Source organism: Ranitomeya variabilis, chromosome 3, assembly GCF_051348905.1.
Source record: "Ranitomeya variabilis isolate aRanVar5 chromosome 3, aRanVar5.hap1, whole genome shotgun sequence".
Taxonomy (NCBI): domain Eukaryota; kingdom Metazoa; phylum Chordata; class Amphibia; order Anura; family Dendrobatidae; genus Ranitomeya; species Ranitomeya variabilis.
Window position 1 is genome coordinate 664,246,625 of NC_135234.1, and position 288,358 is coordinate 664,534,982.

Here is a 288,358-nt window from a genome sequence, read left to right on the forward strand (position 1 = left end):
TCGGAGGGTGAGTATATCCCTATTTTTTATTTTAATTCTTTCTTTTACACATTGATATGGATCCCAGGGCCTGAAGGAGAGTTTCCTCTCCTTCAGACCCTGGGAACCATACAGGATACCGTCCGATACTTGGTGTCCCATTGACTTGTATTGGTATCGGGTATCGGTATCGGATTAGATCCGATACTTTGCCGGTATCGGCCGATACTTTCCGATACCGATACTTTCAAGTATCGGATGGTATCGCTCAACACTACTGGAGAGCACCCATCTGTCTCTTCCCCACCTGCCAAATTGCCCAGGCAGACAGAGAGCCCAGGACAGGAGCCGTCTCTACTTCTGTTCTTTGAATCTCTTGGCTTGGAAACAGGGGGCCAGCCAAGCAGCATTGGAGAAATGGAAGAAGAGGCAGTGTGCAGTGATGCCCAACAGCTTTTTCTCTCTGAGTCTGAAGAGGCGGGTGAGCCAGTGCCTCCGGTCACCACATCGCAGGACGCATCCGCTGATGACACTCAGGTGCCACTTTCTGGTGCGTGCTCTGCTGCTGAGACTACCCAGGAGGAGCAGTTGGTGGCAGAGGGTAGTGTAGATGATGAGGTCCTTGACCCATCTTGGCGTGAGGGACAGGAAGGTGGTGGGAGCAGCTCTGAGGAAGAGATTCCCCGAACGGGCCAAAGAGGGAGAGGGAGGGGGAAGACTGCGGATCCTGTAGCCTCCACTTTGGCACCCGTTAGGAGCGTGTCTCTTCCAAAAGCCAAAAAGGGCGCTCCCAAGACTTGCAGTGCCTGGTCCTTTTTTGACACAGTTGCAGATGACATTTGCTATGTCAAATGCAAGGTGTGTCATCACAAAGTCAAAAGAGGGAGAAATGTCAGCAACCTCAATACCTCCAACATGTGGAAACATGTGCGGAACAGGCACGCGGCGGAGTTACAAAAACACACTGAAGAGCTAGGCCAACCAACAGCGGCAGCTACCACCTCTTCAGCTCATGTTGTAGCCTCTTCCTCCAGCTCACACGCAGCTGGTTCGGCTTCCTCCCAGGATCGCCGTGGAAGAACCTCTGGCACTGTTGTCCAGAGACCCACTGTAATTCCACCCGCAGCACCACGTTCCCAGTTATCCTCACACTCCCAGGCCAGTCTACAGCCATCGGTAGTACAGGCATGGGAGAAAAGGCGGCCTTTCTCGGCAAACCACCCACGAGCACAGGCTCTGACAGCAGGCATTACCAAACTTCTGTCACTGGAAATGCTGTCATTCAGGCTGGTGGAGACTGACAGCTTCCGTGACTTGATGTCATTGGCAGTCCCACAGTACAATGTGCCCAGCCGCTTTTATTTCAGCAGGCAAGCCGTCCCTGCCCTGCACAAGCATGTGGAGGGACACATAAAACACGCGCTACTGAACGCCGTCAGTAGCAAGGTCCACCTCACCACCAATGCGTGGACGTCAACATGGACAGGGGCGATACCTTTCCCTCACTGCCCATTGGGTTAATGTTGTTGAGCCGGGTACAGATCGTGCGAGTGGCGCAGGACGTGTCCTGCCCACTCCCAGGATTGCAGGAATCCAGTCTGTACGCATTGACTCCTCCTCTTACACAAGTTCCTCAGAATTGTCGCTGCAGGAGCCGTCACAGTCCACCTCCACATGGATCCGTGAACGTTTACCTGTTACGACCGACATGAGCACAGCCGTGGCCAAACGTCAACAGGCCGTCTTGAAATTAATTTCTTTGGGGAATCGAAGCCACACAGCGCAGGAGCTCTGGAATGCCATCAAGCAGGAGAGCGATGTGTGGTTTGTGGCAGCGAATCTCCAGCCAGTCATGGTAGTGTGTGATAATGGCCGAAATCTGGTGGCAGCTCTGGGCCTCGGCAACCTCACTCACATCCCATGTCTGGCACATGTGCTCAATTTGGTCGTGCAGAGTTTTTTGAGGGACTATCCGGATCTTGATGCACTGCTGCACAAGGCCCGCCTAGAGTGTGCTCACTTGCGGCATTCCAGCACGGCAAAATCGCGCATTGCGTCTCTGCAGCGCCGATTCCGCCTTCCGGAACATCGCATCATATGTGACCTACCTACCAGGTGGCATTCCACGTTACATATGTTGGAGCGGTTGTGTGAGCAGCAGCAAGCAGTAATGGAGTAGCAGCTGCATCAGACGCAAAGAAGTCACACTCTGCGCCGTTCAGACTTCACAACCACAGAGTGGGCCACTATGAAGGACATCTGCCAGGTTTTGCGTCCCTTTGATTATTCCACGCGGATGGCGAGTGCAGATGATGCACTAGTCAGCATGACTGTCCCCCTTATCTGCCTGCTTGAAAAATCACTGCAAGCGCTAAGGGATGATGTTGTGGAAGAGGTGGAGGATGAGGATTCACCATTTCCATCATCTTCTGGACAGTCAGCGCCACGTGGTTCCTCACAAACGCGTAGGCAGGGGACACTTTGTGAGGAGGATGAGGAGGAGTCAATGGAGGAGGAAGACATCCGTCCAGAGGAGGGAGTTACACAATTGTCCAGTAGTCAGTGTGTACAGCGAGGGTGGGGTGATAACGAGTGGGCAGAGATCACGCCTCAAGCAGGGGACAGCGTTTCTTGGCCAGTTGGCAGTCTGCAGCACATGGTGGATTACATGCTGCAGTGCCTGAGAAACGACCGAAGCATCGCCCACATTCTCAACATGTCTGATTATTGGGTGTTCACCCTCCTCGATCCTCGCTACCGGGACAACGTAGAAAGCCTCATCACACCGTTGAACCAGGAGAGAAAAATGCGGGAGTACCAAGACACACTGGTGAATTCCATCATCTTCTCCAGTCCAACTGAGAGAAGTGCTGCTAGTGCATTACAAAGCAGCTCAGTGCGTCCAGGCAGTGGAGGAGGCTCTGCACAAAGAGGGAGCAGAAGCAGTGCCTCTGCCCAAGGCAAGACCAGTATGGCCCAACTGTGGCACAGTTTTGTGTGCCCGCCACAAAAGTCTACACCATCACAGACGGCTCCAGTCAGCAGGAGGCAACGGTTCCGTCAGATGGTGACAGACTACATGTCTTGCCCTCTTACTGTACTCCCAGACGGCTCTTCCCCTTTCAAGTTTTGGGTCTCAAAGCTGGATACATGGCCAGAGCTAAGCCAGTATGCATTGGAGGTACCGGCTTGCCCTGCGGCTAGTGTATTATCGGAACGCGTCTTTAGTGCTGCAGGTGGTGTACTAACTGACTGTCGCATGCGACTATCCTCCGATAACGTTGACCGGCTTACTTTCCTGAAAATGAACCAGGCCTGGATCTCGCAGGAATTTGCCACTCCTCTTCCTGATTAAATAATTAGGTGACTGTCTACAGTATCCAGGTCTCCTGTTGTGTTCATCTTTCTACCACCTGAACTTTAATTCCTGGGCTCCAACACCGCCAGTTGAGGCTCAGAAGTGCCGTCTGCACAGTCAAAACATACGACCTAGTGTTATTGGGTGTCAGTAACGTTAGCTGATCCCCAGCTGTGTAGCCGGCAATGTGTCCTGCGACCACCACGCTGACACAACAACTGAAATGTAAGGGAACCTGTCACCCCCCCCCAGGTGTTTGTTACTGAAAGAGCCACCTTGTGCAGCAGTAATGCTGCACAAGGAAAAGGTAGCTATTTTTGTTTAGCTCCTTGCACACGCAGAACTTAACACTTATAAAATGTGTCCACTGATACCGTAAAACCGTCCCGGAGGTGGGACTTTCCTTCGTAATGTGACGCAGCACAGCCGTCATTCTTACCCCCTTGGCGCCGTGCGCCGGCTCCTCAGCGTTGTTTGATTCTGTCCCGAAGCCTGCGCTGTTATGTTATCCCTTGGCCAGGCACACTTAGCGCTGCCCCTCTTCTGACATCATTTGGTGTCATATGTCACTTTTTTGGAAAATCTACTATATATTAGACTCCAGAACAGGTGGTATATTTGAATAAAATATAATTTATTGAACACAAAAAGTTAAAACCAGATATACATCTGAATAAATCAACAGATAAATAAACAAGTGCAGATTCCATTAAAAGAGGGACTGCATAGCCGTAAGGAAGCCACCATAAACCTACAGTGTTATGATACCTGATGTATTTCAATAATAAGCCTCTCTATGAAATATAAAACTAAATAACAAGGTAATTCACTGCCATGAATGAAGTCCTAAAGAGCGCCTATGTTAGCCTATGTTGTTAGTGTTGTAACCAATGTCTACCAATTAGACTATTTAAGCACAACTACAACCAAAGCATGTGGAATGATATGCGCCGGAATAGAATACATGGACTAGTGATTACAAAGTTCTAATAACTAGAGGCTAGTGGAGACAGAATAAATATGGTACTTTACCAAAGTGCTGTAGTGTGGCAATACCTCGGCGTCCCTCTGCCTCTGAGGCAGAGGGACGCCGAGGTATTGCCACACTACAGCACTTTGGTAAAGTACCATATTTATTCTGTCTCCACTAGCCTCTAGTTATTAGAACTTTGTAATCACTAGTCCATGTATTCTATTCCGGCGCATATCATTCCACATGCTTTGGTTGTAGTTGTGCTTAAATAGTCTAATTGGTAGACATTGGTTACAACACTAACAACATAGGCTAACATAGGCGCTCTTTAGGACTTCATTCATGGCAGTGAATTACCTTGTTATTTAGTTTTATATTTCATAGAGAGGCTTATTATTGAAATACATCAGGTATCATAACACTGTAGGTTTATGGTGGCTTCCTTACGGCTATGCAGTCCCTCTTTTAATGGAATCTGCACTTGTTTATTTATCTGTTGATTTATTCAGATGTATATCTGGTTTTAACTTTTTGTGTTCAATAAATTATATTTTATTCAAATTTACCACCTGTTCTGGAGTCTAATATATAGTAGATTTTCCAAAAAAGTGACATATGTATTATGTATTCGGTGGTATTTGTTCCCCTGGTCACGGGGCATTACACTGAGGGCAAATTTTTGTGAGTTATATCATTTGGTGTCAACCTGACTGCGCCTGTGTGTCCGCGCTGGCCGAGATCCCGCCTCGCAGTGTCTTCTGATTTAATCACACTGCGGGCCTGGGATCCATGGGCATGCGCAGTGCATATCTTCACCTCCGCCTCTCACTCATCTCCCTTCGCCTTCTTCAGACTGTGCGCCGTCAGCTGATCCCTAATAGCATGCCACGGCCGTGACACCGCACAGTCTGAAGAAGCCGGAGGGAGGGGAGTGAGAGGCGAGGATATGCACTGCGCATGGCCACGGATCCCAGGCCCGCGGTGGGATTACATTAGATGACACTGCGAGGCGGGATCTCGGCCAGCGCGGACGCACAGGCGCAGCCAGACTGACACCAAATGATGTCAGAAGATGGGCAGCGCTAAGTGTGCCTGGCCAAGGGATAACATAACAGCGCAGGCTCCGGGACGGAATCAAACAACGCTGAGGAGCCGGGGCACGGCGCCAAGGGGGTAGGAATGACGGCTGTGCTGCGTCATATTACGAAGGAAAGTCCCACCTCCGGGACGGTCTCACGGTATCAGGGGACACATTTTATAAGTGTTTAGTTCTGTGTTTGCAAGGAGCATAATGAAAAGAGCCACGTTTTCCTTTTGCATCCTTTGTGCTGCACAAGCTGGCTCTTTCAGCTACAAACGCCTTGGGGGGGTTAAAGGTTCCCTTTCGACTTTCTCCAATCAGGCTTCGGCCTACACTGTGTTCCTCTGCTCCTCCTGCTGTCCCTGGGCTCCAACACCGCTAGTTGGTGCCTGGAAGTGCTGTCCGCACAGTCAACACTTGCTGCCGTGTTATTGGGGTTCAGTAACGTCAGCTGCTCCCTTGCTGTGTGTGCTGCAATACCTCCTATCTGCTCCTCCTGCTGTCCCTGGGCTCCAACACCGCTAGTTGTTGCCTGGAAGTGCTGTCCGCACAGTCAACAGTCGCTCCTCTGTTATTGGGGTTCATAACGTCAGCTGTTCCCCAGCTGTGTGTGTGGCAATCCCTCCTCTCTCCTCCACCTCCTCCTCCTTCTGTCCCTGGGCTCCAACACCGCTAGTTGTTGCCTGGAAGTGCTGTCCGCACAGTCAACAGTCGCTCCTCTGTTATTGGGGTTCAGTAACGTCAGCTGTTCCCCAGCTGTGTGTGTGGCAATCCCTCCTCTCTCCTCCACCTCCTCCTCTTTCTGTCCCTGGGCTCCAACACCGCTAGTTGTTGCCTGGAAGTGGTGTCCGCACAGTCAACAGTCGCTCCTCTGTTATTGGGGTTCAGTAACGTCAGCTGTTCCCCAGCTGTGTGTGTGGCAATCCCTCCTCTCTCCTCCACCTCCTCCTCCTTCTGTCCCTGGGCTCCAACACCGCTAGTTGTTGCCTGGAAGTGCTGTCCGCACAGTCATCAGTCGCTCCTCTGTTATTGGGGTTCAGTAACGTCAGCTGTTCCCCAGCTGTGTGTGTGGCAATCCCTCCTCTCTCCTCCACCTCCTCCTCCTTCTGTCCCTGGGCTCCAACACCGCTAGTTGTTGCCTGGAAGTGCTGTCCGCACAGTCAACAGTCGCTCCTCTGTTATTGGGGTTCAGTAACGTCAGCTGTTCCCCAGCTGTGTGTGTGGCAATCCCTCCTCTCTCCTCCACCTCCTCCTCCTTCTGTCCCTGGGCTCCAACACCACTAGTTGTTGCCTGGAAGTGCTGTCCGCACAGTCAACAGTCGCTCCTCTGTTATTGGGGTTCAGTAACGTCAGCTGTTCCCCAGCTGTGTGTGTGGCAATCCCTCATCTCTCCTCCACCTCCTCCTCCTTCTGTCCCTGGGCTCCAACACCGCTAGTTGTTGCCTGGAAGTGCTGTCCGCACAGTCAACAGTCGCTCCTCTGTTATTGGGGTTCAGTAACGTCAGCTGTTCCCCAGCTGTGTGTGTGGCAATCCCTCCTCTCTCCTCCACCTCCTCCTCCTTCTGTCCCTGGGCTTCAACACCGCTAGTTGTTGCCTGGAAGTGCTGTCCGCACAGTCATCAGTCGCTCCTCTGTTATTGGGGTTCAGTAATGTCAGCTGTTCCCCAGCTGTGTGTGTGGCAATCCCTCCTCTCTCCTCCACCTCCTCCTCCTTCTGTCCCTGGGCTCCAACACCGCTAGTTGTTGCCTGGAAGTGCTGTCCGCACAGTCAAGTCGCTCCTCTGTTATTGGGGTTCAGTAACATCAGCTGTTCCCCAGCTGTGTGTGTGGCAATCCCTCCTCTCTCCTCCACCTCCTCCTCCTTCTGTCCCTGGGCTCCAACACCGCTAGTTGTTGCCTGGAAGTGCTGTCCGCACAGTCAACAGTCGCTCCTCTGTTATTGGGGTTCAATAACGTCAGCTGTTCCCCAGCTGTGTGTGTGGCAATCCCTCCTCTCTCCTCCACCTCCTCCTCCTTCTGTCCCTGGGCTCCAACACCGCTAGTTGTTGCCTGGAAGTGCTGTCCGCACAGTCAACAGTCGCTCCTCTGTTATTGGGGTTCAGTAACGTCAGCTGTTCCCCAGCTGTGTGTGTGGCAATCCCTCCTCTCTCCTCCACCTCCTCCTCCTTCTGTCCCTGGGCTCCAACACCGCTAGTTGTTGTCCGGAAGTGCTGTCCGCACAGAGCCAAACACCTCGCCAATGTGTTAGTGGGGTTCAGTAATGCCTGCTGCTCCCCTGCTGTGTATACGGCAACGTGTCATGCGACCGCCACGCAGGCACAACAACTTAAATGTAAGGGAACCTGTCCCCCCCCAGGCGTTTGTTACTGAAAGAGCCACCTTGTGCAGCAGTAATGATGCAAAAGGAAAAAGTGCCTCTTTTCGTGGTGCTCCTTGCACATGCTGAACCTAACACTTATGAAATGTGTCCCCTCACACCGTTAAACCGTCCGGTAGGTGGAACTTTCATTTGTCATGTGACGCAGCACAGCCGTCATTCTTACCCCCTTGGCGCCGTGCGCCGCCTCCTCAGCGTTGTTTGAATCTGTCCCGGAGCCTGCGCTGTTATGTTAGCCCTTGGCCATGCACACTTAGCGCTGCCCGTCTTCTGACATTATTTGGTGTCAGGCTGGCTGCGCCTGTGCAGCCGCGCTGGTCGAGATCCCGCCTCGTAGTGTCTTCTGATTTAATCCCACTGCGTGCCTGTGATCCATGGACATGCGCAGTGCATATCTTAACCTCCGCCTCTCACTCATCTCCCTACGCCTTATTCAGACCATGCGCCGTCAGCTGATCCCTAATAGCATGCCACGGCCGTGACGCCGCACAGTCTGAAGAAGCCGTAGGGAGGGGAGTGAGAGGCGAGGATATGCACTGCTCATGCCCATGGATCACAGGTCCGCATAGTGATTACATTAGATGACACAGCAAGGCGGGATCTTGGCCAGCGCGGCCGCACAGGCGCAGCCAGCCTGACACCAAATGATGTCAGAAGACGGGCAGCGCAAAATGTGTGCATGGCCAAGGGCTAACATAACAGCACAGGCTCCGGGACAGATTCAAACAACGCTGAGGAGGCGGCGCACGGCACCAAGGGGGTAAGAATGATGGCTGTGCTGCGTCACATGACAAATGAAAGTTCCACCTACTGGACGGTTTAACGGTGTGAGGGGACACATTTCATAAGTGTCAAGTTCAGCGTTTGCAAGGACCATAATCAAAAGAGCTAAGTTTAGCTTTTTCAGCATTAGTGCTGTACAAGATGGCTCCTTCAGCTACAAACGCCTTGGGGGGGGGGGTTAAAGGTTCCCTTTCAACTTGCTCCAGTGCAGGCTTCGGCCTACATTCTGCTCTTCCTGCTGACCCTGGGCTCTAACACCGCCAGTTTGCGCCCGAAAGTGCTAGCTGCACAGAGAAAAACACCCGCCAATGTGTCAGTGGGGTTCAGCACCGCCAGCTGTTCCCCTGCTGTGTAGCTGGCAACGTGTCCTGCAAACGCCACGCAGACACAAAGCTGCCTCCAGTGCAGGCTTCGGCCTACACTCTGCTCCCTCTCCTCCTGCTGTCCCTGGGCTCTAACACTGCCAGTTGGTGCCCGGACGTGCTGGCTGCAGAGAGCCAAACACCTCGCCAATGTGTCAGTGGGGTTCAGTCACGCCAGCTGTTCCCCCGCTGTGTAGCCGGCAACGTGTCCTGCAAAAGCCACGCAGACACAAAGCTGCCGCCAGTGCAGGCTTCGGCCTACACTCTGCTTCCTCTACTTCTCCTGCTGACCCTGGGCTCTAACAACGCCAGTTGGGGCCCGGAAGTGCTGGCTGCACAGAGCCAAATACCTCGCCAATGTGTCAGTGGGGTTCAGCAACGCCAGCTGTTCCCCTGCTGTGTAGCTGGCAACGTGTCCTGCAAAATCCACACAGACACAAGAACTGAAATTGAAGGGAACCTGTCCCCCCCAGGCGTTTGTATGTATTACAGCCACCTTGTACAGCAGTCATGCTGCATTTGTGCAAGGTGGCTCATAAACTTATTCTCCTTGCACACGTGGAGCTGAACACGTCTAAAATGTGTCCCCTGAGACCATTAAAACATCCCTCAGGTGTGACTTTCCTTTGTAATGACACGCTGCACCCCCCTTGGTAGCGCTGCCCGTCTTCTCACATCATTGTTTGGCTGGCTGCGCCTCTGCGGCCGCCCTGTCCGGCACAACGCCCCTCGGTGTCTTATTTATTTTGACTGCGAGGGTGTGATTGACGGGCATGAGCAGTGCATATGTTCGCCTGTCACTCATCTCCTTCCGCCTTCTTCAGACTGTGCGGCTTCATGGCCGTGGCATGCAATAAGGGATCAGCTGATGCCGCACAGTCTGAAGCAGGTGTAAGGACCCGAGTGAGAGGCGAACATATGTACTGCGCAAGGCCATGAATCCCAGCCCCGCAGTGTTTTAACAATGTAAAGACACTGCTGGGCTGGGATTCATGGGCATCGCGAACCGCACCAGCCGACATGAAATGATGTCAGAAGACGGGCAGCGCATGGCCAAGGGATAACGCAACAGCGCAGACTCCTGTACAGCAAAATGCGATGCTCAGGAGGCCGCGCCAAGCACCAAGGTGGTATTTTTGCCAGCTGTGCTGCGTCTCATTAAGAAGGGAACTCCCTCCTCCAAGACAGTTATGACTGTATAAGAGCCTAAATGTGGTACGTGTTTCACTCAGCGTGTTCAAGGAACAAAATTAAAAGAGCAACCTTTGACTTGGGGAGCATTACTGCTGCCCAAGGTGTGGCTCTTCTAGTTTGTAACACCTGAGGGGGGGTTAAAGGTTACCTTTAAAATTGGTTCAATTAGGCTTCGGCCTACACTATGCTCCTCCCGCAGAGCCTGGGCTCTAACACTGCCAGTTGGTGCCCGGAAGTGCTAGCTGCACAGAGCAAAACACCCGCCAATGTGTCAGTGGGGTTCAGCACCGCCAGCTGTTCCCCTGCTGTGTAGCTGGCAACGTGTCCTGCAAAAGCTACGCAGACACAAAGCTGCCGCCAGTGCAGGCTTCGGCCTACACTCTGCTCCCTCTCCTCCTGCTGACCCTGGGCTCTAACACCGCCAGTTGGCGCCCGGAAGTGCTGGTTGCACAGAGAAAAACACCAGCCAATGTGTCAGTGAGGTTCAGCACCGCCAGCTGTTCCCCTGCTGTGTAGCCGGCAACGTGTCCTGCAAAAGCCACGCAGACACAAGAACTGAAATTGAAGGGAACCTGTCCCCCCCCCAGGCGTTTGTATGTATAACAGCCACCTTGTACAGCAGTAATGCTGCATTTGTACAAGGTAGCTCACTAAGTTATTCTCCTTGCACACGCCGAACGAAACACGTCTAAAATGTGTCCTCTGAGACCATTAAACCGTCCCTGAGGTGTGACTTTCCTTTGAAATGACACGCTGCAACCCCCTTGGTAGCGCTGCCCGTCTTCTCACATCATTGTTTGGCTGGCTGCGCCTCTGCGGCCGCCCTGCCCGACACAACGCCCCTCGGTGTCTTATTTATTTTGACTGCGATGGTGTGATTGACGGGCATGAGCAGTGCATATCTTCGCCAGGCTGTCACTCATCTCCTTCCGCCTTCTTCAGACTGTGCGGCTTCATGGCCGTGGCATGCGATAAGGGATCAGCTGACGCCGCACAGTCTGAAGCAGGTGTAAGGACCCGAGTGTGAGAGGCGAACATATGTACTGCGCAAGGCCATGAATCCCAGCCCCGCAGTGTGAATTAAGGAAAAGACACTGCGGGGCTGGGATTCATGGGCATCGCGAACCGCACCGGCCGACATTAAATGATGTCAGAAGACGGGCAGCACAAACAGCGCATGACCAAGGGATAACACAACAGCGCAGACTCCTGTACAGCTAATAACAACGCTCAGGAGACTGCGCCCAGCACCAAGGTGGGATTTTTGACAGCTGGGCTGCGTCTCATTAAGAAGGAAACTCCCGCCTCCAAGACAGTTTGACTGTATAAGGGGCTAAATGTTATACGTGTTTCTTTCAGCGTGTGCAAGGAACAAAATTTAAAAGAGCAAACTTTGACTTGTGCAGCATTACAGCTGCACAAGGTGTGGCTCTTCTAGTTTGAAACACCTGAGGGGGGGTTAAAGGTTACCTTTAAAATTGGTTCAATTAGGCTTCGGCCTACACTCTGCTCCCTCTCCTCCTGCTGTCCCTGGGCTCTAACACCGCCAGTTGGCGCCCGGAAGTGATGGCTGCACAGAGCCAAACACCTCGCCAATGTGTCAGTGGGGTTCAACAACGCAAGCTGTTCCCCTGCTGTGTAGCCGGCAACGTGTCCTGCAAAAGCCACGCAGACAAAAAGCTGCCGCCAGTGCAGGCTTCGGCCTACACTCTGCTCCCTCTCTTCCTGCTGACCCTGGGCTCTAACACCGCCAGTTGGCGCCCGGAAGTGCTAGCTGCACAGAGCAAAACACCCGCCAATGTGTCAGTGGGGTTCAGCACCGCCAGCTGTTCCCCTGCTGTGTAGCTGGCAACGTGTCCTGCAAAAGCCACGCAGACACAAAGCTGCTGCCAGTGCAGGCTTCGGCCTACACTCTGCTCCCTCTCCTCCTGCTGACCCTGGGCTCTAACACCACCAGTTGGCGCCCGGAAGTGCTGGTTGCACAGAGAAAAACACCAGCCAATGTGTCAGTGGGGTTCAGCACCGCCAGCTGTTCCCCTGCTGTGTAGCCGGCAACGTGTCCTGCAAAAGCCACGCAGACACAAGAACTGAAATTGCAGTCATGCTGCATTTGTGCAAGGTGGCTCATAAACTTATTCTCCTTGCACACGTGGAACTGAACACGTCTAAAATGTGTCCCCTGAGACCATTAAAACGTCCCTCAGGTGTGACTTTCCTTTGTAATGACACGCTGCACCCCCCTTGGTAGCGCTGCCCGTCTTCTCACATCATTGTTTGGCTGGCTGCGCCTCTGCGGCCGCCCTGCCCGACACAACGCCCCTCGGTGTCTTATTTATTTTGACTGCGAGGGTGTGATTGACGGGCATGAGCAGTGCATATGTTCGCCTGTCACTCATCTCCTTCCGCCTTCTTCAGACTGTGCGGCTTCATGGCCGTGGCATGCGATAAGGGATCAGCTGACGCCGCACAGTCTGAAGCAGGTGTAAGGACCCGAGTGAGAGGCGAACATATGTACTGCGCAAGGCCATGAATCCCAGCCCCGCAGTGTGAAACAATGTAAAGACACTGCTGGGCTGGGATTCATGGGCATCGCGAACCGCACCAGCCGACATGAAATGATGTCAGAAGACGGGCAGCGCATGGCCAAGGGATAACGCAACAGCGCAGACTCCTGTACAGCAAAATGCGATGCTCAGGAGGCCGCGCCAAGCACCAAAGTGGTATTTTTGCCAGCTGTGCTGCGTCTCATTAAGAAGGGAACTCCCTCCTCCAAGACAGTTTTGACTGTATAAGGGCCTAAATGTGGTACGTGTTTCATTCAGCGTGTGCAAGGAACAAAATTAAAAGAGCAACCTTTGACTTGTGCAGCACTAGGGCTGCCCAAGGTGTGGCTCTTCTAGTTTGTAACACCTGAGGGGGGGTTAAAGGTTACCTTTAAAATTGGTTCAATTAGGCTTCGGCCTACACTATGCTCCCTCTCCTCCTGCTGTCCCTGGGCTCTAACACTGCCAGTTGGTGCCCGGAAGTGCTGGCTGCACAGAGCAAAACACCCGCCACTCTGTCAGTGGGGTTCAGCACCGCCAGCTGTTCCCCTGTTGTGTAGCTGGCAATGTGTCCTGCAAATGCCACGCAGACACAACAGACCTCCAAATGCCTCCAGTGCAGGCTTCGGCCTACACTCTGCTCCCCCTGCTGACCCTTTGCTCCAAACCCACTAGTTGGGGCTGTAAGAAGACAAGCTTGAATAGGTCCCCATCCTGGTTCCAGTACCGTCAGCTGGTTCCGGGCAGAGCCTTTGGCTTAGGTGCCTCCTTCTGGGTATGCGAGTTCCACCAACGTCAGGTGGTCCTTGGTAGTGCTTTCAGGCACGGGTACCTCCTGCTTAGTAACCGGGTTCCAGTAACGTCAGCTGGTCCTCGGTAGTTCCATTGGCTCTTGGACCTTCGGGTAGCCATCCGAGTTCCAGTTCCATCAGCTGTTTCTTGGCATTATCTCAGCCTTCTTGTACCTTCTGCTACATTTCCAAGTTCAAGACCCTAAAGACGACGACCCAGAAGACCATCCCTAAGATGACGACGACACCAGAGACGACAACCACTGAGATGACGACGACCCTGGAGACGATGACCCTGAAGACCACCCCGATGACGACGACCCTGGAGACGACGACCCTGGAGACGACGACGACATGGGAGACCGAGAAGCAGAAGAACAAGAGGCTGCAGAACAAAGAGCAGAAGAACATTAAGCCTAACACTAAATATCAGAGCAAAAGATATTATCTAAATTATATGCAGAAGAAGACTAAGCAGTGTATGGGGGTGAGTCCGTTCCTCCTCGTGGTGCCCCTGGATAAAGCCTGATGCTGCAGGCCAAACTGAACGCGGACAAATGTAACTCTTTTGTGACAGGCAGAACGGAAGGTGTAATCTTCAAACTTTTATAGATAACAACTACGGGAATGCCTGTCACAAATAAGAATATGATGAAGAACTTGAATATGAAGAAGAATAAGAGTTAAATAAAAAGAATATGAACAATGTAACAAAAAAAAATTATAGGAAGAAGATGAATAAGGTGAAGAAGAACTTGATGTCATAGATGCTGATGATGATGAAGAAGAAAGTGTGGGAGAAGTAAAAAAGAGGGTGAAGGGCGTGGAAGTAGTGAAACATCAATATCTGACAAAATAAAAGAAATCTTAACATAGTCAATATCTTTGTAACTCCGAACGTCTTAAAAAAAAATTAAAATTCCTGCTATTCTATTTGATTGGGCTAAACCTCTATGCCTTTAATGTCTCCGCCACCTCCCCCAATACATCCTACATTATTCTTAGTTGTTTTCCTTCATGTAGAATGAACCAAAAAGGAAAGAAAGGGTTTATTTTAATTCCGATATTTTCGTCCCATTGACTTGCATTGGTATCGGGTATCGGAATCGGAGAGATCCGATACTTTGACGGTATCGGCCGATACTTTCCGATACCGATACTTTCCGATATCAGAAGGTATCGCTCATCACTAGTAAGGAAGAGTGGAGAAAACCTTCACATACATAAGCAACTAAGCAAGGCAGCGCCAGGGACCAAAACTTCATGGAAGATCCGGACTGTTCATTTAGTCGTGTTCTTGCATGATGTGGCTTTGTTCAGCAATTATAAACTAACACAAAGAAACAATAAAATATTGATCAGGAAATGAAGATCATTATTTTTATCATTCTGTCATCCACTGATCTAAACCGGAACCTAATAGAAATAAAGTAAAACATAATGCACAATAATTTATCTTGGTGTCCTACATGCTGTGTTTCTTCTTATAAAATTGCAGAAAATATGAACACAGCCTTCTGAAGGTTACTTTCACTTTGATACCAAATATCTTTTTAGCACTCCTCCCCATCAAAAATAATTAGGTAAGTTACAAATAGTCATTATTAAATCATTACAACCTTTTTGCGTCTACAACATGAAACAGACCTTTGCATCTCCATGGTAACAGACAACAATCGCTATGGAGTCCGACTGTCATGAATCTGGGTTCGTACCCTTGAGCCTCGCCTTGTGGTAGGCTTCTCTGTCCGCCGAGCCACAGCAGATAGACTTTTTCTCCGGGTCTTTAGTTTTTGTTATCCTTGCTACAGTCTTTTCAGAGTAACAGGTATTTTCATTTACTAATTTGTCTGCCCTATAATCTTTCTTTTGTGACTTTATATACAGTGCCTTGCGAAAGTATTCGGCCCCCTGGAACTTTTCAACCTTTTCCCACATATCATGCTTCAAACATAAAGATACCAAATGTACATTTTTGGTGAAGAATCAACAACAAGTGGAACAGAATTGTGAAGTTGAACGAAATTTATCGGTTACTTTTTAATTTTTGTGGAAATTCAAAAACTGAAAAGTGGGGCGTGCAATATTATTCGGCCCCTTTAACTTAATACTTTGTTGCGCCACCTTTTGCTGCGATTACAGTTGCAAGTCGCTTGGGGTATGTCTCGATCAGTTTTGTACATCGAGAGACTGAAATTCTTGCCCATTCTTCCTTGGCAAACAGCTCAAGCTCAGTGAGGTTTGATGGAGATCGTTTGTGAACAGCAGTTTTCAGCTCTTTCCATAGATTCTCGATTGGATTGAGGTCTGGACTTTGACTTGGCCATTCTAACACCTGGATACGTTTATTTGTGAACCATTCCATTGTAGATTTTGCTTTATGTTTGGGATCATTGTCTTGTTGGAAGACAAATCTCCATCCCAGTCTCATGTCTTTTGCAGACTCCAACAGGTTTTCTTCAAGAATGGTCCTGTATTTGGCTCCATCCATCTTCCCATCAATTTTAACATCTTCCCTGTCCCTGTTGAAGAAAAGCAGGACCAAACCATGATGCTGCCACCACCATGTTTGACAGTGGGGATGTTGTGTTCAGGGTGATGAGCTGTGTTGCCTTTACGCCAAACATATCGTTTGGCATTGTTGCCAAAAAGTTCGATTTTGGTTTCATCTGACCAGAGCACCTACTTCCACATGTTTGGTGTGTCTCCCAGGTGGCTTGTTGCAAACTTTAAACAACACTTTTTATGGATATCTTTGAGAAATGGCTTTCTTCTTGCCACTCTTCCATAAAGGCCAGATTTGTGCAGTGTACCACTGATTGTTGTCCTATGGACAGACTGTCCCACCTCAGCTGTAGATCTCTGCAGTTCATCCAGAGTGATCATGGGCCTCTTGGCTGCATCTCTGATCAGTCTTCTCCTTGTTTGAGATGAAAGTTTAGAGGGACGGATGGGTCTTGGTAGATTTGCAGTGGTATGATGCTCCTTCCTTTTCAATATCGCTTGCACAGTGCTCCTTGGGATGTTTAAAGTTTTGGAAATCAAATCCAGCTTTAAACTTCTCCACAACAGTATCACGGACCTGCCTGTTGTGTTCCTTGGTCTTCATGATGCTCTCTGTGCTTCAAACAGAACCCTGAGACTATCACAGAGCAGATGCATTTATATGGAGACTTGATTACACACAGGTGGATTATATTTATCATCATTAGGCATTTAGGATAACATTGGATCATTTAGAGATCCACAATGAACTTCTGGAGTGAGTTTGCTGCACTGAAAATAAAGGGGACAAATAATATTGCACGCCCCACTTTTCAGTTTTTGAATTTCCACAAAAATGTAAAATAACCAATAAATTTCATTCAACTTCACAATTGTGTTCCACTTGTTGTTGATTCTTCACCAAAAATGTACATTTGGTATCTTTGTGTTTGAAGCATGATATGTGGGAAAAGGCTGAAAAGTTCCAGGGGGCCGAATACTTTCACAATGCACTGTATATCAGCAGAAAAAAAAGGGATCGCTAGAGGGAAGTATGACGGCAGGATCAAACAACACAGGGTTAGTTTGTTGTCCGTCATCATGAAGATGCATAGGTCTGAACTGATGCTGTGGTCACAAAATAGTAAAAAAAAATTTACTGACTGCAATCTGAAAAATTACGTTAGTTGACATTTTGCACAGATTGGAGCAGAAAAAATTGTTGTGAAGGAGGACATAGCACAAAATCAATTCTGTACATTTACGATGCAGTCACAGCTTTTGAGAAGTGACTAACAGACTTGCTTCTACTGTTAGGCCTTGAAACAAAAAAACTCTAATTTTGGCTGTTTATCCCTGCTGCAAAATACAGTAATAGCGACAGCTGCATCTAAGAATTTTGACAGAGAGATGGGCCCCCACTATTAGCACCTTGCTCTCATGCAACACGATTGTGGGCATCAATGTGTCCATAAGTCTCCCATAAACATCTGTCAAATAAGCTTTATGAAGTACTAAAACATTTTAAATACTGCAAAAAAAATCTAAATTAAGGTTTTGTAACTGAAAAAACTTCTCTGTAAAACAAAATGATGGTGCCATTTTTTAATGGCACACTGTAATGAAGCAGAGGCAATAGAGCTGTGTCACTTGCACACAGTAACGGAGCAGAGGCTCTGCAATAGAGCAGTGTCACTCACACACAGTAATGAAGCAGATGATCTGCTATAGAGCTGTCTCATTCGCACACAGTAACTAGAAAGATATGACAGCCAGCAACAGCACTCAACCAACTCCTCTTCGTAGATGCCGGAATTCTTATGGCTAGACGCCAGCCCTGAATCCACACAAACTCCTCTCAGGAGATGTCGGAATTCTAACGGCTTACCGCCGACCCTAAGCACATGCTGATATAGACCACATTGTTGCAATGTCTCATTCTCACATGAAAAGAGGTTGATGCTAGTGCACCTTTTATTTGTAAAGGTCAAGTCCAGTCGGACAGGACCTTGCCCGTGGACCAATCCGGAGTTTCCACGTGACCAGAGCAGCTGACGACCAAACACCAATGAGGCGTCGCCACATCATGAGCATGCTCAGTAGGGTGATTTCTGGACTTATTCTCCAGAGCGTTCGCTCATCGCTGCCTACCGCTGGTTACCACAGGCTTAGCTGAAGAGCCAGCAGTAACCAGACGAATAGCATGAGCCTGAGCAAGACGCTGAGACTGATGTCTGTGCTGAGCAGCATCCGCAGCAGCCAAAGCATGATGGGAGACCGCAGATGCAGGCAAGGCTTGGGATCTACCCCGTGCAGCGGGCTAAACCCGGTGCCTAATATCCACTTTCTCCCTTTAATTTATAATTAATTTTTTTAGTTTTACAACTCGAGTGGTGTCACTAATCTAAACTCCCTGAACCTAGTCTCATGCTTACCATCTGCCATCTTCAACTTTTATAGGCCATACTATGATCGGTCTTTGCTGGCCGATACAGAAGTCACTACTCAATAAAAGTCTATGAGTTCCAGAATGAGGTCAAAACGAGGATCTCACAGACTTACATTGAGAGTTGCGGTCACAAGATGGCTGAAGCAGTGCTGGAAAGAGCTGAAGACGGCGGCTGGTAAGTATAATACTAGGGAACTTATATTACTGACACTTCTTCAGAGCTGAAAATTAAAAAAAGTGGTGCTTTAAATGTTAAATAAAACAAAGTCCAGCTCACCATAATCGGCATCCTTGGGAACTCTGAGCACGGAACCGCTGTGTCAGGGCGTGGAGGAATCGAAGAAATGATTAAGGGTGCTTGTTCACCAGGAACGCGTTGATATCGCATTTTATTCTTTGTTGTTGCTGATGTTTTATCCTCCACTGAACATGATTTGAAGTGAATAAAGAAAGGCTTTTTTTTCACTACCTCGTTGAGCTGGATTCCTCATCATTTCTTCGCTTTAAATGTTTCCATTCCCATGCACGAATTAGGCTACTTTCACACTAGCGTCGTGCACTGCACGTCGCTATGCGTCGTTTTGGAGAAAAAACGCATCCTGCAAAAGTGCTTGCAGGATGCGTTTTTTCTCCATAGACTTTTATTAGCGTCGCAGTGCGACGCATTGCCACACGTCGCAACCGTCGTGCGACGGTTGCGTCGTGTTGCGTCAGACCGTCGCCACCAAAAAACGTTGCATGTAACTTTTTTGGTGCGTCATCTGCAGCATTTCTGACCGCGCATGCGTGGCCGGAACTCCGCCCCCGCCTCCCCGCACCTCACAATGGGGCAGCGGATGCGTTGAAAAACAGCATCCGCTGCCCCCGTTTTTCGGCGCTTCCACATATGCGTCGGTGCGCCGCAACGTCGCATTGCAACATCCAGTGCACGACGCTAATGTGAAAGTAGCCTTATCTGACACTCATCTCCCATCCCCTGGATGCTATGGATTACCTTGGCAGCTGGGAAGCAACTGAAGGCCCTGGTCACCATATTTATACTTCATGAAGTCCAGCCTGTGGGTCAACGTCTTATGAGACCAGTAGTTTCCATATATACTGCAGATTCAAGTCACTTAGGAGGACAAAGGGGTAATGTTTGGAATTCCATGCCTCAACACGTCCGACTATCCACCACCCTCGGATCCTTCAGACGGAACCTGAAAACCCATCTCTTCAAGAAAGCCTACAGCCTGCAATAACCATTCTGCCGCCTCGCCATCGCCAGAGCAGCCGCCTCACCACCGCCAGAGCTGCTGCACCTCTGACCTTCTGTCTCTTCCCCCCTATCCCATAGAATTTAAGTCCGCAAGGACAGGGTCCTCTCTCCCCTCTGTACCAGTCTGTCACTGTAAACGTGTTTACTGTAAATGATATCTGTAACTCTGTTTCTAACCCCTTTCTCATGTACAGCACCATGGAATTAATGGTGCTATATAAATAAATAATAATAATAATAATAATAATGTTTCTCCTTGCGGAGAGTGACATGTCAAGCCTGACATGCCGAGGTGAGGAGACTGTTAAGTCGCAATACTCCTCTGGGAAATATGCAAATTGTAACTACATAATAAAAAACAAATACAATAATCAGACTGTTAAGTTGCAATACTCCTCTGGGAAATATGCAAATTGTAACTACATAATAAGAAACAAATACAATAATCTTAATAAAAGTCACGACTGGTACAGGAAGAGAGAGGACCCTGTCGGCGAGGGCTCATAATCTACAAGGGATGCAGGGGCTGACTGGCCCAGGTGGCAAAGAGGCAAATGCCCCCCGGGCCGCTCCTCCAGCTGCTGTTCAGGGCCGGCTGCCTGGTGGTGGCTACAGCCACACAGCAAATTGTGCACAGCCATGTCTGCTGTACTGTGCAGACACAGCCGCATCACAGTCAGCGCACACGTCTGCGCTGGGGCCAGGAGCTATGCTTGGCTGTCACCTTGACGGCTGCACAGCTACTGCTCCCTTCATGTTCTCTATACTTCCAGGTTAGGTGTTGGGCATGCGCGATGGCATCCTCACGCACACGCCGACATGACCCGAATGCTTGAAGCAGAGAGGCACTGCAGGGGAGCGACTGGTGAGGTAAGTATGAAGAACTTTTTTGTTTTCTTTATAAAATAAATTTAATGGTGGGTAACTGCAAGTGATGAAGTGGGAGGTGTAAGGAGACTGCACATGATGGAATTTGTGGAATTTGGGGGTTAAAGGAGACTGCACATGATGGAGTGAGGGGGTAAGTGGGGCTGCACATGATGAAGGTTGAGTGGGGCTGTACATGATGGAGTGGGGCTGCACATGATGAAGGGGGAGTGGGGCTGCACATGATAGTTTAGTGGATAAAGGAGACTGCACATGATGAAGTGGGGAGAGTGGGGTTGTACATGATAGAATGGGGCTGCACATGATGTGGGGGTAAGGGGGATTGCGCATGATGAAGGGGGAGTGGGGCTGCACATGAAGTGGGGGGTAAGGGGGACTGCACATGATGAAGTGGGGGTTAAAGGGGACTGCACATGATGAAGTGGGGGGTAAGGTGATCTGCACATGAAGTGGGGGGTAATGGGGACTGCACATGATAAAGTGTAGTGTAAGATGGACTGCACATGAAGTGGGGGGTAAGGGTGACTGCACATGATGAAGTGGGGGGTAAGGGGACTGCACATGATGAAGTGGGAGAACGGGACTGCAGGACTGCACATGATGAAGTGTGTCTGATGTGGGACTGCTCATGATGAAATGGAAGGGGGATAGGGGGCTGCAAATGGTGAAGGGGCACTGCAGATGAAGTGAGGGGGTGATAGGGGACTGCAATGAATGAAGGGGACTTCAAATTAAAGTGGGGGGACTGCAAAATGATAAATTCAGTGTGAGGTACAGGGGACAGCAATTTAATTGAAGGTGGGGGTGGGGAGAGCAAATGATCAATTGAAGAGGGGGTGGGGAGAGCAAATGATGATCTAGGGGAAGAACAAATAATTAATTTTAAGGGTGGGGGAGTAAATGATGTATTGAATGTGGGGTAGAGCAGTTGATAATGAATAGAGGGTGAGAGAGAAAGACATGACAATGAATTGGGGCGGGAGGGGCATGTAACTATAATGAATCGGAGTTAGGGTTAGAATGGTAGGTACATAGTGGGGGGCGTTGAGGATGAAGTGACTGGTAATGAATTGGGGGAAAGAGTACAGGTGCTAATTAATTTATATCTTAAATGGGGAAAGTGGCTATTTATAGTTAGTGGGTGCACAGTGGTGGATTATAATTTATATTTGGAATGGTCGGTTAATAATAATAATTATAATAATTTTATTTCTATAGTGCCAACACTTTACATTTTAGAGGGGACTTGTACAGACAATGGACATTAAGCATAACAATAAACACATAGATCAACAGATACCAAAAGGAATGAGGGCCCTGCTCGCAAGCTTACAATCTATGAGGTTGCATAATAACCAATTATATATTGTTTGTGGGTGCACCTCTGTATTCAGATGTCTAGTGTACACCATGTTCCAAATTATTATGCAAATTGGATTTAAGTGTCATAAAGATTTAATTGTTTTGTTTTTGAAATAAACTTGTGGATGGTATTGTGTCTCAGGGCTCAATGGATCACTAAAATCAATCTTAAACACATGTGATCATTAGTTTTCCAGGTGATTCTAATTAAAGGAAAACTACTTAAAAATGATGTTCCACATTATTAAGCAGGCCACAGGTTTCAAGCAATATGGGAAATAAAAAGGATCTCTCTGCTGCTGAAAAGCATTAAATAGTGCAATGCCTTGGTCAAGGTATGAAAACATTAGATATTTCATGAAAACTTAAGAGTGATCATCATACTGTGAAGAGATTTGTGACTGAAACAGAGCACAGACAGAGTTCATGCAGATAAAGGCATAATGAGGAAGGTTTCTGCCAGACAAATTCATTGGATAAAGAGAGCAGCTGCCAAAATACCATTACAAAGCAGCAAACAGTTATTTGAAGCTGCTGGTGCCTCTGGAGTCCCTCGAACCTCAAGGTGTAGGATCCTTCAAAGGCTTGCTGTGGTGCATAAGCCTACTATTCGGCCACCCCTAAACAGTAGGGTTGAGCGAAACGGGTCGCCGACTTTTGGCTAAGTCGGCGTCTCATGAAACCCGATCCGACCCCTGTGCTTGTCGGCCATGCGGTACGCGACTTTCGCGCCAAAGTCGCGTTTCAATGACGCGAAAAGCGCCATTTCTCAGCCAATGAAGGTGAACGCAGAGTGTGGGCAGCGTGATGACATAGATCCTGGTCCCCACCATCTTAGAGAAGGGCATTGCAGTGATTGGCTTGCTGTCTGCGGCGTCACAGGGGCTATAAAGGGGCGTTCCCGCCGACCGCCATCTTACTGCTGCTGATCTGAGCTTAGGGAGAGGTTGCTGCCGCTTCGTCAGAAGCAGGGAGAGCGTTAGGCAGGGTCCACTAACCACCAAACCGCTTGTGCTGTAGCGATTTCCACTGTCCAACACCACCTTCGGTGTGCAGGAACAGTGGAAGCTATTTTTTTTTTTTTTCCTCAGCGCTGTAGCTCATTGGGCTGCCCTAGAAGGCTCCGTGATAGCTGTATTGCTGTGTGTACGCCACTGTGCAAACCAACTGCTTTTTTCAAAGCACATATCCTCTTGTTCCTTTCTGCACAGCTATCTTTTTTGTTTGTCCACACTTTTTATTTAATTTGTGCATCAGTCCACTCCTATTGCTGCCTGCCATACCTGGCTTAGATTACTGCAGGGAGATAGTAATTGTAGGACAGTCCCTGTGTTTTTTTTTTTTTGTGGGAGATTAAGATTGGCATTTCTACTACAGTGCCATCCCTGTGTGTGCCATCTCTCACTGAGTGGGCCATAGAAAGCCTATTTATTTTTTCCGTGATTTGTGTTCTAAATTCTACCTCAACACAAAAACACTACATCAATCAGTGGTAGAAAAATATTGGCCTCAGTCAGGGCTTGTGTGCCACTGCTGTGTGTGCTATCTCTCATTCAGTGGGCTATAGAAAGCCTATTTATTTATTTATTTTTTTTCTTATTATTTGGTTTCTAAAGTCTCCCTGAAAAAAAAAAAAAAAAACTTAAAAAAACAGTGGGAGAGTAATATTGCCCTTTCAGCTTGTGTGCCAGTCTTGACTCCTGGGTGTGCCACCTCTCTCATTCAGTGGGCCATAGAAAGCCTATTTATTTTTTTGTTTTTTTTAATATTATTTGGTTTCTAAAGTCTCCCTGAAAATAAAAAAAAAAACTTAAAAAAACAGTGGGAGAGTAATATTGCCCTTTCAGCTTGTGTGCCAGTCTTGACTCCTGGGTGTGCCACCTCTCTCATTCAGTGGGCCATAGAAAGCCTATTTATTTTTTTTAAAAAATATTATTGGGTTTCTAAAGTCTCCCGTAAAAAACAAAAAATAAATAAAAAAACAGTGGGAGAGTAATATTGCCCTTTCAGCTTGTGTGCCAGTCTTGACTCCTGGGTGTGCCACCTCTCTCATTCAGTGGGCCATAGAAAGCATTTTTTTTTTTTTCCTTGATTTGTGTTCTAAAATCTACCTCAACACAAAAACACTACATCAATCAGTGGTAGAAAAATATTGGCCTCAGTCAGGGCTTGTGTGCCACTGCTGTGTGTGCTATCTCTCATTCAGTGGGCTATAGAAAGCCTATTTATTTATTTATTTTTTTTCTTATTATTTGGTTTCTAAAGTCTCCCTGAAAAAACAAAAAACAAAAAAAACAGTGGGAGAGTAATATTGCCCTTTCAGCTTGTGTGCCAGTCTTGACTCCTGGGTGTGCCACCTCTCTCTCATTCAGTGGGCCATAGAAAGCCTATTTATTTTTTTGGTTTTTTTAATATTATTTGGTTTCTAAAGTCTCCCTGAAAATAATAAAAAAAAAACTTAAAAAAACAGTGGGAGAGTAATATTGCCCTTTCAGCTTGTGTGCCAGTCTTGACTCCTGGGTGTGCCACCTCTCTCATTCAGTGGGCCATAGAAAGCCTATTTATTTTTTTTTTTAAATATTATTGGGTTTCTAAAGTCTCCCTTAAAAAACAAAAAATACATAAAAAAACAGTGGGAGAGTAATATTGCCCTTTCAACTTGTGTGCCAGTCTTGACTCCTGGGTGTGCCACCTCTCTCATTCAGTGGGCCATAGAAAGCCTATTTATTTTTTTTTTTAAATATTATTGGGATTCTAAAGTCTCCCTTAAAAAACAAAAAATACATAAAAAAACAGTGGGAGAGTAATATTGCCCTTTCAGCTTGTGTGCCAGTCTTGACTCCTGGGTGTGCCACCTCTCTCATTCAGTGGGCCATAGAAAGCATTTTTTTTTTTCCTTGATTTGTGTTCTAAAATCTACCTCAACACAAAAACACTACATCAATCAGTGGTAGAAAAATATTGGCCTCAGTCAGGGCTTGTGTGCCACTGCTGTGTGTGCTATCTCTCATTCAGTGGGCTATAGAAAGCCTATTTATTTATTTATTTTTTTTCTTATTATTTGGTTTCTAAAGTCTCCCTGAAAAAAAAAAAAAAAAAAAAACAGTGGGAGAGTAATATTGCCCTTTCAGCTTGTGTGCCAGTCTTGACTCCTGGGTGTGCCACCTCTCTCTCATTCAGTGGGCCATAGAAAGCCTATTTATTTTTTTGGTTTTTTTAATATTATTTGGTTTCTAAAGTCTCCCTGAAAATAATAAAAAAAAAACTTAAAAAAACAGTGGGAGAGTAATATTGCCCTTTCAGCTTGTGTGCCAGTCTTGACTCCTGGGTGTGCCACCTCTCTCATTCAGTGGGCCATAGAAAGCCTATTTATTTTTTTTTTTTAAATATTATTGGGTTTCTAAAGTCTCCCTTAAAAAACAAAAAATACATAAAAAAACAGTGGGAGAGTAATATTGCCCTTTCAGCTTGTGTGCCAGTCTTGACTCCTGGGTGTGCCACCTCTCTCATTCAGTGGGCCATAGAAAGCCTATTTATTTTTTTTTAAAATATTATTGGGATTCTAAAGTCTCCCTTAAAAAACAAAAAATACATAAAAAAACAGTGGGAGAGTAATATTGCCCTTTCAGCTTGTGTGCCAGTCTTGACTCCTGGGTGTGCCACCTCTCTCATTCAGTGGGCCATAGAAAGCATTTTTTTTTTCCTTGATTTGTGTTCTAAAATCTACCTCAACACAAAAACACTACATCAATCAGTGGTAGAAAAATATTGGCCTCAGTCAGGGCTTGTGTGCCACTGCTGTGTGTGCTATCTCTCATTCAGTGGGCTATAGAAAGCCTATTTATTTATTTATTTTTTTTCTTATTATTTGGTTTCTAAAGTCTCCCTGAAAAAAAAAAAAAAAAAAAAACAGTGGGAGAGTAATATTGCCCTTTCAGCTTGTGTGCCAGTCTTGACTCCTGGGTGTGCCACCTCTCTCTCATTCAGTGGGCCATAGAAAGCCTATTTATTTTTTTGGTTTTTTTAATATTATTTGGTTTCTAAAGTCTCCCTGAAAATAAAAAAAAAAAACTTAAAAAAACAGTGGGAGAGTAATATTGCCCTTTCAGCTTGTGTGCCAGTCTTGACTCCTGGGTGTGCCACCTCTCTCATTCAGTGGGCCATAGAAAGCCTATTTATTTTTTTGGTTTTTTTAATATTATTTGGTTTCTAAAGTCTCCCTGAAAATAATAAAAAAAAAACTTAAAAAAACAGTGGGAGAGTAATATTGCCCTTTCAGCTTGTGTGCCAGTCTTGACTCCTGGGTGTGCCACCTCTCTCATTCAGTGGGCCATAGAAAGCCTATTTATTTATTTTTTTAAATATTATTGGGTTTCTAAAGTCTCCCTTAAAAAACAAAAAATACATAAAAAAACAGTGGGAGAGTAATATTGCCCTTTCAGCTTGTGTGCCAGTCTTGACTCCTGGGTGTGCCACCTCTCTCATTCAGTGGGCCATAGAAAGCCTATTTATTTTTTTTTTTAAATATTATTGGGATTCTAAAGTCTCCCTTAAAAACAAAAAATACATAAAAAAACAGTGGGAGAGTAATATTGCCCTTTCAGCTTGTGTGCCAGTCTTGACTCCTGGGTGTGCCACCTCTCTCATTCAGTGGGCCATAGAAAGCCTATTTATTTATTTTTTTAAATATTATTGGGTTTCTAAAGTCTCCCTTAAAAAACAAAAAATACATAAAAAAACAGTGGGAGAGTAATATTGCCCTTTCAGCTTGTGTGCCAGTCTTGACTCCTGGGTGTGCCACCTCTCTCATTCAGTGGGCCATAGAAAGCCTATTTATTTTTTTGGTTTTTTTAATATTATTTGGTTTCTAAAGTCTCCCTGAAAATAAAAAAAAAAATACTTAAAAAAACAGTGGGAGAGTAATATTGCCCTTTCAGCTTGTGTGCCAGTCTTGACTCCTGGGTGTGCCACCTCTCTCTCTCATTCAGTGGGCCATAGAAAGGCTATTTATTTTTTTGGTTTTTTTAATATTATTTGGTTTCTAAAGTCTCCCTGAAAAAAAAAAATAAATAAATTAGGTGGGAGATTAATATTGACATTAGTGCTTGAGTGACAGTCCTGCGTGTGTGTCATCTCTGTGATTTTGTGCCACAGAAAACAGAGTGTGTAACATTGTGCCTGATTTTCCTTGTGGTCTCACCAACCTGTTAAGGGATATTGAAATCATACTGAAGTTATAGCTCACCGTGTAAGTTGTTTGACAGCAACAAATAAAGTTACTTTGGTTAAGATTTTAAAACAATGAGGAAGTCTGGTGCAAGAGGTCGTCGTGGGCGTTCATTGTCAGCTGGTAATGATGGTAGTGGTAGTGGAGCATCAGGTGGTCGTGGGGATAAAAATATTCCACCTAAGTCTGGAGCTGTGGAGCCAGTTTCGTCGTCAGGCTACACAAGGCCTCGAACGCTCTCTTTTCTGGGAGTAGGAAAACCGCTTTTAAAGGCGGAGCAGCAACAGCAAGTTTTGGCTTACATTGCAGACTCAGCCTCTAGCTCTTTTGCCTCCTCTTCCGAAACTGGTAAATGTAAAAGCAGCGCGTCGCTTGTGGATGTTCACGGTCAGGGACAAGTCGCTTCCTTGTCCTCCTCAGCAAAAACTACAACAAGAGAGAAGGATGCAGCAGGCGACACAACGGGTCACTCCATGGAGCTCTTTACACATACCGTCCCTGGCTTAGAAAGTGAAACATTTAACAGGCCATGCCCATTACAAGTATATTCTGACATGGAGTGCACTGATGCACAGCCACAGCCAGAGTACTATGCTGCTCCTTTGACTCAGACCACCACATTGCCCTCTCAGGGTACAGATCCACAATCAGACCCTGATGAGACTATGTTGCCCCGCCACGAACGCTATACCACCGACCGACACAGTGACACAGACGAAGTTGCACACGAGCTCGAAGAGGAGGTAATAGATGACCCAGTTATTGACCCCGATTGGCAGCCATTGGGGGAACAGGGTGCAGGCGGCAGTAGTTCAGAAGCGGAGGTGGAGGAGGGGCCGCAGCAGGCATCAACATCGCAACAGGTTCCATCTGCCGGGCCCGTATCTGGCCCAAAACGCGTGTCAAAGCCAAAACCTGTTGGAGGACAGCGTGGCCATCCGGTTAAAGCTCAGTCTGCAATCCCTGAAAAGGGATCCGAGTCTAGGAAGAGTGCAGTCTGGCATTTTTTTAAACAACATCCAACTGATCAGCGCAAAGTCATCTGTCAAAAATGTTCAACTAGCTTAAGCAGAGGTCAGAATCTGAAAAGTCTAAATACTAGTTGCATGCATAGACACTTAACCACCATGCATTTTCAAGCCTGGACTAACTACCAAACGTCCCTTAAGGTTGTAGCACCCTCGGCCAATGAAGCTAGTCAGCAACGCAACATCCCTTCCGTCACTGTAAGGCCACCATTTTCCGCACCACCGGCAGTATCTGTGCAGGTTTCTTTGCCAGCCAAAAGCAGTCAGGGTCAGGGAACCACCAGTTTTGTAGGAGGAAATATTGCATCTAGGGCACCGGCGGAAACAATACCGTCTCCAACCGTCTCTCAGTCTGCCATGTACACCGGCACACCCGAAAGTTCCACGATCTCCAGCTCTCCAGTCCAGCTCACCCTACATGAGACTCTGGTTAGAAAAAGGAAGTACTTATCCTCGCATCCGCGTACACAGGGTTTTAATGCCCACATAGCTAGAATAATCTCGTTAGAGATGATGCCCTACCGGTTAGTTGAAAGCGAAGCTTTTAAAGCCCTGATGGAGTACGCTGAACCACGATACGAGCTACCCAGTCGACACTTTTTTTCCAGAAAAGCCATCCCAGCCCTGCACCAGCATGTTAAACAGCGCATCGTCCATGCACTCAGGCAATCTGTGAGTACAAAGGTGCACCTGACTACAGATGCATGGACCAGTAGGCATGGCCAGGGACGTTATGTGTCCATCACGGCACACTGGGTGAATGTGGTGGATGCAGGGTCCACAGGCGACATCAATTTAGGGACAGTTGTGCCTAGCCCACGGTCTAGGAAACAGTTGGCTGTAGGCGTTCGCACCCCCTCCTCCTCCTCGTCCTCCTGCAGAAGCTACAGCTCTTCCACAGAACGCAGTCTGCCAACCACTCCATCGGCAGATGACACTGTTGCACACCAGTTGTCCCATTATGGGCCAGCTACTGCCAAGCGTCAGCAGGCTGTATTGGCTATGAAGTGTTTGGGCGACAACAGACACACCGCGGAAGTTCTATCCGAGTTCTTGCAACAAGAAACGCAGTCGTGGCTGGGCACAGTAGATCTTGAGGCAGGCAAGGTAGTGAGTGATAACGGAAGGAATTTCATGGCTGCCATCTCCCTTTCCCAACTGAAACACATTCCTTGCCTGGCTCACACCTTAAACCTGGTGGTGCAGTGCTTATTGAAAACTTATCCTGGGTTCTCCGACCTGCTCCTCAAAGTGCGTGCACTTTGCTCACATATCCGACGTTCGCCTGTACACGCCAGCCGTATGCAGACCTATCAGCGGTCTTTGAACCTTCCCCAGCATCGCCTAATCATAGACGTTGCAACAAGGTGGAACTCAACACTGCACATGCTTCAGAGACTGTGCGAACAGAGGCGTGCTGTTATTTATTTGTGGGAGGATACACGGGCAGGCAGTAGGATGGCAGACATGGAGTTGTCAGGTGTGCAGTGGTCTAAGATACAAGACATGTGTCAAGTCCTTCAGTGTTTTGAGGAATGCACACGGCTGGTTAGTGCAGACAACGCCGTAATAAGCATGAGCATCCCCCTAATGCGTCTGCTGATGCAAAGTTTGACGCACATAAAGGAGCAGGCGTCTGCACCAGAGGAAGAGGAAAGCCTTGATGACAGTCAGCCATTGTCTGGTCAGGGCAGTGTACAGGACGAGGTAGCGGGCGAAGACGAGGTGGAGGACGAGGAGGATGATGGGGATGAGTATATTTTTAATGCCGAACCTTTCCCGGGGGCACAGGAAATTGGTTGCGTGTCACGGCCGGGTTCTGGTTTTTTGAGGGACACAAGTGACGTAGATTTGCCTGCAACTGCCCCTCAACCAATCACAACCGGAGATTTGACAACTGGAACTTTGGCCCACATGGCGGATTATGCCTTACGTATCCTAAAAAGGGACACACGCATTACGAAAATGATGAACGATGACGATTACTGGTTGGCCTGCCTCCTTGATCCACGCTATAAAGGCAAATTGCAAAATATTATGCCACATGAGAACTTGGAACTAATATTAGCAACCAAACAATCAACTCTTGTTGACCGTTTGCTTCAGGCATTCCCAGCACACAGCGCACGTGATCGTTCTCACACGAGCTCCAGGGGGCAGCAGACTAGGAGTGTTAGGGGTGCACACATCAGAAGTGGCGTTGGACAGAGGGGTTTTTTGACCAGGTTGTGGAGTGATTTTGCTATGACCGCAGACAGGACAGGTACTGCTGCATCAATTGAAAGTGACAGGAGACAACATTTGTCCAGTATGGTTACTAACTATTTTTCATCCCTTATCGATGTTCTCCCTCAACCGTCATTCCCATTTGATTACTGGGCCTCCAAATTAGACACCTGGCCAGAATTGGCAGAATATGCATTGCAGGAGCTTGCTTGCCCGGCAGCAAGTGTCCTATCAGAAAGAGTATTCAGTGCTGCAGGTTCAATATTAACCGAAAAAAGGACTCGTCTGGCTACCCAAAATGTTGACGATCTAACATTCATTAAAATGAACCACAACTGGATTTCGAAATCTTTTGCCCCACCTTGCCCGGCCGACACCTAGCTTTCCTATGAAAAGCTCTTGCCTGTGAATTACTTTTCTAATGTCTAATTTGCTGCAGCTGATTGTACAGCATACGACATGTTTACACCTCCCTAAATGGCAAAACTCCCCACACGGGGCCGTGGTATCGCGACTTGGCGCAAGCACCCGTGAGACTGCTGTTTGTCTGAAGAGGTGGGTGTGCTCGCTTTTGGTTGACGGCATTGCTACTGGGTCCCTCATAGTACAATGTAGTGTCTCTGGCGGTGGTGGTGCGCACCCAACGTCAGACACACCGTTGTAACATGAGGGGCCCTGGGGCGGTCCCGCCGGCCTCAAGAGAGTTCCCCCCTACCCCAGCTCAAAATGTGCTCTACCACGTGCAAAATTATGTCGCACAGCTCCACCAATCTTTAGTCTATTCGCTGACATCATTCAATGTCTGGCACTGACAATACAAATTTGTAGACATCTATGATGCAACTTAAAGTAGTCTGTGTCTGTGTCCTATATTGGCACCATTAAATAGTTACTGCCAAATTACTATGTCAGAAACTCAGTAGATGAGCCCACCCCTGTACCTAAGTATGCCACCTTTTTTTTTGTTTTGGTTGTTTTGCGAGACATTAACATCTATTTATATTTTGGGAGTACTGGGACAGACACTCCTTGCACTACTCCTCCACTCACCACCAAGCTGCCTGTGTATCCATGTAACCGCTGTAAAGCTGCCATGAGCCTATTGTTTGTTATTTTAGGCCTTTGATAGCCTGTCTGCGGTCCCTACTTTAAATACTCCTCCACTGACCACCAAGCTGCCTGTGTATCCATGTAACCGATGTAAAACTGCCATGAGCCTATTGTTTGTTATTTTAGGCCTTTGATAGCCTGTCTGCGGTCCCTACTTTAAATACTCCTCCACTCACCACCAAGCTGCCTGTGTATCCATGTAACCGCTGTAAAGCTGCCATGAGCCTATTGTTTGTTATTTTAGGCCTTTGATAGCCTGTCTGCGGTCCCTACTTTAAATACTCCTCCACTCATCACCAGCTGCCTGCCCGTGTATCCATGTAACCGCTGTAAAACTGCCATGAGCCTATTGTTTGTTATTTTAGGCCTTTGATAGCCTGTCTGCGGTCCCTACTTTAAATACTCCTCCACTCACCACCAAGCTGCCTGTGTATCCATGTAACCGCTGTAAAGCTGCCATGAGCCTATTGTTTGTTATTTTAGGCCTTTGATAGCCTGTCTGCGGTCCCTACTTTAAATACTCCTCCACTGACCACCAAGCTGCCTGCCCGTGTATCCATGTAACCGCTGTAAAACTGCCATGAGCCTATTGTTTGTTATTTTAGGCCTTTGATAGCCTGTCTGCGGTCCCTACTTTAAATACTCCTCCACTGACCACCAAGCTGCCTGTGTATCCATGTAACCGCTGTAAAGCTGCCATGAGCCTATTGTTTGTTATTTTAGGCCTTTGATAGCCTGTCTGCGGTCCCTACTTTAAATACTCCTCCACTGACCACCAAGCTGCCTGTGTATCCATGTAACCGATGTAAAACTGCCATGAGCCTATTGTTTGTTATTTTAGGCCTTTGATAGCCTGTCTGCGGTCCCTACTTTAAATACTCCTCCACTCATCACCAGCTGCCTGCCCGTGTATCCATGTAACCGCTGTAAAACTGCCATGAGCCTATTGTTTGTTATTTTAGGCCTTTGATAGCCTGTCTGCGGTCCCTACTTTAAATACTCCTCCACTGACCACCAAGCTGCCTGCCCGTGTATCCATGTAACCGCTGTAAAACTGCCATGAGCCTATTGTTTGTTATTTTAGGCCTTTGATAGCCTGTCTGCGGTCCCTACTTTAAATACTCCTCCACTCACCACCAAGCTGCCTGTGTATCCATGTAACCGCTGTAAAGCTGCCATGAGCCTATTGTTTGTTATTTTAGGCCTTTGATAGCCTGTCTGCGGTCCCTACTTTAAATACTCCTCCACTCATCACCAGCTGCCTGCCCGTGTATCCATGTAACCGCTGTAAAGCTGCCATGAGCCTATTGTTTGTTATTTTAGGCCTTTGATAGCCTGTCTGCGGTCCCTACTTTAAATACTCCTCCACTGACCACCAAGCTGCCTGTGTATCCATGTAACCGCTGTAAAGCTGCCATGAGCCTATTGTTTGTTATTTTAGGCCTTTGATAGCCTGTCTGCGGTCCCTACTTTAAATACTCCTCCACTCATCACCAGCTGCCTGCCCGTGTATCCATGTAACCGCTGTAAAGCTGCCATGAGCCTATTGTTTGTTATTTTAGGCCTTTGATAGCCTGTCTGCGGTCCCTACTTTAAATACTCCTCCACTGACCACCAAGCTGCCTGTGTATCCATGTAACCGCTGTAAAGCTGCCATGAGCCTATTGTTTGTTATTTTAGGCCTTTGATAGCCTGTCTGCGGTCCCTACTTTAAATACTCCTCCACTCACCACCAAGCTGCCCGTGTATCCATGTAACCGCTGTAAAACTGCCATGAGCCTATTGTTTGTTATTTTAGGCCTTCGAAGCCTGTCTGCGGTTCCTCCTTCCACTAGGCCTCCACTGACCAGACCACTGCTGCCCGTGTACCCCTGGAACCAATTTTAAAGTGCCTACAGCCAGCCCATTTTATTGTGTTAGGCCTTCGAAGCCTGTCTGCGGTCCCTCCTTCCACTAGGCCTCCACTGACCAGACCACTGCTGCCCGTGTACCCCTGGAACCAATTTTAAAGTGCCTACAGCCAGCCCATTTTATTGTGTTAGGCCTTCGAAGCCTGTCTGCGGTCCCTCCTTCCACTAGGCCTCCACTCACCTGACCACTGCTGCCCGTGTACCCCTGGAACCAATAATAAAGTGCCTACAGCCAGCCCATTTTATTATGTTAGGCCTTTGAAGCCTGTCTGCGGTCCCTTCTTCCACTAGGCCTCCACTGACCAGACCACTGCTGCCCGTGTACCCCTGGAACCAATAATAAAGTGCCTACCGCCAGCCCATTTTATTATGTTAGGCCTTCGAAGCCTGTCTAAGGTCCCTCCTTCCACTAGGCCTCCACTCACCTGACCACTGCTGCCCGTGTACCCCTGGAACCAATAATAAAGTGCCTAGAGCCTATTTTTTTATTTAATTTAATATTAATAAAGCCAGGATGAACTACGATATACCACGCTATGAGCTACCCAGTTGACAATTCTTTTGCGAGAAAAGCCATCCCACCCCTCCACCTGCATGTTAAAGACCGCATTGTCCTTGCATTCTGTCAATTTGTCAGTCCAAAGGTATACCTGACAACAGACACATGGACCTGTAGGCCTGGCCACGGAAGGTTACGTGTCCTTTGTGGCTAAATGGGTTAATGTATTGGATGCATGGTCCACACAGGGGACAGCCTGCAAAGTCTGTCTGCAGTCCCTAGTTCAAGTTGTCCTCAACTGAATAAAGCTGAGCTTCTACCTTCTGGCTCTGATTAACTGCTGTTTTTAAAAAAATTGGCTGTTCCGTCCTTCTAAAGGTGTCTGCCCCTGCCTGGTGTTGTCCTCAACTGAATAAAGCTGAGCTTCTACCTTCTGCCTCTTACCAACTGCTGTTTTTTTAAAAAATTGGCTGTTCCGGCCTACTAAAGGTGTCTGTCTGCCCCTGCCTGGTGTTGTCCTCAACTGAATAAAGCTGAGCTTCAACCTTCTGTTCCAAATTACCATTTTTAAAAATGCAATTGGCTGTTCCGGCCTACTAAAGGTGAATGTCTGCCCCTGCCTGGTGTTGTCCTCAACTGAATAAAGCTGAGCTTCTACGTTCTGCCTCTTACTAACTGCTGTTTTTTTTAAAAATTGGCTGTTCCGGCCTACTAAAGGTGTCTGTCTGCCCCTGCCTGGTGTTGTCCTCAACTGAATAAAGCTGAGCTTCAACCTTCTGTTCCAAATTACCATTTTTAAAAATGCAATTGGCTGTTCCGGCCTACTAAAGGTGTCTGTCTGCCCCTGCCTGGTGTTGTCCTCAACTGAATAAAGCTGAGCTTCTACCTTCTGCCTCTTACTAACTGCTGTTTTTTTAAAAAATTGGCTGTTCCGGCCTACTAAAGGTATCTGTCTGCCCCTGCCTGGTGTTGTCCTCAACTGAATAAAGCTGAGCTTCAACCTTCTGTTCCAAATTACCATTTTTAAAAATGCAATTGGCTGTTCCGGCCTACTAAAGGTGAATGTCTGCCCCTGCCTGGTGTTGTCCTCAACTGAATAAAGCTGAGCTTCTACCTTCTGCCTCTTACTAACTGCTGTTTTTTTTAAAAATTGGCTGTTCCGGCCTACTAAAGGTGTCTGTCTGCCCCTGCCTGGTGTTGTCCTCAACTGAATAAAGCTGAGCTTCAACCTTCTGTTCCAAATTACCATTTTTAAAAATGCAATTGGCTGTTCCGGCCTACTAAAGGTGTCTGTCTGCCCCTGCCTGGTGTTGTCCTCAACTGAATAAAGCTGAGCTTCTACCTTCTGCCTCTTACTAACTGCTGTTTTTTTAAAAAATTGGCTGTTCCGGCCTACTAAAGGTGTCTGTCTGCCCCTGCCTGGTGTTGTCCTCAACTGAATAAAGCTGAGCTTCAACCTTCTGTTCCAAATTACCATTTTTAAAAATGCAATTGGCTGTTCCGGCCTACTAAAGGTGAATGTCTGCCCCTGCCTGGTGTTGTCCTCAACTGAATAAAGCTGAGCTTCTACCTTCTGCCTCTTACTAACTGCTGTTTTTTTAAAAAATTGGCTGTTCCGGCCTACTAAAGGTGTCTGTCTGCCCCTGCCTGGTGTTGTCCTCAACTGAATAAAGCTGAGCTTCAACCTTCTGTTCCAAATTACCATTTTTAAAAATGCAATTGGCTGTTCCGGCCTACTAAAGGTGTCTGTCTGCCCCTGCCTGGTGTTGTCCTCAACTGAATAAAGCTGAGCTTCTACCTTCTGCCTCTTACTAACTGCTGTTTTTTTAAAAAATTGGCTGTTCCGGCCTACTAAAGGTGTCTGTCTGCCCCTGCCTGGTGTTGTCCTCAACTGAATAAAGCTGAGCTTCAACCTTCTGTTCCAAATTACCATTTTTAAAAATGCAATTGGCTGTTCCGGCCTACTAAAGGTGAATGTCTGCCCCTGCCTGGTGTTGTCCTCAACTGAATAAAGCTGAGCTTCTACCTTCTGCCTCTTACTAACTGCTGTTTTTTTAAAAAATTGGCTGTTCCGGCCTACTAAAGGTGTCTGTCTGCCCCTGCCTGGTGTTGTCCTCAACTGAATAAAGCTGAGCTTCAACCTTCTGTTCCAAATTACCATTTTTAAAAATGCAATTGGCTGTTCCGGCCTACTAAAGGTGTCTGTCTGCCCCTGCCTGGTGTTGTCCTCAACTGAATAAAGCTGAGCTTCTACCTTCTGCCTCTTACTAACTGCTGTTTTTTTTAAAAATTGGCTGTTCCGGCCTACTAAAGGTGTCTGTCTGCCCCTGCCTGGTGTTGTCCTCAACTGAATAAAGCTGAGCTTCAACCTTCTGTTCCAAATTACCATTTTTAAAAATGCAATTGGCTGTTCCGGCCTACTAAAGGTGAATGTCTGCCCCTGCCTGGTGTTGTCCTCAACTGAATAAAGCTGAGCTTCTACCTTCTGCCTCTTACTAACTGCTGTTTTTTTAAAAAATTGGCTGTTCCGGCCTACTAAAGGTGTCTGTCTGCCCCTGCCTGGTGTTGTCCTCAACTGAATAAAGCTGAGCTTCAACCTTCTGTTCCAAATTACCATTTTTAAAAATGCAATTGGCTGTTCCGGCCTACTAAAGGTGTCTGTCTGCCCCTGCCTGGTGTTGTCCTCAACTGAATAAAGCTGAGCTTCTACCTTCTGCCTCTTACTAACTGCTGTTTTTTTAAAAAATTGGCTGTTCCGGCCTACTAAAGGTGTCTGTCTGCCCCTGCCTGGTGTTGTCCTCAACTGAATAAAGCTGAGCTTCAACCTTCTGTTCCAAATTACCATTTTTAAAAATGCAATTGGCTGTTCCGGCCTACTAAAGGTGAATGTCTGCCCCTGCCGGGTGTTGTCCTCAACTGAATAAGGCTGAGCTTCTACCTTCTGCCTCTTACTAACTGCTGTTTTTTTTAAAAATTGGCTGTTCCGGCCTACTAAAGGTGTCTGTCTGCCCCTGCCTGGTGTTGTCCTCAACTGAATAAAGCTGAGCTTCAACCTTCTGTTCCAAATTACCATTTTTAAAAATGCAATTGGCTGTTCCGGCCTACTAAAGGTGTCTGTCTGCCCCTGCCTGGTGTTGTCCTCAACTGAATAAAGCTGAGCTTCTACCTTCTGCCTCTTACTAACTGCTGTTTTTTTAAAAAATTGGCTGTTCCGGCCTACTAAAGGTGAATGTCTGCCCCTGCCTGGTGTTGTCCTCAACTGAATAAAGCTGAGCTTCAACCTTCTGTTCCAAATTACCATTTTTAAAAATGCAATTGGCTGTTCCGGCCTACTAAAGGTGAATGTCTGCCCCTGCCTGGTGTTGTCCTCAACTGAATAAAGCTGAGCTTCTACCTTCTGCCTCTTACTAACTGCTGTTTTTTTTAAAAATTGGCTGTTCCGGCCTACTAAAGGTGTCTGTCTGCCCCTGCCTGGTGTTGTCCTCAACTGAATAAAGCTGAGCTTCAACCTTCTGTTCCAAATTACCATTTTTAAAAATGCAATTGGCTGTTCCGGCCTACTAAAGGTGTCTGTCTGCCCCTGCCTGGTGTTGTCCTCAACTGAATAAAGCTGAGCTTCTACCTTCTGCCTCTTACTAACTGCTGTTTTTTTAAAAAATTGGCTGTTCCGGCCTACTAAAGGTGTCTGTCTGCCCCTGCCTGGTGTTGTCCTCAACTGAATAAAGCTGAGCTTCAACCTTCTGTTCCAAATTACCATTTTTAAAAATGCAATTGGCTGTTCCGGCCTACTAAAGGTGAATGTCTGCCCCTGCCTGGTGTTGTCCTCAACTGAATAAAGCTGAGCTTCTACCTTCTGCCTCTTACTAACTGCTGTTTTTTTTAAAAATTGGCTGTTCCGGCCTACTAAAGGTGTCTGTCTGCCCCTGCCTGGTGTTGTCCTCAACTGAATAAAGCTGAGCTTCAACCTTCTGTTCCAAATTACCATTTTTAAAAATGCAATTGGCTGTTCCGGCCTACTAAAGGTGTCTGTCTGCCCCTGCCTGGTGTTGTCCTCAACTGAATAAAGCTGAGCTTCTACCTTCTGCCTCTTACTAACTGCTGTTTTTTTTAAAAATTGGCTGTTCCGGCCTACTAAAGGTGAATGTCTGCCCCTGCCTGGTGTTGTCCTCAACTGAATAAAGCTGAGCTTCAACCTTCTGTTCCAAATTACCATTTTTAAAAATGCAATTGGCTGTTCCGGCCTACTAAAGGTGTCTGTCTGCCCCTGCCTGGTGTTGTCCTCAACTGAATAAAGCTGAGCTTCTACCTTCTGCCTCTTACTAACTGCTGTTTTTTTTTAAAATTGGCTGTTCCGGCCTACTAAAGGTGTCTGTCTGCCCCTGCCTGGTGTTGTCCTCAACTGAATAAAGCTGAGCTTCAACCTTCTGTTCCAAATTACCATTTTTAAAAATGCAATTGGCTGTTCCGGCCTACTAAAGGTGTCTGTCTGCCCCTGCCTGGTGTTGTCCTCAACTGAATAAAGCTGAGCCTCAACCTTCTGTTCCAAATTACCATTTTTAAAAATGCAATTGGCTGTTCCGGCCTACTAAAGGTGTCTGTCTGCCCCTGCCTGGTGTTGTCCTCAACTGAACAAAGCTGAGCTTCCACATTCTGGCTTTCGCCCTATACTATCAGATATTAAACTGCATTTGGCCTACTAGTGTGGTTATGCCCTTGAAACAGTGTCTGCTGCTCTTGGGTTTGCTACTCCACTGAACAAAGCAATGCCGCCTGTTTAGTCCTGTTACCAATTTTGAACTGCATTTAGCCTACTTTATTCTTTGGCCCTATATCTGTTTCCTCCTCATCCTGCCCATTGCCCAGCCACTGCTAGATGAGTCTGCTGGTACATTGACCTAGACCACTACATTCCCCTTATACTCTACACAGCCAGAATCTGACCCTGCTGAAAGTAAGGTTCCCCTTCCCGCATGTTATACCACCTTACACAGGGACAGAGAGGAAGGTGCAGATGAAAGTGCAGGTTCCTTCATCAGGTGGGGGGGCATACTCGTTGGCGACGTCACTGGCACAGGGCCCCTCAGAGTACGCAAAAGTGTCGCTGCTGGTGGGAGGCGCCCCCGCCATGCAAACACACATCGCTGTACTTTGAGGGGCCCTGTGCCAGTGCCAATGCGAACGAGTGGGCCCCCCCTGCTTGCTCAGGATCACAGCACTTGCAACGTTGAAATACTTACCTTTCCCTGCAACACCGCCGTGACGTAGTCCGCATTTCCTGGGCCCACGAAAAACTTGAGCCGGCCCTACTCCCCCCACAACTTTTGCCAAATGACCCCCAATTCCCTATGCCCAACTATTATTATAAAGTTAATTAAGATTGACAAGCTTCAGAAACAAGAATGGATGTTTTTGGCATTAAAATGGGCACTGTAGGTGTTTTCCTGGCCTCCACTCACTGCCGACTATGCTTCCCCATTGACTTGCATTGGGTTTCGTGTTTCGGTCGATCCCCGACTTTTAGCGATAATCGGCCGACTGCACTCGACTCGACTCTGGACAAAATCGGGTTTCTCAAAACCCGACTCGATCTTAAAAAAATGAAAGTCGCTCAACTCTACTAAACAGTGTTCACAAGCAGAAACGGTTGCAGTGGGCCCAGACACACATGAAGACTGATTTCCAAACAGTCTTGTTTACTGATGAGTGTTGAGCAACCCTGGGTGGTCCAGATGGATGGAGTAGTGGATGGTTGGTGGATGGCCACCATGTCCCAACAAGGCTGCAACGTCAGCAAGGAGATGGAGGAGTCATGTTTGGGCCAGAATCATGGGGAAACAGCTTGTAGGGCCCTTTAAGGTTCCCGAAGGTGTGAAAATGACCTCGGCAAAGTATATAGAGTTTCTGACTCACAACTTTCTTCCATGGTATAAAAATCAGAATTGTGCCTTCAGGAGCAAAATCATCTTCATGCATGTCAATGCACCATCTCATGCTGCAAAGAATATCTCTGAGTCATTGGCTGCTATGGGCATAAAAGGGAGATAAACTCATGGTATTGCCACCATCTTCCCCTGACCTCAACCCTATACAGAACCTTTGGAGTATCATCAAGCAAAAGATCTATGAGGGTGGGAGGCAGTTCACATCAAAACAGCAGCTCTGTGAGGCTATTCTGACTTCATGCAAAGAAATACAAGCAGAAACTCTCCAAATACTCACAAGTTCAATGGAGGCGAGAACTGTGAAGGTGATAACAAAGAAGGGTTCCTATGGTAACATGTGACTTGGCCTGTTAGGATGTTTTGGCGTTAAATAGCTTTTTTGTTCAGTGAATGTGACCTCCTAATGCTGCAAATTCCACAAATGAGCATTTTCAGTTCTTTAAAACAGATCAAATGTTTAGAAATTCTACTGTGCCTAATAATTTGGAACAGTGCATTTTGAGTTTTTATTCATTTTGGAGATTATACTGTTATCATTGGGAGGTTTCTTCAATAAAATTTGATGTATAATCTAACGGGTGATGACTTTTATTAGACTGACTGTCATTTGCACCGACCATTTAGGAAAATCCGAGAAAAATATAATTTGCATAATAAGTTGGAACATGGTGTAGAAGAAAGGGAAAAAGTGGGGAATGTGGTCTGGAGGCCTAGGTAACTGTGTTATTTTATGCAGAGATGAGTCCTGGCTGGGAGAAGTGACGGCAGTCTGTGCTGGATGAAAATGAAAAGCAAAGATGAAGGACTTCAGCTAGAGACGTCACTAGTGAGTCAGTGTATTACCTGTACACTGACACTATACACTGTATACTATATACAAAGCTCCTGTGTATAATGTCACTGGCAGTGGTGATCACTGTATTACCTGTACACTGACACCTTATACAGATCTCCTGTGTATAATGTCACCAGTGATCACTGTAGTATCTTTACACTGACCGTAAATACAGAGTTCCTGTATACAATGGCACTTAGTATTGTGCTTTTTTAAAATTAATGATCAGTATTGTAGTATACAAGTAGTGAAAGGTGTACACTCCCTGACAGAAGTAACGTCGCTTATCCATGTTATGTAAATAAAAGCTTATAACCTGATGTTAAATTCATCCATTGGTTGTATAAATTATTCTTTTGAAAGCTGAAACCTTCCAAAATGTGGTTTAGGTTAAGAAAATAAATTGACATCAGTGCAGAAATATTGATTAGTTAATGGACACAGAATGGTCAGATTTTAGCAAGACAAAAGTGTTGTCGCCTGGTCATATAATGCACCCAATCCTAGTTTACATCCTCACCTATGCTCAGTAAATGATCGGTTATTTAGTGTATGTGTATAAAAAGAAACCCCGCTCCCCAGACCTTCACTTGAACTGCAACTTAAGCTCTGACAACATGCCAAAAATCCACCCTGCGACCAAAGCCTGGATTATCAAGAGGCTGAAGACCAGATCCACTGCAGAGGTGGCGGGCACCTTTAATGTGTCTCAGCGTCAAGTACAAAGAATTAAAAAAAAAGATTTGAAGAGACTGGAGTGGAGATGTGTTTGACTAGCCCAGGTCCGGCAGACCCCGCAAGACAACTGCTCAGGAGGAACGTTTGTTGGTTAGAAAATCCAAAGCAAGCCCCTCTTCCACAGCAGCACAGCTCCAACAGGTCTGGTCACCTCAAGTCCCTGTGTCAACTAGAACAGTTTCTAGGATTCTGTCTCAAAATGGCCTCCATGGTCGAATCAGTGCCCAGAAGCCAGCACTAAACAAAAGGCAAATAAAAAACCATGTGGCATCTACAAACTCCCACAGCCTGCTAAATAGATGGACACTGGAAAAGTGGCAGAAGGTGGATTTCTATTCAGTAGAATTACACCACAGCTGCCACAAACACTGCAGGAGACCTACTGGAGCCCGTATGGATCCAAAATACACCCAGAAGACAGTTAAATTTGGTGGTGGAAAGATCATGGTCTGGGGTTACATTCCGTATAGGGGTGTGCGAAACATTTGCAAGGTGGAAGGCAATATCAATAGCCTAAAATATCAAGAAGTATTAGCTACCTCTTATATTCCAAATCATAAAAGAGGTCATTCTGCAGCAGGATGGTGCTCCATCTCATACATCCATCTCTACAACAAAGTTCCTCCAGGCAAAAAAGATCAAGGTGTTCAAGGACTGGCCAGCCCAGTCACCAGACATGAACATCATTAGGCATGTTTGGGGTAGGATGAAAGAGGAAGCTTGGAAGACAAAACCAAAGAATCTAGAGGAGCACCACAACTTCATTCACCAATGTTATGCAACATATATTTGTATGTTAAGTTAATTATTTGTCTGTGGGCAACAAAAATTTTGTCTTGCCAAAATCTGACCATTCTGTGTCCATTAACTGATCAATATTTCTGCTTTAATAACAATTTATTTTCTTAACCTAAACCACATTTTGGAGGGTTTCAGCTTTCAAAAGAATAACTTATACAACCAACGGATGAATTTAACGTCAGGTTATAAGCTTTTATTTACATAACATGAATAAGCTACATAACTTGTGTCAGGTAGTGCATGGTGTATGGCATCATTGGTCTTTGTATAGAGTGTAGTTTCATGTAGAGGTAATGGTGATATTATAATATTATGTATTCTCTGTGTAGTGGTGATAGTACTAGGCACTGTGTAGCTGTATTGTGTGTATGTTTGTAAGTAAGCTCCGTTATGGCACCATATCTAAGCAGTAAGCTTGGTTCTGGTACTCTATCAATGTAGTAATCTAGATTATGGTACTGTATGTATGTCGTAATCTCAGTTCTGCTCCAGTTTCTATGTAGCAGACTTGGTTCCATGTAGTAGACATATTAAGCTCGGTTCTGCTCCCTTATCTCTGTAGTAAGCTTGGTTCTGCTCCCATATCTCTGCAGTAAGCTCGGTTCTGCTCCCATATCTCTGTAGTAAGCTCGGTTCTGATCCCTTATCTCTCTAGTAAGCTCGGTTCTGCTCACTTATCTCTGTAGTATGCTAGGTTCTGCTCCCATATCTCTGTAGTAAGTTTGGTTCTGCTCCCATATCTCTGTAGTAAGCTCGATTCTGTTCCCATTTCTCTGCACTAAGCTCGGTTCTGCTCCCATATCTCTGTAGTAAGCTTGGTTCTGCTCCCATATCTTTGCAGTAAGCTAGGTTCTGCTCCCATATCTCTGTAGTAAGCTCGGTCCTGTTCCCCTGTCTCTGTAGTAAGCTTGGTTCTGCTCCCTTATCTCTGTAGTAAGCTCATTTCTGCTGCCATATCTCTGTAGTAAGCATTGTTCTGCTCCCATATCTCTGCAGTAAGCTCGGTTCTGCTCCCATATCCTTGCAGTAAGCTCGGTTCTGCTCCCATATCTCTGTAGTAAGCTCGGTTCGGCTCCCATATCTCTGAATCTAGTAAGTTCGGTCCTGCTCCCATATCTCTATAGTAAGCTCTGTTCTGCTCCCATATCTCTGTAGTAAGCTCTGTTCTGCTCACATATCTCTGTACTAACCTCTGTTCTGTTCCCATATCTCTGGAGTAAGCTCGATTCTGCTCCTATATCTATGCAGCAAGCTCTGTTCAGTTTCCATATCTGTGTACCAGCTTGTTTTTAAAGCCTGTTATCTCTGCTACTTTAAGACCATGTGCACACGTTCAGTATTTTTCACGTTTTTTCTCGTTTTTTCGCTATAAAAACGTGATAAAAACGCGAAAAAAACGCTAACATATGCCTCCTATTATTTACAGTGTATTCCGCATTTTTTGTGCAAATGTTGCATTTTTTTCCGCGAAAAAATCGCATTGCGGAAAAAAAAAGCAACATGTTCATTAAAAATGCGGAATTGCGGGGATTCCGCACACCTAGGAGTGCATTGATCTGCTTACTTCCCGCACGGGGCTGTGCACACCATGCGGGAAGTAAGCAGATTACGTGCGGTTGGTACCCAGGGTGGAGGAGAGGAGGCTCTCCTCCTCGGACTGGGCACCATATAATTGGTCAAAAAAAAAGAATTAAAATAAAAAATAGTCATATACTCACCTTCGATGGCCCCCGGAGTGTTCCCGCCTCTCACCGCTGCATGCTGCCGCTTTGGGTCCTATAGATGGTGTGGTTCAGGACCTGCGATGACGTCGCTGTCTTGTGATTGGTCGCGAGACCGGTCATGTGACCGCTCACGTGACCGCGACGTAATCGAAGGTCCTGAACCACACCATCTAGGAACGGACACCGCTGAGGATATCGGCTGTCTGCAGAGGGTGAGTATAACCATTTTTTTATTTTTTTTATTATTTTTAAACATTCTATCTTTTACTATAGATGCTGCATAGGCTGCATCTATAGTAAAAAGTTGGTCACACTTGTCAAACACTATGTTTGACAAGTGTGACCAACCTGTCAGTCAGTTTTCCAAGCGATGCTACAGATCGCTTGGAAAACTTTGGCATTCTGCAAGCTAATTACGCTTGCAAAATGCTAAAAAAGACGCGAAAAAAACGGGAAAACAATGCAAAAAAAAATGCGGATTTCTTGCAGAAAATTTCCAGTTTTCTTCAGGAAATTTCTGCAAGAAATCCTGACGTGTGCACATACCCTAATGCAGTGGCCAGATATAAGCAGGGAAAAGGAGGGCCACCGCAACTCGAGGGCCACTGCCTTGTGACTGCCCCCCAGGCTGAAAATTGCCAGCCAGCCCCTGATTATACGGTAAAGTGAATGGTATAAATCCGAACTACACCTGGTCCATAAATACAGCCCTCACAACTACGGCCACAAAAAGTTATAGCTCTTGGCAGAAGGGGAAGAAAGTGCAAAAACCCTAAAAACCGGTCCCAGCAGGAAGGGTTAATAGAGCCCCCGGTGACTGCGAGTGTTTATGAGTAGTAGTCGCTGTAATAACACCCAGTGCTTGTCACGTAGTGAAGGGTTAACCCGTGCAGCCCCCGCCCCGCCGGTGACAGTGCAGCCTGTGACTGGGGCACGTACCGTGCTGTCAGCCGCGGCCTCCGCCCACTGCCGGGACATTCCCCTCTCTCCTCCCGGCCGGGGAAACTTGTCACGTCCTTTCGTGTTTTCCCCCAGTTCCTGTGACTGGAAGCTGCGTGTACCGAGAGCGCTGGAGCCGTGGGGTCCGGACACAAGGTAATGCCCTAACTACGGCAGTGAGTAGCGGGGACTGCCTCTGCTCCGGGCACAGACACGTTACTGTCACTGACATTCACTTCTCCCTGTGACCACAGCTTGTAGTAACTGGAAGCGGCTGGTGCGAGGCAGCATGTATGGCAGGGAGGTGTGTGTGCTGGGATTAGTAGTGCTCAGCCTGCCAGGTCCTCCATGATACAAGGTGCTGCGGTCACTTCTGCCGCCGCTCTGTCACCTACTCCTCAGCCCCGAGACGTCCGCAGTGGTCTCCATTGTGTGACATCTCTTCTGGAGAAATCTCATAGAGAACTTGTGTCAGGACCCGAGAGCTGCTGCAGGGTACAGGGGCGCCATCCTCACAGGGTGCCATCCCCACAGGGCGCCATTCCCACCTGCACAGGGGCGCCATCCCCATCCCCACAGGGCGCCATTCCCACCTGCACAGGGGCGCCATCCCCATCCCCACAGGGCGCCATTCCCACCTGCACAGGGGCGCCATCCCCATCCCCACAGGGCGCCATCCCCATCCCCACAGGGCGCCATCCCCACCTGCACAGGGGCGCCATCCCCATCCCCACAGGGCGCCATCCCCACCTGCACAGGGGCGCCATCCCCACAGGGCGCCATCCCCATCCTCACAGGGCGCCATCCCCACAGGGCTCCATCCCCACCTGCACAGGGGCGCCATCCCCACAGGGCGCTAACCCCACAGGGGCGCCATCCCCACCTGCACAGGGGCGCCATCCCCACAGGGCGCTAACCCCACAGGGGCGCCATCCCCACCTGCACAGGGGCGCCATCCCCACAGGGGCGCCATCCCCATCCCCACAGAGCACCATCCCCACAGGGCGCCATCTCCACAGGGGCACCATCCCCACCTGCACAGGAGCGCCATCCCCATCCCCACAGGGATGCCATCCCCACCTGTACAGGGGCACCATCCCCACAGGGGGCTATCCTCTTCCCCACAGGGTGCCATCCCCATCCCCACAGGGTACCATCCATATCCCCACCGGGCGCCATCCCCACCTGCACTGTTCTTCCCAGAAACATCTCATCTGTCTGACGTGTTTCCATGTATTAGGTTTTTTTGTCCGTTTACTTTTGCCTTTTTTTTGTTCTGCTCTGACTTTCTGGAGAATGTAATTCAATGAACATTAGAAGAGGAGATGTCAGACAAAAATAGGCAAGTCACCATTCTCACAAATCCTGGGCACCGCCACTGGCAACGTCCGGCATTGGGATGTGGCTATACAGTGCCACTAGAAAGTGAGGGGAGCGCAGGAGTAAGGAACGGTATCTGCACTTCTGGCCTGGGGTCTGGATTTTAGGCATAGACTGGTCTGTGGTCTGGGTTTAGCAGTCTGGTCGGAGAAGTGTGTTTAGGAATAGTCTTAGCTTGGGGTCTGTATTTAGGGGTAGTGTGAACTGGGGGTCTGTATTTAGGGGTAGTGTGATCTGGGGGTCTGTATTTAGGGGTAGTGTGATCTGGGGGGTCTGTATTTAGGGGTAGCCTGATCTGGGGGGCTGTATTTAGAGGTAGTGTGATCTGGGGGGCTTTATTTAGTGGTAGTGTGATCTGGGGGGCTGTATTTAGGGGTAGTCTGATCTGGGGGGCTGTATTTAGAGGTAATGTGATCTGGGGGGCTGTATTTAGGGGTAGTGTGATCTGGGGGGCTGTATTTAGGGGTAGTGTGATCTGGGGGTCTGTATTTAGGGGTAGTCTGATCTGGGGGGCTGTATTTAGAGGTAATGTGATCTGGGGGGCTTTATTTAGGGGTAGTGTGATCTGGGGGGCTTTATTTAGGGGTAGTGTGATCTGGGGGGCTTTATTTAGGGGTAGTCTGATCTGGGGGTCTGTATTTAGAGGTAGTCTGATCTGGGGGTTGGTATTTAGGGGTGGTCTGATCTACGGGTCTGTACTTAGGGGTAGTGTGGTCTGGGGGTCTGTATTTGGGGTAGTGTGATCTGGGGGGCTGTATTTAGGGGTAGTGTGATCTGGGGGTCTGTATTTAGGGGTAGTCTGATCTGGGGGTCTGTATTTAGAGGTAGACTGATCTAAGGGTCTGTATTTATGGGTAGTCTGATCTGGGGGTCTGTATTTAGGGGTGGTCTGATGTGGGGGTCTGTATTTAGAGGTAGTCTGATCTGGGGGTCTGTATTTAGGGGTAGTCTGATCTAAGGGTCTGTATTTACGGGTAGTCTGATCTGGGGCGCTGTATTTAGGGGTAGTGTGATCTGGGGGTCTGTATTTAGGGGTAGTCTGATCTGGGGGTCTGTATTTAGGGGTAGTGTGATCTGGGGGTCTGTATTTAGGGGTAGTGTGATCTGGGGGTCTGTATTTAGGGGTAGTCTGATCTGGAGGTCTGTATTTAGTGGTAGTCTGATCTAAGGGTCTGTATTTAGGGGTAGTCTGATCTGGGGGTCTGTATTTAGGGGTAGTCTTATCTGGGGGTCTGTATTTAGAGGTAATCTGATCTGGGGGTCTGTATTTAGGGGTAGTCTGATCTGGGGGTCTGTATTTAGAGGTAATCTGATTTGGGGGTCTGTATTTAGCGGTAGTCTGATGTGGGGATCTGTATTTAGAGGTAATCTGATCTGGGGGGGCTGAATTAGAGGTAGTCTGATCTAAGAGTCTGTATTTAGGGGTAGTGTGATCTGGGGGTCTGTATTTAGGGGTAGTGTGATCTGGGGGTCTGTATTTAGAGGTAGTCGGATCCGGGGGTCTGTATTTAGAAGTAATCTCATCAGGAGTGTATTTTGAGGTAGACTGTTCTGGGATCTGCATTCAGGGGTAATCCCAGCTGAGGTCTGGATTTCGGGGTAGACTGCTCTGGAGTCTGTATTTTAGGAATAGTCCGGTATGGGAGCCTGTATTAATTAGTATGTTCTGGGTGGAGGGGTGGTCTGCTTAAGAATTGTCTGTTCTGGGGTCTGTATTTAAGGGTATTCTGCTCTGGAGTATATTGTTAGGGATAGCCTAGCCATGGGGTCTAGATTATTATAGTCTGATTGGGGTCTTTATTTAGTATTTTGGTTGAGGGATACATGTAGTAGTGCCTGCCTGTTGATCGGTTCTGGGGTGGTCTGTTGCTCTAATTTGTAGATAATCTAGTCAGGGTACGGGCAGGGGGGTTGGGTTGTGTTTATTTAGGAATAGTCTGTTCTAGTGTCTATTTACTGGGGTTATCCAGTGATTCAGTGAAGATACATTATCACCTACCCACAGGGTAGACAATGACTTATTTTCTATGGATCTGCTGGAATAAGGGAATAAATTAAGTTGCGGCCGGGCATACACATTGCTGCTCCATACTAACGGGCATGAAAGTGCCCCATTTTACCAATCGGATCCCAGCGGTTTGACCCCCAACAGTCTATAAGTTATCTTCTCCAAAGGGTCTGTGTTCGGCTACTTCGGTGGCTGGGATCTATATTTGTATAAGGGGGCTGGTTATGTTCTGGTTTATTGTATTTCTTTTCTGGCATTATGTCTGGAGTTCACCGCTCCAGCGTTTTTTGTTTTGTTTACATGCTGGTGTGATATCACTAATGTAAGTTCCCTGCCCCTGGCCATATACTTACCAGGCGCTGTCTGCAGCTCTTCCCGGTGCCACTCAAGTCACGTGTCACCATCTTATGACCACAACTTCTGACTGACCGGAAGTCGTATATAACGGTCACAAGTCTCAGGTTCGTTCCTACTCACGATTAAATTGAACGAATGCAATCTGATTGAAAAATCGGATTGCATTCGTACCATTGTAATCCTATGCTTCTGTTCTCATTGGCATTTTTTTCTTGCTACGATCGGTTCACGAATGGATAGAAAAAAAAAGCGCAGCATGATGCAGATGCATGCGAAATCCGGATCGCACACACCCATATAAGTTTATGGGTACGTGTGAAACATCACACTGCACTCAGATATCACCCAAGTGCAGTTCAATTCCCACTGACACCGGCAGCAGAGGAGATGGAGAAATTACTTTTTCTGTCTCCTCCGCACCTTTGCTGCGATTCTAGCTTGCGAGAAGATCGGAGCACAGAGCACTGACACTTGGCTCACGCTCACAGCAGATCAGGAGCCGAGGGTCATTAGCATATCGCATCAGATGCCTACCCTAATGTGACTCCGGCTTAGACGGCGGCTGGTAAGTATAATACTAGAGGCAAGGAATTTAGATTAGTGACACCACTCCAGCGCTGCAATAAATGCAATAAAAACACAAAACGCTGGAGTGGTGCTTTCAATGTTTTCTAAGGCTGCTGTCACACTAGCAGTATTTGGTCAGTATTTTACATCAGTATTTGTAAGCCAGAACCAGGAGTGGAACAATTAGAGGAAAAGTATAATAGAAACATATGCACCACTTCTGTATTTATCACCCACTCCTGGTTTTGGCTTACAAATACTAATGTAAAATACTGACCAAGTACTGCTAGTGTGACGGCAGCCTAAATGAGTGAAACATGAGGCTAATGATTTTAGGCGAGGTGTGCCACATATAGCACTTTATTCCTCGTCCGTAGAATCTTTTCTGGCCATTATGTCAATAGTTGGAGGACCATTGGTTTAGGCTGCTGATAAATTTTTGACAATTGCTTGTTTTTTTCTTTGACAGCACTAACTCTGTGTATTTCCAGTTCATTACCCCAGATTTTTCCTGAGGATTTGCTGTTTAACCACTGCAGGTCCGCATGCAGTTTAGCCTTTACCCTCTGCAGCGGTTTTGAATTGGGTGACCATGCGGACCTGTCATGGAAAGGGTGGGGTGTGAGAAGTTTTCATGTGGATTTGTGGTGTTTAATCCACAACAAAAACCTTGTGTACATGCTTCTAAGCTGGCCGTACACCTGAGGTCTTATGGTTTTTTTTCACTTTTGTGTGATTTTCATCAACGTTCTGGATCAGATGCCCATCAGCGTTCGGTCAGTGTGCCCACTTTTACCATCAGTGATTTCTTGTATGTAAAACCTAAAAACACCCCTGTAAACCTACTACCCATTACAGAGTTAAAAACGGACAGCAGACAGATTGCAGACCGATGCCAGCCGTGTGCTGTCTGTGATTTTCATGGACCCATAGACTTGAATTTTGATTCGTGACAGAAATCAGACATGTCTCTGTATTTTTTTTTAATTTTTGCTAACACATAATCCACAGAAAACATGGACATATGAATGGCCCCATATATTATAACAGGAACATGTTCTATTGGTGAAAACCGCAGACCACAGAAGTCTGGATAAAGCATTAGGCTGTGTTCACACAGGCCGCTTAGTTTATCGGAAAAGTCATATCTGTAAGGCTAGTTTCACACTAGCGTTTACTGCATTACGTCGCAAATCCGTTTTTTTGCCGAAAAAACGGATGCGTCAAAAAATTGAAAAACGGTGACAAACGTATGCCACGCATCCAGCATTTCGACGGATCCGTCGCAAATCCGCTAAACGTTTCCGTCGAAAATACTGGATGCGTTGCATACGTTGTATCCGTTTTACCATCCGTTGTATCCGTTTTTCCGACGGATCCGTTTTTAAAAGGGGAGGCTCCCAAAATTTGATTGGCTACTGGAAAATTTGAAAAACTATATAGTACTGTATTTACAGCCCATCTTTGTGGGTTTTAGTTTTGTGGCAGCGATGGAAGGTGTTCTTGGGAGGATTGCTAGTTTGGTTACCGACGTTATCTTTGAGACAAATCGCCTGGATATCATAGTGCGGGAGAAGGAGGCGGCAGCGGAAAGGCGTAGGATGCTTCTGCAGCAACGGAGACGAAGACGAATGTGGATTCATCCGATTAATCAACTACGGATGACCCGGGGTGTCCAGTCCACTCTGTACCTGGAGTTGCGGCACAATCCACACAAATTCCACAACTACGTGCGGATGAGGATTGAACATTTTGATTTTTTGCTTGCAAAACTGGAGGATGTCATCCGAAGACAGGATACAAGGATGAGGCTTGCCATCACACCGGCGGAGCGGCTGATGGTGACCCTGCGGTAAGCCTCTTTTTTTTATTTCATTGCTGATATTGAATGTTATATTACATGCTGCAGAAAATACTGCGCTGGCATATTGCGCACTATTTTCTGCAGCATGTAGTTTTGGTTTTCTTGGCGGACATTCAACTGCTTTATTTAAATGTCATTGCTGATATTGAATGTTAACAGACTGCAGAAAATACTGTGCTGAAATATTGCGTTGCATTTTCTGCAGTTTTTTTTTTTTTTGGTTTTTTTGGGTTTGATGACATGCAACTGCTTTTTTCCTGTCATTGGTCATTTTGAATGTTATATTACATGCTGCAGACAATACTGCGCTGACATATTGCGCACTATTTTCTGCAGCATGTAGTTTGTGTTTTCTTGGCGGACATTCAACTGCTTTATTTAAATGTCATTGCTCATATTGAATGTTAGATAACAGACTGCAGAAAATACTGCGCTGAAATATTGCGTTGCATTTTCTGCAGTTTTTTTTTTTTGGGGTTTTTTGGGTTTGATGACATGCAACTGCTTTTTTCCTGTCATTGGTCATTTTGAATGTTATATTACATGCTGCAGACAATACTGCGCTGACATATTGCGCACTATTTTCTGCAGCATGTAATTTGGGTTTTCTTGGCGGACATTCCACTGTTTTTTTACACCGGATTCATGCTGGTTTTATTGGGTCTCCTGTCATTTTAAAAAAAATTAACAGTGCCATATTATAAAAAATTGCACAGACAAACAATTTTTAACATTTTTTTTTTTTTTTTTTTTTTATAAAGTTTCCTAGCTACGGGTGAATCTATGACTTCGCTCCATTATCAGTTCAGGCTGGGCATTTCAACTATCTCTGGAATAGTGAAGGACACATGTCGGGCTGTTTGGACCACTTTGCAACCAGAGTATATCCCCCAACCATCCACGGAAATCTGGTTGCGAAGTGCTGAAGAGTTTCAGCAAATTTGCAATTTCCCTAATTGTGTGGGTGCAGTTGACGGGAAACACATAAGGATTGCGAAACCGGCAGGAACAGGATCGGAGTATTATAATTATAAGAAGTATTTCTCCATCGTCCTTATGGCTATTGCAGACGCCAACTGCAGGTTCCTTGCCGTGGACATTGGAGCGTATGGACGGTCCAACGATTCGCAAGTGTTTAAAAACTCTCCGATGGGTCGTTGCCTTTATGGAGAGAGCTACGATTTCCCGCCAGCCAGACCACTGCCAGGAACAAATGACCCAGCCCTGGAATATGTCTTTGTAGGTGATGAAGCCTTTCAACTGTCGCTGCACCTACTGAAACCGTACAGTAGCCGGAACTTAAACCATACCAAGCGGGTCTTTAATTACCGGCTTACTAGAGCACGAAGAGTAGTGGAGTGTTCCTTTGGCATATTGACGGCGAAGTGGCGAGTTCTGCTGACGGCTATCAAGCTGAAAACAACAACTATAGACGAGGTAGTTAAAGCCTGTGTGGTGCTCCACAACTTTGTCCTGTCAAAGGAGCCCGTTTCTTTGGATGATGAAGAGTTGGAGACCACCTTGTGGGACTACCGCAGCAGCTCGGTTCGCTCTACAAGTTCAGTTACAAGGATGAGGGACCAGTTTGCCGATTATTTTGTCTCACCTGTCGGGCGGATCCCGTGGCAAGACATGATTGTGTAACCTGTTTCCCATGTGTAACCTGTTTCCCATGTGTTTTGGTTATGTAAAAAAAGTGTTTCTGCCCCCCCCCCCAAAAAAAAGGCCCAAAAGCGTGGTTTTCTTGCTAGTAAAACCATTATGTTATACCCTTTACATGTCTGGTGTTTGTTTTTATTAAACCTTTTTTTATTATATTACCTTAATAAATCCACACACACACAAAGAGTAGAATTGTAATCCGAATTTTATTTTAACTTTTTTTTTTTTTTTTTTTTTGGTTTGCAAAAAAAATATATATATATTTTCCAACATTTTTATAGAAAAATTAGAACATTTTTTAGAATCTTATTTACACACTTTACAAATTTTCAAAGTGTTGGGTGGAGATATGAGAGGAGGATGTGCCGGAAGGTTGGACCACGTCGATAGGTGGGGAAACCCTACTTGTTTGGGGTGCAGTGGAAGTGGGGGTTAAACCAAGAGGCTGACCAGAGGGGGGTGGTGTTGGGGTAGGTGGAAGAGAAAAGTTCAGTAAGGAAAACATTGGGGAAGTAATTTGGTCTAGGGGCCGGGATTGTTGTGGGGACTGGGTCGGGTATTGTGACTGGGTAGGGTAGTGGGAGTGGCGTGGGGTTTGGTAATGGTGCTGGTGTGGGGATTGGAGCTGGGTTTGGTAATGCTGCTGGTGTGGGTATTGGGGCTGGGTTTGGTAATGGGGGGTATGGTGTGGAAATGGGGCCTGGTGTGGAATTGGAGTGGAGGTGCGGTGAGGTGTGTGGGTCGATTCATTAATGGCCTGCAGTGCAGCATTATGGCAGGTATTCATTACCCGCATCTGTTGCTCAAAAGAAAGCTTCTCCATGCTCATGAGCATGGATTGGAAAAAAAGGTTGGCCGGATCGGGACTTACAGCTGAATGCAGCCTATCCAAGCGACTGCTGGTTTCCTGGCTTGTTTCACTGATGCGTGATTGCACCATGTTGAAACCAGCAGTCACTTGCTCTCCCAAAATTTTGAAAGAGCCTTGGAAGGATGCATTCAGGTGTAAGAACTCAGGAGCATAGCTCCTTTCCTGACCCCTCTGGCGCTGCCGCCACGAACCTAATGGTGGTGTCGAGGTGGCAGGATCAGAGGGGTGGGGTAAAGGGAACGCTAACTGTTCAGCATCAGATGCGAGCAATGAAGCCTGCAATAATGCTCCACTGCTTGGGGCGGATGAAGTGGAGGGGACAGAGGGGTCAGAGGAGAGGACAGAGGGGTCAGAGGAGGGGACAGAGGTGTGGGGCCTACCGACGTGGCCCTCAGTGGCGGACTCAGGAGGGATCGCTCCAGAGGGCGCAGAGGAAGATGCAGGCGCCCGGTGGCTGGAGAAGGTGCTGTGAAAGAAAAAACAAATGAAATTAATACATTGGAATGAAAAAGCCCTGACTGAAAGCAAACTAAGTAGACAGGTTAACATGGTTATTAGTGGGCTGTAGAATACTTACACTCTGCTTAGCATTGTTCGCCTCAGGAAGGAGAGGGCCTGGCCATATTTATATTTGCTCCTCTTCCTTCCTGCAGAGCCACTCGGGGCCTTCATCTCATCATTGAATTCCCTCTTAAAGCGATCCCTCAGTGACCGCCACCGCTTCCTAATCTTTCCAACTGTGAAGACAAGAATCAAAAGAAAAAACCAAAAATGGTAAATGCAATACATTACAGTCAGCTCAAAACATCACTGGAAAGTGAATACTTACCTAGTTTGCTCTGCTGCTGAGGATGAAGGCTCTCCCGCCTTGGAAACAGGTTGCGACACACTTCGTCCCAGAGCCGACGGGTGACACCGGTATCAGCATGCCTGCGGTCAGCCATGTTCCACAGCGGCTCCCGCTCGCGAACCTCCTCGATGAGACAATCGATGTCAATGTCATCATCATCATCCTCCTCTTCTGCGGGAGCACGCTGTGAAGCCTGTGTCAAAAAAAAAAAAAAAAAGGAAAACAAACAAATTAGTACACTGAAATACTAAAGTACCAATAGAATCCCCCTCCCCCCCAAAAAAAAAACTCACTGATGGCCGACCGTGGCGACGAGTCCGCCGACTCTGGGACTGTCTGGGAGAGCCTTCAGCGGCAGCAGCAGGAGCAGCAGCAGCAGCCTGAAATGAAGGAAACAAATTCTCAGTTAAGGTAGGCAGGTGTTTAGTAATCTGTTTTGTGTATGGTGCAGTGTGATGTGCGAAGCAACTGTTTCACCACTACTTACACTTGGTTCCTCCTCCACTTGCATCTCTCCACCCGTCTCGCCCCCTTCTGACAGCTCCTCATCTGATTCAGCTTCCTGTTGAAACATAATGTATGCATGTAGTTATCCATAAAAATTTAATTTAAAGAAATTTAAAAAAAAAATAAAATTTTGTGTTAACTTACCGATACACGCTGTTGCTGTGGAGGAGGGCTGTCAGAAGAGGACATCGTTTTGTGGTCCTGGTGGGCAGTGGCTGTGTCCTGGTGGGCAGCGGCTGTGTCCTGTTGGGCAGTGGCTGTGTCCTGGTGGGCAGCGGCTGTGTCCTGGTGGGCAGCGGCTGTGTCCTGGTGGGCAGCGGCTGTGTCCTGGTGGTTCTGTAAGTTAAAGACACACTTGCAATCTGCTCGACACATTGAAGTAGCAGATTGGGGTCTTCAAAACTTACTTCTAGCTCTTTAGCTGTGGTCCTGGTGGGCAGCGGCTGTGTCCTGGTGGGCAGTGGCTGTGTCCTGGTGGGCAGCGGCTGTGTCCTGGTGGGCAGCGGCTGTGTCCTGGTGGTTCTGTAAGTTAAAGACACACTTGCAATCTGCTCGACACATTGAAGTAGCAGATTGGGGTCTTCAAAACTTACTTCTAGCTCTTTAGCTGTGGTCCTGGTGGGCAGCGGCTGTGTCCTGGTGGGCAGTGGCTGTGTCCTGGTGGGCAGCGGCTGTGTCCTGGTGGGCAGCGGCTGTGTCCTGGTGGTTCTGTAAGTTAAAGACACACTTGCAATCTGCTCGACACATTGAAGTAGCAGATTGGGGTCTTCAAAACTTACTTCTAGCTCTTTAGCTGTGGTCCTGGTGGGCAGCGGCTGTGTCCTGGTGGGCAGTGGCTGTGTCCTGGTGGGCAGCGGCTGTGTCCTGGTGGGCAGCGGCTGTGTCCTGGTGGTTCTGTAAGTTAAAGACACACTTGCAATCTGCTCGACACATTGAAGTAGCAGATTGGGGTCTTCAAAACTTACTTCTAGCTCTTTAGCTGTGGTCCTGGTGGGCAGCGGCTGTGTCCTGGTGGGCAGTGGCTGTGTCCTGGTGGGCAGCGGCTGTGTCCTGGTGGGCAGCGGCTGTGTCCTGGTGGTTCTGTAAGTTAAAGACACACTTGCAATCTGCTCGACACATTGAAGTAGCAGATTGGGGTCTTCAAAACTTACTTCTAGCTCTTTAGCTGTGGTCCTGGTGGGCAGCGGCTGTGTCCTGGTGGGCAGCGGCTGCGGTCCTGGTTTATCTGTTATATGTATAATGGATCTATAGTTAGACCACCCCCTGAACTAGGTAATGTTCAATGATAAACACCCTACTAAAATGATGTCAGAAATGTTCATACAGGTGAACACCAAAACCCCCCCAAAAAGTTGCACGTTATACCATTCATTTCCATGTCCCAAAAAACAAAATTTTTTAATGTTAACACCATGAAAAAATATATTTGACACATTTTATTTAAAATAAATAACCTCTCCCCCCCCCCCAAAAAAAAAAAAATACTTTACAGGTTAACCTTTATTAAAAAAAATGAGCCCTCAACCAACCCTGTATTGCATGTGTAACCATTGGTACATACACCAGTTTTAAATTTACCTTTATGAAATAATACTACGGACATTTTTTTAATAAACATTTTATTATAATTTTTTTTTTGCACTTTTTTTTTTAAAAATCACAAGGAGCTGACATGCTCTTTATTTTAAATACAAGTACTTCAACTGCAAATGGTTATAACTGTAATAAAAAAAAATTCAACACTTTTATTAAATAGAAAAACCCCACACTCACACATTCAAACCACAAGCTGCACACCGCTAGACTTTTTTAAAAAACACATCAGATTTAAAAAAAAAAAAAAAAAAAAAAAAAAAAAAATTTAAACCACATGCTGCACAGACCACTATACAGTCAATACATCAGAAAAAGGCAAATAACCAATTATACAGCATGGACAAATGCACATGCCATCAACAAGACGTACCCAAAAAACATGCATGGTATGTGTCCACATTCAGGATCGCATCAGAATTTGGGCAGGATTTCCCATCAGTATTTGTAAGCCAAAACCAGGAGTGTAAAAATTAGGTAAAGTATAATACGAAAACAGGCACACTTTTGCTTTTATCACCCACTCCTGGTTTTGGCGTACAAATACTGATGGAAAATCCTGACCACATCCTGATGCAATCCTGCACATGGACACATACCCTCCCACATGAACAGGCATAAAATTGGCAAAGGCATAATATGGTGCAGGCACATGGTACAAAAGCACACAGCCGTCCAAAAATGCACACATACACATGCACGCACATAGCTTTATGCAAATACACATATGTACAACAAAGGCAGAAAGGTGAAACCAATCAGAAGACGCATACACACACACACATACAAAAGGCTGACAATCCTTTGGCTGAAGCAGCAGGTCTTCACAGTGGCTGGCATCATGGTGGATCTGGACTCTAGCATGGCACTGGCTGGTGCAGGACGATGGCAGGCCTCAGGTTCTCTTCAGGTTTTAAGCTCTTGCTGTAGTCAGTAGTACCTCATACACACAGAAATGCACAGGCACACAGATGCACACTAAAATTGCAATACTCACACTGGCTATGGTGGCTGGAGTCTTGTAGCAGGATGTCTGGAGTCTTGTGGCAGGATGGCTGGAGTCTTGTGGCAGGATGGCTGGAGTCTTGTGGCAGGCTGGCTGCAGTCTTGTGACAGGCTGGCTGGGGTCTTGTGCTTGGCTGGGGTCTTGTGGCAGGCTGGCTCTTGCTGGCAGGCTTCTTTGCTTCTCTGTGTCTTGCTGGCATATGTGGGGTTCAAGGCCCAGGCCAGGTTTATATAGATTTGGGGGTGTCTGACCAATTGGCAACAAAATACTTCTTCTGAGCATGCTCAGTGTAAAAAAAACGTATTGCAGCGCTGCATTGCGTCGTACGACGTGTCCCGACGCATCCGTCGCTCATAGGCTTCCATTGCAGCCAACGACGTATGCCGCAGGATGCGTCGCGACACGTTTTTTAGGCGGAGACAAAAAACGTTACAATCTACGTTTTTTTGAGACGACGTGTCGCCAAATTTCGACGCATCCGTCGTAAAACGTACACGACGTATGCCAATCCGTCGCCATACGTCGCCAATACAAGTCTATGGGAAAAAAACGCATCCAGCAAAAAGTTTTGCTGGATGCGTTTTTTCTGAAAAAAGACGTTTTGAAACGTAATGCAGTTAACGCTAGTGTGAAAGTAGCCTAAATGAGAGACGATGCTGGCTGCGTGTGACCGGTGTAGGAGTTCGCTGATATAAACATGTATTAGTTTGGTCCGCCATGTGGACCAGACTGGCACATGTTGCAGTTTTTCACTACTTAGAACTAAGGACCGTGTGGAGCATAGCCCATGTGCACCGGTATACAAGCGGACATTGGGTGTGTGTGCAATTCATTATATACACGGACTAAAAATATGTTTGTATAAAAGTAGCGTTGTATAGCTGTCTGCCGAATGCTTGTTCTGCTGAGAGCTACTGGCCTGACTCCACCAAATGCATACGATTTCAGTGGGAGAGGGGATTAAGCCGCGGTTCGAAATCTCTGGTAGCAGCTTATTCCCTATGGAAACAAATCATTGGCCATCTTGAAAATCAACTTGCCTCATCTTTTTCCCGCCAGTCCGGCTGTATTTACATGATAAGCTTTTGGTGAATTTTTGATGTTGCAGATTTTCTATACTATTTCCATACTCATTAAGTAAAATACGTTACTTGCATTTTTTCGAAAACACTCAGTGTAAAAAGCTCACCAAAAACTCATTGTACAACATAGGCTCCGAGAACCTCGAACACAAAAGTCATCCAGTCCCCTCAAAATCAGTGAGTTTGACTAGCCTGTATCTAATATGAATGGGCACCTATAGGCATACTGGGGATTTTCTCTAAACAGCCTGGACCCCAGAGAGGTACCGTACTTATGTTTTTATTCACTGATAGCAAGCTGAGGTCTTGTAATTTATTCGAAATTTGCTTTTAAAATATATTACAGTTGCGGAATGCTTTGTTGTTATATAATAAGAATGATCTCTGCAGTCTTGTAAACCACTCTAGGTCTCCTGTTGTAACATTTCAGTGCTAATGATGACAGGAAGGCTATATATGAGTTAGAGAAGTTACCTAGCACCTCTTCTCAAGGCGTTGTACCTGTATTGTACTGGTGCTCTGTTAGGATAGGGCTCACTGCGTCCATGCAGTTCGTGCACGTCAGGAGCTTTACTATATAGAGGGCCACTGCAAAAAAACACATACCATGCGATGTACATTTCTTTACAAGGGGTCCCTATGGTAGACGGATGCCTTGGCATCTATCCTGACTGTACACACTGTTGGATGCATACCGCCTGAGCGTATGTGCCTGACAACAGTGATTTGACAATCGCAGACGGTAGGGACACATCAAGTTGTCAGCTTAAAGGGATTTTCCCACCAACAAAGTTAATTTGAAGCAACATTTTAAGCAATAGATCGTTGAATAATAATAATAATAATTTCCACAATTGGATATGTTTACAAAAAAATGTTCCTGTGCTGAGATAATCTTATAAATGTGTCTCTGCAGTGAAATGTTTTGCCTGGAAAAAGCAGTACAGTTTCCTCTGGCCCCAGGCTCCGGGTGCTGAATCAAATTCTCGTCATTGTCGTATGGTCATTCTGTGATCAGCTCGACCTGGTGACGCTGATGAGACTTGCACCGCCTGAGTATCGCACCTATTTAATAAATAAACGGTGTAGGGTACCCCTTGATTTTCCTAACAAGCTGAGGGACTGGTGTTAATATTCTGGGAAGGGTTCAATAGTCAGAAAGTTTCCCAGCCTATTAATATCAGCTCACAACTGTTTCCGTAAACTTTACTAGTTAGTAAAGGGGACCCCCAAAAAAAGGAAGTGGGGTCCCTCATATATTTACTAACCAGCAAAGGCTAAACAGACTGCTGTGGGCTGATATTAATAGGCTGGGAAGGGGCCATGGATACTGGCCCCCTCCCAGACTAAGAGCATCAGCCCTCAGCCGCCCCAGAAATGGCGGGTGCTGTCTAGAAGTCTCATCAGAGTCTTCTGGTTGCGCTGATCGCATGAATACCAGGCGACAATGAGGAGAGATCGATTCAGCACCCGGCGCCTGGGAACAGCACTAACTGTACTGCTTTTACCAGACGCCGGTACGTGTCACAGTGTACATGTGTGCAGGACATATTGCAGATGGTGCTGCTAGTAAAAACCAGATATGCAGAAAACAATCATCGTATATCAGATATTGGGGTACAAACTTACTCCAACCTTTTTAATTCTTTAATTGAAAACATCTAACCCTATTATTATTCCTTTATCTTTCTCCTACTTTACAGTGGAGGTTGGCACCCTAAACCTGCACAGGTGGCTCCACCACTCGTTGGTGGCTGACCCTTCTCACCCCATTGCACCCTGTAATATGAGGAAAAAAGTGGTATAATCAAGATTAGATCTTACACTTCCTATATAAATGTTAGTATCTAGGACCCTAAAAAGGGAGAAGTTAGTTTAACAACATCAGGAGGTTGATCCATATAGTATTGTGATCTCCTGATACAAAAAGTCATCACTAGGATGGGGGTATCATTCCTAGAGAGATCCCTCTTGAGTTACTAGACAATTTTGCAAATAATGTGTGAATGCAGTTTGTTTAACCAATTTAACTCAAATATGTACAACAAAAGGGACACAATCTATCCCTATCTCATTTCTTAAATTTTTCACCTGCCTGGCAGCGGAGGTTGGCACCCTAGACCTGTGCACATGGCGCCACCACTTGACGGCTGCTGACCCTTCTCACCCTATTATTCACTATTTATGTACGGGAAAATGAGATACACACTCCACCTAGCACAGATGTGTTATTAACAAGAAACGGGAGGGAGGGGAGAACGTGATATGTTATCCTCACGTGCCGGCAGTCCAACAGCCTATTAAAGGTGTCATATATATAGAGGAAATCCCTTATGGTCAGTCACTAATATACAGCTCAGAAGCCTTCCCAATCCTAGTAGGTGAAGTCAGATAAATCTTGTATAATGGGGTGCCCCCTCTATTTTCTTTAGGCGGAATCAAGGATCTTAACTTCCATTACCAAAACACAAACTCTACGCATTTCCCCTTTTAGCATAAGGTTCATCGGCTGTAATAATCTTAGGTAATGTATCCCAAACATAATAGCGATTACTTATATCTTAACAATCCCGCTCGGTGATAGGTGCCATCTGATAAGGACCATTCGATTTTTAGAGAGGAAGTGCCCCCATAGTAATCTCAGTAAACTTCATGCCCACTGTGCTTTTTTTACGCTGCATAAGCTGACCTGTAGTGCGCGTTTCAAATCCGCAACATGTCAATTTTGTTTGCGAATACGATGAGTTAGGCTACATTCCGGCGACGGGCTTTTGGTACGTTTTTCACACAGTGTGTTTTTGCTGCATCAAAAACGCAGCGTCTTATATTTCTAGCAAACTGGATGGGATTGTGCTTCTTCATAACGCTGAGTAAACTGACCTGTGGTGCGAGTTTCAAATCCGCAGCATGCCAATTTTTCTTGCGGGTACGCTCAGTTTTCTGTGCGGATTTACTCCTTAGACTTAACATTAGATGCGGAAAATCCCCAGCAAAAAAAACGCACATTAATTTTTAATGCGTTTCCGCCACGGAAACCCATAAAAACGCTTATAACCCGCACCTAACTATAGCATTAGACTTTCATCAAAGCAAAAACACAATAAGTATCAAAAACCAATCAGCTTTATTTAAAGAAATACGCAACAAGCAGACAAAATAACACAGTGTTAAAAATTAGATAAAAACGCATGTTAAAAAAACACAGAGAAAAACGCAATGAAAAAATGCAAGTAACCTAATTTAACCCCTTCATGACCGTGGGATTTTTCATTTTTCCGTGTTCGTTTTTCACTCCCCTCCTTCCCAGAGCCATAACTTTTTTATTTTTCCGTCAATTTGGCCATGTGAGGGCTTGTTTTTTGCGGGACGAGTTGTACTTTTGAACGACATCATTGGTTTTACCATGTCGTGTACTAGAAAACGGGAAAAAAATTCAAAATTGCAGTGAAATTGCAAAAAAAGTGCAATCCCACACTTGTTTTTTGCTTGGCTTTTTTGCTAGGTTCACTAAATGCTAAAACTGACCTGCCATTATGATTCTCCAGGTCATTACGAGTTCATAGACACTTAACATGACTAGGTTATTTTTTACCTAAGTGGTGAAAAAAAATTCCAAACTTTGCTAAAAAAAAATAAAAATTGCGCCATTTTCCGATACTCGTAGCGTCTCCATTTTTCATGATCTGGGGTCGGTTGAGGGCTTATTTTTTGTGTGCCGAGCTGGCGTCTTTAATGATTCCAATTTGGTGCAGATACGTTCTTTTGATTGCCCGTTATTGCATTTAAATGCAATGTCGCGGCGACCAAAAAAAAGTAATTCTGGCGTTTCGATTTTTTTTCTCGTTACGCCGTTTAGCGATCAGGTTAATGCTTTTTTTTATTGATAGATCGGGCGATTCTGAACGTGGCGATACCATATATGTGTAGATTTGATTTTTTTTTATTGATTTATTTTGATTGGGGCGAAAGGGGGGTGATTTAAACTTCTATATATTTTTTATTTTTTTTCACATTTTTTTTTAACTTTTTTTTAAACTTTTGCCATGCTTCAATAGCCTCCATGGGAGGCTAGAAGCAGGCACAGCACGATTGCCTCTGCTACATAGCAGCGATCTGCTGTTCGCTGCTATGTAGTAGAAAATCAGGTGTGCTGTGAGCACCGACCACAGGGTGGCGCTCACAGCTACCAGCGATCAGTAACCATAGAGGTCTCAAGGACCTCTATGGTTACAATGGAGAAGCATCGCCGACCTCCGATCATGTGACGGGGGTCGGCGATGACGTCATTTCCGGGCGCCTGGCCGGATGCTGTAGTTAAATGCCGCTGTCTGCGTTTGACAGCGGCATTTAACTAGTTAATAGCGGCGGGTGAATCGCGATTTCACCCGCCGCTATTGTGGGCACATGTCAGCTGTTCAAAACAGCTGACATGTCCCGGCTTTCATGCGTGCTCACCGCGGAGCCCTGCAGCAAAGCAGGGGAGCCGCCATCGGACGTACTATCCCGTCCGATGTCAGTAAGGGGTTAAACAATAGGTGCAGAAATTCTGCAGCCTCAAAAACTCACCAAAAGCTCATCATGGGATCATGGCCTTATACGCAGATTTTCTCCATAGATTCCGCATTGGATGCAGAATATCCAAATGTAAAAAAAAAATTATTTCTGCTTTGGAATTACACTAAAAATACATGAAATATTGTCAAAGCCAAATACCTGGAAGTATCAAAGTATCAAAAACAAAGCAGCTTTATTACAAACATGACACACTAAAAAGAGACCAAAAACTACAGCGTCAAATGCATGATAAAAACGCATGTAAAAAAAAAAAATCACTCCAAAGAATTTACTTAATGGGTGCAGAAATGGTGCAGAATATCTGCAATATCAAAAACTCACCAAAAGCTCATCGTGGGAATATAGCGTTAGGAGAATCTGACAAATCCCACCCTGTAGCTCTGGATTATAGCACTAGAAAAGAAAGCAATAAAAAAGCAATATAGGGTTGCAGAGTTTATAGGTGATTATATACTTTAAAACACGTAGGACAATTAATTTACTCCATATTATGCGTTGTCTATGCTTTTTTCTGTATATATTTGTGTCATTTCAGATATCGTATATACTCGTGTGCAAGTCGACCCGAGTATATGCCGAGGCACCTAATTTTGCCTCGAAAAAGTGGGAAAACTTATTGACTCGAGTATAAGCCGGATATGCATTGTCCCCTAATTCCTATTCTGGAATGCATGGTTCCTCATCCCCATCCTTGTCTGCATGGCTCCTTATTCCCATCCTTGTCTGCATGACTCCTCATCCCCATCCTTGTCTGCATGGCTCCTCATCCCCATCCTTGTCTGCATGGTTCCTCATCCCCATCCTTGTCTGCATGGCTCCTTATTCCCATCCTTGTCTGCATGGCTCCTTATTCCTATCCTTGTCTGCATGGCTCCTTATTCCCATCCTTGTCTGCATTATTATTATTATTATTATTATTTATTATTATAGTGCTATTTATTCCATGGTGCTTTACATGTGAGGAGGGGTATATATAATAAATGACAAGTACAATAATCTTAATCAATACAAGTCAGGACTCGTACATAAGGAGGGAAGACCCTGCCCGCGAGGGCTCACAGTCTGCATGGCTCCTTATTCCCATCCTTGTCTGCATGGCTCCTTATTCCCATCCTTGTATGCATGGGCTCCTTATTCCCATCCTTGTATGGATGGCTCCTTATTCCCATCCTTGTATGCATGGCTCCTTATTGCCATCCTTGTCTACATGGTTCCTCATCCCCATCCTTGTATGTATGGCCCCATGAGAAGAAAAAACCCCTAAAACATCCTACTTACCTTCCCTGCACGCCCTCGAAAGCATCTCGATCCGGTGCCAGCAGCTCCTGCGGCCGGGCCATCATGTGTCCCCGCTCATTAAGGTAATGAATATTCACCTCTCTCCACGCTAGTGGGAGTGGAGAGAGGTGAATATTCATTACCTTAATGAGCGGGCACCCATGATAGCCCGGCAGCTGCTGGAAGCCGGCGGCTGTAACTGTACGCCTGCTATAAGAGAAATGAATATTCATTGCCAGTGCAGTGAATATTCATTTATCTTTAGCAGCGGGCACAGGCTTTAGCAGCAGCCGCCGGCTCCTGTCACCCGCTGCTCCGCCACTCCCCCTCTCCCCGCCGTGAACTGGGACAATGACTCGTGTATAAGCCAAGGGGGGCATTTTCAGCCCCAAAAATGTGCTGAAAAACTCGGCTTATACACGAGTATATACAGTACTTTGCGATACCATGCCTGATGAAGAGACCTAAGAAGTCTCAAAAGCTAGATTTGTTACACCATTTATTTTATTTTTGTTAGGTATAATAACTGCAAGATTATTATTGTTTTTCCTACTGAGAGCAATCTTTTTTAAACTGGCTAACACAGCACCAAACATTTTTTTCTTTTAATTAATTTACCGTTGCTCTTAGAAGTACAAATACTTCCCAGTAGAAACAAACTTTAAAAGTACGGTACATCATCTTTAAAATAGTAAATGCATCATACGATATTTGTGCACTTTCAGAATACCGTATAATGTAACTAAAATCAACTTACTGTCGCTTGCGGTTAATGATGATAATAACTTTGAAATGAGAGCTATGCTTTGGAGACTCACTCACTCTATTTCTATACATTGACTTTTAAATCAAGACATAAGTGAAACGTTCCTATTATCTGCTTTCAGCTTTTGTAAGAGAAATAAGGAAAGTTTAGAAAACTTCTGTTTGAAAAAAAAAGTCTATATAATGTACAGTCAAAATTTGTAATCTCTTATGATTTCTTCAACTTCCTACTCTGAATGTACAACATGTGCACAATTATTAGGCAATATTTATTTTTGTTGATTAATTTTTTTATTGAACAACTACAGCGTTGTCGGTCAATCCAAAAGATTAACCCCTTAATCCCATTGGACGTACTATCCAAGGTGACCTATGACTTAAAGGGAACCTGTCACCACGTTTTTGGAAGATGGGATAAAAATAGCGTTAAATAGGGGCAGAGGTGGGCATTACATTAGTGTGTGTGTTATGCGTTTATTACCCACCTAAGTTGCCGAAATAACTTTGCAAAGTCTCCGTTTTCGCCTGTCAATCAGGCTGGTCAGGTCACATGGGCGTGGTGTCTTCACCCAGATTTGGCGTAGTTTTCCGTTGGTGGCGTAGTGGTGTGCGCATGCCCAAAGTCCGGAATCCTCTTCCAGGGGATTTAAAATAGCGCGGTGTTCGTTATTGCATTGGTGATCGGTGGGCGCGGCCATCTTCCTTTGGCCGCGCGTGCGCAGAAGCGGCGCTCTGCTGGCCGCGGCTTCAGGAAAATGGCCGCGGGATGCCGCGCGTGCGCAGATGGATATCGCGGCGGCCATTTTCCTGAAGCCGCGGCCAGCAGAGCGCCGCTTCTGCGCACGCGCGGCCAAAGGAAGATGGCCGCGCCCACCGATCACCAATGCAATAACGAACACCGCGCTATTTTAAATCCCCTGGAAGAGGATTCCGGACTTTGGGCATGCGCACACCACTACGCCACCAACGGAAAACTACGCCAAATCTGGGGGAAGACAACGCCCATGCGACCTGACCAGCCTGATTGACAGGCGAAAACGGAGACTTTGCAAAGTTATTTCGGCAACTTAGGTGAGTAATAAACGCATAACACACACACTAATGTAACGCCCACCTCTGCCCCTATTTAACGCTATTTTTATCCCATCTTCCAAAAACGTGGTGACAGGTTCCCTTTAATTCCCAGTGACGGGATAGTACGTCCAGCGCGATCAGCTGCGCTCACGGGGGGAGCGCAGCCGATCGCGGCCGGGTGTCAGCTGACTATCGCAGCTGACATCCGGCACTATGTGCCAGGAGCGGTCACGGACCGCCCCCGGCACATTAACCCCCGGCAAACATGATCGCAGTGTTCCGGCAGTATAGGGAAGCATCGCGTAGAGAGGGGGCTCCCTGCGTGCTTCCCTGAGACCCGTGATCCCCTACCTCCAAAATGGCCACGGGGCTGCATCCGGGTCCTGCAGGGAGGTGGCTTACCAAGCTCCTGCTCAGAGCAGGCGCTGGTAAGCCAGGAGCCCTGCTTGTCAGATCGCTGATCTGACCCTATAACATGATGCCCCCCCGGGGCAATGTTACAAAGTAAAAAAAAAAAATATTTAGTTGTGTAAAAAAAAATAAATTCCTAAATAAAGAAGAAAAAAAAAAGTATTATTCCCATAAATACATTTCTATATCTAAGTAAAAAAACAAAAACAATAAAAGTACACATATTTAGTATCGCCGCGTCCATAACGACCCGACCTATAAAACTGTCCCACTAGTTAACCCCTTCAGTGAACTCCGTAAAAAAAAAAAAAAAAAAAAAACGAGGCAAAAAACAACGCTTTATTATCATACCGCCGAACAAAAAGTGGAATAGCACGCGATCAAAAAGACTTATATAAATTACGTCATCTTGTCCTGCAAAAAACGAGCCGCCATACAGCGTCATCAGCGAAAAAATAAAAGTTATAGTCCTCAGAATAAAGCGATGCAAAAATTATTTTTTCTATAAAATAGTTTTTATCATATAAAAGCGCCAAAACATAAAAAATGATATAAATGAGGTATCGCTGTAATCGTATTGACCCGAAGAATAAAACTGCTTTATCCATTTTACCAAACACGGAACGGTATAAACGACCTCCCCCAAAAGAAATTCATGAATAGCTGGTTTTTGGTCATACTGCCTCACAAAAATCAGAATAAAAAGTGATCAAAAAATGTCACGTGACCTCACATGACTCTGTGGACCAAAATATGGAAAAATTATAGCTCTCAAAATGTGGTAACGCAAAAAATAAGGACCTTTGGACATGCATTATTCAGGACCGCATAACAGAACAGAGGTCTACCTTATTGCAGACCCCTCTAACTGCACAAAACCTGCAGAGGAAAACCCCCTTTACACACTCCCCCAATCCTTCTTAAACATTACAAAGAGCCCAACTTTACACACTCAGCATATTCCACCACAGGCAGCCCCCAGCATTGCAGTTCCCCCATATACTACTATAGGCATCCCTCAACATTGTACACCCCCCAAATTCAAAGACACATATATCCCCCCCAGCATCACCTCCTTCAGGTTCCACTCCAAGCATCCCCCAAGCATTGCACCCCCCAAGTCTCACCACTGGGGTGCCCCCAGAATAGCACAGCCTCCAAAATCTTACCATTGCACGCACCGCAAATCCCACCACTGGGAACCCTAAGAATTACACATCCCCCAAATCCATCCCTAAGCGGTACACACACCCTCAAATCCCACCACAGGCATCCCCAACATTGTGCACACACCCAAATCCCGCTCAGGCATCCCCCAACATTGTACACCCCCCCAAAGCCCCTCCACAGACATCCCCGAGCATTGGACAGCCCCCCAAATCCCTCCACAGGCATTGCTAAGCATTGTGCACTCCCCAAAATCCACCACAGGCATCTCTGAGCATTACAGACCCCTCCCCACATAAATCCCACAGGCATCCCCCCAGCATTGTACACCCCCTCCCAAATTATCCCATAGGCATTACTAAGCATTGTAAACTCCCTATATTCTGCCACATGCATTCCCCCTCATTACAGACGCCTTCCTCCTCACTATCCTATCACAGGCATCCCCCCGCCAAATCCACAGTCATTATTAAGCAATGTACTCCCCTCTAAATCCACCAACTGGTATCTCCCAGCATTACAGACCCCTTCACCCCCCCTACCAAATCCCAGCACAAGCAGGCATTCCATAGCATTACAGTCCCTTTCTCCCCAAAATCCCATCACAGGCATCCCCCCAACATTGTACACCCCCTCAAATCACCCGACAGGCATCCCCCAGCATTGTACACTTCACAACCCCCCACAGGCATCCCCCAACATTAGACCCCTTTCCCCCACACAGGCAGTACTAAGCATTGTACCCCCCCACACACACACCCCACAGGCATTACTAAGTATTGTACATCCCCCAAATCCCACCACAGGCATCCCCCAACATTACAGACCCCTTTCTCCAAAAAAAAAATCCCATCCCAGGCATCCCACAGCATTATAGACCCCCAAAATCCCACCACAGGCATTGCTCCCCGCATTACAGAGCCCCCAAATGCCACCATTGTTTTCCCCTTTTCACCTGCAGCTTCTCCTTGATGCAGTGAACGGCGAGGGCTAATGATGGAGCGTGCACCTCAGTCACATCTCTCCCGAGTCCCTCAGACACATGAAGCGCTGCACTCTCCACCGGAAGTGACGCCTACAGCATATGACGGGAATGACGGCACACCTCCCAGGAGCCCAGACATTCTAGCATCTAACGGGCGGTGCTTTTTTCTGTTGGATTACGGACGACTGAGAAAACAAGATGGCTTTTATGGACGGTTGGCAATGAAGAGTAGTGGTTCGGTTTTGGCCTCCCTTACCTCGGCCATGTCTCTGAGCACTGAACACCTTGTACTTCTGGGCCTCCAGGGAGGTTGCAGTCTGGAATATGGCAGCAGTGGAGGATAATAGTTTCCTGGCCGCTTCATGTTTGATTCTTCTCAGATCTTTTTCGGTTACTGTGTGTCTTTTTTTTTTTCTTTACATGTTTTTGGTGATCCAGTTGAATTTTTGCAACAAAACTTTTGATGGTTCTGTGATCATGCCCCAATATCTTAGCAATTTCACGAGTGCTGCATTCCTCTGTAATATTAATAATAATAATCTTTATTTATATAGCGCCAACATATTCCGCAACGCTTTATAGTTTAACAGTTTCAAACACAACAGTCATAAGTAACAACGTGTCATGTCGGACGCTGTTCATACTAGGGCGTTCGACAGACAGCGGTAATTCCTCTTTTGTCCACTATGCGCTCAGTGGCGTCGGCTAGATTTTATCTAGCTGGTCCGGGGTTAATTTAGCTGGTGCTCGGATTGGAAGCTGGGTCACGCCCACTGCCTTTAAATTGTTCCTCTGAACATTGGGCGTCGCCGATTATAGCTTCTGTCTTGTGCTTGGTTATCTCGGTCTGGAGTGGTGGTCTAGGAGAAGGAGTATCGTATCTGGTGGTGTATATTTCCCTTTGTCATATTTTCCTCCTTCCTATATTTGTATTTGTTTTGCCCTGTGCACTTATTGTGTATTCCTGTGTGACTGCGGCATGGTGTATATTTTCCGTTATCCTTGTCTGTACTTACTGTGGGTATTGGTTAGTGGTCTCTTCACTGGGTGGTGGTTGGTGGTTTCAGCCAGTGGTTGTAACAGGAGACAGGGTGAGGATGGAGGCCCAGACATGCACACCATCAGTGTAAGCTCTGGGAGAGGGTCAGTCAGGGTTTCCCAGAGTTGAGGGAAATCGCATGGGCCCGGGTTATTAGCTCTTGCCTACCTAAGTTTCCCGTGACACCTAGACTTCCCGTGACATTATAATCGGCCTACATTATTTGAATTCCATGGATCCCATGACTTCCATAACCCGCCAGTTGGAGGCGCTGTCCCTACAGGTCACTGAGTTGAGGGGGGCAGTGCAGCAACAGGGACTAGCTATATCTAATGTGCAAGCTGGAGCAGCAGGTAGAGTTGCTGAGCCTAAGTTTCCTTTGCCTGAAAGGTTTGCTGGGGAACGCAGTAAATTTGTTACTTTTCGTGAAGCTTGCAAACTTTATTTTCATATGCGCCCGATCTCCTCAGGTAATGAGGCTCAGCGTGTGGGCCTAGTGTTGTCTTTACTAAACGGGGATCCTCAAGCATGGGCATTTTCTTTGCCTTCTGATTCTGCTGCATTTAACTCAGTGGAGAGTTTTTTTTCTGCTCTTGGACACATTTACGATGATCCTGACACAATGGCTCTAGCAGAATCTAAGATACGCGCTATTCGACAGGGGGAGCGTGTTGCAGAGGATTACTGTTCTGAATTTCGCCGCTGGGCGGTCGACACACAGTGGAATGATCCCGCACTGCGGAGTCAGTTTATTCATGGGGTTTCTGGAAGGGTTAAAAAAGCCCTCCTGATGTACGAGACTTACTTCTGCTTCCCTAGATTCCGCTATGAGTCTTGTCCGCATTGATCGCCGTTTGCGTCAGGGGAGCATGAGACGCCGCCTATGGGAGAAGGTGTAGGCTCACGTGAGGTTGCTGCAGGTGAGCCCACGGAGCCTATGCAAATCGCAGGGGTGACACATGTTAAGCGTCGAGCCCCTGTGCTCAAGAAGCAGGGAGGCTGTTTTTACTGTGGTAAAACTGGTCATTTTGTTAACATTTGTCCTCTGCTGTCTAAGAAAAACGCAACGGCGGAAAACTTCTAAGCTCAGAGGGTGTGGAGGAGGCCAATCTGAGCTTATGCATATCCTCTATGGTGGTTTCTCAATGCATGCTCCCTGCCAAAGTTATCATCGCTGGCAGAGAGCTGCCAATCACTGTTTTTGTGGATAGCGGTTCTGCCACAAATCTCATTGATGAGGAGTTTGCGCGCACAGCAGGTTTTAGGATCGAAAAACTGCCTCATCCTGTTCGCGTGGTCACCATCAATGCAGCTCCTCTCTCACAGGGGGAGATTACTGAGTTTGTGGCTGAGGTGAAACTCCACATTGGGGTTCTACATTTCGAGCAGGTTACATGTAAGGTACTCAAGAATCTTCCTGCACAGGTGGTTTTGGGTTTCCCATGGTTGTCTATGCATAACCCGGTTATTGATTGGAAAACTCAGGATATAATTCAGTGGAGCGAATTCTGCCAGGAGAATTGCCTGGCCACATGTGTGTCTGCTGTGACTTCAAGCGTTCCGAAGTCACTTCTGGATTTTGCGGATGTGTTCTCTGAGAAGGGTTGTTCAGAGTTGCCACCACATCGCTCGTATGACTGTACTATCAGGTTTAAACCAGGGGCCAAATTGCCTAAAGCAAGGATGTTTAACATCTCCGGTCCAGAGAGACAAGCGTTAAAGGATTACATTGCTGACAGTCTGAGCAAAGGGCACATCAGGCCTTCATCTTCGCCTGTGGCAGCGGGGTTCTTCTTCGTTAAGAAGAAAGATGGCGGACTACGCCCGTGTCTGGATTTCAGGGAGTTGAACCAGATTACGGTTCGTGATCCATACCTTATGCCACTGATACCAGATTTGTTCAACCAGGTGGCAGGTGCTAAGTGGTTTACCAAGCTTGACCTCAGGGGGGCGTATAACCTCCTAAGAGTCCGTCAAGGTGATGAGTGGAAGACGGCTTTTAATACCCCTGAGGGTCATTTTGAAAATTTGGTGATGCCATTTGGGTTGACAAACGCACCAGCAGTGTTCCAACATTTCATAAATGATGTGTTCTTACATGTTTGGGGGAAATTCATTATTGTATACCTGGATGACATTCTCATATATTCTAGCGACCGTGATACTCATTTAGATCATGTCAGGCAGGTGTTACAGCTTCTCAGAGAGAATAAGCTCTATGCAAAACTTGAGAAATGTGTATTTTCAGTTCAGGAGTTGCCTTTCTTGGGTTATATTGTGTCTGCTTCTGGGTTTAAAATGGACGCCGCTAAGGTGCAAGCGGTGTTGCATTGGGAACGGCCTGATAACCTAAAAGCACTTCAGCGGTTCCTTGGGTTTTCTAATTACTATAGGAAGTTTATCAAGGATTTTTCTATCATTGCTAAACCGCTAACAGACATGACTAAAAGGGTACCAATTTCTCCGTTTGGCCTGAGGCCGCTATGCGCGCATTTGAGTTTCTTAAGAACAGTTTTGTTTCGGCCCCCATTCTTGTGCAGCCAGACATATCGAAACCTTTTGTTGTGGAAGTCGATGCGTCTGAGGTTGGTGTGGGGGCGGTGTTGTCACAAGGCTCATCCTTGAGCGATTTGCGTCCTTGCGCCTATTTCTCCAAGAAACTTACGTCTGCCGAACGTAACTACGATATCGGCAACAGGGAGTTGTTGGCAATCAAGTTGGCCTTTGAGGAATGGCGCCACTTCTTGGAGGGGTCGGTTCATCAGGTTACTGTAATTACCGACCATAAGAATTTGCTTTATTTGGATCTGCCAAGCATCTAACTCCCAGGCAGGCTCGCTGGGCATTGTTTTTCACGCGGTTCAACTTTGTTGTTACTTACAGACCTGGGTCTAAAAACACTAAGGCGGATGCTCTGTCCAGGTGTTTTCCGGGGGGGGGGAACCTCGGGAAGATCCGGTACCCATCCTCCAAAAGGGTGTTGTGGTTTCGGCTCTCACAACCGAGGTTGTGGCTGAGATTGCCGAGGCTCAGGAGGAGGTACCATCTGAGCTTCCCATCAACAAATCGTTTGTACCGCTTCATCTCCGCTTAAAGGTTTTGGCGGAGCATCATGATGCTGTCCTGGCTGGCCACCCAGGGGTACTTTGGATTTGGTGTCACGTCGGTTTTGGTGGCCCAAAATCCGACAGGACGTGGTCTCATACGTGTCAGCTTGCACCACGTGCGCTAGGGCTAAGACGCCCCGGTCCCGTCCTGTTGGCACACTACTTCCTCTCGAGGTACCTAGTAAGCCATGGACGGAGATCTCCATGGATTTTATCACTGACTTGCCCTCCTCAGCTGGGAACACGGTCATTTTGGTGATTGTTGATCGGTTCTCAAAAATGTCGCACTTTGTGTCTTTGCCTTCGTTGCCTGACGCTAAGACTCTGGCTCAGGTATTTGTGCAGGAGGTGGTCAGACTTCATGGGGTTCCATCTGACATCGTTTCTGATAGAGGTACTCAGTTTGTGGCAAAATTTTGGAAAGCGTTTTGCTCACGGCTGGGGATCAAGTTGTCTCATTCTTCAGCGTTTCATCCTCAGTCGAATGGTCAGACTGAGCGTATGAACCAAAATTTGGAGCAGTACTTACGCTGCTTTGTTTCTGATAACCAGGAGGAGTGGTCGACGTTTCTTCCTTTGGCTGAGTTTGCCATCAATAATCACCGCCAGGAGTCTTCTGGGGAGTCTCAGTTTTTTTGTGTTTACAGGCTACATCCTCAATTTTGTACTTTGAGTCAGGGGGGCTCTTCCGGCGTCCCGGAGGAAGACAAGTTGGGAGCACAACTGTCATCAGTCTGGAGGAGAGTTAAACAGCGCTTGTTGAGCGTGGGTGCTAGGTACAAACGTGTGGCTGACAGAAGGCGTGTGCCAGGTCCGGACCTGAGTGTGGATGACTGGGTGTGGTTATCCACAAAAAACATAAGACTCAAAATACCATCCCTTAAATTGGGTCCTAGGTTTATTGGTCCATTTAAGGTCATCGCTGTCATTAACCCAGTAGCTTACCGATTGGAGCTTCCTACGGTGTATAAGATACACAACGTGCTCCACAGATCGTTGCTAAAAAAGATGGTGGGTCTTGTGGACGCGACACCGATGCCTTCCCCAGGCTTGGTGGATGGTAATTTGGAATTTGAAGTCTCCAAGGTGGTTGACTCTCGTGTAGTGCGCCGCACCTTACAGTATTTGGTACACTGGCGTGGTTATGGGCGTGAGGAGAGGTCTTGGGTACCAGCCTCGGACATTCATGCGGATCGGCTGGTCAGTATGTTTCACCGCCGCCGTCTGGACAAGCCGGGTCCTATAAGTCGTGAGGGCCCTAGGGTCCCTCATAGAAGGCGGGGTACTGTCATGTCGGACGCTGTTCATACTAGGGCATTCGACAGACAGCGGTAATTCCGTTTTTGTCCACTATGCGCTCAGTGGCGTCGGCTAGATTTTATCTAGCTGGTCCGGGGTTAATTTAGCTGGTGCTCGGATTGGAAGCTGGGTCACGCCCACTGCCTTTAAATTGTTCCTCTGAACATTGGGCGTCGCCGATTATAGCTTCTGTCTTGTGCTTGGTTATCTCGGTCTGGAGTGGTGGTCTAGGAGAAGGAGTATCGTATCTGGTGGTGTATTTTTCCCTTTGTCATATTTTCCTCCTTCCTATATTTGTATTTGTTTTGCCCTGTGCACTTATTGTGTATTCCTGTGTGACTGCGGCGTGGTGTATATTTTCCGTTATCCTTGTCTGTGCTAACTGTGGGTATTGGTTAGTGGTCTCTTCACTGGGTGGTGGTTGGTGGTATCAGCCAGTGGTTGTAACAGGAGACAGGGTGAGGATGGAGGCCCAGACATGCACACCATCAGTGTAAACTCTGGGAGAGGGTCAGTCAGGGTTTCCCAGAGTTGAGGGAAATCGCAGGGGCCCGGGTTATTAGCTCTTGCCTACCTAAGTTTCCCGTGACACCTAGACTTCCTGTGACACAACGTTAACAATACAATAATAAAGCAAAATAAGACGACCCTGCTCGTGAGAGCTTACAATCTACAATGAGGTGGGGGAGATACAAAGTACAGGTGTGTATTTACAATGATATACAGCTGTAAGACTTTTCACATTCTTTGACCTTTCAGAATCAGTTAGATCTCTTTTTTTGGCCTGAGGAAAAGAAGCTGCTTAATACTTCTGCACACCTTGATAAAGGGAGTTGTATCCTTAGGCCTCACCCTTCTCATCACACAAATACACATCACCTGATCTGCTTCATCCAATCAGCATTCACATTTATACGGCTCGGAGTTGGAAAATCTGCATAAAGAGAGAGAGAGAATGAATATTTTTTTTCCGGATTTGACATTCTTCCGGTCATGCTCAGAGGGGAAAAACGTGATCTGTCGCTGGATTCGTGTGTGTGACGGTCAGCGACGGATCCTGCGTCCATAGGCTTCCATTGTAGCCGTCGAAGGGCAGGGCAGGATGCGTCGCTGACCGATTTTCCGACGTGCAGAAAAAACATTCCTCTGAACGTTTTCTCTGCACGACCGACTGCTACTTTCCGACGGATCCAGTGCACGACGGATGAAACGGATGGCCATCTGTCACAATCCGTCGCTAATACAAGTCTATGGGAAAATTCAGTATCCTGCATTCTCAAAGATCGACGGATTGTGACGGAAGCTGAAAAATGCAAGTGTGAAAGTAGCCTAATCTGCACCAAGCTTGACGACAAAGTGAAACATTTCTTACATTACTGAGGAGACTTTTTCTTGAAAATCACATTGTTTTTTTCCACCTTAAAACAAAACATACTGTGAACATACCATACCTCTCTGACTTTGGTCAATAAAACCGCACCAGAAACTGCAGTCGCGTTTTCCGAAAAAAATTGAGTGTGGAATCACCTTTCGTGTTGTGAATAATTTTCGTCAGCTGTTTATGTGAAGCAAATTTATTGCAGAATCGTTTGTGACTGAATGAAGGTTGTAAAATCCGTTACATGCGGTACAATACTAACCCCATCTAAACATATAAAATGTGTAATTGGTGACAAACGTGTCTGCAGTAAATCTGCCATAAGAGAATATACCTGAACTTTACACACAGTAGAGGACCGTAAGTATCTGCTTTGAAAAATACCTTGTCTCACAAGTTGGGTTGCGATGTGTTGCCTTCTAATCACAAGTGTCAAATAACTGAGGTCATGTGCTGGTGCTTGTGCAGTCTGTCTTCCGTGATATATAGGCTGTACAGTGCTTCTTTAGATTTGGACGTTATTTATAGCATGTTGATGTATACTTTGTAGGCTTGTCTGTCCTGTTTTGGAATTTAGAAGCAGTGGAGCCTGTGTGAGATATAATTCACATTGGGAGTGACCATTCTGTACCTACCATCTCAGCTCAAAATATGTGATACCTTGTCGTGCAATTTATTTTTTGGAGTTGAGTAAGAACGTTCAAATTACCCTGGTCCGGAGCTCAATTTGATCTTTTGTGTCAGCAGGACCAGGGCAATGTTCACTTCTGCATCGGCCATGCTGTTCCTGGGATCCTGTCCACTTCTGCTGCCTACTAGGTCTCCACAATTTCATTAGCCCTAAAGTGTTGACATGACGTTCTTCACACCACAGCAGCATTATTGACATGGGAACCTAGTAAGCGGCAGAGACGCCTAGGATTCCAAGTAGAGGATTGTCGGTACAGAAGTCAACACTGCCTTGGTCCCGCAGTCAAGAAGGACTGAAATAGTTGCCAGAATAGGGTAGTTTGAATATTTTTGCTCATCTACAACATATTCAGAGACACAAATCTTAAAGGGGATTTGGATTTCAGGCTGAAAAAGCCAGTTACTCTGAGTGACTGCAGACTGCCAAATTGGGACATTGTACATACTGTCACAAATCCCCTGTACTGCAGTGATTTGCATGTTTTCGGTCACATTCTGGTTGGATTTTTATCTACTTCTCTATGTAGAACCTTGAAAGAAGCAGCTGGGACTGTATTCGGCAAGCGCTGCAGCATATGATGGCGCTATATAAGCAAATCATAATTAATAAATAAGTATGCTAATCGCTGTGGTACAGGGGAATCGTGACAGTGTGTGCATTGTACACAGTTACGATTCAGCAGTCACTGGAAACTGCTAACTTTTCAGCTTGAAAAACACCTTTCCGAGCAGACGATTTCCGTTTTTGCGTTTAATTTTCTCCTTGTTTTCGTCCAAGAGCCACAACTTTTTTTATGTTTATGCTGAAAAAGTCATATCTCACAGTACCATAGAATCAATGGTGTTATATAAATAAATAAATAAATAATAATAATAATAATAATAATAATAGTGGTTGTTTATTGGGGGCCAAGTTGTTGTTTTGAATGATACCATTCATTTTACCATACAATGTATTGGAGAACAGGAAAAAATTCCAAGTGTTGTTACATTTTGTAAACAATGCAATGTTGCCATTGTTTTTCTTTTTTCTTTGCAGCATTCATTATACATTAAAGGGAACCTATCACCCCGTTTTTTTCGGTATGAGATAAAAATACTGTTAAATAGGGCCTGAGCTGTGCATTACAATAGTGTAGTTTGTGGACCCCGATTCCCCACCTATGCTGCCGAAATACGTTACCAAAGTAGTCATTTTCGCCTGTCAATCAGGCTGGTCAGGTCGGATGGGCGTGGCTTCTTCCCCCAGATATTGCGTAGTTTTCCGTTGGTGGCGTAGTGGTGTGCGCATGTCCAAGGTCCCCAATCCTGCACGGGGGGGTGAAAATAGCAGCGATGTCCGTTATTCCATTGGTGGTCGGTGGGCGCGGCCATCTTCCTTTGGCCGCGCGTGCGCAGAAGCGGCGCTCTGCTGGCCGCGGCTTCAGGAAAATGGCCGCCGCGATCTCCATCTGCGCACGCGCGGCATCCCGCGGCCATTTTCCTGAAGCCGCGGCCAGCAGAGCGCCGCTTCTGCGCACGCGCGGCCAAAGGAAGATGGCCGCGCCCACCGACCACCAATGGAATAACGGACATCGCTGCTATTTTCACCCCCCCGTGCAGGATTGGGGACGTTGGACATGCGCACACCACTACGCCACCAACGGAAAACTACGCAATATCTGGGGGAAGAAGCCACGCCCATCCGACCTGACCAGCCTGATTGACAGGCGAAAATGACTACTTTGGTAATGTATTTCGGCAGCATAGGTGGGGAATCGGGGTCCACAAACTACACTATTGTAATGCACAGCTCAGGCCCTATTTAATAGTATTTTTATCTCATACCGAAAAAAACGGGGTGATAGGTTCCCTTTAAATATGACCTGGTAATTTGATTCTACACGTCAGTGCAATTACAGTGATACTAAGCTTCAAAAGTTTTTTTTATTAACATTGAAAAAAAATTCTGAAATTTGTAAAAAAAAAATTAAAAAATCTGGTTTGTGATATTTTCTGAGACCCATAAAGTTCACAGTTTTTTTTGTCAATAGAGCTGTGTAAGGGCTTGTTTTTTTGAATGTTGAGCTTCCATTTTTATTGATACCAATTTGTGATAGATACTATGTTTTGATCATTTCTTATTACATATTTTGGCAGAGTCGCAGTGACCGAAAAACAGCAATTTCTAGATTTCATTTTTTTCACTGTATGATTTTTAGCAATTACTATTATATTTTGTTAGAACTGACTTTTACAAAATTGAGTGATGCCAAATTTGTTTATTTTTTCATTTCTTTAAGGGGAAGAGAGGAGTACGGTAATTTGTTATTTTATATCTTTTTTTATATTTTACTTTTTTTTTCTTTTAATCACAAGCAGTCCTGGGAACGGAGCTGTACAACACCTGTCCAAGGACAGTTTGGGTCAGCAGAAATTTTTTAATGGTGAGTTTATGGGTAGACAAATTTACTGAAGTGAGGCACAGCTAAGTCCACATTCTGAAACTGGACAACGAGTGCCATGTTGTGGAGTCTTGCTGAACGAAGTCAGAACAGCATTTTATTTTTCTACATACATAGCATTTTTTGTTGTCCAGCTTTTTTTTAATTGGTTACTGAACCTGTTTCTCCACGTTTGGGGAGAAATTAGGCCTTTTATGTCCTGATGGATCCATTTGGAAACACATAAAGATGATGATCTATCTGGTCGCCAAACCTAATGCTTATACCCTGAGGGTAGGGTTACTGGCATATAGCATCTTAAGAAAACATTATAGGGCTATGGGCACGCAGAGTGTTTTTGCTGAGTTTTTTAGGCATTTTGAGTTTTGGAGAGTTTTTCGGTTTCTGCCCTAAAAACTCCTTAAAAAAAACTGTGTATACATAGCCTAGGGATGTGTCTATACTTAGTCTTTTTGTTGAGTTTTTGAAGCAGAAACTCCCAAGTTTTTGGAGGAGGATTATGTAGAGTTTCCGCTTTAAAAGCTAAGCAAAATGACCCAGTGTGGACACACACTAGAAGTAACAAAAGTTATGTGCAAACTGAAGTTAGCATTCCAACATTTTGGAAAAAAAAGGAAAATCAGGAAAATTCAAAGAAAGGTTCCGTAAAACATACGATCTCTTTGTTTTTAGCTAGCAAAAAATATCTGAAACAATAATACTAAAATCAGATATAAAAATTGAAAGAGTCATCTGTGATCCCATGCTGCTATGTCTGCATACTCTTTTGCTCCCTCCCTGCTCAGGAGATGTGGTATGATCAGACAGCATGGGATCCCAAATGATTCTTTAAGATAAAACATTGCTTAAAAACAGGCAGTGAAATGTTTTACCTCACAAAAAGAATCAGGTGCGATCCCGTTCTGTAATGTCTGTATCCTCTCTTTTGTGTCCTCCCCCGCACAGGAGATGTGTGATGGTAAGATACAGCCATTACACAGTACACAGCAGGGCCACATTTATAAGATTATTTCAGCACATATTTTTTAACACATCCAATTGTGGAACTTATTATTATTCAAAGACCTATTGATTAAAATGTTGATTTAAATTAGCTTTATTGAAAAATTCCTTTAAGGATTGTCAAACTGAAAAAAAAGGGTTGTGAAAGGGCTTAGCATTAAACAAAACATAAGACCTGAAGCTCCTTCTCAAGATCCCTCTCAGTGCCTGTTATAACACTTACCAAGTTCCCGGTCTCCACTTTCTCAAACTGTTCCAACAGGTTGAACATGGCATGAAATGTCCTCTCAACCAATTGCTGGCCGAAGAGCTGACATTTCCTGAGTATTGACCAGAAAGCAGAGACCAGTGGGGACCAGATCGTGGGAATGAGAGCAGCAGGGAATCGGTGTATTGGGAGCATTACTTTTATCTTTTGTACCAATCAGAGTCTTCTTAAAAAGACTTTATATGTATTGGACAAACCCTTAGCTTGTATCATCAACTACATCTGATGCCTTCATGAGAACTAGTCTACAAAAAATAAAGAAAATAACCATTAATTACATACGGTAATTGTTCATGAAACACTTGTTTGTATGGAAGAACTAATTTTAGAGTTTTGTAGAGAAATGCAGATCAGAGCGGAGGCGGCCAAGAAACAAGACTAGACACTGTGCTTGTACGGCGGACCATTACGACACTGTGTTCTCAAGGGTTGTTTTGCTTTTGGAAATTGGGAACATAGTGTGGGTGAACTGAAAACATGGTCATTAACAAACTCTTGTCTGGTCACTCTCAGTTACAGTACATTTGAGGTGGGGGGGCATCGGCTTAGGACTTAAATCCTACAATTGCCTTAATAGGGCTTTAACCCCTTATTGACCGTATAGGTCACAATCCAGCAGCTGACGGCTGTACACTATAGCTGACAAATTGCTGTATAAGCCACGATCAGTGTTTGCACCGTCCAAATCTGTTTAACCCCTTACATGCTGCTGTCAATAGTGACTACATCATATAAATGGTTAACAGAGTGTGGGGGCTTCCTCTTTATCCCAAATGTTGCCCTCAAATCATGATTTTGTGGTCCTGGTGTTTGCCATGGCAATTCATGACCAAATAGCGGCCTTAGAGTCTGCCGGCTATAGTGGTCTGTTCAGAAGTTAGAGACATTTAGGTGGTAAAAATGCACATTTTCATTTCTGTCATGCCACTTTGCATTAATTCCTGAAAAGCACCTGAAGGGTTAATAAAATACCTGACTGCAGTTTTCAATATCTCAGGGGGTGCTGTTTCTAAAATGGTATCACTTTTGGGGGTTTCCCAATATATGGGACCACTAAATTCACTTCAAACATGGATAAGTCCGTAACAAATAAATTTTGTAAATTTGCTTGAAAAAAAGGAAAAATTACTTTCAGATTTTTAAACCTCCTAAAATGCTAACAAAATAAATGAACATTTTATAAATGGTGCTGATGTAAAGCTGACATGTGGGAAATGTTATTTATTAATGTTTTGCTTTGATGTGACTATATGGATTAAAGGGATAATCATTCAAAGTTTGAAAATTGCAAATTTTTTAACATTTTTCTCAAATTTCTGATATTTTTTGTAAATAAACACAAAACATATCAACCTAAATTTACCATTATCATAAAGTATGATGTGTCATGAAAAAACAGTCTCAAAATCACTGGGATTTGTTAAAGCGTTCCAGAGTTATTACCACATATAGTGACACTGGTCAGATTTCAAAAATTTGGCTCCGTCACTAAGGGGTTAAAATACGAGTATTTTCACCAGAACCAAACTTAGATAACACAATGGACCTGTAACGGGGTTTACCGTGCTGGAGTACCTCTTTCAGTAGCACCCCGTGTTTCAGGAGGTCCACTCTGCTTTGGCTGGAGTCTGAATGAAGGACACTGGCTGGAATTGCTTGGTTACATGGGCGCATATAAAAGATCACTGCTTCTCCACGTATTTCCAGTGTGACAACGCTTTACTACACCTCTCGTGTGTCCCCTTTTCCTCAGTTTGTAAGCTTGCGAGCAGGGCCCTCATTCCTGCTGGTATCTGTTTTGAACTGTGATTTCTGTTATGCTGTAATGTCTATTGTCTGTACAAGTCCCCTCTATAATTTGTAAAGTGCTGCGGAATATGTTCGCGCTACATAAATAAAAATTATTATTATTATTATTATTTACTCACAGGACACAGAATATATCAGGCCAATTGAAAAGCGGCAGGCCAGACATACATTACAATAGCCGCAGGTGGCCGGAGCCTGCCGATATTTACTGTGGGAATTCCAAAGGTGGGGGAGGTCAGAAGGGGGATATCTTGTCCCCTCTGCTCAGGGGCGCAGCCTGTGGGCTGATGCATTAGGGACATGCATCTCACATGGAACCTATTATACATACATATAACTGCACAACATATTCTGGGTACTGGGGTGTTCCGTAACAGGATCTATGACAGTTGGGTCAGTAACATGACCGCCTATTAATGTGTTGTAGCTGCGGTACAGATGCTCCCTAAAAAGAGCATTTTCTGAAGCGGTTTCTGCTGGAAAAACTTGTATTGTCCACTTCCAATATACTCCATCTGGAAAAATGTCCAAGTATTATAAAAATGTCTGCTCTCTTTTGTCCTCCTAATGTTTTCTAACGTGCAACACTTCAACCTTGTCACTAGAGTTGAGCGAATATACTCAGGTCCCTGCTTATTCGGCAAGCTATAGCGCTTACTGAATAAGCTGCAGAGGGAACCCGGATACATGGAGAGCTCCGGCTGATCAGCTGCTCGGCTCCACAGCTGCATGTGTCCCGGCTGTGTGACAAGCTCGACACATCCATGGAGTGCCTGCTTATTGGGCTCTCCATTCATGTGCTGTGCCTGTCACACAGCCGCTACACAATAGTCTCAATAGTCACCTTCTGTCTCGTTGCATGGCTTATGTTGATATCTCACCTTTATTCACTTTATTCAATCCCATTCTGTCTTCGGTTTCTTTCTCTGAGCACATTCAGCATTCTGCCCGTGTGCGCATGCGTGGTATGTTCTGCCTTCAGTCCTCGATGACATGGACATGGGAGCTGAATGCGCAGGCACCGAGAGATGGCGCTGCTCACTTGCATTCCGGGGCCGCCAAATGGAGAACACAGATATGGCGGCGGTCTACTGCGCATGCGCCAAATTCAGGGCTTTTTGCCAAAACAGCTTTCTCATTGGAGCAACATCTCCAGAACTAGTTACATTTGTTTCAATCACATGATCGGTATCGTCTGACTTACACGCCTCCCTTAAGGGTTGAGCTGATAGGCTCCTTTATACTATTAAACTCTAACCATTTCCTCCCCCAACACACGTCTCCTGAAGAAGTAACCAGGAAACGTGCGTTGGGGCGACGGTGTTTAACTGGCTTTTTGAGTAAGTTTTCTTCATCATTCATTATAATGCCTTCAATTTAGATGTGTTTACATAGTGCTGTTGCCGACTGGCCACAATTAATTCACTTGATATTTACACATAAAGTGTTAAGTGATCAAGCCATAAATAAGAGGCACTAATGGCAGCTGTTTTCTAATCTTGCAAATGTTAAGGCATGTGATATTGAATATTTGATACCCCATTTGTGGGAGTTTGAACATCTTTGATTTATATTATTGGTGATTTTTTGAAGGATTCCACAGCAATTTGCTGTTTTTGAACAATGATTGTTTACATGTATTTGCACTGCACTTTTACATATTTTTTTATTACTAAGCCAGTATGCTCCTTATAGTGTAGCCAACCAGCCTCTGGATTTCATTATTTATTTATTTGTATATGATTGTTGCTAATAAAATTGATTATTTTGGATTATACTCTAGTCTCTTTTTGGTTTGAATATGAGTTTTGCTGAGTTTTCGGTCCAAACTATAGTTTAATATCATAGGGCAATATTGTGTATAATATCTTGATAAATTGGCATAAAAGCTTGTGAAAAGCATCAAGCCCTGCATTATCCTCTTTATATCAGTCCGTAAAACATTAAAGGGAACCTGTCACCCTCAAAATGGAAGGTGAGCTAAGCCCACCGGCATCAGGGGCTTATCTACAGCATTCTGGAATGCTGTAGATAAGCCCCTGATGTATCCTGAGGCCATGTGCACACGTTAAGTATTTTTCGCGTTTCTTCGCGTTTTTTCGCTATAAAAACGTGATAAAAACGCGAAAAAAACGCTAACATATGCCTCCCATTATTTTCAGTGTATTCCGTATTTTTTGTGCAAATGTAGCTTTTTTTTCCGCGAAAAAATCGCATCGCGGAAAAAAAGCAACATGTTCATTAAAATGCGGAATTGCGGGGATTCCGCACACCTAGGAGTGCATTGATCTGTATACTTTCCGCACGGGGCTGTGCACACCATGCGGGAAGTAAGCAGATTATGTGCGGTTGGTACCCAGGGTGGAGGAGAGGAGACTCTCCTCCACGGACTGGGCACCATATAATTGGTCAAAAAAAAAGAATTAAAATAAAAAATAGTCACATACTCACCTTCGATGTCTTCCCGCCTCTCCGCTGCATGCTGCCGCTTCGGTTTCTATAGCTGGTGTGCGGTGAAGGACCTGCGATGACATCGCGGTCTTGTGATTGGTCGAGACCGGTCATGTGACCGCTCACGTGACCGCGACGTCATGGAAGGTCCTGAACCACACCGGCATCTATAGGAACGGACGCCTGCAGGTGAGTATAACCATTTTTTTTATTATTTTTAAACATTCTATCTTTTACTATAGATGCTGCATAGGCTGCATCTATAGTAAAAAGATGGTCACACTTGTCAAACACTATGTTTGACAAGTGTGACCAACCTGTCAGTCAGTTTTCCAAGCGATGCTACAGATCGCTTGGAAAACTTTAGCATTCTTCAAGCTAATTACGCTTGCAGAATGCTAAAAAAACGCAAAAAAAACCGGAAAAAAACGCAAAAAGAAAAATGCGGATTTCTTGCAGAAAATTTCCGGTTTTCTTTAGGAAATTTCTGCAAGAAATCCGGACGTGTGCACATACCCTAAAAGATGAGAAAAAGAGGTTAGATTATACTCACCCAGGGGCAGTCCCGGTCTGGTCCGATGGGTGTCGCGGTCCGGTCCGGCGCCTCCCATCTTGTTACGATGACGTCCTCTTCTTGTCTTCACACTTCGGCTCCGGCGCAGGCATACTTTGTCTGCCCTGTTGAGGGCAGAGCAAAGTACTGCAGTGCGCAGGGAAAGGTCATAGAGGCCCGGCACCTGTGCACTGCTCTGCTCTCAACAGGGCAGACAGAGTACGCCTGCGCCGGAGCCGCAGCGTGAAGACAAGAAGAGGACGTCATCTGATGAAGATGGGAGGCCCCGGACCAAGACCGCGACTCCCCATCGGACCGCCCGCCCAGGTGAGTATAAGCTAACCGCTTTTTCTCATCTTTCAGGATACATCAGGGGCTTATTTACAGCATTTCAGAATGCTGTAGAAAAGCCCCTGATGCCGGTCGGCTTAGCTCACTGTTGATTTTTGGGGTGACAGGTTCCCGTTAAAAGAAGCCTTGATCAGTGCTTAACCCCTTTCCAACATGCGCCGTACTAGTACTGCGCATGTCGGGTCCCCTGCTTTGATGTGGGCTCCGGCGCTTAGCCAACATCAACGTTGCAACATGTCAGCTGTTTTGTACATGTTAGCTGTTTTTTAACCTGTTAAGTGCCGCTGTCAAACGCCGTCACATGATCGGGGGTCAGCGATGCATCAAGATGGTAACCATAGAGGTCCTTGAGACCTCTATGGTTACTGATGCCGGCCTGCTGTGAGCACCCCCCTGTGGTCGGCGCTCATAGCAAGCTTGCATTTCAGCTACATAGCAGCGATCTGATGATCGCTGCCATGTAGCAGAGCTGATCAGGCTATGCCAGCTTCTAGCCTCCCATGGAGACTATTGAAGCATGGCAAAAGTAAAAAAAATGTTTTTAAAAATATGAAAAAAATATAAAAGTTTAAATCACCCCCAATTCGCCCCATCCAAAATAAAACAATTAAAAAAAAAATCACATCACACATATTTGGTAACGCCGTGCTCAGAATCGCCCGATCTATCAATAAAAAAAAAGCATTAACCTGATCGCTAAAAGGCGTAGCGAGAAAAAAATTAGAAACTCCAGAATTACGTTTTTTTGGTCGCAGCGACATTGCATTAAAATGCAATAACAGGCGATCAAAAGAACGTATCTGCACAAAAGTGGTATCATTAAAAACATCAGCTTGGCACGCAAAAAATAAGCCCTCACCCAACCCCAGATCACGAAAAATGGAGACGCTACGGGTATCGGAAAAAGGCGCTTTTTTTTTTTTTTTTTTTTAAAGCAAAGATTAGATTTTTTTTTTTCACTACCTAGATAAAAAATAACCTAGACATGTTTGGTGTCTATGAACTCGTAATGACCTGGAGAATCATAGTGGCAGGTCAGTTTTAGCATTTATTGAAGCTAGCAAAAAAGCCAATCAAAAAACAAGTGTGGGATTGCACTTTTTTTTGCAATTTCACCGCACTTGGAATTTTTTTCCTGTTTTCTAGTACAAGACATGGTAAAACCAATGGTTTCGTTCAAAAGTAGAACTCGTCCTGCAAAAAATAAGCCCTCACATGACCATATTGACGGAAAAATAAAAAAGTTATGGCTTTGTGAAGGAGAGGAGCAAAAACCGAAAACAAAAACGAAAAGGGCTGCGGCGGGAAGGGGCTAATGTCAGATCAGGGTTTGCCTGGAGGTACAATTTATTGTAAATTCTATACATTATTATTTTAGGGGAATACTTCTGCTTTTAAATATCCTTTCAATTTCTCAATAGTTTCACGTACCGTAAATGTTCTCAGTGGTATCTAATGACTTGTTTGAACTTGTTTTAATTGTATACAGGTAATAGCCTGTGAATTTATGCTAAGGACAAATGATATTTTCTCTACAAAAACCATTGCCTTAAGTAGCGTTTTATGTTGTTTTGTTCATTGTAGTGTATAGCATTAAATGCGCCAAAAAACGCAGGGTTTTTGCTGCATTTTTTTTGCTGCGTTTTTCAGGATTGCAAAGTTCAGCTTTGCTTCCACCACAGAAGCACGAACACACCAATGCAAGACAGACGGTATGTTCTTGAAAAACTAAACCTACAAATGTAACTTCTGGGGGAGATGAATTTTCTGAAATTGTTTACCTAAGGCCGGTTTCACACGTCAGTGGCTCCGGTACGTGAGGTGACAGTTTCCTCACGTACCGGAGACACTGACACACGTAGACCCATAAAAATCAATGCATCTGTTCAGATGTCATTGATTTTTTGCGGACCGTGTCTCCGTGTGCCAAACACGGAGACATGTCAGTGTTCGTGGGAGCGCACGTATTACACGGACCCATTAAAGTCAATGGGTCCGTGTAAAACACGGACCTCACACGGACCTTCTCCGTCTGGGGTCCGTGTGCGTGCAGGAGACAGCGCTACAGTAAGCTGAAGCCGCGATTCATATGTTCCCTGCAGCAGCGTTTGCTGCAGAGAAAATATGAATAATAGTGTTTAAAATAAAGATCTATATGTCCGCCGCTCCCCCACCCCCTGTGCGCCCCCCCGCTGTTCTGAAAATACTCACCCTCTCCCTCGTTGGCTGTCACTCCTTCCTCTCTGCCCCGCGCCTCCTACTGTATGCGGTCACGTGGGGCCGATCATTTACAATCATGAATAGTCGGCTCCACCCCTATGGGAGGTGGAGCCACATATTCATGACTGTAAATGATCGGCCCCACTTGACCGCATACACTAGAAGCCGCGGCCAGACCAGGAAGCAGCGAGGGACGCGGGTAAGTATTTTCTGAACAGCGGGGGGCCGCACAGGGGGTGGGGGGGCGGCGGACACATAGATCTTTCTTTTAAACACTATTATTCATATTTTCTCTGCAGCAAACGCTGCTGCAGGGAACATATGAATCGCGGCTTCAGCGATGCAGGGTACCACACGCGTGGGTACCACACGCTCCGTGTGGTACCCACTCGCCATACGGGCCGCACACGTGTGCCGCACGTATGGCCTCCGTGAGTTCCCAGGCACACGGACACGGATAACTCCGGTACCGATTTATTCCAGTACCGGAATTATCTGGACGTGTGAGACTGGCCTAAGGGTACTGTCACACCGTGCAATTTTCGTCGCTACGACGGCACGATCCGTGACGTCGCAGCGTCGTATGAGTATCGCTCCAGCGTCGTAGACTGCGGTCACATTTTGCAATCACGGCGCTGGAGCGATGCCGAGGTTCGCTGGTAACCAGGGTAAACATCGGGTTACTAAGCGCAGGGCCGCGCTTAGTAACCCGATGTTTACCGTGGTTACCAGCGTAAAAGTAAAAAAAAAAAAAACGTACATACTCACCATCTGATGTCCGTCAGGTCCCTTGCAGTCTGCTTCCCGCTCTGACTGAGTGCAGCCGTACAGTGAGAGCAGAGCGCAGCGGTGACGTCACCGCTGTGATCTGCTCTCACTTTCCGGCCGGCGCTCACAGTCAGAGCGGGAAGCAGACTGCAAGGGACCTGACGGACATCAGATGGTGAGTATGTACTTTTTTTTTTTTTTACTTTTACGCTGGTAACCACGGTAAACATCGGGTTACTAAGCGCGGCCCTGCGCTTAGTAACCCGATGTTTACCCTGGTTACCAGCGAACGCATCGCTGGATCGCTGTCACACACAACGATCCAGCGATGACAGCGGGAGATCCAGCGACGAAAGAAAGTTTCAAACGATCTGCTACGACGTACGATTCTCAGCAGGGTCCCTGATCGCTGCTGCGTGTCAGACACTGCGATATCGTAACGATATCGCTAGAACGTCACGAATCGTACCGTCGTAGCGATCGTAATTGCACTGTGTGACAGTACCCTAAGACATTGGCAGTGCATTGAGTTTGTAGGACACTGTTTACTTTCACTCTTTGGTCTGCCATTGAGTTTCTCAGGCATTGTTCAATTTCACACCTTGGTTGGCCACAGGCACTGTTCAATCTCACACCTTGGTCAGCCAATGTGTACACAACACTAATTTGATTAAACTGTTCTAACCCTAACTGCCATGTCAAGTGACCACGACAATATGGCAAACCTGTGGTAAATCACAAAAATAAATGGATTTCACATACTGATGTACTTGCTTTTTTCACTAATAACGCAGCAAAACCTCATACCTGCATTTTTTTCAACGTTTTTTTCACCACCCATGGTTTCAATGGGTGAAAAAGTGACATGCTCTATTGTGCAAAAAAACAAGCAAAGGCACAAAATACTGAGGACAAAAAAAAACAAGCTGTGTGCATGAGATTTCTGAACGCACTTTGCTGGTACAGTAAAACGCAGCTGAAATTCTTCATAAAAACATAAAAAATATGCTGAAAACACGCCTGACGTGAACATAACCTAAGGCTGGAGTCACACTTGTGTTAAAAAAAAAGTCGGTCCGATGTTGATACAGAAAAGTAAGACAAGTATCATGTGCCAAAATTATAGCTTTCAAAAAATATCGATTCAAAAATAATTTTTTCTATAAAATAGTTTTTATTGTGTAAAAGCACCACAACCTTAAAAAAAAGATATAAATGTGGTATTGCCGTAATCGTACTTAGCTGAACAATAAAGCTGTCTTATCAATTTTACTACACGTGGAACGGCATAAAAAACTATGAAAAAACAATTCTTGAATTGCTGATTTTTGTTCATTCTGCCTTACAAAAATCGGAATAGAAAGCAATCAAAAAATGTTACGTGACCGAAAATAGTACCAATAAAAACTTCAACTCGACCTGCAAAAAACAAGTCCTCGCATCACTGTCATGGGAAATATGGAAAATTATAGCTCTCAAAATATGGGTATGCTAAAAGTTGTTTTGCAATAAAAAGCGTCTTGTGTTGTCACACACAGCCAATCAGAAAAAATACCCAATATAAATAATGGAGTGAATAAATAATGCAATGAAAAACCACAAGTAACCTAATTTAAATAATAGGTGCAGAAATCTGCAACATCAAAAACCCACCAAAAGTTCATTGTGGGAACATAGTCTTAACCCTTTTACCCCTAGCCTGTTTTCACCTTCCTGACCAGGCCAAATTTTACAAGTCTGGCCAGTGTCACTTTATGTGGTAATAACTCTGGAACGCTTCAACGAATCCTAGTGATTCTAAGATTGTTTTTTTCGTGACACATTGTACTTCATGTTAGTGATACATTTAGGTACCTTTTTTTTGTGTTTTATTTGTGAAAAACTCAGAATTTTGGTGAAAATTTTGCAATTTTCAAACTTTGATTTTGTTATATCCTTAACTCCTTAGTGACCGATCTAATTTTAACCTTAACCCCTTACTGACATCGGACGGAATAGTACGTCCGATGTCAGCTCCCCTGCTTTGATGCAGGCCTTTGCGCTGAGCCCGCATCAAAGCTGGGACATGTCAGCTGTTTTGAACAGCTGACATGTGCCTGCAATAGCGGCGGGTGAAATCGCGATTCACCCGCCGCTATTAACTAGTTAAATGCCGCTGTCAAACGCAGACAGCAGGATTTAACTACCGCATCCGGCCGGGCGACCGGAAATGACGTCATCGCCGACCCCCGTCACATGATCGGAGGTCGGCGATGCTTCAGAATGGTAACCATAGAGGTCCTTGAGACCTCTATGGTTACTGATCGCCGGTAGCTGTGAGCGCCACCCTGTGGTCGGCGGTCACAGCACACCTGCATTTCTGCTGCATAGCAGTGAACAGCAGATCGCTGCTATGTAGCAGAGGCGATCGTGCTGTGCCTGCTTCTAGCCTCCCATGGAAGCTATTGAAGCATGGCAAGAGTAAAAAAAAAAGTAAAAAAAAATGTGAAAAAAATTAAAAAAAATATAAAAGTTTAAATCACCCCCCTTTCGCCCCAATCAAAATAAATTTAAAAAAATTAAATCTACACATATTTGGTATCGCCACATTCAGAATCGCCCGATCTATCAATAAAAAAAAGCATTAACCTGATCGCTAAACGGCGTAACGAGAAAAAAAATCGAAACGCCAGAATTACGTTTTTTTGGTCGCCGCGACATTGCATTAAAATGCAATAACGGGCGATCAAAAGAACGTATCTGCACCGAATTGGAATAATTAAAAACGCCAGCTCGGCACGCAAAAAATAAGCCCTCAACCGACCCCAGATCATGAAAAATGGAGACGCTACAAGTATCGGAAAATGGCGCATTTTTTTTTTTTTTTTTAGCAAAGTTTGGAATTTTTTTTCACCACTTAGGTAAAAAATAACCTAGTTATGTTAGGTGTCTATGAACTCGTACTGACCTGGAGAATCATAATAGCAGGTCAGTTTTAGCATTTAGTGAACCTAGCAAAATAGCCAAGCAAAAAACAAGTGTGGGATTGCACTTTTTTTGCAATTTCACCGCACTTGGAATTTTTTCCCGTTTTCTAGTACACGACATGGTAAAACCAATGATGTCGTTCAAAAGTACAACTCGTCCCGCAAAAAATAAGCCCTCACATGGCCATATTGACCAAAAAATAAAAAAGTTATAGCTCTGGGAAGGAGGGGAGCGAAAAACGAAAACGAAAAAACGGAAAAAGCTCCGGGGGTGAAGGGGTTAATGACCAAGCCAATTTTTACAATTCTGACCACTGTCAATTTATGAGGTTATAGCTCTGGAACACTTCAACGAATTCCACTGATTCTGAGATTGTTTTCTTGTGACATATTGTACTTTATGTTAGTGGTAAAATTTATTAGATATGAGTCGTGTTTATTTATGAAAAAATAGAAATTTGGCAAAAATGTAGCATTTTTCAAACTTTTAATTTTTGTGCCCTTAAATCAGTCGTGTCACACAAAATAGTTAAAGGGAACCTGTCACGCCAAAATTCGATCATGAGCTGCGGCCACTGGCATCAGGGGCTTATCTACAGCATTCGGTAATGTTGTAGATAAGCCCCTGATGTAACCTGAAAGATAAGAGAAACAGGTTATATTATACTCACCCAGGGGCTGTCCCGATTCGGTTCAGATGGGTGTCGCGGTCCGGGTCCGGTGCTTCCTATCTTCATGCGATGACATCCTCTTCTTTTCTTCCTGCCGCGGCTGCTGCACAGGCGTACTTTGTCTGCCCTGTTGAGGGCAGAGCAAAGTACTGCAGTGCGCAGGCGTCGGGAAAGATCAGAGAGGCCTGGCGCCTGCACACTGCAGTACTTTGCTCTGCCCTCAACAGGGCAGACAAAGTACGCCTGTGCAGCAGCCGCGGCAGGAAGAAAAGAAGAGGACGTCATCGCATGAAGATGGGAGGCGCCGGACCCGGACCGTGACACCCATCGGGCCCGAACCGAACTGGGACCGCCCCTGGGTGAGTATAATCTAACTTGTTTTTCTTATCTTTCAGGGTACATCAGGGGCTTATCTACAGCATTACAAAATGCTGTAGATAAGCCCCTGATGCCGGTGGCCGCAGCTCATTCTCGAATTTTGGGGTGACAGGTTCCCTTTAATAAATAACATTTCCCACATGTCTACTTTACATCAGCACAATTTTGGAAACATTTTTTTTTTTGGGGTTAGGAAGTTATAAGGTTTAAAATGTGACCAGCGATTTCTCATTTTTCCAACAAAATTTACAAAACCACCTCACATTTTAGGGACCACCTCACATTTGAAGTGAGTTTGGGGGGGTCAATATGACAGAAAATACCCAAAAGTGACACCATGCTAACTCCACCCTTCGAGGTGCTCAAAACCACATTCAAGGAGCTTATTTACCCTTCAGGTGCTTCACGAGAACTAAAGCAATGTTGAAGGAAAAAATGAACATTTTACTTTTTTCACAAAAAATGTACTTTAGACACAAACTTTTTTATTCTCACAATGGTATCAGGAGAAAATGGACCTCAAAATTTGTTGTGCAATTTCTCCTGAGTACGACGATACCTCGTATGTGGGGGAAAGCCACTGTTTGGGCGCATGGCAGGGCTCAGAAGGGAGGGAGCGCCGTTTGACTTTTTGAACGCAAAATTGGCTGGAATCAATGGTGGCACCATATCGCGTTCGGAGACCCCCTGATGTACCTAAACAGAGGAAATCCCCCAATTCTTACTCCAATCCTAATAGCCCTACCTAATCCCAACCGTAACCACAACCCCAACACCCCAACTGTCATCCCAACTGTAACCCCAACACAACCCTAGCCGCAAACCCTAAACCTAGCCCCCATCCCTAACCCTAGCTCTAACCCTAACCCCAACCCTAACTATAACTGCAAAGAATGGAAAAAATATATATTTTTATGTTATTACTTTTACCGAACTAATGGGGTGACAAAGGGGGGTTTGATTTGTATTTTTTTTTATTTTGATCACTATGATAGGGTCTATCACACTGATCAAAATGAACCAATAGGAAAAATCTCCTATTGTTGCCGGGTACCGCCCGGCAGATCTCGGTGGGCACACTGAGCATGCACCTGACATTTTCTTCCAGGAAGAAGATGCAGAGGGCCGGGGGACAGAGTCCAGGGATGGCGGAAGTACCGGGGGGGGCTCGGGGGACCCCATTTCTCTCTTCTCTAGTATGCTACATCATAACAGGGTAGAGAGAAATGAATGGGAAAACTGACATTTTTTTGTTTGTATAACAGAAAATATCCAAAAGTGAAACCATTTTTAAAAAATGCACCCATCAGACTGCTCAAAACCACATTCAAGAAGTATAATTGTAGGGGCTTCGTAGGATCTAAAGCAATGTGGAAGGAAAAAAATAACATTTTCATTTTTTCAACAAAAATATAAATTTAGCCCCAAAATTAGCATTTTTCAAAGGGTAACAGGAAAAAATGAACCGTACGAAACAAACGTTTTTCCTGAGTACATAAAAAACACAATACGTGGAGGAAAACTACTGTTTGGGCGCTCAGAAGGGAAGGAGTGCTATTTGAGTTTTCGAGTGCAAATTTGGCTGGAATAGATAGCAGACACCATGTTGCGTTTGCAGACACCCTGATATGCCCAAATACTGGAAACCCCCCACAAGTTACCCCATTTTGGAAACTACACTACTCAAGGAACTTAGTTAGATGTGTGCTGATCACCTTGAACCCACAGGTGTTTCACCGAATTTTATAATGTTGAGCTGTGAAAATGAAAATTTTTTTTTTTCCCCACAAAAATGTTCCTTTTGCTCCAAATTTTTCATTTTCACAAGGGTAACAGGAGGAAAAAACAGTTTTTTAGGTCAGGTCGTTCTGGACGCGGCGATACCAAATATGTGTACTTTATTTCTTTATTTTTGTTTTTACATGAATATATGTTTTTATTGGATTAATATATTTTTTCTTAATTTTTTTTATTTCTTTTTTATATTTTTGCAATTTTTAAAAACTATTTTTTTTACCTTGTCCTAGGATGAGGCATCAACTTTCCCTGCCCTGGTCGCTGATCTAATACTCTGCAATGCTTTTGCATTGCAGGGCATTAGATCAACATCTCACACACAGGGAGTAGGCCTGTCTGCTTTTGCATTGCAGGGCATTAGATCAGCGTCTCACCAACATGGAGGAGGCCTGTCTGCTCCAGCAGGAGCTTACAGGCTATTGTACCTGGGTGACTCCACGGCTGTGACGACTGTGTTGTCACGAGACCCAGGACCTGGGACTAATTTTCTGTCCGTAACACTGGGGGGCGGCTTAGCTCGCCCTGTTTCCCAGGTTACTTCTGAAGGTTAAGATGCCGGGGCCACATACCTTGCCTTATCTCCTGAATTCGCGTTCCGTCTGTTCCATTCCCCACCCAGGGAAGAGGGGAGCAGTTGTGTACCGTAGTACACCAACCAGGCGAACAAGGTAACATGAACAGGGGAAAATACCAGGTATACAAATATTCACTCACATATAACAGAGGAATGCACTGGGGAGTAGAGGATGAGGTAAAACAAAGTAGGAGAAGGAAAGGGAATTATCACACTTATTAACCGAAGCAACATTCACAGATAAATCCACCAAACTCCTTCTCATATAACTACCAACAACTATCCTCCGAGCCATACAGCATAAGCTAGCTCTGACGATGTGTGGCAGTCAGGACCCAGATTATGTAGGGGATGGGAGTGGCTAACCGAGCTTAGCTGAGTGCTCAGACTCCCAGAGCTCCCAACATGGCCGATTAACCCCTGTGCTGCCAAAAGAAATTTCCATTGGTTAAAAATTAGGTGAAATGCTTTTTTTTAGCACAGGTGAAAGAGCAATCACACACTGCGGTCTTCTGGCTTCTCTCTGTCATGATAACCCTGTGACAATGGCCATGTTTTGCCCTGGGGTCACCATTGAGAATATCGGCGCAACGCATTGTGCCAATGGGAACAGAGAGGGAGCTCCTTACCTCTGCTATGTCGATCAATGACGCTATTACTATTGACGGTGGCATCAGAGTGGTTAAACGCCCGTGTCCGGCGCTGGCATCAGTCGAGGGCGTTGCTGCAGGGTGTCAGCTCTCAGACATCACTGACACCTGCTTTTGATCGCGTCGGCGCTCGGAAGTTTACGGGAACTTTTCTCCCGCAGTGTCGTACTTGTACAACGTCGTGAAGGAGTTTAAGGCCATGCACTGCTCCTCTGGGAAATTAAATTTGTATATTATCTCTTCAGAGAAGTACAGGAGAGGATCTATAGTGCCATCAATTGAAAGCAATAATCCGAAAAGTTAATTTTGACACTTTATGAATTGAAATAATATCCAAAACTACATGTAATAAACTTGCCCTGTTTAACCCCACGACAAAAATGTACCGGTATTTCCTTCCTTCAGTACTGTAAATTTAAAATTAAATAGGGCCATTAAAAAGTTCCACTTCCTGCGTTGGAATATTCTTCCAGGCATGCTCAGAAGTAAAAACTGCATCCGTCACTGGATTCCTGCGTTTCACAGTGTGCACAGTATCCAGTGTCCATAGGCTCCCATTCTGTGCAACGACGTATGCCGCAGGAGGCGTCGGGGAACGTTTTTCCACTGCAGACAAAAAACGTTTCATGGAACGTTTTTTGGAAAAGACGGGCCGTCAAATTCCACAGGTTACAGTGCACGACGGACGAAACGTGTGACCATGCGTCGCTAATACAAGTCTATGAGAAAATGCAGGATCCTGCTAATTTTTTTGCAGGATCCTGTTTTCTCAAAAAACTACGTATCTCGATGGGACTACAAAGACGGAATTGTGAAAGAGGCCTTAATCAGATTGAGGTGCTTTCTAAAAAATACTGTGATTAAAATCACTCATCAGTATGGAGCTAAGCTTTGTTCAAAGGAGCCTTTCTTGCAATGTATACTTTTGAAGCAAAACCCGCTCTCTTGGCTGTAAAAACACTACATTCAGTATGCATTCAACCTGTTTGTTGCGTTTTTTTGCATTTTCTTATTTCTTTCTGTGGGTGAAAATATGCTGCAAAAACGGTGAAAGAATTTACATACTGCAGATTTCAAAAATTTTGCAATTCTCAGGAAATAAAAGCTAGTGTGTACATGAAATTTGAGATTGTGAAATGTATTTATTTATTTTCTGCAGAAGAAATGCTGCAAAAATTCCACGTGTGAATATGGCCTCAGTGTTTGTCTGTGCCACTGCAGTCAGGAGTTATAAGTGTGGTTCCACAGTGGTGACATATCTCTCTGACATATCAGTAGATAGAGTAAAATGGACTTTCCCTTTGAACCCTTTTACAGACTTCCTTATACTAACATGAACCATAATATGCTTCAGACATGTTTGTTGGACAAAGGCCAAGGTAATGTTATTTGTCACTGAAGTAATGATATTTATGATCCTGGTAAATAGTTAAGCTATATATCCAATTCTAAAGGTGGCCATACACCCTGGGTAGCTGTCAACAGATATTCCCACCACCCCCAGACATAAGCAGACTTGGCTGGATTGAGTGTTTTCTCATTTAGCAGAAGGGATCTCTTAGAACAAAAGATCAGACATATAGAAACTTAACATGTCCCATTCATCTTTCCTCCAACAATTTCCCAAAGGGCTCATACTCATTTGCGAGAAAAACGGACTAGTGCAATCTGATAAAAAATCTGACTCAGCTGAAATAGGACTGAGAAAAAAAACGCAGCATGCGTATCTTGGATCTTGGACGAGACTCGCCAATGTAAGTCAATGGATGCGAGAAAAATATCGCTCAGCACTCCGACCATGCAAGTGCTGTCTGTTTTTTACGCACCAGTGTCCTTTGAAAAGCCGGCAATTCATGTGCTGCATACAGTAAAATCACACTGACAGGTTAGAATAGAATAGAATAGAGAGAATAGATATATACACCTAGAATACATAGATAGATAGATAGATAGATCAGTGACACACACACACACACACACACACACACACACACACATATATATATATATATATATATATATATATATATATATATATATATATATATGTATTTATATTACATTGATAGATAGAAGAAAAGCCGGAAATTCAGCAGCCGCGGTAGTGTAAAATCACAGCAGGAGCTGACAGGATAGAAGAGATGGATTGCATACATTAAATACAAATAAAATAGGTAGACATATAGATGTCAGTGCCAAATACAATTAGTTCAGTGTGTGTGCAAATTACTGGACATGTTTTTAATTAATAAGAGTATATTTTGGGGGAAAAAAGGGCATGGGCTCCCGCACAATTTTCGTAACCTGCAGAGGGAAACTCAATGACATGTGAGCAGATGTTTATAGCCTGGGAAGGGGGTAATACCCATGGAGCTTCCCAGGCTATTAATATCAGCTCATAGCTGTATACTTAGCCTTTACTGGCTATTAAAATAGAGGAGCCCCCCTCAAAAATGACATGGGGTCCCCCTATAAATAATAACTAGCAAAGGCTATGCAGACAGCTGTGGGCTGATATTAATAGCCTAGGAAGGGGCCATGTATATTGGCCCTACCCTAGCTAAAAACATAAACTCTCAGTCACCCCAGAAAAGGCACATCTCTAAAATGCCCTGTAGCGGTGGCAAGTGGGGTTCATATTTGTGGTGTTGATGACACCTTTGTTTTGTCTGGTGACATCAAGCCCACTGCTTGATAATGGAGAGGCGTCTATAAGACACCTATCCATTACTAATCCTATAGGTGTTACATGGTAAATAAAGACACACCCAGAATAAAGTCCTTTAATTGAAATAAAGACACAGACTCTTTTATTATTCTTAATTATACCATACTCACCACACCTAATTCCTGTGAAGCCCTGGATCTCCTGTAATAAAAGTAAAATAACAAACCAGCAATATACCATACCTGTCCATCGTTGTGTCCCACGCCGTAATCCATATCTGGAGGATATACAGTTTTCTACCTGGACGGTGCCAAGATGCGACTGTCCCGGCTGAAAAACCACTGGTGAATGAGATGCTGAGAGCACAGCTTCAGTCACAGCCTGAACTGTGGTGGCCTCTGGACCGTGGGAAAATGCCAGTGATGAGGTCACCACAGCTCAAGCTCAGTGTATTCACAGCAGATCGCCGTGAAAAATTCTCACGGTGTTCTGCTGTGAAGATGGGGTCACGTGATGGGAATGAGCCGATAGCAATAGCGCCGCTCACAGGGACATTTGGAAATGCAATGTATTTGAAGAAATCCTTATCTCGAAGGTTTATATTGATCTGCCTACTACACATTGTAGTGGACAATCTCTTTAATAAATATCATGGTTGGCCCGTGACTTTGTCTAAGCTTATAATTTTGTCCCTCTGTGTATTTGAGTTTGACATCCCTGCCGTAATTGCTCTGATGTGGTGAATCATACCAGATCATTTTATCACATAATAAACGCCGCAAAAACAAAATACTAAAAACAATCTCACAGTTTTTTCCACAAATTTATTGGATTGTTTGGATTCTTTCCCTATTTTTCAGTAATTTGTATGGTAAAATGATTGTGATTATTCAAAATTACAACTAGTGCTGAAAAAAAACAAAATCTCATATGACTATGTTGGCAGAAAAAAAAAATAGTTTATGGCTTTTGTAAGAAGGGAAGGAAGAGTGCAAAAATGAAAAATCACCCGGTCCTTAAAATGACTATTTCTCCCTATGGGGCTAAGTATTTATCGGCAGCTAGTTGCTAACTCTACTGATGTTTCCTGACTTGGAGCGGTCCTGACCACTCTTGCCAGCGATTCTTCTTCCTGTGACATCATGTCAATTGGCTGTCAATCTACATGATGTCAGAAGTGATTCCTTGTTGATGGAGCAGAGTAGAAATTAAAGCAACTGTTTATGTTATCTACAGAAAAGTGCTTCACACCATGGGAAAAACCAGTCCCCGGTAACCCCTTTAAGGGGTTAAGCAGGGCTTCATATCAGCAGAGGCAGGATTAGAATGACAACACCTCTATACACATCTGATAACTGTACACGCTCATTAGATGCTTCAATACAAAAGATAGGTTGGAGTCTGTTCATTGCTGCTAATGTACATGTAAATCTTTTGAAACAATTGACGTTAGAGTCTAAAATAGTCACATTGAACAGTATGAAAATTGTAAGGGTTTGTGCACATGTTGAAGATTTGTCTGCAGAATTTTCTGCATAGAATCTGCATCTCTTGGCAGAAAACGCAGGTAAAAATCCACATCTTTGTGATGCGTTTCTGATGCATTTTTGCTGTGGTTTTGATGCGTTTTTTGTGCGGATTTTCATGCGGATTTGTCTGCGTTTTTGTAACCTAAATAAAGATCTATTTAACAAAGAAAAAAGAATTGTGATGTCATTTCTTTGTCCAACCTCTTATTTTACACTAGATTGTGGCCCGATTCTAACGCATCGGGTATTCTAAAATATGCATGTCCCCGTAGTATATGGACAATGATGATTCCAGAATTCGCGGCAGACTGTGCCCGTCGCTGATTGGTCGAGGCAACCTTTATGACATCATCATCGCCATGGCAACCATTATGACATCTACGTCGATACTGTGCCCGTCGCTAATTGGTCGAGGCGAATTCGCGGCAGACTGTGCCCGTCGCTGATTGGTCGAGGCAACCTTTATGACATCGTCGCCATGGCAACCATTATGACATCTACGTCGATACTGTGCCCGTCGCTGATTGGTCGAGGCCTGGCGGCCTCGACCGATCAGAGACGCGGGATTTCCATTATGACATCATCGTCGATGCTGTGCCCGTCGCTGATTGGTCGAGGCCTAGCGGCCTCGACCAATCAGAGATGCGGGATTTCCAGGACAGACAGACAGACGGAAAAAAACCTTAGACAATTATATATATAGATACTCCATTGAAGAATAATGTTTACACGCACACACAGACAGGCAGATATAGACAGACAGACAGATAGATGGATAGATAGGTAGATAGATAATAGATATATAGATAGATAGATAGAAGATAGATAGATAATAGATAGATAATAGATGATGGATAGATAGGTAATAGATAAATAGATAGATGATAGATACATAATAAATAGAATAATAGATAGATAATAGATATTGGATAGATAGATAGATAATACCAAGACCAATGTTTAGTAATGAACCTAATAAAATGGTACATAAATAGTTAAATAAAGACACACATACACAAAATCTACACGCAATATCTTTCACTAAAAGAAAAGGGGGAACAAAAAGGTGTGGGCTTCCACGCAATTTTCTGCACCAGAGAGGCCAACGGCTGGGGGCCGATGTTTCTAGCCAGGGAAGGGGTTAATACTCATGGAGCTTCCAGGCTATGAATCTCAGCCCGCAGCTGTATATTTAGCCATTACTGACTATTAAAATAGGGGACCCCCCAAAAAATGACGTGGGGTCCCCCTATAATTAATAGCCAGAAAGGCTATGCAGACAGATGCGAGCTGATATTCATAGCCTAGAGAGGGGCCATTGATATTGCCCCCCCCCGGCTACAAATACCAGCCCCCATATGGGGTAATAAGGGGTTAATGTCACCTTTGATTGTAAGGTGACATTGAGCCCGGCTTGTAATGGAGAGGCGTCAATAAGATACCTATCCATTACTAATCCTATAGTAGTGAAAGAGCTAAATAAAGACACAGCCAGAAAAAAGTATTTAAATATTCTTAATTTCACCATACTTACAACCATGCCTAATTCCCCGAAGCCATCGATCACCTGCAAAAAATACAAAATAATAATATACTCCCTGTTCTGACGCAGTCCAATTAATAACGAGTGTCCCACTACGATCTCCCCTATAGAACAGTGACATCGGGTGATGTCACTGCTCTATAGGTCTCCTGTGACACACTGACAGGAGATAATGGCTCCTGCACTGCATCACTGAGAGGTTACCTTGCTTTACGGCAATGCTGCGTGGGATTTTTCTCACACAGCGCTACTGGTGAGAGAATGAACTCGGGTGACCTCTCTCCCGGCAGCGGCGGAGGGATACATTGCGGAGGATTACCTCCACCTGTCAGTTTATCGCGGAGGCCCTGTAGAGCACAGACATGGCCCAATGTCAGTGTTGTAAACGGGAGATCGTCATGGGACACTCGTTATTAACCGGACTACGGCGGAAAGATAAGTATGGGTTGGTTTATTATGTTATTTTTATTTCAGGTGATCGATGGCTTCGTGGAGTAGGTGATTGGTGAGTATGTACTGTATGTTATATGTTGTATGTACTGTCTGTAATTTATGTCCTGTATGTCTGCTGTATGGTCTGTATTTTTTTTCTTTTTACTACTGAACACATGCATTGTCTGATGGGACTACTTTCCCATCATCGGCAACGCTGTCACTGTGAGCATTCATAGCCGGATGGGAGCAGTAGTCCCATCAGACAATGGCTGCTTACACGGACCCGCACAGACAGGGACACACGCACACACACACAGGGACACACACACGCAGACCCCCGCACACAGTCTCCGCCCACACACTCTTCCTCCTCCCGATCTGCAGCGTTTCTCGTACCCACATCCCCAGCAAATCCGCAGATCTTTTTTAAACCAGCGATTTTGCTGCAGATTGGCCTGACTCAGTGGAAGTCAATGGGTGCAGAAATGCTGCAGATCCACAAAAAGAATTGACATCCTGCGGAAAATAAAACGCTGCAAATCTGCGTGACTTTTTCACATGTGCACAACAATTCTTCATTTCCCATAGACTTACATTGCTTGTGCACTACACTGCGGATTTGATGCAATTCCGCACGTCCAAAAACGCTGCGGACCCGCAACGTGTGCACATAGCCTTAGAGTTCTATTTTTTTATTTTTTATTTAATACATATTGTAATATAGAAAGAAAAACCCTTTGGCAAAAAACAAACAAAACATTTAGCGCATAAGGTAATTTCCTGATGATACAGTAGCTTCCCTTTAAAATCTCTGCTCGGTCTGGGCGTAGAAGTCCAGTGGGAGCTGGCCCTCACTGTTTGGCCTTTAGTGATAGTGTATAAACATGTATATAGAGGTAAATATCAATCCCTGATTAGACCCGCCCACTGGACTCCTTAGCCCAGACCCAGACTGAGCAGAGATTCTGATGAAAAAATGCAAGTTATGTAACTTCTTTCCACAGACCCTTATATCAATCTGTTCATCCTCTTCTGCTCTATATCATGCTGTCCATCAGAAAGTTTTGTCAGCCTGCCATGTGGGAGCGTACATATGTTGACTAGTGTATTTTATCTTTGTTATGCTGGGAAACAATGATGCCATTACCAGTTTTTTTGTTTGCAGGGACAGGGCAGCGCAGACCACTGAAATCCCGTGGTGAGAAGCCGCTTCCAGTTTGACAACTGCAGATCCCCGACTGTTGATGATTGCTGTCTGACTACAAACAGTGAGTAGATTTTTTTTGATATTTACAGTTATATGAAAAAGTTTGGGCACCCCTGTTAATCTGAAGCTTAATGTTTTATAAAAATTGTTTTTTTTGCAACAGCTATTTCAGTTTCATATATCTAATAACTGTTGGACACAGTAATGTTTCTGCCTTGAAATGAGGTTTATTGTACTAACAGAAAATGTGCAATCTGCATTCAAACAAAATTTGACAGGTGCATAAGTATGGGCACCTCACCAGAAAAGTGACATCAATATTTAGTAGATCCTCCTTTTGCAAAAATAACAGCCTCTAGTCGCTTCCTGTAGCTTTTAATGAGTTCCTAGATCCTGGATGAAGGTATTTTTGACCATTCCTCTTTACAAAACAATTCCAGTTCAGTTAAGTTTGATGGTCGCCGAGCATGGACAGCCCTCTTCAAATGATCCCACAGATGTTCAGTGATATTCAGGTCTGGGGACTGGGATGGCCATTCCAGAACAGTGTAATTGTTCCTCTGCATGAATGCCTGAGTAGATTTGGAGCGGTGTTTTGGATCATTGTCTTGCTGAAAGATCCATCCCCTGCGTAACCTCAACTTTGTCACTGATTCATGAACATTATTGTCAAGAATCTGCTGATACTGAGAGGAATCCATGCGTCCCTCAACTTTAACAAGATTCCCGGTGCGGCATTGGCCACACAGCCCCAAAGCATGATGGAACCTCCACCAAATTTTACTGTGGGTAGCAAGTGTTTTTCTTGGAATGCTGTGTTTTTTGCCGCCATGCATAACGCCTTTTTGTATGACCAAACAACTCAATCTTGGTTTCATCAGTCCACAGTACCTTCTTCCAAAAAGAAATTGGCTTCTCCAAATGTGCTTTTGCATACCTCAGCCGACTCTGTTTGTGGCGTGCTTGCAGAAACGGCTTCTTTCGCATCACTCTCCCATACAGCTTCTCCTTGTGCAAAGTGCATTGTATAGTTGACCGATGCACAGTGACACCATCTGCAGCAAGTTGATGCTGCAGCTCTCTGGAGGTGGTCTGAGGATTGTCCTTGACTGATCTCACCATTCTTCTTCTCTGCCTTTCTGATGTTTTTCTTGGCCTGCCACTTCTGGCCTTAACAAGAACTGTACCTGTGTTCTTCCATTTCCTTACTATGTTCCTCACAGTGGAAATTGACAGGTTAAATCTCTGAGACAGCTTTTTGTATCCTTCCCCTGAACAACTATGTTGAATAATCTTTGTTTTCAGATCATTCGACAGTTGTTTTGAGGAGCCCATGATGCCACTCTTCAGAGGAGATTCAAACAGGAGAACAACTTGCAAGTGGCCACTTTAAGTAGCTTTTCTCATGATTGCTTACACCTGGCTATGAAGTTCAAAGCTCAATGAGGTTACAAAACCAAAAAAAGTGCTTTAGTAAGTCAGTAAAAAGTAGGTAGGAGTATTTAAAACAAGAAAATGATAAGGGTGCCCATACTTATGCACCTGTCAAATTTTGTTTGAATGCAGATTGCACATTTTCTGTTAGTACAATAAACCTCATTTCAAGGCAGAAACATTACTGTGTCCAACAGTTATTAGATATATGAAACTGAAATAGCTGTTGCAAAAAAAACAATTTTTATAAAACATTAAGCTTAAGATTAATAGGGGTGCCCACACTTTTTCATATAACAGTAAGTGTAAGCATGATTTAACTCTTTTTGGGCTGATTTAACAAATTAGGTGGTAAACATGAAATTAACCCCTAAGCACCCGAGTGATTTTTTTTTTTTCATTTTTGTGCCTTCGGTTTCTTCCATCCAAGAGCCATAGCTTATTTATTCTTCTATCGACATTCTTTTTTTTTTACGGGATGAGTTGTACTTTTGCATGACGCCATTCATTTTACCATACAAAATACTTCAAAATGGAATAAAATAATTCCAAGTAGTGTGAAATGGTGAAAAAAAAAGCAATTCTGCCATAGTTTTTTAGGTTTTGTTTTTCATTTTCGTTGCATGGGAAAAATTTTCGAGGTCAGTACAATTACAATACCCCTCTTGCACTGATTTTTTATTGATTTAAAGGAAACTTGTCACATCGGATAACATTATTAACCTGCAGATATAGGGTTAATCTGCGGGTAAATATCATTAGAAAGTTGCCCAGGAGTGGCTTAGTTAAAAAAGTTAACTTTATTTATCCTAGGAGCTGCCAATCATACAGGTGTGGACAGGACAGCTACAGTCACCGCTCACTGTTCTGTGAATGACGGCTGTAAACACAGCCAGACACTTTAGCTAACAGCCGGCCGGCATCAGTGCAGAGCTGGCTGTCAGTTAAAGTGCCGGGGCATGCTTAATGCCGCCACACAAAGTGCTGGAGTGGTGACTGTAGCCGTGCCAGCAGGTATTTGCAACTGAAAACCGTCTGCTCCTGGGTTCAGTTAATTTTCTCTCGGCATCCTCGCTGTCAGTTCAGCACCCGGGCGCCTTCATAACATTATTAATTCGAAGAATAACCCCGTATCTGTAAGTTAATAGCGTTATACAATACGACAGGTTCCCTTTAAGTGCTGATAAAAATTGAAGTTTGTAAATAAAAACAAATGTGGCATTTGTCATCATTTTCCTAGACCCATACGGTTTTTATTTTTCCATCGATAAAGCTGATGGAAGGCTTATTTTATGGGTGGCATGCAGACAGTTCTATTGACAACTTTTTGGGGTAGATACAATATTTTGATGCCATTTAGTGCCTGAAAAAAATGCAATTTTTTTTCTTTCTATGGTGTTTACCTTAAAGGTTTAATATTTTGAATGGCAGGACTTTTACTGATGTGGTGATATCAGATATGAAGTTTTATATTTTTACATTATTTTATATTTCTCAAAACTTTTTTTTTTTATTATTATTTCTTACTCTTATTTTTTGCACACTTACAAGATTTGAACCTGTAGTAGTCTGATTACTTATACTATGTACCCAGATGACAGCAATGAGGGCCTTCAGCATGCCCCCAACTGCCATGGTAACCCTTTGGTTCCCCGCGATCGTGACGCGGGGAGCGGATGTAAGCCAGAGTACGCGAGTGCCGGCAACTGCTCCATTTAAAAGCTGCCGCTGTTAGGTGCATATTTTGGCAATTTAACTTAGCTCCTGAGCCCTCCGAACACACACGGTGACCCAGCTCCATGAAGGACATATTAAGTGTTATGGGTCTTGAACGAACTATAGTGTTGATTTCGGCGGGTATTCTGACCACATGTGTGTCCTGGATCCACCATGTCCTGGCTGATGAGACCCGGTGGGAAATATCTGAGAAGGCCTGATCTAAGCCATTCACTCGTGAGCTGTAACTTGGGGCCATCCAGCTGTTGTGGAGCTACACCTTCTACTATTTCTTTAGAGACGCCTCACGCTGACCCACAAACCGATATAATCTGGTAGCTGCTTCCTCTATTTTTTGCTTTTAGCAGTGAGATATTAATATCTCTAGGTGGCATTAGTCATCGCATGTTTTTCTGTAATGATGACGCCGTTTTGGGTTAAGTGAATGTCTCTGTACCATAATTGCAAAACACGTATCGACGTCATTCACCTTCCTGTCGGCCTTCTGTAGGCAGCGGTGTGACTTCTCATTCCTCCGCACAGCTATCTGGTCCCGTTTATCAGCAGCACCCTATCTCGTCCTCTGCCCTAGTTTTTCCTTATCACCAGTAGAATTATTAGTAGATTATATAATTTTTTACTCTATTAATCGCTCACTGCCTGCGGCAGATAAGCCATATCTCGCCTGTTAGCATCGATGATAGCTGAAGGCCTCTGATGTCAAAACTTGGAGAAGTGAAGAAAGTTGTGACTAACACATGCCAGGATTATTAATCCAGACATGCAAATAAGCCTCGACCCTCCCCACTTGGACATTCTTTCTGCGCTCCAGAAACGTACAGCTATACGCGGATAACGTTACATACATGGGCTCCCAGTAAAGATCCCGCTTACTAATGTTTGCATAGAATCGTATGGAAACGCATGGTCAGCTTGGCCGGACTGTCTGGAGAGTGTCAGGGACAAATCCTATTGACAGAGGAACAGATGGGAGCTAATTCATACGTCGCCATTGAGAATAGCAGAGAATGGGACAAGGCAGTGTTTGCAGTGAGCCGTTCTGTAGACAATAATGAGTGCTCTTTTGGTGTAAGAGCCTGGATTTTCCAGATGAGACTTTTGTTAAATCAGATCTCCAAAAAAAACAAAAAACCCAGTCCCTCGTTAGGCAGCTGTACATATTAGAAGCTTATTAGAGAGGGTGGACTTCTCTGGTAGTGATGTAAGATCTGTGCTTTGTGCTCGAACCTCAGCCCCATCCCTTGTTCTCCTGTCTCCCCTCTCACTACAAAAGAAGCCTTTTCATTAAAACTCTGCATTAAAGAGTTTGGCTGCTACTTTTTTTTATTGAGGGCGTATGCTTCAGTCCATCAAAATCTAATTAGTGGAGGTGCGACACCTGACATCTCCGCTGATCAGCCATTACTGGCACCAACAGTGGTGAAAAGTTCTGGTATGCTGCTGCGCCATCAAAGCTATAGTGGTCACAGCCAGGTACTGCAGGCCCACCCCCTTTTTAATTGATCTGCAGTATCCAGCCACTGCCACTCTAGAAATAACAGAGCTGCTGTGTTCCAGTAACATCCGAGAACTTAAAGAGAGCCTGTAGGCAGGATTGAACCCTATAAACTAAAGGCATGGCCATAATGGCACCGTGATGCTGATTAATATGATACCTGATGTGAAGGGATCCACTCATTGGCTGCTGAATACTCACCTTATCAAGTTTTCATAAAATTGCTACTTCTGTGGTTCTGTGTGCTTCAGGGCAGGATGTGGGGGCATGGTCTTCTTCTTGTTCTCTGCCCCCCACTAGCCTCCTCTGCTTCTGACCTGCCTCCTTTTTAATATCCATCATTGCGTGGGTGACACATGTGCTGTGGGAGCCAGTAATCCTGTGTGCAGGAATTCTATAAAATGGCGCTGAATGCGGCGCATGCACAGATCGTTATTTCGGCTCTGAAATGCGCATGCGCCACCTACACAATGATGGCTACGGCAGCGCAGAATTTTATAAAGGAGGCAGAACGTGAGGAAGACCGTGCCCCCACGTCCTGCCCCAAAGCACACAGACGCACAGGAGATGTCATTTTCTGAAAACGTCATAGGGTGAGTATTCATCAGCCACTGCGCGCATGCCCTCATATGAGGTATCAGATTATCAGTATCGCAGCGCCATAATGGTAATGCCTTTAGTTTATAGGGCTCAATCCTGCTGACAGGTTCTCTTTAAGACTACCGCCACCAGAAACAGCTGTTTAGTGGGGGGTGCTGAGTGTCGCATCCCTACCGATGAGATATTGATGGCCTCTCCAAAGGATAGCCATTCAGTTATATAGTGGCCAATCTTTTTAGCAATAGAGCAACCTTGTATTACCCTTCTTTTACATGTATTGATTTCAAATGATATTTTTTTCTTCTATATTCTCACAACAATCCTTCTGGCCACCTCTCACAATTTTCTGCCCCCTATACAGAACAATCTGGTCTTTCCACCAGTAAGGTGAGATTTGGAAAGTCGTCACACTTTTTCTTTTTCAGCTGTAGCTGTATTTGTAGAACTGACGTGACAAAACAGTGTCTCTATTTTTGACTACTTAACCTTGCGGGGCCAGTATGTTGTTGGTCTCTGATGACAAACCTGTTCCCTTCACATCAAGCATGCAGGCATGTGAACTATGGCAGCGCTTCAGTGCAAGGACCATGTAAATAACAGCACGGAAGTCGATTTCTTGTGCGTATGACATAGTGTGGCTGCAGGGCGATGGTGTGCCGCTTAGCCAGGAACCACAAGACTTGCCACTGCCCGGTGCATTTGTAATGGCACCTTAAAGGCAAGTGCACACAGTGTCTTTTTCAGGTGGGTTCTGAAAACATTTATGCATTTCTATGTAAACATGACTTCAGTCTCCTGAATATCTTTTAACCACTTCAGGTCTCTAAAAATGCAAAGCAGTTAAAAGAAGTGATATGTCTGCTCAGAATAAGTACAAGTCAATAAGAAAGCTGAAAAGTTGCTCGGACGTCTTTTGGGGTTTTGCGCCATTGATTTTGCTTAACAAAATGCTAGTGGCGTCTTTATTATTCAAGGCAGTAAAAAGAAATGTCTGGAAATAATAGTTTTTGTGATGTCTTTTTTACTATGTCAAAACCCTCAAAATAACTGCCAGGGGCTAAAACTGTCGGAAAAACACGCAGGAAATGACTGAAAAATGTGACTTGAGATGTGTCAGGTAAGGTGCTTCAAATCTGGATTCAACAATAAGCAACTTGTCCATGAGACTTCATGAACCTCATTCACTCTGCTGGTACCAGCAAATTCTTCCATTTTTGTGACAAAACAAAAACCCAGCATTAATGGGAATTTGTCCAGCAATATCTTTACATAGCCAGTCCGTTCCTCAGCATTTGAATTATTATGCAAGTGAGGCGGAAGAGCTATTTGTAAATCTAAAGCCTCCATCACTCCAGCTCTATTCCCCGCTTAGTGCTGCTGCCTCCTCCTCCTTTGCCTAAAGTCACACAGCATAAAGGATGTCAGTCAAGCAGGATAAGGCAATAGAATAGAGGGAATAGAGCTGGAGTGACCGAGGCTTCAAAATAAACAAAGAGCTCTTCAGCCTCATTTGCACATCAATTTAAATGCTAATTATTCAGTAATGGAGGAACAGATTGGCTAGGTAAAGGTATTTCTGGACTTGTCTTTGCTATATGTACTTATAAATATTTTGGGATGGAAATCCTGCTGACCAGCTTCAGTGTAGAATGGCTGCGATAAGTGTTAAAATTAAATTGCTTTCATGCAACCTAAATAAAATTGCCTAAATACTATAATTGTATAGTATAAAGACTTTAATCAATGGGAAATAAAAAGTGCCATGTGCCATATATTAGAGCAAATTCATTTTACAGCATTGATTCTAAGCTGCTGTCTTACACAGCCAATTAATATGAAGTGATTAGTGTCTCGAGAGCTGTCTTAGGGACTCACTGCTGTTTGTAAACCTCCATACTGGTCCATAGACACATGGTAACGGTATAATATACTTGATAGAATCAGCCAGTATCTGATAAATATTTTGGTCTAATATTTATGCCACTCTCTTATAGTCTTAAAGGGCTGCTCTGACATCTCTCACTTCAGCATCAGGAGGTGGACGGCACTCATGGTGTCCCATTGACAGGTACCTGCCAGGACGTTTGCACAGTCATCAGGTATCACGCATGTGTACCATAGCAATGAATAGGACGAGTGCACAATACATGGCGACCATGGACACGTCATGGCAGACACCTGTTGATGGGACATCAGTGCCTCTCACCTCCAGATGCCAAAGTGAGCAGTGCCGGTTAATGCTTTAAACGGGCTCGACAGTGGATCTGAGTTTGTGTGGTGTCTTATTTCCTTAGAATCCCCTGAAATAGACCACATGGTCCATGTAGTTAGTACTTTTTGTTTTTAGTATATAACATACATACATACAAACAGGCTTGGGCTGGTCCACAGGAGAACAAGAGAATCCTCTGGTGGGCCCCTGTGCAAGATACCTTTGATCATTGTGGCAAAAGCGTTTTATTTTAACTTCATTGGTCCACAAGACTTGTTTCCAAAATTCATCAGACTTGTTTAGATGTTCTTTTGCATAGTTCTGACTCTGAATTTTATGATGAGAACCCACGAGAGGTTTTCTTCTGATGACTCTTCCATGAAGGCCATATTTATGCAGGTGTCTCTGAACAGTGGAACAAAGTACCACAACTCCAGAGACTGTTAAATCTTTCTGAAGGTCTTTGCAGTTAATCGGGGATTCTGATTTGCCTCTTTAGCAAATGTACAAGCAGCTCTCTCTGAAATTTTGCTTGCTCTTCTAGACCTTATCTTGACCTCCACTGTTCCTATTTACTGCCATTTCCTAATTAAATTTTGAACTAAGGAAAGGGCAACTTGAAAATACTTTGCTATCTACTTATAGCCTTCTCTTGCTTTGTGGACCTCCACCATTATCATTTCCAGAGAACTTGGCAGCTGCTTATAATTAGAGATGAGCGAATTTGCTCGAGTTCCCTCTTATTCGGCAAGCTATAGCCCAACAAAGAGGCTCTCCATACTTGTGTTATGGCTGGCACACAGCCGCAATACATGTAGCTGCGGCGCCGATCAGCTGATGGGCCGGCACGATCCAAGAAGCCTGGTTCCCTCTGCAGCTTATTTGGCAAGCACTATAGCTTGCCCAATAAGAAGGAACCCCAGCAAATTCACTCATCTCTACTTATAAGAACCTATGGCTGCAGTTTTTTGATACAAGGTTAAAGGAGGCTAGGTTTATGTAAAGCTGAGAATCGCCTGGCCTCCTGTAACCTTAACTTTGTCGTTGCAGTGTCAATGTCTCTTTTGAAGTATATGCTTCAGCCCCAGTGTCTCCTGTGATGTATATGCTGTAGCCCCACCGTCTCCTGTGATGTATATGCTGTAGCCCCACCGTCTCCTGTGATGTACATGCTCCAGCCCCATAGTGTCCTGTGTGATGTATACGCTCCTGCACTAGCATCTCCTATGTGATGTATATTCAGCAGTCCCAGCATCTCCTGTGTGATGTATACCGCAGTGCAGATGCCTCTTATGTGATTTATACTGCATATTTGCTACGGCTTGAGTTCTATAAATGTAACATGAACATGAGTGATGAATTTCCCAATGTGAGGAGACCTGTAGTGTAATATACTGTACATCTGTGTTCTTAAAAACTTACTACTGCAAGTTAGTTACAAAAGATATCACAAAGTTGACTGCGCTCCAGATCGACACAAATCTGGAAAAGCTGTTGTGAGAATCAACAAGATCACATAACATCACACACCACATCAAAGAAAAGCAAATCCAGCCATCACATTAGGGGTGAGTTAATTGTTTGACCAAATATACCAGGGTAATTTTAAAGCTGATAATTTGTTGCGGGCCCCGAAAGATAAATATCCAAATGACCATTGACAGAAAAAAGGTTCCACACCCCTGCCTAGAGAGCAAAGGTGGCTAATACATTAGATCAAAGCAGTTTTATGGATAATCAACCAGTGAACGAACTGTGATCTGGTGATTGATCGTTATGCTAACACAACCATACACATTTCAATACGTGTTGACAATTGCTCTTGCTTAACCTGCCACATACTCAATAATACCGTGGAAATAAGCAACCTTTCCAAGAAAATTCTTTTGAAGAAAAGTTGTTCTTAGATGAAGGAAATTTTATTTAATAAATTCTTAACAATAAAATATTTCCCGAATATTTCCTCTTAAAGGAGTAAATATTTGCAAATGTCCATCCATTCTTTGCTCCTTTATGGCAACTGAAATTGTGATATCCCAAGAGATCAGCCATTTCACTTTTCTTCACTTCTTTTTGACCGTGCGACGACTGACTGCAGCCAGAGCCTCCCCTTGTTGTCTCGCCTTTAAGTTAAACCCGTCCATAATGCAGTTTTCAGATTTTCTTGCAAGCTAGAAGCAGTTAATCGCTTTTCCTCATACTGCTCTATCTACTTACACTTCAGTCATTAATCAGCAGCTAAAGGAGTGGTTCGATTTTGCAATATGTGAAATTATGATTCACTTTGATGGTGTCTGTCTCTGAAGTTCTTCTTTTGATAGCTCTGCGTGGCTTTGCAGCACTGGGTAAGTTTAAGAGTAATCGCTAACAAACCATAGGAAAAGTAGATATTTTCCAGTGCTTTTTGCACTAAGTGCTTCAGAGACATTTCTTTTAGGTAAGATCGAGTCTGTGTCTGTTCTTAGTAATAAGTCTGTGCAGTTTACATCTGGTTAATAGAGTTGTACTTTGACAATTGCACATTATCGTTGAAACAAGCCCAGTATTGAGGAGCCGGCATCTCCGAGTTATTTATACTTCAAGGACACTGCTCTAAAAATGCAGCATTAAAAGCATCAATATAATGTTATTAATCTGACGGATCCAGCGATATGAGCGGTATATTTGGTGATGCAAAATAGCACTGTACATTTATTCTTCTACAGGTGTTTTATTATGGTAAACCTTATTCCTTTCACCCATATGCTTAACGCTAAATGAATACCAGGATCTCATCTCCACATTCTTTTAGGACAGTTCGAACAGTTCCACTGACTTTTTATATGTGGTTATATAGTCTTACTTTGGTATATATTGCATTAGATAAAAATGAATTCTTATAGGGGTTTTGTGGGATAATATTCAGATTTTTTTTAAAAAAGGATCCTTGTCTGTGTAATGGTGTGACAAAGTCCCCCACCCAGCTTAGGCTATGTTTACACCTGCATTTTTAAATTCCTGGATTTATGTTGGATACTGATCAATTATATAGCGAATGCAAACATAAGCACAATGTTCCCATTGACTATAACGAGACTCATCTGGTTTATTTTATATGTCCATTTTTATTCATGGGGAAAAAAAGTGCATGGAACAGAGAAATGAAACTCGAATATTCAAGTGTTGACAGATCCTTACTCCGCATGTTGATGCTCCTCCAACTCTCACAAACACAAAATACATCAGTTTCCGGTGCCTTCAACTTCCTTTCAACTTATTTCCTTGCACTCGCTTGTGTGCTAGCACAAAGACCGCCCAACACAACTCACTCAAACTTTATTATGGGGTTCAACCCCCTACAACTTGATGTAATTTCATTTTTGATGTTGTGATCCCCACAGTGGGCACGTGCAGTGGGCAAGGTTTTCTCTTGGGTACCATTTTTCACCTTGGAAAGAGGACACCTATTATGTTTCATCCTTGAACATGGACGCATTAGCAAATGCTCACTTAAAGAAGCACTCCCATGAAGTTTGATTACTTTTTTTTTACTAATATGTGCGTGTAGTGTATGTTAAAATGCTCACCACCGTCTTCTCTGGTGTCCAGCGCTGTACTGCTCCTCTTCTCAGGGACATCAGCACTCTTCAGACTCTTGGGGTCACATATCTGTGTGACCCGAATGTGGCTTTTACAATGTAACCTATCGATCACCAGAATGAGGTTCCAGAGACTTCCAGCTCACGCGTAGAGCATAGAGTGAGACAGAGAGTCTGAAAAGTGGTGACGTCTCTGAGAAGAGGAATGGAACTGCTGTAGACACCAGAGAAGGCAGCGGTGGATGAGTACAGATTTAGTTAAAAAAAAAACTTCAGTGGAAGGGATTCTTTAATTTTGTCTAGATACCTCACCATAACCACCACGTGATGCTTGACTCTCTGATCTCAGCACTGGCTGGAAAAGACGAAAACTCATCCAGTGAGCAGTGATGATCCATGCTCTCTAACAAGCGTGCACAGCATTTTCATACACCTGATGACCATGTATTCAGTTTACACAGTTTGCGCTCTGTTCACAATTGCGTTACTTCAGCCGAAAAAATGTTGCTTAATGTGTTATTCTATCCAGTATGGAAAAAAGATGCTTGAGGAACTTCTTGTACCCCAGTGGAAGGAGCGAATCTTTAAGTATAATGTAAAAATGGAAATCATGAAACTAGTAGTATAAACATAGTCAAAAAGGGTCACAATATATACCATGATGCATTATATTAAAAACTTGGCACCCATTTACAAGTTAGTTAAAGGGGTTGTCTAGAGCCTTGGGTGGGACTGTTTGCTATTTAAAACCCAGGGTCTCTGACTTCCACTGGCAGTCATTAAGGTTCGCTTACCTGGCCTGTAGTAGCTCTAGTTTTTGCTCTTGTGTTTTCTTCTTGATTTCTTCCATTTTCTGACTTCAGCTTGTTTTATGACCTTTCATTTGCTTTTTGATTTTGTCCCTGACGTGACCTTTTGGCATTGACCTTGCGTAGCAACCCTTCTTGCCTTTAGCTTGCTCCTCCAGCCAGCAGCTGACTCTGTGGCCCCAGTCCAAAGACCCCTTTGAAGTTTAGATCCCCATGCAACAGCTAAAGGGTGAAAGCCAGGGCAGACCCTGTGTAGTGGCTTGCTCTAAGCTTGTCTATGGCAGATCTATTAACAGCTGCTAGGCTTTCACAAACAGTGCAATCGAGACAAGTTTCACATGGGCCATGAAAATACCAGATCATCCTCCTGTGTGCCCAGATTGTGCTGTATTGACCAAATGCTGGTAAACAACCAACCCAACTATTATTAACATTGAGAGTTCACTACCAGTAAAACATAGGATGAGACAGTATTTTTGCATTATAAGAATCACAGATAGAAGACAGACATTATTCAGGGGCTTCTGAATGAGGTCTTAGAGTATATGTACATGTGCTTTTTCTGCGGGGTTTTTGCTCCAAACCATAGCAGATAAAAACTTGGTGCAGAGACCCTCATGCAATTCTGCACAGTTAAGGAACCACTTTTGGGCACTGGAGGCGGCTGCTGCGCACTGGATTAAAACTGTACTCTCGTTCATACTGCTAAAACTCTAATAAAGGTACATCTAAACACCAGTCTCCACCTGTCCGGCCAGAACTGTCAGTAGGTTTGCAAGATCAATAGTGCTGACAGACTGCCGTAAAAATGTTTGACAACTCTTACATAATAAGTAGTCTGCAGGGCACGCATGTCGTGTGTGATTCTCCGCACACTATACAGCACTGCAATACTTTATCACCTATACAAGGAGTTCAGACGTCCTGTTCTCTGTCCACGTTCTGTGAGAACAAGCATTGCTCTATACACTGTGTGCACAATTATTAGGCAATTTGTATTTGTGATGATTCATTTTGTTATTGAATAACTCCAGTGCTGTCGGCCAATTCAAAAGGTTACTAAATCTGAAACCTGAATTTTTAAGAAAGTTAAAGGGAATCTGTCACCTACTTTTTTGCATATAAGCTGTGGCCACCGCCATTAGGGGCTTATCTAAAGCATTCTATAATGCTGTAGATAAGTGCCCGATGTAACCTGAAAGATCAGAAAAACAAATGAGATTATACTCACCCAGGGACGGGCCGGTACGGTTCGGGTCCGATGGGCGTCGCAGGTCCGGGTCCGGCACCTCCCATGATATCATCCTCCTTGCTTCTTTCGCGGCTCCTGCGCAGGCGTACTGATTTGCCCTGCTGAGGGCAGTGTAAAGTACTACAGTGCACAGGCACCGGGCATCTTTGAGCTTTCCCGACGCCTGCGCACTGCAGTACTTTACTCTGCCCTCAACAGGGCAAATCAGTACGCCTGCGCAGGAGCCGCGAAAGAAGCAAGGAGGATGACATCATCGTAAGAAGATGGGAGGCGCCGGACCTGGACCTGCGACGCCCAACGGACTGCATCGGACCGCCCCTGGGTGAGTATAATCTAACTTGTTTTTCTTATCTTTCATGCTGTAGATAAGCACCTAATGGCGGTGGCCCCAGCTTATATGCGAAAAATGAGGTGACTATAAGGTGAGGTTTTTGGCTTTCTTAGGAGAATATCTTTATGCATAATTATTGAGATTATTAGGCAACTAAATGAAAAATATAGATATTCCCATCTCAGTTTATTTTCAGCTATTAAAGTGAGAACAATAACTAAACTACTCAAAATGTACAAAAATACTTTTTTTAACATAAAAAAAAAAGATATCAGTGACCAATATAGCTGCCCTTCTTTTCAATAACAGTCATGAGTCTTCCATCCATGGAAATTGTCGGTTTCTTATTATGTTGATGATAAACTTTTTGGGCAGCACCAACCACAGCCCCCCAGATACTGTTAGCAGAGGTGTGCTCTTTTACTACACAGTATATCTCCTATTTAAGGAGATGTCCACAAGTTCTCAATAGGATTTAAGTCCGTGAGGAAGGGGCCATGTCATTATTATTTCATCTTTAACCACTTAACGACCAGGGATATTCCCGTTTTTGCTTTTGTTTTTTGCTCCCCTTCTTCCCAGAGCAATGACATTTTTATTTTTCTGTCAATATTGCCATGTGAGGTTTTTTTTTTCGGGATGAGTTTTACTTTTGAACGACACCATTGCTTATACCATATTGTGTACAGGAAACCAGGAAAAGAATTGTAAGTGTGGCAAAATTGCAAAAAAAGTGCAATTCCACATTTTTTTTAATTTTTTTATTTTTAGAATGTTCACTAAATGTTAAAACTGATCTGCCTTTATGATTCCCCAGGTCATTACGCGTTCGTAGATACCAAACTTGCATAGGTTCTTTTTTTACTTATTCTTTTTTTCAAATTTTAAGTGGTGAATAAAAATCCAAAGTTTGTAGAAACACAAAATGGCACCATTTTCCGAGATCCATAGCAACTCCATTTCTCGGAATCTGGGTGAGGGCTTATTTTTTTGTGCGCTGAGCTGATGTTTTTATTGATCCCATTTTGTGATTGATACGATGTTGTAATCGTCCGTTATTGCATTTTATTGCAATGTTGCATCTACCAAAAAAAGTAATTGTAGCGTATGATACTGTTGGTTTATCTTTAGGATAGGTCCTCAATGCCAGATCGGATCTCCACCAATGTGTAACACTTTTAGGGGACTCTATTACATTGTTTTTGCAATATTCGCCGAACGTCATTGGAGTCAATGGGAGTATAAATTACCGAATATGTTCTTAATCGATCATCAAACATAAATTTGGCACGAATAGGGTAGCAATATGGCACGCAAATGGCAAATTCATATTCGTAGACCGAATCCGAACATATTCGCTCAACTCTAGTATTGGGAACAAGCTAACCCAGAACTTGGTAGGTGATGAAATCAAATTGTGTGCTTGGTGTATGTGGACTGTGCCCGATTGCACGAACAGGCGACCCATGATAGTATGCGTGCAGTCCAGGAACTTGAGCTTGTTTTTTATTGGGAGTTCACCTTTGTTTTATTAATGTTTACATCAATATACACTATTATTACGATGGGCGGTGTACTTCTGCATTGCCAAATCAGCAGTTTTATTGATGCTACTGTGTGATTTTAGTTATGGTATTTCTAGATTGCATACAATATGTCAGATTAGTTTGGTATAAACCAGATCTTTAACGTTTTCTTATTTAAGAGTTTCCTCTGTAAATTGTTGAAATGTTGGCACAGATAACACTGCACAGAAAAGAAAAGGGCTGCTACCAAAGCCCCACGGTGTCCAACAATTTGTAAAATACAGGTCTCCGAACTCTATGCTACACCTGCAAAAGGCACATGGCTGGTTTTAACAGAGGCCCAGACAAATTACACTTTGAAAGATAAGACAAATATGAAAATACAGTAAACGTTAAGCCTGTGTCCAGTCAGTGCTACTTTTCTTACAATTGGAGCTATTGTCACCGAGTATAATATTGTTTGTGCCATTTGTCACAGTAGGCTCTCACACCAGTCCTAGGCTTGTAAAGTTTGCCCTAACTATAGTATGTTAAGACAGAATCTTATTAAAAACAATAATACTTAAATATTTTTTTAAAGTCCTTTTGTAAATTAAAAAAAACAGGGTCTCTTGAAAATTATTTCCCAGTTTTGCACCCTGCAGAAAGCTCTGATCATAGATTCATCAAAGTCGTTTAGGATGAATCAGAAAGATGAATATTCTGACTTTATTAGCCAATGAAATTCCCCATGCTCATGAAGGCTCTTGTGGCTAAAAGGAGACTAATCTCCATAGTTATATTCATAAAGAGAGTCTGCCAAAAAGGAGCAATGGAAGAAACAAACCCAATGGTTTTTTTCTTCCATAACTGATTTGAAATCTATTGTGCCAAACTATTGGTGAAGTAATGTATGCACGGTTATTTGTATAACTATGTTTTTACCATTAGAATATTTACATTCAGGTGAGGGTTAGAGCTCTGCCATATTGCCATAAAATGTTCTTTTGTATCAGAGATTTTTTTTTTTTTTAAATCTTTTGAAAAATATTGGAAGCAGAAATTCTAAATCAGTATCGTCCCTTTACCGAGTCTTGCCGCATGACTTAGGATAAAAGCCAAACCAGAATCTCGATTTATAGACAGGTGTTTCGGGATGTTGCCCCTCCTCAGTACAAAGTATGATATGTGAATTGGCAGTATAAGACTTCTTAGTGGGATCTAAAGGGTAATGTTTCTCCTTGTGGAGAGTGACATGGTTGGCATGCTAGTGTAGGGAGGCTTATAAACCATGTAATTCTCCTTATGAAAATTAAATATGCAAATTGCTTCTTCAGAGAGGAAGAGGACTTGTACTCTAGCACCACATATTGAAAGTAACAATCCTAAAAGTCAATATCAACACTTTAATGAGCCTTACCATATGACTTAGGATAAATTCCAAACCAGAATCTCAGGTTGCAGACATGGTGTTTCAGGATATTGCCCCTCGTCAATTCAAATTATATCTGATTTGGTTGTATGAGAGACTGGCAAAAAACACAAATGCATAAAAAAATGCATGCAAATATCCACATTTTTTCAGGCAGCCTTTTTCTTGGCAAGAGGTTTAAGGGGTAATGTCTCTCCATGTGTAGAGTGACAAACCCGACATGCCAGTGTAAAAGAGACTTATAAACTATGTAATGTTCCCCTGAGAATTTAAGTATGCAAATTGTCTCTTCAGAGAGGAAGAGGCCTATAAGTCTCTTTACACTAGCGTGTCAGGCATGTCACTCTCCATAAGGAGATACTTTACCCCTCACACTCCAGTCAGAGGCCTCTCACACAGCCAACTCAAATGTCATGCTTTGCACTGTGAAGGAGCAACATGCCAAAACACGAGTCGGCAAATTGACATTCTGGGTTGGCTTTTAATCTAAGTTATGCGACAAGACTCGTTAAAGAGTCAATATTGACTTTTAGGATTGCTGCTTCCAATAGGTGGCGCTATAGTTCAAGTCCTACCAAGAGACATGTTTTTGATGCAGAAATGTCTGCAACAAATACTTAACGTGTGTACATATCCTTACAGCATACACAATTTGTAAGACGTGTTGTGTTGAACTGATCTATCAGCATACTATACTGCCCTCATCCCTCTCAGCGGGGACAGATCTCCTGCTATTCATCTTTTCACCAATCATTTGTGACAAGGACAGGGGAATGTGCTGCTCTTACACAAAAAAATGATAACTATATGCCTGGTGTGGTTTTGGAGATGTGTTAGGCTAGGTTCACATTTGCGGTTGAGTCCGCAGCATCTCATCCGTAACCGCAAACGCATTGCAAAACGCATGCAAGCGAATGCTAACGCTGTTTTTTTTATCCACATCACATTACACATGAAGGTTAAAAAACCGCAACGTTTGCACGCATTTCTATGCGTTTTTGCATGCGTTCGCGTTTTTTATGCGCATGCATTTGATATTTCCAGAAGGGCGTGTCTCAATGGGCGTGTCTCAATCAGTTCCTGGACATGCGCAGTCTGAAGTACTCAAGTGCATATAACGCATGCGTTTTTTTTAACGCACTCATCCGCATGCCTGCGCATATTTGACGGAAATTTGCCACCTCAAAAATGCTAACATGGTGCATCAGCCCCGCCCCGCCGCAAACAGTGAAAAAACACATGAGTAAGCAAATGCGGGCGAACGCATGCACCTGCGTCTACAATGTTAAAGATAGGAAATTAAGACGCATGCGGATGTATGCGTCAGAAACGCTGTGGACACAACCGCAAATGTGAAACCAGCCTTAGCCGAACATGATATTATTTTGAGCTGTTAGTACAGAAAATCTGTCCCTATAGTATGCCACCCTTAAAAAGATCATCATATAACGACCAATCTTCTTTCAACAGGTTTTCTCTTTTCACAAATAGTGGTCTCTTTAATTGGGCAGCGCTGCAGCTTTTTACTGAGTTCAGCAGCTTGTGACATTTAGGACGTGTGCACACGTTCAGGATTTTTTGCGGGTTTTTTTGCTGCTTTTCGCTATAAAAATGTGATAAAACAGCAAAAAAAAAAATGCATACATTAAGCATCCTATTAGAATGCAATCCGCAATTTTTGCACATGTTGCTTTTTTTCAGTGACGGAATCGCATTCCAGAAAAAAACGCAGCATGTTCATTCTTTGTGCGGAATCGCACGGATTCCGCACACATAGGAATGCATTGATCCGCTTAATTTCCGCATGTGGCTATGCCCACCATGTGGGAAATAAGCAGATCATGTGCAGTTGGTACCCAGGGTGGAGGAGAGGAGACTCTCCTCCAGGCCCTGGAAACCATATAATTGTTTAAAAAAAAAAATCATGATATCCTCACCTTCCGGCGTCCCTCCGGCGCAATAATGCATTGCGAAAATTACCTGTGACGCGAGACCGCTACGTCATCTGAAGTCATTGCTGCTAGGCATAATTGGGAACGGGAGCATCGCGAGGAGTGGGAGCGCTGCAAGGGACGCCGGAAGGTGAGAATATTACGTATTATTATTTTTTTAATTATTTTTCACGTTCTATCTTTTTACTATTGATGCTGCATAGGCAGCATCAATAGTAAAAAGTTGGTCACACTTGTCAAACACTATGTTTGACAAGTGTGACCAACATGTCCATCAGTTTTCCAAGCGATGCTACAGATCGCTTGGAAAACGCTAGCATTCTGCAAGCTAATTATGCTTGTAAAACACTAGTGTTTAGCGGGAATACGCATGCCAATTCCGCATGCGATATACCCGCGGCAGGAGTTGCGGAATTGCCACGGAAATTTCTGCGGCAATTCTGCAACGTGTGCACTTAGCTTTACAATAGAGCCATTGAGTTCAGTGATTGGCTGCCGTGCTGATGTGAAATCATAACATCACTGCTGTAGTCGAAACACAGAGACATGGACCAGGGGAGGGTGAGTACTATCTGTGTTTATGTGTTTTTCTTTACAAATACCCAATCGTTTGGGGACCACTTTTTTCAAAATAGAAAACCCCTTTAACTTTCTCAGTGTCCACCAGAAAACTCTACCTGCCTCACTGGCAGAGATAATTGTCACAAAGATTGAAAGAAATGTTTCTATTAGCAGCATTTATCATGACAACCAATAACCATGATTATTATGGCTGCCAACGCCATCAACTATTATGATTGCTTGAAAACAAGCATATTGGGTGAATATTTACCAAAGTGAGCAGGAATGAATAAAAGTCCTCTTCTTTCTGTATATCACTTGCGTACGCTTCCCAGTTTCTTTCATCTGCTCATATGTCTGGAAAATACATTCCAGGGGAATAACACAGCTCGTCTCTGGGTTTTACTGTACACTTAGAATGATCTTTGTAATATATTTATATTACCTGGAATAAAACCGGCCAACAGTGGTAAACAACATCAGTGAAGATAGAAGTCGCAGGGCTGAAACATTCCCGGGTAAGGAGTCTGCTGGAGGGAGGACACGGCTGCAACATGTTGTAGGGGCACAAAATGCTAAGCACTAAAAATGTAACCGGATCAAGCAATGAAAAGCAAAAGTGGGTTTGTAATAAATGCAGTAAGGCCGCTATGAATAGAGCATACATACTGTTTGTGTACGTACTATATTGCACAGTGATGTAGTATATAACACAACCAATGTAGTATATAACATAGCTACGTAGTATATAACAGAGCTACGCAGTAAGTAACACAGCCACATAGTATATAACATAGCCACGTAGTGTATTTCACAGCTACGTAGTGTATAGCACAGGCCACGTAGTATATAGCACAGTCACATAGTATATTGCACAGCTATGTAGTATATTGGTCAGCAACGTAGTATATAGCAGAGCCACGTAGTATATAACATAGCCACGTAGTATATTGTAGAGGCACATAGTATATTGCTTAGCTACGTAGTGTATTGCACAGCCACATAGTATATAACAGAGTCACGTAGTATATTGCACAGTCGACGTAGTATATAACAGAACCGACACAGCCACATAGTATATTGCGCAGCTACGTAGTATATAACACAGAGCACGTAGTATATTGGACAGTCACGTTGTATATTGCCCAGCTACACAGTATATAGCACAGAGATGTAGTATATAACAGAGCCCACTCAGTATGTAACACAGCCCACGTAGTATATAGCAATATGGGCACTATATGCATGGTTAAAAAAGACTTAAAATAAACATATACTCACCTTCCGAAGGCCCCTTGAAGTCCTGGCGCCTGTGCGTGGTGCACGCGGCAGCTTCAAGCATACGCATCATCAATAGTAAAAAGTTGGTCACACAGGGTTAATAGCTGCGTTAACTGTGTGTGAGCGCACAGCACTGACTGCAGGGCAGTAAAGCAGCGGCCATTTCACTGCCAGACTATGGCCGTTGCTGATTGGTCGTGGGCGTTTTGCCACGACCAATCAGCGACTTTGATTTCCATGACAGACAGAGGCCGCGACCAGTGAATATCCGGGACAGACAGACTGAAGTACCCCTTAGACAATTATATAGTAGATATATATATATATTTTCATCTCTTACATTTTAAAAATTACAAAAAAGGAAAATCGTCCGATGTAAAAGTTTGGGAACCCTCCATGGTTAGTATCTAGTAGCACCCCCATTTGAAAGCATCACGGCTAAACACTTTTTGTAGCCAGCCAACAGTGTTTTAATTCTTGGTTGAGGGATTTTCATCCATTCTTCTTTGGAAAATTATTCCAGTTCTGTTAGATTCCTGGGTCATCTTGCATGCACTTCTATTTTGAGGTTTAGCTAGAGATTTTCAATGATGATCAGATCAGGGGACTGTGAGGGCCATTGTAAAACCTTCAGCTTGTGCCATTTAAGGTAATCTATTGTGGATTTTGACTTGTGTTTATGATCATTATCCATTTTTAAGCCATCCTCCTTTCAAATTCAGTTTTGCACAGATGGTGTTATGTTTGCCTCAAGAATTTTCTTAAAATTTCAATGAATCCATATTTCCCTCTACCCCTGAAATGTTCCTGTGCCATTGGCTGCAACACAACCCCAAAGCATGATTGATCCACCCCGATGCTTAATGGTTGGTGAGATGTTATTTTCCTGAAATTCTTATTTTCTCCAAATTGTGGTCAGAGTTCAATTTTAACCTCATTGGTTTGCAGGACATGTTTCCAAAATGCATCAGGCTTGCTTAGATGTTCTGCATAGTTCTGATGTTTGCATAGTTTTGATGCTGAATTGTATGGTGAGGCTGCAGGAAAGATTTTCTTTTGATGACTTTTCAATGAAGTGCATGTGTGTCTACACAGTGTACCACAACTCCAGAGTCTGTTAAATCTTTTTGAAGGTCTTTTGCAGTCAAACAGGGGTTCTGATTTGCCTCTCTAGCAATCCTTCGTCTTCGTGCAGCTGTCACTGAAATTTAGCTTGGTCTTCCAGACTCTGTTGTCTGCAATTCCTTATTTATTTTTCAAACTGAGGAAAGGGCAACTTGAAAGCACTTTGCTATCTTCTTATAGTCTTTTCCACTTTTGTGAGCCTGCACCATTGTCAGAGCGCTAGGCAGCTGCTTAGAATAACCCATGGCTACTGTTTTTTGGCACAAGGTTAGAGGAGGCTGGGTTATTATAAAGCTGGGAAATTTGCATCACCTGACCTTTCCGAATGCTGATAGTGAATAAGCCACAACCCAAACAGGCTAATTAAGGTCTGAAACCTTGGTCAAAGTTATCTGAGCACTCAAGTCTCCAAGGGTGCCCAAACTTTTGCATCATCCGATTTCCCTTTTTGTAATTTTTATAATGAAAAAAAACAATATTTTTTTTGCCCAAAATACAAAGAAAATATGTCATCTTTAACTTTAGCCCTTTTAAAGATTATTTCATCTTCAACTTGCTTAACTGTTCTCAATAACAGTAATTTTAAGCAGGGGTGCCCAAACTTTTACATCCCACTAAACATATACAGTACAGACCAAAAGTTTGGACATACCTTCTCATTTACAGATTTTTCTGTATTTTCATGACTATGAAAATTGTAAATTCATACTGAAGGCATCAAAACTATGAATTAACACATGTGGAATTATATACTCAGCAAAAAAGTGTGAAACAACTGAAAATATGTCTTATATTTTAGGTTCTTCAAAGTAGCCATCTTTTGCTTTGATGACTGCTTTGCACACTCTTGGCATTCTCTTGATGAGCTTCAAGAGGTAGTCACCGGGAATGGTTTTCACTTCACAGGTGTGCCCTGTCAGGTTTAATAAGTGGGATTTCTTGCCTTATAAATGGGGTTGGGACCATCAGTTGTGCTGTGCAGAAGTCTGCTGGATACACAGCTGATAGTCCTACTGAATAGACCATAAGAATTTGTGTTTTTGCAAGAAAAAAGCAGCTAAGTAAAGAAAAACGAGTGGCCATCATTACTTTAAGAAATGAAGGTCAGTCAGTCCGAAAAATTGGGAAAACTTTTTAAAAGTGTCCCCAAGTGCAGTGGCAAAAACCATCAAGCGCTGGCTCACATGAGGACCGCCCCAGGAAAGGAAGACCAAGAGTCACCTCTGCTTCTGAGGATAAGTTTATCCGAGTCACCAGCCTCAGAAATCGCAGGTTAACAGCAGCTCAGATTAGAGACCAGGTCAATGCCACACAGAGTTCTAGCAGCAGACGCATCTCTACAACTGTTAAGAGGAGACTTTGTGCAGCAGGCCTTCATGGTAAAATAGCTGCTACGAAACCACTGCTAAGGACAGGCAACAAGCGGAAGAGACTTGTTTGGGATAAAGAACACAAGGAATGGACATTAGACCTGTGGAAATCTGTGCTTTGGTCTGATGAGTCCAAATTTGAGATCTTTGGTTCCAACCACCGTGTCTTTGTGCAACGCAGAAAAGGTGAACGGATGGACTCTACATGCCTGGTTCCCACCGTTAAGCATGGAGGAGGTGTGATGGTGTGGAGGTGCTTTGCTGGTGACACTGTTAGGGATTTATTCAAAATTGAAGGCATACTGAACCAGCATGGCTACCACAGCATCTTGCAGCGGCATGCTATTCCATCCAGTTTGCGTTTAGTTGGACCATCATTTATTTTTCAACAGGACAATGACCCCAAACACACCTACAGGCTGTGTAAGGGCTATTTTACCAAGAAGGAGAGTGATGGGGTGCTGCGCCAGATGACATGGCCTCCACAGTCACCAGACCTGAACCCAATCGAGATGGTTTGGGGTGAGCTGGACCGCAGAGTGAAGGCAAAAGGGCCAACGAGTGGTAAGCATCCTTGGGAACTCCTTCAAGATTGTTGGAAGACCATTCCCGGTGACTACCTCTTGAAGCTTATCAAGAGAATGCCAAGAGTGTGCAAAGCAGTCATCAAAGCAAAAGGTGGCTACTTTGAAGAACCTAAAATATAAGACATAATTTCAGTTGATTCACACTTTTTTGTTAAGTATATAATTCCACATGTGTTAATTCATAGTTTTGATGCCTTCAGTGTGAATGTACAATTTTCATAGTCATGAAAATACAGAAAAATCTTTAAATGAGAAGGTGTGTCCAAACTTTTGGTCTGTAGTGTATATATTACATACACCCCCTATCTTTCTTATTTAAGAATTTTTAAAGATAAGCTAAACTACATTTAAAACAGACACTGACAGGTGCCAGAAATATCACACAGGAAAAAGTAAAAAGAAAAAATAAGAAATGGCCATTTCTTTGAAAAATTACAGAAACCATTTTTTCAAGATGGCTGCATGTTACCGCATGTTACTCCTTACATTGTGTACAGTCTGTGTGCTATTATGGTCTGCAGCGTCAGCGAACTTGCCTTCCATTGAGCCCATTTTGTACGATATTGGTCAGCAGCTGTATAAGAGCCGCCAGCAGCGAATCTTGATGATTTGCCCAAATTCATTCAGCATGGTGGAACATGGATCTTTCTGTGCGTGACGCTCATACTGTATGCTGAATAAATTGAGATGTCTTATTCATTTTGTTTCCATTTTTTATCATTTGCATATCATCAACATGTCTATGCATCTTGTGATTTCCATAATTACAAGACTTTTCCATTTATGCTGATGCAATTTCAATGTTGAGGAATGGGTATGCTTTAATAGGCTGGTAGTTCAGTTAAATCATGGCCAATAAAATTCTTGGACAATAAAATATAATAAAATAACATGGACAATAAAATATAACCCAAGAAAACACATAGGCACTGATTCATCAAAACTGCCATTCTGCAGACCAGTCATGATGAACTGGAGTAAGATAAAACAACTGCAAAAAGAGATATGCGCCTTTTAATGTAGTTGGCACATCTTTCTGCTGCCATGCGCCATCGCAAGAAATGTACCGTATTCCAGTCAGGATGTAGAGAAAATTTCTGTTATACAGGGTGATTCATTCAAAGGCGTGCAGCAAGCCTATCCTGCGTGGCAACAGTTCGGCAAGACCACTTGGCGCAAGGATGTTTCTCGTCTCTGAGGTTCATTGCACTCTTACTTCTCACGAACCAAAGTATGTACAGTCCAAATTTCAGTACAATTGACTGACTCTTTCAGAAATTTCAGCGAGTGAATCACCCTATATTTTTTGCCACTTTAATAGGGTAAATTCTGATGATTTGTTGGCCACAATTTGTTGGCCACCATAAAGTTTTCTGAGACTTGTATAAAAACAGCAAAAACACTGCAGAAACTGATTGGTTTGGAGGTGCCGAGTATCAGACGCTCATCAATCTCATAGTGATGACCTGTCATATCGATGGGTCATAAATTTAAGGTTTTGGTGAGGTTGCTCCACAGTTCCGACTTGAATCCCATTTGAGATGCAGTAGTAAGACCTTCATCAGGCATTAATTCTCAAAAACTATCCAGTATAAGAGAAGTACAATATTCTGTAAAGAATACGTATTTCTTTTTTGAGGGGACAATTACTTTTTCACATGGTCTTATAAGTTTTAAATAAATATTTATGTTAAACAAATGGAATGATCTTATAAATGCTGCACTTTGTGATTACTCATGTTTAGAGATTGTGCCAACAAAAGAAAGATGGCTGATAGACTCCACCTGCTAGTGACGTCACTTTCAGGATGGAGCGCCGAGGTGCTCAAAAGAGAGGAGATGGAGCTAACCAACGCATTTCGAAGAACCATCTTTCTTTTTGCCCCGCGCGATCTCCAGGGACACTACCGGCCGGAGCATCCTTGGTTGCACATTGCGCTTTACCATCTAAGGCACATGGTGCCGCAGTCCCTGACGCCTGCTCTAAACTAGTGAGTCTGCACCTTACAGACACGGAAGCGCACCGCACGCTGTAGCACCCAACATTCACAGGTAAGCTCGCAGCTATATATGGTCCCACCGCTGGGACTAGTGGACAGACATATCATACAGACACATTAGCTTTCTAGCCACTAGAGGGATTTTGTTGGTATTCACAAAGCCACCTACCGGTGGGTAAGGTGAAGCTTTGGTGTACTGTTTAGTCTAACCTAGGTAAAGCATCTCTTTTCTATTCTACGCTTAAGCGCGGGATTGGTATTGTATTACAGGTTATATGATTATTGACATAGTTGGCACTACTTTGTCTGTATCCCAGCAGCTAAGGATAAGTGCTGTTTTTTAGGGTGAGCGCCAGTGTGACCCTTGTAATACAATGAACATAAGCAGTTCTATGTAAAATTGACTTAGGCCGGTTTCACACATCAGTGGCTCCGGTACGTGAGGTGACAGTTTCCTCACGTACCGGAGACACTGACACACGTAGACCCATAAAAATCAATGCATCTGTGCAGATGTCATTGATTTTTTGCGGACCGTGTCTCCGTGTGCCAAACACGGAGACATGTCAGTGTTCGTGGGAGCGCACGTATTACACGGACCCATTAAAGTCAATGGGTCCGTGTAAAACACGGACCACACACAGACCTTCTCCGTTTGCAGTCCGTGTGGCGTGCAGGAGACAGCGCTACAGTAAGCGCTGTCCCCCCCACTGGTGCTGAATCCGCGATTCATATGTTCCCTGCAGCAGCGTTTGCTGCAGAGAAAATATGAATAATAGTGTTTAAAATAAAGATCTATGTGTCCAAGCCCTCCCACCCCCTGTGCGCCCCCCCCCCCGCTGTTCTGAAAATACTCACCCGCCTCCCTCGCAGTGTTCTGTGCTGGCCGCCCTTTCTACTGTATGCGGTCACGTGGGGCCGACGATTAGAGTCATGAATATGTGGCTCCACCTCCCATAGGGGTGGAGCCGCCTATTCATGACTGTAAATGAGCGGCCGCACGTATGGCCTGCGTGAGCTCACGGGCACACGGACACGGATAACTCCGGTACCGATTTTTTCCGGTACCGGAATTATCTGGACGTGTGGGACAGCCCTTAAGGTACCTTCACACTAAACGACTTTGCAGCGAGAACGACAACGATCCGTGATGTTGCTGCGTCCTGGATAGCGATATCGTTGTGTTTGACACGCAGCAGCGATCTGGATCCCGCTGTGATATCGCTGGTCATTGCTGAAAGTTCAGAACTTTATTTGGTCGTCAGATCGGCGTGTATCGTTGTGTTTGACAGCAAAAGGAATGATGCCAGCAATGTTTTACAATGGTAACCAGGGTAAATATCGTGTTACTAAGCGCAGGGCCGCGCTTAGTAACCCGATATTTACCCTGGTTACCATTGTAAAAGTAAAAAAAAAAAAACAGTACATACTCACCCTCTGATGTCTGTCACGTCCCCCGGCGTCCGCGCTGCTGCTCAGAGCTTCCTGCACTGACTGTCAGTGCCGGCCGTAAAGCAAAGCACAGCGGTGACGTCACCGCTCTGCTGTAGCTCTTACACAGTGCAGGGAAGCGGACGCCGGAGGACGCAGCAGACACCGGAATGTAAGTATGTAGTGTTTGTTTTTTTACATTTACACTGGTAACCAGGGTAAACATCGGGTTACTAAGCGCGGCCCTGCGCTTAGTAACCCGATGTTTACCCTGGTTACCCGGGGACTTCGGCATCGTTGGTCGCTGGAGAGCTGTCTGTGTGACAGCTCTCCAGCGACCACACAGCGACGCTGCAGCGATCGGCATCGTTGTCGATATCACTGCAGCGTCGCTTAGTGTGACGGTACCTTTACTGTTCGTATGTTCAGGCTTTTAACATGTTTTCACCAATTCGGGTGTCTAAAAATGCAAAACAGTTTAAAGAGATAAGCTATTTTTCAGGTGAAAGACAGTCTGTATTCTACAATGCAAGACAATGGGAAAGTCCGAAAACACCCTAAAGACAGAAGGACTTCTAATAGAGTGTTTTCTATTAATTTTACTTAAAAAACTGTTAGTGTTTTTTTTTTTTTTTCTTAACGGTGAGAAAAAAAAATGATAGTAAGAAGACCGTAAAAAAAAAAAATGGCAACATGAAAATCATGGAGAAAACCTCCCAAAAAAATGTCAGTAGCCAAAATCTTCAGAAAAAAAAGTGCTCAGGAAACAACTGTAAAAAGGCACAAAAGACAAGTCAGTAAAAAAACACTAGAATTTTTGGAAGCGTCTTCTATTTGAAAAACTTGTCAGGTTCACCCAAATTTAACAGATGTCTTCTGCACATATCCCAAGGAAATGAGCGTTTTCTCATGGTTTTTCAAGAGTCTTTTTTTACTGCCATTTTCCAGTCATTTTTTTTCACTCTATAGAATAATGATGAAATAGCTGGCAGTTTTTAAAGCAAACATACTTGAAAAACACTCAATAAACCACCATGGCATCTGCCAGACATCTTTTGAGCTTTCCCATTGACTTTCATTGTAAAGTACAGAGCGTCTACTGAGAGGAAAACACCTAGAATGGATATTTCACTTCTTTTAACCCAATTGACGGCTTTGGAACCTGGAAACTGTTAAAGACTTTCTCTATAGATGTAGATATCGTCTGTCTTTTGAGCCTATTCTTATAAGTTTTTCAGGAGTTTTCCAAGGCAGAAGGTAAAAGTCATTGTCTGCACATATGTCATGAGGAGATCCACTTGGAAATCCACAATTTCAGTATTTGAAGCTACGTTTGATGTGGATTTTGATGCAGATATGCTTCCGAATTCAAAGCAAATAACTCGTGTGAATATGCCCTTAAGTACATAAATTAATACAAAATAGAAGAATATTTCTTCCAATCTATTATAAACCACAGTTGTGATTATTGCACTTGTACTGCACCCATGAGTCATATTTCATGTTTTGTTTTATACCTTAACCTTGAACAGACATTTAGGCATTTCAGGAACGGTAACATTGTTTCTTTGTTTGTGTGCACTTATTTGTTTAGCCACTTTAAAAAAAAGTGTGTCTGGTGACTGGTGTTACTTAACAATTAGCGTATATTGTCTTTTATGCTGCCTGGGTTTAGAGGCTTAAAATATCCCCTTGTCTGGATCGGTACCGCATTGCACAAGTGAGGCTGAGGAAGGGCGCACCTCACTGCCCTGCGTCTGCACATACAGGCTGCACTAACCTTGATCCTTTTACTAACTAGTGCCAGTGCGTTAGATTTTGACACTAGATTTGGAGCTAATCCTTGTATTTTTGTGTTTGTTGTTATATCTAGAAAATGCAATGAATGCAAGGTTGACACTATCTAACCTTGTCAGGATATGTTCACACTGAGGTTTTTTTTCTTTTGAGTTTTTGGGAGCAGATGTTTTCTAAAGTTCTCCTTAAAAACTTCATCAAAAACTCTTGGAAAACAGTTCCTATTTATTGGTAAGGGAAATCTATGTTGCTGTTCATACGAGGAATTTTCCAAGAAGTGATAGGTCTTCCCCTTTTGCGATTGTGTTCCTCTTTCCATTTCAACTATTTTTATGTATAATGTATATAATTTATTTATATATTTAGTTTGGGGGGGGGTTCGGGTGGGGTTAGAAATGTGGTTTGGACTGCTTTGTTTAATTTTGTCTTATTTATTTTTTTCACGGTTTTTCTTTGTTTTTATGTATTCTTTTTAATTTATTTCACACACTCTGCTTCCTATGAGATCAGACACTGTGACCTCCATGAAGACTCTTGGGGCTCTTCTCAACATTAACCTGTTCACGACCTTGGGATTTTTCACTTTCGCATTTTTGTGTCTTGCTCCCCTTCTTCCCAGAGCCATAACTTTTATATGGCCAATAGAGGGCTTGTTTTCTGCAGGATGAGTTGTTTTTTTGAATGACACCATTGATTTTGCCATTTAGTCTACTGGAAAACGGAAAAAAAATGCCAAGTGTGATCAAGTTGTAAAAAAAATTAATTTCCACAATGTTTTTTTTTTTTTTTTACCATGTTCACTAAATGCTAAAACAGACCTGCCATTATGGTTGTCCAGGTCATTACGAGTTCGTAGCTACCAAACATGTCTTGGTTCTTTTTTTATTTAAGTGATGAAAAAAATGTCCCAAGACCCTTAGCGTCTTCATTTTTTGGGATCTGGGGCTGGGTGAGGGCTTATTTTTTTGTGCGCTGGGCTGACGTTTTCTTTGATACAATGTTTTGATCATCTGTTTTTGCATTGCGACCAAAAAAAGTAATTCTGGCATTTTGTTTTTTTTTTCTCGCTACGCCATTTACCGATCGGTTTAATAGATTTTAGATTTTGATAGATCGGGCGATTCTGAATTCAGCGATACTAAAAATGTGTATTTTTAATTTTTCCATTGTTTTATTTTGAACGGAGCGAAAGGGGGGTTGATTTGAACTTTTATATATGTTGTTTTTTAAATATTTTTAAAACATTTTTTTCCACTTTTTACTTATTTCAATAGTTTCCTTAGGAGACTTGAACTTGCAATGTTCTGATTACTTGTTCTGCACATAGCAGGGCTGAATCATGTGACATGGGGCATCGATGGGCGGGGTTTGTGACACACTTTCGGCACATTCGTGTCAGAGATTGACAGCGGCATTTAACATGTTAAGAGCAGTGGATGAATCGAGATTCTACTCGCAGCTGTTAGGGGCACATGATGGCTGATCAAATCGGCTGTCATGTGCCGGAAAAGACATGGGCTCAGCCCCGGAGCCTTCATCAAAAGGAAGGAGGTGACCCATGACTTATAGGTACGTCTTGGATTGTAAAGGAATTAAGGCTGCCGTCACACTATCAGTATTTGGTCAGTATTTTACATCAGTATTTGTAAGCCAAAACCAGGAGAGGAACAATCAGAGGAAAAGTATAATAGAAACATATGCACCACTTCTGTATTTATCACCCACTCCTGGTTTTGGCTTACAACTACTGATATAAAATACTGACCAAATACTGCTAGTGTGAAGGAAGCCTAAAGGTTAAAATACATTGCTAATTTCCGGAGTTTTCAGGACAAATTCAGCCTCTTGTCTCCACTGCACAAGTGATCCGGTGTTGCTAATGACAAGCAATTCCTCCACCCTCCCGACACCTGTCGATCCTATGATTGGTAGGACCTGAGCTGGAAGTTTCATTACTCCTTCCTGTCTCTGAGAACCGACTCCCCAAATTATTGCAGAACCACGATCACCAATACATTTCAAAATGTTGGGGAGTTGGCAAGTTGTCAAAAGAGAAGGAAAGGATACCAAAAGACATTAGAGATTAAGTAGTATAGTTTGGTGAGTAGTGACAGCTCGGTTATAGAGACTCGGCATGTTGTGAGGGAATAGTATCACTAAGGCCACGGTCACACGTTCAGTACATGGTCAGTATTTTACATGAGTATTTGTAAGCCAAAACCAGGAGTGGTGAAATGTTGAGACATTTTAGGCCATGTGCACACGCTGCGGATTCCATTGCGGAATTTTCCGCAGCGGATTTGATTAAATCCGCAGTGCAAAAAGTACTGCGGATTTATCGCGGTTTTCTGTGCGGTTTCCGACACCTGCGGTTTTTTAATATGGAGCAGGTGCCAAACCGCTGCGGATTCCGCACAAAGAATTGACATGCTGCGGAAAATAAACCGCAGCGTTTCCGCAAGTTTTTTTCCGCAGCATGTGCACAGCGGTTTTTGTTTTCCATAGGTTAACATTGTACTGTACACCGCATGGAAAACTGCTGCGGATCCGCAGCAAAAACCGCAACGTGTGCACATAGCCTTAGGCAGCTGTGCATGGTCGGAGATCATTGGAATAGGATGACTAGTCCAAGAGGCCAGCCCCTGGTGGCTTCTCCCCACCCCAATACCCTAAATTTACAGGTCTCTCCTTGTGTGTATAGGTAGAATCCTTCCAAAGTATATTTTCTCTGAAAAGCTGCAACGTTTCAGAGTGAAGCTTACATGGCTGTAACACGTGGTTTGGGCAGCATCAATCAGCTGACAGGTTCCCTTTAATCTTAGAAGTAAGTTGTGTCCAGGTCTTCAGCACTTCTCTATAGATGATGAGCCCACCTAGAGCACTACTGGAGAAACAGTTTGAGGCTTGTGCCACTAATGCCACCATCTGTATCATGTCTTGTTTTACTACAATGACTGTATTTTCCAACAGGAAACTATCAGAAAATGTTCCTATCATTGTTTTTTATATAGAAATATGAATGCAAATAACTGTTACGTGAAAAACAAAAAAGCTGGAAAACCTTATTTATTCAACTTAGCAAGGTTGACATTGTGTGCTCAGGAGATAAGCCGGTATACATTGAGAAACTGCTACAACAAGGGTACGTTCACATGTAGCAGAGTTGCTAAGCAAAATGTACACAACAATACTGCAAGAACTTGCACCAAATCTAGTTAAGCTCCCAACCCCCCCCCCCCCCCCCTCAAATACCGTAAATATAAAAAAATATATACTTGCCATCTTTGGCACTTACATGGCAACGATTTCGTTGACACATGCGGATATACATATGCATGCACAGACTGGCCCACAGGAGAACAGGAGAATCCTCCAGTGGGCCAAAATCCCTGCCTCAGTGTGTGCAAACTTGGTGAAGAACTACAGGAAACATCTGACCTCTGTCATTGCACACAAAGGTTTCTGTACTAAATATTAAGTTCTGTTCTATCAAATACTTATTTCATGCAGAAAAAATGCAAATTAGTTATGTAAAAATCATACAATGTGATTTTCAGGTTTTTATTTTTTTTTGTAAGATTCTGTTTCTCTCAGTTGAAGTGTACTTGCGATAAAAATTACTGACCTATTTATTCTTTGTAGGTGGGAAAACTTGCAAAATTGTCGGTGTATCAAATACTTATTTTCCCCACTATATATACAGCATACTAGAATACTGTAAAAGAGGGCTTAAAGGTGCTTGCCTTAGGCCTGTTTCACACGTCAGTGGCTCCGGTACGTGTGGTGACAGTTTTCTCACGTACCGGAGACACTGACTCATGTAGACACATTAAAATCAATGTGTCTCTGCAGATGTCAGCGTGTTTGCACGGACCGTGTGTCCGTGTGCAAAACACGGAGACATGTCAGTGTTCGTGGGAGCACACAGATCACACGGACCCATAAAAGTCAATGGTTGCGTGTCAACACGTACCGCACACGGATGCCGTCCGTGTGCCGACTGAGGACCACTCGGACCGTGCAGGAGACAGCGCTAGAGTTAAGCGCTGTCCCCCCTGCGTGTGGTGCTGAAGCCGGTATTCATTCCTTCTCCCCAGCAGCGTTCGCTGGAGAGAAAGAATGAAAAATCATGTTTTTTTATTTTTTTGTGTTTAAAATAAAGTTCCTGGTCACCTCCCACCTCTCACCCCCTGTGCGCCCGCAGCTTGTCCTGTATGAGCGGTCACATGGTACCGCTCATTACAGTGATGAATATGCGGCTCCACCTCCCATAGGGGTAGAGCCGCATATTCATCACTGTAATGAGCAGTACCACGTGACCGCTCATACAGGACAAGCTGCGGCGCTGAGAGGAAGCATCGCGGGAGCTGGGTGAGTATTTTAATGCCAGCGGGCGGGCGCACAGTGGGTGGGAGGGGGGAGGCTACCGGGAACTTAATTTTAACCACAAAAAAAATAAAAAAACAATGATTTTTCATTCCTTCTCTCCAGCGAATGCTGCTGGGGAGAAGGAATGAATTTCGGTTTCAGCACCACACGCAGGGGGACAGAGCTTACTCTAGCGCTGTCTCCTGCACGGTCCGTGTGGTCCTCAGTCGGCACATGGGCGGCACACGGCTGCTGCACGTGTGCCACACTGATGTGCCACGTGAGCACATGGACACACGGACACGGATAACTCCGATACCGATTTTTCCGGTACCGGAATTATCTGGACGTGTGAGACTGGACTTATATTGGGAAAAATCTGGTGCCAGGTTCCCTTTAAAGAATTGTCCTTGGCTTTATGCTGGGCCAGTTTATGTCACCATAGTCTGCGTTCTCTACAAGTGGGTGCCATAATAAAAGCATACTGGATAGTAAACTTTTTTTACAGTAGGAGTGTATGATGAACAATACATGCCAATGTATGGAGCCTTCTTTTAAAGGTGTATGCTAATGCAAACAACGATTTTGTGATCAAAACCTTTCTGTTTTAGTTTGATGGTTTTTTGTCCTTGCCCCACGGCAGGATTGGACCTGTCACCTCCTTCTGGCTGATCACCCCTGCTGTCCAATATGGTGATAGAACCATATAATGTTTGTCAAGAATAGTGTGGCATTAACACAGACAAAATATAGACAAAAAAGGATTATAGAATATACCTATGTACAACAGTTCTATGGACATTATGCCTGAAACTATTGACATCTTCGTGATGGCACTGTGGGTGATGATGTAGCCACCATTAGTGGTTGGCACATTTGGATATTCAGCATGTAGAAGACCAAGATCAATCAAAGAGCTGAATAGAATATTAGAAGACATTACATAAGAGGAAATTGTAGATTGACACCATGAGTGTAGGTGATTCACTGGCTGAATGGTGTAAAGCCTGTATGTCCTGTATGGTCCAGTGTGTTGTATGCGAGCTGCCGAGAGCTGAGCTGTTTATATGGACTTTGTCAGCTCCCTGAACGCTTAACTGACTTGTTGCTGGATTGTAGGGTGGGGTGATTGCTGACGCTGCAGATTTACCAGAAAGGGCACAGTTCACATACAAAGATAAGCAAAGCAAGGCCACTTTCCATGGATCGAGTAAAATGTGCTTTCTATTTTTCCCCTTGGAAGAAAACAGCATAACCTAAGCAAGTTGGCGAGTCTCAACAAATATTAGCACGAAAGTGCAAAATTACCACTATTAGGCCACATTCATATGACCAGTATTTGGTTAGGATTTTACCTCCGTATTTGTAAGCCAAAGCCAGGAGTGGGTGATAAATACAGAAATGGTGACGTGTTTCTATTATACTTTTCCTCCTGGTTTTGGCTTACAAATACTGATGTAAAATGCTGATCTTGTACTGAATGTGTGAACGTGGCCTAAAGCAGGAAACACTCAATTTTTTAAACCGCAAAACAAAAGAAATATTACAAAAACAAAAAAACAAATGAAGTAATCTATATTACTATGCTTTTTTGTGGCTTTTTCATATGTGTTTTCATAAATGTATTTTGCTATTGAAAAGGCTAATAAAATGGAGGAATAGTGATGTCTGAGGAACAAAATGCTATGAAAAATGCTTTAAAAAGCTATTAGCATAGAAAAAAAAGTAGAAATCAAAACGTGAAAAAAAAACCCCTGCAAATGTAAATGTTATGAGCTCAGATACGTTCCTGTAGAATAACAACGCAAATCTGGCTGCAGCATATTTGTCTAAGGCCATGTCCACACGTTCAGTGTTTGGTCAGTATTTTACATTAGTAATTGTAAGCCAAAACCAGGAGTGGAACAATTAGAGGAAAAGTATAATAGAAACATATGCACCACTTCTGTATTTATCACCCACTCCTGGTTTTGGCTTACAAATACTGATGTAAGATACTGACCAAATACTGCTAGTGTGAACGTGACCTAACAAAGGTGACATAAAAACGAAAGCTCATCTAAAAACTTTGAAAAATTTAATAATAAGTAGGAATTCTCAAGGTAATATACCATTACCATACCATCATATGAATAAAAGAGCTGCAGAGATTTTACTTACCCAGCAGAGTTCCTGGCCACACAGCTGTGGGGAACTGCAACTTCACTTAAATTGAGCCGTGTTACATAGGGCCGCTAATATAACAGGCACAGAGGACTTTATTAGAACCATGGCTGTCATGGTATCCCATGATTGACACTCATTTGAGGAAGTGAGACCCTCTTAGTTTTAACCAATTTGATTTAAGTGGAATTACAAATACTTAATTTCAGTAAGGTCACCTCCCTCCACAATCTGCATGTATAGGCATACGGGTATATTAAATTAATTGGCCTTTATATCTTTTGTTTGTTGCTGCATTTCTTTTTACTTTGCATTTTAATTCATTTGCAAATGAGGCATTAAGTACTTTGGGCATGACACAAAACTTAACTATCCTTCATCTCCTGAAGTTGTTTTCCCACACAGTAGCAGCCTCTTTAGTTTGATTAATAACTCCATGTGTGATGTCAGGCACCAGTCAAGGAAATCAGACAATGAGCTATCAATCAAGCTAAAGAGGCTGGTGCTGGAGAGAGAACCAAGTTTTGAATGTAGTGATTCCTTAAGTGCTTTGTCATGCCCAGAGCACTTAACACTTCATTTGAATATAAATAAAAATAGCAATCACTCATGAATGCAGCAACAGGTAAAAAATATAAAGGTGTCACTGGATTTACATTTCAAAGATCTGAATGCTCATATATGTGGATTGGAAAGGTTGATCTTTCTGATAGGTTCCCTGTAAGAGGTAAAAGTGTCAAGTCAGAGTTATGTCTTATCACATGGTTTGCAGCCCGTCTCGCGGCTTTAGGAGCCTGCTCAATATACCTTCTTCAGGCTTCAGCTTTACATATCCTGTGGATCTTGGGAAGAAGTCCATCTTTTAGATTTTGGTTACGCAGGTCAGGATAATATGGCTGCACTTAGCAGTAGCCTCACTTATAGAAGTGCAGTAAATAACAAATGGCCACAATTAGGCCTCCTTCACTTTTTCATGTGGGTGTGTTTTACAATGCATGTAAACAAAAATAAATGCAATTTCCTTGGAGTTTTCTATTTGATAAATAATCAGAAAAAAACAAGGAACCTACCGTAGATCATGCTGTGTTTTGGCCATTGACATGATATGTATGTACACGTTATCATATTTTACTATTAACGGAAAAACAAATATCTGACCTCATTATTTTTGCCCCACTCCCAAAAGTCCCAGTAAAAAACACCACGGAAAATGCATCTTTCTTTTTCTGTGAAAATTAGGATTTGATCTGAAACAAGAGATGTACCGTACTTCTCCTTCAAAACCGACATCTAATGGATTTATGGGCTCAAATGTTCGTTAAAACATATATACAGTGTGTATATATATATATATATATATATATATATGTCATTGAGACACACATATATATATATATATATATATATATATATATATATATATATATATATATATATATATATATATATATATATATATATATATATATATATATATATACTGTATTTATATTTATTTCAGCGCGAGATATGTGAAAAGCCGGTAATTCAATTGCCGGCTTTTCATTTCTCCTTCACAAACCCGACATGATATGAGACATGATTACATACAGTAAACCGTCTCATATCCCTTTTTTTTTGCACATTCCACACTACTAATGTTAGTATTGTGTATGTGCAAAATTTGGATTAGTGTTATGTGGGAAGGACAAGGTTATTTTCTATGAGGCATTTATTCAGTTGTAGTAATTACATTTAGAAACGGAAATGGCTATAAAGCGGGACACCGTGTGGAATTAATTGTGCTGGGAATCATAAAGCAGGATTTATAATATTTGGATCATGAGCTTACTGGCAAATTATTCTTTACACTTTCTCCACCTCTTTCTTAATAGAAGAACTGTGATTTCCATTTTTGTTTTTCTTTCAAGGCTGTCTGTTAGCGAAAAGGCCAAAATGGTGGTGGCAGCGATCTGGAAAAACTGGAAGACATTTATCAATTAGGGTATTACTTAATCCATTGTCTACGTGGTCACTTAGTGAAAATGTTATCACTTATCCATAGAATAGGTATTGACTTCTTGATTGGAGGGGATCCGACAGCAGGGAGTCAGGATCTGCACTGATCGGCAGAATTGGGCATTATTTCCCAGCTGGAATGAAGTGGTATTGTGCGTGCTCGACTTCTGCTCTATTCATTCTCTAAGCGCTCGGCTTTTTACCGCAGCCTCATTGAGAATAGAGGAAGCAGCAGTCGGGTATGCACACTGCCGCCCCAGTCTAATGGCATTATAATTCACCCGTTGGAGATAAAATGTCCCTATTCTGCTGATTGGTGCGGGTCATAGCAGTTGGACTCCCACCGATCAATAAGTCATTACCCTATCCTGTAGATAGATGACAACTTGTATTCACTAGACAGTCTCTTTAAGCTATTATTGACATAGCTTTATTATAGCATTTGCCACTTGTGATAAAGCAGTCACAATCTCGATGGTGGGCTTCTGATTACCATGACAGTTAGGGATCTAATGACCTACCATCACCATATCAGTATCATGCCATATTCACACATCCGTGTGTCATGGTCCGAGCATGTATCGTCGCGGTTCTCCTGACCCAAATTGGACAGCCTCATATGCGGACAGTCTGTACATTATGGGTTATTTTCAGACCATGACACATGGATGTGTAAATGCTGCCATAGGTTGTGCTGAAGGTGCAACTTAATACATTGCCTGGCATTGTATTGCTGACATTCATAAATGCTTTGGTACGCTGAGCATAACAAAGAATTATAAAAGTAATTAAATGAAAAATAAAAATTTTAAAAAATCAAATAAATAAATCTTTTTCTCGTTCCAGTCCTCCGTTACCCCACCTGGCAATGATAAACCCTCAGAAAAACATTTTTCTAATAAGCGACTTGCATCCAAGTAGCGTGAATTTGTTGCAAAGAAAACCGCCAAGTGCTCAGCACTTTCTGTCAAGTGCTATTCTCACACTGTGCCCCATGGCCTATCAGTGCTCAGGGCGACATGTCCTAAGTCAAGTGCTGTTGTCTTCAGGAGGTAGGACTTGTCAGCCAGAGGTCGATGAGCTCCTGCACAAGCGCTAGTCACACCACCGCTCTAAGGTGACATGATCTGCTCATGTGACCAACTCCAGCAATGCAACGACACATGTGATATCATATTATTTGCAAGTCCTCTTCTCCACTGCATCTAGAGTCTTAAGATGGTGCTAAAGAGCAGACTCAGAGGGACATGAGCCGTGAAGGGTGGTTCTAACACAAAGGACACTGGTAACTTGTGTATTCTGTAGTGATAGGTGAAGCAACTGGATTTAAGGGATGGGAACAGGCAAGGCAAATAATTGGGAGGGTCTGAATCTCTATGAATGGTTTCTATGGGGATTTGTGGAGTAATTAATGAAATAATCATAATTGATTTTAAAAAACAAAAATGAGTTTTCTTATTGTTAGCTCATATTGGAGGATTGCCTGTATTCTAGATCTGCCTACACAAGATTAGATCACTGCGTGATAAGGTCACTGAGATCCATTCACCCAGTATATCCTTATGTCAGGCCAAAACAGAATTGATTAATGTGAACTCAAATCAGGCAAATGAATGACGTACTCACTAGTGAAAAGCCTCTTCATCTAGATAATGTTTCATCTCCACCTACAATTGCCAACAATCATCCTTTGTGTTGATGAAAATGCAACTTCTTACGTTTCTGTGGGTTTTTCCATTAGTGGGTTTGTTTCATTTGTGTCATCTTATTTCTCAGTTTCTTCAGAATATTTTATAGGTTACGATCATAATTAAATACCAAATACATGAATCTCTTCATCTTTGCCCAGAAGCTTGACATTTAGGTTAATTCATGTGTGCCAAATCTTCTGTATTAGTTCAGTATTAGTCTAAGTCCACAAAAATTTGTACGATTTATTTTTAGCCAGATTTTTCACCTGTATTCTCATCTGAGTGCCATCCGTATGTCATCATATTTCTGTTTTTTAAGGCTGTATTGCATCTTTTTTATACATCAGCAGATAGTAAATGATACAAGAACAAAAAGTTTCCTTGTATGAACAATTGCAGTATTATCTGTAAATATCGTATGCTATACAGATCTGATTTTTTTTTCACCCATAGACTTGAATTTCCGAGTCACATCGAATTTCATGCTGCAATTTTTTTTTTCACGTGTACATTTGGTCCATGTGAAGAAGTTTTCATCTGAACAGTCTAAGTGAATAACATTGCTCCTAGCGTTGCCCATCTGTAGTCAGTTTCTTACTGGACAGACCGAAAAAGCCTTTATGGATGTACCAAATCTGCGTGTGAAAAAATCACAGCACGCATTAGTTTATTCCGTGAATCAGATGAGACTTGCTCATTGAAGTCTATGGGTGCGCAATATATATATATATATATATATATATATATATATATATATATATATATATATATATATATATATATATATATTTATTTATCTAGTTGTCGGTGATTTATACAGTTAACAAGTTTCCAAGGAGTAGATGTCTCCAAACTCAGATTCTGCAATACTCAGAGAAGCGGCAAAATACCCAAGACCTACAGCTCAGATTCTAAATATATATACCAGGGGTTTCCACAATAATAGCAAAAATCACAGAAAAAAATCCAGCTAATTAATGATAGAATTTATTTGATATGTTCTAAAATATCAAATAAAAACCTCACATAGTGACAGTTAGTTGTTAGTGGTTGTAAACATAAATACATAAGCAACTGCAATGACCTGCACATGGGGTAAGTGACAGAGCGAATCAGTAGAACTATACTACATTTCTAATTGGAGGTGTTTGCTAATATTATTATTATTACACCTACTACATATTTGGATAGGATTTTGGAGATGAGAACATCCCTTCAGCTTTTTCTGTCTCTGCATGTTTTTCTTAGGTTGCTTTTATTTTAGAGAATAATAAACATTTGCTCTTTAAAAGGTCTTAAAATTAGTATTATTACTATTATAATGTCTTGATATGTAAAATGTAATTCAGAGTAGGTGTACTAAGTTTTTCCAATGGCTGTAAATTTGATATTTCCATATTTAAAAATAAAGAACTTAAAAAAAAAATCAAAATGTCAGATGTACGTCCAAAATGATACCTTTTAGAATTACAAATTGACACACAAGCCCATCACACAGCTTTGTCAAAGATATGATGGGTGTAGAGAATTAGATGACACAGATTTTCTTTTACAAAGTTCAGAGGTCGTTTTTAAGCCACTAAAATAATAATAATAAGAAGAAGAAGAAGAACAAAATACATTTGTTATCACTGCTATTATACTGGCCTGAAGAGTCATGTTATCACAGGGCTATGGAGTCAAGCCAAACCTCTGACTCCTCAATTTCCCTGACTTCGACTCCACAGCACTACCTCACTACTGAGCATGTACATAAAGTGCAGCACAGATTCATCTCAACTACAACTCCACAGCACTGCCTCACTACTGAGCATGTACATAAAGTGCAGCACAGTTTCAGCTCAACTCCACAGCACTGGTCACTACTGAGCATGCACATAAAGTGCAGCACAGATTCAGCTCAACTCCACAGCACTGGTCACTACTGAGCATGTACATAAAGTGCAGCACAGATTCATCTCAACTATGACTCCACAGCACTGCCTCACTACTGAGCATGTACATAAAGTGCAGCACAGATTCATCTCAACTCCATCTCCACAGCACTGGTCACTACTGAGCATGTACATAAAGTGCAGCACATTTTCATCTCAACTCTGACTCCACAGCACTGCCTCACTAATGAGCATGTACATAAAGTGCAGCACAGATTCATCTCAACTCTATCTCCACAGCACTGGTCACTACTGAGCATGTACATAAAGTGCAGCACATTTTCATCTCAACTACAACTCCACAGCCCTGCCTCACTACTGAGATGTACATAAAGTGCAGCACAGATTCGTCTCAACTACAACTCCACAGCCCTGCCTCACTACTGAGATGTACATAAAGTGCAGCACAGATTCGTCTCAACTACAACTCCACAGCACTGGTCACTACTGAGCATGTAAAAGCAAAAGGGGGAGAAGCCAGCACTGCTTATGGTTAGAACGCAATACATAAGGTGCACATTCACATACTAATTTCTAACTGTATTTCAAAATGAGACATTTAGCAAACAATTGATCAATTCTTTGAGCTACCCCGCCACGTCACGGCAATCTCATAATGGGGCAGTCCTACTCTACGTTTTTTATATTCGCGGTGCCATAAAGGCCTCCTAAAAAGCAAGACCACATTAAATGCAAGCTGTACCTGAAGCATTTCTGAATCACTCCCATGGTACCAGAGAGGTCAAGCGCAGATGAAGGTTGAGGCCTTTATGGCACAGCGGAATATAAAAAAACATAGAGTAGGACTGCCCCATTATGAGATTGCCGTGACGTTGCGGGGTAGCTCAAAGAATTCATCAATTGTTTGCTAAATGTCTCATTTTGAAATACAGTTAGAAATTAGTATGTGCATGTGCACCTTATGTATTGCGTTCTAACCATAAGCAGTGCTGGCTTCTCCCCTCTTTTGCTTTTACATTGGTATGTGGCTGACCACCACTGTTGCCGCGCACGCTGGGTTATGTACGCCATTCTTTCTGTGTTCACTGTGATTGATAGGCTGCTGTGCACACACACAGCAGCCCTGCTCTGCCTTAGGCTCTGTTTAATTGTGCACCTGTGTCTCAGCCTGTCTCACCCTTTATCCGTGGTGCTGGTTGGGCAGTGTGGGGGTTAAACCTGAAATGTCTATGTCTAGACCTGGTCAACCTTATCTGCGCTTGCCCTCTCTGGCACCATGGGAGTGATTCAGAAATGCTTCAGGTACAGCTTGCATTTAATGTGGTCTTGCTTTTTAGGAGGCCTTTATGGCACAGCGAATATAAAAAAAGTAGAGTAGGACTGCTCCATTATGAGATTGCCGTGACGTGGCGGGGTAGCTCAAAGAATTGATCAATTGTTTGCTAAATGTCTCATTTTGAAATGCAGTTAGAAATTAGTATGTGCATGTGCACCTTATGTATTGCGTTCTAACCATAAGCAGCGCTGGCTTCTCCCCTCTTTTGCTTTTACTACTGAGCATGTACATAAAGTGTAGCACAGATTAATCTCAATTACAACTCCACGGCACTGCCTCACTACTGAGCATGTTCATAAAGTGCAGCACAGATTCATCTCAACTAAAAGCCTAGATCCCTAGATCAGGAACAGAACAGACATTTATAGGACATTTCATAATTTTCCCAAATTCTTGTGATAACATTTACAGCACAATCTCCATTGAACTACTGCACCCAATTTATTATATATTTTAAGTCAGTCGGTTCATTTTTTACCAGCTTCTGCTCAGACTCCACCGAATTGGATAGCTACTCGATGATTCCCTCTACTCCACAGCACTAGTTACCAGGTCATTTTTACTGCTCAATAAATGCCTTCAAAACAATGCCCCCAAAAATAGCTCAATAGAGTTTTCTTCACCGTTTAACCTCCGTGATTTTTTTAAATTCCTTTTTCAGTACATTTTATGGTTAAGTGACTGGTATCATACAAAAGTACAACTCATCCCCCAAAAAAACAAACCATCACTCAGCTATGTTAATAGAAAAATAGAAAAGTCATGGCTTTGGGAAAGAGAAGAGAAAAAATGCAAAAGGACAGAGGCAAAAACTGTCCACATCTCCAAGGGGTTAATAATAGGGTAGCTTGCATTTGTATTGGAATAACAACCCTATTTCACATCTCTTCCAGTAAATCTGGATTATGTCACTGCTGGAGAACCAGACCCACTGCAGGGAACTCCCAGTGAATAATCTGTTGTGAAATTTAGGAATTTTTCTATCCAGAGCAGGTAATCTTATAAACTGCAATGTAACTGCCTGGTGTAGTGAACGTGTGTAGTCGTAATGCTTCATCAGATAAAGCAAATACCTGTATAAATGTAACCCCTTCTCATGTACAGCACCATGGAATCAATGGTGCTATATAAATAAATAATAATACAGAAAATCACTTTTTTTTCTATCTGCCCACTAGTCATTCCCAGTTGTTTGCAACTTTAAGGCTATATACACATGCAGCGCTTTTTTACTTTCTGCATCCAAAACTTATTCTTTTGGCAGTAAAAAGCTGTATTTGAAATGCAGGTTTTGTTGCATTTATGTCGCCTTTTTTTGGTTCAGATTACGTATGATTTGTGTACACCACATGTTTAATAAAGTAAGTTTTATTCAATCAAAAGCGCAGCAAAAAACGCTGCCAATACGCAACATAACCTGTTTGCTCCGTTTTTGTACTTTTTTGCACTTTCTCATTGCTTTTTATGGGTGGAAAAACGCTGATAGAAGTGACATGCTACAGATTACAGAAACGCTGCACTGTTCAAATTCAGTCAAGAAAAAAACAAGCGTGTGTATGAGATTTCTGAAATCTTACAGCTTTTGTTGTAAAAAAAAAAAAAAGCAGCTTCTTATTTGCAGAAAAAAAATGCGGCAAAAACAGTGTGTGTGAACATAGCTAAAGCCATACAGTTGACACATATGAACCAAAAGCATCGCTTTTTTATGTTTTGTATCACTTTATACTTATTTTCTGAACCTGACAGAAGACAGATATGATGTATATGTGACATTCTCATAATGGGGCTGATCTCCAGTACCATTGCCAACCTCGTGTAAAGATGTGCTGCAGCGCCTGCGTCCATACAGATCATGGGTTATCAGTGGTTGAACCTCTTTGATCACAAATTAATGTGTCCTGATAATTTCGTAAAATGTCAGTTATGTCTTTTAACGCTGCTTTTAGTTTTTCATTCCAATAAATAACATATTTCTCCTGTCTGTTTTAGTCATGGATTACATGCAAGCAAGTACTTCCCTCTCTGAGTGTGACATGGAGATTGATAAGAATGTCCCCCGAATATGTGGAGTCTGTGGGGACAAAGCTACTGGTTTCCACTTTAATGCCATGACATGTGAGGGCTGCAAAGGCTTTTTCAGGTATATTATGGATATTATTTTTTTTTTAATTAATGCATTTTTTCCCTTGTTATTAGTATGTTGATTATACACATAGTATCAGTCGCTTCATTCAAGTGTTATTTGATATTGTATTTAGTGATATAGAACATGTTCAAGAGTCATTTGTGGCTTTAAAGGTTTCACCTAAACTTTTAAAGAACATTCATACTGTTTTTTTATTCGAAAAATGACTTAGCATTAAATAATAGAATAGTTTGGTTATATAACCACAATAATTGATGGTAGAACCACAGGTTTCAGTCTCCTGTCAACCCACACGACATTGTAGTTTGTGGCTCCTATATGTGGCTTTACCCCTAGCCACCTTTAAATGGGTAATGAGTCAATCGTGATATTGGACACATATTTTGGGAATAATAAATCGCTATTTGCCTTTGGCGGCTAAACTCTGCTAGTTAGTATAAACATTAAGTGGGTAGCTTGGGTTTTTCCTATAATGATCTTGTTTTCTCTATGAGAAATGTGATCAGGAGTTGTCGTAAACTGCTTTTACATTATGCGCTAAAAAATGACATCCATACTCAGGGAGCTAAACACGTATGCTAATGGTTAAGCCACATGCGTTTGTATTTTTAAAGCTTTCCACCAGCTCCCAATATGCGCACTATCCCTATTTTTAGTAATTTTTTTTCTTTTTTATTGCTTACTGTTTATTGCCAAAAGGGACTAACCACCGATATTATCTAGTCCATATGGCGGAAGATGTGCAGTGCTTACAAGCTCTTTTTTAGCCCGCTTGTAAGCAATACTCTGAAGTCGCCTGGGATCACTGGACTGCACTACTGGCTCCTGATCCCAGCCAGCTTCAGTGCTACTGCGCTTCCAGCAGTGCCGAGGCAAAGCTGCCTAAGGCCAGTCTCACACGTCCAGATAATTCTGGTACCAGAATTATCCGTGTCCGTGTGCCCGTGCGTTTCTGTGGCACATCAGTGTGGCACACGTGCGGCACACGTGTGGCACACGTGCGGCACATGTGTGCCGACTGGGTGCCACACGCACCGTGCAGGAGACAGCGCTAGAGATAAGCGCTGTCCCCCCCACGTGGTGCTGAAGCCGCCATTCATATCTTCTCTGCAGCAGCGTTTGCTGTAGATAAGATATGAATAATCCTTTTTTTACTCGGACTCCCATGACAGCACGACGAGAGAGGGGATCCGCCCATTAGGAACAGGAAACCTACAGATACAAAAGGGCGGCACCTCTCCCCTGCATCAGTTGGTTTCCTGTTCCTAAAGGGACGGGTGCCTACAGATTAAGAAAAGGAGCCCAGGCCGGCCGGACCGAATCTGGTAGCGGGGGGGTCTCCTACCTCGGCCGGTGCGGAGAACCCTGGAGATGCCACGGTGGTCCTGGCTGGACTGCACGCGGTGGCGTTCGCAGCAGGGAGCGGAGTCCGGAGGATTTCCTGCCTCCATCAGCGTCGGCGCCGGTAAGTATATCCATTGGTGGTGCAGCGGTGCGGTGAATGTGGGGTGCCGGCGTCAGGGCTGTCTGGGTGAACTCCCGGAGCGCTGCGGTCCGTTCCCGGCGTCCTGCACCGCTCTCAGCGTGTGCTGGAGCGTTTCCGGGTGCAGTGACGTGAGGGGGCGGAGTTAGCAGCCGCTTCCGGGTCGCCGGGTGTCTGCGCATGCGCAGTCGATCCAAGATGGCGGCGCCCATAGCATCCTGATGCCGGTTTTCTCCCACATGGTTCCTGCCTCCCTGCGGTATCCTGAGCCAATGGGGCAGCGTCTGACCTATCTGCTGACCGGATCCAAGGGGGATTTAAGCAGGTGACAACTACAGAGCCCTGCTTTTGGTCGCAAATCATCATGGAGAGTGGTGGTGAGCAGCAGCAGCAGCAGCAGCAGCAGCTGGATGAGGTGCGTCAGAAGCCCAAAGACAGAAGCGACCAGTCCAGTCGAAGAAGCTCGTCCGCAAAAGGATCCAGAGCTTCGGCTAGGAAAGAACCCCCTCGTATTCCGGTATTTACTTTGGCGCACGGGTAAGTGATCTACGTGAAAGTTCACTCTGTGACGCAGGCCCCCTATACTTTATCATTCTAGGGGAAGAAAAGCACGGACAAGTCAAGGCATAAGGAATGTGCCCTCTGTGGGGTCCCCTTACCTGATTCTTGCCCCAAAAAATTATGTGCCCCCTGTATACAACAGACGGTGAGGTCTACAGGAGTGGTTGGGTGGAAGTGACATTAGGTCAGATAGTATTTATCACCTATATTGTCCTCCCCTAGGTGGCGGAAGAATCTGTGAGTGCGGCTAACCTGAAAGAAATGATCCGTTTGGAAGTAAGGGAATCCTTACGGTCCCTGTCCCAAGCGGGAGGTTCCAAACATAGGACCCCTCTGGACTCTAATTCTTCGGAGGAAGAAAGAGAAGAGGGTGCCTATCACTCAAGTCCTTCCTCCTCTTCATCAGATGAGGAGTCTGGACGATTCTGTCTACCCCTGGATAGAATTGACAAAGTCGTCAAGTCTGTTAGAGGCACAATGGGGATAGAAGAGCCCAAACCGCAGCCCTCAAAGCAGGATATGATGTTCAGCGGATTGGATCGTAAGAAACATAGATCTTTCCCGGTGAACGAAAAAATCCAAGACCTGATTCTCCGAGAATGGAAGAAACCTGAGAAAAAGGGTTCCTTACCGCCAGCGTTGAAACGCAGGTACCCTTTCGACGATCCGGTTGTGGAAACATGGGATAAAGCCCCTAAGCTGGATGCGGCGGTGGCAAAAGCGTCGAAGAAGGCCTCATTGCCATTTGAGGATATGGGGACCCTCAAAGACCCCCTTGACAGAAAGGCAGATGCTTTTCTTAAAGGAACCTGGGAGACGGCGGCAGGATCTCTAAGACCAGCTGTTGCCGCGACATGTACAGCCAGGTCTTTAATGGTCTGGCTGGATCAGTTAGAGTCCCAGCTCAAGGACGGCGCTTCCAGAGATTCCATTCTGAAGGCTTTACCAACAATGCAGAATGCTGCGGCCTTTCTGTCAGACGCATCTGTGGACTCTGTCAGGATGGCGGCTAGAGCGGCAGGACTCTCCAACGCGGCTCGTAGAGCTTTATGGTTGAAGTGCTGGTCTGGCGACATTCAATCCAGAACTAAACTCTGCGCCATTCCGTGTAAAGGAGAATATCTCTTTGGACCAACTCTGGATGAGTTGCTGGAGAAAGCGGGGGATGATAAGAAGAAATTTCCCAATCCATCTTCAGCATCCTACCGCAGACCCTTCATTAAAAGGAGATTTGGTCGCGGGAAAAAACGCGGATCCTCACCCTCTAGAGAGAGTTTTAGATGGGAGGACAGACGCGGAAGAGGTACGGGCTATATGTTTCGCCGTTCCTCGAAAGAACAGAAAAAACCGGACCAATGACTAGCGGTCCCCGTGGGGGGTAGACTGTCAGCTTTCTCATCAGCTTGGTTTGACATTACAAACAGTAAATGGGTCCGAGGCATCATAGCGAAAGGTCTAAGACTTGACTTTGATCACTGGCCTCGAGATAAACTTAATTTAACCCCTTTACGTTCCTCCCCCCTTGAGCAAGCAGCCTTGGAAGCAGAGGTCACAAACTTATGCTTCAAGAATGTTTTGGTTGAAATTCCAGTATCAGAAAGAGGGAGAGGATTTTACTCTCCTCTCTTTCTGATCAAGAAGCCAGACGGATCATTTAGAACGATCATAAATCTTAAAGGCCTTAATAATTTTCTGACCAATGAATCGTTCAAGATGGAATCAATTGGTTCAGCAATAAAAATGTTGTTTAAACACTGCTTCATGGTAGTTGTAGATCTAAAGGACGCGTACTATCATGTCCCAATACATGAAGACTTCCAGAGATTCCTGAGGGTAGCTGTGTCAATGGGGGGACAAATTCGTCATTTCCAGTTTAGAGCTCTTCCCTTTGGCTTATCAGCGGCTCCTAGGGTGTTTACCAAGATAGTGGCCGAAGTCATGGCACACTTACGAGAGTCTGACATCTTAATTGTCCCCTATTTGGATGATTTCCTTATAGTTGGGAATTCAGCAGACCATTGCCTCTCTCAGCTACAGACAACCACAACCAAACTTGAGCATCTGGGGTGGATTGTGAATTATGAAAAATCCCGATTACAGCCCCAGAAAATACAGAGATTCTTAGGACTGTTGTTAAATTCAGAGACCCAACAGTGTTGTCTTCCGCCCGACAAGTTATTACACATCCAACAACAGGTGTCTAGAGCAACTGATAATCCATCCATGACACTTAGACATGCTATGTCACTGTTAGGATCTCTAACCTCGTGCATTCCTGCTGTCCGGTGGGCCCAATTTCACACCAGACCCTTACAATCCGAGGTACTGGTTAATGACAGAATCTTGCAAGGCTCCTTGCAGAGTCAGATTACTTTGGGTCCAGAAGCACTGACATCTCTTAGATGGTGGCTAGTCACTGACAATTTATCGGCAGGAGTTCCCTGGGTGACACAGGCGACACGTATTGTAACGACAGACGCTAGCCCTTCAGGTTGGGGAGCACACATGGACGACATGATAGTTCAGGGTCTATGGGACCCCTTAACATCAGCCTCCTCCAACCAAAAAGAATTAATGGCGGTTGAACTGTCAGTTAAAAAATTACTCTCATATCTGCAGGGTCACCACGTCAAGATCCTCTCGGACAACCAGGTGGCGGTCGCGTACATAAATCACCAGGGTGGAACTCATTCCGAATCATTGATGAGGGTGACAGATCGTCTATTCCAGACTGCGGAAGACCATTTTCTATCTTTAACCGCACTGCACATAAGAGGAAAAGAAAATGTAAAAGCGGACTTTCTAAGCCGCAACACCCTGAGACAAGGGGAGTGGTCTCTAAACAGTCTTGTGTTCGACCAGATTGTCCACAAATGGGGACATCCAGAGGTGGATTTATTTGCCACCAGGGACAATCGAAAGACAGTAAAATTCTGTTCCCTAAATCCCAGGGAGAATCCTCTAGCGGTAGACGCCTTTCTGATCAGTTGGAACTTTCGGCTGGCTTATGCGTTCCCCCCGCTGGCCTTGATACCTCTGGTAATCAGGAAGATAAGAGAGGATCGGGCAAGAGTTATTTTGATTGCCCCATTTTGGCCCAGAAGGGCCTGGTTCACCTGGCTCAGGATCATGTCAGTGGAGGACCCCTGGGTGCTTCCGGACATCCCAGATTTGCTCCACCAGGGTCCGATCAGCCATCCTCAAGTAAAGAATCTCCATTTAACGTCATGGAGTTTGAGAGGGCGTTACTGAGGGACAAAGGGTTCTCCCCAAATTTGATTGAAACCCTTATGAAAAGTAGAAAGCAGATTACAACAACAATCTATGCTAGAACCTGGCGGAAATTCCTAGCCTCTTCTGACTTTAATTTAGAAGAGGGAATTCCTATAAAACAGATCTTAGAATTCCTGCAAAGGGGCTTAGAGCTAGATCTATCCACTAGTACCCTAAAGGTACAAGTCTCGGCCCTAGGGGCCTTGTTTTCCTGTAACATCGCCAATAATTATTGGATCTCAAGGTTCATAAAAGCTTCTAGCAGGGCTAGACCCATACATAAGGATAGATCTATGCCGTGGGATCTTAATCTAGTCCTGTCAGCATTGACTAGAGAGCCGTTTGAACCATTACAATCAGCTTCAATCAAGGCCCTATCCCTTAAAACAGCATTTCTGGTAGCGATAACATCTGCCCGTAGGGTAGGGGACATACAAGCTCTCTCCAGAATTTCCCCTTACACAGAGTTTCTGCCAGATAGGGTAGTCCTCAGACCGGACCCAGCCTATTTACCAAAAGTGTCATCACGGTTTCACAGGTCACAGGAGATAGTTTTACCATCTTTCCTTCCCAATCCCTCCAACCCTAAAGAAGAGCTACTCCATACACTAGACGTTAGGAGATGCCTGTTAGAATACATCTCTGTTACTGATACATGGAAGAAAGATAATGCGTTATTTTTATCTTTCCAAAACCCTAGAAAGGGACTCAGGGTATCAAAGTACACACTAGCGAAGTGGATTAGGGAGGCTATCTCTTTGGCTTATACTGCAGGTGGGGGTCCGACTCCGCAGAATCTGAGGGCGCATTCCACCAGAGCCATGGCTACATCCTGGGCGGAAAAATCTGGAGTATCAATCGACCAGATATGTAAGGCGGCCACATGGTCATCCCCGTCCACCTTCTTTAAACACTATAGGTTGGATTTAGGGGCCTCCTCTGATCTCACTTTCGGGTTAAGGGTGCTGCAAGCTATAGTCCCTCCCTAAGGTAGTGTTACATCTCTGTAAATCTCTCGTCGTGCTGTCATGGGAGTCCGAGTAAAGCATTAAGCTACTTACGGTAGCGGCATTTCTCGGAGGCCCATGACAGCACCCTTAGTTCCCTCCCTATTCACGTGGGGGTTGCACCTCCTATAATGTATATATCTCACGTATAATACCCAGTTCCAATATATGGGTTATAATATTGTATATAAACTGTATATAATGTATATTTTTGTGTGCCACTAACCGCGGTAGTCCTCTCAAGGCTCTGAAATACAACTGATGCAGGGGAGAGGTGCCGCCCTTTTGTATCTGTAGGTTTCCTGTTCCTAATGGGCGGATCCCCTCTCTCGTCGTGCTGTCATGGGCCTCCGAGAAATGCCGCTACCGTAAGTAGCTTAATGCTTTTTTTGTTTCTCGTGTTTAACATAAAGATCCCTGTCCCCACCCCCTGTGCGCCCGCCCGCTGTTATTAAAATACTCACCCGGCTCCCTCGCTGGCGCTGCTTCCTGTCCTGGCCGCACCTTCTACTGTATGAGCGGTCACGTGGGGCCGCCGATTACAGTCATGAATATGCGGCTCCACCTCCCATAGGGGTGGAGCCGCATATTTATTTCTGTAATGGGCGGCCCCACGTGACCGCATACAGGAGAAGCTGCGGCCAGGACAGGACACTGCGAGGGAGCCGGGTAAGTATTTTAATAACAGCGGGCGGGCACACAGGGGGTGGGAGGGGGGTGGGGACATGGATCTTTATGTTAAACACGAGAAACAAAAAAAAAAAAGGATTATTCATATCTTCTCTACAGCAAACGCTGCTGCAGAGAAGATATGAATGGCGGCTTCAGCACCACGTGGGGGGGACAGCGCTTATCTCTAGCGCTGTCTCCTGCACGGTGCGTGTGGTACCCAGTCGGCACACGTGTGCCGCACGTGTGCCACACTGATGTGCCACAGAAACGCACGGGCACACGGACACGGATAATTCCGGTACCGATTTTTCCGGTACCGGAATTATCTGGACGTGTGGGACTGCCCTTATATAGCAGCACCAGACGGCCTGGATCAGGCCAGTAGTGCAGAGGCAAAGCTGCCTTATATAGCAGCACCAGACAGCCTGGATCAGGCCAGTAGTGCAGTGATGATCCTGCTGGTCTGAACTGTCACTCAATCCAGAGAACCTGCCCAACATAAATCTGGAAGTCAGGTGACTGGGAAGCATGGAAAAAGTGAGCTAGGACAAATCCTTAAAAGGGAATCTGTCAGCAGGTGATTGCTATTTAATGTGACCGCAGCACGAGGTAGGGACAGAGACCATGTTTCCAGTGGTGTATCACTCAGTTTTCCCTGCTGCAGATGTAGCAGAGCTCAGATGTTCAGCTGTGTATAACCTCATCCACACCACAGCTTTCTGTGTACATTGTATAGTAGGGGTACCGTCTCACAGTGGCACTTTGGTCGCTACGACGGCACGATCCGTGACGTTCCAGCGATATACATACGATCTCGCTGTGTCTGACACGCAGCAGTGATCAGGGACCCCGCTGAGAATCGTACGTCGTAGCAGATTGTTTGAAACTTTCTTTCGTCGCTGGATCCCCCGCTGTCATCGCTGGATCGGCGTGTGTGACGCTGATCCAGCGATGTGTTCGCTTGTAACCAGGGTAAACATCGGGTTACTAAGCGCAGGGCCGCGCTTAGTAACCCGATGTTTTACCCTGGTTACCATTGTAAATGTAAAAAAAAAAAACACTACATACTCACATTCCGGTGTCTGTCACGTCCCCGGCCGTCTGCTTCCCGCACTGACTGTGAGCGCCGGCCGTAAAGTAAAAGCAGAGCACAGCGGTGACGTCACCGCTGTGCTGTGCTTTACGGCCGGCACTGACACAGTCAGTGCGGGAAGCCGCCGGCGGGGGACTTCATAGACATCAGAAGGTGAGTATGTAGTGGTTTTTTTTTTTTTTACATTTACAATGGTAACCAGGGTAAACATCGGGTTACTAAGCGCGGCCCTGCACTTAGTAACCAGATGTTTACCCTGGTTACCTGGGGACTTCGGCATCGTTGGTCGCTGGAGAGCTGTCTGTGTGACAGCTCCCCCGCGACCACACAACGACTTACCAACGATCACGGCCAGGTCGTATCGCTGGTCATGATCGTTGGTAAATCGTTTAGTGTAATGGTACCTTAACAGAGAGCTGCTAATCAGTGCTGGGAGCAGGGTTGGACTACCCCTGTCCTGCAGTGATAATCTCCTGCTGATAAAACACTGATTGTATTGAAACAGCAACACAAAGTCCAGTAAGTGACACATCATTCAAGCGCCGTGCTCCTACATCATGCTGCTATCAGATTTCAGAGCAAAAACAGTGCTGACATATTCCCTTTAAAGAGAACCTGTCAGGTCCCCAGAACCACCATCAGTTGTGTCTTCATATGTAAACACCTTGCTTAACAATGCTTTTAGTACATTTCATACATAAACAGATCTTTAGAAAAAGTATTTCTAAAGTTCGTTTATGATAAGTAAATGAGGGCTTTGACTAGTCAATGGGGTGTTAGTGTCCCCCGTCTTTTGCACTCCCGATCATGCGCAGTGCGCCTGACTATAGCCGGGACGCGTACACCTGGCTTCAGAGGAATCAATGCAGTGGGGAAAAGAAACTGCATGCATGTGTAAGGTATGTATAGCGCTGACGATTACACAGGGGCGTGATAACATGCTAAGTGGGCCGACTATTCTGGGGACACTAACGCCCCCTCGACTAGTCAAATCCCTCACTTACATATCATAAACGGACTTTAGAAATACTTGTTCTATAGATCTGTTTATGGGTGCAATGTAATAAAGGGACTGTTTCAGGGAAGTTACATATGCAGACAACTGCTGGTGGTTCAGGGGGCACGGGGGTCCTGACAGGTTCCCTTTAAGGCCTTATTTAAACAGTGGATCTGAAAGCAAGAAGTGAAAAGGAGCAGATTCAGACTGTTTGCTGTGCACAATGGTGGCACAAACTGATAGTAGTTGCAGTCAAAATTTGCTAAAAGTCTTGTTGTAGTGTAAGATTTGTGCAATGATGCAGAGGGACAATCTCAGCACCGCGAAGCCTCGACTGCCCCCATTGTCATATAATAAGTAACTCAACATGGATGTCACTCGTCTGACAGAATCGTCTTTACTACTGCTGTCACTGTGGACCACAACCCGCTGGTCATGGCTGTGTGATATGCTGCAATGTTTGGGGATATTGTATTCCCACCTCGGTCATATATGCCGCCTGCTCCTTAAGCCAAACAAGAAGTGCAGATTTTTTCCATTCTAAATTCCACAAACCAGAAGCTTGTCCCTGATTATAGGATGGTGGGAGCAGGATGGGCCATTCTTTTTTTTTTTTCTCCATGTGGCCAGCTGTGCCTGCACCCAGACCCGTAATGGTTAACTTGTCTCATTAAAGTAGTAATCATCTGGAAAATGCCAGCTTAGATTAGGTAATGCCTCCTCCCTCCTGGAAATCTTTGTGGAGCGTGCAAGAGTAAGTGCTGTTTACCTGGAAATTCTGGGTGGATGCACAAATTCATCCAAAAGGTCGTTTTTACGTGACGATGGTTATTTATAGAGCGCCTATCTGTCATTAGATTAGATTGCTACAAATGGTTGTGTCTGTACATGATCGGGCTGAGAGTACAATGCCAAGGGCACGATGTCAAGTAGACATGGTTGTCTGTCAATTGATTTATTAGTATTAGGAAAGGTTTAAGTCATTTTTATAATACATTTCATTATTGAAAAATGATTCTTGCTTTGAAAATAGCTGATAATTGAACCTGTCATCTCCCCTCCAATTCTAAACCACCACCATGACTGTATGAAAGTATATTGCTGTATTATAATATAACAAACTCCTTAATGTTCCATGTTCAAAAATAAATTGATAATCCCCCTTGTGATGTGCAAATTAGCCAGGACTAGTCCGGCTGGAAGTCGCTCTCACTAGACTAGTCCAGCCTCCGATCTTGTAGGCACGTACCTCTTGGTTGTCATGAAAAACAGCGGAGACTTCATTATTGAGTTTCACGCATGTGTGCAATGTTTTCTCTCCCTGGTTATGTGAAATGAAGCTGAGTATACGCACTGGACATGCCCAGAGAGGCAGAACATCGCACACATGCATGATATTTGTGCCCCTAACAGCCATGGGTGGAATCGCGATCCACCTGCGGCTGTTAACCTGTTAAATGACATTCTCAATCTCTGACAGCGGCATTCAACTTGTGCTTACTGGAAGCGTGCCAGAAATCCTGCCCATTGGTGACCCTGTCACGTCATCGTGGGTCACCGATGGGTTGGCATGACAACCAGAGGTCTCCAGCAGACCTCTATGGTTGTCATTGCCAGATTGCTATGAGCGCCGCCTGCTGCAAGTGAGCATTTCTGCTACATAGGAGCGATCTGATCATTGCCAGTGTGTAGCATAGGTGATCAGACAACTGCAGCGTTTAGTCTCCCATTGAGACTGTTGAAGCATGCAAAATGTAAAAAAACAGTTTTTAAAAATATTAAAAGAACAAAAAATATATAAAAGTTTAAAATTAACCCCCTTTTTCCCCCTTCAAAATAAAACAATAAAAACAATCAAACATACACATACAGGTCCTTCTCAAAAAATTAGCATATAGTGTTAAATTTCATTATTTACCATAATGTAATGATTACAATTAAACTTTCATATATTATAGATTCATTATCCACCAACTGAAATTTGTCAGGTCTTTTATTGTTTTAATACTGATGATTTTGGCATACAACTCCTGATAACCCAAAAAACCTGTCTCAATAAATTAGCATATCAAGAAAAGGTTCTCTAAACGACCTATTACCCTAATCTTCTGAATCAACTAATTAACTCTAAACATATGCAAAAGATACCTGAGGCTTTTAAAAACTCCCTGCCTGGTTCATTACTCAAAACCCCCATCATGGGTAAGACTAGCGACCTGACAGATGTCAAGAAGGCCATCATTGACACCCTCAAGCAAGAGGGTAAGACCCAGAAAGAAATTTCTCAACAAATAGGCTGTTCCCAGAGTGCTGTATCAAGGCACCTCAATGGTAAGTCTGTTGGAAGGAAACAATGTGGCAGAAAACGCTGTACAACGAGATGAGGTGACCGGACCCTGAGGAAGATTGTGGAGAAGGACCGATTCCAGACCTTGGGGAACCTGAGGAAGCAGTGGACTGAGTCTGGTGTGCAGGAAATGGGCTACAGGTGCCGCATTCCCCAGGTAAAGCCACTTTTGAACCATAAACAGCGGCAGAAGCGCCTGACCTGGGCTACAGAGAAGCAGCACTGGACTGTTGCTAAGTGGTCCCAAGTACTTTTTTCTGATGAAAGCAAATTTTGCATGTCATTCGGAAATCAAGGTGCCAGAGTCTGGAGGAAGACTGGGGAGAAGGAAATGCCAAAATGCCTGAAGTCCAGTGTCAAGTACCCACAGTCAGTGATGGTGTGGGGTGCCATGTCAGCTGCTGGTGTTGGTCCACTGTGTTTCATCAAGGGCAGGGTCAATGCAGCTAGCTATCAGGAGATTTTGGAGCACTTCATGCTTCCATCGGCTGAAATGCTTTATGGAGATGAAGATTTCATTTTTCAGCACGACCTGGCACCTGCTCACAGTGCCAAAACCACTGGTAAATGGTTTACTGACCATGGTATTACTGTGCTCAATTGGCCTGCCAACTCTCCTGACCTGAACCCCATAGAGAATCTGTGGGATACTGTGAAGAGAAAGTTGAGAGACGCAAGACCCAACACTCTGGATGAGCTTAAGGCCGCTATTGAAGCATCCTGGGCCTCCATAACATCTCAGCAGTGTCACAGGCTGATTGCCTCCATGCCACGCCGCATTGAAGCAGTCATTTCTGCCAAAGGATTCCCGACCAAGTATTGAGTGCATAACTGAACATTATTATTTCATGGTTTTTTTGTTTGTTATTAAAAAACACTTTTATTTGATTGGACGGGTGAAATATGCTAATTTATTGAGACAGGTTTTTTGGGTTATCAGGAGTTGTATGCCAAAATCATCAGTATTAAAACAATAAAAGACCTGACAAATTTCAGTTGGTGGATAATGAATCTATAATATATGAAAGTTTAATTGTAATCATTACATTATGGTAAATAATGAAATTTAACACTATATGCTAATTTTTTGAGAAGGACCTGTATTTGGTATCGCCACTCTCAGAATCTCCCGAACTATAAAGCTATAGAAAGAATTAATCTAATCCGTAAACGGCATAGTAAAAAAAAGGAAAAGTCAAGACCCCAGAATTCCTTTTTTTTTGGTCGCCGCAACACTGCATTAAAATGCAATAACAGGCGATCAAAAGATCATATACACACCAAAATAGTATAATTAAAAAGATCAGCTCGGCACACAAATATAAGCCCTCACCAGGCCCAAGATTCCTGTAAAATGGTGAGGCTACGGGTGTCGGAAAATGACACTTTTTTTTTTTTAACAAAGCTTGAATTTTTTTTAATCACTGAAATAAAAAAGAACCTAGACATGTTTGGTGTCTATGAACTCGTAATGATCTGGAGAATCATACAGGCAGGTCAGTTTTGGCATTTAGTGAACATGGTAAAAAAAAAATCCAAAAGAGTTGCAGAATTGCACTCTGGAAAATCCTTACAGTGCGCAGAAAGCAAACTGTAAAGATTCAGAAGTCTGCAGTCACATAGAGTGACTGCAAACTTTTATCAAAAGACCGGACAACCCCAGTAAGCTACAGTCAAGTGGATGGAGATGATGATACATCACCATGGCATTAGTAGTAGACGATGAAATAGTTCCAATTTAGGCACTACCTTCATTTTAATAACATTTAGATATTTATTAGTATATTTTATTATTGCAATACAAAACTTACATAGACATTTCTGTAAAAGGATAGATGAGAGCTGATTACATGCGGTACTTGTCCTCAAATCCGGACTGACTTTATTTGCATTATGAGATTTTCGAAACCTCCTTGCATTGTACTATATGTCTTCTGGTTCTAATAGTTCTTGCCACATATCTTCCTGTTCTGGAACGCGATATATGGAAACCGATAAACTTACATGGTGCATCTCTATGTAACATATGCATAATGGGAATATAACTGCTATAATCTGCTTTTCTGAGATTTTCTTTTTTTTTCCATTATGCTAAAATAGTTTTCAAATATACTTACATCCAGTGGAGAAGTCAATAGCGATTATGTTTTCTGTAAGAGACCAATGTTACTTTCTTGCGTGTTGCTAGAAACTGTAAAGTGGTTCCTGTCTTACATTACACCTACAGAGCAAAAACCCATTAACCTGCTGAAGTCAACCAGATAACCTGATCCAAGAGGTTTCAGACGAGACGCCATTATTCGGCTTTTACAGAGATATTGAAATTAAGTACGCTTTGAAACTTTTAACATCAGACACCTGATCAATTTGCTATGTTTTTGCATCCTATAAAATGTTGAACTAAGACATTTGTTAGGGGTATATATGTATGTACATCATGGAGGAGGAGATGCCGTACTGAAGACTTCATTCCACTACACAATTGTTAAACCATAGCAAATAAATCTAGAATAAAATGGTCCTGATTAGAAGTATTAGTTAGTTCTTATCCCCTTCCCGACATGGATATTTTCAATTTTTGCGCATACGTTTTTTTCATCCCCTTTTTCCAAGATCTTTTTTATTTTTCCATCGACGTAGCTGTACGAGGGGACCAGATCCAATACAGAACTACAAATACAGATATCTATGGCTATACAGCAATATTAATTACCAATATGAACATAGGTATAAATTCATACATATCAAAGTACGGGTACGATAATAAATGACACATCATGTAATTTGTGAATCCTGTATACACAACAATCATTGACTGCATTTCAAAGTGCAAGTAGAACGATGAATGTCACATTATTCAAATGTCCGATGTAATCAACAACAATCAATACCCTTATTGTGCTCAAATGGCATACCAGCCACTAACCCCAATGCATGTTTCGCTTATACAACTTCCTCAGGGGGAGGTTTCCATTTTACCACCATTTTGCCAGTGATCATTGTTTGCCTTATACTAATAGTTTTAATTTGTTATAAATATGTTCCGATGTATAAAGTTTTATACATTAATAGAAGATATGCATAAACGTTTGAAAAAGTTTGGGGCAGGTGGCTGGTAAATACAGAAACGGTTCTGTAAGAGTGTTAGCCCAATATTCTCTTATAACATCTGACTACTTGTGCATGGGGAGAAAATGAAGCTACTCGCGCCTAGTCATTGGGGTAGCGAGTAGTCAGTACACCGTGAGCATCACCCTGCTATTCGACTGACATCATGCTGTGCGCACCTGCAGTAGAACAAGATGTCAGTCATTCCTCATTCAGATGGCCGTTTGTCGCGTACAAGTGCTATCCGGGGTTTTCACATATCATTCGTACCAGTGATCCTCTATGGGGACATTCACCAAGCAATCTGCTGAAAGTCACAAAAAATTGCGGACACCTGTCAGTCGGATCAAAATCGTCAATGCAAGTCTGTGAGTCCGTGAAAAAATTGTCCTGATCGCACTCAGATGACATCCAACTGCTGTCCGATTTTCAAAGGCTGTGAGAAAGGAGACGATGGAAAAACTTTTATTTTTTCCATGTACAAGAAAAACTCATTATATTCGGACCACACTATGATCAAACTGTAATCTGTCATGAATCCCAATGGCTAGGGATAGCAAGGGACAAGCAAAGTAATACAAAATATCGGACGAGTTCTAGGGTAATGGAACCTGGGCTGACCGCTGCCCTACGCCTGACAAACGCAACTAGAGATAGCCAGGGAGCGTGCCTACGTTGGTTCTAGACGCCACGCACCAGCCTAAGAGCTAACTAGTACTGCAGAGAAAATAAAGACCTCACTTGCCTCCAGAGGAATGAACCCCAAAAGGTATAGTTGCCCCCCACATGTATTGACGGTGAAATGAGAGGAAGGCACACACATAGAGATGATATATATAGGTTCAGCAAATTGAGGCCCGCTGTAAACTAGAAAGCAGAACGATACAAAAGGGGTCTGAGCGGTCAGCAAAAAACCCTAATCAAAAAACCATCCTGAGATTACAAGAACCCATGTGCCAACTCATGGCACATGGGGAGAACCTCAGTCCACTAGAGCTACCAGCTAGCATAGAGACATAATAAGCAAGCTGGACAAAAAAACCAACAACTGAAAATCAGCACTTAGCTTATCCTGAAAGATCTGGGAGCAGGTAGGCAGGAACCAAACAGAGCACATCTGAATACATTGATAGCCGGCAAGGGAATGACAGAAAGGCCAGGTAAAATAGGAAACACCCAGCCTCTGATGGACAGGTGGAAACCAAAGGCCGCAACCCACCAAAGTCACCCAGTACCAGCAGTAACCACCAGAGGGAGCCCACAAACAGAATCCACAACAGTAATCAAAATAATAATTGAGGCCTCAAGGAGCAGAGGCGTGGCTGTGTAGCGAGCACTGACTGCTCACTGCCCTGGTGCGACCTCTTCACTGTTAGCCAGTAGCTGCAGGGAGAATAGAACTTAATTTTTTCCCTGCTGCCTCACATGTTTAAATTGTATATTCCCACAGATTCCAGCACTTTGTACATAATGAAGGTAACTTGTCCTCAGTGGACCACCACTGACCCTCAATTAGCTGATTGGCAGGATGCCCAGTATTTTATCTCCAACCATGATCTATTGTTTTTGTCCAGGTAGGAGTAAATGTTGTATTCCTCATGTATAGTTGTAGAGGAGGGGTGCTGGGCTCGTTAGAGCCGCATACTGTGGACAAATATTGTACTCTGTATATCATTGTCCTTGTATTGAGTAATTTTGGAGGGGTTTTTCTTTAAAATCTCTCAGTTCCTTCGATTCTTCTTGGGATAAGTCAGGGTGGATGGTAACATACAATTTACACTCTGCTTATTTATAATCTTGTGGTTCTCACTCACACATAAAGGAGGTTGTACAGTAATGCCAGAGTGGAAAGTGGAATAGCATTTGCTTTAAATAACCAATATTTTTCCTCCTCACTGCGGTGAATCTCCTATCCAAGTACACTCGTGGTTATTATGAACAACATGACTTCCAGAGCGGAGGCATTTATAGACCTTTATGTGGCACCCTCACAGCAGTTTGTAAAACCAGCCCTTGTGCTGTCATTGGCTGCTAGTCCTTTTTATCAGAATTTATGGCTCAAGTCCTGTTTTATTTGGTAGGCTCAGGAATAGCGCCATGCCAGCCTGCAATGTTGGTGTTTGTCTGTGGGCACAATTTCCTGTTTTGTTTTTTGATGTATATTATTACTGATTTTATTTTTAACAAGGGAACATTTTGTATCATTGCACTTATGATGCGGCATTAACATAGTGCTTTTGTCTACCATAGTAAATACATTTTTTTCTGATATAGGAGTACAATAAATAGAGTATTTTGACCTCGGCTTTTGATGGGAATTTTTTTTCATGAGACATGTTGCTGGGAAAAAAAAGATAAATTGTAACCCTCAAGTGAATAACAAGGATGTCCTGCCATGCTCCTCTCCTATTATATGTTAATTTACAGTACATGCATTTCCTCTTATGGCCACAATTCATGTTAACTAACTGTCGAATAAACCTCTCCATACACAGGAATGCTTGTTTTGGCCGAGTGCTCGTGTGTTCTCTATTAGATTTGAGCGGATTTTTCAATATTCGGTTCTGATTATGTTCACCGGTGAATCAATGGGAGTAGAAATGAGCAAATATGTTCGTAAACGATCGTCAAGCATAAATTCGGCATGAATAGGGTACCAGTATAGCACGAATATCGATCGTTTCCAAACATATTCGCTCTACTCTACTCTCTATGAGAGAGCCTTCGCCAGATTTCTGACAGCGCCATATCAAGAGTGAGAACAAATGGATCAGTCTTTCGAAAGCCGACAAACCAGGTCCTTCCTTCCTCTGCATTGTTCGACAGTTGGCCGATTCTGCTGATACAGGAGGGTTCAGATGACTTTAGTAACATAGTTAGCAAGGCCAAAAAATACATTTGTCCATCCAGTTCAGCCTATATTCCGTCAGAATACATCCCCAGATCTATGTTCTTCTAAAGAACCTAATAACTGCAAGATACAATATTGTTATGCTCCAGGAAGACATCCAGTCCTCTCTTGAACCCCTCAACTGAGTTCACCATCACCACCTCCTCACTGCCCTAACAGTAAAGAATCCTCTTCTAAGTTGGTGGAAAAACCTTCTCTCCTCCAGACGCAGAGAATGCCCCCTTGTGGCCATCACCTTCCTTGGTATAAACAGATCCTCGGAGAGATATTTGTATTGTCCCCTTATATACCGTATTTTCCGGCGTATAAGACGACTTTTTAACCCCTAAAAATTGTCCCAAAAGTCGGGGGGTCGTCTTATATGCCGGGTACGGGTGCACAGAGCGATCCTGGATGGTTCCCAGGGTCTGAAGGAGAGGAGACTCTCCTTCAGGCCCTGGGATCCATATTCATGTAAAAAATAAAGAATAAAAATAAAAAATATGGATGACGTCGCGATCACGTGAGTGGTCGCATGACCGCGACGTCATCGCAGGTCCTTCACTCACTGCATTCTTAGGAACGGAGGCAGACGCTTACACCGGTGAGAGCCAGAGTCCGTCGGAGGGGTGAGTATATCCATATTTTTTATTTTTATTCTTTATTTTTTACATGAATATGGATCCCAGGGCCTGAAGGAGAGTCTCCTCCAGACCCTGGGAACCACACGCCGTATAAGATGACTGGGCGTATAAGATGACCCCCGTCTTATACGGCGGGTATATCCCAAATTCCATATTTTATATGGAAAAGTTGGGGGTCGTCTTATACGCCCAGTCGTCTTATACACCAGAAAATACGGTACTTATACATGGTTATTAGATCGCCCCTCAGTCGTCTTTTTTCTAGACTATATAATCCTAATTTTGGTAATCTCTCTGATTATTGTAGTTCCCCATCCCCTTTATTAATTATGTTGCCCTCCTTTGTACTCGCTCTAGTTCCATTATATCCTTCCTGAGCACCAATGCCCAAAGCTGTACACAGTACTCCATGTGCAGTCTAACCAAGGATTTGTACAGAGGCAGTATAATGCTCTCATCATGTGTATCCAGACCTCTTTTAATGCACCCCATGATCCTGTTTGCCTTGGTAGCCGCTGCCTGGCACTGGCTGCTCCAGGTAAGTTTATCATTAACTAGGATCACCAAGTCCTTCTCCATGTCAGATTTACCCAGTGGTTTCCCATTCAGTGTGTAATGGTGATATTTATTCTTTCTTCCCATGTGTATAACCTTACATTTATCATTGTTAAACCGTGTCTGCCACCTTTCGGCCCAAGTTTCCAACTTACCTAGATCCATCTGTAGCAGAATACTATCTTCTCTTGTATTGACTGCTTTACATTGTTTTGTATCATCTGCAAATATCGATATTTTACTGTGTAAACCTTCTACCAGATCGTTAATAAATATGTTGACGAGAATAGGTCCCAACACCAACCTCTGCGGTACCCCACTGGTCACAGCAACCCAGTTAGAGAATATACCATTTATAACCACCCTCTGCTTTCTATCACTAAGCCAGTTACTAACCCATTTACACATTTTCCCCCAGACCCAGCATTCTCATTTTGCGTACCAACCTCTTGTGTGGCACGGTATCAAATACTTTGGAAAAATCAAGATATACCACGTCCAATGACTCACCGTGGTCCAGCCTATAGCGTACCTGTTCATAAAAACTGATTAGATTGGTTTGACAGGAGCGATTCCTCATAAACCCATGCTGATATGGAGTTAAACAGTTATTCTCCTTGAGATAATCCAGAATAACATCCCTCAGAAACCCTTCAAATATTTTACCAACAATAGAGGTTAGACTTACTGGCCTATAATTTCCAGGTTTGCTTTTAGAGCCCTTTTTGAATATTGGGACCACATTTGCTATGTGGAACAGACCCCGTCTCTATAGAGTCCCTAAATATAAGAAATAATGGTTTGTCTATTACAATACTTAGTTCTCTTAGTACTCGTGGGTGTATGCCATCCGGACCTGGAGATTTATCTATTTTAATCTTTAGCTGGTTTCGCATCTCTTCTTGGGGTGCGAAATCGCATCCCATGACTTTAATTTAGTTTCAAAAAAGGTTTTATTGAAATTTCAACTTTAACATTCATAAAATGAAATTGCAATGTGAATGAACTCCCTCGCAGGGGAGTCTGTAATTGATTATTATAAGAACACATATTCCTTATAGAGACAAGGGTGGACAAGACAAAGACAACACAAGGGAAAAGACATAAAGGAAAGGAGAAATTGCATTTACTTTTCAATTTATAACAAACGTTATCCCCATAGAATCAAATTACTATGGGGACAGATGAAGAGTCTGACTCAAGTGCAAATTAGGATGCAGATCCATCCAAGGACCCCATATCTTAAAGAACTGTTCCCACCTATCATTTCTAGTGGCCTCAATGCGTTCATAGAACATAATGTTATTCATTCTTTCCTTAATCATATGGATCGACAACGCGGGGTTCCTCCATTTTGAGGCAATGTGAATTTTAGTAGCCATAAAGAGAAAAGAAACCAACTTAAATAGATCTTTAGGAAGAGCCGGGTGTCTCGCCCCCAGCAGGAAAACAGAGGCGTCCAGGTTGGTTTTTTTCCCCGCCAGTTGGTCAACCAGAAGGTTTATCTTTTGCCATAAGTTGGACACCACTGGGCAAGACCACCATATATGTTTCATGTCCCCAGGTAGGTTGCATCCCCGGAAGCATAAATTTGAGACACTGGGGAATATGCTATGAAGTTTAGTTGGCACTAGATAAGTCCTATGAAGGACCTTGATTGAGGTTTCCACTAGAGATGACTGATGACTACCCTTAGTTAGTGTGTCGCAACACCTCCTCCAGTTCTCCAACGTCAGCTCGACACCCAACTCCTCCTCCCACCGTCTCATGAAACCCAGCTTCTTCTTATCATGAGGTGGGCTCATAATAGAGTAGAGTAAAGATATTGTCCCCCTTCCCATTGGGTCTGAAAGGCATTTTTGTTCATAACCAGAAACAGGAACAGGCCGTTTACCATGAGTTAGGCCACCTACAAAGTGCAAAATCTGATTAATGTGCATTATTTCTCTAATCGGGGGTTCAAACTTCCTCACGAATTCTGCTCTGTCCATCAGGACACCAAAAGGGTCACACAAGTGTTTTATTGTTGTAATCCCTCTCAATATCCACCAAGTGAACGAACGTGGGTCCAGACCAGGAGTGAACATCGGGTTACCTAATATAGAGATTAGTGGGGAGGGATCTGATTGTAGTGAATATTTAAATCTAACTCGTCTCCACAAATTAAACGAGTGAGCAGTATAAGGTGCTGTTGTAAATAGTTGTTTGGGGATTTTTCCCGTGGACCACATGAGGCCTGGCAATGTGAGTGGCTTAATGAGATGTGACTCCAAATGAACCCACCTTGGTTTGTTATTTAGGGCGCATATACTTGTTAATTGTGCTACTTGTGCCGCTTTATAATATAGAGATAGATTTGGGAGTGAAACTCCACCATGTCTTCTATGGAGGAACATTAATTTTTGGGGGATTCTAGCCCTTTTATTCTGCCATATAAATTTGGATATCGTGGCGTGAAGACCTGAGAACGTTTTAGCTGAAATCGGTATTGGGAGAGATCTAAAAAGGTACAAAAACCGCGGGAGTGTCACCATTTTTATTGTGTGGATCCTACCTAGGCAAGATAGGTTTAGCGAAGCCCACCTAGATAAATCAGTGTGAAGATTCTGGATAAGTGGCGCGTAGTTCCATTTAAAGAGGTTAGCTCTGTTTGCTGTAATATTTATTCCCAAGTAGGTTAAATAATTATCCCTCTTTGTAAATTTAAATTGGGAGGTGATATTATCCTGAATAGTTTTGCTGGTATTAATAAAGAGAGCTTCCGATTTGTCTATATTAATTTTTAGCCCCGAAATGTCTTCAAATATATTAAGCAGAGATAAGAGATTGGGAATTGTTGTATGGGGATTGGTAATAGTCAAAAGGAGGTCATCAGCAAACAAGCTAACCTTGTATTGTTCGCCTAAGGGTACCTTCACACTGGTCGATTCTGCTACGATTACGACGCATTTGCGTCATATTCGACATCGCAGTACGAGCTCGTAGCCAGCGGTCACACTCTACGATGTTAACGCTTTTTCTGACGTAGTTGCGATGTGAACGTCACGCGTCGCAATTGTACGCTACCCTTCACACCGCCATAGTCCTACGACTCCGAGCGTGACGTATTACCAGCATGGGCGTGCTAAAACGTCACGCCCAATCAGGAGACAGGTATGCGGAAGCCCAACCCACGTAGTCGCATTACGAGCTCGTATGACCGCCGTCACATACTACAATTTCGACCGCCACAGCGGGACATTTACGACGAAAGAAAGTTCTGCTCTTTCTTTCACATCGTACGATGCTGGGCTGCGTCGCAAATCGTAACGCCATGTCACACTTTGCAACCTCGGAACGAGGACGGATAAACGTCACAAATCGAACGCTCGTTCAGACTTTGATTGCACAGTGTGAAGGGGCCCTAAGTTTGTTAATCCAGTAATATTCTGATTAGTTCTAATGGCTTCTGCCAAGGGCTCCATGGCCAGAGCAAATAACGCCGGGGAGAGTGGGCATCCCTGTCTGGTACCACGCTGAATAGATATGGGAGAAGGGCTCAATGTCGGGAGCTTCAGATATGCTGTGGGAAAGTCATAGAGTAATTTAATACATTCTATAAACTCCCGAGTGAAACCAAATTTGGATAGGACTTGGAAGAGATAGTTCCAGGAGAGTGAGTCGAAAGCCTTTTCAATGTCTAAGGCTAATATTAAAAGTTGTTCCCTGCGGGAGTTTGCTGTGTGGATAAGGTTTATATTACGTCTGATATTATCCGGGGCCTGTCTAGATGGGATGAACCCCACCTGGTCCCTGTGAATAAGAGAGGGCAATATGCGATTTATTCTACTTGTAATAATTGCAGTGAATATTTTTAAATCCACATTTAGTAAAGAAATAGGCCTAAAGTTCTTGGTCAGTAAATGATCTTTTTTTGGCTTAGGTAGAATTGTAACATGGGAAACCAGAAACTCTGGGGGCATTTTTGAGCCCTGAAGGAGGGCATCTCCAAATTTTTTGATGTGGGGTGAAAGAATTTCAGCAAATTTTTGATAATAAATGGCCGTGAGTCCATCAGGGCCGGGGGCCTTTCCCTTTTTCAACGCTTTGATAACTGATTGGATCTCTTCTATGGATATTTCTGAGTGAAGTTGTTTAGCCGTTGCATCTGTGATTTTAGGTAGGTGGAGATTTTGTAGAAATTGTTGAATCGGGTGAGGAGATAAGGGTTTGGGCTGGGTGTATAAGTTTTGGTAATATTCATGGAATGTTCTATATATATTATCTGGGTGAGACGAAATCCTTCCCGAACCATCTTTTATTGAAAAAATTGTGTTGATCATTTCCCTACAACGTAACTTACGGGCTAACAGTTTGCTCGGCTTGTTAGCGAATTTGTAAAATTTGGCTCGCGTCTAAGTCAAGGCCTTCTCTGTTCTAGTGGTGAGGATGGCATCTAATTGAGTTTTAGTCTCCTGAATTTTTTTGGAAAGGTAGAGAGAGGTGGACATCTGGTTGGCTTGTTCTAATTTTGCTAATTTATTTTCTAATCTGGTTTGTAGTTCAGTTCTCGTTTTTTTCCTTTGAGCAGCCAACTTAATTATTGAGCCCGTTATATATTTCTTGTGTGCCATCCAAATGGTTCCAGGGGACACATCACCAGAGGTGTTAAATTTAAAGTATTCGGTTAATTCGTCCCTAATTGTATTTGTGGTCACAGGGTCAGTAAGTAATGATTCGTTAAGTCTCCATCTATATAAGCTAGAGGTGGACACATTGAATTTGAATACTGAGAGTACAGCGTCATGGTCAGACCATGCTGAATGTACGTGGCGTGAGAATAGGACTGTAGGAAGTGAGGTGGTATTTGTCAGCTGAAGATCTATTCTGGAATATGTTTTGTGGGCGGGGGAGTAGTACGTATAACCTCTATTATTACCGTTCATCTCTCTCCATATGTCTGCCAGGTGATGGTCCATTAATAATCGGGAGATTTTTTTCCTCTCATTTTTAGTAATGTCAGTACGTCTTATAGCATTGCTGTCTAATGTGGGATTTATCGTGAAATTAAAATCTCCGCACCATATCAGGTGCTGGAAGGAGTAGTTATCCAGCTTGTTTAAAATGGACTTAAAGACCTGAACTTGAGATGAGGCTGGGAAGTAGCTATTTACTAAACAAAGTTTTTGCCCTTGTAATGTGCCTAGTAAGATTAAGAACCTACCCTCATCATCTGATATGGAATGTGTTATCTGTATTGGGAAATTGTTTTTGAGGAAAATTGCTACTCCTTTTGTTTTACTTGTGCCTGAAGATGTAAAAACCCGAGAGTAGTTCTGGTCAAAGTACTTTGGGCATGATGAGGTGGAGAAGTGTGTTTCCTGAAGACAAAGAACGTCAGGATTCTGTTTTTTATAGTCCAGGAAGGCTTTTTTACGTTTGGTGGGGGAATTAAACCCCCTTACATTATGGGAAAGGACCCTACACATAGATGGGCTGAGTTAGTGTTGCATATAAAGGCTTACCCCTAAGTTTTCTCCCAACCTTGAACATCTCCCGGTAACGATCCACCTGGAGTCCATGCAAAGTAGAGGATTTAGAGCAGACATCTACGAACCTACATAAAGCAAATACAATAGAAGGGGGAGGGAGGGAGACAAAACAAGACAACATAGAACAAACATTTATAATCAGATGGGCTAAGAGCCCATATAACTTAGTGAACTGGTGGTCCATATTATGTGGAAACGACCAGGCTTCACTAAAATGGGTAACGTGAGAATAACCCCTAATAAGTCCAGCCCCTTCGAATTGTTAAATATCACAGGTATCCCTAACAAAACAGTAACGAAACTTCATAATACTATAGGACCCCATGAAAATATTTGTACCGACTATCCATTTCAAATTGGGAGGGAGAGGGAAGAGTAGAAAGGGAGAAGAGTGGGAGAGGGAGGGGGTGGGAAAGAAGGAAGGAGTGAGAGGAAGGGGTAGGGGGGAAAGGGTGAAGGGGGAGAGGTAGTGGGGAAAAAGTGGGGGAGGTGTATGGGGAGGGGAGAAAGGAGAAATGTAAGTGAGCTCCTTGGGAGGTGTCAAAGTCCCCCAACTCCAACCGAACAACCTGTACCATACTTTCTTAGATGAGGTTCCACCCTCTTAGGTATTAAGCGCAGAGAGAAACAGTTATTAATACAGTTAAATGGGAACGCCGCATTGTTCAATATCTTTCAAATGATATTCGCACGTTGGCTTCTTGTAACTCTTGGGACCTCTTTCCACTCTCTACTTGGTCTGGGTTTCCTCTGAGACAGAGGTTGTGGATCAGCTGATATTTTGAAACCCAATTGCTCAATCACACGTCTTCCCTCCTCAAATGATCGACATGTAAAGTGCTTGTTATCGTGGGAGAAAGACAGGGCGAATGGAAAGCCCCATCTATATCTTATTTTGGCAGCTTGCAAAGCTGTAGTGAGTGGTCTGAACTCCCTGCGTCTGTTCAGAGTGGCAGGCGCTATGTCAGCATATAGATGAACTGAGTTTGGAACACCTGGGAGATTTGGAGAGTCTCGAGCTGCTGTTAAAATGAGGTCTCTGGTCTCTTCATAGTGTAATTTCAGGACTACATCCCTTGGAGCATTATCAAACCTTGGCTTGCCCAGTGCTCTATGTATTCTAGTGATGTGTAGTGTGTTCGGGTCTGCCTGTGGGAGAAGGGCAGAGAATAGGCTAGATGCAGTCTCTTTCAATGACACTATTGATTCAGGGAGACCCCTTATGCGAAGATTGCTTCTCCTTGATCGATTTTCATAGTCCTCACACTTAATTTCTAGCTCCTGAATGCGCTCCATTTGTTGTCTTATTTGTTCCTGATCTTCTTCAAGCGCATCTGCCACCGTATCCATTTTGTCCTCTAATGAGGAGGTGCGCTGTAGTATCTCCTGCATTTGTTCTGTGACTGATTTCATGGCAAGATTCAGCTCCTGTTTAAATGTCTCCTGTAGAGTTTTTATAAGAATAGCTGTGGGCACCACAGTGTCTTCCTGTGTCAGCCCCTCCTCGTCGTTCCCTGCGTTGTCCTGCCGCACGGCGAGGGGGTTAGTGATATCTGGTGCTGAAGCTGTGGCCACCATTTTGGAGTTGCCAGAATCTGACAGCAGATCTACTATTGAGCGACTTGCCGGCTGGGTGGAGCCTCCTTTCTTTGGCATGGTAGCGTGCCGGGGCCCAGGATAGGTAAGAGGAGCTCTAATGTCCTTTTTGCAATAGTCGGTGTGCTAATAGGGGTAGTTATGGACCTAACGGGGGGCGAAGCTCATAGCCGCCAAACCACCATCATCAAGCCTCGCGCCTGTGCCCCAAAGTATACTGATTGTAATGTTAGTATTCAGGATAGGCACCAAGTGACTGTGAGATTATCCTGCAAAGCGATTTTTAGATTATGCAGAACGTGAATAGAGGCAGCACGAAAAAGTACACTCAGGCCCAAAGATCGACTACAGCGACCTATCTGAATGAAAAATAAATTGTATTTCCTTTATGCTGCCACCATGTGGCGTAGTAGCACCACAAATATCCTTTGTATAGCTGGCTGTCATAGGCTGCATTCATAGAGGAGAATTTCAGCAATGGCAGTGTGCCAGATAGCACAGTTTGATCAGTATACGTTGCTCTTGATCTAAGTTGGGACCACACTACACCTCCAATAAAAACGAAAAAGAAGGAAAAAAGAAAAAAAAAAAAACTAAATAAAATGAAATTATATTTTAGGGAAGACTTGAGCACTGATGATCAAGGCAGGGGGCATAAAGTCTCCCAATGCTTTAATATGAGTTTATGCAGTATGATGCTGTTAGCATTGAGGGTGATGAGGTCTCTGCGCCCCGCGAGGAGCCCAAGATGGCGTCGGGTTCGGCGGGAAATCCCCAGGTCCGTCTCCTCTCCTCAGAGACGCTCCACCACACCAGGACAGCCGCCGGGCTGATAAGGGTTCAGGGCGCCGCCGAGGATGGTAAGCCTGCACAGCGGCGTCACCGACAAGTGCGACCGGGCTCCTCCGCAGGCACTCCGGGCAGGACGCAGTAGCTGGGACACAGTGGTGACGGATCTCCTTCCACCCAGCGGACTATAGCGATCACCAAGCCCCGAGGGACCCCAGCGCTGAGAAGCGATAAGCTGCAGGAGCGGTGAGCTGGGGCGAGGGAGCGCGTCCGGGGGGAGCGCAGATAGTACCTCTTTGAAGCCGACGAGACACTCTGTATGCAGGGCCCACAAGTTGTTTAAGATGGCGGCGTCTCCTTTCTCTCTCCCTCCTCCCTCCGGAGTTTATGGATCCCAAGCTGAGGTGTGGCACACCATTCACTGTCAACTTCTTCCAGGGACAGCCACAACATGAAATTCCTTCCAAGAAGTTAGTTTTGACTCTGTGGGGTCTGAAAAATCGGTATTAAACCGGAGCCAGGCAGGAGCTCCTAAGAAGTGCGACCGTTCCTTCCAGCAGCCAGGCCACGCCCCCCCCATGACTTTAATTTAATGTGAATTGTTCATATTTCTGTTTTTGTTGAGTGTTTAAACTATTCATATTCCTTGGAATATCCCATCATAATAAACAGATTATATTGCAGGCAGTTTATGACTGCTGATCACCTTGCTGATTTTGCTGCAGTCTTTAAACCACTGGGGCTGGATTCTAAAAAAAAATTATTAAAAAACTTACAATTTTTGTAGATATAAAACTGATTTGAAATTTCAGGACTAGACTAACCAACGGATCATCTAGTGGGCCCACCTCATACCGAAACAGGCCCCAAAACGGCAGCAGAAAACATCCGTACTTGAAGTTGAATTGGAGCCCATCCCTTACAGCTTCACAATGGGAATAATGAGGCAGGCACAACAATCCTGCCTAATATTTAGATCTAACCTTGGACTAGGCAGTCTGAAAGTGCACCGCATTTACCACAGTAGATGATGCTTGATGAAACAGTTTTGTAGATCTTTAATCTAACCTATTGGATGGCTTAACCTGTTATTGGTTAACTTAGTTTATGTAAATATTTTGGACAGAAAATTTGTCTCAATTTTGGTATTTCAATCCACACCCCTTTACACAAGTCACACTCCTTTCTACTGAGCTACACCTAATGGATCATTATAAAAATAGCTAATAATTGTGTTGCATTCATTTGTGCCTTTTCTGTGTTTTTTTTCATAGAAAATCTCTCTCATTGGGTGCCAATTCATTTCTGTTAGAGGGCCCAAGGTGCCCAGTCTTACAGTGAACGATCTATACTAATCCAGTAATGGAAGATAATAGGGGATAGCATTGCCCGAAACTTTGAAAACTCAACCACTAGGCTCTCATAGTAGTGAGGAAGCCATGAAAATCATTTCTCTGCCATGTTCAGCTGACGGCCACGTTCAGTATTTGGTCAGTAGTTTAAATCAGTGTTTATAAGCCAAAACTGGGATTGGAACAATCAGAGGAAAAGTATAATAGAAACACGTCACCATTTCTGTATTTTTAAGTTACTTCTTGTTTTAGTTTACAAATACTGATGTAAAAAACTGACCAAATACTGACTGTGTGAACATGGCCATATCCAGAAACAAGACACCAATACTATGTACCTATATGTATATGTACATATATATCTATATGTACCTGCAGCATAACACATATCAAGAAGTACAAAGCAAATAGTTGGGATAAGACCACATCTTAGTACATGTAAAAGGAAATACTCAGATGGTACTAGTATAGAGACCATAGTAAATATCCAGAAATGTTGGTGTGTAGCACAGCTATCAGTAAAAACTACAACATACGGTAGTTATTTCTTCTGGTTCAGTTCTGTTGGCATCCTTCAGTGCAGGGTATAGAAACCATAACCATCACATGGTTTAATTTCTCCTTTTTTATCTAAATAGTCAGACTATTTTTGCTTTCAGTTATTCAATAATATTGTCTCCCACAGAAAAATACCAATGTATAAAAGTTCTAAAAGATATTAGTGAAACATCATCAGGCTATGTTCACACTTCCATTTACACATTCCTTTTATCTGTTCCCTTTTAGGAACAGACACATGAAATTAGTTCCTAAAATGGATCCCATACATAACTGATGCAGACGGAAGCAGAGGGACCACATTTATTATTACGGGATTCTTTTATGTGTACATTCTTAGAACATAAGAAAAAGCTCAAATTGAAGAACCATCTCTGTCTTCCATTCAGAAATCGGGCACACAACGGAACCCAGATGGATCCTATAACAATCAATGTGATACCACTGCTTCCATTTTCATCAATTACGCAAACTATTTTTCCACGTACGATAAAAAACAGACCAATTATTTTGATCAGAGTTTGATCAGGGCATGCTCCGAGGATCATCGGTTTTCTTGTAAGTTGAGAATTTAAAAAAAGAAAAGCTTCTCCACTTTCTCCTTTCTGACAGTCCATGCTGTCTGAGTGTGGTTCAGTTTTTTTGACGAACCCATTGACTTGCATTGCTGATTTTGATTCAACCCATGGATCAAAATTGGACACGTCTCCGTGATTTTCCGCAGAGAACTCTGTCCACAAAAAATCACGTACATAGAAATAGCCCCATAGACTATCACAGGTAAGAGTTCTATCCGTGAAAACATATGAGCCAGCTCTTTTGGACATTATCTGTAATTCCTTTTTGAGGAGTCAACAAATGGAATGTCTGCATGGAAGTGTGAATGTAGCCTTATATTACAGAAACAGATTTGGGCCTGTTTTCCCTTTGATTTTAGTTTTTGTGTTCTATTTTTTTTTTTAGGAGAAGCATGAAGAGGAAAGCAGTTTTCACTTGTCCCTTTAATGGCGACTGTAGAATAACCAAAGATAATAGACGGCACTGCCAGTCCTGTCGACTGAAGCGCTGCATTGATACAGGAATGATGAAGGAATGTAAGTAAAAGCTACGTAGTCTGACGACACGTTTTTGGGAGATGGGAACTGGTGGAGTAGGAAATATGACCTCGTTATTGTGACTGACGTGACATTGCTATGTGTTAATGTTCGTGGATTGGTACACGCCGTTGTTTCAGAAGACTTTGTTCTCAAAATAACAGTTGAAAGTAGAAACTTTAGTTTTAATTGTAGAAAGCCAATGATGACCCTTGAATGCTTTCCCCGAGCTTTACTGTTAACAAGCAAGATTGAGCAATGCGAAAAGCACTGCATTCAATACAAACTTGAAACTAAAAGATGTATACGGCATGGAGTAGAGGTGATTTCTACTTGACGTCGTAAGCAAACATTTTGTTTGTGAAGATAAAAGAAAACATTTCAAGGTCAGGCTAAGGAAGAACATATGAGGTAAAACACAGGATATGCAGTTTTTTTTTATATAAATATATACAATATCTAAAATATAAAGTATTGTGTCAGCACGTGATCTGATTTGTTAGCATACCAGTTCATTAGCAAAAACACATCCATGACCTTACGGTAGATTTCATTCACTGAAACAGTTTCCGTCAAGTTAATCAGTAAACCTAGTTATAAAGTGCTCATTTGTTAAGGACAGTAATCTAGACAGATAAAAATAGAGACTGACATGGAAAGTTTTTCTTTGCCAAAAAGTCACGTTTTGGATGTTTCGTAATTGTTAATACCTGTATTTAAGTGAAAAGCAGAATTTACTGTAAATTCCAACATTTGTAAACAAATTTAACTTCTTAATTCGACATGAAAAGTTTAGTAAATATTTTGCTATATTTTTATTATTGATTTTTTTGCATAGCTGTCCATCAATGAAATCACTGCACCATCGCTAAGCCAGAGGGAGCTATGGAGGCAATGTTGTGTCTATACCTGCTATAATTGTATAACTCAGCTTGTTAAGGGCTCGTGCAGACGACTGTATTTTTGATCCCCAAGGTGTTCAAAATCACATTCAAAGAGTTTATTAACCCCTAATGTTCTTCAAAGGAATTAATGGAATGTGGAGGGAAAAAATGAACATGGTGGGGGAAAACCAATGTTTTTGCGCACGGCAGGGCTCGGAAGGGAAGGAGCGCCACTTTTGAATGTAAAATTTGCTGTAATAATTAGCGGACATTATGTTGTGTTTGGAGAGCCCCTGATGTGCCTAGTGCACAAGTGACACCATTCTGGAAACTAGACCACTCAGGAAACTTATATAGATGTGTGGTGAACACCTTGAATCCCTAGGTGCTTAAAAGAAGTTTATAATGTTGAGCCATAAAATAAAAAAAAAATAAATTTTTCCCGCGAAAAAGCTTTTGTAGTACTTTGTAGTACAAATAACATGTAAGCCCTATATTTCCATTGACAGGTGGCGGACCTGAGTGGGTACTTTTTTTGTGGATTGATTTGAAGCTTTTGTTAGGAACATTTTGCATAACGTTTGGGATCACTTTTTTTTCCGGCACTCTAAGCTTAGCACTTATAGCTGGGTTTCCATCTAAATCGTGAGACGTGATTTAGATGAAACCCCTGAGGGTTTAATTCACTATAATGATGCAGCAGAGTTACTCTGTACTCCATCTGGCCTCTGTTCATCGTTGTCCTTCTTTTCAGAAGTGCACAAAACTGTGGCAGACCTCGCTTTTATGCATGCCTAAAAAGACGGTCACTGCCTTATCATAGGTCAGACGGCGTCCACAGTACTTCCATCTGCCTCATTATAGCGAATCTTCTGCTGGGGGTTCTGTCTGAATCGCGTACTTCAGAGATTTACTTGGAAACTCGGTGCATTGCATGATAAATTTGATCCAAGCCTTACTGCAATCTTTAGGAGGCAGAATGAAAAAATCAACAGCAGGTAAAGAATTGGTTTTACTTATTTTTTATCCTCGTGCGGTATAAGTGACTTTATACTTCGGGTTGGTGTGATTACAGTGATTTATATCTTTTTTCTGTTTGGCTGCTTTTTATTGCAAAAACTTTTGCATCGCCATATTTTGAGAGCTGTAGTTTTTCCATATTTCTGCTGACAGAAATGTGAGGGCTTGTTTTTTGCGAGACAATTTGACGTTTTTATTGGTACCATTTTCGAGCACATTTTTTGATTGCTTTCCATTCCAGTTTTTGGGAGGCAGAATGAACAAAAACCAGCAGTTCAGGAATAGTTTTTTTTTTTTTTTTTTGGGGGGGAGGGGTTATGCCTTTCCGTGTGTGATAAAATTGATAAGGCAGTTTAACTCTTTGGGTCAGTATGATTACAGTGATACCACATGTATATAGTTTTTTTGTGTGTGTTGGCGCTTTTAAACTATAAAAACTATTTTATAGAAAGAATAATTATTTTTGCATCACTTTATTCTGAGAGCTTTAACTTTATTTTTCTGCGGATGGAGCTGTATGCTGGCTTGGTTTTTTGCGGGACAAGTTGAAGTTTTCAGAGATGCCATTTTTATTTACATTTGTCTTTTTGATTGCATTTTATTCCACTTTTTGTTTGGCGGTATGATGAAAAAGCATAGTTTATTGCCTTGATTTTTATTTTTTATTTTTGTTCACTGAAGGGGTTAACTAGTGGGACAGTTTTATAGGTTGGGTTGTAACTTCCTTCTCACCCTTGGGGTAGTCTTTTTTTGTCCTTTCTCATTCTCGGGTCCTCTACCATAGTCCTGGGAGTTTGAGGATTCTGCGCAGGATCTTAGTTGTTCCCAGCATTGCGATTTTCTGGACAGAGAGTTCAGATGTTGCTCCTGGAATCTGTTGTAGCCATTTTCCCAACTTAGGGGTCACTGCTCCGAGTACTCCTATCACCACTGGAATCACTGTTGCTTTCACCTTCCACATCTTCTCCAGTTCTCCTTTGAGGCCCTGGTATCTCTCCAGCTTCTCATATTCCTTCTTTCTGATGTTACTGTCACTTGACACTGCCACATCTATTATCATTGCTGTCTTCTGAGCCCTGTCTACTATCACAATGTCTGGTTGGTTAGCCAACACCTGCTTATCCTTCTGCATCTTGAAGTTCCACAGGATTTTAGTCCTTTCATTCTCCCCCACTTTCTCTGGGGTCTCCCACCTGGTCTTAGGGGGACTTAGCCCATATGCTGTGCAGATGTTCCTGTATACAATTCCCACTACTTGTTGTGGCATTCGGTATCCGCTGTTCCTGCTTGCATTTTGCATTCTGCCACAATGTGTTGGACTGTTTATGAGGTTTCTTTGCAAAGTCTGCATATATATGCACAGTTGAAACTAGACGTTTACATACACTATATAAAAAGACACATATGCTTATTTTTATCCATATCTGAGATGAAATCAAAACAAACCTTTCCCGTTTAGGTCAATTAGGATTTCCATAATTATTAATATTTGCCTAATGCCAGAATAATGAAAGAGAGAGAATGTTTTAAGGCATTTTTATTACTTACTGCAAAGTCAAAAAAGTCAAAAGTTTACATACACTAAGATTACTATGCCTTTAAACAGATCTGGACTGCCCATATGATGATGTCATGTGTTTTGGCAACATCTGAGTTTGTTAGAGACACACCTTTGGATGTACTTTAATGCACAGCTGAAACACACTGCTTCTTTGTGTAGCAGCATGAGAAAGTCTCAAGAAATCAGCCAAGATATCAGGAAGAGAATTGTGGACTTGCACAAGTCTGGCTCATCTTTTCTTGGCTCATTCTTCCTTGCAGATCCTCTCCAGTTCCATCAGGTTGGATGGTGAACGTTGGTGGACAGCCATTTTCAGGGTCTCCAGAGATGCTCAATTGGGTTTAGGTCAGGGCTCTGGCTGGATCAGTCAAGAATGGTCACAGAGTTGTTCTGAAGCCACTCCTTTGTTATTTTAGCTGTGTGCTTAGGGCCATTGTCTTGTTGGAACGTGACCCTTCGGCCAAGTCTGAGGTCCAGAGCACTCTGGAAGAGGTTTTCATCCAGGATATCTCTGTACTTGGCTGCATTCATGTTTCCTTCAATGGCAACCAATCGTCCTGTCCCTGCAGCTGAAAAACACTGTTGGGATTGTATTGGGCAGGTGATGAGTAGTGCCTGGTTTTTGCAACACATACCGCTTGGAATTATCACCAAAAAGGTCTATCTTCATCTCATCAGACCAGTGAATCTTATTTCTCATAGCCTGAGAGTCCTTCATGTGTTTTTTAACAAACTATGCGGGCTTTCATATGTCTTGCACTGAGGAGATTCTTCCATCGGGCCATTCTGCCATAAAGGCCCAACTGGTGGAGGGCCGCAGTGATAGTTGACTTTGTGGAACTTTCTCCCATCTCCCTACTTCATCTCTGGAGCTCAGCCACAGTGATCTTGGGGTTCTTTACCTCTCACCAAGGCTCTTCTCCCACGATTGCACAGTTTGGCTGGACGGCCAGGTCTAGGAAGACTTCTGGTGGTCTCAAACTTCTTCCATTTAAGGGTTATGGAGGCCACTGTGCTCTTAGGAACCTTGAGTACTGCAGAAATTCTTTTGTAACCTTGGGCTTCTCTGTGCCTTGCCACAATTCTGTCTCTGAGCTCCTTGGCCAGTTCCTTTGACCTCATGATTCTCATTTGGTCTGACATGCACTGTGAGCTGTGAGGTCTTATATAGACAGGTGTGTGCCTTTCCAAATCAAGTCCAATCAGTTTAATTAAACACAGTTGGACTCCAGTGAAGGAGTAGAAGCATCTCAATGGAGGATCACAAGGAAATGGAGAGCATGTAACTTAAATATGAGTGTCTGAGCAAAGGGTCTGAATACTTATGACCATGTGATATTTCAGTTTTTCTTTTTGAACCCCTTTCTGACATCAGACATACTATCCCGTCGAGGTGACCTGGCCCCGTATGACCATCGACGGGATAGTACGTCGTATGCGATCAGCCACGTTCACGGGGGGGAGCGTGGCCGATCGCGGCCGGGCGTCAGCTGACTATCACAGATGACACCCGGCACTATGTGCCAGCAGCGGTTATGGACCGCTCTCGGCATTTTAACCCATGGAACACTGCCATCAAACAAGATCGCAGCATTCCGGTGGCATAGAGAAGCATCTTGCAGGGAGGGGGCTCCCTGCGTGCTTCCCTTAGACCCTCAGAACAACGCGATGTGATCGCTTTGTTCGGAGGGTCTCCTCCCTGCAGGCCCCCAGATCCAAGATGGCCGTGGGATCCTTCTGGGTCCTGCAGTCCTGCAGGGAGTTGGCTTGTCAGTGCCTGCTGAAAGCCTCCTACACTGCCTGTCAGATTGCTGATCTGACACTATATAGTGATGTCCCACCCTGGGACAATGTAAAAAAGTTAAAAAAATATATATATTATACTGTGTAAAAATATGTTTTTTTAAATTCCTAAATAAAGAAAAAAAATAAAGAAATATTGTTCTAATAAATACATTTCTTTATGTAAAACAAAACAAAACAATAAAAGTACACATATTTGGTATCCCCGCGTCTGTAATGACCCGACCTATAAAACTGTCCCACTAGTTGGAGAAACGAGGAGAAATGATCCAGTTGGATCATTTCTCCTCTTTTCTCCATTTGGCGTGGGCGCTCACCCCGATCCGTGCTGGGCGTTGGCATGTCTGGGGATTCCTCTGAAGACCGGTAAGCTGACTACATTTTTTTTTTCTCTATTGTCCCACTAGTTAACCCCTTCAGTGAACACCGTAAAAAAATAAATAAAAATACGAAGCAAAAAACAATGCTTTATCATCATACCTCCAAACAAAAAGTGGAATAATACGCGATCAAAAAGACAGCTATAAATGGTATCTCTGAAAACGTTATCTTATCCTGCAAAAAACGAGCCACCATACAGCGTCATCAGCAAAAAAATAAAAAAGTTATAGCTTTCAGAATAAAGCGATGCAAAAACAGTAATTTTTTATATAAAATAGTTTTTATTGTATGAAAGTGCCAAAACATAAAAAAATGATATAAAGGAGGTATCGCTGTAATCGTACTGACCCGAAGAATAAAACTGCCTTATCAATTTTACCACATGCGAAACGGTATAAATGCCCCACCCAAAAGAAATTCATAAATTGCTGGTTATTGTTCATTCTGCCTCCCAAAAATCGTAATAAAAAGCGATAAAAAAATGTAATGTGCCCAAAAATGGTACCAATAAAAACGTCAACTTGTTCTGCAAAAAACAAGACCTCAAATGACTCTGTGTGCCAAAATATGTAAAAATTATAGCTCTCAAAATGTGATGATGCAAAAACTATTTTTTGCAATAAAAAGTGTCTTTTAGCATGTGACAGCTGTCAAACATAAAAAAAATATATAAAAACCCACTATAACTAGTGAATGAAACCCCTCTTGATCACCCCTTTAATTAGGGAAAAATAATAAAATAAAAAGGGTATTTATATCCATTTTCCCATTAGGTTGGGGCCAAAGTTGGAAAATTGCGAATTTTTCAAAATGTTCGTCAAATTTCCATTTTTTCACATATAAATGCAAGTCATATCAAAGAAATTTTACCACTGTCATGAAGTACAATATGTCACGAGAAAACATTTTTAGAATCACCATGATCTGTTGAAGCTTTCCAGAGTTATAACCTCATAAAGGGACAGTGGTCAGAATTGTAAAAATTGGCCCGGTCATTAACGTGCAAACCACTTTCAGGGGTAAAGGGATTGATAAATTTGCAAAAATTTCTACATTTCTGTTTTTTTCAGTCTAGATGGGATGCAGAGTGTACATTAACCCCTTCCCGACCCATGACGCCACGTAGGCGTCATGAAAACCCGTGCCAATCCGACCCATGACGCCTATGTGGCGTCATGGAATGATCGCGTCCCTGCAGATCGGGTGAAGGGGTTAACTCCTATTTTACCCGATCTGCAGGGAGAGGGGGAGTGGTACTTCAGCCCAGGGGGGGTGGCTTCACCCCCCCGTGGCTACGATCGCTCTGATTGGCTGTTGAAAGTGAAACTGCCAATCAGAGCGATTTGTAATATTTCACCTAAAAAAATGGTGAAATATTACAATCCAGCCATGGCCGATGCTGCAATATCATCGGCCATGGCTGGAAATACTGAAGTACCCCCCCCCACGCCCACCGATCGCCCCCCCCGTCCTCTGTTATGGGGTCCGGTCCCCTCCGTCCGCCTGCCGGCTCCCCCGTCCTCCTGTCCGCTCCCTCCTTGCCCAGACCCACCCCCCCTGTGCTCCGTTCCCCCCCCCCGTGCTCCGATCCACCCCCCCACCACCCCTTCATACTTACCGATCCTCCCGGTGTCCGTCCGTCTCCTCGCTGGGCGCCGCCATGTTGGAAAATGGCGGGCGCATGCTCAGTGCGCCCGCCGAATCTGCCAGTCGGCAGATTCCTTACAGGTACATTTTGATCGCTGTGGTAGGTTCTATCACAGCGATCAAAATAAAAAAATAATAAATAAACCCCCCCCCCCCCCTTTATCACCCCCATAGGGACAATAATAAAATAAAGAATTTTTTTTTTTTTTTTTTTTCCTCTAGGGTTAGGATTAGAACTAGGGTTAGAACTAGGGGTAGGGTTAGGGGTAGGGTTAGGGTTACGGGTAGGGTAATTAGGGGTAGGGTTATGGCATGTGCACACAGAGCGGATCGGCCGTGGATCCGCAGCGGATCGGCCGCGGATCCGCAGCGGATCGGCAGCGGATCGGACGCGGATCCGCAGCGGATCGGCCGCGGATCCGCAGCGGATTGGCAGCGGATCCGCAGCGGATTGGCAGCGGATCCGCAGCGGATGGGCCGCGGATCGGCAGCGGATCCGCAGCGGATTGGCAGCGGATCCGCAGCGGATCGGCCGCGGATCCGCAGCGGATCGGCAGCGGATTGGCAGCGGATCCGCAGCGGATCGGCCGCGGATCCGCAGCGGATCGGCAGCGGATCGGCAGCGGATCCGCAGCGGATCGGCCGCGGATCGGCAGCGGATCCGCAGCGGATCGGCAGCGGATCCGCAGCGGATCCGCAGCGGATTGGCAGCGGATCCGCAGCGGATGGGCCGCGGATCGGCAGCGGATCCGCAGCAGATTGGCAGCGGATCCGCAGCGGATTGGCAGCGGATCCGCAGCGGATTGGCAGCGGATCCGCAGCGGATTGGCCGCGGATCCGCAGCGGATTGGCCGCGGATCCGCAGCGGATTGGCCGCTGCGAATTCGAAGCAGTTTTCCATCAGGTTTACAGTACCATGTACACCTAAGGAAAACCAAATCCGCTGTGCCCATGGTGCGGAAAATTCCGTGCAGAAACGCTGCGTTGTATTTCCCTCAGCATGTCAATTCTTTGTGCGGATTCCGCAACGTTTTACACCTGTTCCTCAATAGGAATCCGCAGGTGAAATCCGCACAAAAAAACACTGGAAATCTGCTGTAAATCCGCAGGTAAAACGCAGTGCCTTTTACCTGCAGATTTTTCAAAAATCGTGCGGAAAAATCTCACACGAATTCGCAACGTGGGCACATAGCCTTAGGGTTAGGGTTGGAATTAGAGTTAGGGTTGGAATTAGGGCTAGGGTTTGAAATAGGGTTAAGATTAGGCTTGTGGTTAGGGTTACGGATAGGGTTAGGGGTGTGTTGGGGTTACAGTTGTGGTTAGGGTTGGGATTAGGGCTACGGTTGGGATTAGGGTTAGGATTAGGGTTGGAATTAGGGTTACGGGTGTGTTGCGGTTAGGGTTGTGGTTAGGGGTGTGTTGGGGTTAGGTTTGTGATTAGGGTTATGGCTACAGTTGGGATTAGGATTAGGGGTGTGTTGGGGTTAGTGTTGAAGTTAGAATTGAGGGGTTTCCACTGTTTAGGCACATCAGGGGTCTCCAAACGCAACATGGCGCCACCATTGATTCCAGCCAATCTTGCATTCAAAAAGTCAAATGGTGCTCCCTCCCTTCCAAGCCCCGACGTGCGCCCAAACAGTGGTTTACCCCCACATTTGGGGTACCAGCGTACTCAGGACAAACTGGGCAACAACTGTTGGGGTCCAATTTCTCCTGTTACCCTTGCAAAAATAAAAAATTACTTGCTAAAACATAATTTTTGAGGAAAGAACAATTATTTTTTATTTTCACGGCTCTGCGTTGTAAACTTCTGTGAAGCACTTGGGGGTTGAAAGTGCTCACCACACATCTAGATAAGTTCCTTCGGGGGTCTAGTTTCCAAAATGGGGTCACTTGTGGGGTGTTTCTACTGTTTAGGCACATCAGGGGCTCTGCAAATGCAATGTGACGCCCGCAGACCATTCCATCAAAGTCTGCATTTCAAATGTCACTACTTCCCTTCCGAGCCCTGACGTGCGCCCAAACAGTGGTTTACCCCCACATATGGGGTATCAGCATACTCACAACAAACTGGGCAACAAATATTGGGGTCCAAATTCTCCTGTTACCCTTGTGAAAATAAAAAATTGCTTGCTAAAACATCTTTTTTGAGGAAAGAAAAATGATTTTTTATTTTCACGGCTCTGCGTTGTAAACTTCTGTGAAGCACTTGGGGGTTGAACGTGCTCACCACACATCTAGATAAGTTCCTTGGGGCGTCTAGTTTCCAAAATGGGGTCACTTGTGGGGGGTTTCTACTGTTTAGGCATATCAGGGGCTCTGCAAACGTAACATGATGCCCGCAGACCATTCCATCAAAGTCTGCATTCCAAAACGTCACTACTTCCCTTCCGAGCCCCGGCATGTGCCCAAACAGTGGTTTACCCCCACATATGGGGTATCAGCGTACTCAGGAGAAACTGGACAACAACTTTTGGGGTCCAATTTCTCCTGTTAGTCTTGCAAAAATAAAAAATTCTGGGCTAAAAAAATATTTTTGAGGAAAGGAAACACATTTATTATTTTCACGGCTCTGCGTTATAAACTTCTGTGAAGCATTTGGGGGTTCAAAGTGCTCACCACACATCTAGATAAGTTCCCTTGGGGGTCTAGTTTCCAAAATGGAGTCACTTGTGGGGAGTTACTACTGTTTAGGCACATCAGGGGCTCTGCAAACGCAACCTGATGCCCGCAGAGCATTCCATCAAAGTCTGCATTTCAAAACGTCACTACTTCCCTTCCGAACCCCGACGTGTGCCAAAACAGTGGTTTACCCCCACATATGGGGTATCAGCGTACTCAGGAGAAACTGGTCAACAACTTTTGGGGTCCAATTTCTCCTGTTACTCTTGCAAAAATAAAAAAATTCTGGGCTAAAAAATATTTTTGAGGAAAGGAAACACATTTTTTATTTTCACGGCTCTGCGTTATAAACTTCTGTGAAGCACTTGGGGGTTCAAAGTGCTCACCACACATCTAGATTAGTTCCTTGGGAGGTCTAGTTTCCAAAATGGGGTCACTTGTGCGGGAGCTCCAATGTTTAGGCACACAGGGGCTCTCCAAACGCGACATGGTGTCCGCTAATGATTGGAGCTAATTTTCCATTCAAAAAGCCAAATGGCGTGCCTTCCCTTCCGAGCCCTGCCGTGCGCCCAAACAGTGGTTTACCCCCACATATGGGGTATCACCGTACTCAGGACAAACTGGACAACAAAATTTGGGGTCCAATTTCTCCTATTACCCTTGGGAAAATAAAAAATTCTGGGCTAAAAATCATTTTTGAGGAAAGAAAAATTATTTTTTTATTTTCACGGCTCTGCGTTATAAACTTCTGTGAAGCACCTGGGGGTTCTAAGTGCTCACTATGCATCTAGATAAGTTCCTTGGGGGGTCTAGTTTCCAAAATGGGGTCACTTGTAGGGGAGCTCCAATGTTTAGGCACACAGGGGCTCTCTAAACGCGACATGGTGTCCGCTAACGATTGGAGCTAATTTTCCATTCAAAAAGTCAAATGGCACGCCTCCCCTTCCGAGCCTTGCCATGCACCCAAACAGTGGTTTACCCCCACATATGAGGTATCGGCATACTCAGGAGAAATTGCCCAACAAATTTTAGGATCCATTTTATCCTGTTGCCCATGTGAAAATGAAAGAATTGAGGCTAAAAGAAATTTTGTGTGAAAAAAAAGTACTTTTTCATTTTTGCGGATCAATTTGTGAAGCACCTGGGGGTTTAAAGTGCTCACTATGCCTCTAGATGAGTTCCTTGGGGGGTCTAGTTTCCAAAATGGGGTCACTTGTGGAGGAGCTCCAATGTTTAGGCACACAGGGGCTTTCCAAACGCGACATGGTGTCCGCTAACGATGGAGATAATTTTTCATTCAAAAAGTCAAATGGCGCTCCTTCCCTTCCGAGCCTTACCATGTGCCCAAACAGTGGTTTACCCCCACATGTGAGGTATTTGTGTACTCAGGAGAAATTGCCCAACAAAATTTAGGATCCATTTTATCCTGTTGCCCATGTGAAAATGAAAAAATTGAGGCTAAAATAATTTTTTTGTGAAAAAAAAGTACTTTTTCATTTTTACGGATCAATTTGTGAAGCACCTGGGGGTTTAAAGTGCTCACTATGCTTCTAGATAAGTTCCTTGGGGGGTCTAGTTTCCAAAATGGGGTCACTTGTGGGGGAGCTCCAATGTTTAGGCACACGGGGGCTCTCCAAACATGACATGGTGTCCGCTAAAGATTGGAGCCAATTTTTCATTCAAAAAGTCAAATGGCGCTCCTTCCCTTCCAAGCCCTGCCGTGCGCCCAAACAGTGGTTTACCCCCACATATGAGGTATCAGCGTACTCAGGACAAATTGGACAACAACGTTCGTGGTCCAGTTTCTCCTTTTACCGCTGGGAAAATAAAAAAATTGTTGCTAAAAGATCATTTTTGTGACTAAAAAGTTAAATGTTCATTTTTTACTTCCATGTTGCTTCTGCTGCTGTGAAACACCTGAAGGGTTAATAAACTTCTTGAATGTGGTTTTGAGCACCTTGAGGGGTGCAGTTTTTAGAATGGTGTCACTTTTGGGTATTTTCAGCCATATAGAACCCTCAAAATGACTTCAAATGTGAGGTGGTCCCTAAAAAAAATGGTTTTGTAAATTTTGTTGTAAAAATGAGAAATCACTGGTCAAATTTTAACCCTTATAACTTCCTAGCAAAAAAAAAAATTGTTTCCAAAATTGTGCTGATGTAAAGTAGACATGTGGGAAACGTTATTTATTAACTATTTTGTGTCACATAACTCTCTGGTTTAACAGAATAAAAATTCAAAATGTGAAAATTGCGAAATTTTCAAATTTTTTGCCAAATTTCCGTTTTTTTCACAAATAAACTCAGAAATTATCGACCTAAATTTACCACTAACATGAAGCCCAATATGTCACGAAAAAACAATCTCAGAATCGCTAGGATCCGTTGAAGCGTTCCTGAGTTATTACCTCATAAAGGGACACTGGTCAGAATTTCAAAAAACGGCAAGGTCATTAAGGCCAAAATAGGCTGGGTCATGAAGGGGTTAATGAGAAAAAAATGAACTTTTTTGAATTTACCAAATGGCTGGAATGAAACAAAGAGAGTGAAAAATTTAAAGAGGTTTGAATACTTCATATGTGTGTGTGTGTATATATATATATATATATATATATATATATATATATATATATATATATATATATATATATACAGTTGTGCTGAAAAGTTTACATGCCCCGGCCAAATGTTTGCTTTCTGTCCTTTTTTCACAGAACATGAATGATAACACCAAAACTTTTTCTCCACTCATGGATAATGGTTGGGTGAAGCCATTTATTGTCAAACTACTGTGTTTTCTCTTTTTAAACCATAATGACAACCCAAAACATCCAAATGACCCTGATCAAAAGTTCACATACCCTGGTGATTTTGGCCTCATAACATGCACAGAAGTTGACATAAATGGGTGTGAATGGCTACTAAAGGTAACATCCTCACCTGTGACCTGTTTGCTTGTAATCAGTGTGTGTGCATAAAAGCTGAGTAAGTTTCTGGGATCCAGCCAGACTCTTGCATCTTTCATCCAGTCACTGACGTTTCTTGATTGTGAATCATGGGGAAAGCAAAAGAATTGTCAACTGATCTACAGGACAAGGTGGTTGAACTGTATAAAACAGGAAAGGGATACAAAAAGATATCCAAGGAATTGATAATGCCAGTCAGCATCATTAAAACTGTGATTAACAAATGGAAAATCAGGGGCTCTGTAAAAACAAAACCACGGTCAGGTAGATCAAGAAACATTTTATCCACAACTGCCAGGAAAATTGTTCGGGATGCAAAGAAAAACCCACAAATAACATCAGCTGAAATACTGAACTCTCTGAAAACTAGTGGTGTGGCTGTTTCAAGATGCACAATAAGGATGCACTTGAATAAAAATGGGCTGCATGGTCGAGTCGCCAGAAGAAAGCCATTACTGCGGAAATGCCACAAAGTATCTCACTTGCAATACGCAAAACAGCACAGATACAAGCCTCAAACTTATGGAACAAGGTAATTTGTAGTGATGAGAACAAAACTGAACTTTTTGGCCACAACCATAAACGTTACATTTGGAGTGAGGTCAACAAGACCTATGATGAAAGGAACACCATTCCTACTGTAAAGCACGGAGGTGGATCGCTGAAGTTTTTGGGATGTGTGAGCTACAAATGCACAGGAAACTTGGTCTAAGTTGAAGGAAAGATGAATGCAGAACGTTATCTGCAAATACTGGACTCAAATTTGTAATCATTAGCCTGGAAGCTGCGCATAGGACGTACTTGGACGTTCCAAAAATGAAAACGATCAAAAACAAAAGGCCAAGTCAACCTGTCATTGGCTACAGCAGCGGTACAAAGTGAAGGTTCTGGAGTTACCATCTCAGTCTCCTGACCTCAATATCATTGATCCACTTTGGGGATATCTCAAGCACGCAGTTTTTGCTAGACAGCCCAGGAATTTACAGGAACTGGAGGCTTTTTGCCAAGAAGAGTGGGCAGCTTTACCATCTGAAAATATAAACAACCTCATCCACAACTACCACAAAAGACTTCAAGCTGTCATTGATGTCAGAGGGGGCAATACACGGTATTAAGAAATAGGGTTTGTGAACTTTTGATCAGGGTCATTTGGATGTTTTTGGTTGTCATTATGATTTAAAAAGAGAAAACACAGTAGTTTGACATTAAATGGCTTCTCCCAACCACTAACCATGAGTAGAGAAAACTTTTTGGTGTTATTATTTATATTCTCTGAAAAAAGACCAAGAACGCAAAAATTCTGCCAGGGTATGTAAACTGTTGAGCACAGCGGTGTATATTTCAATATTTAAAAATGTTTGACTTTTTTTTACTTATTTACTTAGTCCCACTATGGGACTTTCACTTTCAGCAGTCCGACGGGAGGGCAGAGCGGGCTCCCTCCCTCTGACTGTCCCCTAAATACTGCTGCCGTTCTTTATAATGCTTTAGGAGAACTATGGGCAAACCTAAATGTTGCAGAGGCTTGGAGTATAGACTTTCGAAAGAAGTCTTTATAAAGGGACCCTTTATTCCATATGCTTCAAGGGTTTTAAGCTTGAATAGCCAGTAGAGGCGATTACCAGTAAACGCCTTCTGCGCGTCTAAGCTTAAGAGGAGAGTAGGGACTTTGGGTTTTTCGACTATATTTATGAAGTCAATTGCTTGATTGGTACTGTCACCTCTTTGTCTAAATGGAATAAAACCTACCTTATCTTTATGACTCAGAAAAGGCAGGTAAAGATTTAAACGAACGGCAAAAAGTTTAGTAAATATTTTGATGCCCGAGATAAGGAGGGTTATATAGGTCTATAGTTCTTACAATCCATTCTATCCTTACCTGGCTTAGGCAATAAGGTTATATAATAATGTAGCATGGATTCAGGAACAGGAGATCCATTGAAACAGGAGTTAAAAAGGGAAGGCATGGTTGGTAGAAGCTCATTTTGGAAGGTTTGGTGCAAAATTTTGAATTACCCAAAATGAAAAAAATAGTTTGAGCCAAAATACATACATTCAACTAAAAATAAATATCTACAAAGGCGGACATTCACTTTAATTGCTGGATCAGATCTTTCATTCTGTGGAGATTGCAAGCCAGGGTGTTCAGCGATTCTAACAACTTACATCCAGCACTTTAACATCCTAAATGCTGCGATCGATATCAATTGCAGTGGTTTCCACTATCTCCACTGCTTTTTTGTCCTGGGCATTGAACCCCTGGCCACTGCCATGCAATTAATCCCAGATATCTAAGGGGTCTGGGTAAAAAAGAGAATTCAAATTTACCTCTTTGCAGATGACATTCTTCTAATTCTCACCAATCTCCACCTTTGTTTCACAACTAAAACAGAAGCTCTCCCATTAAATATACCAGATTCCCAACTGAATATCCTCTGCGATAACTTCAAGTATCATTGGGAGAATGAGGCTCTTAAGTATTTAGGAATTAACATTACATCTTCATTTTCAACTCTTTATGAAAGTCACTTTCCAACAATTTTTAAAGAAATCTGTCCCCTTTTGACAAGATGGGCATGTGAATGGCGCCATAGAAAATCACAGGTACGGGTAGTATCTGAAAAACACTGATATCACTTGTGCATGAATATTGGACTTCTGAATGAGCCCTTATCTGTATTTTTTCTTAGCTGCTCTCAGCTGATTTATGACCATGGACCACATCAAAATTGAATTTACAAGCAACAAGGAGCCTGTTAATGCCAAACCGTGCACAATTTTTCACATACCGTATATACTCGAGTATATGTCAACACAAGTATAAGCCAAGGCACCTACTTTTGCCACGAAAAACTGGGTAAACTTATTGACTCGAGTATAAGCCAGGTATGCGTTGTCCCCTCATCCCTATCCTGGTATGCATGGCTCCACCGTCCCTGTCCTGGTATGCATGGCTCCACCGTCCCTGTCCTTGTATGCATGGCTCTCCCCTCCCGTCCTTGTATGCATAGCTCCTCATCCCTATCCCTGTATGCATGGTTCCTATTAGAAAAAACAAACATCCTACTTACCTTGCCTGCGCGCCCTCGCTGCATCTTGTTCCGGCGCCGGCAGCTCTTCCTGCCGAGCGATCACGTGGCGCCGCTCATTAAGGTAATGAATATTCACTGCACGCCTATGGGAGTGGAGAGGCGTGCATATTCATTACCTTAATCAGTAGGGCCACGTGATCTCTCTCCTGGAAATGCTGCTGGTGCCGGAATGAACGAGATGCAGCGAGGGGGCGCAGGAAGGTACGTAGGACGTTTGCTGGAAGCCGGCGGCTGCAGCTGTCACTGTGAGCTATTACAAAGAAATTAATATTCATAGCCACAGCCGCCAGCTCCTGCCTCTGTGACCCGCCTCTCTGCCGCTCCCCCTCCCCCGCCGGCTTTCTGGAACATTTGACTCGTGTATAAGCCGAGTGGGGCGTTTTCAGCACAAAAAAATGTGCTGAAAAACTCTGCTTATACACGAGTATATATAGTAACTTTATTGAAAAATTGATTTTTAGCCAGATAATGCAGTGTATATATCATGGGGTATGATGGAATATTATATTTAACAAGCTGTTATGTTTTGTAATTATATTGAATAAAAATTGTACATAAATGTTTCTAATTATATACTGTAGTTATTTCATCCACCCTTGCAAGCATTACCCTCATAAGCTTACCATTTACAGTTTTTAGTAAATTCCACAACTCTTACGATATTTGATCCATTGGGAGCAGTATAGGCTTACAAACTCCACCACCCTCCCGCAAGTCCCAAGGTCCCCTAGTGCTTCTCTAAGGGTCTGTGTACATGGGACATTTCCACTGTAGACTTTCCAGAATAGAAAAGCGGTTATAATAAATACAGCTGGGGATGTTTGTGTGCATAGGTTGCAGTTAAGATGCACATTTCGCCCAGAGCTTAAATTTAATAACTGTAGATTTCAAGTCTGCATTGTAGGATAATTTATTCTGCACCTATCATTTCTGATGTGTGCATCAGATTTCTTAAAGTCTAATATACTATGTATAAACTATGTATATACTGTAATATATATATGTAAAAACAGCAGACTTCTAGATGTAAAATTTGTGTTTGCTCCCCATGTGCACATACCGTTAGGATTATATTAATGTAATCCTAATACTATCTATATATGTGGCTCAGGTCTGCATCTTCAATTTCCGACTCGCATTTTACAGCAGAAATTACTCAGATGTGCAGTTTTAACTGCTGTAGATCTCCACGAGGTCACCCCTGTAAATGTGACTAATCCACATCACCCTAATCTGGTGTTTCTTAAAGAGAACTTGTGAAATTGGATAACACTATTAATCTACAATTTTAGGGTTAATAGCTTTAAAAGGTGGGTGGCCGTTGTACTGAAAGAGCTATACCTGTGAGAAAATGTACTATATTCCTCCCAGAAGCACTATGAGCGGCGGCTGTAACCATGCTTCAGCACTTTGATTCAGAGCCAATTTTGCAATCCATAACTACAGAGTCGGCTGTCAGTCAGAGTGTCGGAGAGTGCTTACACCCGCTGATCACAGCATAGTGAGCGATGACTGGAGGTCTGCCGGCATGCGTGTCTGACTGAAAGCTGGCAGCTTCTGGAAGGAAAAAAGTTAATTTTCTCCTGGGTGACACTCTTTGGCTATGTGCACACGTTGCGGATTTTGCTGCGGGTCCGCAGCAGTTTTCCATGAGTTTACAGTACCATGTAAACCTATGGAAAACAGAAACTGCTGTGCCCATGCTGTGGAAAAAAACGTGCAGAAACGCTGCGGTTTACATTCCGCAGCATGTCAATTCTTTGTGCGGATTCCGCAGCGGTTTACACCTGCTCCTCTATAGGAATCCGCAGGTGTAAAACCGCAGGTGGAATCCGCACAAAATCCGCATAAAGTCCGCAGGTAAAACGCAGTGCCTTTTACCTGCAGATTTCTCAAATCAGCTGCGGAAAAATCCGCAGACCTCAAGAATACGTGTGCACATAGCCTTTCAGAACTGCGGCCGGGCACCTTCCAAGCGCAGTTAACCTGCAGATTAACCCTATATCTACATGTTAGAAGCATTATCTGACCTGAGAGGATCCCTTTAAAAACAAACATCAGTTGATAAAATTACAATAACTCCTCAAAAGAGGTTTTCTGAGCATCTATGGGAAGAAAAATTGATAAATTAAATTATACATTTTAACCCCTTCCCGACCTGTGACGTCACGTAGGCGTCATGAAAGTCGGTGCCAATCCGACCTGTGGCGTCATGGAGGGATCACGTCCCTACAGATCGGGTGAAAGGGTTAACTCCAATTTCACCCGATCTGCAGGGACAGGGGGAGTGGTACTTCAGCCCAGGGGGGGTGGCTTCGCCCCCCCGTGGCTACGATCGCTCTGATTGGCTATTTCAGTTTCAACAGCCAATCAGAGCAATTTGTAATATTTCACCTATGAAAAGTGGTGAAATATTACAATCCAGCCATGGCCGATGCTGCAATATCATCGGCCATGGCTGGAAACCCTGATCTGCCCACCGCCACCGATCTCCTCCCCAGTCCTCCTTTCTGCCCCATACTGTGGTCCGCTCCCTCCTGTCCGCTCCCCCGTCCTCCTGTCCGCTCCCCCGTCCTCCTGTCCGCTCCCCCGTGCTCCGATCCACCCCACGTGCTCCGACTCCCCCCCTCATACTTACCAAGCCTCCCGGTGTCTGTCCGTCTTCTTCATGGGCGCCGCCATCTTCCAAAATGGCGGGAGCATGCGCAGTGCGCCCACCGAATCTGCCGGCCGGCAGATTCGTTCCAAGTACATTTTGATCACTGTGATAAAACCTATCACAGTGATCAAAATAAAAAAAATAGTTAATGAACCCCCCCCCCTTTATTACCCCCATAGGTAGGGACAATAATAAAATAAAGAAAATATATTTTTTTTCTTCCTCCACTAGGGTTAGGGCTAGGGTTAGGGTTAGGGCTAGGGTTAGGCCGCTGCGGATTCGTAGCAGTTTTCCATCAGGTTTACAGTACCATGTAAACCTATGGTAAACCAAATCCGCTGTGCCCATGGTGCGGAAAATACCACGCGGAAACACTCTGTTGTATTTTCCGCAGCATGTCAATTCTTTGTGCGGATTCCGTTTTACACCTGTTCCTCAATAGGAATCCGCAGGTGAAATCCGCACAAAAAACACTGGAAATCCGCAAGTAAAATGCAGTGCCTTTTACCTGCGGATTTTTCAAAAATGGTGCGGAAAAATCTTACACGAATCCGCAATGTGGGCACATAGCCTTAGGGTTAGGGTTGAATTAGAGTTAGGGTTGGAATTAGGGTTAAGGGTGTGTTGGGGTTAGGGTTGTGGTTAGGGGTGTGTTGGGGTTAGGGTTGTGATTAGGGTTATATCTAGAGTTGGGATTAGGGTGTGTTGGGGTTAGTGTTGGAGTTAGAATTGAGGGGTTTCCACTGTTTAGGCACATCAGGGGTCTCCAAACGTAATACGGTGCCACCATTGATTCCAGCCAATCTTGCGTTCAAAAAGTCAAATGGTGCTCCCTCCCGAGCCCTGACGTGCGCCCAAACAGTGGTTTAACCCCACATATGGGGTACCAACTTACTCAGGACAAACTGGGCAACAATTATTGGGGTCCAATTTCTCCTGTTACCCTTGCGAAAATAAAAAATTGCTTGCTAAAACATAATTTTTGAGGAATGAAAAATTATTTTTTATTTTCACTGCTCTGCGTTATAAACTTCTGTGAAGCACTTGGGGGTTCAAAGTGCTCACCTCACATCTAGATAAGTTCCTTGGGGGGTCTAGTTTCCAAAATGGGGTCACTTGTGGGAGGTTTCTACTGTTTAGGCACATCAGGGGCTCTGCAAACGCAACGTGACGCCCGCAGAGCATTCCATCAAAGTCTGCATTTCAAAATGTCACTACTTCCCTTCCAAGGCCTGACGTGTGCCCAAACTAGTTTCCAACATGGGGTCACGTGGGGGTTGCCCATGTGAAAATGAAAAAATTGAGGCTAAAAGAATTTTTTTGTGAAAAAAAAGTACTTTTTCATTTTTACGGATCAATTTGTGAAGCACCTGGGGGTTCAAAGTGCTCACTATGCATCTAGAGAAGTTCCTTTGGGGGTCTTGTTTAAAAAATGGGGTCACTTGTGAGGGAGCTCCAATGTTTAGGCACACAGGGGCTCTCCAAACGCGACATGGTGTCCGCTAAAGATTGGAACCAATTTTTCATTGAAATAGTCAAATGGCGCTCCTTCCCTTCCGAGCCCTGTTGTACGCCCCAAACAGTGGTTCCCCCCCACATATGGGGTATTGGCGTACTCAGGACAAATTGTACAATAACTTTTGGGGTCCAGTTTCTCTTTTTACCTTTGGGAAAATAAAAAAATTGTTGCTAAAAGATCATTTTTGTGACTAAAAAGTTAAATGTTAATTTTTTCCTTCCATGTTGCTTCTGCTGCTGTGAAGCACCTGAAGGGTTAATAAATTTCTTGAATGTGGTTTTGAGTTCCTTGAGGGGTGCAGTTTTTAGAATGGTGTCACTTTTGGGTATTTTCAGCCATATAGACCCCTCAAACTGACTTCAAATGTGAGGTGGTCCCTAAAAAAAATTGTTTTGTAAATTTTGTTGTAAAAATTAGAAATCGCTGGTCAAATTTTAACCCTTATAACTTCCTAGCAAAAAAAATTTTGTTTAGAAAATTGTGCTGATGTAAAGTAGACATGTGGGTAATGTTATTTATTAACTATTTTGTGTCCCATAACTCTCTCATTTACCAGAATAAAAATTAAAAATTTGAAAAGTGCGAAATTTTCAAAATTTTAGCCGAATTTCCATTTTTTTCACAAATAAATGCAAAAATTATCGACCTAAGTTTACCACTAACATGAAGCCCAATATGTCACGAAAAAACATTCTCAGAACCGCAAGGTTCAGTTGAAGCGTTCCTGAGTTATTACCTCATAAAGGGACAGTGGTCGGAATTTCAAAAAACGGCCAGGTCATTAAGGTCAAAATAGGCTGGGTCATGAAGGGGTTAAATTTAGATACCGTATATACTTTATCAATCTCAACCATGTACGTGCAGTGTAAAGTTTTGTATGTGTAATGCAGATGAACGGATGCAACACAGAACGCATGAGGCAGGAACAGGCAATGAATGGTTTAACCCCTTTCCGACATGTGCCGTAATAATGCGCACATGTCGGATTCCCAGTGTTTACTGTGGGCTCCGGTTCTGAGCCCGCATCTTTCCAGGCACATGACATCTGGTCTATACAGCTGACATGTGCCCGCAACAGCCGTGGGTGGAATCGCGATCCACCCACGGCTGGTAACTAGTTAAATTCTGCTGTCAATCTCTGACAGCGGCATATAACTCGTGCTTAGATGAAGCACGTCACTGGCTCCGCCCATTGTTGACTCCGTCACATGATCACGGGTCATTGATGGGTCGGCAGGACAACCAGGCGTCTGGAGCAGACCTCTGTGGGTGTCACTGCCAGATTGCTATGAGCGCCGCCCCGTGGTTGGCGCTTGTAGCAAGTGAGCATTTCTATTAGGCCGGTTACACACGTAGACCCATTCAAATGAATCGGTCTATACACATGTCAGCGTGTTTTGACGGACCGTGTGTCCATGTGCAAAACACGCAGACATGTCTGTTTTTACCCGGACACACGGGTCGCAAAACGTGCCACACATGTGCACACGGAGAATAGTGTGCACTGTCCTCCGTGTGCACGGATGGCCGCTGGGGAAGAAGCGCTACTGTAAGCGCTGTTCCCCTGCGTGAGGTGCTGAAGCCGGCTGTCATTCCTTCTCCCCTGCTCTGCCGGGGAGCAGGGGAGAATGAATGAAAGAAAAAAATGACGTGGGGCCCCCCTATATTTTTAAACCAACCCTGCAAAACTCACAGGTGCGGGCTGCTATGCTCAGGCTGGTAAGGGGCCATGGATATGGCCCCCTCAGTCTAAAAGCAGCAGCCCACAGCTGCCCAGAATAGGCGCATCTATTAAATGCGCCAATTCTGGAGATTTGCCTGGTTCTTCCCACTTGCCCTGTAGCAGTGGCAAGTGGAGTAATGAGGGGTTAATGTCACCTTCCTATTGTAAGGTGACATTAAGCCGGCTTAGTAATGGAGAGGTGTCAATAAGACACTTCTCCATTACTAATCCTGTAGTTGTTAAAGGGTTAATAAAACACCGCACAGTAAGAAAAAAGTCTTTTAATGAAATCAAACAATAAACACAGATTTGCTATCTTTATTAGTCTGCCAATCCAAGCAAAGCCCTCGATCTCCTGTAAAAAATTTAAAAACAACAAACCAACAATATACCCATACCTGTCCGGCGTACAGTCAGTGCCATTTCGTAATCCATGTCTGGGGAATGTACAGTTTACAACTGGGAGCGGTGCTAATGCGACCGCCACTGGCTGTAAACTATTTGGGAATGAATGAGGCGCTGTGGGCGCAGGCTCAGTAACTAGTAACTATTGTTGGTTTTTGATTTTGATTTTTTTTTACGGGAGATTGAGGGCTTCGCTTGGAGTGGCAGACTAATAAAGATGGCAAAACTGTATATTTTTTTATTTTATTAAAATACTTTTCTTACTGTGTGGTGTTTGATTAACTCTTTACCAACTAGAGGATTAGTAATGGAGAGGTGTCTTACTGACACCTCTCCATTACTAAGCCGGCTTAACCCCTTCCCGCCGTGGCCCTTTTCCGTTTTTCGCTCCCTTCCTTCCCAGAGCCATAAGTTTTTTATTTTTCCGTCAATATGGTCATGTGAGGGCTTCAGATCGCTGCTATGTAGCTGAATTGCAGGCTTGCTATGAGCGCCAACCACAGGGTGGTTCTCACAGCAGGCCTGCATCAGTAACCATAGAGGTCTCAAGGACCTCTATGGTTACCATCCTGACACATCGCCGACCCCTGATCATGTGACGGGGTCGGCGATGCGCTCATTTCCGGACGTGCGGCCGGAAGCACCGGTTAAATGCCGCTGTCAGCGTTTGACAGCGGCATTTAACAGGTTAATAGCGGCGGGTGAATCGCGATTTCACCCGCCGCTATTGCGCGCACATGTCAGCTGTACAAAACAGCTGACATGTCGCGACTTTGATGTGGGCTCACCACCGGAGCCCACATCAAAGGGGAAGACACGACATGCGCCATACTAGTACGGCGCATGTCGTGAAGGGGTTAATGTCACCTTACAATAGGAGGGTGACATTAACCCCTCATTACCCCACTTGCCACCGCTACAGAGCAAGTGGGAAGAACCAGGCAAAGCTCCAGAATTGGCGTATCTAATAGAGGCGCCTTTTCTGGACAGCTGCGGGCTGCTGTTTTAGGCTGGGTAGCCCATATCCATGGCCCCTTACAAGCCTGAGAATAGCAGCCCGCACCTGTGAGTTTTGCAGGGTTGGTTTAAAACTATAGGGAAGACCCCACGTCGGTTTTTTCTTTCATTCATTCTCCCCTGCTCACCGGCCGAGCAGGGGAGAAGGGATGACAGCCGGCTTCAGCACCACATGCAGGGGAACAGCGCTTACTGTAGAGCTTCTTCCCTGGCGGCCATCCGTGTGGTACAGATGCGGCACACGGGCAACCCACGGTTGCCACACGTGTGCCGCATGTAGTACACACATGGACACGGATATCTCCGGTACCGTGTTTTCCGGTACCGGAAATATCAGGATGTGTGAAACCGGCCTAACCATGTTCACTAAATTCTAAAACTGACCTGCTATTATGATTCTCCAGGTCATTAAGAGTTCAGACACTAAACATTTCTAGGTTCTATTTTATTTAAGTGGTGAAAATTATACTGTGTGCGTGGGGGGCCTTCATTATACTGTGTGTGAGGGGACTGCACTATACTTTGTATGTCTGCATTATACTGTGTGTGGGGGGGGGGCTTCATTATACTCTGAGGGACTACATTATACTGTGTGTGTATGTGGGGCTGCAGTATACTGTGAGGGGGACTGCAGTATACTGTGAGGGGGACTGCAGTATACTGTGAGGGGGACTGCAGTATACTGTGAGGAGGGCTGCAGTATACTGTGAGGGGGCTGCAGTATACTCTGTGGGGGCTGCAGTGTACTCTGAGGGGGTTTCATTATACTCTGAGAGGTGCTATATTATGCTCTGAGGGGGGCTGCAGTATACTCTTAGGGGGGCTGCAGTAAGATCTGAGGAGGGCTGCAGTATACTCTGAGCGATGCTGCATTATACTCTGAGGGTGCTGCATTATACTGTGTGTGTGGGGCTCCATTATACTCTGAGGGGCGATGCATTATACTCTGAGGGGGGCTGCATTATATTCTGAGGAGGGCTGCATTATACTCTGAGGGGGCTGCATTATACTGTGAGGGGGGCTGCATTATACTCTATCAAGGACAATGGGGAGTGCATTATACTATATGTAATATATGAGACCTGCAGTATATCGAGGACTTTCTGTCCCCATCATTTTTCCTCAGCCGCTGTAAAGAAACTCAGGAACAAGTGTCAAATGACTTCAATATTTTCAATCACTCTTGTTTAACGGCCTGAACTCAGTGCATGTAAATGCAACCGAAATGTTTCTGCGTGATGCTGCAATATGTGAGCATTTGGGGTCCCACTTTAAACTTTTGCCCAGAGCCCCACTTTGTTTAAAACCGGACCTGGTCATGTCACACAGGAACTCTTCAGGGTGCCATCGCTTTCCCTTACATATACAGAGGGGGCCTTTGTCACTCTGATGATAGCCCATAGAAGGTGAATATAGCAGCAGTGGAGAAGCACCATAATCGTAACGACCCTTGCATGCCCAAACTGCATGGTAAGGCCATGATCTCACAAAGCCAAGTAAGTGCCTCAAGGGGATGTGGACTGTCCCTAGGATGTCAGTGTTAGGCCACGTTCACATGTTCAGTATTTGGTTAGGATGTTACATCAGTATTTGTAAGCCAAAACCAGGAGTGGGTGATAAATGCAGAAGTGGTGACGTGTTTCTATTATACTTTTCCTCTGTTCCACTCCTGGTTTTGGCTTACAAATACTGAGGTAAAATACTGAACAAATACTGAACTTGTGAACATGGCCTTAATGTTATTTAAAGTTCTTTCTGAACATTATTTTTCTTTGCTGATTAGTTACAAAGACTTCATTCAAACCACATTAGCTAGACGCCCAGATGATGACTATCTTCCTGCTCTATGTTTGGAGTCTTTAATTAAAAGAAAAAACACCCATTGCGATTTATCTCTAGCCAGACTATGCAGCCTATCGTATTACGTTAACATTTGTAAGGTCGCAAATATTGATTATTTTTGTCTACTGAAGGAAATTACATAACTGTGCCCATGTCTTTCCAAACTTCATCCTGATCCTCTAATCGATTATGGAGAGGCCACAGAGCAGAGTATAATTATAATGTTAATCTTTTGCCAGTTTGCTGAACAAATATAGAAAAAAAATCTTTTATTAGACCTGACATAAAAGATAATTTGCATGTAGTATCAGTTTGTTACTCTACTTACAGAATTCTTAATTTACTAAACACATTACAATAAAGAATACATTGTTAATTTATTATAAACTCTTGTTGCACCATGTTTCATGTAAGAATTTAAGTTTCTCAAAATTATAGAACCATTGCCTGTATTTAGAGATGAATTAATTCAATGTAAATCGAATTAGTGTTGAAGTTTTAGGAAATTCACTGTGACTGGCAAATTTGAACAATTCACAATGCACTTTGCGCGAATTGACAAAATGTCCACAGTCATTTTACACATTATAGAAGATTGCATCAGCCAGAGAAGGATCTTTGGCATTCTCGATCAAGCTTCCCCATAATGGCATGCAGCTATTAAGTCACATGGTATAGCACAGCCAATCAGGAGGGATTGTCAGTCATAGACTGTACAAAAGCAGAAACAAAGAATGCAGCAGTCATTTTGTAATGAATCTGGATAGTGCGAGGACATCACAGCTCACTCATAGAGATAGGAAAAGAACGCTAAAAATACGGAAGAAACTGGATAGATAGTGTGTGTGACAGCAATACAGATATACAGTCATGGCCATAAGTGTTAGCACCCTTGTAATTGTACCAGAAAATGAAGTATTTCTTCCAGACCATTATTGCAATAACACATGTTTTGTTATACAAATGCTTATTTCCTTTGTGTGTAGTGGAGCAACACAAAAACAGACAGCAAAGGCAAATTGAGCACAATTTCACAAAAACTCACAAAAAAGGGCCGGACAAAATTATTGGCACCTTTCCAAAATTGGGGGTAAACAACTTTGTTTCAAGTTTGTGATGCTTGTTCAAACTCACCTGTGGCAAGTAACAGATGTGGGCAATTTGGAAATCATACCTGAAACCAGATAAAAAGAGAAGTTGACTCAATGTTTGCATTATGTGTCTGTGTGCCACACTAAGCATTGAGAACTGAAAGAGAAAAAGAGAACTGTCTGAAGACTTGAGAACTAAAATTGTTGAAAAATATCAACAATCTCAAGGTTAAAAGTCCATCTGCAGAGGTCTTGATGTTCCTTTGTATGCAGTGCGCAACATAATCAAAAAGTTTACAACCCATGGCACTGTAGCTAATTTCCATGGATGGAGACGGCAGAGAAAATTTGATGAAAGGTTGCAACGCAGGATAGTCAGTCAAGTTCCAAAGAAATTCAAGCTGTCCTGCAGGCTCAGGGTGCATCAGTGTCACCGTGAATTATCCGTCGACATTTGAATGAAATGAAATGCTAGGGCAGGATACCCCGAAAGACCCCACTGTTCACACAGAGACATAAAAAAGTTGGACTGCAGTTTGCCAAACTGTACGTAAGCCAAAATCCTTCTGGGAAAGCGTCTTGTGGACAGATGAGACCAATATAGAGCTATTTGGTAAAGCACATCATTCTACTGTTTACTGATAATGGAATTCAGCCTTCAAAGAAAAGAACACATCCCCACAGTGAAATATGGTGGAGGTTCAAAGATGTTTTGTGGTTGTCTTGCTGCCTCTGGCACTGGGTGCCTTGATTGTGTGCAAGGCATCATGAAATTTGAAGATTAGCAATGGATTTTGGATCATAATGTGTTGCCCAATGTCACATAGTTGGTTGAGTCCTACTGTAGGTCATGGGTCTTTCAGAGGACAATGACTTCAAACATACAACAAGAAGCACCCAGAATTGGATGGAAATAAAGGGATGAAGAGTTCTGAAGGGGCCAGCAATGAGTCCGGATCTAAATTCCATTGAACACCTGTGGAGAGATCTCAAAATTGCTGTTGGGAGAAGGAACCTTCAAATAAAGGAGACCTGGAGCAGTTTGCAAAAGAAGAGTGGTCCAAAATTCCAGTTCAGAAGTGTAAGAAGCTCGTTGATGGTTATAGGAAGCGATTGACTGCAGTTAGTTATTCCAAAGGGTGTGTAAGCAAATATTAAGTTGAAGGTGCCAACAATTTTGTCCAGTCCATTTTTGGGGTTTTGTGAGAAATTCTGTCCAATTTGCCTTTTTTTCTGTTTTTTTTGTTTTGATCCAATATAGACAAAGGAAATAAACACATGTATAACAAAACGTGCAATTGCAAAACTTTTCTGGGAGAAATACTTAATTTTCTGGAACAATTTCAAAGGTACCAACACCGTTGGCCATGGCTGTGCCATACATTTTTTTTTTTCAGGAGAATTTGAGGCTTTGCAGTACTTCTTGATTTGTGGCATTTCCTGAGACAAGCTTGCAATTTTTATTTCCAAAGATTTGCTCATCCCTATTTGTACTGATTTTCCTTTGGCTACATTTACACATACTGTATATGTGAATAGTAACATCCAAGAGAAATGAACCGATTTTTTTTTTTCCCCTGGTGTCGTCCTGGTTTTAGCCATGGACTTTTAGCAATGTACCAGTTAATGAGGGCTAAAACTTAAAGGGCCACTGTCACCCCCTGCAGCCGTTATAAACTAAAAGAGCCACCTTGTGCAGCAGTAATACTGCAGTCTAACAAGGTGGCTCTTTTAGTTTTTGATTCAGTTAATCCCTCAATAAAGCGTTTTAAAGTTTGCCACAAAAACCTGATAATGTACCTGGAGGCGGTCCGAAGCCTCCTCTATGAATCTCCCAACGGCCGTCACTCTTCTCTTCAGGGGCGATGGTCGCCGCCTCCTTCGCGCTGTTTCTTCTTAAATCCGGCGCCTGCGCCGTGCGTGCCTGCCTGGGGCAGGCGCAGTCTTCATTGTCAGTCACAGCTCAGATGCAGGGTGCCTGAGTGCGCCTGTGCGGGCAGTGCGGCCACCCTGTTGCTGAATCCCCGCCCCGCACTGTGCATAATGAATAACACAGTGCGGGGCGGGGATTCAGCAACAGGGTGGCCGCACTGCCCGCACAGGCGCAGTCAGGCACCCTGCATCTGAGCTGTGACTGACAATGAAGACTGCGCCTGCCCCAGGCAGGCACGCACAGCGCAGGCGCCGGATTTAAGAAGAAACAGCGCGAAGGAGGCAGCGACCATCGCCCCTGAAGAGAAGAGTGACGGCTGTTGGGAGATTCATAGAGGAGGCTTCGGACCGCCTCCAGGTACATTATCAGGTTTTTGTGGCAAACTTTAAAACGCTTTATTGAGGGATTAACTGAATCAAAAACTAAAAGAGCCACCTTGTTAGACTGCAGCATTACTGCTGCACAAGGTGGCTGTTTTAGTTTATAACGGCTGGAGGGGGTGACAGTGGCCCTTTAAAGAAAGATTGAAGTGCACAGTATCTTTTCTGTGCTTCATCTGTTTACATAGATCCCCGTAGACTTTAATGGCCAAGTCTGCTCGCCAAAATGGATGAGTCTCATGGACTGGAGACACAGATCCGTTTTTAAAATGAATATGTGCATGGCTCAGTGTTCTTCTATAGGTTAGTGTACTGTCCCCAAAATAATGGCCAGCTTTAGGATGTGTAACAAGGATGTGTGAATGTGGCCTTATGGTGCGTTTACTGGGCCTGAACTATGGCTGAAACCAGCAGCAATATGGTGATCAACATGTTTTGCCAATGGCACCAGCTAAAATCACTTTTTTTGTTAATGGACTATGAAGTGTTTCTCTGCATAACTGCAGGGCTCTTATCAGTAAAGTGCTCTAGATTATGTCATTTGCAAACTGCGAGGATCAGCAGTTTTTAGGCAATATCTCAGAATCAACATAGAGGCAATATGTGAGTGCAGCCATGTGTCAGAGTTACCTTGCCAGTTTCCAGCATGCCTGGGGGCTGTAATTGGGGGTGTTCATACCTCAGTGTAGGAATGTCTTGAGAGTCTCACATATACTAGACGACAGTAGGCATAGGACTGTGATTTTGGTTGACAAACATAAAGGAAAAGGATGATCAACCAAGATTTTGTTTTCAGTTTTATGCTGAACAGGTTGAAGAGGTTTTCCAGGTGTTTAAAATAAATCCTGAAAGGATCCAGCCCCAGTTAAAAAAAAATAATAAAGGAACGATACTCTCCCTCCCTGATATGCTGTAGGCTTCATTCCCGTTGGTTTGTGCTTCCTGGTCACGTCCTAGAAACACTGCAAATGGCCAGAATTGCTCTTTGCAGCCAATCCCTGACATCACAGTAACTCACCTCAACTAAGGAATGGCCATTTCCAGCATATTGAAGATGGGAGTAGGAACACAGATGAGCAAGGAACCTGAAAGTGCAAAAATGGGGATTTATTTCTCAAATTATTTTGAACCGGTTTGAGCACATTCCCCTAGCCACCAGTCATGAAAGACAGATGTACACAGAAGCAACATTAATGGCATTTGTGTGCTATTTTTTCTGCTGACCAATTCAACTTGATTAGGCAAGTTTGGTCCACAAATCGGGCCAAAGTAGGACATGGTTTGGAAAAAAAAATGTGAACAGCCCCATAGAATGAACTAGGGAAATGGGAAATACTCTCTTTACTTAAACTCAGCTCCCTGGTTCTGATGTCCTCCTGTAGACCAGACGCTGATGTTTAATAATCATTTCAGACATAAATGATATTTAATGTCATAAACAATATTTTTTGTATTGTTTTAGTTATCCTAACTGATGAAGAAGTCCAACGGAAGAGGGACATGATAATGAAACGTAAAAATGAGGAGGCGTTGCGTGAATCACAAAGACCTAATATATCAGAGGAACAACAAAAAGTTATTGATATTCTTTTGGAAGCACATCGCAAGACTTTTGATGAAACATACTCAGATTTTTCTCAGTTCCGGGTAAGTACCGTATTTTGTACTATTGCAATCTGTCTGGTCATCCATGTCCTTCTGTAAGGTTTGTTGTTTTGCACAACTATATAATTATATAATAGTGTATTATATAAAAATCCTCTAAGAGAACATGTAATATGGGAATTAAAAAGATTCTCACTATTTAAGTCAAACATCCTGTTTTCCGATCATTCTTGATCACTATTATTTTCTATGACTCATACTCATTTACCAGCATAGGTAGGGCTACCAGTGACTCACATGGATACAAAGCTCCACATGCCAAAGCTTTTTTTAAAAAAAAAAAAAAAGAATAACAATACACACAATTCTTTTTTTTTGCTTTTGAACACTACTTTGTCAGCTAAACTTTGTTTCTCTTGAAATGTTGACTTTTTGTTTGTGTATGATGGGCGGACAGGTGGCTGTACTTGGACGCCGTTCCAATGGTGTTGGCACCGTCTCTCCCAAGGTTCGCGAGACATAGCAATCCCAATCAGCAGCCACTTCACTGCCTTCTCCTCAAGACATAACGGATATCCTGAGGAAGTCTGATTTATTCAAAGTAGGGGACAGTGAAGTGGCTGCTGACTGGCTGCAGGGATCACAAGACGTCATAATGTAACACATATCCCAGGATAGCCAGTGCCAATACCACTGGAGCAGCAGCACGAGGTGAGAGTATAAGTGTTAATATTTTACTTGGGAGAACTGCAGTGATTGAGAAGGGGATGCCCAAGTAGTTGACAAGCCCTTTAAGCCATGGCTGATACGTAGAACATGGAGGGGATCTGCCAAGTGTCCCACATTCCTGGCTCAGTTTTAATCTGCTTTCTCTAAAATATCACACCATTTCAGAGTAGAAAAAAACGGTAGATGTTTATAACCACTGGACCATTGCTTGTTTCATGCTGTCTGTGGTTTGGCCAGCATAAAACTTGTGACAGGTTCTCCCCTAATGTGCGCCCCACAGTAAGGGTAGCATATTACAGATTCAGATCTGTAGTTCTAGTAGGCAAAATATATTCTTCCATTTTCTTCAATGCGCGCTGAAAGAATGCCCCAGACACATAGTCCATTTTATATATGAGGAGTGCGCTCCTCTTGCCTCCCTGCCCCTCTATGCAGAGATTGATAGGCTGCTCCGTTCTACATGTACAACTACAGCCCTGAGAGGCGTGGGGAGCGCATGGACTCCTAATGCGAACTAGACATGGCATGAATCTAAACATTTAGGGGGTTATAGTCATCAAAGAGTTTCAACCAGAAGTCTGACGTATAAACTTTTCTGAAAAATGGACATCACTTAGCAGAAGGTGAGGCTGTAAATTTAACCATAACAGTGGGTGAAATTACTTATATCTGACATATGTTTCCGATTCAGGTATATGCAGACCCAAAAGATTTGACAAATTTATTAGTAGGCATCCTTTTATTCGAGACTGGTGTAGAAATGTTTGTCAGGGGAGCTTTTGGAGGCCCTCCTTCACATTAGATAATATGTCAATCCCATTGGTGTGTTTCGCCAACTTTTGTCTAATGTGTATGGGGTCCTTAACCCCTTTACCCCCAAGGGTGGTTTGCACATTAATGACCAGGTCAATTTTTACAATTCTGACCACTGTCCCTTTATGAGGTTATAACTCTGGAACGCTTCAACGGATACCGGTGACTCTGACATTGTTTTCTCATGACATATTGTACGTCATAATAGCGGTAACATTTCTTTGATATTACCTGTGTTTATTTGTGAAAAAACGGAAATTTGGTGAAAATTTTGAAAATTTCGCTATTTTCCAACTTTGAATTTTTATGCAATTAAATCACAGAGATATGTTACACAAAATACTTAATAAGTAACATTTCCCACATGTCTACTTTACATCACCACAATTTTGGAACCAACATTTTTTTTTTAAGGGAGTTATAAGGGTTAAAAGTTGACCAGCTATTTCTCATTTTTACAACACCATTTTTTTAAAGGGACCACATCTCATTTGAAGTCATTTTGAGGGGTCTATATGATAGAAAATAACCAATTGTGACAACATTCTAAAAACTGCACCCCTCAAGGTGCTCAAAACCACATTCAAGAAGTTTATTAACCCTTCAGGTGTTTCACAGGAATTTTTGGAATACTTACTTCAGCTCCAATTTGTTTTATTTTACCAAGGGTAACCGGAGAACATGGACCCCAAAAGTTATTGTACAATTTGTCCTGAGTACGCCGATACCCCATATGTGGGGGTAAACCATTGTTTGGGCGCATGGCAGAGCTTGGAAGCGAAGGAGCTCCATTTGACTTTTCAATGCAAAATTGACTGGAATTAAGATGGGACGCCATGTTGCGTTTGGAGAGCCCCTGATGTGCCTAAACATTGAAACCCCCCCACAAGTGACACAATTTTGGAAAGTAGACCCCCTAAGGAACTTATCTAGATGTGTGGTGAGCACTTTGACCCATTAAGTGATTCACAGAAGTTTATAATGCGGAGCCGTAAAAATAAAAAATCATATTTTTTCACAAAAATGATCTTTTCGCCCCCAATTTTTTATTTTCCCAAGGGTAAGAGAAGAAATTGGACCCCAAAAGTTGTTGTACAATTTGTCCTGAGTACACTGATACCCCATATGTGGGAGTAAATCACTGTTTGGGCGCATGGGAGAGCTCAGAAGGGAAGGAGCGCCGTTTGACTTTTCAATGCAAAATTGACAGGAATTGAGATGGGACGCCATGCTGCGTTTGGAGAGCCACTGATGTGCCTAAACAGTGAAACCTCCCACAAGTGACACCATTTTGGAAAGTAGACTCCCTAAGGAACTCATCTAGATGTGTTGTGAGAGATTTGAACCCCCAAGTGTTTCACTACAGTTTATAACGCAGAGCCGTGAAAATAAAAAATCTTTTTTTTACCACAAAAATTATTTTTAGCCCCCAGTTTTGTATTTTTTCAAGGGTAACAGTTGAAATTAGACCCCAAAAGTTGTTTTCCAATTTGTCCTGAGTACGCTGATACCCCATATGTGGGGGGGAACCACTGTTTGAGCGCATGGCAGAGCTCGGAAGGGAAGGAGCGTCATTTGGAATGCAGACTTAGATGGATTGGTCTGCTGAGGTCACATTGCGTTTGCAGAGCCCCTAATGTACCTAAACAGTAGAAAACCCCCACAAGTAACCCAATATTGGAAACTAGACCCCCCAAGGAACTCATCTAGATGTGTTGTGAGAGATTTGAACCCCCAAGTGTTTCACTACAGTTTATAACGCAGAGCCGTGAAAATAAAAAATCCTTTTTTTTCCACAAAAATTATTTTTTAGCCCCCAGTTTTGTATTTTCCCAAGGGTAACAGGAGAAATTGGACCCCAAAAGTTGTTGTTCAATGTGTCCTGACTACGCTGATACCCCATATGTTGGGGTAAACCCCTGTTTGGGTGCACGGGAGAGCTCGGAAGGGAAGGAGCACTGTTTTACTTTTTCAACGCAGAACTGGCTGGAATTGAGATCGGACGCCATGTCGCGTTTGGAGAGCCCCTGATGTGCCTAAACAGTGGAAACCCCCCAATTATAACTTAAACCTTAATCCAAACACATCCCTATCCCTAATTCCAATGGTAACCCTAACCACACCCCTAACCCTGACACACCCCTAACCCTAATCCCAACCCTATTCCCAACCGTAAATGTAATCCAGACCCTAACCCTAACTTTAGCCCCAACCCTAACTGTAGCCTTAACCCTAGCCCCAACCCTTGCCCTAGCCCTAACCCTAGCCCTAACCCTTGCCCTGATCCTAGCCCTAACCCTAGCCCTAACCCTGACCCTAATGAGAAAATGGAAATAAATACATTTTTTTAATTTTTCGCTAACTAAGGGGGTGATGAAGGGGGGTTTGATTTACTTTTATAGCGGGTTTTTTAGCGGATTTTTATGATTGGCAGCCGTCACACACTGAAAGACGCTTTTTATTGCAAAAAATATTTTTTGCGTTACCACATTTTGAGAGCTATAATTTTTCCATATTTTGGTCCACAGAGTCATGTGATGTCTTGTTTTTTGCGGGACGAGTTGACGTTTTTATTGGTACCATTTTCGGGCACGTGACATTTTTTGATCGCTTTTTATTCCGATTTTTGAGAGGCAGAATGACCAAAAAACAGCTATTCATGAATTTCTTTTGGGGGAGGCGTTTATACCGTTCCGCGTTTGGTAAAATGGATAAAGCAGTTTTATTCTTTGGGTCGGTACAATTACAGCGATACCTCATTTATATCATTTTTTATGTTTTGGCGCTTTTATACGATAAAAACTATTTTATAGAAAAAATAATTATTTTTGCATCGCTTTAATCTGAGGACTATAACTTTTTTATTTTTTGCTTTGATGACGCTGTATGGCAGCTTGTTTTTTGCGGGACAAGATGACGTTTTCAGCGGTACCATGGTTATTTATATCCGTCTTTTTGATCGCGTGTTATTCCACTTTTTGTTTGGCAGTATGATAATAAAGCGTTGTTTTTTGCCTCGTTTTTTTTTTTTTTTTTTTTTTTTTTTATGGTGTTCACTGAAGGGGTTAACTAGTGGGACAGTTTTATAGGTCGGGTCGTTACGGACGCGGCGATACTAAATATGTGTACTTTTATTATTTTTTTTCTTATTTAGAAGAAAGATATGTATTTATAGGAACAATATATATATTTTTTTTAATTTTGGAGGGGATTTTTAAAAAAAATTTTTTACACATGTGAATATTTTTTTTTTACACTATAACATTGCCCCGGGGGGGCATCATGTTATAGTGTAAGATCGCTGATCTGACAGTTTGCACAGCACTCTGTCAGATCGGTGATCTGACGTGCACAGCTCCTCCAGGCTTCCCGGCGCCTGCTCTGAGAAGGTGCTGTGAAGACACCTCCCTTCAGTACCCGGATGCCGTAGCCATTTTGGATCCGACCCTGCTGCAGGGAGGAGGAGGTAAGAGACCCTCGGAGCAACGCGATCACATCGCGTTGCTCCGGGGGTCTCAGAAAAGCACGCAGGGAGCCGACTCCCTGCGCGATTCTTCCCTAAACCGCCGGAACACTGCAATCATGTTTGATCGCAGTGTGCCGGGGGTTAATGTGCCGGGTGCGGTCTGTGACTGCTCCTGGCACTTAGTGCCTGATGTCAGCTGCGATAGTCAGCTGACACTCGGCCGCGCTCCCCCCGTGAGCGCGGCCGATCGCATATGACGTACTATCCCTTCGGTGGTCATACGGGCCCACCCCACCTCGACGGTATAGTACGTCCGATGTCAGAAAGGGGTTAAGTTGTAATGCAGAGTTTGGAATTTTTGGATGTAATAAAGCATCTGACCTTCGACAGAATTTGCTAGGACACCTATTAATAAATTAATGAAAGAATAGTGAATGTAAATTTGTTTGGCATTTATTTGGTGGACTTCTAATCCTTCCAAGGCTGATGAGCAGCAAGAATTCCTTCTCTGATGTTGTGACAGATGCCATCTTTATTCTTTCCGTAATGTAGACCTCCGCCTTAGTGTCCCAGAGCACCAAACTACCAAAAGTTCAGCTGTTTTGGCCCTTTAAATGCCTTTTAAAGCTTTCTTAAAAATCTGGAGGGGGGGTTCCTTGCCTGTAACTGGCACAGAGCGGAGTTTACAGAGTAGAGTCCTGAAGGAGGAGTCTGACTTCCTATGCAAATAGATTGGTAAAAAACACAAAGAGACAAAACAAAACACAAGACTGGACTCTCTCTGCTTGTTGGCTATCAGAGTCTTGTGATTTGCTCTTCCATTGTGTGTGAGCACTTCACTGGGGTTCAGCAGAAACTGGTCAGGACAATTACAGTATTATTTCTGGATCTACAGTTATTCGAGGGGGGAGATTGTGGGTGCTGCTACTGGGGATGTCATTCTTTATAATGGCACTTTTCTATGTTCTGTGACAACACATCACTTCCATGGAAAGCTGAAAATCATATTGAGCAAGTAACCAGCAGCCCAAGAAATGGATGACTCACAGTTCAAGGGAAACAAATACAGCGTAGGTGTAAATGTATATGTACAACTAATTTTATTAATTACGGTATATTCACTCCTCCAAAAAGGCAGACGATTGTCTGGTAATAATTTTATCGGTCATATGACATTACATATGACGTGAGCTGTTTACCTTTCAGATCCACTAGTATTAGCAGAATGATGTACAGATATATATGGGTCTATTGTCAGTGTAATAGAAATAGATGGATAAATCGTAACCACATCTCATTCACAATTTAAAGGGGCAGTCCCATCCCGATGATGAAAGTTTATCAACTCTTAAAGGGAACCTGTCACCCCCAAAATCAAAGATGAGCTAATCCCACCGGCATCAGGGGCTTATCTACAGCATTCCGTAATGCTGAAGATAAGCCCCCGATGTATCCTGAAAGATGAGAAAAAGAGGTTAGATTATACTCACCTGGGGGGGGTTGTCCTATCCGATGGGCATCACGGTCCGGTCCGGGGCCTCCCATCTTCATAGGATGACTTCCTCTTCTTGCCTTCATGCTGCAGCTCCGGCGTACTTTGTCTGCCCTGTTGAGGGCAGAGCTAAGTACTGCAGTGGGCAGGTGGCGGGCCTCTCTGACCTTTACCGGCGCCTGCGCACTGCAGTACTTTGCTTTGCCCTCAACAGGGCAGACAAAGTACACCTGCGCCGGAGCTGCAGCGTGAATACAAGAAGAGGACGTCATTGTAAGAAGATGGGAGGCCCCGGACCGTGACACCCATCGGACCGGACCGCAGCGGGACCGCCCCTGGGTGATTATAATCTGATTCCTTTTTCTCATCTTTCAGGTTACATCGGGGCTTACCTACAGCATTCCAGAATGCTGTAGATAAGCCCCTGATGCCGGTGGGCTTAGCTCATCTTCGATTTTGGGGGTGACAGGTTCCCTTTAATGCTGCTAGTAATGATATTGGGAGCCAGTGTAAAACAGCGATTCAGTGCAGCAATGCAGTACATTGCAGTCTCATTGCTAGTCATCAAGGTGGAGAAGCCCGGGAATGATTAGCGAGACTAATGAGATGTGGGTGAAGCATTTACTCTGCAGCATGCATTATGTCTTAAAATTCAGGAAAAATAATTGCGGGAAAAAAAACCATTTAATTGAAAAGTATTACTGTATTTTTCGGATTATAAGACCCACTTTTTTCCTTCAATAGGGGTACATCTTATAGTCCGAATATACATGCTGTGGTTGTGAATGGTGGGGCGGTGGAGCGGCAACGGAGGAGCAGGTCACAGGAGGCAGGAGCCGGCTGCTGGGGCTAACACTGTGCCTGCTGTTAAAGAGAATGAATATTCACTGCTCCCCACGTACATAGTCCCTCCCACTTTTATGCACTGAAGCCCGCGCTGAGAGGTGGAAGGGACTATTGGCGTGTGGAGCAGTGAATATTCATTCTCTTTAACAGCGGGCACACTTGATCGCCCAGCAGCTGCAAGAAGCCGGCGGCTGCAGCTAACAGTGTGTCTGCTATTAAAGAGAAGTTTGGGACAAATACAGTATATACCAGGATGGGGAATATTACTACAGAATTGGGGGACATTACTCCGGTAGCAGTGTCAGCAGCACAACCCCCCCACACACATAACAGTGCATCATGACCATATTTGTTGCTTCAATTTTTTTTCTATTTTCCTCCTCTAAAACCTAAGTGCGTCTTATAGTCCGAAAAAATATGGTATTGCTTAGGGATTTTAAACTATTACTAACCAGTCATTCACAGGAGTACAGCTGGTAGAGATAGGCATGAAGTGTTAAAGACTGTAGAGTTATAAAAAGTCATATAAATGCTCAATCCTACTATCTATAACACATGATACCTGTTCATCCTATTCTTTTTTGTGTTCCCCAAGTTCTTTCACACTATAAACACACTTTAAGGTGGCTACCAGACACATAGTTGATGGAAGGAATGTATCACAAAGGTGGTTGTCTTCTGTGATGTAAACCTGAAGTAATGCTCTAGTGCACATAGTACTAAGAGGCTTGTTTTGTGCATCTGGGTCAGGTTTACGAACAGCCTGAGATGGGCGGGTCTGGCTGCCCACATACCCCATCTCTGGGTGTGGTTCATATTTTATGGAGTCTGTTTGTTTGACAAATGGTCTGTTTTGTGTGGAAGAAGAAGAACAGAAGAAGAACCTCCACTGTGATATCTCCATACTGAGCCCGTGTACTGTATCCTATCCAGCCTGTGTGTCCTGGACTATCACTAAAGTCACTTTGTTTGAACTGTTTACTTTGTTTTGTCTGCACTGTCTAAGGTCATTTATTTTTTTTTGCTTGTGGCTGGTTTATGAAGCAGCAATAAACCAGCCTGGACATTTAAATGGAAACTGTTCCTGTGTTACCTCACCACGCAACCAAGTGAGTAGTATTCCCACAACACATTTAAAAAAAACTGACCAGCACTTTCCAATAGAATGAAGCGAGTGTGAACAGGAGCAAGCTGTGGTGACTGCATGAATTATATAACAGAAATTGCAGCAGGAAACTATGTGCGTCAAGCAGGTCTGCCACTATGAATTTCGGGGCCCCGTACTGGCAAAATTTTCGGGGCCCCTTGAAACTCCGCCCAGACTCCACCCCAGCTCCGCCTCCACATCTCAAACCTTCCACTGTCTCACTGCCCGCTCTAGGAAAAACTCATCTTCTGCACCATGTCCTCACCAATCTAATATTAACAGTTCCCAGCAGACACCAGATTACATACATAGCTAGCAGTTTTTGTTTTGGCCAAAAGAATTTTTAAGCCACCACCACGAAAAGGTAGACTATTTAGTCCGGGCTCTACTCTACTCTCACCTATTAAACATTTCTTTATATTTTCTGTATTTTTCTTTATTTTTCTTTAAGGGAATGAGTCACATATATATTTTAGAATGACCATTAATACTACATACAAGGGAAAAATACCATCACACCATGACCAAACGACATATTACCACCACATGACGGAATAATACCACATACCTGAAACAAATATCTCCATACTGTGACCAGATCACGTATTACCATCACATAGTGACCAGATAATACCACATACAGGGAGAAATACCGCCACACCATGACCAGATCACATACTGCCACCACATAGTGACTGAATACTACAATATTGATCATTAATTGAGAAAAACAATACAGCACTAATGCCATTATACACAGGAGCTCTGTATATAATGTCAGTGTGCAGGTAATACAGTGATCACTGGTGACATTATACACAGGAGCTCTGTATATAGTGTGAGTGTTCAGGTAATACAGTGATCACTGGTGACATTATACACAGAAGATCTGTATATAATGTCAGTGTACAGGTAAGGCTACGTTCACATTTGCGGTCAGCGCCGCAGCGTCGGGCGCCGCAGCGGCGCCGCATGCGTCATGCGCCCCTATATTTAACATGGGGGCGCATGGACATGCGTTGTGCTGCGTTTAGCGCCGCATGGCCGCAAGCGTTGGACGCAAGAAACGCATCAAGTTGCATTTTTTTTGCGTCCAACTTGCGACCAAAAACGACGCATGCGGCGCAAAACGCAGCGTTTTAGCGTGCGTTTTGCCGCGTTTTTTGTTTGCGTTGTGCGCTGCGGCGCCGACGCTGCGGCCCACAACGCAAATGTGAACGTAGCCTTATATGGAGATCACCAGTGACATTAGATACAGGAGCTCTGTATATACTGTACAGTGAATAGGTAATAGAGTGTATAGTGTCAGTGTACAGGTAACACACTGACTTTCCAGTTACGTATCTAGCTGAAGTTCTTCATCTTTGCTTTTCTTTTTCAATCAGCGCAGACTGCCATCATTTGTTCCAGCCAGGACTCGTCTCTGCATAAAATAACACATAGTTACCTAGAGCACCGCTTCCAGAGCACATTCCCCACTTTTCCCTTTCTTCTACACTACACATCTGAATACAGACGTGCACCCACCATTAATATACAATTACCGTAGTTGTTATTAATCCACCACTGCATCCCCACCAACTATAATTAGCCATTTTCCCCAATTAATAAATATCTACATTAATTAGCCCCTGTACTCTTTCCCCCAATTCATTACCAGTCACTGCATTTAACGCCCCCCACTAGGTGCCTCCCGCTCTCCCGATTCATTATATTTACATGCCCCTTCTGCCCCAATTCATTGTCGTCTTCTCTCTCCCACCCCAACCCTCTATTCATTATCAACTGCTCTCCCTCCACATTCAATACATTATTTACTCCCACCACTCTCAAAATTCAACAATTTTTGCTCTCCCCCAGGGCCTCATTTGCTTTCCCCGTCCCCCACCTTCAATTCAATTGCTGTCCCCCGACCCTCACTTAATCATTTGCAGTCCCCTTCACTTCATCATTTGCTGTCCTCCCCCCACTTCATCATTTGCTGTCGTCCTCCCCCCTCACTTCATCATTTGCTGTCCTCCTCCCCCCTCACTTCATCATTTGCTGTCCTCCTCACCCCTCACTTCATCATGCGCAGTCCCCTTCCGTTCATGTGCAGTCCCCAGTCCCCTTCCTCAAAACATCAATTGCAGCCCCCTCCATCATTTGCAGCCCCCACTCCATCATCATTTACAGCCCCCTCCAACATGTGCAGATCTCCCCTTTCATCATGTGCAGACCCCCCTTTCATCATGTGCAGACCCCCCTTGAATCATTTGCAGACCCCCTTTTCATCATGTGCAGACCCCTTTATCATGTGCAGCCCCCAATTCATGTGCAGTGCCCTATTCATGTACAGCCCCATTTATCATATGCAGCACCCCCTTTATCATGTGCAGCCCCCTTTATCATGTGCAGCCCCCTTTATCATGTGCAGCACACCCTTTATCATGTGCAGTCCCCCTTTATTATGTGAAGCCCCCTTTATCATGTGCAGCCCCCCTTTATTATGTGCAGCCCCTTTATCATGTGCAGCCCCCCATTCATGTGCAGTGCCCCTTTATCATGTACAGCCCCCCTTTATAATGTGCAGCCCCCCATTCATGTGCAGTGCCTCTTTATCATGTACAGCCCCCCTTAATCATGTGCAGCCCCCTTTATCATGTGCAGCCCCCCTTTATCATGTGCAGCCCCCCTTTATCATGTGCAGCCCTACATTCATGGGCAGCCCTCCATTCATGTGCAGCCCCCCTTTATCATGTGCAGCCCTCCATTCATGTGCAGCCCCCTTTATCATGTGCAGCCCCCTTTATCATGTGCAGCCCCCCTTTATGTGCAGCACACCCTTTACAACGTGCAGCACCCCTTTATCATGTGCAGTCCCCCTTTATTATGTGAAGCCCCTTTATCATGTGCAGCCCTTTATCATGTGCAGCCCCCATTCATGTACAGCCCCCCTTTATCATGTGCAGCCCCCTTTATCATGTGCAGCCCCCATTCATGTGCAGTGCCTCTTTATCATGTACAGCCCCCCTTTATCATGTGCAGCCCTCCATTCCTGTGCAGCCCTCCATTCCTGTGCAGCCCTCCATTCATGTGCAGCCCTCCATTCATGTGCAGCCCCCCTTTATCATGTGCAGCACACCCTTTACAACGTGCAGCACCCCTTTATCATGTGCAGTCCCCCTTTATTATGTGAAGCCCCTTTATCATGTGCAGCCCCTTTATCATGTGCAGCCCCCCATTCATGTACAGCCCCCCTTTATCATGTGCAGCCCCCTTTATCATGTGCAGTCCCCCTTTATTATGTGAAGCCCCTTTATCATGTGCAGCCCCTTTATCATGTGCAGCCCTCCATTCATGTGCAGCCCCCCTTTATCATGTGCAGCCCTCCATTCATGTGCAGCACCCCTTTATCTTGTGCAGCACCCCCTTTATCATGTGCAGCCCCCCTTTATCATGTGCAGCCCTCCATTCATGTGCAGTGCCCTCTTTATCTCGTGCAGAACTCCCTTCATGTCCAGTGCCCCCTCATCCCCTCCTCTCCCATTTAATTCATTTTATGTAGGAAAAACAAAACATTTTACATACTTACCTCATAAGCGATCCTCAGCAGGCGCAGCTCCGCTTCTGGTCAGTGCACTCATACATATCGGCGCATACGCGATGACATCATCGCGTATGCGCCGACACCTGACCAGAAACCAAGGGAGAGCGGAGGGAGTCGGAGCTGCGCTGCCGACCAAGTAAAGACGGCCATGCACAGCTCCCAGAAAGATCCAGGGCCCCGGCGCCGACATTTGCGCCGCAGGCCTACAGCACATTAGTGCAGGTCTGCAAGATGGGGCCCCATGAGCAGTAGCACAAAAGGTGGGGCCCTGCAGGCTCCCCTGTGTACCACTTGTCATTAGGCCCCATACAGCAGTAAGGGCAGTAATTCTATGAGAGGTTGCTCCTAGAGCGAAGATAGCCTGTAGACGTCTACGGCCTTCTCTTTCCCCTGTCAGCGATTAGAGGTCACTCAACTATCAGTGCTGTACCAGATAGACTCAGGGATCGGGGGTCTCAGCCTTCCCTTTGCCCCAGTCAGACGGACCGTGGCCGACTCCTCTTTGAGAGGTTCCTCAGCCAACAGCCAGCCTGTGCAATGGGCTCAGGGGGATCATGCGGCATGTCCAATCCTTCCCCCTGTCAAGCAGCCCAGGGTGGAAACTCCCCGATGGGGAGTCCCTCAGCCCCAGATACCAGTCAAGCGGACGGGATCCTAGGTAGAGCCGCTTCCTCCTGATGGGGGGGCTCTCGGTTCAGACGCCGGTCAGCAAAACACCGCTACTTCAGGAAGTCCCTTGGTTGAGAAGGCCGTTGCGCTTCCGGTGACGTCAGAGCGGGGCGCCGGGACATAAGGTCGGTGTGCGTTCCATGGTGGAATGCGGAAAGGGGCACAGGAGAAGAAATCATTGGCAGTAATGCAGTATTCCTGGCGGGACACCGCTTCCTTCCAACGGTAGGCTCTCGGCGTTACCAGCTCCCCCTGTTTTCTAGCAGGTATGGAGCCGGCACAGGTGAGTGCATGGTGGAATGTTGCGTTGATGGCCTAGGCCTCTGGGCTGACTCTAGTCTCATGCCTTTGTGTCAAAGCTGTACCTGGAACCCATGAGCAGAGGTATGCTTCCACATATATGCAGCTAGGCCTTGGACCTCTAGGCTATGTAGAGCCATATGTCCAGGCTACATCTCATGACTGGACTTCAGTTAGTTGCAGGTCTTATAATATTAAATGAATGTATACATAAGAATGTATACATTCTTATGTATACATTCATTTAATATTATTTGTATCATTTACAATCTTTGGTGGTGATTGTTGTACTCGCTGCAGGCAAACTGCCTTGTGACTTATAGCGCCACTCATAGTTATTTACTAGTTGCAGGTCTTGTCTGCACAGAGCCCTATGATTGGCCTTTTTGGAAGCATGTTTTCCATTTTTTGGTTCAATAAACAAGTGTTTCACTTTTCTTTGCAACTTAACTACTCCATTCATCGGAGGACACAGAGTGTTAATTCAGCACATTGTCCCCATGAAGACTGCCAGCAAGCTGTGGCTCATTAATTAGTTCCTTCCGGTGGAGTCAGTCTGACAAATGAGATGTACTAGTCAGAGTGGAGATGTATCTGGAACTCTGATAGATTGCTCTTTTCCTTGAAAGTGTAAATCTGATCTCTTGTTTGGAACCTTCAAGCATGGCCTAGTTTCTCTGTGCATCTTTTTACATCATACTGCCTCCATGCATCATATTGAGTGCCTCTGTGCATCATACTGCATCATAGTGCCTCTATGCATCATATTGAGTGCCTCTGTGCATCATACTGCCTCAGAGTATCTCTATGCATCCTATTGAGTGCCTCTGTGCACATACGGCATCATAGTGTTTCATAGGGACTTTGTGCATCATTTTGCATCATAATGCTTCATAGTTCCTATATGCATCATAGCGCTTCATATTGCTTCATGGTTCCTATATGCATCATATTACTTAATGGCTCCTATATGCATCATAGCGCTTCATAGTGATTTTGTGCATCATATTGCATCATATTGCTTCATTGTTCGTATATGCATCATAGCGCTTCATATTGCCTTTGTGCATCATATTACAGCATATTGCTTCATAGTTCGCATATGCATCATATTGCTTCATAGTGACTTTGTGCATCATATTGCTTCATTGTTCCTATATGCATCATAGTGCTTCATATTGCCTTTGTGCATCATATTACATCATATTGCTTCATAGCTCCTATGTGTATCATGGCGCTTCATAGTGACTGGGTTAGACATTCTGACTGGTGCCTTGTTGTGTGGCCGCACATTGTATCGTAGGCCTACCGCTTCATATTTTTGTCTTGGGCCTCAACTCTGGATATAGAGTCCTCGTGTTTTTGGACCAAGATCCAGCTTCTGTTACTTCATTCTTTACAACAGGGCTTAGCCAAGCAAACAGCTATGCTTGAATTAGCTTAGTAAATTAGCATTTCTTCCATGTGGAACAGACCTCTCAGGTGAGCTTCTACCTTGAGTGCTAATGGCAAGTCTGTTTCATAATTAGCTTTAAAAGATGACATACTTCTTTTTAGTATATCCTATAAAAGGACATACTACTGTTCTGGGAGCGGAAAATCCCACGAGGTGGAAGGAAGGAATCCTTCCGCCTCGGAATGCTCTGCCCCAAGATATTAGGACCATCCACAATTTGCATAGTTTTAGGCGCACCCTCAAAACACATTTGTTCAGAGCGGCCTATCACGTTCCCTAATCAAAGTAATTTTATGTTTGTGTGTGTGTGTAGCCCATTCACTACTTCAAGCTATCCCCCACCCCCTGAAGATGGCTGGACCATCATTGTAAATACATCATTGTAAATACACACCTGTACTTTGTATCTCCCCCACCTCATTGTAGATTGTAAGCTCTTACGAGCAGGGTCATTTTATTTTGCTTTAATTATTATATTGTTGTTACTTCTGACTGTTGTGTTTGAAAGTGTTAAACTGTAAAGCGCTGCGGAATATGTTGGTGCTATATAAATAAAGATTATTATTATTATTATTATTATTATTATTATTAATCCTTCCCAACTCCACATTCGGCAATCAGACTAGTTACCTTGATCATCATCCAGTAGACAGATTCTTGTCCCATAAGTCTGTTGCGTTTCATTTACCAAGGACGGCATCACTGCCTTTTGTACCTTGTGGTGAAGCAGCAGCACTGTGTCGTGTGGCAGAGGATCCCATTCTTGCGGCTCTTACAGCAGTCACGGCTCCTAAGATACATGAAACTGTATCCAGGGCTCTTACAGTTAAGACCCCATAGTCTCAATGCCTCAAAGTAGATAATCTCCCTCTGTGGTGGGAAGAAACCTACTTTTTCTCTAGCCATAGAATATGGTTACTCCCACCATGGCTGTCTGGGTGTATAAATATCCCTGAGAAGATTGCCTCTTGTGATATGTATGTGCGTTTATGTGTGTATATATACATATGTAGACAAATAAGTTGACATACATATAATTTCTGGACTAATGACTCGTATAGAGGCAGTTTCGAATAATTTCAAGTGTAGGAAGATTTTTACCAGCACCACCACCACCACCACCTTCATTGATTCAGAGTCCGGACTCCCTGTGTCTAACATCAGTAAAACAGGAGTGATGATCCACATTTCTCTTTCAGCGCTTCTAATGAGAAGCCCGACGTTGGTAATGGCAGGAGATATTACCTGCCGGATGGCATATTCCTTAGTTTCAATAATATCTAACCCTTACTTGGGGTTAGACATCTAAGGATTTGGAATAGACGTGATCTCCTGGATGAGTAATGTGCGTACATCCCAATGCTCTGCCATTATCCATGTACTAACTGTTATTGGTTTGATTTTCCCGCAGTCCAGGGTCTCTGTCTTGCAGGTCTCCTTGTAGTATGGTAAGCTGGTCTGTAGCCAAGGTTTAACCTGAGCCCAGAAGGGCCGATGAAGGAACAGTCCTGGGTTGTAAAGCACATGCAGCTTATTATTGGTCGGTACAGTCCTCATTGTGCGGTGGCTGTGACTATCACCATATTTTGCTGGGCAATAAGGTTTTCTAAACCTATTCTGTGGCTGCGGTGTTTCTAAGTATCTATCACAATTACTGTAATATCTCACTGCGGTTCATTATAGGTATTGAAGTACAATGGGTGTATTTCCCTCTCTGTTTCTGCTGCATACCTCGTTTACCACATTCATACTGAAATTGGCCATTATAGATGTATATCAGACACTCACTATGGTGATTATCTTTGCGAATCTCTTTAGATATCTATATTTTTTCTGATCTTTCGGATCATTTATATATCTAGTCTGGTTTTTGCCTGGGACTTTGGCTCTTGGGCTTCTGTACCCACCCTATGAGTTTTTCTTTGGTATTCTACATGGTGCTGTCCGAAGGGATGTAATGGAAAAAGGGAATTAGACCTACCGGTAATTCAGTTTCCAGGTAGTCCCTCAGGACAGCACCCTTATTTCCCTCCCTTATGTTTCTCTTTAGGCTTGCATGGGATTAATCTTCCGGCAGATTGTTCATCCGTCGGGTCGCCATGGCTCGAGATTAAGATGAAGTCGTTAAATGGTTTATTACACACGTGTTTGTAAGGTCGTGTTTAGACCATTTCTTTCCATCCTTCTGTGGTACTTTGAAAAAACACTGGAGGGTGGAGGTGGGAGGGTCCTTTTGACCTCTCTGTGATCCTGTCCTGCTATAGGTCAAGGAAGGACAACCTCCATGGTGCTGTCCTGAGGAACTACCTGGAAACCGAAGTACCGGTAGGTCTAATTCCCTTTTTTGGTAAGACCCTAACCTTGTCTATCAGACATACCTCTCCTTTGCAGAACATGCTGGAGTTGGTGACTGGCTGGCTGTGTGAAATACCTCCGACAAATGCCTTTCATTCGCCGTCTTGTCACTATAGTCTCACATGTTACACATCAAATTTGAATTTTGTGGTCATAAATCAGCTTAGAACAACGCTCTAGAAAAAATTAAGACTTATTCAGCATCAGCTCACCGATGGATTCACAGTTAGCTCATCCCATAAGGTACATTTTACATGGGTTGAGAACCACTGACAATTGACCATTATGACCCATCATAGGTAAAATTGTAGGTAATATTGTCAGTATGGTCATAAAGTTAGGTTTTTAGTTCTTCTTTAGAGTAAAACATGCTTTTGAACATTATGATTTGTTTTGTTTTATGCAGCCGCCAGTCAGAGAAATTGAGCAGTGTAAAAGAATGACAAGATCTTCATCTGTCCAAACTCAGAACTATTCCTCAGATTCGGACACCTGTAACTCCTCCCCAGGTACAGATTTTACCATGATCCTATTATCCGTCCTCTCTCGAGATATATTCACCATAAAATAACAATGTTAGGGAATCTTTGCTTTGTACCGTTTCTCTGTTATTCCTCATTGGAATACGTCATTTTCAACTGGATGTCGTATAATTTCCATGTCGACTGTGTAACAACATAGTCTACCGGCCAAGGCATGGTGACCCAGTTTTTGCTTTTTTTTTTTTTGTTAGCACTGTAATTTTATCGCCGGTTTGTTTTACCACTTGCTACGCCTGTATTAGGGTTCTTAATGTTTTTGGGTGTGCAAAAAACTTCTGCACCACATGGTTAATGTACAAGCAATAATCTTTCCAGTCTTTAGAGTACGATAGAAATCTCAACCATATGCTGAGAATGAAACTGTGCCATAAAGTTCATTTCAATGTATTAATGGCTGAACTTTATGACCCGATATTTTTTGTGTTTTCTATTATCAGGTACAATCCTGTGATCCAGTTGGTAACATTTAAATAACAGCAATGATACAACTTGTAGATTTCCCAATCTGTTAGCTGCCATTACCACGATAATTACATAGCAGCAATGCAAAGCAATTATGTGAAGGCATATAAATGGTATTTGCTTGCATAATTGTGTATATCTGTAACTGCAGTAATTAACTACATGATAAGTCTATAAACTGAGCATAAATAATGATCTGCTGCCAATGTTGCCATGTACTTCTTAAATATGTAAGTACGGTAATACATAGAGAAATGCAAGGCATAGAGTGACAGTATTTTCAGGTCACACTGTATGTGATGTTCGTGCTGTGCCTGTTCCCTCGGTGTCTGTTTTGGCTGGCAAGTGATGCAGAGTGACAATGCCATAGCCCTGTTTCATCCCGGACTTGTGGTTCCGCCTTTCCTGGAAGCTTGGGAGTTAATTCCTGGCTAGTTAGTGATTCTCCATGTTGTCAGCCCTGGGAAGGCTGCTCTTTAATTAAATTCTTGAGAGTCAGTTTTCAGTGCCAGTTACAAGGACTACTACTCTGGTTATTTGCAGACTGTTTGCTCCTATTGTGCCTGTATTTTCCTTGTTCTGACTTAAGCTGGTTTTCTGATGATTCTCATGACTAACAATCCTGCCTCTGAATTTGACCACCAAGCTTGCATGACGTGCCCTTCTTGCCACCAACTTACTCCACCTGCCAGCATCTTACTCTGTGGCTCCAAACCAGGGTCTATTGTATAAGTTCAGAACCCTGTACGGCAGATAAAGGGTGAAGGCCATGGAAACCCCTAGGATCTAGTAGACACAGTGGCTAGCGCTAAGCCTGTTGTCATGTCGGACGCTATTCACACGAGGGCGTCCGACAGACAGCGGTAATTCCACATTCGTCCACTATACGCTCAGTGGCGCCGGCTAGATTTTTTCCAGGTTGTCTGGGGTTAATCTAGCTGGTAATCTGGTTGGAGGCTGGGTCACGCCCGTGGCCTTTAAATAGTCATTCTGGACTTTGGGCGTCGCCGATTATAGCTTGTGTCTTGTGCCTGGTGATCTCGGTCTGCAGTGGTGGTCTAGGAGAAGAAATATCGTATCTGGTGGTGTATTATCCTTTGTCATATTTATCCTTCCTATATTTGTGTTTGTTTTGCCCTGTGCACATTATAGTGTTTTCCTGTGTGTCTGCGGCGTGGTGCGTTTTTTAGTTTTCCCTGTCTGTGCTTTCTGTGGAGGTTGGTGTGTGGTCTAATCACTGGGTGGCGGGGGAAGGTTTCAGCATAGGGCTGAAACAGGAGTCAGGGTCAGGCCTGGCGGTCCAGACAAGCACACCATCAGTGTAAATTCTAGGAAAGGGACAGAGAGGGTTTTCCCTAGTCTGAGGGATATCGCAGGGGCCCGGGTAATCAGTTGTAGTCTACCCAGTACCCCCGTGACACCTGTCTATGGATGCCATATTAAGAGCTGCCAGACTACCGCAAACTGCACTTGTGACACTGTAATGCTGACCATACACACTTGAGCTAATTCAACTCACTGCTATTACTGTTGATATGCACAGATAGATAGATATATATATATATAATATATATTTCTGTGGCATGTAAACGTTTGAGCACCCCTGGACAAAATTACTGTTATTGAGAACAGTTAAGTTAAAGATAAAATTATCTCTAAAAGGCCTAAAGTTAAAGGTGGCACATGTCCTTTTGTATTTTAGCAAAAAATAATATTTTCATCTTTTGCATTTTAAAAAGTACAAAAAGGAAAATGGATCAGTGCAAAAGTTTTGGCACCCTTGGAGATTTGTGTGCTCAGATAACTTTGACCATGGTTTCAGACCTTAAATATGGTTTGTTCACTATCATCATTAGGAAAGACCGGGTGATGCAAATTTCCCAGCTTTATGAAAACCCAGCCTCCTCTAACCTTGTGCCAAAAAACAGCAGCCTTGGGTTTTTATAAGCAGTTGACTAGCACTCTGAAAATGAAATTGGTTGAGGATCACAAAGCAGGAGAAGGCTATAAGAAGATAGCAAAGCCTTTTCAAGTTGCCCTTTCTTCTGTTTGAAATGTATTTAAGAAATGGCAGCTAACAGGAACAGTGAACATGGAGATAAGGTCTGGAAGACCAAGCTAAATTTCAGTGAGAGCTGCTCGTAGGATTGCTAGAGAGGAAAATCAGAACTCCTGCTTGACTGTAAAATACCTTCAGAAAGATTTAGCAGTCTCTGGAGTTGTGGTACATTGTTTTACTGTCCAGACACACTATCACAAATATTGCCTTCATGGAAGAGTCATAGTCATCAGAAGAAAACCTTTCCTGCGTACTCACCATAAAATCAGCGTCAGGAGTATGCAAAAGAACATCTAAACAAGCCTGATGCCTTTTGGAAGCAAGTCCTGTGGACCGATGAGGTTAAAATAGAACTATTTGGCCACAATGATCAAAGGTATGTGTGAAGATAAAAGGGCATTTTGGGAAAAGAACATCTCGACAACCGTTAAGCATGGTGGTGGATCAGTCATGCTTTCCGGTTGTGTTGCAGCCAATGGCACGGGAACATTTCACGGGTAGTGGGAAGGATGGATTCAATTAAATTTCAACAAATTCTTGATACAAACATAAGACCATTTGCAAAAAAGCTGAAGTTGAAAAGAGGATGGCTTCAGTAAATGGATAATGATCCTAAACTCATGTAAAAATCCACAATAGACCACCTCAAAAGGCGCAAGCTGAAGGTTTTACAATGGCCCTCACAGTCCCCTGATCTCAACATAATTGAAAATCTGTGGCTAGACCTCAAAATAGCAGTGCATGCAAGATGACCCAGGAATCTCAGAGAACTGGAAGAATTTTCCAAGGAAGAATGGATGAAAATCCCTCAAACAAGACTCGAAGGACTCTTGGTTGGCTACAAAAAGCGTTTACAAGCTGAGATACTTGCAAAAGGGGGTGCTACTAGGTACTAACCATGCAGGGTGCCCAAAGTTTTTCATCGGCCTATTTTCCTTTTTGAAATTGTTAAAATGTAAAAGATGAAAAAAAAAAAAAATATATATATATATATATATATATATATATATATACACTCACCGGCCACTTTATTAGGTACACCATGCTAGTAACGGGTTGGACCCCCTTTTGCCTTCAGAACTGCCTCAATTCTTCGTGGCATAGATTCAACAAGGTGCTGGAAGCATTCCTCAGAGATTTTGGTCCATATTGACATGATGGCATCACACAGTTGCCGCAGATTTGTCGGCTGCACATCCCAAAGATGCTCCATACAAGGCAGGATGGATCCATGCTTTCATGTTGTTTACGCCAAATTCTGACCCTACCATCCGAATGTCGCAGCAGAAATCGAGACTCATCAGACCAAGCAACGTTTTTCCAATCTTCTACTGTCCAATTTCGATGAGCTTGTACAAATTGTAGCCTCAGTTTCCTGTTCTTAGCTGAAAGGAGTGGTACCCGGTGTGGTCTTCTGCTGCTGTAGCCCATCTGCCTCAAAGTTCGACGCACTGTGCGTTCAGAGATGCTCTTAGGCCTACCTTGGTTGTAACGGGTGGCGATTTGAGTCACTGTTGCCTTTCTATCAGCTCGAACCAGTCTGCCCATTCTCCTCTGACCTCTGGCATCAACAAGGCATTTCCGCCCACAGAACTGCCGCTCACTGGATTTTTTTTCTTTTTCGGACCATTCTCTGTAAACCCTAGAGATGGTTGTGCGTGAAAATCCCAGTAGATCAGCAGTTTCTGAAATACTCAGACCAGCCCTTCTGGCACCAACAACCATGCCACGTTCAAAGGCACTCAAATCACCTTTCTTCCCCATACTGATGCTCGGTTTGAACTGCAGGAGATTGTCTTGACCATGTCTACATGCCTAAATGCACTGAGTTGCCGCCATGTGATTGGCTGATTAGAAATTAAGTGTTAACAAGAAGTTGGACAGGTGTACCTAATAAAGTGGCCAGTGAGTGTATATACTCACCTAAGGGTATAATGTAATTAATCCATTTATCCATGTACTAAGATAGTGTAAATGACTAAAACTATTGGTAGTCATTGATTTGTAATTGGATAATGAAATGCTTCCCATACCATGCAATTAGTACATTAGCAATATATACTAGTCAGTAATATTTCATGTCATATTTAAGGCATTTCTTTTCAGGTAGTGTTAAAAATAAATTCCAATAATAAATATCTGTAGCACAGGTGACCATATAATCAATCAGGATCAACTGCTGAGCACTGATCACAACACATTTGGTATACAGGTTAGCAAACACTGCCGTGCATCTGCTGCAAGCATACTCCTTGGTGGGGACATACTTTTGATAGGTCATCTTTGGCTGGCAAACCCCCAGTTTTAGTGATCTTTTATCAATGAAGTAGTGCTGTAAAGCCTCATAATACATATAAGGCTCATTAGTCAGAGTGAGTCTGCCTTAGATTTCGGTTCTGCTTCTCTATGCCTAAAATAAGGCCCTGAAATGTTCCCTACTATATGTCTATTTACTCTATGCTGAATAAATATTTCCTATGACTTTGCAGATCATTCTGAAAGCAGCTTTTTCCCCGGTTCACTATTTGCTGAACTTACCGGTGGCAGCTCACCCTCTGGTTCCCCTGAGCTCTCCATGCTTCCTCACCTTGCAGATTTGGTCAGTTATAGTATACAGAAAGTTATTGGATTTGCAAAGATGATTCCTGGATTCCGGTAAGAATTTTGCTTCTTATAGAAGAAGAGATTAAGCTAAGCATGCAATATACTGTGAACAGATTGTTACCTGTTTTACCCTGCAATAACTTTGCCTTGCGAAGGGTTATTTCCATATTTTAATGCGATACCATTATTTTGGGATTGTTGGGGATCTGACTTATGGAACTTTCACAGATCTTGCTTTTGAAGGGGCTGCAGCACTAATGTAATACTGCATCCCATTCACTGTTTCCCTGTATTTCCCCGAACAGCTACTGACAAAGTGCTGCTGGGCAAAGAAAACTTTTAAAGGGATACAGCACTAAATCAGCACTGTGGCTTCTAAGGTGGGTATCTGACATCTACACAAAATTTACAGGTAGCATTGATGGTGTAAACACAGATATAAATAAAGTCAAGACATGCACAACTGTCTGGAGGAGTTTGTCATCAGTTGTCTCTGAAGGTGCTCTGTTCCAGTTACCTGAACGCTGTAGTCAATCTCAAGTGACCAGAGAACAGGACCTCATTGCTTCTTATCCTGGCCCTGGATCCACAAGGTTAGAGCAAGTGAGTATGTATTATTTTGACACCATTCATGCCACCTGAAAATTTTATGTAAATCCAGAAATGTACTTTTAACGGGAACTTGTCACCCCCTGGGATGCATTTAAGCTTTAGCTATGAGCATACAGGGGAATGAAATGTTAACATAGTCCTACCTGTATGCCTCACAGCTGCTGCCTTGTTGCTGAGAAATAGACTTGTAATCTTTTTTGTTAATTAGCTCTTCCAGGCTCCGGTGCGTGCGGTGCCTGGAAGAATACTCTGCCTCTGGTGTTAATTTGCATACAACCCCCCTCCCATGCACATCACAGTGCCATGTGACGTGCAGTTGGGGCGCCGGAATCCCGCGCCTGCGCCGTGCACTCGCCCAATTATGGTGGTGCATTGTCCTGTGAACACAGGGCTTGCATTAGTATAGATTGCTCAGGGCGCATCATTTGCTTTGGTCTGCCTGTGTAACCAGGCAGTCACATGACTGCCGATCAGAAAACGTTTACCAATCAGCGGACAGATTGTGCTGCTAGTCGGTCTGTGTAAACAAACCCTTAATAATAATATAATAATAATAATTTTATTTATATAGCACCAACATATTCCACCTTACTGATTAATTTTACAACCATACCGTTTTTAAAGGAAAGACATTTGAATTTGTTCAGATCTTTGCTTGGTAACTTATAGAAAGTGTCATTTTTATATTGCTGTTTATTTAGGGTGGCCATTGGGCAGACTCCAGCATAGATAGTGTCCCAAACTTATGCAGCATTTCATAAATGTATAGCTTTAGTATTGTAAATACAGTTCAATAGCAAAGCTTAATGTATTGGAAAAACCAAGCTAAGTGCAAAAACCAAGCCTACTATACAGGTATGTTCAAGGAGTGGGGCACATTTTTGTGCATCCCTGAAGAAGACGAAGACTGCCGTCTTCTTTAGACACTGTCCCCAGCGACTTTGTTGGCTACATTGGGTTCTTATAGGAACCCTCTTTTTTTTTTGGGGGGGGGGGGGGGATTTTGACAGAAACCCTAACAAGTGGCAAGCAGCTGATTATCTATGGCCAGCAGGAAAAGGGTATGTGTACACGATCATTAAACGCTGCGAGTTGGACGCTGCGTACTTGCGCAGTGTCCAACCCACAGCGTCTAGATGTTACAGCATAGTGGATGGGATTTCAAGAAATTCCATGCCAACTATGCGTCCAGAGATGCCCGTGGCTCACCAGACCACAGCATGTCTATTTATCTTGCAGCGACGTGAGCCTCCGCAAGATAAATGTCACCCGTACAATGTATTGGAAGCGGTGAATCCACACGGTTCGGTGAACGCATGCAGATTCAATAGCTGGCAGCGCTTTGGACGCAGGGGACATGTGCTACGTCCAAAGCACTGCCAATTCCTGATCGTCTGCACATACCCTAACAAGTGGATAGCCCAGTCATTCTGGATCAAAGAAAGTCCCACTTATGGGATCCCTGCCTGTGCCTTTCATATGCTATAGTAGGGCATAATGAAAGGGGGTTGTAGTCATAAGTCAATCCCATTAGATATGTTGATATTCCTGTGACAGTATCTACAATCTGACATTGATAATAGAAAAGTTGATTTTGTAGGAAGGGGAAGTTCCAGTAATTTAAGACTAGAATGCATCATGTCTGCAGGCAGTCTATAAAATAAGTTATGTCTTCTATGTCCATGTATATTAGTAAATGCATAGAAAACTAGTTTCCTACAATTTGTTAACCAGTGTAGCTACTGGAAAAAAAAGCTAACCTTTACATTTATATTAAACTTGAGACATTTTTAATTATCGTATTTTTCGGATTATAAGACCCACTTTTTTCCCCCAAAATTTTTGGGGAAAATAGGGGTGCGTCTTATAATACGGATATACCTTATCGGCGTGCCGCTGCGCTGTGTCCCGGTGGCGGTGCTGCGATGTGTCCCCGTGGCGGTGCTGCGATGTGTCCCCGTGGCGGTGCTGCGCTGTGTCCCTGGTGGCGGTGCTGCGCTGTGTCCCCGGTGGCGGTGAGCTCTCAGCACTGAGATCTTATCTCCCGAGATCTCCATCAGCGCATGCGCCGCCTCTCAGGGACCATTTTCCCGGAGTCCACCGCCGCACAGAAACCATGGAAGGACTTCCAGGGGCTCTGGCCTTTCACAAAATGTTGGCAGAGCCCCCCGCAGCACCAGGGACACAGCACCGCACCGCCACCGTGGACACAGCGCAGCACCGCCACCGTGGACACAGCGCAGCACCGCCACCGAGACACAGCGCAGCACCGCCACCGGGACACCCGCAGCGGCGTGCCGCACATCGGAGTTCCCCCTCATCCCAGCCTGCGGCAAGGTTCCACTCTTGCCTCCTCCACCAGCGACCCTGGGACCTCGCTTCACCGCAGCCACCACCCCCGTTAAGCAAAAAGACGTATGGATTATAAGAAGCACCACCATTTTATTAAAAAAACGTTTTTTCCTATTTTTCTCATGAAAATTTGGGGTGCGTTTTATAATCCGGAGCGTCTCTTAATCCGAAAAATAGTATCTAAATTAATCTGAAATTGGATCTAATATAATTTTGACATGGAGAAATTTATTCTGAGCATGAAATCATTAGACCTATGCCGCAATTTTCCAGTAATCATAACAGTATATTTCACACTGATGCCACTAAATTCCAGAATAAGTCCATTTTTTTATTATGATAGTTTTATTGTTGATCCTTTTGTGCGTGTAGATTCTGCAATTATTTTTAGGATCACTCAATATGTAAGGTTTCCAGAAGAGTCAATGTGTTCTGCAATGACTGTACATGACAATAACATGGCTGCAGAATCCTCATTCTTGATTTAAAAAAAACTAACATCAGTGATTTTTTATTAAAAAACAGCGATCTTACTGCCGAGGACCAAATTGCCTTGCTGAAGTCATCTGTCATAGAAGTTATAATGCTACGATCCAACCAGTCTTTTACCTTAGAAGACATGTCCTGGACATGCGGCAGTGAAGACTTCAAGTACAAAGTAGACGATGTAACTCAAGGTACGGTAATGTCCTTGTACAGGGAGATATATCACAAAAAATAATGTTCACAATGTTTCTGTATCTCGTAATTGCTTCTCTATTCAATAGTGAGCTCAGACTGCAAATCAGCTTAATTGAGTGGGAAAATTACACTACTGTACCTAATTGTATGCCCTAAAGATATAATGAGGCGCACAATGTACTGATTCGCCAAGGTAACGCAAGCCGATCACTCTGCTAATGTTCTAGTTTACACAACAATAACTATTACAGACTTTAGCATTGACCTAGTAGAAGTTTATTATTACTGATTACTATAGCACACATGTATCAGAGGATCGGAGCTTGACAAAGAAATGGATTGACTTTTGACCCAACTCATTGTGATACCACAAACTGAAAGTATTGCATACATACTTATCAAGCCATCTACATCTACGTTTCTCTCCTCTCCTAAAAAATTCTCTTTCATCTATGACCAGTAATGAGTTGATCAGTGGTTGTTGTCCCTTATTCTGTTTTCTTAATTTCTATGGGATTTTTGGGACAATGGGGATGGTGGGTGTTGGGAGAGTCTTTTTATTACACATAGTTTAGCATGACTTTAAAACGTGCAGGGTATGTAGGGCTCCCATATTGCACATCAGAACCTTAAATAATTCAGTACCAGTATTGGTGTCTTACTACCAAATCTTTAGAAAACAGGAGTATGTCATGGAGCCATCACATTTACCTCAAGACTTGCAACTCGTACCTTATGAGATGCAACCATCACAGGTCTAGAAATTATGACCAAGATTAGTCAGTGCAATCACACATCCGACTATGGACCATGATTCACGGACTGGTTCCAGGTCTCCTGAACCAAACTTGACAGACTCAGTCAAGTTTAGATCAGGAAACTCACGACCAGTCCATAAATCATGGTCCATGCTAGACCGTAACATACACATGTGTGAATGCAGCATTAGACCAGGGTAATGAGACATTTCTCACTTTGATGTCTTTTAGCCAGTGAATTACGAAAGTGCGGACTGTATAAATAAAAATATAAAGAGGATAATAAAAAGATATCCAACATCTTGAGAAACATCATCGTTAAAAGTATTTCATTTTTCGGAAGGAAGCTAATGAATATTAAGTTGCTGAATATGCTTTGATATGTGTCGCTCTCATTCACCTCCTCTTTTTTTTTTTTTTTTTTTTTACTATTTTGTGAAATGGATATACAGTATCATTCACATCCTGAATTTTAGGAGTATTTCTAATGGTATGTGAATATCATATACACAGTATAGCATATTCATGTATGGTATATTGCTGTCATTCACAAGATGTCAGTCCAATCTGCAGCATCCAATAGTAATACTCTATATAATACCGGGACAAAGTGTGGCCCAGGAGCCACATGCAGCCCTTTGGCTGTTTTGGTGTGGCCCCCCTTTCTCACTTTCACCGGTATCTACATCTTTGGAATGCAGGTGAAAACAGTGTTGGCACAAGGGTCCCCGTTTTGCTTTTTTTTCCATAGACTGCACATTTCAGGAAACTATGGGGACATTATACTATTTAGGGGGGTTGAGTGGGAACATTATACTGAGAAGGGGTACAATGCACTGTAATGGGGCTGTATGGTGAAATCATATTATGTGAGGGAACATCATACTGTGTGAGGGGCTATACAGGGATATCATACCGCATGAGGGGGGCTGTGTGGGGACATTATTCTGTACGAGGGGATGTATAGGGGCATAATACTGTGCAAGGGGATTGTGTGGGGACATTATGCTGTGGAGGGCTTTGTGTGTACATACAGTTTAAGGGGCTTTGTGGGGCTGTCATATGTGTAATGGGGCTTTGTGAGGACGTAATATTGCCTGGGGGGCTTTGTGGTGACATACTCTGAAGGGATATCATATTGTTTTAGGGGCAATATGGGGACATCATATTGTTTGTTGTGACCATGAGGAATCATGTTGAGTTGGGAGCTGTTATCAGGGTACAGTGGCTGAATAACAGGAGCTGTATGATTTACTATTTTTTATAAATGTTATAAAAATCAGTAAATTATATGGTTGTGATTCATTGTTACAGGTAAGAATGCAAGTTACAGTAAGCCCCATAGTAACCTGTTTTGGCGGCAGTAATAGCTAGTCAACAGACTTAATTCTGCTCAATATTAAGTAGTAAAAATTAAGATAAAATAATATAGATAAACAGAATTAGGTCTGGCCCGATGGCTGGGACTTCCACAACAGTCACAGTTTCTCATAGGGCCCCTTGGAAAAATATATTGCCCGACAGTGCTCTATATTATGCTTTATAGGATGTTGTTATGCTGTGTTTTTATATATTATTATATTATGCCTTTACTCTACCTAACACCAGGTTCTGAGAATAGGGACTCTGCCATGCTTTAGATGAATAAATAGTGATATTTAGAGAAAACTGTGGTTAATAATGTTTTACGTGTTGTCATCTGCAGCTGGTCATAATATGGAACTTCTAGAACCATTGGTGAAATTCCAGGTTGGACTGAAGAAATTGAATCTTCACGAAGAAGAACATGTACTATTAATGGCTATTTGTATTCTCTCACCAGGTCAGTGCTAAAAAGTGGGAATTGTCCTTATGTGAAGGGTTTTTTTTATTACGTCATCCGTAGTCCATGGGCCCAGTTATGGAATACCTTGATCACGATTCCCTGTATCAACCAGAATGGGGTTGAATGTCTGCCTTATAATATAAGAAAGATATATACGTATCTTAGTACCGTGTTAGCCAGTAGATAGAAAAATATTTAGAAGATGGTAACAAATCGCAAGCTTTCGAGACTACTCAGGTCACCATTAAAAGGTATCAACCACTGTAGACTCTCAATTCTAAATATTTGCCTTATAATTTTACATTTCTGACTGCAGGAACTGTGTATAGCCAAGCAAAACTTCTCACATGTAATATCTGTTCATTAAGGACAGAGACACACTGCGGTATTTCTCGTGCGAGAATCGCATCGCACTGCACGGACTGGCCGCCACCTCTCCTGACCTGAGCATGACAGCATGTTGGATTACTATGCAGCTCTCAAGCTCAGGTCAGGAGAGACGATGGTCAGTACAAGTTTAACAATGAGATTCTCGTATGAGAAATACAGCAGTGTGTCTCTGCCCTTATGGTGAATTTGCCAAGGGGGTAAGAAAAAGAAATGTTTTTGTTGTGAATATTTTAGAGAAGGAATGTTTTTCTTGAGACATTCCCTTTTTTTTGCTTAGATTTGGATGGGATACGTCTTGATCTTATGTGCAACTCAATCTAATTATTAAACACAGAGGTATTGCTTCATCAAGACCAGAGATTTTCAAGTCAGCGTTGATGAGGAGTCGTAATGGAGTCAGAGGCTCCTGATTCATGAAAGTCAATGACTAGAGTAGGGACACCACAGCTCATCACGAATTAGATGAGCTGTGGCGTGCGGCCTGTTGCTCCCCTTTCCCTCCCCAATGCCACCCATTTTGTGGGTGCTTGGAAAAATTGTAGTGAAATTCCAAAGGCCCCCAAATTTTTGCGCAACTCCAAGATGTGCAAAAGTTTTGAGATTTTTCAATGCAATTTACATCAGAATTCTGGCAGAATTTGATTAATCGGGATGTATGTCTTTATGGTGCGCACAGGAAACCATTCAGGGACAAAGTAATCTGTGCTACATTTGAGTTTAAATTATTTTTTCGGGATTGCACTGATATTTACTGTGTGATTTATAGATCGTCCAGGGGTCCAAGACAAAGCGCTCGTTGAAGCAATCCAGGATCGTCTTTCCTCCATTCTGCAGACCTACATCCTCTGCAAACATCCACCTCCGGGAAGTCGTCTCTTGTACCCAAAGATGATCCAGAAATTGGCGGACCTGCGCAGCCTGAATGAAGAGCATTCCAAACAGTATCGCTTTCTCTCTTTCCAGCCGGAGCACAGTATGCAGCTCACCCCACTTGTATTGGAAGTTTTCGGCAATGAGTGAATTAGAATAAAAATACCGTACTATGTTGGGTGTGAATTAGGTTATATGGTAAGGTGGGAGTCTTTATACAAGAGATGGTTAGCTGCAGCTGTATATAGAGCATACTATTTAAGAAGCATCGGGACAAGGAAAAAAATGGATGCTTAGCTCGCTTTCTGTAATTCTGCTGCAAATTGGGATACATTCCCTTGCCAAGCTCTTGATGTAATGTTTCAATATGAGAAGCTCTGCCATGTTTTTGTGCCTTTTAGACAGCAAATGTCAGAATGTGTCATCCTTGATAAAGTTAGCTTTTATAGGATTTTTTTATGTACTAAAGCCATTGTTTGCTAATTTTGCATCTACTCAAATCTAAAGGACTGTAGAAGCCTTAACATCTTTAATTGACATTTTATAGTGTAAATATATATAAAAAATAATAATTAAAGTATCTATAAAACATATATAAATGCACACAGACTTGTAGACAGACATATATACCTGTGTGATATAACTGTAGACAGACAGATCTACCTACTTGTATTCATGCGGCAAGATTTGATTGTTTGGTACTATAGCCTGGTCTATGGACCCCAAACTTTTGCAACCAATCTGCCACATGTGAGCACCTTTTATGTGTAAATGTGAGAAAATGTATATTTCGGATTGCAAATGATTATATTTTAACATAAATGACTTTTGAAAGAAAAGACAAGGCCGTATTTTTGCTATGTAACAGTTGCATGCTGCTGCACACATCACCTTAGACCCTGATCTGTTGATGCTGAATAACGTTAGGGGTCCATCCTGCTATATACACCATTTTCTATATGAAAAGACAAATACTCGTGAGTAAAATTGGGATTTTATTCATCCTGATGGTGCTTTGCAGTATTTTATAAGGGCATGTCGACATGTGACAGAATTTTTGTGATTATTCCTTATAGCTGAATGTGGTTGGAAAATACATAATGCACAACTTGATTCAGATGTATGGAATAGATTTTTAGTTTCAGGAGTATCTGTTGTGTGTGAACATACGCTCATGAAGAAGATCACATTTTATGCAAAAGGAATAGTAATAAGACTGTGCAGAAGTCCGGTACTTGACGCGCTGCTGTATAACGCCCATACAATGCTTCTCGTGGATAACACGACCTTACAACTTAGTGTTTAGAACCTTAATACGCCAGGACTGTATGCAGAAAAATATTACAATTTGAGAGGTATATTTTTAATGCATCAAAATGGACTGTATGCAGAAATTCTTACAGTGTATTCATACATACCTGTCTTCATCCTCTTTTTCTATTCTACCAAAACTGCACCAAATAGTAAGATAAAACTTTAAAGTTTAAACATATCGGTAATGTGTTCACATTCTCACGTAAAGAGTAATCATCACTTTAATTTTTAGTTCATAAATCAAAAGTACACATGAAAAATCTGCTTCTTTCTCCTCCTGGATTTATATTTCACTCTCAGTTCACAGGCACAATATGTATTCAGCGAATGCAGATTTCCCTATTACTGACAGCTGGTGCTTATAATGTTCTATGGAGAAGAGGAGCTAGAGGCATATACAGACATTGTATGAGTACTGACTGTCATCTCCTATCTCAGTAATGGGGAAATCTGTTTTCACTGAATACATATTCTGAGATTGAAGTATCAGTCCAGGAGGAGAAAGAAGCGGATTTCTTTGATAAAGTATATTACAAAGTTGCTTATTTTCATGTGCACTATTGATTTATGGAAAAAAAAAATGGGTATTCTTTAAAAACCCATTATTTTTTACAGTTTAATGTGATTTAAAATCAAAGAAATAAGACTCACCTTTGTTATTCTGCTGCTTCTGTGCCGCTGGTCTACGGTATACTGGATCCAGATACATTATACTGCTCCAACATGTGACCGATGGAATCAGTCACTGGCATTATATCAAGTAATTGGCTGCAGCGGTCACTTGTACATACCTCTTGTCATCATTGGAGTCCAGTAAACAGAGACGAGAGAGGGACCAGGTAAAAGGGGCTGTATGGGATTTTACTTTTTTTTTTTTTTTTTTTTAAATTTAACACCATTGGTCGCTGGTTTTATAACATTATATGGGGTCTGAAAATCCTCAACATGTGGTAAATAATAATCATTTTACTTCTGGAACACCAATATATAGCATTTCATATTCTTGGACCTCTTGGTAGATTTTCCACATAAAGGCCCCGTCTCACATAGCGAGTTACCAACGATCACGACCAGCGATACGACCTGGCCGTGATCGTTGGTAAGTCGTTGTGTGGTCGCTGGGGAGCTGTCACACAGACCGCTCTCCAGCGACCAACGATCAGGGGAACGACTTCGGCATCGTTGAAACTGTCTTCAACGATGCCGAAGTCCCCCTGCAGCACCCAGGTAACCAGGGTAAACATCGGGTTACTAAGCGCAGGGCCGCGCTTAGTAACCCGATGTTTACCCTGGTTACCAAAAAAAACAAACAGTACATACTCGCCTTTCGGTGTCCGTCAGGTCCCTTGCCGTCTACTTCCTGCTCTGACTGAGCCGCCGTACAGTGAGAGCAGAGCGCAGCGGTGACGTCACTGCTGTGCTGTGCTCTCACTGTACGGCGGCACTCAGAGCAGGAAGTAGACGGCAAGGGACCTGACGGACATCAGATGGTGAGTATGTAGTGTTTGTTTTTTTTTTACATTTACGCTGGTAACCAGGGTGTAAACATCGGGTTACTAAGCGCGGCCCTGCGCTTAGTAACCCGATGTTTACCCTGGTTACCAGTGAAGACATCGCTGGATCGGTGTCACACACACCGATTCAGCGATGTCAGCGGGACCTCAACGACCAAAAAAAGGTCCAGGCCATTCCGACACGACCAGCGATCTCACAGCAGGGGCCTGATCGCTGGTACGTGTCACACATAGCGAGATCGCTACTGAGGTCGCTGTTGCGTCACAAAACTAGTGACTCAGCAGCGATCTCGCTAGCGATCTCGCTATGTGAGACGGGGCCTTTACTCTGTTATATCTCTTATCTTGAAGAATGGAGAGCACTCCCGGGGCTGTCGCAGACTATCACTGGTGGGAAGCGGCTCAGGATTTCTTTTATTTGTTGGAGGGATTGTGTCGCTTCTTTCAGATGAGTAATATTAAGCGGCACTTAGTACATAGTGAATATGTCCACTGATCTCATGTACTGTATACTGGACAGCTCTGGTCATAATGGCCTCCATCACATGTACATCACCTTCAGCCAGAGCCGTTTGTAGTCCATGTAACTTACTAGACTGGAGTCTTTATCAGTGATTCCTTATATATTACTCTTAGACTTTGATCAGTAGAAAGTACTGTTGTTATCTAATTTTATTCTTTTACATGTTTTCTATTGAGAGCCTAAAGTCCACCTGATGGTAAATAATGTGACCGCTTCTGCATTGTCGTGTATTCCTGGCAGATTTTCAGCATGGAGGCTTCTTTATAATGCAAGTGAAAGTGGTTTAAAACAAAAAAAAAACCAATACACTCCAGGGAAGAAATGTAAGGAAAACTTGAGAGCGTCCTTCAGATTTTAAAGTCCACAGCGTGCCCTATCTATTTTGGATTTCTTCTGGCATTGCCATGGATTTCTCTCTCTGTAAGGGCTGTCCCACACGTCCAGATAATTCCGGTACCGGAATAAATCGGTACCGGAGTTATCCGTGTCCGTGTGCCTGGGAACTCACGGAGGCCATACGTGCGGCACACGTGTGCCGCCCGTATGGCGAGTGGGTACCACACGGAGCGTGTGGTACCCACTCTGCATCATGCTGAAGCCGCGATTCATATCTTCCCTGTAGCAGCGTTTGCTGCAGAGAAAATATGAAGAATAGTGTTAAAAATAAAGATCCATGTGTCCGCCGCCCCCCCACCCCCTGTGCGCCCACCTGCTGGTCAGAAAATACTTACCCGCTCCCTCGCTGCTTCCTGGTCTGGCCGCGGCTTCTCCTGCATGCGGTCACGTGGGGCCGATCATTTACAGTCATGAATATGTGGCTCCACCTCCCATAGGGGCGGAGCCGACTATTCATGATTGTAAATGATCGGCCCCACGTGACCGCATACAGTAGGAGGCGCGGCCAGACCAGGAAGGAGCGAGGGAGCGGGTAAGTATTTTCTGACCAGCGGGGGGGCGCACAGGGGGTGGGGGGGCGGCGGACACCTAAATCTTTATTTTTAACACTATTCTTCATATTTTCTCTACAGCAAACGCTGCTGCAGGGAAGATATGAATCGCAGCTTCAGCACCATGCAGAGTGGGTACCACACGCTCCGTGTGGTACCCACTCGCCATACGGGCGGCACACATGTGCCGCACGTATGGCCTCCGTGAGTTCCCAGGCACACGGACACGGATAACTCCGGTACCGATTTATTCCGGTACCGGAATTATCTGGACGTGTGGGACAGCCCTAAGGGCAGGTTCATGTGAGCCGATAAAAAATCATTCAGCGTTTCATCCAGAAAAGTGGGACGATTTTTTCTCAATTGTCATCCTTATGCAATCATTTTTTATTACAGCAGCAGCTATTAATAATTGAAGTGACCATTTATAGTTTCCTATGTTACAGATTTGCATTGTATCCCTAAAACTCAGATTTTTTACTGCAGCTCTGTACAACATTCGATTTTTTTTTTTTTGCGCACCCATAGACATGAATGGGCGAGTCTCATCTGATTTATGGAAGAAGCAGGTGCATACTGTGATTTTTTTTTTTTCACGCAGATACAATCCGTGAAAAAAAAACCCCACTCATCTGCACTGCCCCAGTGACTAACATTGGTTGTTTTTCTTCTCAGACAGCACTTGGAGCGAAAATATGGTCGTGTGAACGAGCCCTAATGCTCAGTTTAGCATCTGCTGTAAAATATTGGACAGATATAGGACGCATTTACACTGCGGATTTCAATTTCATATGATATTGAACCAGACATTTCTTGTGTTGTAACATCTGATTTTAATGCTTTTCTGCATACAGATCTGTTTTGGATTCTCTGTCTGTATTGGGTCAGTTTTTCTTATCTTTACTACAAACATATTTGATACATTATTATCTTTCATATGAAAAATTCTTTGGTCCCTTAGTTTAAAATTGTGTCCTTAAAACAAATAAAAAAGGAATGTTTTGGGGCAATCAATGAATGAGCGCTGCCAGGAATGAGGTATCTACAAGGGTAAAGAAAATAACATATTAGTTAACCACACGTTTTGGGATCGATCAGACCCCTTCATCAGGTACACTAAAAACAGGGAATAGCCCGTTCTTTAGACAGATTAACATGTGAAGTAACAAGCACAAAATATGCAATAAAAAAAACATAAAGGAAATTATTATAAATGCAATATATAGTATTGCACTGTTCCATTAACTATATTCATCACTAAAGCCTTTTGGTAGTATAATTGAAAATATATATAGGACGTAGTACTGACGTCATTTAGTGACTTCGTAAACACATCCAGGGAGCCACACCTGCTGTTTCAGGGTTAATTCTGGCCGTGTCTCATTGTGTTGGTATTGGGACACCATTCACATGCCAGAGTCATTGTACATGCAAATAGGAAAACAGAAAAAAAAACATAAAACACACAAACAAAATTACATAATCTTATATATCAAAAGATCCATAGAGTCCCCTCCAGTATCGTACTGGATGACCTAATGGTATCGTTATACTCCCACTAAATGATAATGTGAATACTGATTAATATTAGTGTTGCATTAGTTAATATTTTCTATGCGTTCATGTAAACCATCCGGTGCTAAAGTAAATAGTTTAAAGATCCAGTAGGATTCACGATTGATGAGTTTTTGGTAACGATTCGGAGTACTGTCAGATATTTGTTCTATTACTATTCATTTTAAACAGCTAAGATCTTTATTATGTTCCATCAAACATTTAGATATAGAGTGATTATTTAATTTCATATGTTTTGTCTGCGTTTATTTTTCCTTTTATGTACTGGATGTATAGTTCTTTCTATATGTTGAAGATTACAGTTACATTGTAATAAATAAATTACATACCGTATATACTCAAGTATAAGCCGACCCCCCTAATTTTGCCACAAAAAACTGGGAAAACTTAATGACTCCAGTAAAAGCCTAGGGTGGGAAATGCAGCAGCTACTGGTAAATTTCAAAAATAAAAATTTATACCAATAAAAGTAAAATTAATTGAGACATCAGTAGGTTAAGTGTTTTTGAATATCCATATTGAATCAGGAGCCCCATATAATGCTCCATACAGTTCATGATGGGCCCATAAGATGCTCCATACAAAATATGCCCCATATAATGCTCCATACAGTTCATTATTGCACCATAAGATGCTCCATATACAAATGTGCCACTTATAATGCTCCATGCAGTTCATTATGGCCCCATAGATGCTCCATATACAAATATGCCCCATGTAATGCTCCATGCAGTTCATTATGGCCCCATAAGATGCTCATATACAAATATGCCCCATATAATGCTCCATACAGTTCAGTATGGCCCCATAGACGCTCCATATAACAATGTGCCACATATAATGCTGCTGCTGCAATAAAAAAAAAATGACACGCTCACCTCTCGTCGCTGCCCGCTGCTCCTCAGCGTCCCGTCTCTCCGCAGTGACTGTACATGCAGAGGGCGGCGAGCACACTAATACGTCATCGTGCCCTCTGACCTGAACAGTCAGTACAGAGGACGCGGAAGACATAGCGGCGCCAACGCTGGAACGAGGGACAGATGAATATTTAATACTCACCTGCTCCCGGCGCGGTACCTGGCAGCTTCTCCCGGAAACATGTTCTCCGGCGGCCGCAGCTTCTTCCTGTATTGAGCGGTCACTGGTACCGCGCAGGGACCGCGTCAGGAGCGCCAGGAGCAGGTGAGTATGTGACCGTCGTCGCTAACCCTCACCTGCCGACCCCCCCGCCTTCCATGACTCGAGTATAAGCCAAGAGGGGCACTTTCAGCTCATTTTTGGGGGCTGAAGATCTCGGCTTATACTCGAGTATATACGGTAATTGATATTGCAATTTAAAAGTTGCATTATAGGGAAAATCTCTCGGGTGATTGTGGATTTGAATGCTTTGCAATGTGTTTTTATCATGCCGCAAGAAAGGCATTTTTTTTCTCCTATAGTTTGTGTTGAGTGAGTAGATTTAATAGATAGATTCTCGGAGGATTGTATTGTTCTTATCCTGCTAGGTACAACTTAATTTTTTAAACTCATATTTTTGCGGAAGATGGTTAGGTTTGTCAGGTAATATCCTTGTGAGAATCGGATCATTCCTGATTATGGGTCAGTATTTGGTTGAAGCACCATTCCAACATTTTAGTTTATTTTCCAGCGCTGGTGTGGTGCTTTAACTGTAAACTCCCTTCCCCCGGTCATATATTCACACTCCGACATCTTCACCGTTTTTCAGCACTGCTCCTGTCCCACGGCGCCATCTTGTGAGGACTGCTTCTGGCTGACTGGAAGTCAGAGGCTATGCTACAAGCTCTCAATGCGAGACTATGAGAGCCAGAACGAGATTCTCATAGACTTGTGTTGAAAAGTGACCTCTGCACAGTTGCTTGAAACACTGAAGCAGCTGGCAGGCCGCTTTTTGCCGGAGACCGACAGGAGCGACACTGGAAAACGATGAAGGCGGCGGCAGTGGAGTATAAGACAGAGGGCAGGGGAATTGTATTTAAAGCACCACTCCCACGGTACAACAACAAAAAACTCTGGAGTGGTGCTGTAACATATTTCTCAGGATCCAATTAGATAGATTGAAAGTAGTGATAAAATTCTAATTTTTTTTCTCGAATTCTTGATCCTGTTTGTTCCTCTTTTCAGAACATATCTTCTGACTTAATTTACCGGTACATTTGAATGCGTCTTTAAGAATCTGTGTTGGATATTTCTTTTCCATGAATCTCTTTTGTAATATATCTGGGCTCTTTATAGAAATCTACATCAGGTGTGCAGTTTTTTCTAATACGCCGATATTGGCCATATGGCGTGTTCTTAATCCATTGATTAAATTTGATCGATTTGATTAAATCTATTCACTAATCATAGCGTGTTTTTACATTATTGAAATTGGAAACAGTAACTGATGAGAATTGTGCCAAATTAATTCAAAGGATTACTGTATTTGTCTGTATATATAGGCCAAATTGTATATATGTGCCAATAATTTAACCTTTGTCTGTAGCAGTTTTATAGTATACCTGGAAAGGTCAGGTTAGGAACAATATGCATAAATAGGATTTAAGATGTTTATTAGTCAGTACTTACATGGATGCAACACGTACCTATAAGGCCACTTTCACACTCTCAGTATGTGGTCAGTATTTTACCTCAGTATTTGAAAGCCAAAACCAGGAGAGGAACAATCAGAGGAAAAGTATAACAGAAACATATGCACCACTTCTGCATTTATCACCCACTCCTGGTTTTGACTTACAAATACTGATGTGAAATACTGACCAAATACTGCTAGTGTGACCATAGCCTTATACATGGGTGTTCACAGGACCATGTGTTCATTTTTGATCTGAGTCATAGATTAAAATTACCAATACAAATCTATAGGTCTGTGAAAAATCACTAACGGCACGCATTGCAATCAGTGGGCAATCTGTTTTAAAAGGAATCTGTCATGTATAATAACACTATTAATGTACAGATTAACCCCATATCTTCTTGTTAATAGTGTTATTTTACATGACAAGGCTCCCTTGATTATTGGCAAAGCTTTGCAATATTTGTTTTCATAGTGATGGAAAATCCTGACATACTGCCAATCACTGATGAAAATCTGAGACACAACACTGTTGAAATTTGGTCCATTTTTTGCCTACGAGAAAAAATTGATGTTTCAGTAAGGTCTTCTATGCAGCTGCTACTGCCTGCTTTCTGCTCTCCGGGGGAAGATCAGTACTAGTCTATGGAAAACTTTTCTTCCATGGAATTCCACTTATTTACAGATGTCATAAAGCATATACATCTTGTTGCACTATATACAAGGAAATGTGTGCCGAAATATGCAAGTACAACTAAAAATAAAAAGTTACAACATTAAAGAAATGCCTTATATGTCTTCTACATGCCTAAATTAAAGTAACATAACTTAATTTCTGATACATTCCCTTTACCACCACTACCTGAACATAAAATAATTCTACTTTGAACTAGTTTACTGTCAAAAGAATATATCATAAATATAATAATTAACGAGACTGTCAGGTCTGGTAAAACACTAACTAGAAAGACACAATACCGTGCTAAATAGAGGGAAATAGCCACTTTCAGTTATCCATTGATGAACATCTTGACAGTCGTATCACTTTTTGATGAAACCCAATGAATTGTACTTGTTATTTACCGATCAGTCTACGATTTAGTTAGTGATCAGAGTATGTGAAAGAAATGACATGAGGAATGTATCGCTCCTTTTCAGTTACTGTCTTGTTTACATCTTAAATTGTGGGTTTAACTTGGTCATTGCTATTTTATGACAGCCTGTGTTCTACAGACCGAATCCGTTAGTTATTGAGTAGGAATTGTAATTCTCTGTCCCTACGAGATGAGCGATTCTGTTTGTGCTGCTTTGGTCCAGCATCCATCCACTCACTCGCACTGTTAGTCTTCCATCTTCTGTCGCCGGCATCCTTGGCGCAGTATTTTGTGTGTTTTTGGCACTTACCAGGCCCCTCACTGTTGTGACGCCTCATACGGCCTACTTAATAAGCATGGCATCATGATGTGAGTTGTCCTGCAACGTCATGACAATGTAAGGTCTGGGGAGCACAAGAGGAACCCAAGATGCCAAGCAGAGGACTCCGAGCACAGAATTGTAGGCCTGCTGTGATAGAAGACCGGACTGGATGCCAGACAAGGGCAGTGTGTATCAAATTGCTCAAAACTACATTTTTGTCCTATAAATTTTAAATAAAATTGCTTCTACTTTAGGTAAATCAAGATATAATGTGTTATGCCAATTATGTCCATGGTTAGTTAATTTTAGGAGAGATTAACACATACATATGTCACCTAACAGAGCTTGTATCTCAGCACATGGCAGCCAAATGCCACGGAAAAGCCGTCAACTGGTCAGTTTTATTTAGAGTTTTATATCCACTAAATTGATAATAAAATGGTGTAAACGGCTGTTAATTGAATGAAAAAAATGAATGGTTGACTTTAATAAAAACATTGTTTTGGTGCTTGCAGCAATTTTGGTGGTGTTTTGCGCTTTGCGTCAGTAGTACAATATTAAATGCAATATATACTGCATTTTTTCGGGGACACTTCTTATCTACTATCTTTGCTTTTTTGAGTTTTGTTTTTATTTTTTTTATTAAATTAAGGTATGGTGTAAAAAAAGTTGGAAAAAAAAAGATTGTTTATTTGTATTATGTTTTTTAGTGATGCTTCTGTTTTGTATTATTTCTTTACATCACAACTTGTGGCTGTGAGGGGCATCTTGGAATAACATGATTTCTAATGTTAAAAGCGCAACTAAATAAAAATGCAACCAAAATGTGCAGCTATTAAAACGCTTTAAAAGATGAAAAAAAGCTAAATTGAATACACATTCACTGGTCATACAGTAGAATCCGTGTTTTTCGCAGAACCCACACCCATTATAATACAACTGCAGAGACATGTCCATGTTGGTCCTAATGGATCACCCATACAAATCTATGAAAGTCATGGACAACACATGGTTGCAATCCATGTTTAACCCGTGTGATGTCTGTTTTGGGTAGGAGAAGCTTTGCAATATTTTTTGTGTGCACACAAAAAAAATTTCTGATGGTAAAAATGGACGTAGTGATCAAATCTGACTTTAAAAAAGTCAGATGTCTGAATAAGGCCTACAAGTGTAAGAATCACCGCACACAATTAATTGAACACACCAAAGCTATTAAAAACCTAACTGCTCCCCACACCTCTCCCCAAATAAGGAAAGTGTAAAAGCATATTTCCAACAATCACAATGCAGACATCTACAATATTCATACCCCAATTCATGTTTCGCCTATTGGCTTCTTCAAGTGGTACAAAATGAGGATGAAGCCATTATTCTTAATAACAGGATTGAGGTGTCAGTAAATGCTGAGATGATATAAGGGATGAAAGTGAAATTACACGTAAACATTGGTAGATCATTATTTTGTCTGAGGTGTACTATGTGTCATACTGTTCCTTTAAGACCTTTAGTACATTAGCTGCTTTAATCACCCGATAAAAAAGACCGTCCTTCCCGTGTCATTATACCTGAAATGTTTTCGAAGCAAATAAACTCGCATTATTTGTACAAATGTAAAATGTGTCTTACAATCCAGGTAGCATTTGTTGCTTTATTTGTATGTATTTTGGTAAAATTTACTGTGAAAAAAGAAAAAAAAAGTCTTTTTTGGTGTAATAGATTGTATATGTTCTAATGTTATGCACTTTATACAGGAAAGATTGAATTTCTATCTATAGATGTTATAATTCTGGTTTAAGAAATCTGAAGTGTTTTATTTGCCTTTTCCAGCTGTGATTGTGAGATGTTTTTAAAGTCTAATCCAACAGTAAAAGGGACCTGACGATGCCTGTGCCCTTGATGTTTATAATAAACTGTGTTTAGTTTGTGACTTTCGCCTCTTGTCATTTTTATTTCTTGTTTGTATATTTCTCCGTTTTATGAAGTTGAAGACTGTAAATGTTCCCAACACTTGATCAAATGTCCTTCACTATAACGATAAAAAGCGAGAGAGGAAACACTCCAGTTCAATGATTTTTTTTTACCTTCACACATTGCAACATTTCTGTTTAATGTATGTGGAGACTCTTACGTAAGGTGGTAATTTTAAAATAGATATTATAATGGTATGCAATGCCTTGTCCTAAGTAGAGTTGAGCAAATTTTTCAAAATTCGGTTCGGATTACGATCGGCGGTGAATATTGTATTTGCAATATTTGCCGAACACAGTCGAATGTCATTGGAGTCAATGGGAGTTGAAATGAAAGAATATGCTCGGATCCGATCGCCAAACATAAATTCGTCATGAATAGGGTACCAATATGGCACGGATATAGCAAATTCAGATTCGGCAATCATTTCCGAACATATTCACTCAACTCTGGTCCAAAGTTGCAGAGGTCTACAGACACATCTACAATCTATCCTGAGATGCAGCTGTAGGAATTTACACAATATGGACCAAACTATTAGGAAACCTAAACTTTCATTTCATTCTAAATTCATAGGCATTAATAGCGAGTGTATCACCTTTGCAGCTTTTACTCTTCTGGGAAGGCTTTTTACAAACTTTTAGAGGTGTTTGTGTGAATTTTTGCCCATTATTCCAGAGGGGCATTTTTGCGATCAGATGCTGATGTTGGATTAGAGATCTGGGCTTGCAATTTACATTCTGGTTTATCCCAAAGGTGTTCAATAGGGTTGAGATCAAGTCTTTGTGTGGACCACTCATGTTTTTCCACACCACACTCACCCAATCATCCCTTTATGGGCCTTGCTTAGAGCACTAGGGTAACATAGTAACATAGTTAGCAAGGCCGAAAAAAGACATTTGTCCATCCAGTTCAGCCTATATTCCATCAGAATAAATCCCAGACATACGTCCTTCTAAAGAACCTAATAATAATAAGGCCGGGTTCAAATTGCGTCAATGGCAATGCGCTGACGGCATCTGTTACACAGCAGCACTAACGCTATGTAACGGATGCGTTAGCGCACCCATCGACTGCCATTATGTAGCGCATCGCTAACGCATGTCATATTCGGCATGCGTTAGCGATGTGCCAACATTCTGCGATGGACCCTCGGACGCGAGCTGTAGCGTTTCCGGCTCCGTCACCGATAGCGTAGGTGGAGTCTCTGCGTTATCGCGATCGCATAACGCGATCTTTAAAAGGCACTAGAATTGGTGCAGTCCGTTTAACGCATGCATTGAACGGATTGCACCAACGCAATGTGAACCCTGCCTAAGATTCAATACTGTATTGTTATGCTCCAGGGTACAGTCATATTGGAATAGTATAGTGCCTTCCCCAAAGTTGAAAGCATATTATTGTCCAAAATGTTTGGTACGCTGAAGTACTAGGATTTTTCTTCACTGGAACTGAGGGACCTAAGACAACCACTAAAGAACAACACCAACATCCCTCCTCCACCACCACATGTTAAGGTTGTCACAATGCTGTCACGCACGTAACATTTCCCTGGGGTTCATCAATCCTAGACCCTTCTATCAGACTACCAGATGGAGAAGATGAAGTCCCCAATAGTCCCAAGAATAGGGCTCTGTAGCCAAGGACCTGGACTCTTCAGAACTCTATCTTGAATGGAGCGGAGTTGAGCATGTAATTTATTGTCTATGGGACTGCCGGAGAATGTACAGCACAGTGCTTGGTCATTTTTGGCATTCATGTAGACAATGAATGGAGTTGAGGTTGTGCATGTCCTGTCCATTCTTTTGCAAGAGATCTGGGATCGTTGGGGGTCCAAGTAGTCAGACTCTCAGCAATCAGTAACTTATGATCCATAATTTACTATGTTGGGAATATCTTTTATATCTGTGGAGGTTTGGTACTATAGAAACATCTGACCATTTACATACTTTCCAATTTGTGACTGAGCTCCTGTGGTCCTAAACACTTTTCAATAATCCCAGTAGAATATTTAGGATGGAAGAAATTTAACAAACCAACTTGTTACAACTATGACATCCTATTTCAGGACCACATTCGTCTAAAAACCATTCTTTCAGAAATGTTTGCAAAAAAGCAGGCTGAATGGCAAAAGGCTGGATTTTATATTTTATGGCTATGTGACTGAGTGAAAAACCTGAATTCAATGTGTGCTCCAATACTTTTATCCATATAGTGAATCATTCAACACTGGGACATCGCCACCTATGGGTGAAAATTCAATAAGACATTAATAGTATTTTACATGGATTCATTCATCCATTACATCCAATCTCCTCTCGTGGTAAAGTATGAAAACAGTTAAGGGTCAATACGGCAGCATACAATTGCCAGTCATGGCATACAGTGGGAATGAGTGCATGTGAATAAAAAATGGAAGCGTATATACACAGCAGTGAGAAGTACACATGGGCCAAAAGGAAATATTGCACATGAATTAGAAGAATATTGGTCACTGGAAAGCAACCAATATCACATTTTTTTTAATCAAATATTTTTTTATTATTATAATTATTTTTTTAACACAACAGTACAAAACTCAACCATGAAAGGGACCCAGACCCTCTTCTATCCCCCCACAACATGTCACCCTTTTAAACATAACGTCTTAAGATAAATATTTCACAGTTCTGTCCACAGCAGATTAGATGTCTTGCAATATGAATAACCACTATTATAACAATATTAATGGGAAATCTAGATCTTGGTTTGGCACAGTTATATATGTGTCTAAAGCTACCCAACATGGAATATAAAAATATTTAGAATTGAGTCCTCAGTGGTTGATACCTTTTAATGGCCAACTGAAAAGATGGAAACAAATTGCAAGCTTTTCGGGACTACTCCGGTCTCTTCATCAGGCTTAGACTAACACAAAATCTGAAGAGTCACATATTTAGAATGGAATAGAATTTGACTCTTCAGAATTTATTTTAGTCTATGCCTGATGAAGAGACCTGAGTAGTCCCGAAAGCTTGCAATTTGTTACCATCTTCTCAGTTAGCCATTAAAAGGTATCAACCACTGAGGACTCTCAATTCTAAATGTTTTTCTATCTACTGGGCTAACACGGTACCAAGATATACACTCACCGGCCACTTTATTAGGTACACCATGCTAGTAACGGGTTGGACCCCCTTTTGCCTTCCGAACTGCCTCAATTCTTCGTGGCATAGATTCAACAAGGTGCTGGAAGCATTCCTCAGAGATTTTGGTCCATATTGACATGATGGCATCACACAGTTGCCGCAGATTTGTCGGCTGCACATCCCAAAGATGCTCCATACAAGGCAGGATGGATCCATGCTTTCATGTTGTTTACGCCAAATTCTGACCCTACCATCCGAATGTCGCAGCAGAAATCGAGACTCATCAGACCAAGCAACATTTTTCCAATCTTCTACTGTCCAATTTCGATGAGCTTGTACAAATTGTAGCCTCAGTTTCCTGTTCTTAGCTGAAAGGAGTGGTACCCGGTGTGGTCTTCTGCTGCTGTAGCCCATCTGCCTCAAAGTTCGACACACTGTGCGTTCAGAGATGCTCTTAGGCCTACCTTGGTTGTAACGGGTGGCGATTTGAGTCACTGTTGCCTTTCTATCAGCTCGAACCAGTCTGCCCATTCTCCTCTGACCTCTGGCATCAACAAGGCATTTCCGCCCACAGAACTGCCGCTCACTGGATTTTTTTTCTTTTTCGAACCATTCTCTGTAAACCCTAGAGATGGTTGTGCGTGAAAATCCCAGTAGATCAGCAGTTTCCGAAATACTCAGACCAGCCCTTCTGGCACCAACAACCATGCCACGTTCAAAGGCGCTCAAATCACCTTTCTTCCCCATACTGATGCTCGGTTTGAACTGCAGGAGATTGTCTTGACCATGTCTACATGCCTAAATGCACTGAGTTGCTGCCATGTGATTGGCTGATTAGAAATTAAGTGTTAACAAGAAGTTGGACAGGTGTACCTAATAAAGTGGCCGGTGAGTGTATATCTTTCCTGTATCAACATGGAATATAGCACCTATCATGTGTGAGGCAGTGACCACTGTTACAGCTAGGGGGCGCTGTATGTGCTCTGCAGAATGTGCATGGAAGGGTAGTGAGGCTATGAGGGCGTACTACAGACACAGGTGTGGCTGTAATTAGAATAGTGAAGCAGTGACTGATTAAAAAGGCCTGTAGTAGTGGGGGAGGTGTGTCAGTGTGTTCTTGGAAGCAGACAGGGCAGTTGTCTGCAGAGCTCTCTCTGTGTGGAGCAGCACAGAGGCTAAAGGAACAGAGTGACTGACACCCTGCGTCTTGGGCTGTCTAACATGTACCCGGCTGCACTCCAGAGGATAAAGAGTGCAGTGCGCTGAGTGAGTACAGAGACTTGTTACCGGCGTGTGGTCACCCAGGGAAACTGGACAGAGGGAAGTTCGGCCTGTGTATTGACTGCGTCATATAGCCATGCATTATTAATGGACGAAGAATGTATGAAGAAGCCGTATACTATATTGACTGTGTGAAGTAACACAATAAAAGAACGTTTTGTTTGAACTTGTTTGGGTCACTGCCGTTTCACTGTGTATGGTCATACCACTGCATCACACATGTCTTTAAATGGAATATATACATAAATCAATCCATGGAGCCCATATTTTTTCAAATTTGGAGATAGCCTTCCTTTTCACATATATGCTTCATTCCAGATTTAATAACCAATTCATTTTATTTATAAATTCGGTTAGTGTGGGCGCCTGCTCTGATAACCAATGTTGGGCTATCAATTTCCTGGCCATGTATAACATGCGTGCCGCCGCTATTTTGCCATGTTCGTCAATGCTCAGATCTTGTATACATACTAATGGTGAGGGATCTGTATCGACTAAGTATGTTCTATTAATGATCACTATTACATCCCTCCAGAAGGTTTCCACATGTCCACATCATATGAAGCTTGTTAGCCTTGGTGTTGTGAATTTGGTTTTTGGGCTCCCCCGGTGGTCACTGGTGGTACTGGACTTGTGTGCTTCACTTTCTTTGTTCACCTGTTTCCATCAGGATATGGGTGTATCCTATTTAGCCTTGCTGCTCAGTTATTCTAGTGCCGGCCATCAATGTAACCAGAGCCTTTCTGTTGCATGTTCCTGCTTCTAGACTACTATCAGCTAAGTTGGACTCTTAGTCCTAAGTTTGTTTTGCATTTTTGTTCCAGTTCACAGTTATGTTATTTTTCTGTAGCTGGAAGCTCTTGTGGGCCGAAATTGCCACTCCGGTGTCATGAGTTGACACATGAGTCTTAAAGTAATTTCGGGATGGTATTTTAATAGGGTTTTCAGCTGACCGTGAAGTTCCCTATTGTATCTTCTTGCTATCTAGTAAGCGGACCTCGCTTTGCTGAACCTACCTTCATACTGCGTATGTCTTTTCCTCTGAACTCACCGTCAATATATGTGGGGGGCTTCTGTCTCCTTTTTGGGGGAATTTCCCTAGAGGTAAGCCAGGTCTGTCTTTTCCTCTATTAGGGTTAGTTAGTCCTCCGGCTGGCGCTAGGCGTCTAGGGATAAAACGTAGGTACGCCACCCGGCCACTGTTGGTTGTGTGATAGGTTTAGCTCACGGTCAGCTCGAGATTCCATCACCCAAGAGCTAGTCGGTTGTTTAAGTTCTCTGACGTTCCCTTGCCATTGGGAACCATGACACCTTGGATGTTTACATCTAGCACATAGGGAGTCTGGTTGAAGCCCTATATTGTGGAGAAATTGGGGTGTTCTATATGACCAGTGTAACACCTGTAAGTGGGAAAATCTATGGGATTCACTCAAAGACAACTGTGGAACTCTTTCCAGTATTTCACTCCACAGCCCCTCTTCAATAGGACCTATCATGACCTCCCATTTTTCTTTTGACCATATGGGGTGTTTTGTTAAAACAAGGTCCAGCAGATATCTGTAAAGTAATGAGATTAGTCCCCCAGAGTTATGTGAGCTGGCTATTCTCTGTATTACATTATTTTTGGTCACTCCGTTATTTAGGACGGGACCCTCTGCCTGATATGCATGTCATACCTGAAGATACTTATAAAATTCCATGTTGGGTAGTCCATATTCATATTGTATTTGAGAACTCCTTGAGTGTATTTCCCTCTAAAACATGGGTAAATCTTTCTACTCCTTTTAGACTCCAGGTTTTAAACTCTTCCAAATTATATAGATTAGGGAGCCATGGTGTTTACCACAGTTATGTAAATTGTGAAATTCCTTGTATACCCTGTAGTTTCTTCACTGTCCCCCAAAGTTTGTGTATTAACAGCATAGTTGGGGTTCTGCAAGAGGGTGTCTTAAATTTGTGAGCCTCCAATGCTTCATAGAGTCTGAGTGATTTAAAATGTGATTGGAGTAGTAGATGTTGAACTCCCCCTCCCCCTCCAGGGTCGTCCCACCCACGAATGTGCTGAAGCTGAGCTTCCATATAATTAACCCACAGATTTGGGACTGCAAGGCCACCCATTGTTTTATCTCTTTGTAGAGTTTCCAGTTTCATTCTTGGAGATTGTCTTTCCAAGATTAGGTCTCTGAACATGCCATTAACCTTAACCCTGGAGCTGTTTTCGCTTTTCGCTCCGCTTTTTCCCAGAGCCTTTCAATTTTTTCCCATCAATATGGCCATGTGAGGGCTTATTTTTTGTGGGACGAGTTGTACTTTTGAATGACATGGTTTTACCATATCGTGTACCAGAAAACAGGAAAAAAATTCCAAGTGCGGTGAAATTGCAAAAAAAGTGCAATCCCACACTTGTTTTTTGTTTGGCTTTTTCACTAGGTTCACTAAATGCTAATACTGCCCTGCCATTATGATTCTCCAGTTTATTATGAGTTCATAGACACCAAACATGTCTAGGTTCTTTTTTATCTAAGTGGTGAAAATAAATTCCAAACTTTGTAAAAAAAAAAAAAAAAATTGTGCTATATTCCGATACCCATAGCATCTCCATTTTTCGCGATCTCGGGTTGGGTGAGGGTTTCTTTTTTGTGTGTCGAGTTGACATTTTTAATGATACCATTTTGGTACAGATAAGATCTTTTGATCACCCGTTATTGCATTTTAATGCAATGAAACGGCGACCAAAAAACGTAATTCTGGCATTTGGACTTTTTTTCTCGCTACACGGTTTAGCAATCAGATTAATCCTTTTTTATTGATAGATCAGACGATTCTGAATGCGGCAATACCAAATATGTGCATGTTTAATTTTATTTTTATTGTTTTATTTTGAATTGGGCGAAAGGGGGGTGATTTGAACTTTTACATTTTTAAAAACATTTTTTTCTTATGGCATGCTTCAATAGTCTCAATGGGAGACTAGAAGCTGCCATAACCCTATCGACTCTGCTATATAGAGGCGATGCTCAGATCGCCTCTATATAGCAGATTTACTCACTTGCTATGAGCGCCGACTACTGGGTGGCGCTCACAGCAAGCTGGTACTGACAACCATAGAGGTCTCCAGGAGACCTCAGGTTGTCATGCCAACACATCAGTTGACCCTCGATCACGTGACGGGGGTCACCAATGTGCGTATTTCCAACCCGATTGCCGGAAGTGCCTGTTAAATGCCGCTGTCAGAGTTTGACAGCGGCATTTAACTGGTTAATAGCTGCGGGTGGAATGCGATTCCACCCTCGGGTATTGATGGCACATGTCAGCTGTTCAAGACAGCTGACATGTCCCTGGAAAGATGTGGGCTCACCTCCAGAGCCCACATCAAAGGGAGGAAGAACGATATCGGTGTAAATGTACGCCCAATGTCGGAAAGGGGTTAAAGAAATATCTCTGGGGCAGCCAAATTGGAGCATTAGGCAACACATATAGCAATTATGGCATCCAAATCATCTTGACCAAGTTGGTGCGACCCACAACTGATAGTGGTAGTGGTAGTTTAGACCACGTGTCCAATTTGCATTTGAATCTCACCAACAATGGGTTAAGGTTAAGTGTCTCATAGTCAGTAATTTTAGATGTTACATTAATACATAAATATTTAACTTCAGTGAACACTTGTAATCCCGAATCAGTATAGTGAGATGCATTAATGTTCCCGTTATCCAGTGGAATCTATACCGATTTAGTCCAATTAATCACCAAACCCGAATAATTCCCCAACTTCAAACTTCCTGTCGGGGGTCTGTGCCGGCCTGTCGGGGGTCTGTGCCGGCCTCTCAGGGGTCTGTGCGGGCCTGTCGGGGGTCTGTGTGGGCCTCTCGGGGGTCTTTGTGGGCTGCTGGGGGTTGGTGTGGGCCTGTTGGGGGTCTGCGGGCCTCTAGGGTGTCTTTGTGTGTGTGTGCAGGCATCGTCCGATGGGACTACAAGTCCCATCGGGCTATGCCTGCTACAATGACAGTAATTGACACATTAGCCATTGATGGGACAGTAGTAGTCCCATCATCCAGCTAATGTGTTGAATGTAAAAACACAAGCATACATACATACATACATACATACATACATACATACATAATACAGCATACTCAGTGCCGTATTTGCCACTAGGCACTTGAGGGCACGTGCCTAGGGCGGGACAATGCAGGGGGAGGCACCTGAGCAAGGCTTTTTTTTTTTTTTTTTTTTTATAAGTCCTGGGTCACCTCCTGACTGACCGCCCGCCCGCCTCCCACACACCCTCCTTGAAGACGATACTCACCCTGCTCCAGCGATGCCTGGTCTCGGCGTCTGCAGCTCGTCCTGATTGAGCGGTCACGTGGTACCGCTCATTAAGGTCATGAATATGCGCATATTAATGACCTTAATGAGCGGTATCACATGACCACTCACGCAGGAAGAAGGTGCTGCGCTGGGAGTCGGGACAAAGCCAGAGGGATGTCGGCATGGCCGTGCGGTGTGGGACAGGTGAGTATGAGGGACGGGGGGACAGGGGACGAGGGATGAAGGAGGACGGTAAGCCGCGCCATGCAAGATGGGAGCAGGGGGTGGAGAGATGAGCCATGCATACAGGGGGGGAATATGAGCCATGCATACAGGAGGGGGGGTGGAATATGAGCCATGCATACAGGGGGGGATATGAGCCATGCATACGGGGGGGGAATATGAGCCATTCATACAGGGGGGGAATATGAGCCATGCATACAGGAGGGGGAATATGAGCCATGCATACAGGGGGGAAATATGAGCCATGCATTCAGGGGGGAATATGAGCCATGCATACAAGGGGGGGAATATGAGCAATGCATACAGGAGGGGGAATATGAGCCATGCATAAGGGAGGGGGGATATGAGACATGCATATGGGATGGGAGGGAGATGAGCCATGCATACAGGAGGGGGGTCATTATACAGTATTGAGCATCATGTGAAATCATGATACCATACGGAGAACTGTGTGTGGCCATTATACAGTATTGAGCATCATGTGTGGCTGTTATACAGTATGGAGCATCATGTGTGGCCGTTATACAGTATGGAGCATCATGTGTGGCTGTTATACAGTATGGAGCATCATGTGTGGCCATTATACAGTGTGGAGCATCATGTGTGGCCATTATACAGTATTGAGCATCATGTGGGATCATTATACAGTATGGAGAACTGTGTGTGGCCATTATACAGTATGGAGCATCATGTGTGGTGGCCGTTATACAGTATGGAGCATCATGTGTGGCCATTATACAGTATGGAGCACTGTGTGGCCATATTTTTGTTTATAATTATTATATATAAAACAGTGTGATCAGCAGTGCTAAATGGCTGTGGTTGGGACGTGGGTATGGGTGTGACTAGTTGTGAAATGGGTGTGGTCAGAGACGTGGCCTAAAACTTGCCGCGGCGCACTACGCGCGACGCAAACTTTATACCTCCTTCCCTTCAAAAGTTGGGAGGTATGGTACCGCATTTGCCAGATCACGGCAAGTGCCGCAAATCCCACAGGGAATGAATGAGGCCGAACGCAGTGTTTCCGTAAGTGATCCGTTACGTGGCACATGCAGAAAAACTGCCGGATCTGCTGCAAAAGGCTACTTTCACATCAGCGATTCTTGCCAAAGCCACTACCGATAGGGTCATACTCACCAAAGGTGGAGGCAGCACTAAAAGTGCCTAGGGCAGCAGAAACTCTAAATACGGCCCTGGATGTACGGCTGGAGCATGAACACTTCCCACATGGCTTGAATCCCAATTTTTGGGGAGCAACTGGCGTTGAGGATTTTCCTGAAAAGACTGGTTTTGTTGTTGGTGTTAAGAGAAGGCCCAAATTCTGTGCTTTCATATATACAAATCTGGGATTGTTTGGTAGTAAATCCCCAATATTTTTGTCGCCTTGCAAGATGGGCAAATGTTTTATAACAATATTGTTGAACTTTTTATATCCCAAATGGAACTGGGTAATTATGGGTAGGTTTTCTATTTGGTGTTTGATGTCTAAAAGGTCATTCTTCGATTTTCCCTCGGTATGTGGCTTACTGCCTGTCTAGCAACATCCAGAGTTTTTATATCATACCCTTTTGCTTCAAATTGCTTAGTGATATGTGCGGTCTCATTATTGTAGTCATCAATATCGATACAATTTCTTCTGATGTGCATATATTGCCCTTTAGGGATGTTTGTGAGCCAAACTGGGAGGTGACAGCTTGTGATGTGTATAAAGCTGTTTGAATCTACCTCTTTGTGGAAACATTTGGTTTTTAGTATGTTGTTTTCTACATATATTGTTAGATCCAGAAAATTTACCTTGGTGTTGCTAAAAGTGGGTGTAAAGTCCAAACCGAACTGGTTGTTTAGATTTGAAATAAAAAGATTTAATTCTGTTGCGGTGCCTTCCCAAATAAACAGGATATCGTCGATAAAGCGTCATCAAAGTTTTAGTCCTGTTCATAGTGTACCTTCTTTAAAAATATTTCACTGCTCCCAGTCACCTACATATAAGTTAGCGTAACTGGGCGCAAAGCATGTACCCATCGCGGTACCCCACGTTTGGACGTAAAATTGTTTCTCATATTGGAAATAATTATAATTCTCCCACCATAAGCTGTCACTTAATGAACATGACCAGGTAAAAATCTTGCTTAGGTCATTAGAAAAACAATTAATTAATGAAATGAGGAACTTATGGGAAATTGCCTCATTAGAGAAATATGCCGAGGCAGGTATTGTCCCTAAGGGACTTATTATACAAAAAACCCTTGCAGGTGATTTTGAGGACTCTGAAATCCAAAAGGAGTGGGATTCTCTATTTAAGAGGTTCTCTAACCAGGCCTTTCAATTTATAATTGAAAAACGCCATATCAATCTCAGCAATATCAATCAAACAATCATTGAGCTATTTGAACAATTGAAATCATATAACCATATTGACCTTACTGCTAACATTATGTATAGAATAAAAGAAAAAGAGAAGGACATTATCAATAAAAAAATGAAGAAATTTGCAAGGGATAACCTACCATTTGAGAACATTCTACCTGGGAACCAACAGCATATTGAACCCACATCCAGTCCAAATAACAACTTTGTTACTTTGAACGAATACAATTCAACCCCAAAGAATCACCTGGAGGGATTCTAAATAAAAAAGAATTTCACTATATTAACAATCGAACTCCAACAATAGCTATATTTTATCATATTCCGAAAATTCACAAAGATACTTTGAACCCTCCAGGCCGTCCAATTATATCAGGCATAAATTGCCTAACCGCCAACCTGTCCAAATATGTGGACCTGCACCTACAAAAGTGCATGCCACTATTACCAGCTTATTTAAAGGATACGACACATACTATACAAATTCTAGAACCTATCATTTGACAAAGTAACTACATTTTAGGTACCCTTGACATTAAATAATTGTATACTGTAATCAACCATGAGAAAGGTTGTCAGGCAGCCAAATTCTTTCTACATTCTTTAGGGACATACAAGGAACCCCAAATCCAATTTATCTTGGAAAGTATTGAATTCATATTGAATCATAATTATTTCCAATATGAGAAACCATTTTACATCCAAACGTGGGGTACCGCGATGGGTACACGCTTTGTGCCCAGTTACGCTAACTTATATGTAGGTGACTGGGAGCAGCAAAATATTTTTAAAGAAGGTACACTACGAACAGGACTAAAACTTTGGCGTCACTTTATCGACACTATCCTGTTTATTTGGGAAGGCACCGCAACATAATTAAATATTTTTATTTCAAATCTAAACAACAACCAGTTCGGTTTGGAATTTACACCCACTTTTAGCAACACCAAGGTAAATTTTCTGGATCTAACAATATATGTAGAAAACAACATACTAAAAACCAAATGTTTCCACAAAGAGGTAGATTCAAACAGCTTTATACACATCACAAGCTGTCACCTCCCAGTTTGGCTCACAAACATCCCTAAAGGGCAATATGTGCACATCAGAAGAAATTGTATCGATCTTGATGACTACAATAATGAGACCGCACATATCACTAAGCAATTTGAAGCAAAAGGGTATGGTATAAAAACTCTGGATGTTGCTAGACAGGCAGTAAGCCGCATACCGAGGGAAAGATTGATACACAAGGTAAAAACGAAGAATGACCTTTTAGATATCAAACAACAAATAAAAAACCTATCCATAATTACCCAGTTCCATTTGGGATATAAAAAGTTCAACAATATTGTTAGTAAACATTGGCCCATCTTGCAGGGCGACAAAAACATTGGGGATTTACTACCAAACAATCCCAGATTTGTGTATACGAAAGCACAGAATTTGGCCTTCTCTTAGCGCCAACAACAAAACCAGTCTTTTCAGGAAAATCCTCAACGCCAGTTGCTCCCCAAAAATTGGGATTCATGCCATGTGGGAAGTGTTCATGCTGCAGCCATACATCCACCAAAAAAATACTCCAAACGACATTCACAGATTCAAGTGGAACCAATGAGTTCCACATCAAGAGCCACATATCTTGCGCAACAACAGGGGTAATCAGCACACTTAGATGCCCCTGTAGCAAAATTTATGTGGGCCGAACCAAGAGGCTCTTAAGGGTCAGAATAAAAGAACACTTAGATAACATCAAAAAAGGGTTTAAAGGGCATCCCCTATCCCGCCATTTTGTGGATAAACATAATTGTTCATGCGCAAATGTTGTTTTCTGTGGAATCCAAACAGTCCAGCAGAATCCTAGAGGTGGGGATTTTTTAAAACTAATGTCTAGGACAGAATCAAAATGGATCTTTACATTAGACAGTTTGCCCCCCAAAGGTCTTAACCAGGAAATAGAGCTGTATGCTTTTTAATTTATAAAACTTAGCGATAGATCTTTTTCTTTTCATATTTTAAGGCATATGTTTCCTGGGTGAATGCTCCCACTCAATATAGACCTCTGATAGTCATTTCATGAGGGCTATTAATAAAGGGCCCCACAACACTGCCTTAAAGGGGTTGTCCACTATTTTCAGTTAACCCCCCAATGTATCCCCCCGGGGCCCCTAATGAATTTTATAAATATCTTCTTTTGCAGTTTTCAACTGTGAGCGGCACTATGGTGGCGGCTGAGTCCGGGTCACGTGACCCCCCGGCTGCAGCCGCCGCAAATTTACGCCGACGTCACGTCAATTTCCAGACTCTGGAAATTGGCGTGACGTCAGCAACAGGCGTGACCCAGCCTCCACAGACAGCAGTCACTCAAGACTGTGGGCGGGGCTGGGGGCTGCCTTCGGGGCTGTACTGGGAGTGGGCGGGGCTGTGCTGGGGGCGGACTGTGCTGGGGCAGGTGGGGCTGGGATCTGTGGGTGGGCGGGGCTGGGATCTGTGGGTGGGCGGGGCTGGGATCTGCTGGCCAGCCATGCTCATGTGCTGAGATGTGCGGCCGGTGCAGTGGCAGTGGTGGCTGAGGTGGTGGCGGCGACCGGTGCGGCGGTGGCGGGGGTTGGGGGTTTGCGCGGTGAATCTGCCGAAGGTGCTGGAGTGTGCGGGTGTGGGGTCTCCGGGGCTGTGCGGTGGGGTCATTGGTGTGTGTGTGTCTCTGTGTGCAGGCATCGTCCGATGGGACTACAAGTCCCATTGGGCTCTGCCTGCTACAGTGACCGTGAGTGACACATTAGCCAATGATGGGACAGTAGTAGTCCCATCATCTGGCTAATGTGTTTAATGTAAAAAAAAACCACACATACACACATATACAATACATTCATACAACATACATTACACACATACAGAACATGCACCATGCGACATGTGACAACATGCAGCATGCGCCATGCAGCATGTGACAACATGCGACATGTTGCACCATGCGACATGCACCATTCGACAACATGCGACATGTGGCAACATGCGACATGTGAGATGTGACAGCATGCGACATGCAGCATGCGACATGCAGCATGCAACATGTTATAACCTGCAGCATGTGACATGCAACATGAAACATGCGACATGCAGCATGCGACGTGTGACAACATGCGACAACATGCGACATGCAACATGTGACAACATGCGACATGCAGCATGCAACATGTGAAATCATACAGCATGCGACATGCAACATGATACATGCGACATGCAGCATGCGACATGTGACAACATGCGACATGTGACAACAAGGGACATCTTACAACTGTCAACATGCGACAACATGCGGCGACATGTGGCATGCGACATGTGACATCATGCAACATGCAACATTTGACAACATGCGATATGCAACATGCCCCATACAGTTCATACATACATACATACAACATAAATATAGACATACAGTACATATAACAGATTACATACCCATCACTTGTCATTTTGATCCCTGAAGCCAGTGTCATCTGTAAAAAATATTAAAATAGTAAACAAACACTATACTCCCTGATCCGCAGAAATCCAATTAAAATGAGTGTCCCTCGACGATCTCCCGTGGAGAACAGCAGCATCAGCTGATGCGACCGCTCTCCAGGGGCACCAGGAATACAATGATGGAAGGTATCCTTCCACAATGTATTCCTCACAAGGTATTCCTACACCCCTGTGAGAAAATAGTCCCTAGTCTCACTTTTGGCATTGCTGTGTGAGCAAGTTCCCATGCAGCAAATGCCATAAAGTGAGACCAGTGAACTATGGTAACCTCTCAGTGATGCACTGCAGGAGCCATTGTCTCCTGTCAGTGTGTCACTGAAGGTCCTATAGAGCAGTGACATCACCCTATGTCACTGTTCTACAGGGGAGATCGTCGTGGGACCCTTGTTATTAATTGGGCTACGGCGGAATGTGAGTATACGGTTTATTATTTTACGTTTGTTGCAGGCGCTGAAGTATGGTAAGTATGGTTAAATTAAGAACATTAAAATACTTTTTTCTGGCTGTGTCTTTTTTTTTTTTTTTAACTCTTTCACTACTATACGATTAATAATGGATAGGCATCATATTGACGCCTCTCCATTAGTAACCCGGCTTAATGTCACCTTACAATAGCATGGTGACATTAACCCTTTATTACCCCATATCCCACCACTACTCAGGAGTGGGAAGAGAGGGGCTAAGTGCCGGAATTGGCGCATCTCACAGATGCACCATTTCTGGGGCGGCTGCGGACTGGTATTTGTAGCCGGGGGGGCCAATATCCATGGCCCCTCTCTAGGCTATGAATATCAGCCCGCAGCTGTCTACGTAGCCTTTCTGGCTATAAAATATAAGGAGACCCCACGTCATTTTTTTGGGGGATCCCCCTATTTTAATAGCCAGTAAAGGCTACGCAGACAGCTGCGGGCTGATATTCATATCCTAGAGAGGGGACATGGGTACTACCCCCTTCCCAGGCTATAAATATTGGCCCCCGGCTGTCGGCTTTCACCCTATGGTGCAGAAAATTGCACCGGAGCCCACGCCATTTTTTTTTCTTTTTTTTAACTGAAACATATTGTTCATTAACCCCTTTCTGCCAGCTGACGGAATAGTACGTCAGCTGGCAGTATCCCCCGCTTTGAGGTGGTCTTCGGCGGTGAGCCCACTTCAAAGCTGAAACATGTCAGCTGTTTTCAATACAACAAAAAAAATTTACATGATCGCTAAACGGCGTAGCGAGAAGAAAAAATCAAAAGCCCAAATTATGGTTTTTTTGGTCGCCGCGACATTGCATTAAAGTGCAATAATGGGCGATCTAAAGAACGTATCTGCACAAAAGTGGTATCATTAAAAACGTCATCTCGGCAAGGTAAAAATTAGCCCTCACCCGTCCCGATATCTCAGAAAATATAAACGCTACGGATATCGGAAAATGGCACAATTATTTTATTTTTTTGAGCAAAGTTTGGAATTTTTTTTCACCACTTAGCTAAAAAAGCACCTAGACGTGTTTGCTGTAATGACCTGGAGAATCATAATGGCAGCTAAGTCTTAGGCTATGTGCACACGTTGAATAACCAATGGAAGAAAAAGCACCAGAAGAACCAAATTCATATAAAATTAACAATTTTATTAACACACAAAATACATAAATACTAAAAAAGAGATCATAGGGAGATGACAAAGGACTCACCAAAATAAGGTGGCAAGTAGTGTTGAGCATTCCGATACCGCAAGTATCGGGTATCGGCCGATACTTGCGGGTATCGGAATTCCGATACCGAGATCCGATACTTTTGTGGTATCGGGAATCGGTATCGGGATTAATATCAATGTGTAAAATAAAGAATTAAAATAAAAAATAGGGATATACTCACCTCTCCGGCGGCTCCTGGACTTTACCACCGTAACCGGGAGCCGTTGTACCTAAGAATGCACGCTTGAAGGGCCTTAGATGAGGTCACTGCGCTCTGATTGGTCCGTAGCGGTCGCGTGACCGCTACGCGACCAATCACAAAGCAGTGACGTCACCTAAGGTCTTTCAAGCGCTTGAAAGACCTTAGGTGATGTCACTGCTTTGTGATTGGTCGCGTAGCGGTCACGCGACCGCTACGGACCAATCAGAGCGCAGTGACCTCATCTAAGGCCCTTCAAGCGCGCATTCTTAGGTACAACGGCTCCCGGTTATGGCGGTAAAGTCCAGGCTGCGTCGGAGGGTGAGTATATCCCTATTTTTTATTTTAATTCTTTCTTTTACACATTGATATGGATCCCAGGGCCTGAAGGAGAGTTTCCTCTCCTTCAGACCCTGGGAACCATACAGGATACCGTCCGATACTTGGTGTCCCATTGACTTGTATTGGTATCGGGTATCGGTATCGGATTAGATCCGATACTTTGCCGGTATCGGCCGATACTTTCCGATACCGATACTTTCAAGTATCGGACGGTATCGCTCAACACTAGTGGCAAGGCAGTACCCTCTAGGCAAGTAATGATTAAGTAATAGCTCAAGGAAGTGCCAGTGCAAAAAGTTAAAATATATACCAATTGTAAGAGATGCAAAGAACACCAGAAAAACACATCACAAGGTTGCCACAGCATAACCTATGCATAACAGGAGTGCATAAACCAAGTGGGAATAGTGGTATAATACTGACCCAGTATTAAGACAATACTTACCATCGTTTCCTTCTGTTACGGCTCGCAGATCTAGAAACTTAAGTGACCATTTGGTGAGGAGTTATATGCCACCAACTCCCCCTCCCTCAATCTTTTTAAGTAGGCCCAACAATGCTCGCCCCCAGTGGGGGTGTAAACCTTGTGGGAAGTGCTTGGCTTGTCCCAACATTGACCATGCTACCCAATTCTTGTCCTCTGATGATCGTGAATTTGCCATTACGTATGCAATTAACTGTTCAACCACTATGGTGGTATATCATGGAACCTGTCCCTGCAAAAAGATTTATATAGGGCTATCTACACGGACCCTAAAGTTCAGGGCACGTGAACATGTTCGGGACATCTTGGCGGCCGCTAAAGAGGACAATGTGGAGTGCCTAAAAACGATCCCGAGGCATTTCAAGTTATATCACTCGTGTGATCCCTCTGGATTTAGAATTAAGGGGATAGATCGATTAATCACTAATTTACGGGGTGGTAATTTGAGTAGACATTTGGCACAGAGAGAATCACGGTGGATTTGGAGGCTTCAGACACTACAGCCTCGTGGTTTAAATGAGACTCTGAGCTTTGCTCCTTTCCTGTGACCTTTGTTCTCATGCTTTTTAATGGCATTTTTTATTATTCTTTCATTTTCTAATGTCTTTTAATATGTGTTTCAAGTACCTAATTCCATGTCATTTCCAGTATTTGGCGCTTATGCTTTGTGGGTTTCCTTTGACTTAAGGAGGTTTTCCATCCTAAGGATAATCATGAATGTTTCATGAAGATTAACGCATCGTTTGCACATCTATGGACGCACATATGTCCGGTGTCATTCACCATTTTTATTTGTATGTATATGTTGTATCATTGGCGTTTTGTATGCCACTGTTGTAATGTTTTATGTCTTCTCACTTATATTTCGCAGTGTCTTAATATCACATTTTAATATTCTCAATGCCTTTTTGATATATTATATTTGATGCACTTTATTTATTTCGTTTCATAATATACATCATTTTTATACTGATAACACCTTATAATGTCACTGTCACCACACCTGTTTTTTTGTTTTTTTTTACCCTTAGTTCTGTTATCCTTTCTAGTTTTCCTCCTTTGATATGGGTTATTCCTCCCAAGCATAGTATTTATATATATATATACCGCTGGGACGCCATTAGTTTCTGCTGTATTGTTTTGTTTTGTTTTTATGCCCGTACCTTAAGCTGATCTCCGTTACATTCATGCGTGCCATGTGGGCATGCGCGTCGGCGCTGTGTTGCCAGGCAACAGGTATTTGCCTCCGGTCACCTGATCCCGGTCACGTGTTTTCATGTGGGCGGGTTTTGGTGACGGAGACTTCCTCCCCGCTCTGACGCCCTCGGCGTTGTCTTGGCTCCGGATGCGGTCTGATGGCGCATGCGCCGCAGTATGGTTCGCATTTTGTTATCTACATGATGATTGGCTTCACAGCCCTATAAATTACTCACTATGTCCCATGATGCCATACCCCCGGGAGAAGGCACGGCACCGAAACGCGCGTTGGGGTGGGTGGCATTGTGGTCCCTCAGGTAATTATACCACTATTCCCACTTGGTTTATGCTCTCCTGTTATGCATAGGTTATGCTGTGGCAACCTTGTGATGTGTTTTTCTGGTGTTCTTTGCATCTCTTACAATTGGTATATATTTTAACATTTTGCACAATGCACAATGCACTGGCACTTCCTTGAGCTATTACTTAACCATTACTTGCCTAGAGGGTACTGCCTTGCCACCTTATTTTGGTGAGTCCTTTGTCATCTCCCTATGATCTCTTTTTTACTATTTATGTATTTTGTGTGTTAATAAAATTGTTAATTTTATATGAATTTGGTTCTTCTGGTGCTTTTTCTTCCATTGGTTATTCTATTTGTGTGCACTGAACCTTTCTCCTTACATCCTGGCACTTTATAATTTGATGTTATAGTGCTTTTTTGGTTTGGTTTATATGATTTGACTTTTTTACTGTGGATTCCACAGATTTCTCCTTACTAGGATGGATTACCGGACTAGAGACGCAACCTGGCAGACACTGGTTGCTCAGGTTTTTGATAAGGACTCATCTAGCATGGGAACCGATGACCAAAGTGTCCTCAGTAATTTACAAACTCAGCTAAAAAGACTGTTACATAAACACACAATAATGTGGTGGAACAAGGCTTTCCTGGAGAATTATCTCAGGAGGAATCTTATTCCGCGTGGCTTACGTATACAAATTTTTCCATCTTTTCCGGTGTCTGATGAACAATTTATCATGGCGTGGGAGGAGGTGTGTAATAGGGCGTCAATCCAGTTCATGGAATTACTTGTTAATTTTGGTAAAAAATCTCTTTTGGTATTGGAGACTGAAATTGATGATATATACTCCAATTTAAAAAGAATAGCAAGCACGGATGTACTTTCTGCCTTTAATACCTTGATGGATAAGAGTTCTGCCGAGTGGGAGACACAGATTAAAACCACTCACTCCAAAAAACTGCTTCGTCACACGGCAGATTTTCAAAATAAAACAATGTATAGGTGGAGACGGGTAAATACCCCAGGGAGGAGAAATAGATCCCCTTCTACCTCTTCGGCATCATCTTCAGGCGAAGTGTCTGACACATCCCAGCACTCCATGCAAACTCGTTTTGGAAACACCGGCAAAAGGAAGTGGGAACGGAAGGCATCCAACAATAAACGCAGCCATGATTATTTCTCTCAAAAGAACACCCCAAAGGTAATTAATCTCTCTGAACATGTTCTTAGTCCTACAGAAATTTCTCTTCTCACTAAGGGTTTAACATTTTCACCCAGCATGCAGTTTGATCCATTTCTGGCCCTTAAAGATCTGCATATGTTTGCGCGATCCTTACTTTTTAAGAAGTGGCACCTGTTATGGTTCTCAATGGCAAGAGAACATAGCCCAGCATACATAGGAACTAGCTCTTGGAAGGATGGAAACTTAAACTGACCATGAACTAAACCTGCCGCACAACTAACAGTAGCCGGGTAGCGTAGCCTGCGTTTTATCCCTAGACGCCCAGCGCCGGCCGGAGGACTAACTAATCCTGGCAGAGGAAAATATAGTCCTGGCTCACCTCTAGAGAAATTTCCCCGAAAGGCAGACAGAGGCCCCCACATATATTGGCGGTGATTTAAGATGAAAATGACAAACGTAGTATGAAAATAGGTTTAGCAAAATCGAGGTCCGCTTACTAGATAGCAGGAAGACAGAAAGGGTACTTTCATGGTCAGCTGAAAACCCTATCAATACACCATCCTGAAATTACTTTAAGACTCTAGTATTAACTCATAACATCAGAGTGGCAATTTCAGATCACAAGAGCTTTCCAGACACAGAAACGAAACTGCAGCTGTGAACTGGAACAAAATGCAAAAAACAAACAAGGACAAAAGTCCGACTTAGCTGGAAGTTGTCTGGTAGCAGGAACATGCACAGAAAGGCTTCTGATTACAATGTTGACCGGCATGGAAGTGACAGAGGAGCAAGGTTAAATAGCGAATCCCACATCCTGATGGGAACAGGTGAACAGAGAGGATGATGCACACAGGTTCAATTCCACCAGTGGCCACCGGGGGAGCCCAAAATCCAATTTCACAACAGTACCCCCCCCTCAAGGAGGGGGCACCGAACCCTCACCAGAACCACCAGGGCGATCAGGATGAGCCCTATGAAAGGCACGGACCAGATCGGAGGCATGAACATCAGAGGCAGTCACCCAAGAATTATCCTCCTGACCGTATCCCTTCCATTTGACCAGATACTGGAGTTTCCGTCTGGAAACACGGGAGTCCAAGATTTTTTCCACAACGTACTCCAACTCGCCCTCAACCAACACCGGAGCAGGAGGCTCAACGGAAGGCACAACCGGTACCTCATACCTGCGCAACAATGACCGATGAAAAACATTATGAATAGAAAAAGATGCAGGGAGGTCCAAACGGAAGGACACAGGGTTAAGAATCTCCAATATCTTGTACGGGCCGATGAACCGAGGCTTAAACTTAGGAGAAGAAACCCTCATAGGGACAAAACGAGAAGACAACCACACCAAGTCCCCGACAAAAAGCCGAGGACCAACCCGACGCCGGCGGTTGGCAAAAAGCTGAGTCTTCTCCTGGGACAACTTCAAATTGTCCACCACCTGCCCCCAAATCTGATGCAACCTCTCCACCACAGCATCCACTCCAGGACAATCCGAAGATTCCATCTGACCGGAGGAAAATCGAGGATGAAACCCCGAATTACAGAAAAAAGGAGACACCAAGGTGGCAGAGCTGGCCCGATTATTGAGGGCAAACTCCGCTAAAGGCAAAAAAGCAACCCAATCATCCTGATCTGCAGACACAAAACACCTCAAATATGTCTCCAAAGTCTGATTCGTCCGCTCGGTCTGGCCATTTGTCTGAGGATGGAAAGCAGACGAGAAAGACAAATCTATGCCCATCCTAGCACAGAATGCCCGCCAAAATCTAGACACGAATTGGGTTCCTCTGTCAGAAACGATATTCTCCGGAATACCATGCAAACGAACCACATTTTGAAAAAACAGAGGAACCAACTCGGAAGAAGAAGGCAACTTAGGCAGGGGAACCAAATGGACCATCTTAGAGAAACGGTCACACACCACCCAGATGACAGACATCTTCTGAGAAACAGGAAGATCCGAAATAAAATCCATCGAGATGTGCGTCCAAGGCCTCTTCGGGATAGGCAAGGGCAACAACAATCCACTAGCCCGAGAACAACAAGGCTTGGCCCGAGCACAAACGTCACAAGACTGCACAAAGCCTCGTACATCTCGTGACAGGGAAGGCCACCAGAAGGACCTTGCCACCAAATCCCTGGTACCAAAGATTCCAGGATGACCTGCCAACGCAGAAGAATGAACCTCAGAAATGACTTTACTGGTCCAATCATCAGGAACAAACAGTCTACCAGGTGGGCAACGATCAGGTCTATCCGCCTGAAAATCCTGCAAGGCCCGCCGCAGGTCTGGAGAAACGGCAGACAATATCACTCCATCCTTAAGGATACCTGTAGGTTCAGAATTACCAGGGGAGTCAGGCTCAAAACTCCTAGAAAGGGCATCCGCCTTAACATTCTTAGAACCCGGTAGGTATGACACCACAAAATTAAACCGAGAGAAAAACAACGACCAGCGCGCCTGTCTAGGATTCAGGCGTCTGGCGGACTCAAGATAAATTAAATTTTTGTGGTCGGTCAATACCACCACCTGATGTCTAGCCCCCTCAAGCCAATGACGCCACTCCTCAAAAGCCCACTTCATGGCCAAAAGCTCTCGATTCCCAATATCATAATTCCGCTCGGCGGGCGAAAATTTACGAGAAAAAAAAGCACAAGGTTTCATCACGGAGCAGTCGGAACTTCTTTGCGACAAAACCGCCCCAGCTCCGATTTCAGAAGCGTCGACCTCAACCTGAAAAGGAAGAGCAACATCAGGCTGACGCAACACAGGGGCGGAAGAAAAGCGGCGCTTAAGCTCCCGAAAGGCCTCCACAGCAGCAGGGGACCAATCAGCAACATCAGCACCCTTCTTAGTCAAATCAGTCAATGGTTTAACAACATCAGAAAAACCAGCAATAAATCGACGATAAAAGTTAGCAAAGCCCAAAAATTTCTGAAGACTCTTAAGAGAAGAGGGTTGCGTCCAATCACAAATAGCCCGAACCTTGACAGGATCCATCTCGATGGAAGAGGGGGAAAAAATGTATCCCAAGAAGGAAATCTTTTGAACCCCAAAAACGCACTTAGAACCCTTCACACACAAGGAATTAGACCGCAAAACCTGAAAAACCCTCCTGACCTGCTGGACATGAGAGTCCCAGTCATCCGAAAAAATCAGAATATCATCCAGATACACGATCATAAATTTATCCAAATAATCACGGAAAATGTCATGCATAAAGGACTGAAAGACTGAAGGGGCATTTGAAAGGCCAAAAGGCATCACCAAATACTCAAAGTGGCCCTCGGGCGTATTAAATGCGGTTTTCCACTCATCCCCCTGCTTAATTCGCACCAAATTATACGCCCCACGGAGATCTATCTTAGAGAACCACTTGGCCCCCTTTATGCGAGCAAACAAATCAGTCAGCAGTGGCAACGGATATTGATATTTAACCGTGATTTTATTCAAAAGCCGATAATCAATACACGGCCTCAAAGAGCCATCTTTCTTAGACACAAAGAAAAAACCGGCTCCTAAGGGAGATGACGAAGGACGAATATGTCCCTTTTCCAAGGACTCCTTTATATATTCTCGCATAGCAGCATGTTCAGGCACAGACAGATTAAATAAACGACCCTTAGGGTATTTACTACCCGGAATCAAATCTATGGCACAATCGCACTCCCGGTGCGGAGGTAATGAACCAAGCTTAGGTTCTTCAAAAACGTCACGATAGTCAGACAAGAATTCAGGAATCTCAGAGGGAATAGATGACGAAATGGAAACCAAAGGTACGTCCCCATGCATCCCCTTACATCCCCAGCTTAACACAGACATAGCGTTCCAGTCGAGGACTGGGTTATGAGATTGCAGCCATGGCAATCCAAGCACCAACACATCATGTAGATTATACAGCACAAGAAAGCGAATAATCTCCTGATGATCCGGATTAATTCGCATAGTTACTTGTGTCCAGTATTGTGGTTTATTACTAGCCAATGGGGTGGAGTCAATCCCCTTCAGAGGTATAGGAGTTTCAAGAGGCTCTAAATCATACCCACAGCGTTTGGCAAAGGACCAATCCATAAGACTCAAAGCGGCGCCAGAGTCGACATAGGCATCCGCGGTAATAGATGATAAAGAACAAATCAGGGTCACAGATAGAATAAACTTAGACTGAAAAGTGCCAATTGAAACTGACTTATCAAGCTTCTTAGTACGCTTAGAGCATGCTGATATAACATGAGTTGAATCACCACAATAAAAGCACAACCCATTTTTTCGTCTAAAATTCTGCCGTTCGCTTCTGGACAGAATTCTATCACATTGCATATTCTCTGGCGTCTTCTCAGTAGACACCGCCAAATGGTGCACAGGTTTGCGCTCCCGCAGACGTCTATCGATCTGGATAGCCATTGTCATGGACTCATTCAGACCCGCAGGCACAGGGAACCCCACCATAACATCCTTAACGGCATCAGAGAGACCCTCTCTGAAATTCGCCGCCAGGGCGCACTCATTCCACTGAGTAAGCACAGACCATTTACGGAATTTTTGGCAGTATATTTCAACTTCATCTTGCCCCTGAGATAGGGACATCAAGGCTTTTTCCGCCTGAAGCTCTAAATGAGGTTCCTCATAAAGCAACCCCAAGGCCAGAAAAAACGCATCCACATTGAGCAACGCAGGATCCCCTGGAGCCAATGCAAAAGCCCAATCTTGAGGGTCGCCCCGGAGCAAGGAAATCACAATCCTGACCTGCTGAGCAGGATCTCCAGCAGAGCGAGATTTCAGGGACAAAAACAACTTGCAATTATTTTTGAAATTTTGAAAGCAAGATCTATTCCCCGAGAAAAATTCAGGCAAAGGAATTCTAGGTTCAGATATAGGAACATGAACAACAAAATCTTGTAAATTTTGAACTTTCGTGGTAAGATTATTCAAACCTGCAGCTAAACTCTGAATATCCATTTTAAACAGGTGAACACAGAGCCATTCCAGGATTAGAAGGAGAGAGAGAGAGGAAGGCTGCAATATAGGCAGACTTGCAAGTGATTCTATTGAAAGCACACTCAGAACTGAAGGAAAAAAAAAAAAAAAAAAATTTTTCAGCAGACTTCTTTTTTCTCTCCTTTCTCTGCCAATTAATTTAACCCTTTGTGGGCCGGTCAAACTGTTATGGTTCTCAATGGCAAGAGAACATAGCCCAGCATACATAGGAACTAGCTCTTGGAAGGATGGAAACTTAAACTGACCATGAACTAAACCTGCCGCACAACTAACAGTAGCCGGGTAGCGTAGCCTGCGTTTTATCCCTAGACGCCCAGCGCCGGCCGGAGGACTAACTAATCCTGGCAGAGGAAAATATAGTCCTGGCTCACCTCTAGAGAAATTTCCCCGAAAGGCAGACAGAGGCCCCCACATATATTGGCGGTGATTTAAGATGAAAATGACAAACGTAGTATGAAAATAGGTTTAGCAAAATCGAGGTCCGCTTACTAGATAGCAGGAAGACAGAAAGGGTACTTTCATGGTCAGCTGAAAACCCTATCAATACACCATCCTGAAATTACTTTAAGACTCTAGTATTAACTCATAACATCAGAGTGGCAATTTCAGATCACAAGAGCTTTCCAGACACAGAAACGAAACTGCAGCTGTGAACTGGAACAAAATGCAAAAAACAAACAAGGACAAAAGTCCGACTTAGCTGGAAGTTGTCTGGTAGCAGGAACATGCACAGAAAGGCTTCTGATTACAATGTTGACCGGCATGGAAGTGACAGAGGAGCAAGGTTAAATAGCGACTCCCACATCCTGATGGGAACAGGTGAACAGAGAGGATGATGCACACAGGTTCAATTCCACCAGTGGCCACCGGGGGAGCCCAAAATCCAATTTCACAACAGGCACCATAATGAGGATCTTCAACAGGCCTTTCCACTACCGGAGGAACAATTGGTATTACAAACATTGGAAGAATTGGCCCGTGAACATTTAAATCCTTCTTTGGGTAAGGTGCCTCCATCTTTATACCCTAAATCCAGAAAGTTCCCCCCCTTGTCTTTATGCCCCAGTGTGGACATTTTTGTTAAATTGGTTTCCCATGATTTTGAATCAATTCCAACGTCTATAAAGTATAATAACTTGTCCTCAGCCGAAACACAAGCTATTAAGAAACTTAAACAACTTGAGGACGTTGTTATTAAACCAGCAGACAAGGGGGGGAACATTGTAATCTGGCCAAAGAAACTCTATTTGACTGAAGCACAACGTCTCCTTAAGGATCCCCTGTGTTATAAGAGGTTGACATTTAACCCTTTAATCTCATTTAGAGAAGAGTTATCTAAGATTCTACAGAGGGCTCTTTCAGATGGTGTCATCACTACACAAGTTCGTGATATTTTGATGAGCAAGGACCACTGTATTCCAACCCTGTACTTGCTTCCTAAGGTTCATAAGCATCCCCAGACACCTCCAGGTAGGCCCATCATTTCTGGGGTGGGTGGACTTACGGAGAACATTGGGAAATACATTAACTTTTTTCTCAAGCCCCTGGTGGAGACTATTCCTTCTTACCTCAAAGATACATCTGATTTTCTCAAAAAGATTGACTCCATCCATGTTGACGAGGATATGCTCCTGGTCACATGCGATGTAGAGTCTCTTTATATGAATATTCACCACCAGGATGGCTTGAGAGCCGTCTCGCATTTTCTATCCATGACCAGTCTCTCCCCCAGTGACATCGATTTTTTGTCTCAGCTTTTAAATTTTCTTTTGACTCGTAACTTTTTTCTTTTTAACGGATCCTTCTACCTGCAGCTCCAGGGAACAGCAATGGGCGCGGCCTGTGCGCCTTCTTATGCCAATTTGTTCCTGGGGCTGTGGGAGAGGGATCTTTTCTCGTCAGATCGGGGTCCATCCATGGAGCGGGTCGTACTTTGGACCCGCTACATCGATGATATTTTCCTGATCTGGGGAGGTACATCATCTGAGTTACAAAGTTTTGTTCAGGATTTGAATAATAATCAGTTAAATATACACCTTACTTATAAATTTGATTTTTTTCGGGTTGATTTTTTAGATGTCCTGGTGGAGAGAAATGCGGACGGCCTGTTGTTGACCAGTGTTTTTCGTAAGGATACGTCTGTGAACTCTTTATTGCATGCCTCTTCCTCCCACCCACCCCATGTGATTGGTGCCGTACCCACTGGTCAATTTCTCCGACTCAAGCGGATATGCGCGACGAAAGAATCATTTGAAATTCAAGCAGAAGATTTGAAGAACCGGTTCTTGGACCGGGGCTATAGCAAAAGAAGTATTAAGAAGGCTTATAATAGGGCCAAACACTCAGATCGTCACCATCTTTTGTTCTCTTCCAAAGAAATCAAAACTACTAATCAGGTGAGATTGATCACACAGTATCATTCTCGGTTGAAGGAAATGTCTGATGTGTTAGCCAAATATTGGCCTATCTTACTTGCTGACACAGTATTAAGGCTACGTTCACATTTGCGGTCTGCGCCGCAGCGTCGGGCGCCGCAGCGTCACCACATGCGTCATGCGCCCCTATATTTAACATGGGGGCGCATGGACATGCGTCGCACTTGCGTTTTGCGCCGCATGCGTTCCTGCGGCGCACGCGTCCGGGCGCAGAGGACGCAGCAAGTTGCATTTTTGCTGCGTCCAAAATCAATTAAAAAAAGGACGCATGCGGCGCAAAACGCAGCGTTGTGCATGCGTTTTGCTGCGTTTTTGTTTGCGTTGTGCGTTGCGGCGCCGACGCTGCGGCACACAACGCAAATGTGAACGTAGCCTTAGACAATACTTACCATCGTTTCCTTCTCTCTTCTCTCTTCGTTACCAACTCCCCCTCCCTCAATCTTTTTAAGTAGGCCCAACAATGCTCGCCCCCAGTGGGGGTGTAAACCTTGTGGGAAGTACGTGGCTTGTCCCAACATTGACCATGCTACCCACTTTTTGTCCTCTGATGACCGTGAATTTGCCATTACGTATGCAATTAACTGTTCTACCACTATGGTGGTATATCATGGAACCGGTCCCTGCAAAAAGATTTATAAAGGGCTAACAACACGGACCCTAAAGGTCAGGGCACGTGAACATGTTTGGGACATCTTGGCAGCCGCTAAAGAGGACAATGTGGAGTGCCTAAAAACGATCCCGAGGCATTTCAAGTTATATCACTCGTGTGATCCCTCTGGATTTAGAATTAAGGGGATAGATCGATTAATCACTAATTTACGGGGTGGTAATTTGAGTAGACATTTGGCACAGAGAGAATCACGGTGGATTTGGAGGCTTCAGACACTACAGCCTCAAGGTTTAAATGAGACTCTGAGCTTTGCTCCTTTCCTGTGACCTTTGTTTTCATGCTTTTTAATGGCATTTTTTATTATTTTTTTATTTTCTAATGTCTTTTAATATGTGTTTCAGGTACCTAATTTCATGTAATTTCTAGTATTTGGCGCTTATGCTTTGTGGGTTTCCTTGGACTTAAGGAGGTTTTCCATCCTAAGGATAATCATGAATGTTTCATGAAGATTAACGCATCGTTTGCACATCTATGGACGCACATATGTCCGCTGTCATTCACCATTTTTATTTGTATGTATATGTTGTATCATTGGTGTTTTGTATGCCACTGTTGTAATGTTTTATGTCTTCTCACTTATATTTCGCAGTGTCTTAATATCACATTTTAATATTCTCAATGCCTTTTTGATATATTATATTTGGTGCACTTTATTTACTTCATTTCATAATATACATCATTTTTATACATCATTTTTATACTGATAACACCTTATAATGTCACTGTCACCACACCTGTTTTTTTTTGTTTTTTTTTACCCTTAGTTCTGTTATCCTTTCTATTTTTCCTCCTTTGATATGGGTTATTCCTCCCAAGCATAGTATTTATTTATATACCGCTGGGACGCCATTAGTTTCTGCTGTATTGTTTTGTTTTGTTTTTATGCCCGTACCTTAAGCTGATCTCCGTTACATTCATGCGTGCTATGTGGGCATGCGCGTCGGCGCTGTGTTGCCAGGCAACGCTGGCAGTGTCGCTCCGGGCCGGGGGTATTTGCCTCCGGTCACCTGATCCCGGTCACGTGTTTTCATGTGGGCGGGTTTTGGTGATGGGGACTTCCACCCCGCTCTGACACCCTCGGCGTTGTCTTGGCTCCAGATGCGGTCTGATGGCGCATGCGCCGCAGTATGGTTCGCATTTTGTTATCTACATGATGATTGGCTTCACAGCCCTATAAATTACTCACTATGTCCCATGATGCCATACCCCCGGGAGAAGGCACGGCACCGAAACGCGCGTTGGGGTGGGTGGCATTGTGGTCCCTCAGGTAATTATACCACTATTCCCACTTTGTTTATGCTCTCCTGTTATGCATAGGTTATGCTGTGGCAACCTTGTGATGTGTTTTTCTGGTGTTCTTTGCATCTCTTACAATAGGTATATTTTAAATTTTTGCACAATGCACTGGCACTTCTTTGAGCTATTACTTAACCATTACTTGCCTAGAGGGTACTGCCTTGCCACCTTATTTTGGTGAGTCCTTTGTCATCTCCCTATGATCTCTTTGTTACTATTTATGTATTTTGTGTGTTAATAAAATTGTTAATTTTATATGAATTTGGTTCTTCTGGTGCTTTTTCTTCCATTGGTTATTCTATTTGTGTGCACTGAACCTTTCTCCTTACATCCTTGCACTTTATAATTTGATGTTATAGTGCTTTTTTGGTTTAGTTTATATGATTTGTGTGCACACGTTGCAGATTTGGGTGCACAAAATCTGCATCTCCTTGCAGAAAACGCAGCTGCGTTTTTTGATGCATTTTTTTCACAGTTTTTGCACTGTTTTGATGTGGGTTTTTTGGTGCGATTTTTATGCAGTTTTTTTTGGTGCGGTTTTGATGCAGTATTTGTTGTGGTTTTGATGCAGTATTTGGTGCGGTTTTGATGCAGTTTTTGGTGCAGTTTTGATGCAGGTTTTGGTGCTGTTTTGATGCAGTTTTTGGTACTTTTTTGATGCAATATTTGGTGCTGTTTTGGTGCAGGTTTTAATGCAGTTTTTGGGGCAGTTTTGATGCAGTTTTTGGTGCAATTTTCTTGTATTTTTGATTCAGTATTTGCTGCAGTTTTGATGCAGTTTTTGGTGCAGTTTTCTTGTGTTTTTGATGCAGTATTTGGTGCCGTCTTGATGCAGTTTTTAGTGCAGTTTTGATGCAGTTTTTGGTGCGGTTTTGATGCAGTTTTTGGTGCGGTTTTCATGCGGTTTGATGCAGTTTTTGCTGCAGTTTTGATGTAGTTTTAGATGCCTTTTTGATGCAGTTTTGATGCGTTTTGGGTGCATTTTTTGCGCAGTTTTGATGCATTTTTTAACATTTTGGTGCGTTTTTTGTGCATTTTTTTATGCGTTTTTGAAAGCTAAATAAAGATGTATTATTGAACAAAAAAAAAAAGATTTGTGATGGCATTATTGTCCAACCTCCTCTTTTACATTTGTCCAACCCACACTCAATTACACACAGATAGACAGATAGATGAAATGGATAGACAGATCTACATAAAGATAGATCTATAGATGCATACATCTATCTATTCATATATCTATCTATATACAGTACAGACCAAAAGTTTGGACACACCTTCTCATTTAAAGATTTTTCTGTATTTTCATGGCTATGAAAATTGTACATTCACCCTGATGGCATCAAAACTATGAATTAACACGTGGAATTATATACTTAACAAAAAAGTGTGAAACAACTGAAAATATATCTCATATTCTAGGTTCTTCAAAGTAGCCACCTTTTGCTTTGATGACTGCTTTGCACACTTTTGGCATTCTCTTGATGAGCTTCAAGAGGTAGTCACCGGGAATGGTCTTCCAACAGTCATGAAGGAGTTCCCAGAGATGCTTAGCACTTGTTGGCCCTTTTGCCTTCACTCTGCGGTCCAGCTCACCCCAAACCATCTCAATTGGGTTTAGGTCTGGTGACTGTGGAGGCCAGGTCATCTGGCGTAGCACCCCATCACTCTCCTTCTTGGTCAAATAGCCCTTACACAGCCTGGAGGTGTGTTTGGGGTCATTGTCTTGTTGAAAAATAAATGATGGTCCAACTAAACGCAAACCGTATGGAATAGCATGCCGCTGCAAGATGCTGTGGTAGCCATGCTGGTTCAGTATGCCTTCAATTTTGAATAAATCCCCAATAGTGTCACCAGCAAAGCATCCCCACACTATCACATCTCCTCCTCCATGCTTCACGGTGGGAACCAGGCATGTAGAGTCCATCCGTTCACCTTTTCTGCGTCGCACAAAGACACGGTGGTTGGAACCAAAGATCTCAAATTTGGACTCATGAGACCAGAGCACAGATTTCCACTGGTCTAATGTCCATTCCTTGTGTTCTTTAGCCCAAACAAGTCTCTTCTGCTTGTTGCCTGTCCTTAGCAGTTTTTTCCTAGCAGCTATTTTACTATGAAGGCCTGCTGCACAAAGTCTCCTCTTAACAGTTGTTGTAGAGATGTGTCTGCTGCTAGAACTCCGTGTGGCATTGACCTGGTCTCTAATCTGAGCTGCTGTTAACCTGCGATTTCTGAGGCTGGTGACTCGGATAAACTTATCCTCAGAAGCAGAGGTGACTCTTGGTCTTCCTTTCCTGGGGCGGTCCTCATATGAGCCAGTTTCTTTGTAGCGCTTGATGGTTTATGCCACCTCACTTGGGGACACTTTCAAAGTTTTCCCAATTTTTCGGACTAACTGACCTTCATTTCTTAAAGTAATGATGGCCACTCGTTTTTCTTTACTTAGCTGCTTTTTTCTTGCCATAATACAAATTCTAACAGTCTATTCAGTAGGACTATCAGCTGTGTATCCATCAGACTTCTGCACAACACAACTGATGGTCCCAACCCCATTTATAAGACAAGAAATCCCACTTATTAAACCTGACAGGGCACACCTGTGAAGTGAAAACCATTCCCGGTGACTACCTCTTGAAGCTCATCAAGAGAATGCCAAGAGTGTGCAAAGCAGTCATCAAAGCAAAAGGTGGCTACTTTGAAGAACCTAAAATATAAGACATATTTTCAGTTGTTTCACACTTTTTTGTTAAGTATATAATTCCACATGTGTTAATTCATAGTTTTGATGCCTTCAGTGTGAATGTACAATTTTCATAGTCATGAAAATACAGAAATATCTTTAAATGAGAAGGTGTGTCCAAACTTTTGGTCTGTACTGTATATATCTGGATAGATATATCTATTGATAGATGTATGGATAGTGTAGGGTGCATGTTCACTGTCCGGATTACATCCGAATTAGCTGCAGATTGGATGCTGCGTACTTGTAGTCCCATCGGATGATGCCTGCACACACACCCCAAAAGACTCCCCGCACACTCCCAAACAGTCCCGCACAGCGCTGCACACACCCGCACACATCCGAACAGCCCGCAAACCCTGCACACAACTGAACAGTCCCGCACAGTGCCGCACACATCCGACCAGCCCACAGACCCCGGCCGCACACACCCGGACAGTCCCGCACACATCCAAACAGCCCGCAGACCCCACCCGCACACACATACACGCACACAGTCACCGCCCACACACTTCCCTCCTCCCAAACTGCAGCGTTTCTCTGACCCACATCCGCAGCAAAACTGCAGATCTTTTTTTGCTGCGGATGTGCCCAACTCAATGAAAGTCTAAGGGTGCAGAAATGCTGCAGTTCGGCACAAAAGAATTGACATGCTGCGGGAAAAAAAAAGCTATGTTTCTGTGCGGCTTTTTCCGCAGCATGTGCACAAGTCTGCAGCTCCCATAGACTTACATTGGTTGTGCACTACACTGCGGATTTGATGCAATTCTGTGCAGCAAAAAACCCTGCGGATCTGCAATTAAATACGCAACGTGTGCACACAGCCTTAGCATTTAGTGAACCTAGCAAAAAAGCCAAGCAAAAAACAAGTGTGGGATTGCACGTTTTTTGCAATTTCATCGCACTTTGAATTTTTTTCACATTTTCTGTTACACGACATGGTAAAACCAATGGTGTCGTGCAAAAGCAGAACTTGTCCTGCAAAAGATAAGCCCTCACATGGCCATATTGACGGAAAAATTATGGCTCTGGAAAGGAGGGGAGCGATAAACGTAAAAAGCTCCAGGGGTGAAGGGGTTTAGAAACATGGATATGGTCATATCTATGTAAATAGACATAGATACATAGATACACATCTATCTATCTATCTATCTATCTATCTGTCTGTCTGTCTGTCTGTCTGTCTGTCTATCCATCTATCTGTGTGTAATGGAGTGTGGGTTGGACAATTGTAAAAGAGGAGGTTGGACAGAAATGACATCCCAAATCTTTTTGAAGACAGAGGAGGGAGAGGAGGGAGGGGTTTGGGTGTGTTTTGGAGTGGGCGTGGTAGGTTCGGGCTTAATGGCCAGTGCAATGCATCATGGAACTTGTAGCATTAGAGCACAATAACTCAGGAGAAAGGAAGTTGTCGATTAACCCCATGAGAGCTGGATCCTGCACTGAAGATGTGCTGCTGCAGCATGATAAAAGGTAATATTGCTAAAATAAACACAGTGGATGTTTTCAGTGGAACATAATAGCAAGATTTATGAAAAAAAAAAAATTGTAGTGGACAACTTATTTAAGCCCTGAGAGGATAAAATGCACTTTATTAGGATTGAGTAAATTTAATTTTAATTTTATTTATGTTTTTAACCATCACCAGGCGTAATCGACCTGATTTTTTAGATGTATTAGGTATCTATTTTAGCTTAATTTTCCAATAAAAGGATTGTTTTAATCCTATTAATTTATGTAAGCCGTTTTAAAATAAAAAATTTCTTCCCCCTTCCTCCCTCCCCGCCTATACCCGATACAACCCAGACCTAGCAAGGCATATTCTATTTTTAATCATCCAAACTATTATGGCACAACACGCAGTAATCCGGGCAGTCATCATAGCATAACTTATTATAAAACCAAAGTGCATGTGTTCCTCCTTTAGCCAGCGTGTATTGGTATACATGCCCAGTTCATTAGCAGGTCCTGTTTAGCACATACGCTATACCAAATCTTGAAATAAGGCATCATGTACAGAATTCGCTGTACAGATCCCCTGGACAGGCACTGAAGGGGGCGAGAGAACAGCGCTATTTAAGGATGGGCATCATAGGGAACCCCAGCCCTGACGAAGAAGAAATGTATCCTTTGAAACACGTTGGATTAGTTGGTTCCACATGCGCCCGCCCATTGGTTGTGACGTCACACTACCTGCCACGCCCCCTCTGCACTCCGCCACCGCTTCGGTGTTGCTTCCGGCCAGGGCACGCTAGAGACTGGCGGTCTTTTCCAGCTCCAAACGCCCAAGCCAGGAGAGCCCTTAGGGGAAAACATTCCCGCAGGAACCCCCGAAACTACACGACGGAGCCCCAGACAAATGTCTGTCCTGCCTCTGTTTGAAGACTTCCATTGAAGGAGAAATCCCCACCTCTTCTGGCAGCCTGTTCCTCTCATTGATCACCCTAACTGTCAAAAAGTTTTTTCTAATATCTGTGTCTCCTGCCATTCAGTTTCATCCCATTGTTTCTAGTCTTTCCTTGTGCAAATAAGAATAAAGATGATCCTTCTACAATGTGACAGCCCTTAAGATATTTGTAGACAGCTATTAAGTCTCCTCTCAGTCTTCTTTTTGCAAGCTAAACATTCCCAAATCCTGTAACCGTTCGTCATAGGACATGGTTTGCAGACCGGTCACCATTCTGGTCGCTCTTCTCTGAACTTGCGCAAGTTTGTTGATGTCTTTTTTTAAAATGTGGTTACCAAAACTGGACACAGTATTCCAGATGAGGTCTGACTAAAGAGGAGTATAGGGGGATAATGACTTCATATGATCTAGACTACATGCTTCTGTTAATAGATCCCAGAATTGTATTTGCCTTTTTTGCTGCTGCATCACACTGTTGACTCATGTTTAGTTTATGATCTATCAGCATACTCAAGTCTTTTTCACATGTGCTGTTGCTTAGCCCTATTCCTCCCATTCTATGTTTTTTTCATTTTTATTGCCCAGATGTAGTACTTTGCATTTTTCCCTGTTAAAAACCATTCTGTTGCAGCTCACTGCTCGAGTTTATATCTTTTTTTAATCCTCTCTCTCTTCTCTAGTATTAGCTATCCCTCCTAACTTTGTGTCATCAGCAAATTTAATCAGTGTACCCTCAGTTCCGTCATCTAAATCACTGATAAAGATGTTGAACAATACAGGGCCCAGAATAGAGCCCTGTGGTACCCCACTTGAGACATTCTTCCATCTGGATGTGCAGCCATTTACGACCACTCTTTGGGTCCGATCACTAAGCCAGTTATGAATCCACCTAATAGTTACCTTGTCCATTCCATACTTAGTCATTTTTTCAATAAGAATAGTGTGAGATACTTTGTCAAATGCTTTGCTGAAGTCAAGATATACTATATCTACAGCATTTCCCTGGTCCACCCAGTCAGTGATTCTGTCATAGAAGGAAATTAAGTTAGTCTGACATGACTTATTAGTTACAAACCCATGCTGACTCTGACATGTTGTTTAATAATTTGTTCAAAGATCTTTCCTGGTATAGAAGTCAGACTCGCTGGCCTATAGTTCCCTGGGTCTACCTTCTTCCCCTTTTTGAAGATATTAACATTTGCTCTTCTCCAGTCTTCTGGGACTTCTCCTGATCACCAAGAATTTTGAAAGATTTTGGAGAGTGGTTAAAAAATTTCTTCTGCTATCTCCTTCAGTACTCTGGGGTGTAATTCACCTGGACCTGGAAAGTTGAATTTATTTATGCTAGCTATGTATTCCCTCACTAGCTTTCTGTTTATTGATAGCCTGAATTCTTCTATTCCTTTAATAGGACAGTGAAGATCAGTTGATGATACATTTCCTTTCTGAGAGAAAACAAATGCAAAATAGGAATTTAAAAGTTCGGCCTTCTCAACATCCTTTTTTACCATTTCATCATTTTCATCTTGTAAAAATCCCATAGCATCTTTGACTTTTCTTTTACTTTTGACATCTCCAAAATCCTTTTTAATTGCTTTTGACTTCTCTTGCAAACCTTAATTCATTGTCAGCTTTAGATAATCTGATGCGTGCCCTACAGGTTCTGCAGACAGCATTATATTCTTTAGATATGCCTCCCTCTTTCCATTTGATAAACATTTCTTTCTTCCTTTTTAGCATGTGTTTATGTTCTTTTTTTTCATCCATCCTGGTTTCCTTAAATGCTTCCAATTCTTACCTCTTTTCGGAATTGTTAACAATTGTGCTTTGAGAATCTCCTTTTTCAAAATTTCCCATCCTTCCTGGACATTTTTGTCCTTAAGGATATCCAGCCATTGGATCCCTCCAATATTCTTTGAGAGTCCCTTAAAATCTGCCTTTCTGAAATCTAACCTTGAAGTTTGAGTCTTCACAGGTCTTCCTCCTCTAGTTATCCCAAATTCTAAAATAGCTTGGTCGCTACCTCCTCCTCCTAAAATAGTTATAGCTCTCAGAATAAAGCAATGCAAAAGCAATATTTTTTCAATACAATAGTTTTAGTGTGTACAAGCAGCAAAACCTAAATTATATAAATGTGGTATCGCTGTAATCATACTGATCCAAACCTGTTTTATCACTATTCCCACTTGGTGAACGGCTAAAAAAAATCAGTCACAGAGTTGCTGGTTTTGGCTCATTCTGCCACCAAAAAATTGAAATAGAAAGAGATTAAACAATGTTATGTGCCCGAAAATAGTATCAATAAAACCTCAACTTGTCCTGCAAATAACAAGGAACAACAACAAATATAGCAATGCAAAAACTTGTTTTAGTGTGAGATAGCAGCCAAATACAAAAACTACAGTATATAAATCTGGTATTGCTGTAATCACACCAACCCGAAGATTAAAGTCGTCTAATCACTTATGCCGCATGAGGAACAGCATAAAAAAATAAATAGAACCAATGTTTCACCTGATGTTGATGTGTTCATTCTGCCTCCCAAAGATCGCAGTAAAACTTAGAGCTCATTTATCTTGCACTCTACGCTGCTCGCTTACACTGGGGTTTCCGCTTAAATCTCTGAAATATGTGATTCAGACGGAACCAACAGCGGAAGATTCCCTATAATGAGGCAGTTGGTGACATTGTGGATGCCATCTGGCCTATAATCTGGCTGTTGCAGTCTTTAGGCGTGCATAAAATCACAGTCCGCCACAATTTTGTGAACCTCTTAAAAGTCATATACCGCTGAATGAAAGCTACACAGAGTCTGAAGTACCACTGCTGCCTCATTAGAGAATGGATTCCTTGGGGGTTTCATCTGAATCATGTATTTTTTAGATTTAGTTAGAAACCCCGATGTATGTGCTCAGTGTAGAGCACAGGATAAATGTGATCCAAAATGCCACCAATAAAAGCTTCTACTCAACCCCCCAAAAAAAAACAAATCCTCAATCAGGTTTGTCATCTGTTAGCAGAAAGGAGGTGTCCACAATACTGGTAGCACAAAGGCTCCACAAAAGTGACGTCGCTCCCACCAAAAGAAATCCAGCGACATCTGCTCTCCCAAATCAAAATTCCCCCCTCCTTCTGAGCCCCACAGTGTGCCTAAACCACAGTTGGCATCCACATGTTTGACATTACTGTAGCGAGGAGAGCCCACTTAATTTACGGAGTGCTTGTCTCCAGAAGCACAAGCTGGGTACAATTTACGAGCACCACAATGGCATATTTGCATTATCACTTAGCAACATCCATTGCTAGCAAAATCATAACTACACATGTAGATTAATCCCCAGAGGGCTGTAATTTCCAAATTGGGGTCACTTGAGGGGGGATTCTGCTTTTCTGGCACTTAGGGGCTCTGTGTATGGAGTCCAGAAAATATTGTACGAAAATGCGTTCTCCAAGAGTCCCTCCTGAGTCTTGCTGTGTGGCCAAACAGTACTGTACAGACACACATGGGGTATTGCCATGTTCACAAGAAATTGTGTAGCAAATTATGTGGTCATTTTTACCAATTTACCCTGGTGAAAATGTAAAATCTGGGGCTAAAATAACATTATGATGATTAAAAATGTAATTTTGTTTTTCTTCACTCAATGGTATAAAATTTTGAGAAACACATGTGGTGTCAATATGCTCATTGTACCTAGATTTCATTAAGAGGTGTAGTTTGTAAAATAGGGTCACTTATGAGGGTTATTGCTGTTCTTATACCTCAGAGGCTCTGCCATCCTCAAGCCACTTCAGTAAAATCTGCACTCTGATATGCCGCTCTTTCTCTTTTGAGCTTTGCACTGTGCCTAAAAAGTCATTTTGACCACATATGGGGTGCTGCCGTACTTGGCAGACATTGTGTAACTACTTTAGTAGTTCATTTTTTCCTATTATCCCTTTTAAAAAATAAAATCTTGGGGGGCGTGGCCAGCTGCTGAAGGAGCAGGACGTGCTCTTCCTGTGCTCCTCTGCTGGACATTATAATCTACCTATTTCATCGCTATAAAAGATCAATCCACTACATTTGAAGGCACTATTAGCTTGCCCTCAGTCCCTGGAGGCAGTATCTTGCCATATTGGACACTGATTATCATCTCGGTCACTGCAAGATCTTGAGGCCTAAAGACAGGCCTGGGGCCTGGTCAGTTTCACATCCAGCCCGCCTTTTCATCGCGGTGTGCTGCGCTCTTTTCCCCCTGCTGGAAGAGGTATTTCACCAATCCTCCCCTTGGTGTAGCTGGAAACCGGAGGTGCGCCCCCGGGGCTTTAAGGTGGTGGGGGACCCTGTGACGGGCGAGGGACCACAGCTCCGTCGGCAGTTTTCCCGCCCGCCGCCTCTCCCGGCTGCCATTACTGCAGAGGTCCCGGCGCACCTGACCTAACGATCGCGCCTGCTCACCTGGCCGCTGAGCGCTCCGGAGCTGCCTCCTGCTGGTCCGCCTGACATCTGACTAGACGCCGTTACCACCGAGGCCGCTGGATTGACCGGTCGGTGGGTGAGGGCCGCTCGTCTGTTACCGCCCACCTGCTTCATTACCATCGTCGGAGGAGAGAAATCTCCGGGCGTTGCTCTTCCGGCCCTACTGATCAACGGAACGGCACCTGGGAAGCCCCCTGAGGTTAGTCTACACCGCGACTGTACCAAGAGAAGATTGCACTACCAGGCCCCTACATCAGCTCCATCAGCTAATATATCTTCATATAAGTGTCACCAGAGTCACTCTATACCCCCTGGGGCTGTGGGAAGCCAGCTGTGGGGACTAATAACAGCTTCATATAAGACTTGCTGTGATTTGTGGTTCATTGGAGCTACTCTTTACCCCCTGGGGTTCTGAGGGGTCAGCCGTGGTGATTAAGAACAGTTACACACAAGGCTTGCTGTGATTTGTGGTCCCCCTGCAATAAAGAGAAGAAGCTATTTTGTGGTACTACAATATTATCTATAGGAGCCAAACCATAAAGAAACCACTCCATGGTACTACACAGCCATCTACTGGCAGCATAACGGAAGTGCTACTTACTCTTCCAGATCCCAAACCTTCTCAGTTCCTTTTATTGTTTTTTTTCTTTTTCTTTTCATAATTATTTTTAGTCTTTATAGACTTCCGCCAAAACCAAAAATGGTTCAGCACAGGGGCGACACCTATTGCTAAGCTTATAAAGAATCGCTCTGCATATAACAATGGACAACTAACTCTTTTC

The 288,358-nt window shown here is 43.6% G+C and overlaps 2 protein-coding genes across 5 annotated transcripts; one reads left to right on the forward strand and one right to left on the reverse strand.

Annotated features, from left to right (window-relative positions):
• The first annotated feature begins 44,867 nt into the window (after positions 1 to 44,867).
• VDR (vitamin D receptor) lies at positions 44,868 to 238,953 on the forward strand. Of its 4 annotated transcripts, XM_077297888.1 has the most exons (10): positions 44,868 to 45,017; positions 102,619 to 102,721; positions 146,590 to 146,740; positions 176,166 to 176,296; positions 206,303 to 206,487; positions 223,714 to 223,816; positions 228,860 to 229,025; positions 232,464 to 232,615; positions 235,083 to 235,199; positions 236,359 to 238,953. In XM_077297888.1, the coding sequence occupies exons 3-10, from the start codon at positions 146,592 to 146,594 to the stop codon at positions 236,610 to 236,612; spliced, it is 1,257 nt and encodes a 418-aa protein (XP_077154003.1). In that variant the 5' UTR covers positions 44,868 to 45,017; positions 102,619 to 102,721; positions 146,590 to 146,591; the 3' UTR covers positions 236,613 to 238,953. The 4 variants fall into 4 exon arrangements, with proteins under 4 accessions (XP_077154003.1, XP_077154001.1, XP_077154004.1 ...); XM_077297886.1 differs by lacking the exons at positions 44,868 to 45,017; positions 102,619 to 102,721 and adding an exon at positions 112,343 to 112,483; XM_077297889.1 differs by lacking the exons at positions 44,868 to 45,017; positions 102,619 to 102,721 and adding an exon at positions 133,871 to 133,973.
• Positions 52,973 to 55,157, reverse strand: LOC143818480 (uncharacterized). Its single transcript, XM_077299778.1, has 6 exons — positions 55,072 to 55,157; positions 54,908 to 54,982; positions 54,714 to 54,800; positions 54,400 to 54,613; positions 54,148 to 54,307; positions 52,973 to 54,036 (listed from the first exon to the last, which is right to left on the reverse strand). Exons 1-6 carry the CDS (start codon positions 55,114 to 55,116, stop codon positions 53,019 to 53,021), a joined length of 1,599 nt encoding a protein of 532 aa, XP_077155893.1. The 5' UTR covers positions 55,117 to 55,157; the 3' UTR covers positions 52,973 to 53,018.
• Positions 238,954 to 288,358: the final 49,405 nt, after the last annotated feature.

Coding starts and splice junctions, on each gene's coding strand:
- VDR (XM_077297886.1), top strand. CDS start 112,426: ATGGTGTCTGTCTCTGAAGTTCTTCTTTTGATAGCTCTGCGTGGCTTT. Junction 112,484..146,589: donor GCGTGGCTTTGCAGCACTGG/GTAAGTTTAAGA, acceptor TGTCTGTTTTAG/TCATGGATTACATGCAAGCA. Junction 223,817..228,859: donor CACCTGTAACTCCTCCCCAG/GTACAGATTTTA, acceptor ATGACTTTGCAG/ATCATTCTGAAAGCAGCTTT.
- LOC143818480 (XM_077299778.1), bottom strand. CDS start 55,116: ATGTCCTCTTCTGACAGCCCTCCTCCACAGCAACAGCGTGTATCG. Junction 54,308..54,399: donor TCAGCAGCAGAGCAAACTAG/GTAAGTATTCAC, acceptor TTGTCTTCACAG/TTGGAAAGATTAGGAAGCGG. Junction 54,037..54,147: donor CGAACAATGCTAAGCAGAGT/GTAAGTATTCTA, acceptor TTTCTTTCACAG/CACCTTCTCCAGCCACCGGG.